The 273,677-nt window shown below is 37.4% G+C and overlaps 20 protein-coding genes and 1 long non-coding RNA gene across 50 annotated transcripts; 12 read left to right on the plus strand and 9 right to left on the minus strand.

Annotated features, from left to right (window-relative positions):
- The first annotated feature begins 1,499 nt into the window (after window positions 1-1,499).
- On the plus strand, window positions 1,500-4,702 carry LOC105232583 (homeotic protein empty spiracles). The gene is made up of 2 exons (XM_011214307.4): window positions 1,500-3,413; window positions 3,531-4,702. The coding sequence occupies exons 1-2, from the start codon at window positions 2,180-2,182 to the stop codon at window positions 3,881-3,883; spliced, it is 1,587 nt and encodes a 528-aa protein (XP_011212609.4). The 5' UTR covers window positions 1,500-2,179; the 3' UTR covers window positions 3,884-4,702.
- Window positions 4,703-47,933: 43,231 nt separating this feature from the next.
- On the minus strand, window positions 47,934-88,132 carry LOC125779944 (uncharacterized). The gene is made up of 2 exons (XR_007423466.1): window positions 87,998-88,132; window positions 47,934-54,323 (listed from the first exon to the last, which is right to left on the minus strand). It is a non-coding gene; the product is annotated as an uncharacterized LOC125779944 (long non-coding RNA).
- Window positions 88,133-88,221: 89 nt separating this feature from the next.
- Window positions 88,222-92,813, plus strand: LOC105232584 (acyl-CoA Delta-9 desaturase). Of its 2 annotated transcripts, none has more exons than XM_049461155.1 (5): window positions 88,222-88,362; window positions 91,041-91,345; window positions 91,460-91,796; window positions 91,873-92,058; window positions 92,142-92,813. In XM_049461155.1, the coding sequence occupies exons 2-5, from the start codon at window positions 91,048-91,050 to the stop codon at window positions 92,458-92,460; spliced, it is 1,140 nt and encodes a 379-aa protein (XP_049317112.1). In that variant the 5' UTR covers window positions 88,222-88,362; window positions 91,041-91,047; the 3' UTR covers window positions 92,461-92,813. The 2 variants fall into 2 exon arrangements, with proteins under 2 accessions (XP_049317112.1, XP_011212610.1); XM_011214308.4 differs by having other exon boundaries at window positions 88,279-88,870.
- Window positions 92,814-93,558: 745 nt separating this feature from the next.
- On the minus strand, window positions 93,559-94,568 carry LOC105232586 (uncharacterized protein C15orf61 homolog). Its single transcript, XM_011214311.4, has 3 exons — window positions 94,064-94,568; window positions 93,813-93,999; window positions 93,559-93,743 (listed from the first exon to the last, which is right to left on the minus strand). The coding sequence occupies exons 1-3, from the start codon at window positions 94,163-94,165 to the stop codon at window positions 93,613-93,615; spliced, it is 420 nt and encodes a 139-aa protein (XP_011212613.1). The 5' UTR covers window positions 94,166-94,568; the 3' UTR covers window positions 93,559-93,612.
- Window positions 94,569-94,702: 134 nt separating this feature from the next.
- LOC105232585 (delta-1-pyrroline-5-carboxylate dehydrogenase, mitochondrial) lies at window positions 94,703-97,168 on the plus strand. Its single transcript, XM_029553003.2, has 2 exons — window positions 94,703-95,756; window positions 95,856-97,168. Exons 1-2 carry the CDS (start codon window positions 94,877-94,879, stop codon window positions 96,761-96,763), a joined length of 1,788 nt encoding a protein of 595 aa, XP_029408863.1. The 5' UTR covers window positions 94,703-94,876; the 3' UTR covers window positions 96,764-97,168.
- Window positions 97,169-97,324: 156 nt separating this feature from the next.
- Window positions 97,325-102,259, plus strand: LOC125779943 (uncharacterized). The gene is made up of 2 exons (XM_049461154.1): window positions 97,325-102,056; window positions 102,125-102,259. The coding sequence occupies exon 1, from the start codon at window positions 100,508-100,510 to the stop codon at window positions 101,903-101,905; it is 1,398 nt and encodes a 465-aa protein (XP_049317111.1). The 5' UTR covers window positions 97,325-100,507; the 3' UTR covers window positions 101,906-102,056; window positions 102,125-102,259.
- Window positions 102,260-106,265: 4,006 nt separating this feature from the next.
- Window positions 106,266-110,805, plus strand: LOC105232587 (uncharacterized). The gene is made up of 4 exons (XM_011214313.4): window positions 106,266-108,958; window positions 109,042-109,458; window positions 109,513-109,785; window positions 109,850-110,805. The coding sequence occupies exons 1-4, from the start codon at window positions 107,518-107,520 to the stop codon at window positions 110,068-110,070; spliced, it is 2,352 nt and encodes a 783-aa protein (XP_011212615.2). The 5' UTR covers window positions 106,266-107,517; the 3' UTR covers window positions 110,071-110,805.
- Window positions 110,246-185,634, minus strand: LOC105232593 (serine/threonine-protein kinase Doa). Of its 23 annotated transcripts, none has more exons than XM_011214330.4 (13): window positions 184,768-185,634; window positions 182,773-182,891; window positions 182,616-182,699; window positions 145,064-145,262; window positions 116,724-116,799; window positions 115,875-115,941; window positions 115,680-115,793; window positions 115,521-115,611; window positions 115,283-115,453; window positions 114,532-114,701; window positions 114,314-114,427; window positions 114,034-114,224; window positions 110,246-113,169 (listed from the first exon to the last, which is right to left on the minus strand). In XM_011214330.4, the coding sequence occupies exons 1-13, from the start codon at window positions 184,909-184,911 to the stop codon at window positions 113,036-113,038; spliced, it is 1,674 nt and encodes a 557-aa protein (XP_011212632.1). In that variant the 5' UTR covers window positions 184,912-185,634; the 3' UTR covers window positions 110,246-113,035. The 23 variants fall into 23 exon arrangements, with proteins under 23 accessions (XP_011212632.1, XP_011212631.1, XP_049317110.1 ...); XM_011214329.4 differs by having other exon boundaries at window positions 114,034-114,242; window positions 184,768-185,617; XM_049461153.1 differs by lacking the exon at window positions 184,768-185,634 and adding an exon at window positions 184,185-184,301 and having other exon boundaries at window positions 114,034-114,242.
- Window positions 185,635-186,134: 500 nt separating this feature from the next.
- LOC105232592 (uncharacterized) lies at window positions 186,135-225,010 on the plus strand. 4 transcript variants are annotated; one of them, XM_011214319.3, is made up of 9 exons: window positions 187,030-187,046; window positions 187,183-187,290; window positions 188,528-189,748; window positions 208,064-208,279; window positions 215,483-215,586; window positions 215,746-215,886; window positions 216,085-216,093; window positions 216,761-216,901; window positions 216,971-225,010. In XM_011214319.3, the coding sequence occupies exons 3-9, from the start codon at window positions 188,683-188,685 to the stop codon at window positions 217,073-217,075; spliced, it is 1,782 nt and encodes a 593-aa protein (XP_011212621.2). In that variant the 5' UTR covers window positions 187,030-187,046; window positions 187,183-187,290; window positions 188,528-188,682; the 3' UTR covers window positions 217,076-225,010. The 4 variants fall into 4 exon arrangements, with proteins under 4 accessions (XP_019848085.2, XP_011212622.2, XP_019848084.2 ...); XM_011214320.4 differs by lacking the exons at window positions 187,030-187,046; window positions 187,183-187,290 and adding an exon at window positions 186,140-186,533; XM_019992525.3 differs by lacking the exons at window positions 187,030-187,046; window positions 187,183-187,290; window positions 216,085-216,093 and adding an exon at window positions 186,140-186,533.
- Window positions 190,384-192,804, minus strand: LOC105232591 (neprilysin-4). Its single transcript, XM_011214318.4, has one exon. It carries the CDS (start codon window positions 192,775-192,777, stop codon window positions 190,669-190,671), a length of 2,109 nt encoding a protein of 702 aa, XP_011212620.2. The 5' UTR covers window positions 192,778-192,804; the 3' UTR covers window positions 190,384-190,668.
- LOC125779945 (neprilysin-4-like) lies at window positions 196,837-199,905 on the minus strand. The gene has a single exon (XM_049461157.1). It carries the CDS (start codon window positions 199,847-199,849, stop codon window positions 197,741-197,743), a length of 2,109 nt encoding a protein of 702 aa, XP_049317114.1. The 5' UTR covers window positions 199,850-199,905; the 3' UTR covers window positions 196,837-197,740.
- On the plus strand, window positions 201,962-204,366 carry LOC105232590 (neprilysin-1). The gene has a single exon (XM_011214317.4). The coding sequence runs from the start codon at window positions 202,083-202,085 to the stop codon at window positions 204,228-204,230; it is 2,148 nt and encodes a 715-aa protein (XP_011212619.2). The 5' UTR covers window positions 201,962-202,082; the 3' UTR covers window positions 204,231-204,366.
- Window positions 204,559-207,089, minus strand: LOC105232589 (neprilysin-4). The gene has a single exon (XM_011214316.4). It carries the CDS (start codon window positions 207,087-207,089, stop codon window positions 204,993-204,995), a length of 2,097 nt encoding a protein of 698 aa, XP_011212618.2. The 3' UTR covers window positions 204,559-204,992.
- On the minus strand, window positions 209,544-214,521 carry LOC105232588 (neprilysin-4). Its single transcript, XM_011214314.4, has one exon. It carries the CDS (start codon window positions 214,080-214,082, stop codon window positions 211,953-211,955), a length of 2,130 nt encoding a protein of 709 aa, XP_011212616.1. The 5' UTR covers window positions 214,083-214,521; the 3' UTR covers window positions 209,544-211,952.
- On the plus strand, window positions 224,902-226,871 carry LOC105232596 (probable cardiolipin synthase (CMP-forming)). The gene is made up of 5 exons (XM_011214335.4): window positions 224,902-225,095; window positions 225,202-225,807; window positions 225,879-226,094; window positions 226,173-226,308; window positions 226,370-226,871. Exons 2-5 carry the CDS (start codon window positions 225,283-225,285, stop codon window positions 226,489-226,491), a joined length of 999 nt encoding a protein of 332 aa, XP_011212637.1. The 5' UTR covers window positions 224,902-225,095; window positions 225,202-225,282; the 3' UTR covers window positions 226,492-226,871.
- LOC105232597 (dehydrogenase/reductase SDR family protein 7-like) lies at window positions 226,858-228,431 on the minus strand. The gene is made up of 5 exons (XM_011214336.4): window positions 228,120-228,431; window positions 227,903-228,046; window positions 227,616-227,835; window positions 227,311-227,556; window positions 226,858-227,253 (listed from the first exon to the last, which is right to left on the minus strand). Exons 1-5 carry the CDS (start codon window positions 228,288-228,290, stop codon window positions 227,030-227,032), a joined length of 1,005 nt encoding a protein of 334 aa, XP_011212638.2. The 5' UTR covers window positions 228,291-228,431; the 3' UTR covers window positions 226,858-227,029.
- Window positions 228,401-229,792, plus strand: LOC105232598 (complex I intermediate-associated protein 30, mitochondrial). The gene is made up of 3 exons (XM_029553015.2): window positions 228,401-229,005; window positions 229,199-229,384; window positions 229,441-229,792. The coding sequence occupies exons 1-3, from the start codon at window positions 228,517-228,519 to the stop codon at window positions 229,669-229,671; spliced, it is 906 nt and encodes a 301-aa protein (XP_029408875.1). The 5' UTR covers window positions 228,401-228,516; the 3' UTR covers window positions 229,672-229,792.
- A 148-nt stretch (window positions 229,793-229,940) lies between these two features.
- Window positions 229,941-232,803, plus strand: LOC105232601 (probable glucosamine 6-phosphate N-acetyltransferase). 3 transcript variants are annotated; one of them, XM_029553017.2, is made up of 5 exons: window positions 229,941-230,095; window positions 231,229-231,439; window positions 231,518-231,645; window positions 231,714-231,775; window positions 231,855-232,803. In XM_029553017.2, the coding sequence occupies exons 1-5, from the start codon at window positions 230,093-230,095 to the stop codon at window positions 232,096-232,098; spliced, it is 648 nt and encodes a 215-aa protein (XP_029408877.1). In that variant the 5' UTR covers window positions 229,941-230,092; the 3' UTR covers window positions 232,099-232,803. The 3 variants fall into 3 exon arrangements, with proteins under 3 accessions (XP_029408877.1, XP_011212642.1, XP_029408876.1); XM_011214340.4 differs by lacking the exon at window positions 229,941-230,095 and adding an exon at window positions 230,726-230,951; XM_029553016.2 differs by lacking the exon at window positions 229,941-230,095 and adding an exon at window positions 230,730-231,023.
- LOC105232600 (GATOR complex protein WDR24) lies at window positions 232,797-235,978 on the minus strand. The gene is made up of 10 exons (XM_011214338.4): window positions 235,692-235,978; window positions 235,189-235,630; window positions 235,026-235,137; window positions 234,878-234,966; window positions 234,475-234,804; window positions 234,330-234,411; window positions 234,118-234,270; window positions 233,560-234,051; window positions 233,287-233,472; window positions 232,797-233,223 (listed from the first exon to the last, which is right to left on the minus strand). The coding sequence occupies exons 1-10, from the start codon at window positions 235,828-235,830 to the stop codon at window positions 232,867-232,869; spliced, it is 2,382 nt and encodes a 793-aa protein (XP_011212640.1). The 5' UTR covers window positions 235,831-235,978; the 3' UTR covers window positions 232,797-232,866.
- A 255-nt stretch (window positions 235,979-236,233) lies between these two features.
- Window positions 236,234-240,811, plus strand: LOC105232602 (N-terminal kinase-like protein). Of its 2 annotated transcripts, none has more exons than XM_011214344.4 (11): window positions 236,234-237,182; window positions 237,246-237,469; window positions 237,535-237,861; window positions 237,922-238,222; window positions 238,297-238,568; window positions 238,641-238,789; window positions 238,854-239,018; window positions 239,075-239,220; window positions 239,295-239,414; window positions 239,472-239,871; window positions 239,939-240,811. In XM_011214344.4, exons 1-11 carry the CDS (start codon window positions 236,805-236,807, stop codon window positions 240,064-240,066), a joined length of 2,610 nt encoding a protein of 869 aa, XP_011212646.2. In that variant the 5' UTR covers window positions 236,234-236,804; the 3' UTR covers window positions 240,067-240,811. The 2 variants fall into 2 exon arrangements, with proteins under 2 accessions (XP_011212646.2, XP_011212645.2); XM_011214343.4 differs by having other exon boundaries at window positions 236,251-237,182; window positions 239,286-239,414.
- Window positions 240,812-255,420: 14,609 nt separating this feature from the next.
- LOC125779946 (transcription factor kayak) lies at window positions 255,421-268,703 on the plus strand (the record flags this gene model as incomplete). The annotated part of the gene is given in 2 exon segments (XM_049461158.1): window positions 255,421-255,548; window positions 268,321-268,703. A coding segment is annotated over 1 exon segment (342 nt), but the record flags the coding sequence as incomplete, so codon positions are not given.
- Between the last annotated feature and the right edge of the window lie 4,974 nt (window positions 268,704-273,677).

The raw sequence follows: 273,677 nt of genomic DNA on the forward strand, positions 1-273,677 counted from the left end.
TTGTAAGGATAATATATTAAAAATATAATGAAGTTGCAGTATTCTGAAAATTAGTTCATTGTAAAAAACTTCGTTTTAGAGAAGAAAGTGAAAGATATTACAATGTACTCCTCATTGCGTGGTCCATTCTGTTAACAGCGATTGTGTGCTAAATGGGTACTGATTCCGAGACTCAAGCCGGTACTGTTCAACCACTTTTTGATGAGCTGAAAATTATTTATTGGAATTATAGTTATAACTTATACCTAATAATGATTTCTTAGCGTCATTAAAATCCAGTAAAAAGAAGGTACATATGTACATATGTACATATATTAACTTAAAAAAATAACATGCGAATTATGTGTGGATATGAATAAATCTCATGGACGCTGCCGGCTGACAAGAATCCTCTTATGTGTATGTGAAGGTATAAAGGATCTGAGCAGATGTCATTGTGTGTGTCAAAATCAATACCCACAAAATGCAATAAACGTGTTTCAAGCCGAAATTCAATCACACTTGCAAAGAATTATATTTCCAAAGGGAGAGAACAACTAGAGTTGACAGCTAAAAGAGTTAGCATAAAATAATTGCCAGAAGGACCTCTCCATTTACGCTTGCAATTATCAAAGCACATAAAGATATTAACTGAAACTACCATAGCAGCCGTCCGCATATGCACTTAAGCACTTATGTTCGAACGAGTATCAGAAAGAGAGCGAGCGAGGCGCTGGCCAAGCGGCATTGTTATGAGGGAGTGAGTGAGTGAGCGGAATATGTAAGTCATTAAAATTGCTTATTTGGCGACAAATGAGAAAATGATTGCTGCAGCTGCTAAGTAGTCGTGGAAATGCAGAGCGCAGAGCTGCAAGTAGTTGACTGAAGCTAAAAGCATGTTTAGGCTAAATTACACATAGAGACCGCTGCGCCAAATGCAACAACAACTGCAAGCATATTTTGATAACAACACATATACAATGTATGTATATTACAACAATTACAACAAGCGATTTATTCCACTATGGCAATTTTCACTAATTTGCCCTCTGCCCGCTGCTTGCTTTTCGCCTGTACAATATCGCAATAGCAGTAATGGCCAACGGCGTCAGCAACAACACGGAAGCCATATGCAGAAAGCGGCGATTGCGAGCGTAAAATCGGCATATTTAGTTGGGTAACGCCCTCCAATAGCCGGCGAGTGTTGGGAAATAGAATAGCCACTTCACGGTAGCGCAGCGAATGCGACAAGGTAAATATTGACTGAGCGAGCAGCAGCATTGGATAGTGTTATGATACATCTTACTCTGTCGTGTACATGAAAATGTATCTCTCAGATAAAATCCACAGAGGTTTGGAATCACGGTTGCCTCTGCGCGTATGTAAACCGCCAAGCGGGTATGGGCACAGGGGTTGCTTAGGCACTGCCCACTCGAAGCCATTCGCTGCGCTCGAGCAAGAACGAGCAATTCAAACGCACATATGTACATACAAACGTATCTAAAGATATATATCTGAACACATGTTTGTCAATATTTAGCTTCTTGCTCACATTGGCAATAGGCGAGTGCCTTTTATGCTTAACCGGTTCTACTGGTTTGCCAGTGGGGTTCGTATTTGATGAGTGCGTGTGCTTGGACTGCTGGCTGTGTGTGTGTTGGAAGAGCAACAACATCGAGTTGAGAGAGAGCGCGCACTGGGCAAGAGCTCGATTGGAGTGATGCTCTGGCACTTGGTGCGGCAGCGGTGCACGGTTGTGGATTATTCTGACAGCGACTGTCGTAGAGTGAACACCTTAATCGCGCGAACAGAGTTGTATCAAAATAAGAACAGAAGCGAACTTTGTAATAGACATGCTTCTGACTCGAGCGCTTTCGTGGATTACAAAATACTGTGTGCGACTGTAATTATCCGCCTAAAAAGACATGTGTTTACAGTAGCAGCCCGTTATGTTGCAGCTACATTAAAAAGTAAATCAAACAGTGTGAAGTGTTGAAACTATCAAACGAAAAAGTGAGATAAAATCTGTTCTAATAAAACCTAATTGGCTCACATTGGCCAATAGCAGTGATAAAAAAAAAAACAAAAAAAAAACAATTGCTTTTAAACTGTGCCTATAAATAATTTGGAATTGATCGCGACTTCGAACCACCAACTGCTAAGTTTGGGTTCTCCAGTAGCCGCGAAAAAACGTTTATATATGACTAAAATGATTCCGCCGCTGCCCACCTCAGCCGTTCTAATGCCTACGCCAAAGCAGAAGATCGGCTTTAGCATCGAATCGATTGTGGGCAATAATTCAGCAGTGTCGCCGACCCAAAGTGCCGTCGGCAGCAATGAGCTTTCTGGCGAGCAACTAAATGTTGCAAACACGACAAGTGCCCGTAGTGCACCCAGCTCCCCACCTCAAACCCCACCCGCAACATCTCACACATCTGCCGTCGCACATGGCCCGGGCGCGTCAGTTTTGTCAGCTCTGCCGCTAACGCCGCACTCACACCCACACGGTATTCATACACACTTGCCTCAACATTTGTCGCCCGCTCAGCAACACGCCCTTCAGCAACATCTACTGCTCCAACATCACCAACAGCAGCAACAACAACACCAACAGCAACAGCAAATATCGCCCAACAGTAGTGCACCCATGCGGCAGGATATTCAAGATATTATTCAGCGCCTGCATAGCTCAGCAGCCGCTGCCGCCGCTGCCAATTTGAGCATACATTCTGCTAGCCCTTACAGTCCTTCGCCACTAGCACAAACCCGTCTCTCATCGCCTGAAGATGCGCCTGCTGTTCCACATATGTTGCACCTTAAACGTGAACGTTCACCATTGCCGCCGGCCGGTGAACAAGCTCAACATCCCGCCCAACGTCACCAGCCTAACCAGCAACACCCTCAACCACCGCACACACCACCCAAATCGGTCTCACCCTCGTCATCACATCCCTCATCTCCGCCCGCTATGCTGCCTGGAAGTCCTGCTGCGTTGCCCACAGCTACACAACAAGTTCCGCCACAACTGACAACGCCGCAATACTCGAAACCATCAACTGCGCTGGGTTCAGGCCCAGGCCCTATGCTTATGCCTGGAATGCCGCATGCTCCCGGTTTGGTGCGACCGTTTCCAGTCATTGGGCCTAGTGGTATTGTACCGCCTCCACAGCAAGGTATGCCCGATATAAAGGCGCTGCCGCCATATATCAATGCACCGCCGCCAGAATTACCTCCTCAGCATAATCCACACTTAATCGCCGCCGCACAATTTCAAATGGCCGCCGCCCTCCAGGCTGGCCACGTTTTGGGTGGAGGCTTACCTCCACATGCTGCGCCATTCATGACTAGCCCCGGCATGCCGCGCGACAGCTATCCACTGTATCCTTGGCTATTGAGCCGACATGGTCGCATATTTCCACACCGATTTCCAGGAAGTAAGTATTTGCAATTTTTACTCAAATTCAATTCAATGCAATTTTTCTATTCTCAATATACTCAATAGAGAAGAAATGTGCTAATACCGCTTTCTCTTGTTCTTTTCTTCAATCTAGATTTCTTGCTCCAGCCGTTCCGTAAACCAAAACGCATACGCACCGCATTCTCGCCCTCGCAGCTCCTGAAGCTCGAACACGCGTTCGAAAGCAACCAATATGTCGTTGGCGCTGAACGCAAGGCGCTCGCCCAGTCCCTCAATCTCTCCGAGACACAAGTGAAAGTGTGGTTCCAGAATCGCCGCACCAAACATAAGCGCATGCAACAAGAGGACGACAAAGGCGACGGCTCACATTCCGATCGCAGCCGCAATGCAGCCAGCTGCGATGAGGATGACGATGATGAGCTAATCGACATGGAAATGGACGATTGCCCAAGCGACGAGGAGCACGAGCTCGACACGAGCCATTGAAAAATATTTGGCTTTCGATCGGAAATAAATAGCGAAACGAGTGTAAATAGCTGGAGCTCACAAGAGCTACGAGTAGAATGCATGGATATGAGAGTTCCTTAATTTATTATCAGAAGAATCATGAATTATTTTGTGTGTGAGTGTATGTGTGCGTCAGGCAAGGTGTAACGCGGCAAACGCCTTGCGGGCAAACGACGAAAACTATGTGATATAAACTTAAATTGTATGATTATAGGCAAATGATGAAACTTAATTAAGGGCGGTAAATAACAGGTATATAGTAAATACTTATAGTTAGTGCAAAGTGTTTGTAGAAACTAAATGTCGTTTTTAAGAAACCCAACAAGCGAATGTACATATGTATGTGTATGTATTCAATTACTTCAAGTATGAATAAGGCTCACCAGTGAACTAATAATAGAATCAAGTTAAAATTATGATTAGTGCGACGGTAGCTATCTTCTCTGGGACGTGCCAAATTTATGAGAGATGCCAGATTTTTATTTGGCAGGTGAATCGTTCGAAATATTCCCATCAAAATGATCGATCTCTCAAATGAAACAAAAATGTACTTACTTACTGTTTATGTACTTCTTAAGGGGCGGAGCGTTATTATACTTGAAAACTTTATTTATTTTATTATTTTTTATTTGTTTTCGATTTCCACAACAAAAGTCTTAGTTGGTATTGTATTTAAGTGTAGAAAACAGCAGTTTGTATATTATTATATAGTTTTAAGTACGGTAATTGAAAATGCAGAGAGAAAAGAGTTAAAAAATAAAAATCTAAACAACTAGAAAATCAGAAAATATTATAAAACTGTCTTTCATTATACTTATACAAGGTATGTTCCAAAGTAAACAGGACTATAAAAAAATAATAGAACAAATGGTTTTATCGGCAAAATCAATTTATTTTATTTAAAATAGTCTCCTTCTGTTTCAATACAGCTTTTTGCACGGTCCAAAAGCATTTCGAACGAGTGTTTTAGTTCGTTGGCCGGTATGACAGCCAGTATGCCAATATGCTTTTGAATGGCTTCTACGTCTGCATAACGCTTTTCTTTCATGGCCAAATGCATTTTTCTGAAAAGGCCAAATAATCATCTTTCGCATGTTGGATTCTGAGCAATTTTTGATCGTCAGTCAATTTGTGCGGAACAAACCGGGCACACACCTTTCATAAGCCCAAATGTTCGGTCAAAATGCGTTAAGTCGATGTTTTGGAGATGTTCAATTCCATTCCCATGAATTTCAATGATGATTTCGGCTGATTTTTTGACAGTTTCGATGGAATTTCCGGTGATCACGAATTTTGGTCGGCCCACATGTTGATCGTCATTTATGTTCTTACGACCACTTTGAAAACGTTGAAACCACTCGTGCACTCTGCTACTGGATAGGCAATCATCGCCAAAAACTTGTTTAGTCGTCTAATCGTTGGTTTCGAAAATATGTCTTTTCCACCATGGTAAAAGAGTTGAAAGCTCACAATTAACGACAATGGCCACTGCAAAAACTAACGAATCGCTCCGAAGTGAAGAATTTCATTTTTTTAACTATTTAATTTTTTGAATTTCTCACTTAAAGTGCTGCTTTGAATTGTTTTATGTATTTGTAAATAAGTGCAGTCGGGAGTTTTTAAATTCTGCCGAAGTTTACAGTCTTCCTAAAGAACAAACTCCTCCATGATTATGTAAAATACTGATTTATTAGACTAAAATAAGGCCGAATCTATGTATTGCGGAGAAATGGTATATGACAGATGTAAATTTATAGATTCCCATCATTTGGCGGGTATAGTTAAGAAGGATGACTCTCTCATAGACCTAGGAGATAATGTAAGCGCTAAGACTTCGGAATAAGAGAAGGAATTGATTGTGCTTTTGCTGTTGCTTTAACAGCTAAAAGCATTTGCCGACTTGACAGTACTTGGCCGAGTACAGATCTTGGTCCGTTGCGGTTAGAAGAACTGGCAGTAGGAGGAACAGATTGGTACTACCCTGGTAGTTAGCTATTATTGATCGTATATACTGACTTCCACAAATACGCGTAAATTTCTATAGAAATCAAAAAAAAAAAAAAATAAATCCGGTAAAAACAGCACCATTTTCCAAGTAACAGTTTCTTTGGAAACGTTTAAAAGTGCGATAACGGAAGCCGTCGCAAGCCAAGTCCAGCGCTGTCACCTTCAGTCCGGTTCCGCCCGAATGTAAACCTTTCGTAGATATTGCTTTGTTTGTGTTGTACGCGCCACTAGGCGTTCAACAAGCTCGCTGGCTGTGACATTTGATCCGCCGCAGTGCAGCTATTCTAATAAATTAAACGCTACATTAAGTGTGGCGAGAAATCATGAAATTATTATGATGATTAAGTGAAAACAAGCAGCTTTAAAATATTATTGTCACTGTGAGATAATTTATTGATTGCAATACTCGAAGTGGCCGTCATTTAAGTTGATTTTATAAGTGTTCATTTACTTGGGCGCTTTTTGCCGCCGTCGCTCGGAGTAAAATAGTGAGCTTTAAGCAATTAAATGAGCCCATGTATGGGTGAGAGAGCACACAAACGGAGTTATTTTTTTTTTTTGTTATTAAAAACATTTTTAAAACTTTAACAACACACAGACATACGACGAGAAGTGAATTTTCTTGAACTAATCGTGAGGCTCGGTAAACACTACTTATTTGGCTCACTTATCTTATTGCTTGGAGGAGAAAACAAAGTCCCTTTATTAGTGTATTTAGTCGTGGGCTCACTATGGCCTATCAAATTTCTGCTTATCCAAAACTGGAGCGACAATCCCCAAACACCAACCGAGTGTTGGGACTTAACTCTTACTGCTCGAGAAAATATTGTGTAATCCAAATTAGCTAAATTAGCCTGCTCTAATAATCACGCCCGGCATAACTATGTGGACTTTCCTTCATCTGCGTTCCTGTTTTCCCTTTGAGATTGCATTCTTCTTCTCTTATTACTCTTATTGTGAGTAAAGCACAACTCATTCTTTGTTGCTTTGCAGATAGCTCGAGCTGGTGGGTTAGCTATTTAATTGGGTTTTGTTTACATTCCCTCATCAACGCTTCCAAGCGTTTGGAAATACACACGCGTACACACGTAGCATGTGTCAGCGTTTTCTCCAACTTGCTACACCTTGTTTGGAGTTGGAGCGAACAGCTGCACGCTTATTACCAACCGCTCTCTGCGCTCATTATACAAAGCCCCGCAGCCGCCCATGCGCCGCTGCCGCGTGTTGTGCCCAGGTATTGCGATCGCAGCCAAGCCTTCGAACGAGTCTCAGTGGCTTGAAGACTGCTCTTTTTGCTTCTACAAGACAGCACATTATTTTCGCGCTACGTTTTTAATTATAGCCATTGGTTGCGTTTATCGCTGCTCATGGCTTGTCTGCTCGTTTTTCATTAAGTGCATTAATTAATAGACAACTGTAATTGATAAGCGTTTACAAATTATATACGTACATAAGGTGATTAAGGCATTTATGCTTCATAATTACACTATTCGAGGATAGATCACTGCTGGATCTGATTTTCATACTCGTAAGCCTTAGGCGTATAGCTATTCTTATCTAGATAGCCGCAGAGATCGAATTTTATGTCCAACAACCCAGAATAATATTCGTAGGCGATTCGGTCAAAGGTACAGTTATATAACATTCTCGAGATTGTACGACTATAAATATTTTGAGAATTACGGTTTCGCGTCCAACAAATAGTGACTACATATAACAGTGTGGAACTCTGAGTTAAGTTACTGAGAATTATTTCAATTTATGCTTTTTTCGAAAATTTTAAAATCCGTTATATATTGTGACTGTGTTTTGTAGTTACCATTTGAGAGGGAGAGAGCTCAGACCCAAACAGCATAAGATACACTGAGTTAAACCCGCCGCGTTCTACGCTTTATTATTTTACATTGTTGGGACCTAAGAACCAGCTGCTCACCGCCTTCTGATTACATACATACATATATAGATATATGGATGTATAATGTGATTACTGCATTGGTTCTTCGAGGCTTTTATGTCAAAAACTCGACTCATAAGGCCAAGGCAGAGACGCCCTTTGGACACGATTGTGGAGGTACGTATAAAGACCGGATGAAAGAGGGTGATGAAGACAACCGGAAAAAGACTATTCCAATCGTAATTGTCACTTTCGAGTACTGGAAAAAGCGTTGTCGAAAGTGCTTTCTATCGACGGGGATTACTTTGATTTGAAAGAATAAATAAAGAATTTACATTCTTAAAATAAATTCTTATTTTATTACAAAGTATATGACCTACTTATTTTTAAATCCTGTGAATTCGACCTATCTTGGACTCGTGAGTATGTGTACGGAGCTAATGTTAATGGCAAAAGGCCCTGGGGTTAACGTGAGTCAAGCAACTTATTTAATGACGACCAACAACACAAACAATTTCGAATATTCAAAGTGAAACTCACCACACACTCACAAATTGGGAGCACAGCTCACTTCACTGAGGAGTCAGAGGGAAAAACATGCAAAATGATCTTGACGATCGATCGATTGATCGCCTGAAAGCTGCACCACAAAAAATGCCAGAAAAGCTCCAAACCAGCGATTGTGGCTGCGGAAGCGGGGCGATTGTTTTACTTCAGTTTCTGACGCACATGACAAAAAGTCAATACTTAATAGTTGTTGTCAACATGCGGCAATAAAAGTGCAACAACAATATGAGCGTGTGTATGAATGCCGATGTTTGCATGTTGCATGCCACAGATCGAGTGCGAAATTAAGAAATATTGACAGTGGACCGAGGAATTCGTAGCCAAGTTCAATACTGCTTCGTGCAGCTACACCAGCCAGAGAGGCGAGTAAAAGCCGTGGCATGCGAAAAGGACATGCGCCGGCGCAACTGCAATAACAACAACAACAGCAATCATAAGGTGTAAACGCATAAGTGAGCGTGCAGCTAATGACCACAATAAGCGGCTATAAACAAGCGCACCTACAACACGGGCAAGAGCCACGACAGCAAACCGACAACAACAATAACAACAACAACAACCATGTTGACGACGACGACGACATTTTATGAACATGTTGATGGCCAAATATAATGCGAACACAAATGTGTTGTTGCTGGTGTTGATCGTCGTTGATCACGCGCGCGCCCAACCGGGTTGGAGTCAATGTTGTTGCACTTGTTGTTGTTGCTGTAGCTGTTGTTTGTCATTACCGTTCGCTAGATTGCGGCAGGTTGGATCGATGCGCGCAACTGTCTACTTAATCCAGCAAAGAACGTGCGAACGCCTGTGTGAGTGCGCGTGTGTGTGTGTGTGAAAGAGTGGCGTTGCTCACATTCTGATAGCGCACATGGCCAGCCCCGGCATTCGAGCAGTCGAGCATTCGAATGCTGTGAATGTGCTTCCAAGAAGATTAATACAGCAAAATTAAGGAAAATAAATAAATGTCACCAGACTACAAGATCGTTATCTCATTTAACAATAATTACCCTGATATGGGATATGGTAACTAATCTGTTATGTTTGCTGTGCACTCGCCCGCTCGATTTCGTTTACATGTGTCTGCGGATTGTTGCCGAGCTGCACAATGCCGAGAGTTCATTTTCGGCATGCTTGCCTGCCATATAACCAAAGGCGGAGTGCTGGCGTGTGTGTGTGTGTGTGTGTGTGTGTGTGTGCGCTCTGAATAATGTTGTTCAACTTGTGTGTATTTACTTATGTTGTTCGTTTTATTTTTGCGTAATGTTTCAATTTTTGTTTTCTATTGTTGTTGCTACTTAATACTTGTACACATACATATGTATGTTCATACATACGTAACGACTGTTGCAACAGGGTGTGTGCTGCTACACCTTGGTGTGCATGTACAATGTATGTATGTATAATGAGAAAGTTCGTAGGTTAAATTCCATTTGTGGACGAGATTAAATTTCCGATTTAGATATTTGTGCTCATGTCTTTGGTGTTTTTGTATTGTGTCTTTGCTTGCGTTTATAAAAGACGAAAGCATTTGCAATGATTGATATCAACATCATATTAAAAATGATAGGTTCAATCGACATTTCAATTTAATTCTATAGCATACAACCTTGAAACACCTTGATGTACTGAATAGTTTCATGTTTTCAAAACCCGCGTCTACTTTTTAGTAAGACTACTTTACCAGGGGTCGCTGGTACTTGGTCCAATGCTGACCAAGTATGTTCATTACCTAATCAAATTATTGTGTTTGTAGTGTAATATACGCTAATTATTAATCTAATTATCTCCACACAAATGATCCATTCGGCCTTATGGCGCGCACATATGTATCTGAATTGCAGTATCTTAATACAATAAACCAACCCCCGCTGGGCTGTGAACTCATAAGTATCAGTAAGCGTCATCCAAAGGCAATAATTTGATTGTAGTGGAGTCGCAGCGTGCAACAGGCGCCAAGCGACAAAGATACAATACATTTTCGTCGTCAATCTTCTTCGATGGCCAATGTTTGGATGATCGGAATGCAGTGCGGCTCGAAAATATACGATTTAAAAACATAAACTACAAACAATCTTCATCTTCATATTTCCATTAAAATCTAGTTTTATAATAGAGAAAATGTTTATGGGGTTACTCCAGTGTAACAAAGGAATTTGTACTTTTAGAGGCTTTAAACGGTGGGCAGCAATCACGTGCTGTGACACAATAGATAGAATAGTGTCAAACATGATTGGAATGGCAACTGAAAAAGATGGTTCCAGCTCAATTGCATCGAGAATGTGAATTTTTAGTAAAACTGGATTCAAATACATCAGACACATAGTTATCAAATAATATCTTTCATAAAACTCCAACCGGAACTTAGAAGCTCATTATGTGGGCAAATTCGAAGAATTTAAGCAGAAACCAATAATGGATGAGATTGACTACTTTCACTTTCAATAATACGAGAATCCTCTTCGAGGTGAACCTGTATCCCACATTTTTCTCGTAAAAGCTATAGAATCGGCATGCGAATGCTACCTATGTCACCTTTAGGATTCCGACTACCAAAAATGGTTTACTTCGGTATATATTTAACAAGGATAATAGGTTTACATGTTACACATACAAATATTGGGTAATGGGCGTATATCCACCCACATGCAATTAAATTCCCCGGGTAAATGATATTTCCAAAATCTGTATTTTTTTAAGTTGGTACAACTGTCCTTAATTACTATGGCAGATATGAGCAAGATCTATCAATCACTTCGTTTCCAGCAGCTGCTTAAGTCAGCCCACCTCAGTAGTGCATTCCGATTTTTACAATGAATAAAAATATAGAACAAAGAATTTTGTCTCAAATTTTGTAGTTCTACCCAAGTTTCGTTTGCGGAATCGTTGCGAATGTTGGAAAAGGCTTACCGTCAGTTTCATCAAAAACACAAGCCTACGAGTGGTACAAAGCCTTCAAACACGGTCGAGAGATCGGTGAAGGCATGCCTCGTCCTGGACGACCTTCGCCCTCTTAAATGGATGAAAATATTAAAAAAGTGAAGGAATGAATCGTCAAGCAAGTGTAAGAGATATTGCAATAAAGCTCGACATCTCTCGCAAGTCCGTTCGAATGTTTTTTGTGGATATTTTGGGTATGAAACGTGTTCTTGCTCGACTCGTCCCGATAAAGCTGATTTTTTTTTAAAGACTATCGTTTGGACATGCTTCATCGTGCGAATACAGATCCCACATTCATGCAGAGCATTATAACTGCCGATGAGACATGGCTTTATGAGTTTGACGTGCAAACATTCTTCGGAACAGAATCCATCATCTATCTCAGTCCATCAAAGAGATAAAACAAAATTCGCTAAAGGAGCTGAAGGCCATCCCAAAAAGTGCTTATGAAAAGTGTTTCGAGAGCTGGAAAAATCGATAACATAAGTGAATTACATCTAGTGGGGATTACTTGAAAGTTGAAAAAAATAAATATTTTTTTTTTTTACCGCAATGTATGTATGTATATCGCATTCGGGCACAAATTGCTATGACACTTCCACGGTCACATTCTGGAACTGTTTAAAATGGGTGAGCGAGAGCGTCTAAAGTTCGGCGGCAGCCAAATCAGCCCTTCCTTACTTATTTTTCTAGCATTTTTTTCCAAACTTGGTTAGCGATCAAGCGCAATTCATCAGAACCGCTCAAAGTTATTATAATGAATAAGTGCGGCGTAATTAGATTTAATTAGCATCTAGTTTGCATATTCATCGGACGTTTTTGCGGCCTTTTCCAGCAAAAAGCGGCGAGCTGCGACATGCCGCTGCTGGAGTTGGAGCAATTATCTAATGCGTAATGTTCAATAAATGGTGTAAAATACTACAGTAAATAGTATGACCTGCATTCATAGTTACTTACTCAGTTTTTGCCATTTGTGGCTAAATAGAAATTAATTAATGACCGGATGAGTGTGACAGGGGGTAAATATATTGCTTGTGGCGGAGCGAACACGCCTTAATGGCAGGTAAATCACCTCATGCAACTTTAAAATTCAATTTCGCATTGACTTTGCTCATAACATGCAATTAAATTTCACTTAACCCCACGACTAAATCTATTATGGGCGAATGACAACATTGTCACCGAGCGTCTGTGATTTCTGCGAGGAATTTCACACAGCCTTCTAAGTACTATTTAATGACTCCCGAAGTCGCGCTTCAGACGACTGCAATTAAAAGTCATTCAGGCACCTCGCTGGTCGGAGAAGAAACGCGCTCCTTCAGAGAAGAAGAAATATTTGACCGACTGCGCATACTTACATTTGTAAAAAGCCCCAGATCAGCTGGAATGTCAATAAAAACTCTAAATCATAATATTCGCTTCATAAATTAGCGCAATTTTATGACTATTTACTGCCAATCGTTATTATAATATCGCAGTTTCCACTCCAATGTGCATGCACTGGATCCGCTTAATAGTGTTTAAATTGTTCTCGCCACTGAGTTAGCACTTAATAATACCCACTTATTTGAGCTAGTAATGGCGCTAAGGTGGCCGCATGCCTGCAGTTTTTATCAGAACAATCACAAGGTGACAGCAGAACGAAGGCGGATGCGAGGTGCACCACTAAGGCCAGAGCTGAAAGTTAAGGCCTGGATGCTGATCGGAAGGGACGTCGCCATCTAATGAGGTTTGTTTTGTTCTCTACCTTTAATAAGGTTCCCGAATTTTTAGGAAACTAGCAGAAACCCCGAATGGTTCGTGAATGGTGATGACTCATTCAATTTCTATCTCGATGCAATTTTCTCTTTCTGCTTTGCCTAAAAGGTTGATTAACTCAAAAACAAAAAGGAGTGTGTAAATATTGTGATAAGTGTTTTTCTAGATGCTCACACAACTTAGTATTCTTGAATTTAAAAACGGGTTTACTTCTGAATAGTTGCTCTGTCATATTTGCCTAACCTCCGATCTCTGAACTATTTGGTAAACGCTAAAGTCAGTAGCCAATTAAACTAATTTCAACGTGAACTAAATAAATATTTATGTTTGCTTTTACCATTGGACTGTCTACTCATAATATGTTCTTATCTAAAACCCTTGAAAGAGAGCGCCACTTGAGAGTCAACTAAGCAAATAAGCGCACAGGAAATGCAGTCGCAGAATTAGCCTCTGGGCACAAACAGCAAGTGGCTGAAGGCACCGCATACAGGTGCTTCCTACACTCGCACACAAGTCATCGAGCGTGAATTGTCAATTCGAAGCCCAGATGGAATGTCGGACAGGTCGCTTATCGATAGCGGCGACAAGTACACCCACGAAACTGCCGACCGAGAAAAACAAGCAATTATTCAATTAGAGAATGATAATATCCAAGAGACTTCTACCAGGCTGCCGAGCCTCGAAGTCGGACGAAAGCAACTGTCGCCAGCAACTGTTGCCAACGACATAAATGCAGTTTCAAGTGGAACATTCTAACATCGAATTTTGAATCAATTTGTTTTGAAATGATATTAATCTTGCTGAGTAGTTCAAAAATGGCCGACCCATTGTGTTTTTCACATACCATTTTTGTATGTCCCCACTCAGCTGAATCGGTTCGCGTTGAGTGTAGTGGAATGGCGGCGAATCAGGGGTCGAGCAGGGGCTGGAGGATGTTAATTATGTGTTGAATGAATGGCTGAGAAATTAAGGCGATATGCATCTGTGCACACACACTCACACTCATATATGAAGAAGGGCGGAAGTGACGCTTAGTGACCCTGTTCAGGCAATGGAGGGAACACTGACGAAAAATATAACAAAAATATATAAAACTTAGCAGCAATGGTGGTGGAAGTGCGGTCGTTGCGGAGGCGGCGGCGTCCGCAAGTAGCGCTGAAGTTAACAAGCGTAAAATTAACTTATTAGAAAGTCGTTAGAGTGATTGCGGCATAAACACTTGGAAATTAGTGGGAATAATGAGTGGCAAGCAAACAAGCACAACAAATAAACTGTGGTGCACCGCGTTTTTGCCCTGTCATATCAAAATTCTGAGTGTGTTTATTTTGTTTTTGGGCTTATTTGAATTGTACTGGACAGCTGTTGGCATTACAAGAAACGTTATTGATGACTTTACTTACCAAATTTATGTGTCAACGCGTCAAATTTATGCCTGAAGAGAGCTCTTGTTTTTATACATATGTTATATTAGGAATCTTCATTGTTTGTCTGACCTTAAATCAATCCTTTGGTCAGATCTTCCTCTTATTTGATAAGGATAAATCCCTGTATGGCTTAGAAGTAGAGCGCAAACGCAAACATTGCAATTAGATCACCAAAACTGATGATATCTCGAATACGAGAAAGCGGATATGAAAATGAAAGGGAAAATAATTTATTGTCGATCTGAGGCCGGGAACTGGAATGAGAGGGGAGGGGTTAAACTTTAAAGTTAAAGCTCTACAACTTTTTGACATAACCTCAAAACTTATATGAAAAAGTAAAGAAGGGCTACTTTCGGGTGTATTCCTCTCATAATCCTATGTAACAGTGTGAAAATGGGTGAAATCGGAGCACAACCACGCCTACTTTCCATATAACACAGTTTTAAATTCCATTTGACTCTTTCACTTTCCAGTACATAAATCAGCCATCTTATAATCAAAAATTGTCCAAGTCCAAACGAAACCTTTCAAGCCCACGTACCGAGGGTCAGAAAGAGGTCGCTGATGAAGACCGGAAGAATGAGCAAATCCAAAGTGAAAACGATGCTCATTGTCTTTTTTGACATCAAAGGCATCGTACACCATACGAAGGGTCAATCGGGTCCGACAAGATATTGCAGCCGATTGGAAGTTGCACCACCTTTCTTGTGAACAGCTACCTAACAAGGCCGACATCCCAACGCTTCCGCAGCCGCCCTACAGCCCAGTTGTGGCACCCGGACAAGCAGTTTGAGACGGCAGAAGGGATCCAAGCAGCATGCACATCCGCTCTCTGGGCTATTCCGGGGAATGCCATCCTATTTTAAAGACCTATAAATATTAAATTTGAAGTTATAGAAATTTCCCTCCAGGGTTTATAGTCAACTGTCACAATTCTTTCATTGAACGGAAAACTATTTTGTCTAATCGCCAGAATGCGTAAGATTTTCATCAGGTGCCTTTCCCTAATTCACTTGAAACATTCCAGGATTTTCAGGCTTGAAATGCCTTTCACGTCCTTATCGAAATCTACATTAAATCATCTGAAGAATGGAGGGGCTCTGCTGCGCTTCTTCATTTAACACCCAGTTGGCATGACTTACCTTCCGCCACTTGACATACACACAGTGCTCGACCAATTGGTGTTGGACATTAAAGCGCAATGAAAAGAAAAACTGTCCACATCACCTAAATCAAAATTTCAATCAACTACAAATTTGTGCCGCGCCCAAAAAGTGCCTCTTTAGTTAATGAGTACTCACCTCGCCATGTACACGTGCACCCAAGGGGAGAAGAACAAAGCAAAATTCAAAAATTGAAAATTAAGTTATTCTTGGACGCGTAATATTTCATAAATACAAATACCTGTCTTGTAGCTGAAGTCCAGTCCGCAGCGGTGCCGAGTCGTGAAGCTATGAAATTTCACGGGAAAATAATGTCAACACGGTAGATTAGCATCAAATGAGCAGCACAAGCTCGGAATGAAAAATTAATGGAAATTCAAAAGACTCCGTGATGAACATACATGTATGCCACCATATGTATGTGTGTGGTGAATGTGTGAATATGTATGAAAAAATTAATAAAGTGTTCGGTTGTGAGAGGTTTGAGTTGGTCTTTCGTTGATTGTTTTCTTAAAAAAACAGGAGACAAATATCGATTAACAATTAATCATACTGCTGTCCCCGATGTCTGTCGCTTGGAATGATACCCAACGCTTCTCCATGCAGCCACTGTAGTTACGTCACGGCTTCGCCTGTGCACCTCATTATTATTTTGACATTTTCCAATGATATTTAGATTATCAGCGTTTCAAAATCAAATTAAATACACAAGCCATGTAACGCCCTCACTACACTACACACTACATGTGTACATACACCCACACACTCGCACATGTCCATGTCATGTAACCATGGTAGCCATTGGGATATCTGTACTCTCTCATACACTGACTCACACATATGCATCCATCCTATCTTCTGCCTACTAGCGTTTTGTTATTGTTGCTCATTTAGATAAAAGGATAATATGTGGTGACATGGGTCCCACCAACTTCTCGGAAAGTGAGCAAGGACTGGAAAAGGTAGACTCACCTTTCTCATAAACGTGTTCATAAAGTGAAATGGGCTGCTAGTGCAGCACACAACAATAATAACAAAGGCGAAAGACCATCGCTTACAAATGACCACAATAAAGGTGCGCCCGTTGAACAAGTGCATCTGCAGGATCAACAGGACCTCTCCTGCACGGCACTAACAGTGAAGCAGTTGTACGGCTGCAATCGGTGGAAAATGTGCGACAGATATTGTGACACGATAACGGTTAGTCACAATGCAATTGGACAATAAATTCTTCTGTTTACAACTTCTTCATGCAACTGTTGTGCTCTGAGAGTTTTATGTGTGAAAATGGCACAATTTGCTTTATATTCCTTTGAAGCGAACAATAGAAACTGATTTTATGTTTTGAAACCGTTAGAGCACAAGAACTGTAATGAAATACACATGCTGAGAATACATAGGTACCGATACGTCGAACGATCAGTAAAGTGTGCGCACGTAATAGTGCTAGACCTTTCAAAGACGACTGCCTTCAATATACCATATAATGATTACACAGAATTCATTAAGGCAAGAGAGAACTACTCCTCCCAGTATCAAAGAAAGAGCCAATCTGTATTGCAGCTACCAAACGAACAACAAATTCGGTGCTTAGAGACTTCAACTTCATTCTCCATTCTCGCTAGCGAGTGTCTGCTCTATTGAATTCGCTCTCACAATGAAGATCAATATATTCTATATTTCCACCTGTGAGCTTTAAGACAGTTATCGTCCCCCTGCACTCGTCCATGATAACAAGACAGAGTCAATCTTTGGCATGTTCATTGCCATATGGGCTCAGTGCCTTATAAAGCTGTTGAAATTGGAGAACTATGTACAAAATTTAAGTTCAACTCTTTTCCTCTACTCGTGTCTAAGGTGTTTTGCAGATTCGTTGTAAAAGTGCAAGAGGTGAGCATTTAGCAGATCAATAATACCGATGTGGAGCTTACCAACTGTGCGTCCAAGACTAATTAAGATGTGTTTAGCTTACTAATAATTCTAATTTCGTAGTAAGACTGGTAAACGGGCTTTACTCGATGGACATCTAGACTAAACATTTGAAGAATTATCAATAGTTGAAGTTGTCATTTTACTTTTTTTTTACTTTCTTCTATTTCTCGATCACGATGGTCTGAAATGTAGGTATGTAGACTAATGTAGACTTGGTTCGTCAATTTTGTAATGGGCTCGAAACGTTTCTTGATGATATGAGAGTTGTCACCAAGTATACTCAGCGTGAAATCCGTTTTCGGAAACAGCCGCAATACCTTACCGAACTGACACTGAAAAGACGATCGGCTTCCTTAGAGTATTGGAAGCTCCTATGTGCCTTGTAAAAATACTGGCATTTCTCAGAAAGTGTAAATCTCCAATGTGTATAAATAGTGAATACTAATGCATCATGAATCTGAATCCTTCCGTTTGACCACAGAATAAGAGAAATAACAAAAACAAAATGGATTGTATTAATTAGACTTGTCAACGCCCAGGCAATCTTTTTTCTTTCCACCTTTATTAGCATTATAGTTTTTTGGTTTGGTTTTTGCAAGGTAGCAGCCAAGGCATTACCTTAGAGTACTTATAAAACTCCCGCAGTGCGACTCCCAGCGCTTGGAGGATTTAAGGCGAGAGCAAGGTACACTCACACCGCAGGGTGCTGTCGTTAAGGGAAATTTCCCCTTTGTATTTCCACAGAATATTCATTATATTATTATTATGCGTTATTAAATATGAATTTTGATCTCTTTTCGACCCGCCCACAATGCGGCATGAAAGACAGAGGCGACGGAGGACGCCCTCACGGCAAACCAATATTCATAGAGATGTACATACATATGTATGGGAGCACATGTGACGACCTGCAAATACTTTATATACGAGCACATAGCGATCGTCTTCGGACTTTGAGTGATCAAATAAGTCAAAACGGCAAAAGGATTATGTGGTTTTGTGTCGACATTCTACATATCCATAGTTACCAAGAATGTGTATGTATGTGTATTCAAAGTAACTCTTTCACTTACATAGATTGCTTGCATTGGCGGAGGCCTTTAATCTATGCAAATACACACACATACATCCACATCTGTGACCATTTCGGCCCCTTATCTGGCGATGCGGTTTACCGATTCAGTAACGATTGCTGATCTGCCTGCTTAGCAGAGCTTAACGAATTCGCACTGCAGTTCCATTTGCCTTGATTGTTGGGCCTTAACAAGATTGCAAAGTTAAGCCAGCACTAGCAGGCAGCTAAAACACATAATCCTGTTAGTGGAAGCCTCGGCCAGCATTGTTAATAAACACGAGAGGAAGAGTGGGAGAGACAGATATTAAACGGTGCGAATTGCATGCAAAAGAAAGACAAAGGAGTGCAGCGCATTGGTATAATAACAAAGGCAACCGTTGACTGCGAAAATCCTGGTGACTCTCTCGGCTCAGTAATGAATGAAATTAAAGCAGATTCTTAGCCACAAATAGGCAGTCAGCAGTAGGCGCTTATTGTACTGTTTGCTTGTTTTGTGGCATTCCGAAGGATTAGTCAAGATATCCAATTTGCAAGTCGAGGTTTATTACCTTCTAGTAATAGCAATCCCTAGAAATCTTCATAGATTCTTGCTTCAGGGTAGCCAGCACTTATTTCTACACATACATAACTTCATTTCTTATCAACAAATATTTCCTTTGAAAGTCTAAGAGCTATGCCCTGAGGCAGAGAGGGGTGCAGCTCAAAGGGAATCTTTAATGCTTGAGATCCATTTCCACGCCCGCTTAGACCCGAATAAAACGGTCATCAATTACTTAGCACAAATTTTTGTGTCCAAACCAAAAGCGACTGGAATTTATTTTCATTGCAGGTTACATTTATATTTCGCAGTCGCCCAAACACATGGCTGTGAGTGTTCGGTTCACAATTTAATATACGCACCTAATTTAGAGATCCATTAAGATAAGCGCGACGCAGTATTTACATGGCTTTATGTCTTCTTTAGGCATATCCAATTGCTGCGATCGAACTAAAATAAATAAATAGCCCAGACCTGGAATAGCGGTGATCATCTACCCACAAATGGTAATGTGCAGCAAATAAAAGAAAGCAACAACAAAAATATAGGTAGATTAGTCCGTATCTTCTTTCAAGACACGCAGAAGAAGCACTTGACAAAATACGCTGCTCTCATGAAATGAGTAGTTACCAATATTGCATTCGTTATGGTCAATTTACCAACTAAATAAAACTAAACAAGTAAACAAATCTCTTCAATTGTACACGAGCCCGCCGACTGGACAGTGAAAAACTGGCAAACACCCCAGGAGACAAATGTTTATGGGTGTCTATGCGTGAGCGTAGGTGAGGTGTGCAGTTTGTTTGTAAGTGGATAGTTTCAGTCAAAGCCAAATGTTTTGCTTTGCCCATTTCTCCCGTTGCTTTCTCGCTCGACCCTGCCCCGTGGCGCGTAGCCTCCTCCGTCAACCTCCAACTTGCCGCAGCACAAAGCCGCTTAATACTAACGAGGAAACACTAATGCCCATCTCTACAATAATCGGTTAGATAAAGAATGTCGCTAGTTTGGAATATATTATCACGGTAATTTGATATTTTGTGCGCCAACTACACAGAAACTTCAAAGTAATTAAATAAATTTGAAAAGTTAGCTATGACATTAGATTTTTTATCACAACGGCAGAGCCTGACTGGCCCTCAAAGCTTTTCAGGAAATCACGAAGTGAATGAAATGTGTGTGTGTGTGTTCAGGTTGTTGAAAGCACTGGCCAACAAAACGCATATTTGAGTGACAAGTTGGTGTTAAAAATGGGGAGCATCTTTTGTTAATGTTACTTTTGGAAATGATAGTGGGTTGTTCTCCGACGATCTAGACGTTCAATGAAGACAACAGAAGCTCAAAAACTTACTTTCTGCCAATTCTTTAATACTTACCTTGCTTTTAAGCAATGCAAATTTGCGAAACCCTTCTATCAACCGTTTCTCCATCTCTTTGGCAACAGAGTACCTTCTCACCATACTACGTTTAATACAAAACCGTTGGGTTTATGGACCTTGTTTGTTAAGAAGAAGTATTTAAATAATTGAAAACGCGAGAAAAGCGTTAGCTCCAAAACGTCGGCTTCACTGAAGGTTGAAATAATGATCTGAGTGGTTTCAATACAAATATTAGACGAAATTAAGGATTGGTTCATATATCGGCATCCTGTCTATTGTTGAGCTACATACATACATATGTACATACTTTTATCTGAGCCTATTGGGATGGACATTTGCTGTTTGAGAACTTGAAATTTTTGCTATGTCTAATAAATCAAAGACAGACGAAAAGCAAGTATTTCTCGGTCAATGTTATTGTCAGTTTACATAAAGAAATATTTTCTCTCTTCAGTTTAGGGTGATTTAGAAACGTTTTTAAACCAAATTTCTTATTTAGCCACTACACACATGCAAGCAAGACTTGATCGTTTCTCTCCAAAGTCATGTGCTCAACAATAAAGCTTACGGTGGCTTTTACGCTAAAGTCGTTCAGAACCAATTCGGCCAGTTCGACGCAGCAGACGATCGTAATACCGATTAACATCTAATTTGATTATTCTGAAAATATTCAGCGAATTTAATAACAAATGTTGGTCACAAGTTATGAATTATTAAATATAATTGTTGTAGCAGATTTATTATGAATTTTTAAATGGCTTATTAAGAAGTTAATTATCTTTTAATTACACAGCTGCTTCGCCGAAAGCAGAGAAATTTATTATAATGAGCGCGACCGAAGCGCTCATTAAAAACCTGTCTCAGCAGCTAAGCAAATTTAGGAGATCTCTAAACAAACAAGTACAAACAAAGTACAGGGCGCCAACAGGAATCGAAGGGAGGCGGAAGAACCCATTTAATTGATATCATTACCAAGCAGTTAGTATTTCATCACAAAATAGCAAAGATGAGCAACACAATCATAATTAATATTTCTTCAGAAAATAAAATAAACATTCGAAAATGGAATTACTGCTCATACATCACCATTCAGCGCGCCCTCACATAATTCCAATTGTCAAATTCCACTTGACTGCATCATAGGCATTCCTGGCTCAAGCCCAACTCTCCTTTGGAAAGAGCACATACACACTCGTCAACTGATGAATGCACACACATACATATATAACTAATAATATCGCTATTCCTTAGCGCAGGTCAAGAGCACATCGCCGAATATTATTTATACGAGTGTGCGTATTGGCGTTGATGCCTCTTCTCACCTGACGCGCCAACAAAATGAATCGCATCACAGGCGCAGAGTGGTCATAAAGTCTCAGCTAGCCGCTCGAATGCCAAGCGTACAGCAGCCAGCGGGCGGCAACAGGCAAATTGACGCGTTACAACAAACATTTCTCACATGCATGCAACCATGTTGCATGCAACGCTGTCCGCCGCCGTCCCAGGCATGGCATAGCGAGCGCAATCCACTGGCTTACCACGCGAGCAGTAGAGTGTTCGCGCGCAATAAGCGTTAAGCCACCTGCTGTGTTTGATGCCTCAATCCTTGTTGCTGTACAACATCTCATCGGAAATCACTTAGATCCCAATAAATAATCAAATCACCCCCTTAAATTTACAATCTTTTCTCATTTGTTTACCTCACTTCCATTCTTCGCGCACACATTTATGGGCACTTTTCCATTGTTTGTCGGACTAAGACGTTCTGGGCGAACGGGAGACGAAAGGGCAGCACACGGCGCACTTCGCCGCGAGGTGCTTGCACGCAATACCCAGCGCACACCGGCTGTTGTCCCCTGAACAAGTGAGAGCTGCGCCAACGCTTCTGGCAGGGAGCATTAATTGCTCGTTACCTAAATTCTAATATCGTCTACAAATTAAGTCGTTGAGATCTTTCCACTGTTTTTATTGTACCTCGCTCTTAAACATTTATGCCAACTGTCGTGCTGTGACACTGTAGTTTGTGTTGCCTTGTTGATTTGGTTGTGTGGCTTGTGCTGATTGTTAATGCTTATGTTCGGCTGTCTGTCGTCTTGGCTCTAACTTACGCGTTGCGCTGTTCGTGGTTATGAGCGTGGCTGTGCCGTTGTATTAGTGAGCTCCGCGGGGGACTCTTCTTCTTTCGGCTCAGATTAGTTTTGAGATTGGTTAGTATGCGTTTGTCCCAGTCATTCTGCTGTTCCCAGAGTTTCCTCTTCAGTCCATATGATTGTGTACCGGTACTAACGTCTACATACAAACACTTATGACAACTTAATTGAGAAATTAAGAAGTGTTAGTACGAGGTCTGCCCGGTATTTATAAATTATTGGCTATTTCAACAAAATATTTACTCATAAACCAAAGTTTTAAACTTTGCTCTCGCAGAGTGAAGAGACCCATTCTGAGCAACAAAGGAAGTTTTAACTTAATAAACTCCCTTAGCCGTTGAGACGTTTGTCAACTCTTGGATGAAGTTATTAAGAGAAATTAAATGCATACAATTCACAACCAGCGTAGTCTCTCTCGAAATTCATCAGAAACCCACGCAGAGGTAAACAATGCGTCGTAAGATTTATGTATCAAATTAAGCTCATTATTAATTATACGAAAGCCTACATCGGCACCCACATCCAAAAGCACGGCTTACACACACACACACACACACAAGCGTCTGCTCGGAACGCCAACACCTCGCTACAAATGTAAGCTGGAAACGCTCGAAATGCCTCTGCTCCGCCGACCGCAACTACAACCGAATGCGTCGCTTAGGAGCCGCGACAACAAATCTATTAAAATATGAAATTAATATTAATTTCAATTAATGTCATATTTAAAGTCTGTGAGCGCGTCAAATGTCATTTGTAGTTGTCAACCAAGCGCTGTTGCTGCGCTAGAGAACTGCGGTGAAGCGCTGCTGAGCGCAGTCTGGCGGTCTCGCGTTCGTCGCTAAAGTCTTTTGTTTTCAATTTCGCTGTTCCAGTGTTTACGGTTTACACTTTGTTTGCCACGCATTTCGTCCATTTCGTCCATTTCGTTTTATTAATCAGATTCACAATCGTTAAATTCGATGTTATTAGCACGATAATGTCGCACAAATCCGCATGATTTATGACTGCCGAATTATGAGTCAACGCAAATGAACCAGTTCAACCGGCGACGGCTGGCCGGACGGTCAGTGGGTTCGGCGGAGTGCTCGCTGCTCACATAGCTAATGTGCGCATGTGTGACGAGGTGTGCGCGCTAATGCTTGTACAACATGCCAAGAAGCATTGTCTCTTGAGGCTCTTGGAAATTGTGCGCTATAAAAAATTTCATTTTAATTATGCTTGCTTTTATGGCTTGGCTTGGCTATACTACATACACACATTGTTTTGCAATTTGGCGCTGACGCTTTTCAGCGCTCAGCTTGGTGTGGCGTCAACACAGCTCACATTTAAGGTTGTACCGCCACATATATGTTCACTGGACGCATACACACACACACCCCTGCGCCAGCTATAGCACCATGTTCGATTAGTGCTAAACTCATCCAGCGTTGTTTATAGTCACCCGCTGTATTGGCGATAAAAACTCGCATTTGTGCCAAAATTAATAAAATTGTTATGACTACTCGCTTTGAATTGCAGATATGTGTGCGACGCCAAGTCCGACCGCACGGCAAATAGTGAAAATTCGCGCACCAATCCAACACACCATTCCCCCCACCCCCGCGCACTGCCATCGTCGGCTCGGCTGCCATGTCTGGGTATTTATGGTGTTCATTAAGTAATTTGTCGCGCGTGTTCATCGTCAGCCACGCCTAACATGATAGCGCAATGCAAAGACACACAAACAAGTGGAACGAGCGCTCATAGCTTACGACGTCGAGAGCAGATAACAGGAAGCGTTTGTCAAACTTTGACAGCTTTTCGCATCGGTCATAAGCGACTCACTTCCAGCGCCATTTCGGGTGCGCACCAAGGCCCAATTTTCACTCGTTCGCGCATTCAGTAGTATGAATACGAATGTCGAAATGTGTAAATGGCGATGTTCAGTTGTTGGTCGCTGGGTAAGTGCTTTTGTAACACGTCTCTTTCAAGTTTTATGACTTGTTTTTGAATAAATTAGTTTTTATGCCCGAGTTATGTTGTTTAATGTGCTTTATTTACGCGCTGACCCCAAAATTTCGAAGTATCGGCCATAAAAGTTTGGTTTAAAATCGCATTAAAAGTAACCTCATTAACAAAGTCGTGGCGAAACCTTAGAAACTAAGCTTACTAAGCGAACGGTTTCTCCAATGCTTTGGCGCATAACTTTCAACGCAGAATATAGGCAACTCGGGGGTCTTACAATTGAAATAGCTTTAAATCGAATCAATTGCGTTTCTGCAAACCGTTAGTTCATCTACTTTGCGACGCCGTAGAAAAATAGCTAGTAGTTAAGAATGATATTCTACACTTATTGAGATAAATTAAGGCGGATATTTGTAAAGGTAACCCACCTTTGAGACACTTTAATTTCCAGATGGGGAAAGCTTTGACCGGAGAAAGAAATATTGTCAATGAAACGAAGGTCAGAAACGCTGCTAATAAATGATAGTTACGAAACACCAGGCATTGAGTTGTTCACCTGCTTTGGTGGCGGAAGTCATAAACTTCTCATTTCAGTGCCAACCTGCGTTCTCTCGCCTCTCAGTTCCCGAGAAACGCTAAATGGTGAGTTTTGGTCCGGTCACAGCGTACGTGACATGCAGACGTAAGTGAGTGTGTGCGTGGCTTCTCTGGCATTGTTATGCAACTCATAGCTCGTCTCTGAAAAGGTTTGGACTTCATTTAGCAGAAATTAGATGAATATCAGGCCAGTTTTAGAGGAAGCCCCAAATCGTGATCCCTGCAACGTGGCCATCATCGTGTGAGTGTGTTTGTGCGGTTGGAAGGCAGTTCATTCACAAAATTACACGAATTATGGAGAGTGTAATATGAATTTCCAAGGAATCTGGTATTAACTGATCTAATGACAGGAAAACAATCCATGTAGTATTTAATAGAGAAATCAAAATCAGAACTCGCTCCCCTTCTTCATTCATTAAATTTATTGATCGATAAGAATTTCGGCTGTGAGATTATTTATTGTATTGAAAGTAAAGAGGTCAACAGTGGCGACATTTCGGGATGCAGCACGAGAACTGTATCAACGCATTCCAGGAAATCATTAAAATGATTTTTTCATCGCTATGAAAACCGAAAGTATACAAGAGAGACATTTTATATCGAAATTTTATAATTTTTATATGAAATAAATAAATAGCTCTTCTCTCCAACAGGGTTCTTCGGAATTCTACCAACAGCCAACCCATGTCTTCGCAGTTACTCCACTGGTTTGTTGGTTTCTGATCAGTTCGCAAATATTTTAATGTGTGGACAAAGCTTCACGGCTGGCAAGCGCTTTTTGCCGAAGTGCTGCCGGAAACGCCACTTAACTTAGCACTCGGCCATGGCCTACGCACGGCGTTTGTAACTAAAAATGGCTCAATTGTAACATTCGCTGGTGAATTTAGATAATTGATGTGCTAGTATGCCACGGTGTAACTGCACTTCTGCACACACACATGTCTTTGTATATGCGATGGTGTGTTTGGATGTGTTTAGCCCACATGTCAAGCGATTGGCGACAAATTTAAAGTAATTTGTTGTTGTATACGATGTTGGTTATATGATGTGATCGTATATATTCCGCAAACGACGTTGTTGTTGTTGTTGTTGTCTTCTGCCTCATTCCCCTGTGGCGGCAGTGGTTTGCTGCCATGTTTTTCCTTTCCGTTTTGCGTCCGCATTGTTCTTAAGGCCTTGCATTACTTCATGCCACAGAGCCGATGTTGTTGTGTTCATTGGTCCAGTTTAAAAGCATTTACATTAACATTATTATGAGTTTAAGGTGTTCACAATGTTGTCGCACTTTTTTCAACAGCCGCATTTGTTGTTGTTACTCAAGCTTGTCATGTCATTGGCGCTGGCTTTGTTGAACCGTGTGTGGCACAGCGCTTTGGCGAGGCACGCCACGAGAGCACACGTCCACAGTGCCGCTGAAATTCGAATTCCGTTACATTCGCGACTGGCCACGAGGCATGCGACTGCACTCGCACAACCCCCACCGCTCCATGGTCTCACCGGAGCGGCTGTGTCACATGTGGCATGTCTGTCGCTGTTCGGACATGAATAAAAAACACAATTACAATTGAATAAAAAGTATCCGCGCGTTGCTCTGACATTGCGATCGCATCGATGGCGCGCTGATAGCTTTGAAGTTGTATTTGGTGCTGTCCGACTAGCTGGTTGCAAGTTTTTGTGGGCACACATTGCTGGGCCTCGGTGTTCTTTTTGTGCGCTCAGCCCTGCAAAAGTGCTGCGAGATTTGTCGCTTTCAGCGGCGTTTTGCTGCACAACACCTTTGGACCAGCTTTCATGGGGCAAAAAGCGACGCGGCGCTGAGCGGAAAGGTGCGCCGCTGAGGGCGGCAGTGCAGCATGGAACAACTTAAGGGCGACAATTCACTTCAAAGGCACTTTGTAAAAATTATTGTTAACAAAATTCATTCAATGCCTGGAAGTTTAAGCGGCGGGAAAAGAGCAACAACAACGAGTCTTACACTGAAAAAAATTACGAGAATTTTATAAGAATCGACCACCGAGGCACATATATTTGCTCTTGGCTGTCCCTTCATCTGCGAATAGTAACGTTCGCATCCCCAAATATACATGTACAATGGCTATTTAGAGTATTAGATTAAGAAGAACTTCCTTTCTTGAAGCTTTTGTAGGCTTTTCTTTCCTTATCAGAACTAACCTTCTCACTACGTTTACAAAAATGAGAATTAATATGCCACTCCCATAAACTAATTGACTTTTCTGTCATAAATAGTTAAGAGAATATCACATTGAGGAACCTTTGTAAACTATTTTTACGCCAAGAAAGCTAAGGCTGAAGCGATATGTTCGGTATGAGCGCATCTGCTTCAATTTACCACAGTTTTAAATCTATAACGGCCCTGTTACTTAATTTCTTCACTATATTTAGTTGCTGTTCATACCCAAGGAGCATTTTTGGGCTGAAAATTATGAAAAAGTGGGAGTGGCTCCGCCCTCTAATAAGTTTAATGTACAAATAGTCTAGATCACTAAAGCTACAGTAACCAAATTCGCCCAGCACAAATATTATACGAATTTCTACTGACAGTGTGAAAATGAATGAAATCGGTTGGTTACCTCGATCACTCCCCATATAACGGTACTGTTAAAAACTAATAAAAGCGCGATACCGAGATGTTATGAAAAAGCTTTAATGTAGCCGGAGTTAAAATTGATCGAGGTGAAAACACATATTTCGAGACCGGTCCAAGCCGATTTTAATATGATCCTTTGAAATATGCCACTTTATGACAAAAAATTGTCCAAGTGGAACCAAAACTGTTCAAGCTCTGGGTTCCGAATATATGCCTCCAGAACCTTTATAGTGTTTTATATAACGATGCCTCATAGAATTAAAATAAATTCGGTTGAAAACTCGTCCTAGGCTTCTTAGTTATGCTTTATGTACCTGAAAGTATTTCCCCGGCTTTAATCCTAGCAAGTTGCAAGAGTATGAAATGTTCGGTTATACCCTTCCTTCCTTGTCCATGTCAAGCTTTTGTTTATATTTATTATGTTATAGCCAAAAATTCTTTTCAGTGTGTTTCTTCTTCAGAAAAGATGCATTATTTAAGCCATCTGCATTGGGCGCAGCAAAAGCACGGCAGTCGGCGACACACATACGAGAAAACACACACAAGAGAAGTATCGTGTTGTACACATGGAATTTACGAGCAAATCAAGCGTTTAAGTATCACATTACAACTTGTTCGAATGTTCGATGAGTTGTCATGTCATGTTTGTGTAGCGCAAGTGCTTTGGTTCCCAACACGACAAGGGCGCACCAAAGCGCCTCGTCTCCAGCCCGCACCCAATGCCCAGTACGCACTTCCTATTTCATTTCGCTGGCTAAATTTAAAGACGCTTGACATTATCTGCGCTGCCTTGCGCTTGGAATTTCACTTTTAGCTAGAACTGCTAGGCACTTCGCTTAGACACATCTGTGGCTCGATCAGCTCAAATTTATGCAGATCACTTTTATTTGTAAAGAACATGCATAACTAGCAACATTAGAAATGAAACAGAAAAATACCAAGAATGAGCTTGACTACTTGACACCCGTTATGTAAGTTTTGTCGGATGAGTAAAGCGGAATGTGGCTCCCCAATCTTCTTAAATTCCAATGTAGCGCACAATGTTGAGCCAAGAACCCGCTTTTTAGATCGTACATTTCAAAAGTGATGTCAATATCGTCCTTACTGAGACTGAACTATTTAATTCAGATTTAAGTTTCCTTCGCGCTCTTCTCCTGAGATAACATAAATTATGATTAATTTTCAAAAATGAGAATTGACTCACTGAGTACCCTTTCGGGACGTTCCACAAGCTCGTTAACCCATTTTCGAAAATTTCAATGACTTTTCTGCGATTACCGTGTCGAACAGCAAAGTGTCAGTGTCCGAACCGTAAACTTAAATGGATATTAAATTCAAATATGCAAAGTTTTCTCCAAACGAGCCCATCAGCGCTAACAAACGAATCTCTTTAAAATTCGTCGCTTAATTAATTTGAGTTCACCTTTAACGGTTCACCTTAATCTTAAGCTTCATTTATCTCATTCCAATAGGATTTTAAGATAAAAATCAATTATGTAAAGCCACAAATTTTCGACAAATACCGACTGTAAATTAACTGATCATTCGCTGCATGACAACATTTACGCACACACTCCCAGGGCAACACAGTACATATTTTCCCAAAGCGAAATTATTCAAATCCGTGACAATCATTAAAACGCTTAAAACTCACATTAACGAACGATAAACATATGCAAAGTGGCACACGCACACACTCACAACACACAAAACGTAACGAACCCAAATTTATTGCAGCGCCGAACAGAAAAACGAAAACAAACGGCTTGAGCGACAAAGCGGCGATCGATCAAGACGCCGAAATGCCAACGCCAACGCCTCATCTGCAGCGAGGTTGGAGTGAACGCACAATTTTGGAAACTGTCGGCAAAAACAGCAAAACCGTCTTAACGTTTAAGCAAAGATTTGCCCCGGCCAGTTGGTTGTTTTGGTGGAATAGGGGCTTACGATAGTAGCGCGTACTTTCTGCCTTGACTTTGCCGGCTGTTTGAGGACTTATGTCTTCCCACCGACCCTGAAGGGCGACGTTGCATTCGCTGGTTGCAGCTTTTAGAGCTTGTTGAAACCGATATACATATGAGATTTAATTTCATAAAACCAACAACAGCATTTGAGTTTGTAAGGTCACCTATGACAAACCTAAATGAGCTGTCACTTAACACTTTTTGGAGAAATCGATTTTGAATAAACAATTTTCATGGATGAAACAAGGGCTTCTTGACCTCGCCTCGAGCATTGCTTGCGATATAGCAATGACCCAGCGTTATACATATTGTTTCCGTTATTTTGATTTGTATTCGATTAAATACAAGGGAGGACTATAATATGCGACAGAAGTAAGTACACTCTTGTGTGCGCTTTAATTGTCTGCAAAGTCTATTAGTAGCAGTGATTAAGCTAGCATACACTAGCTACGGTCGAAATAAATTACTCCTTCTGGAGCCAAATATTTCGATTCGCATTTCATACTCGTACTATCGTAAAAATAATAATTTATTCGCGAAGGCAAAGATGCTTTAATTGGCATATTTAAATTCGAATTACACTGAAAGCTAAAATTAAGCGTCCACAGCAGCGATTTTCTCCCCACCTCAACCAAGTTTCTACCCTCTCGGACAAACCGGAGTTAATAAAGTAATCATGTGGCGATTTCATGTGTAGCCATAACATCGGCATGTGATGAGTCTGTCCGGCGATAAACACCAAAGTGATATTAAATTTCGTTAATAAAGAGATTAGCAGGGTGACGCGGACACTGGTACCCAAAGCGATCACGAGATCAGGCGATCATCAGCTTGGGATGCTCCTGCTGTTCGCGCTGCTGCCAGTGCCACGCTGATCACAAGCTGTTGATATGAGAAATGAGCGCTGGCGATGGATTCTTGACTCGGCAGCGCAACGCTCACGTTACTATCCGTTGCTCGCTTGGCTGAAGAACATTAATTTTTAATTTGCTGTTGCTTTTTTATAATTATTTTCATCTTCTATTTTATCTTTTATTTGGTCGCGCACCTCAATCGCCAAATCATTTGCTGCATCAGTTACTGTTCGTTTAATGGCTGAGTTCCGTCGGTCGCAATCGCTGCCGTGGCCGCTGCCTTAAGATGCACAGTTAACTATCAGCGCTTGCAGAGCCTCAAGTTAATGAGCTTTAATTTGCATTTCTCACAATCAGATCATCATTTTTGTAGAATTTTATTGCATTCCCCTTGATTATATTGCGGCTATGCGTCCATGTGTGCATGTGTGGGTGCTACGAGAAATTGTGATTTGATTCGCGACTCCCGCCGCGTTTTGCCTCTCTTTTAATGAGGCTTTCTTAATGGTGCTTCATTATTGAACTTTTATTGTGTGTTTGCGTTCGCTAATTGGGTGCTAAAAAGCAAAAGCGACGCGGCGGCTCAAGTGGTGTCAGCCAAATCGGCTATTTCGTAATGGTGTTTACCGTTTCGAAAGCATTACAAAGTGAAATGACCACTATCCCTTTTATATGAGTGCTTATGATCCTTCACACATGGTTTAGCTCAGAAGAGTGGACTCATTAACACTGTAAGACGCCCTTATTACCAATTTCATGAAAAGTTGCTGAACACACCTTTGACTGTTTCAATAAAAGCAAAAACAAAGAAAAACAACGCTTTGGATCTCTCACTCAAAACGGACAGAGGAACATTCATTGAAAAAAAACAAACCGAATGTATTGAGTCGGGCACCTCACTAAGGGCGCTTATTTTCCCATAGCGTGCAAATGTGTACAAAGTTTTGCTCGTAATCCCCCCGGCCGCCCGGTTTGATTTATAAACGCGTAGGTTGTGTTAGTCCGTAATTTAAGTTGACTTTAAATGTTTATTAATTTAATAAATTAGCATAATTCGAGCGCCTGACAGCGTCGAACGCCTTAATATGAGCACACACAATCGAACACGCACATATTGACGCACAATCGTACATAATTAAGATAAAAGAGTCGCCATTAATAGGTTCACAAAACACATTCAATTCCGAAAATGCAAAGCTCTGCCTTTTCAGACGCTTCTCAATGCTTCAACGGTAATGTGGACACACATAAAAGCCTAAATACCGAAATCCTAAGTTATGAACACACAGCGCCCATTCAAAACCAGAAACAACAGCGACACACGCACACACGCACACAGCGAGCTGAAATTTTTATTAGCGATTGAATAAGCGCGCATTAAAGCGCTTAAAGCTGTTAAATGCTGAAAAAGCTGAAAGTGAAGATATCGCAAATTGACATGCAAATGTGGTGTTTTATGGCCAATTTAAGTCTTCAAAACGTTGCGGCGAATGCTGCAGCCGCGCAACCGAAGCCAAGTTTCGACCTCATCCACTCACACTCTTGTACACAGCACACTCGTTTACGCTGGCTTCTGCTTTGAACTGTTTGCTTTGTTCTGCTCCAATCTTTATTTGAGCGCGATTGCTAGTTGACATTTGCAGCAGTTTCTATTGGCAATTTGCTCCCAATCAAAGAGATTATTATGCTAATTTGCGGCTAATCAGCATACGCGAGTGTGCAGGCGCGAGCGTGGACCATGAGAAAATTCGGGTATAGTCTTGAAAGTAAATAGCTGGCAAACGGCCCATAAAAGATTCACCAACAATACAACCTGTCACCTTTATCTTAAGACGACCGTCGGTTTCTATTGCCGATAGATAAATATGCCACTGAACTGATTTGTTGGGCCGTTTGATTATCATTGCTTTATTTATTTCCTTTTCGATAATTTCAAACAAAGCCCATTAGTCTCGCTGAAGCGTAGCTAATTGAGGGCTGCTCGCTTGTTTTCTTCACGAGCAGTTCAATGAGACACTTGCCTTTCCAGTTTCTGAGGCTCAGCCATTCGAAATCAATTGTGCAAGGAAATGTCATCATTTCGAAATGGCGATGTTTAGCTCACTAGATCTAAGTACAGCAAAACCACGAACACTATATTGAGACTTATACGTAATGCCTTCAATGTAACATAAATTGGCATAGATCTGGGCAATATATTTGATTGGTTATATATATTTAGTAAAACAGGAAACTCATCAGATTAACTTCCTCTACTCCCGCAAAGATTTCGGATTCGAACGAGAAGTATGGCAGGAACAAATGTACTCTCAGTAAATAATGTGAAATTTGAGATTTACAAATTTGTAAGGGAAAAAATGAGACACACAAGTATATTTACAAATGATTTGAAGAACCAAACTTTTATTTTCGGAATTTTTTTGGACCAAGAAATCTCGCTAGGAAGTACTGCTTAGTAAGTAGAACTCTCCCACCGAGTGTGTTTTTTACTCACTATCTCATTTCTCATTCTACTATTATATTTTAAGCATAGGTCTAGGTCATAGGTATAGCTCTGCATCGCAGTTCTTCAATGTTTCGTTTGATTTTTTCTTCTGCCCCCAATGGCACTGCCAACTCAGTTGAAATATATCCAATAATTCTCTAGAAAAGCACGTTTTCAAATCTTCGACGATACACCAACAGCGAAATGTACACTGGGACCCCGTGGTATTCTTCGCAAGTTTTCGCGCAGATATTTTTGCGTTTTGCTCGTCAACTTTCAGTTCTGCCGCTATTGGAAAATGTTCCACAGCTTTTTATCTTCAAATTCGGAATGTTACAAGCAGCGTATCTATCATATTTGATGCTTTTGCCAAATTGATCGATTATTTCTTTCCTCATTTCCTTCTCTGAATCTGCCACTGGTTTTAAGTGAAGTTTCTCAAACGCTTTTCTCCCCTCGACTTCTTACAAATGAAATTTCATTTAGCAAATTCATTTATTGTCTGAAGTTGCACGGTCATCCCATTTTGGGGCTTTCACTTTCACAGTGCTCTACATGTGTCGCGTCGCTTCTCTCACTGCTGTCAGATGGCTCCCTAAACCCAATCGAGCCCATCAATATTTACATAAAGTGTTAAATTCCGATTTTTATTGATTTTGAACCGAGCTCTGCTTTCTTTTTTCCATTATGTTAAAAGCGACAGCACAACAAGCGACACCTAAGTCTAATATTTTGATTAGCAGGAATGTAAAATGGCATAAAAAAAAACAAACCAGAAAACATTTAATTTGCCATTGTCTAACGCTTTGCGGGGGCACTCGCATTCACACTCGCACACGCACCACAACGCAGGTGCTTAAAAGGAAAATGATAGCAACAAAAGGCAAGACAACAATAAACACAACAAATAACAGCTTGTAAGCGATAAAAATTACTGAAAACAGTGATCTCAACTAATTCCAACGGTTTCGCTTCGCGTGACAATTCAAGCGATGCTCGACGATGAAGACGAGACATTGCGCGATCGACGCACTTCATTTGGTATTTATCATTGTTGTTGTTGTAGCATAAATGTGTGTATAAGCGGTTCGCAGCGACGCTTAATCCAATTAGTTTGTCCAATTTTCTACTCATGCGTTGACTTACATTTCTTTGTTGGCAAAGTTTGGAGGAACAAGGTGTGCCAAAACCGGCTCTATCCTAAAAACAAAGGTGTTTCAAACAACAATGATGAGCACTGATGCTCAAACATGAACGAACATTAAGAATTCCTGTTTCAGAGCCTTGGATGGTTCTGTTTGCAGTAACTCAGAAAGATTCATGTAGATTTAACGAAACTTCGTCAAAGAATTCTAAAAAGTTTTGACTAACATTGGATGTAATGATTTCAATTGTGAAGAGTTAAGGCGTAAATAGCTTAAGAAACGAATTCCAGTACTCAATTGATTGGAATGGAAGATAAAAATTGCACATTGTTCATATTTCTCTGATCTAGGACCCAAATTCTTCTTCCTGAACATTTTAACATTTCTTAGGGCTAAAGGTGCAATTCACTTTACTCATTCCCGACCCGTCCTACATTGCCGTGGCGCTTGACCCTCATATGAAGCGAAATGTCACACCGCTTCCAACGAACGAACGAATCCAACGACAAATTTAAAGGCATACTAAAGCAACATACGAGGTAGAGTGGCTCGCCAGGGCGACTCTTTCGCAACTACTATCGGTGATAGGCTGGAGTGAGGTTGGCTGGGATATGCAAGGAAATTGACTGCAAAAGCAGTAAAATGGAAACGGTGTAGGTGTGTGTGTGTCTCGGCCGTGCACTGGGTAGGCCTTCTGCTGCTGCCGCCAATCTGATTATGTTGCAAGTTAGCATTTTTAATGACTTAATTTACGTTCGCAATAGGTCCCACCTTCATGCTGTTTATTATATGATCTTTTACTCACGCACCAGCAAATTCTCCTCCAAAACCCTCAGAGGGGCTCTACCACCGTTGCCAGATGATGTGACAGTGCCAGCTGTGGTGTGTGTACGCGAATTCGCGAACGTTTGCATACACCCTCAATCTTGGAATGTAAGGCTGCCTCCATTGCACCAAAGTCATTTGTGCCGTCGCTTTTGAAGCTCCTCAACGACATAACAAATCGTTCAGTCAAATCTCAATCTCACCCATTTCGTGTTGCACATTTTTCATTGTCGCTCTCTTCTCACTGTTGTCGGGTGTTTGGTTTCGCTTTCAGAGCCTTGGATCGTCCGCACACGCATGTGGCTCACGAATACGTGCGAATAGTTTTATGCCAATTTAATGTGTGCCTTAATTGTTTATGTGTGGTTTATTGTTAATTTAATTGCCCACTTTCTTGGTTGCTCGAAAGCCAAATAAACAGCCAGCTAATAAGAGGCTCCTTACAGCCTGTTTAGACTGATCTTATAGCCTTCGTCCGGCCTTCGTTGCTCTGTTTATACTTTGGCTTAATTGCGTCGGTCAATTGGTTTACATTTTCTTTGTAATTTTCTTATTGCCGAGCCATGAATAATTTTTACGTACTCTCTATAGGGTAAACACGGTTACGTTTATGTCCAATAAACTGTTCAAGCTGACAATATAAGCCCATGAAATCGACGCCCACTTGGGTGAAGGAATGCAAATGATATAGAAACTATTAAAAGCTCATTTACTTGGAGCTCGAGAATTTTCGGTGCCATCTTCATTTGCTTCTCATGACCGAAGCTTTTCTCTAAACGTCTGTGATTTCACTTAAACCCTAAAAACATGTGTTGGAATTAATGAAAACTATTTCAAAATCTCATTGGAGACCATTCACATTCAATAAGAAAGCTTCGAACTGACTGAAAGCATTAAAATGCGACCACAAAAACAACAACCAAAATAACGATCACACATATACTTGTATGTACATCTACAAATATACACACAAATATGAACACATCAAACCAACGAAAGAGTGAAGCACTACTGAAGAAGCTACAGAAGCGGTGGGCAGAGGACTGCAAGAGCAAACAACAAAAGTAAATTTATGCCAGAGATGTTGTAGCAATTTACACCTTTTACGTGTGCAAAAACCACTACAACTGTAATAACTAACTCCACTCAAATACCCAAAAGGCAGTGCTGTCGAAAAGGCAGCGGCGAGCTGGAAGGGTAAGTGGGCATCTTCGGGGAGATGGGACTAAGAAAAGACAATTGCATGTTTTTCGTGCTAAATAACAAATTCGCACATCAAAAGTGAAGCAGAGGACTCTATCAGTGGGAGATAAACACCACTTTGTCGATACAATTTGCACGAAGCAAAACCAGACTCACAAGAACGAAGGCGCGACGCCAAATCCGAGAAAGGAATGTGCGCCAAAAGACCAAATAACATGTGGGTTAGCAAACACTCGTTCCCATACATACACACACACTCATGCATATATCGAAAACGAAAAAAGGTTTTGCTGGCGATGGCATGATTCCCTTTTGGAATTCACTTATTGTCACCTCAGATGCGAAGGTGCTAAATAAACGGCACACCGATTCAGGAATAGCAACTGCGGAACAAGGGGTGAGCAAATCCCAAATATCTTAATCTCTTCAACACCTTTTCGCAGGCGAGTTGGCACAGACGACATCTTGAGTGAGAGTGAGAGGGGTTCGGGATTATAGATTGTCTGACGATTTTGTTTTTGTGCAAGCTTTTTGATAAAAACGCCGATTAGAAGTCCATAAAGTGACAGGAACATGAAAATTTTGTACCCCTGCGCGCTTCGTAAGGGCGGACTGAGTCAGCCAGACAAGTCTGTCAGGACGGTCACACTGAATGCAACCAAATGTGGCGAGTAAACAGTGAATGTGCGCTTTGAGCCAAAGAAAGCTTCCAAGTGCCGCTGTTGTGCCTGGAGTTGTCGACATTAACGATGCCTCAAAACTCGTAGCGGCCACAGCGGCAACCGAGAAACACAGAAACACACACGCGACACGAAATGAAATACACAGGAATAAGCCAAAATCAACACCTCGTTAGTCGCCAACTAGTACGTGGAAGCCTTTATTGCGTTTATTTTTTGAATTAGCACGACAACAACACAATCGCATCCACCATCAAACAGCCACATTGAATTGAATTGGATTGGACTGGATTAAGAGTGACAAAAGACAAGGAAACAAACGTACAAATCAAAATCAAGTCTCGGCGTGCAGATCACGGCCCAACAACGGTGGTCAACTGCATGGAACAAAGGCAGCAAGACCAGTGGACGACCGTCGCAGCAGTGCACCGAATTCGCAACCAGAAGATCCGCTTGGCAAATGCTAGACAACACAAAACACAATGCCCGTAAATGTGTCGAGGAAAAACAAACAATAAGGCTCCGCGTTCGCCCGAATCGCAAACATTAAACAATTTCTTTTCTTCTATTTTCTTCGTTTGTACGATGGTATTGACCAGAGAGGAATAGGGTGTGCAGCTAAACTAATCCAACTGCGCAGTACGCCCGACTAGTCAGCATAACTTAACTATGCTGCTTGGCTTCGACTTGATACTGACGCCTCAGCGTCTCCCTATATTCGCCGTTGAAGGCGCCCGTTCGGCATTGCCTCATTTTGAATGCACAAATTGTTTGCGTGCGTCTGCGCACACACTGTTGATCTTTAGACTGCAATCACCCCGCTTACGCAGAAACCATCCAGCGAGCTCTGACCGGTGTTGGTTCTTGGTGGAGCTCAACGCGAGCTCCAACTATTGCATATATTGAATGCAAGCATGCACACTCGTCATACTGTCTGCCATTGTTCATACCATCAGGCGTACTCAAGCCTTCATATAAACATACACATGGATACTTCGGCGTATGAACAAATTGATTCTCAATGGTTATCTGAACGTTTACTCCACGGCCAATGTGTAGAGCAGTTACTTGTTCCCCTTCGACGAAGATGGTTTAGGTTCTCGCTCCAAAACTTTTTCTACTTTTTGTTCCTGTCTTTCACATTCGCCTGATGGAAATTGACACGTTCATGTTTTGTGTCACTTCGGGTCTACTTGAAGTATTGTGACAAACATGCAAGTCTGGATTCATGTAAGCTACCGTCCTGCTACGAAGAGGGAATTTCTGATAGCGTTCATGATGCGTTTATGATTCAGATTCGTTTCGAAAAAGATACGCTTAAGTCCAGAGCATATCCTTACCGTTTAGATACCAACGGGGCTTTCATACTAATCCTTCATTTTATCCATTATGGCTCTTCATTTAATTTGCCATTTGCCACCAGCGGGCATCACAAACGGCAAAAGTCATCGCGGCCTCCCAAGATTTCCCCTGTAGAACCGCATGTCTTTCCACTCTTCTACAATTAGTCTGAATCTAGTGATTATACTTGTTGTTTTGATGGGTGCTACAACTCCAGCTTTGAAATATCTTTGGGTGCGATAGGCGCAGAAAACGCTGATTGCGCTTAACCGAGAGTTTTTCGTCATGAGTCCTCTCTGATGGTGATTACGTTCTGCCCAGATAATCGGAACTAATTACATTAATTTTCTCGTTTAAGAATTGTCTGCCAAGCAAAACCTAAAATTAATATATAACTCAAAAGCACCAAGTTATTTATACAATGTACATAGACACCAAACTTAGTAGGACCGCTGGAGATCATAACGTACTTGAATGTACACATGAATGTGCGAGTGTGTTATATGATATGAATAACGCAATAAGCAATGACTCGCTACCATAGTTTTCATGACCGTGTCTCTTTCTTTGTCGCATGCGATATTGCCGGCGTCATCCGTGGCAATAACGGCGACAGATAACAATTGGAGTCGAAATTGAATGGAACCAATTTGCTTCTAAATCATTGAACAAATTGAAAAGGTTCAAGTGCTCCATGGAAACACGCAGGAGTGCACGTGATACAAACATTTACCATCTACTAAAATGCTCACTTAAATATATGGGCTGAGCTTGTACGCACATATCGACGTGTAAATGGATTTGCACTGGAACGTTGGCGAACCCTTTTATATGTAAGCTGGTCGTTGGAGCGTTCAGAGCTTTTTTTCCGTTTGAGCCAATGAACCGACGTACAACCGAGAGACGAGTAAACAGTCAGCGGTGGCGGCAACGCACCCGCACACCGCTCGCAAAGAGAAACTCAATTGGCTACAAAATAAATAAGCAATCCCTGCATGGGCGAGGGTGAGGGTGAAAATGGCGATGACGAAGGCGATGTTGTATACGTTGGGCGGCGGTTGTGCTCGGATGCGAAATAGAGGGAAACCGGAAGTGAGACAGAGCGTTATTGATCCCGTTTTCCGAGCTCATCTGCCTGTTTGGGGTGGCTTAAATGGAATTCACTCAACGGAATGGAGCGTGCGTGATTATGTTTGTTCAGCCATCTTGATTGGCAATGTTATAAAATAAATACGATGTGGCGAGCGGTGAGGCGGGAAGCAATTGAATGGATGCAAATAGAAAACGATGTGAACTTGCAGAGATGTGTACATACACATGTGCACATTTCGTGAACAACCAAGGCTATGTCAATGCTTGCCAGAAGTGGTGAGGATGATTAAGTTGCGAATTGGGCAAATAGAAAGCCAAACACAGGGTGGGAAATGGCAAAGTGCCAACGGTAATACCATCGGATTGGATTATATATTTAACTAAGTTGCTCAATGTGCAATGACGCCGCGTTTAATCGATGGAAAAGTTGTCGAATTTGTTTATTTCAATGGATTCTTATAAATATCACTAATAAAAGCAAAAAAGCTTAATTGAAGAAGAAATAATACTAGTGCTTGAGTTTTAATTTCGGATTTATTTCGGCGAATAAAATTTAGCAGATGTCTTTAAATATCATTCGCACGGTCAGCTAAATTATTCTCTTATCGAATATCTTATAGCCAGTTAGCCATTTACATCACTTATACGCTTACTTCGGATCCAGCATGGAAAGCAGGGTGCGTTGCTTAGTTTTCGGTTTAGCTGGGAACATAATAACACATTTTGATGATCTAATAAGCATTTTTAATATTCAATCAATCGGCAAAACGTTAAATTAGTTTATACATACATACATATATATGTTGAACCACAAGCTAATTCAAATGTCTACAATTGCCACACAGCCACTCATAGCTAAGAACTCGGTCATTTGCACACCTAAATCATGATGGTAATATCGTCCAAGCCATAAGATTACGATAAATTTGATACTAATTTAATGATGGCTTCAATCACAAACAAAACGTTCATAAACTTAATCAGTCCCTTAATTAACATAACTCGCCAATGCTTTACAAATCAATTTCTCGTTTTTTTACGATTAATCGAAGGTCTTTAAATTAATTTTACACCATAAAATTTTATAATTACACACAACAGATCGATTGTCACTCCGAAACGAGGCAATAAAAGCAAATCCATTATGAAAACTGTGTCGCCGAACAAATATCGTCGCCTTCACATCTCGAAGCACGACTCTTGGAGAGTGCGAGCGAAATGGAACTTTACAACAATGGCCCCCTAACAAAATCTCTGTGCGAGTTTCCTCACATCTTGTTACATTTTAAAATATACAAAATTGAGTCTTCAAGAGAGATTTCATGCATTTCCATGCAATCGTGTGCTGGAAACATTTTCCCTTAATTTGAGTTTATCGCGGCCACTAAGAAAATTTGTTGCTGTCACGTTACTATCTATCGTGACTTTTCGGTTTTCTCATGCACCAAATTGCATGACAATTTTCCGATTTCGAATAAATTTTAATGTTTCCATCAAATTGTGAGGCGTGCCTACATTTTACGACTTTCAAATAGATAAATCGATCGTATTACCGAAAATTACTTATGTGTGTACTTTTTGGGAATAGCGATAATACAGCCGGCATATTGGAGAGCCATAATTAAGAATGCTTTTATTCACTGGGCATACGTTAATATTTTCATTATGTTTTATGTTGAGAACAAATGTACAAATTTATTTATTATTACACAAATTTATTTTGGAATCAGCGTGACTTGGCACACCTATGAAACATTGGAGATTCCGCGAACACAGGCATGGAAACACTATAGCTCATTTTCTTCTTGGCTCAGGCGCCCTCTGCCATTCCAAAGAAACCACGAAAATATATTATACCAAGTTTTGGCAAATAGCGCTAGAGTGGTTAATTTATTGGATATTATGACGTCTTCAGCTTACAAACGGGCACATAAATATTACGTGTTCACTCCTGCGTGAAAACTCATAGTGCCCAAACCACCTGACGAACCTGAACTTGTTTGTGCACAGTTATTTGCTTGAGTTACCATTGATATTCATGATTAGATCAGTAAAGAAGCAAATTACAATGAAATGCGAAAGTGTTGTTGATGCTGTGACCCGAAATCAGAACAGTAGCCGAACGCAGTCACTGGTACTCCTTTACTCATTTTTACCAAAGATTGTGTACTACAACCCATACAAAAACATATGTACATACATACACATGCATATATCGAAACATCTTCAAATTGAAAACGCCTTAAAGCAGAAGTAGCACTGCGATAACAGCTTCATTCAATTTGAATTATGTAATGTTTCACTTTACAAATGCCACACACATATTGTCCACATGCAGGATATACCGCGCCACCGCAACCACACTTGTTCTCTCAAATCAAAGCAAGTTATCACTTCATTAAGGAGTACCGCTGTTTCAGGACGGCTTTCATGCGTGTGTGGTCCGCCGTACTAAGTGCCTCGAGTGGCTTCCACACAATGCGTTTCGTTATGCTTTTTGCCACTTTGTAGTAATTTGTAATTTGGAAAGGAGACACTTGAGTGTGGTAAGAATATAAGTGGAAGACACATGTCCTAGCGACGCGCCTTCTTGACACGCTCGGCTCTGCTTGGCCGCACTTCACTTATCCATTTTCATGTTTGACTGCGTACACCGCATATACATATGTATGTTTCCATATTCCGTTATGTAAATGTGTGGCGTTTCTTCCACTTTCGTCTAACCTTTCCATAGTCGTCGGTAACAATAATTCGTTCCGTTGCTGGTGGCCCTAACGGGAACCGGTGCCCAGTCCTTTATTCCACTCATTACAGACACTGTCGTGTACGTTTATGAATTTTTTTTTGTCGCCATTCATCAAAATTTTACGGCACATTATAAACTCACTTTCATCAGCAGCGCTCGTTCGCTCGGTTGTCCGATTCTAATTTCAGCGCTCCATCGTCTGTTTCGCTTTACTTTTGATTTTTATAGCGTTTTCGTAATGCCGGCCAGCCTCATTATGTGGTCATTTCATGGCCTATTAAAATAAAAATTTCACGCAAATGTGCATTTATACTTTGCTCGAAATTTCATAATACGAATGCACATGCTTACATGCTTATATGTACACTCGTGCGCACGCTTAACGCTTTCGTATGGGTTTCGTTTGTCCACCTTTCACGAATAATAAAAAACTATTGGTTGTAAAAACACCCCGGGAATGCAGGACCCAACAATGAAATAAGGCTAGTCTACATATTGCATATATTTTTATTGACTTTAACACCTTTAAAAATAGTTTGACATTGCAGGTGTTGGCATGTAGTTGAGAATTATATGACTCGCGAGCATGTCGATATGGGAATGGACAGTGCAGGACTGACCATGAACTACCTGGAATTCTGGATCAAAGGACTCTATCACAGGAATCGATTTAGTCATGAATTTGTTGTTATATGTATCTAACACTGTTTGTTAAAGTCATTCCTTATTTCCTTTCGCTTGGTTCATAACCAGATCCATTGATGACGATCGTTTTTTGAAAATTTTCCATATCAAGTAGGACCCAAAAAAACTAGACAATTTATTCTGCAAGTAACTGCGGAAAAGGAATCGAATTTATTGTATGTATGTATGTAGACCGCAAAAAAAAATTTACTATAAAACAGTTTTAATATTAACACGGAAACATGTGTAGTTTTATGGATAATATTACTGTGAAGCTACAGACGATGAAAGTACTCAAACGCTTCGACTGTAGATTGAAGATGGAACATTTTTCGTCATTTTTCTACTAACAAAAACAATGTTTTCAGTATACAAAACTGTATCTTATGTTAAAAAAAATATTTTCGTTTTCTGAAAATTTCAGATTGGTCTAAACCCTTCAGAAATCATTACCTACCAGTCAACACCTACGAGCATTTCTCTTCCGATTGTTTGGCTTTCCGGTAGCCACATTAAAATAAATCCCGAGTGTAGCTACCGACACTCATATATTATAATACATTGTGTCACCATGTATTCTGGCAGATTTTTTCTATATCATAATTAAGTAACCACTTTTTCGCTTCTCGTCTCACCTTCCTATAATTTCAGGGTAATTTGCGGCACTTGGGATGTTAATGTACGTTTTGCGTTCATTTGATAATTGCACGATGCCTCAAGTACAATTTTCAGTATTCATTACTACCTATAATTATAATAATCACGCGAACGTTCGAATCCACCATAAGTGCCCGCCAACTGAACAGTCGCTAGTTGCAAAGTAAGACAAATCGAAAATTATTAACATTGTTAATAAACTAATGAGATAAACACTGCTCCGTACCTGTTCCTACGACGATGTATCTTAGCACATTATATTGATTTTCAAAGAGGACGTGGACATTACTGATTATATTTTATATAGTCATCTCAAAAACTACTAAATACACTAGCGACCACTGTGTCATGATCTCATGTGTGAAATCGAATTATTATGAGACACACAAAACTGTTTTTTTGAAAAATAGTAATACTAATAAAATGCGGCAACTCTCTAAATTGAAACTGGAGGGGCGTTAACTTTAATCATAACCAAAAAAACTTAAATTCGTAGCTATACCACCCTTTACAATTACAAAATGTTCCTTAAAAAACTTGATTTTGACCGGTCCTTTTGTAAGGTAGTGGTGTACAATCCTGAACCGATACGAACAATTTCTTCGGAAATTATACCAATATTTTGAGGGAATAATCCATGCCAACAGTTGTGAAGATATCTCACAAAAAAGGTACCGTATAAACACTTGATTCCGATCATTTAGTTAGTATGGCAGCTATGTGCTATTACAGCAATTTCAAAATGTATTTTTTCAAGTCGTTTCTTCCCCTTTCCTTTTGTCGTCATCGTGTGAAAATCGCTACAGATTTCCATAATGAATACCCACTTATTATTAGCAGACTAGCACTTAGTGCACTTGATCAATGAGTTACTAAATCGGAAGACAGCTTTGCTGATCACCCATGGGCCGAAGCGTACCCCGCTGATGCGGACGCCTCTGCGAACACTTCAAAGCGAACGCAATGATCGCTAAACTTCCGAACGATCGATTTCGTATTTAAGCGCTTAATGTCGAGTATAATTCAGCTATAAATCAAAGGCTCAAGCAGTGATACCTGAGCACCGCAACCCACACACACACACACACTCGCTAGTGGTTGAAGTCATAAGTAGTTACAAATGGATGTTGCGTCTCTTGCCGCTGTGCCATTGCGATTGAGCTACAAGGTGTCACCGCGATTATTACTTTACAGCATTAGATACAACAACAAACTCATGTGCATTACGTCCGAATGAGGAATCGGCGCTCACCGAATTTATGCACTCAGCTCGTTTATGCTGCACAGTGCCGAACGGAACGGCATTATGAAAAAGCGGCCTGAGTGTGAAAGAAATCTACGCGCCTCTACGCGACTGGGCTCCGCAGCAGTGATTTTTAACTGTCTAGCTTTTAGGAGGAATTAAGAATGAGAAAATAAAGAAGTTTGTTTTAACTTTGCTTAGAAGAAATTGTTTACGCTCGAACTATTGTTGTGGCATGCAGCCAAACGCATTTCCAAGCTACTGGTTTTGTTTGCTCGAATGATAAGTGGGTTCGAATGGCCACTGATGAACGTACTTATCATATATATTTATATTTTTTACATGAATTTCGAGGTATAAAGTCAGTAGGGGCTTATTAAGCCGTTGGAATCTGTTTTCTTTATAGACACATTCTCTGTTCATAGGCATTTGCATAAATTAAAACCTCTATTTTCAATTCAGGATTTGGTGTGTGGTCTCTGACACATTCTAACTGTATTGAAATATATAAAAAGAGTACAAATTCTTCCGCGGATATTTATGCTCAAATATCGCTTAGAAATTATTCATTGGCATAGAATGGCTGAGACAACTCCGAGAATTCAATCGAGCCAACTATTAATGCTCGTAAAAACTGTTTAGCAGCGAACCGTGCACTCATACATTTATGAGTATCCCTTATGAATGTGCTTATGTAAATGAAACTGTTAAGTAAATCTTTATGACTGCATTGAGCACATCAACACTAATTTCCCCAATAATAGGACTCATAAAATTATACAAATTTCTTATTGTATTGGGAGCATTGATTCGAAAATTTCGATATTTACATAATCCTCAAATGTCATTTTCCACAAACACTCCGCGATTGTAATCTCTATCAATGCAATTTCCGCTTTCCGGCCTAAGTGCTTAAGCGTGGATGAAGCCGCTTTGGATGTTGGGCTAAAGCGACAATCACTTGAGGTACAATGTGGGTGTGTGTGTGTGTGCAGCCGTTTTGATTCATCTTAACACTCATAACATCATACAACTTTCCTATTTCATATCGTATTCTTATCACTCTGCACTCAAAGGAACCATTCACTAAAGCGGAAAGGGTTCATTTAAAGATCATCCCACCATTCTTCGTCACACAGTGCAGAGCTATTAAAGCATTTAGTCAATTAGGGAATAGAAAAAGATACCAAGTCTATTAAGCACTTAAGTGTGTGGCCCAAGCGCTTTGAGTGGAATTAAGTGCCGCGAAATGGAGAAAATGTTCCCCAGTTCTGATAACACGCTTAACAAGCACCAATTTATGGCACAAACTGTCGAACCAATTTTCCAGCGCGGTCATGTCGCTAATGATCATGACGGGAAAGATCTTCTCACACCGTCCTCCTTGTACTTCATGCTTTTTATTTCTATTGAGCACTTCTTGGTAAATTTCGTTTTGACATATTGTTTGTGAGTCGATGGTAAAAATATAGTTCGGGTTAAGCAGAAGCTTCTTTAACTCCTCTTTTCGCATTACTCTTTCAAATTTCCAAGTGTGTCATGCGTAAAATCCGAGAGTACGGGAACAAGAGTTTGTAGTAAACACCCCCAAAGTAAGCTAACGAGCCACCCTAAAATAATGTGGCAGTCCACAACCGATGCGGCAATCAGCGTTTTCGTTTCGTTTAATCGACCAGTTAATTACCGCCATTGTTTCCAAATGCGTGTTCGTTTTATGTGGCACTTCGTTAACATCGTCATTTTGTAATTTAATGCGGAATCCATCAATTGTAGGACTCGAAGATTACACCACTTGGGGGCGTTGCAATTTGTGAGAGCCGCCTAGAGGCAGCATAGAAAGCGGTAAGTATCTTGTTTACTTCTGTGCGTGTGTATGTAACTTTGAATTAATTTGTTAGAAATTACAACAAATATAATAACAACTCAATCAGATTTTCAAAAATCATTCATCATTAGTAAGAGTGAAAAATTTGAATACTGTGTTGTGGTCATCGCTTACTTAGAGCCGACCACAGCCGCCAGGCATATGCTTGTGTGTGTGTGTTAATTACGATACTGCTCAAGTACGTGTACTTGTGTGCGTGTAGGCACATTTCAGAGGTATTTTAGAGAGTGGGCTCCCATTTTCAGCGGTCCACGGTGATTAATAATCGAAGCCTCTGTGTATAGCCAAGTTAAAGTTGTTGTGACTGAACGTAATTTCTTAATTAACTAATAAAACTTACATTTGCGCATGCAATAAACTAATAAATCAATGTGGTATCGCATTTTAGTTTATTAGATAATGGTCTTAGCGTGGAGATAATCACATTAAGAAGCAGAAAAGTACTCCGATTTCATTGCAATAACGGTTATAATTAATTCAAACATAAAATACTCAAGTATGTAATTTTATTTGCTTTCAGACAGATATAATAGCTGGACAAATTCATATTAAGTCCGTATTCTGTAGGTAAATTGCACCTTTAATATTGTGAATTGTTGCTCTTATTTGTGGACTGCGATCATTAATTCACGAGCCGTTGGATATTTTACTCCTATAAAACTAGAGAAGCCTACCCCAATTACGTCAAATTGGGAACGAGTAGGTACTCGGTTGTCCCATTGCGCTCTATCGCTGGATCTGTGAACGTCCCGTGAGCTCGGCAAGCGCGCCAAAAACCCAGACATGTGCGGCTGCACGATCCTTTGATCCAAAATGGATCCTAAAAGGGGCTGTAAACTACTTTCTCTTAGAAAGGTTCATATCAATCGTAGTTGCTCTAACTGGCTGCTGTCGCAAAAGTTTTTATATCTGCGGTAAAGCTGACTTTTGGGCGAGGTGGAATCACCTGGGCGCTTCCTTCTCTCATTTGTACGACCAAGGATAGGATTATTTGTATATTATTATTATTATGGTATTATTGTATTGTATATGTGTAGACATATAATAAAGTATAGCGATTAGTAGTAATATTAAATAATAAATAAATAACGAGTAAAAAATGGTAAATTAAGTTCTGACTCTATTGCAGGGGGAGCCTGATTTATAGGCCTCAAAAAATCGATATTTTTGAGGATTTTTTTTGGAAGGGAAAAAAATAATTAATTAAAGAATTAAAATTAAATAAGAATTAAATTAAATTTCTAGGGTTTATAGTTATATATTTAAACATCATTCACACATTTTTTGGATACGAAATTTTTGATAGTTTGCCTTTGGAAAGCAATTGCCTGATGCATCTCGCATGTGCATTTGTCGGACGGCGGGCAGGACGAAGTTCACAATTTCTATCGGAAAAAAAAAATTCAAAGAGATTCATGTTTTTTAATAATTTCAAAAAAGTGTAAAATTTTACAAATTTTTTAAAAATTAAAAAAAGTGTTTTTTGAAAAAAAGTATACTTTATGTTGTTTAAAAATATGTTCAAACTTGACTATTCCTTTTTTAAATAGAAGACAATTTAATGCCAAAGATAATAAACTTTGCCCTAATTCCATATGACGTTTAGTTTTTTCTATCCTGCCCGCCAATTAAGGAAAATCGTAAAAATGAATAACCGATAAATCGCGTGTCGAAGTTTTCGCTTTCTGCCCAAGCACTAATATATCTGCTAGACGCTCGGTCACTATTTCCCTTCTAGCTTCGAAAATATTTCGAATTCTTATACTTTGGGGACATATTCTTAGATATTTTTAAAGAGATTTAGCAAAAAAAAAATCGATTTTTTGAAGCTTCTAAAGCAGGCTCCTCCCTTAAGAGCTTCCCATCTTATATATCTCGAAGCATTCTCATCAATAAAATCTTCAGCTTACACTCACTCACTCTCACCCCTTAAACAAACTGTTCTAAACTACTGAAGTTCGCACCATACTCTTCTCCGTTCATTTTATTCTAATGCTAAACACTTTCATAAACCCTGAAGGGGTGCTGAACGGTTTCTATATATATATCAGTAACTGAAGTTGATTGCGGTTCTCACATTGCTGTTTTCGCAATTTGTAATGTAAGTAGAGCACAACTTCGGTTACAAGTAAAGCAATAAAGCAAACTCCATACACACACATACATAAATCAGAAAACAGTGGAGGGGGCCTGAGTTCAATATTTCGCGGATTAGCAAATCGCTTCAGCTGACTTCGTTTAGTGCCTCTATGGGTCATGACTTGCAATCCCGCTCGTGGATTTGGCATTGTATGTCTTTGTTTTGCATTTTCGATTTCTTTCCAAAAGAATAAACCATCCATAAAGTATAAGGCTTTTATCGGTGTTTGTGAGAGTTCCTGAATAATCTAAATATTTTGGTTCATCCACCATTATACATAGCCTTTCAACGGCCAGCAGGGGCACCGAAGGTATTTCTATATTAAGAGAATCGTATTTATATACTATATTTTATATATGGTATATCATGTGGATTTTGATGTGCATATTATTTACTTTATTACATAATATGAATGAAAGTGCGTATCACACTAAGTGTTCCCTCGGGTGCGATTCGTTTTTCGTTTAATAACAACAGATACGACAGACATCGGCATCGCTGATTTACCAACCACCTTCTGCCCTCAGTAAGAACATACCAAATCCATCCGAACGGCTGTGTTTGTCTTCCTCTTCTTATTTTTCTTGCCATTATCTACTTACAACATTATTGATGTGGCTCTGGGGCAGCCAGTGCGCCAGTGCGCGCCAACTTGCATCCGAAAATCAGAAAATATACAAATACGAGTATGTGGTGCGAACAGCGTGTAAAAAAGAAGGAGTGAAATATTAAATTACGCTTGTTAAATTGTCTTGTTAAAATCATCCCCATAAAATAGATGCAATTTATCATATTTTAATGATTGGGGAGCACACATTCGCTCATAAGCATCAGCAGCTAAGCATCCATGATAACAGAGGGGAGAATGTGAGAGTGCAGAGATCTCTTCTGCAGCAGCTGTGTGTTGTTGGTAATGTCGATTATCAGCTTGGGAATAATGCTGGTGTTTATTTATGAAGGTGTGTGTGAGAAGACGAGAGGAAGGGCGCTTCTGATTGAGAAATGACGTTGTTGATAACATTTTAGGAACATTGTGACGTTTAAATAGGCTAAACATGCTTGACACGAGCACTGGCCCGCAGTTTGTATTCATTATTTCATATTTCCGTTGACTTTAAAAGCGAGTAATTGAGCAATCTGGCGAATTCCGCGCGAACCGCCTTTATCAGAGCTCCATAGCTGTGGTGTTCCCTCGCGCTAAATGCCTGGCCGCTTGGCGAGGATTCGTACTGTCCGGCAATCAACAACAGATTGCGGTAATAAAGAATTAATCTGGTAAGATAACATCTCGCTAAGTTGTAGGCATTATTTATCGCCAGCCAACTGGGCAGTGGTTGGTTGGACGGTTGCTTGGATGTGTCCACAAGCGTATAGTAGGCGAGGTATATGTATGTATATGCAAGTGTATGTATGCTTTAAGATTATTATTATTATTGCTTCATGCATCCCTGCATCGTTGCTGATTCAACATAAGCGATTACATCCATCATTATTGTGCACACATACCCATATGGCGTATGGTATCTGGTGCGTCCTTGCAAGCGTGAAAATCTACACCAGTCTTTTGATTTGCGTCAATTGGACATGAACTTGTAAGCCCTGCTGGATGTCTCAGAAGTGTATTTGTGCGCCTCAATTGAAGGCTTGCTTGAGATGCTAATCATGGCCAAGCACTTCCTCTTGGACCATGTGATTTATTGCAATTACGAACTCCTTAAAACGTATGCTCTAGAAATGTAGGAGAACATGTACTGAGTCTCCGAATCAGTGACCTCGTTGGCAGCAAATCTTTTTAGTCTTCGCCAGCAAAGTTTCAGAGTTTTGAGATTAGAAAATTGATACCTACAGGTATATTAATATACCGAAAGTGAACTTAACTTCACATTTTCCTGAGCAAGCTTAATATCTTCGAAATCTCCAATTGTTTATTAAATACTTATGAATACTCACATACACAGGTGTTTCTGCTTTAATGAAGTCACACAGCTGCAGAATGCCTTAAATGAGAGTTAATTATAGATTGTTATCGGCATGACTAAACACCTTCAATGAGTTAACACTTTTTCCTTGACGCCGCTGAGCTCATGCATGGACCGACCATGACGCTTACGGCGAAAAGTCAAGCTGTTGAACTGCACTTGCTCAATAAGAAAGTCCACCAAAATAAAAGGAAGACTTATTTAGTGGAACCTCGAATGCACTCGAGCTAAGGTAGAGGAAGTCAGGGTTCACACATAAATGTTATCAATGTATGAGGTGTATAAGGTATATAAATACATTTCTCATTGGCTTGAAAATCAAATCAAGAATAAACTCTTGAGGCAACCAATTGCAAGCCGCACACTTGTTGTTTTGCCTCTTAGACTAGGCCTAACTTAAAAAAATTACAACAGTTGTTGGTTCGATTCACCACTCTCTAAGATTTTGGACTGAAAGGTTTAGAAACTAATTATCATTTTCAATTGTGTTCTCCAGAAGCTTGTGAATACCTTTCTTTGTGTCCCCTTGCAATGAAGATGAAGAATGTAGTATATGCGATTTACAATAACAAATGTGCTTGCCTTCAACATCCATGTATTTGGTATTTGCATGAGGACATGCAGCGTGCCGTGGCTGGCGTGAGGTGTCAGCTTGCAATCATAACGCAAACTTAAAATCAGCACAGCGTGAAATCTGTTTGCCAGCACCTTTAGTCACATTGTCGCTGTTCGTTGCGTTATTGCTGCATTTGGCCGAGGATTCCTTTGCACTGGCGTAATTTTGGTGCGCATCTCCGCACCACGTTTTACTTGCATTGCTGCTTTCACATGTTGCCCACTACTCAATGGGAAATTATTAACATAAGTTTAAGACACTTTTATGGCATTTCACGCTGTGAATTAAGTTGTAGCGATTTCTTGCAACGCCGAGCAAAAATTATGAATAAACGCCTAGTTTTTCGTTTTTATTACTTCTCTTATTGCTTAGTCATATTTGCATGTGCTGCACACGAGCCAATAACTTGAGGGAAGCGGGCGTGAGTGATGCAAGTGGGGCGAATGGCGGTGCACCGCTGCTGGGCGCAGCATGCTGCTGCATCATTGGTGCCAGTAGACCACATTTGCTAATATCCATTGTGTTTGTTGTTGTTATTGCCAATTTTATTGGCAAGAAAGTATGGAAAAGTGGTTCCAGTTAATGAAGTTAACACTTCCAGAATGGCGGCTGTTTAACATATCACTAAAGTACCGAGGAATCACTCGGTTGGTTAGTGGGTTGGTTGAAATGTGAGGCGCAGGAGCTCCTTACCGCGACCTAATTCAAACCATCATTAAGCACATTTTGCTCGCAAGTGATAACCAATTAAGCTCAATTTCAGAACTCAAAGGGCTTACATATTGACAAATCTCAGTTTTTTCCACACTAGCTGCCCAATATCTTTTAAATGGGAGCATTGACGGCGAAACGGACAGCTCGCCTCAAACAGCTGAAGGCGAAACATTCACCGAGGAAGTGTTCGCTTTCAGTTTTTCACAAATACTTGAGTGGTAAAAATTTTCGCTTGCGCTGGTGAAAAACCATTTGATTTTCACTGGGAGTTTTAATGGATAAATGATGACCGGTCTTAAGAACGCTACAGTTTCCCATTGGTTTAACTTTCGCGATGTCTATATATTTACATGTGTACTTATATATATCATGTTTGGGTTTAAGTTTTGAAAATTAATTTTTTTCGTTGATGAATTTTTGTATGAACCACTTTCAAGAGGTCAAACCTCTAAAAAAATCCTTTAAACTCTTATACTTCATAACTTTCTGTGTGTATTCTAACGAATTTCGAATAATGGAGTCCCTGCTTTCTACTTCTTCTTCTTGATTTCGATTTGGAGAAGTTCAATTCAAAATAAAAACAGGGAAACCTTTGTCATTCAATTAAATATCAATTATAATTCAAAAGCTAAAAAGTCTCACTTTAGTTAAGTACTCTGTGTAATTGTTCAATTTAATTGTTGTTTCCCCATGCAATTGTCGTTTATTGTTCTCTTTTGTGCCAAAAACGTTGGACAATGATTTCGTTTTGACTTCTCAATTATCTGGAATTCGCACGCCATTGTTCGGTACTCGAGCCCCGAACATTCGTAATTGTTCCAGATTTTTTTCGACCGTATTGTTCCAAATCCCTGTGTATGTTGGCGTGTGTGTGTAGCCAACCAATAGAAGAGCCATTAGCTCGGTTTAGGACACCTGAGCGCGTTTTTTACACCTTTGCCGATCTATTGGCTAATTTTATTATTATCCTTCGCCGGCAGCAGCCACGGCGTTGCATTGATACCCATATATTGTACAAAGGGCGCAGTCATTGGGAAAATTTGTAGCAGCGATTTCCTTTCTTTTTCTTCTATTATGAGTTTATTTTGTTTGTTTCGTTGCGGCTTTTATGGCAATTGAGAGTGCGAAACCAATTTCATCGAAGTAAACAAAATTGTTAAACCTCGAACGTATACAAAAACAGAGCTGCGTCTCTACAAGCATGCAGTATTTGGTATGCATTTATGCTCTTGTACATGTGTACACCACACAATGGAGACGAACAAAAGTGAGCAAGAACAAGCGACTTGGCAGCCGAAAAGTCATTAATTTACAATTTAAAGCATACTCGTATCCCAGCAACCCTCCGCCAGCAATAATTGAGTGAGCAATAGAAGCAGGTAAACAAAGGACATCTGAAGGGCCTCGAGTTGCAGCAACACGGCGAACATATAGAGTAAAGTAGGTGAGTCAAATCGAGCAACCAGCTGTCCCTCGCCTCCAGTTCCGTGTCGAAGAAGGACATAGCGAAATAAAATAAACCAAAATGTCATCGTCATCATCGGACTCATTAATTAAGTGGAAATGTATGAACATGTATGTATATAACTTCGTATGTACATATGTATGTATGTTTGTACAATAAAGTTTCAGCAGAATCGCAACTCTCGGGGCGAGAAGCCGTTTTGTACAACTACAGTGTCCCTTACAGCCAATTAAATATTGCCTATTAAACACGGCGGCACAATTGGAACGGCACTCACTCATACACATACACGCAGGCCGCTGTGTCGTGAGCCTTTTTAAATTTTGAGCGCACTGCTGCCACCGTCAGGACATATGCGGAGTGTTTTGTGCCATTATTCGCCACTCGATGGCTTGTCACATTGTCGTTCCTATTGTATCCTTAAGTGGTGGACTGTTCAAATATTTAATTCACTTCATCCTTCCTCACTTGGCGTCCATTCTTTACAAAATTAGTTGGACTATTCATGCGAAGCGTTGGTATGCGATTTTATTGTTTTGAGCATGCGCAATAATCCGATCGGCCAGCGACTAACACTAACCGTCCAGTGTGTAATTGTGTGAAGTGTCAACCAGCACTCGAACCATTTACGTTTACACCCACACTAAGGGGTCAGCTGCATTGACATGCCACCGTGCGGACACCAGCTGTTGCACCCTTTGCCGCTGTCGAAAGCGGAAGTCAGCTATCTTCTGTGGAGTAAATAAATAAAAATGAAATTGACGCCATTAATCCATAATTCAATACAAACCGCATTATGAAGTTAGTTTTATAAGTTCAGGCTCTGTTATGTGAGGAACCCGTTAAAAAGATACTGGGTTAATGAATAATTAATTAAGGACTAAGTTCGGCTGTAACCGAATATTTTGTACCATTCCAATTTCCACTAATTAATGCCGAGAAAATACTTCGAATTCGCAAAACTTTATATTAAAAATTGTTGTGTAAGAATTCAAAATTCATTGTTCGTCGAAATCATGAATGGATTATAAAAAAAATTTGGTATTTTATTAAGTTATATTTATCATGAAAAAGAATAACAACATTAACCATTGCTCAACTGTGGCGGAAGGATGCAATCTGCAGTCGAGTTCACAAGGTCCGTTGGGTAACTTAATACTTGTCTGGTGAAAAAACCAAAATTTTCACTTAAATATCGCCTACTAATGCACCATATGAAGCTCTAGGTATAAGTACTTGCTTGACATGCAATGAAGTCTAGGCTACTAGATCCAAGCCATTTTCTAAAAACTTCATCTATCGGCAACAAAGTAGGAAAACTCGACAATAAACCGCTTGAGATTTGTATCTAGACACGTAAATGAATGTCAATTTATCACCTTCAGTTTGAGAAATATTAATAGCAGCAATCGATAGATATTTTAACGGTTATCAATAAAGTTGTGTAAAAATACCTCTCACACCCAGCTGATGGCTGCTCGTAAAATCTTATGGCTGCAAGAACCAAACCGGCTTTGTGGCTTCTCAAGTAGTTCACAAATAATCACAACTTGCCGCGTCGATCGATTATGCGTCAAAGTTAGAGGCACTTTCAGAATTTGATATGCCTAAATTACTACCTAGAGAGCACATGAAGACGACGATAACATGAGCACACGTCCCGCCGAGGTGGCAACCTCTCGTCTTGCTGCCTAATCACTTAACGCGATCACAGACAACCCGAACTGCACTGACCGGATCTGCACTCGCCGATCGTGGACGGAGATGTGAGTGCCGAATAATAATGCGATCGCGATCCTGGCTGATACTGTTGATTTGCTTAATAGTTTCTCTCAACAAAAATGATCTTCAATCAGCATATCAACAATTTGTACCACGCCGTTCAATGGCATGCCACTTGTGCCTACGTGTGTTTGGTGTGCGATTAACAACATTAGATGGCAAGCACTGATCGCGCACAACATTTAAGATCAGCAGCCGCTACACCATCGGACAAGCTCAGAATGGATCCAACCCCGTCAGCCTCGACTTTCGGTTGCTCGTCATTTGCTGCCGCCAAGCCGCTGTCATCGATAGCACAGACGGCCATTGATGGGTGATGCGTGCACTTAGCATATTGTTGAGCTCAATACGATACGTATGATAGCGACCCATTATAATCAATTGCTTGCTCGTAACACTAAATGATCGCGCTGGAAAAATTAAGCACAATTACGCAAAACTGCCGAAAGGCCCGATCGTCGTGTATTTAAGAAGGTAGGTCCTTACTTGTGAGTTGCAAACAACCGATCAAGCATCGCTTGCGGGCACTATCTTCCGTCCTCTTCGCCCCGGCTGATGGGCAGACAGCCGCAACGTAAATGACTCGACTTAATTGCAGCGTTTAACCTGCTCTTATTGATCATAATAACTCCATAATGGCGGAACATGCGCGAACAATATAATATAATCAATGACGGCGGGCGTTGGGTGCAAAATTGCTGTGCCACCATTACAGCTACATGCATATGCGTCGAACGAAAGCTGCTGCTGTCGCCAGGAAAGAGAATCCAGCGCACTGATCGCCGCGGCTCGCTTGCCACTTAATTCACTTAATGACAGGTCCAACGTGTAGTCGTGCAGTTGGAGAAATTTAACGATGGCCAACGGCCAACGGCCTACGTGGACACGTTTTCATGGCGCAACTGCATACGGGCTGCTCGTTGCTCGTCCATCTCATCGCTGCGCTATAAAATGTTGGTATTAAGTGTGAAAGCAAACAAGTAGTTATGGATATTATAAATTCCGGCAGCTTGTAATTGTTTGCAGAATTATTGCGACGCTAAAGGAGCGATCTCGTTATCTTGTTACTGAAGATGACATTAATTTACTGGAATTCAGATCATTAACGGTTCATTTGGCACAGCGAGTTAAACGATTCCCAATAGACTTGCAGCTATTAAAAATTATATTGGCAACCCCTGGCGAACCATTAAGGAGCAGCAAACTGTTGCAGCACTCCATTATGGCACATAGTTATTTACCTAACTTAAGTTATGAAGAGATTTCGCGTTATGCATAAACTCAAATATGTTGGCAAGGATCATCGCAATTGCTTATGGCCCCTCATTTATCGGCAATTTAGCACGAAAAGCGCTGCAATAGTAGCAAATTACCGCTTCACTTCCAAGCGCAACTTGCCTTCGGTGGCAAGCTCATTATGCAACTTGTACTTTGCACGCATTTCAGCGTTTTTTCTCGAGTTTTTGCGCTGCGTTTTTAAGGCGACCCTTAAGCAGCAGTTGCGAGGCAACAGCGCCGAAAAATTATGTGTGCCGCGTAATTATGCGTTTGCGCATGTGCACGGGTAGTTTGCGAACAGCAGAAAGGTTGGACTTTTAATCAAGCTGGTGTGTACGATTTTGCATGCGTGTTTCAAATGAAATTTGCAAATCAAAAAAATTGAAAGGCTTCAAAGAACATTGAAATTAGTTACTTAAAAGGCCTATTAGTGAAATTGCGGTTAACATTTGCATTAAATTTTATGGCGTTTTTTTAATTCAACTCAACGCCTTCATTAAATTTCATTATAACACCGTTATCGAAATAACGATAACAGTGGAACCTCGCTAAGTAATCCTCTCCATAATCTCCGTTTTGGGTCATGTATCGTCGAATGGGAGGGGCTTTGCCTGGTAACCTGAATAAAATTTCTGCATAAACATCACGATCCATTAATTTTGTGTTTATATAACAAGAAAATTGAGAGATATTAAAGCGTCCTGCTCTCTTAAGCGCGGCTGACTGTCACTGCTTGATTGTGTGTGTGCCAACTAAGTGCCTGCGGTTCTTTGTATACGTAAATCTGTGTGTACCCTTGTCCAACTGCAGACGGCTACATTATTCTCACCACTTCGGACGGACAATTTCAACAACCGGGCATTGGCTGCCTCCGCTGTCGTCGCTCCCTCTTACTGCTCCTAACGTTTTGCCAAATTCAGTGCCATTTAAATTTTAACGCCAGACAATTGGGCGTTTTACGGTTGTAAATTCATTTGTTAAACGACTGAATCGTAAAATTTAGTTCTGCTATATCCGGCTTCACTCACTGCACTCAGTCAACGTTCTCTGGCAGTATTCTTAGATGGTTCTTGGCAGCAAGATTACAGGTTGGCCGCTCCTCAATCAATGGGAGGACAAAAACAAATGAAAAAAACACGAAACTGTGAATGAGAACATAAAATGGGGCGTATTTGTGAGCTTTGCTGGGAATACACAAATAAAAATAAAAATAAAAAAAATTGTAGAGTGAAAAATTGGCGTTATTACGTATTTCCATTGGCCTTTCAAAAATTAGGTATTATTTGTTCAAAACATCTACCAACGTAGATGGATTTAGATTAACCCTTTCAGATAAACACATTTCTGACATGATATGAGATATGATCTTAAATATCTTTAGACATAGCTTCGGCAAGATTGGAACCACTCCTTTTGAAATTCTTCGAATCTTTGTAATTTGCAGGACATGGACTATGCTGGAAATGATAGAAACATATTAGTAAAAGTCATAAAAATGCGTTAAATATAGGCAACAATTGTAAATTTGCCACTAATATTGGATAACTTTGCACTTCAACTGTACTTCTTCCCGAAGTCCACTGTTAACCACACAAAACCACATATCTGCCCTGCCTTTTCGCATTTTATTACCCGACTGACTTGTTCAACCATGGCTCCAGCGTTACAACGTTCCAGAGTTCCACAGAAACACACAAATCAAATACAAATAATCATCAAATCGCGCGAATAAAACACATCCAACCGCTACACCTCCAGCGCAAGCGAAGGTACTCCTCCACCGCGATTGGTACTCCCTGCGGCCGCACATAAGCGACCTTAGCAGAATGTAAGCGGGCTGCGCACATTTTAATAATTGTGTATCTGTCAGTTACCCGAAGCCGTACGGCAGCAATTCCTCGTTGCAGATGCAATTTATCCATGAATTTGTTTTTAATTTTCAACACATTCGCTAATTTGATTTTTAACTTCTTCCACTTGCTTTCGAAGCATGCGAACGATGCTACAACCGCCATGCAGGCAGCCACCGTCGAATTCATAGTTCCGCCGGGCGTACGTTTATTACTCCTGCCAACGTCAGTATTTTTACATTTGTTGCTTTCTGTTCACAGCCAGCAGTGGCAGTTATATAGCCCCGCCGAGCAACATCCACATGTAGCAGGCGAAAGGTACAGAATTAAGTCAATCGTGCCGGAGCGCGTCGCTAAGTTATCATTTCCATGACGCCTGCCTGCCAGCTCGCAAACAACTTCTGCACCAGCCGCACCAACCGCTCGTCGGCAGTCACTATTCCAGGCGTGCGATTGTGGCGTTTATCCTTTGGCTTGCTGCTGAACTTCGCCTTGTTAGCCTCATAATTTATGTGGTTAGAGATGCTCGTTGGCATTGCAATGCCAGTGCCATCCATGCTGAAAAACCCGCCCGCCCGCTAAATGCAATGAGCGACCGACCGACTCTCCATCACCCAATGGCAGCTTCGCTTGGCTGTTCAGTCGCGGATGTGTTCTTATCCGTCTGGGCAGGCGCAACCAGACAAATCGATTTTCAACGCATTGCGTCGTCTTCTCGCCTTCGTCCGCAGACGAAAAGGACAAGGAATCGCCCTGACCATCTTTCGTTTGCCAAATTAATATTTGTTTGTTCGCTTGTAATGTTTTCTGTTGGGAATTGCATACAAATTCACAGTGAGCGTGAAAGGATTAAGGATTATTAGTGAGTTAAAACAAAGAATGGTTAGGGCACTGCTACATCAACGAACGTATAGGTTGAGGAGCTTATGATTGCATATACAAATGGGTGTATGGGCTTGTAGGAACTTTACGAATCCCAAGTTAGAACACAAGCAACATTCATTACTCACCATTCGATTAATACCTCTGTTGAATTAATTAGATAATTCTTAGGGGCTAATTCCCACTACCAGAGACTTATTCATAGTTTTAAGCCGAAAGGTCAGATGCAAAAGCGGCCAGAGTTCCGGTTTAGCCAAATACTTCTTTCGAACACTCTCTCTAGCACTCTCACTCCCAATTCGTATTTCGGCTATATGATGAGCTTATCGTGACTAATATTAAGGAGATATTCCAGAACGAAAATGAATGCCAAATTTAACGAAATTAATTTATTTGAACTTGAGCCTTTTTTTGACGAGAATATTTACACCATCAAAATATGAAAAGCCGACTTTACAATTCCTAGACTATAGACCACGTGAATATTTCTGGTTGTTGTAGGTAAGGCAAAAGCTCTTCAGAGTGCAAAGGGTATAAGCAATAGTCTTGTTCTTACGTTTCGCTAACCAAATGGCACTCGATTATTTGTTTTTTCAACTCTGTACGAAGTAAACACTTCTGTGATCTGCTCCTTATAGCCGGAGCGATTTCGACACATATACGCATACTCACACTACCACATATGCAAGGCTCGTTCGACATAAACCGGAAACATAACAAATCATAAATTAAACCCTCGTTAACCAAACTTATTACCTGGTGTACGCGCCCCCTTTTCGAGCCAAGAGGAGCTCCACTTGGGTATGTACTAAATTTATAACACGAATATTTTTGTGTGTGCGGTTGAACAGACAACTGCGAGAATAAAAATCGAATTGCGTTTTCATTTTATTACTCGCTTAAATTATATAGCACTATTAAGCGAGTTTAGTGGAAACACTTTGAGTTTCGAGCGCTGAACGGGGGAATAATCAAACATGCCATTGTTGTTGTGATAGCCCCTGGCGTCGGCCATGCCAATAATGGCAGGGGACGGCCGAAAAATGTATCGCTTCAACTTGGATGGCGTGAATGGATGCTGAGTCAATAAATGAAAGCGGACAGGCGATGGAGGTGTTAAATAAATTTAAAATGCAATGAATGGACGGCGTATTTGGCACGTACGTACATATGTATGCGTACCAATTATTACTACGCAGCATTGACATTTTGCCATAATGCTCGAAGAGTATTAGAAAAGCGTGCAATTCCGAAACTTTGACCTACCCAGCCTACGCATCTATGCAGTTGTTGTCTACGCGAGGGGGGTTTAAATGACTAAAAAAGCCCGATTGAGGCTCGGATGAAGAGTGGAGGGAATTTCTGAAAGCAATGTTGTGATCCAAGCCCGCTGATCGGAATTAATTGACCACACTGCCGATGCGAGAGTTTTCAAAGCGATTATGTGCTTTTGATTTTGTTTTTAAATCGCTAACTGCCGATCATACGCATTAAATGCGCTACTTTATTGTGTGCAAAACGAATTATTGCGACATTTAAGGCGTCTAAAGACGGAGTGTACAATGAGTTTCACCGGTTGTAAGCCAGCCACATTACGCTGACATGTGAAGTGCTCATGGAGTCGGCCTGCTCCCGTGATCCCCGCACAGTGTCGGTTTGTGCTTGTTGTTGTTGTTGCTGTCATGTCGTATGACTGTTGCACGCGCTTGTACAAATCACACCACAAACGTCAACTTTATCCGCATAATTCAGGACAAAACAATGCACCAAAACACGAGTGAAAAAACGCCGAAAAAGTGAATCGGCCGCGCGAAGGTTAAGCCATAATCAAGTCGAACGGCTAAGAGTGCCTCCGGACTTAGCGGGCAATTGGTGCGGTACGGAAAATGGTAAATTTATAGCTGCGCTGCATCAATTAGGGCGCTTTCGTTGTTTCGCCAAGAACAATGGGATTGCTTCAGAATGTTGTTTTTATCGCGCATCGCTCCTGCTACTTGTCGCCGTTCTTTCTCGTATGGATCTGGGTTTTGCGGCTGAGCGCATGCAATTTAAATTGATCTTGCGCATAACTCTCTTCGGAGATCACAGCGCGCATGCGCAGCGCGATGCGCATCGATCGCAATGTATGAGAATGCACCAACGGGCTATGCCAGACTTGGCGACGTCTTCACATCATACATATAGGCGCAGACCAGGCTCTGCACCACTCTTCGATGACAATAACCGTTATTTGTTTGCCAACCAGTGATGAAGATTAAATCCCTTTGATTTTTTGCTGTTTGTTTTTCGTTTCAGAAGTGTTTAGCATTTTTGAAAATGCCCGTGTGCACATCGCATAAGCTCCTTGCCGCCGCCGGCTCTCGCCCGAAGACCACTAGCTTGAAGCCTCATAGCGATCGTCTTGTTGCGACATTGAAACTGTGACGACTGTCAGTAAGCGGGCCATCACCGGTCGATGAGCTGTGAGTGAGGGCTCTAAGAAGTGATGGATTAGCATCAGCGCGCAGACATAAGGACGACAGGCGAACGACCCTTTAGACGCTGTCGCTTTGTGAGCCTTTACACAGTCTCGCTTTTTCCGAACGCTTTTTTGAGCTGTCTCTGGCTTGTGCATTACAGATGTACATGGCTTCTTGGAAATAATTATGCTTTTTATGAAACCCGTGCACCCCTCATGACTGTGGCTTTCGCAATCAATGTCGCCGCTTGGCAAAATGGCAACATTTTTGTGCAAATTGTTGAAAGATTTAAATTGAGTATTGGGTTTTCGGTGAATTTTTAACGCTGAGTGAAATTGAATGTTCTTCTGCTGGAAGCTCATGCGAAATAATTCAATAATTTGGTGGAGGATTAAGCGTAATTTGAGTGGAATTTATTTCTTTGGACAAAGGTTAAGGTATTTTGGAATAAAGTAAACACTTTCTTTTAGTGTTTCCCGAAAAGCCCATTCCACAGGGTTGCAGCCTCTGCGAACTATCACAACGAAATTAAAAATTACAAATGAAATACCAGTTCATGTTTGCAAAATAAAGCTGATTAAAAGCCACCAAGCCTTCATCAGCTTTTAATACTCACCGCAAATATGTAAAGAGCACATTGGGAGGATGAACGAAAAGTACATCAACACCTACACAATTTACGTATATTCCGCAAACTCAAGTATTTCAACCATTTTGACGCTAAGCTGGGAGCCATACGTCGCTGGTAGGAGTAATTGAGCGCACATGCTTAAAATGGAATTACGTGTTAAGTAGCTCTACGCTCTCGAAGCTTAACTGCACTAGGGAGGCGGCTGTAGCTGCATAGAAACTCTGAAATTCTAAATAACACGTAATCGTCTAATTTTATGTAAGGGAGAAACGTTCAAATTAAGTGCGCTTCGTTAAATACACAAAAGATGGTGGAAGCACTATCCTAGTCGCACATACATTGGGCCTTATAAGTTGAACTCAATGACAAGGAAGCGCTTTGAGGGCTGAGCAAATTAGAAGGGTGCAAGGAAAACACCGAGGGTGGGCCAATGAACTGTTTGTGAGTGGGGGAGAGTTATCAATACATGAACCGCGAATTTCTGCCCATCACTTTGATGGTTGCTACGTGTATCAATTAGATTGGACCACCGCTTGCAGCAAGTCGTGGGGCAAAGGAAAAGAAAGACGCCACCGCAATGACGACCGAAATTAAGTACTCGCAATCAGCGTAAATGATATGCGACTGATTTGATGGGTCGAGCCAACGACTCGACGATTAGCGTTCCAACAAGAATTACAAGGCCATCGCCTTGCGCCTGTCAACTCAATTACACTCTGGGGAATGAGATGAATAAGCACCGATGGCGGTGAAAGTGCAGTGTTGGCGTTTATTTTTTCCCTCTATCCTAACCAGTTTTTATGTCCTCTTACTTGCGTAGGTAGTTTAGTTAATCGCAGTAGTAAAACATGTTAATAGCGGCACGCTATCCCAGAGAGGCTGCGTGACACGCCCAACCAATAAGCCAGTCAACTGAGCAGATGAACGATGTAGATTTTTGAACTTCAGTGCAGTGCACGAAAGGCCCTCCGAAAACATTTATGTGTAATTGTCTCAACCGCAATCACGCCAAAGCATGTGGCAACGACTTTCCCTTTTACTGTATTTACGAGTATGATTACGTTGAACGCAAATAAAATCGTACGTACACATACCTTCGCACCTTGGCACTCGCTTGAGCATTAATCTGCGGTTCATAAAGTTGCAGCACCACAAAATTAGCGCCACAGCCGGCTGAAGCTTCATGCCGATACATGACTTTAACATCACCTTATGCACACAAAGCAGAATCTTCGGCAGCAGAAGGCGCTGCCTGCGATAAATACCACCAGGGCTCTTAACCGCAAAGGCTGCAAGAATTGAAGTGTAGTTGTAGGGGAATTTGGGTTAACAAAATACGACAGTAGCCTGTACGCCTCGGGTTCGTTTCGTGCACATATGGTTGGTAGCAGTTATGGTGGCGCGATCAACATCATGCTTCAACTGATTGACTGGTGGTCATCCTCATCACTCTCAACGTCCTCCCGTGTGTTTATCCTGAGTAATGAGGTATCTGATAATCAGACTCACTAACCCAAAATAATAGCAGAATACACAAGCCACAAATGAGCTAGATCCAACAGATGATGCAGACGCTACTGCGCCTCACGAGCCGAAGGATGTTTATACTTACAATGGTGTACTTGTGCAGCTGACGTAGCACATAGTTTTCTTCCATGCTTGACCACAAAATTTGATTTAATCTTGAGGAGTTACATATTTTTATGGCCTTGTTGAAAACGCTACGTCCAACAATAAAACTGGATGTGCGAATATGTCTTAAGCCCTTTGCTTTTCTTAATATCGATGCAGTAACGGATTCTCTCGGCCTCAATAACACTTTGCGTATGCTGCATCCTTTTAGTGAAAGCACTGATCGGGAACCTTAAGCTCAAAAATGTGCTAATAAAGGGGTAATCTTAATACAGTCCATATTATAATAAGAGTTTAATGAGCTTTTCTGAATAAATTAAGAAGAAACGAGAATAACCTCTCCGGAGTATTCAAGATGTTCTCAATATAGAGTTTACCAATTGTTCAAAAACCAAAGGTAAGGCATTCAGATAAATACTTTTGAACGGGTTTTTCTTCATGGTAGCAAACCAAAACTGTGGGTGTGTTTTGAAGGCATGGACCTATATTCAGTTAAATTCCCAGAAATCGAAGCATATACATCGAGGAACCCGCTTTAGGAAGTTGTTGAATAGGTTAGTCCGTTAGGCTCGTGAGTCACACTAAGACCAGTTTTGGTTTTTCGCAGACGCCGAACGAGTCATCTGTCTGAATGTCAGCAACCTATGTTACGATTTATGGCTCCTTGAATTGTTAGTGTCGATTTTTTCATCGAAGCATATACCTAAAATTTGCCATATTTAAACACTAATGGACATATCTAACTGTAAGTATTTTCAAAATAATTTGTTCAAAAAGAAATATTGTACTTTGAGACATATAATCGCAAACAGCCAGCCCAGCAACTCAGGAGTCTGCCTCGTTCTTACCTGCAGAACCCAAATGCTAGACTTGTGGGTAGAAATTATTAGAAACAGTACCACCTGTCTGCTGCTCACGTAAATACATTTAATCGCGTAGATATGTGCACACACACACACCCCACACATAGATACACAGGTAAGTGTAGACCTCTCAAGATTAATTTGACATTTTACGTAACGCGTGCACCTCGGCGCTTGACCCATGTAGCCAGACAGCGAAAGGCAAACACTTAAGTCGAATGCTAATTTTTGGAAAGTTACTCAACGGATATATGGCTTTGAGTAGTTATGTGACTTCTGTTTGACTTAAGACGAGTAATTGTCTAAGGCACCCTACAGTACACGACGCTACAGCGAGGCATAACAACGTCGTTGGAATTCTGATGACTCCCAGATGCATTGGCCAGGCACACGTCAACCACGCATGCGCGTACCTTTGCCGTCCCTTGAATAAATCACACGCGCAGTGAGGATTTCCAGGAAACAAATATTCCACACACTTTAAGACAACAACTTTTCGACAATTAACATTAATTGAAGCGCGGGCAATACTGGAGAACTCTTCTTCGAATTCGTCAACATTTTTATTGAAAATTTGTGTCATTAGAGTGAAATATAAAATGAAATATATGTATGGTGCATAAATGCGTTGATATAGAAGTGCAAGTCCTAAGTTTTTCTTTTATACATAATCCCCTGAAGTCTCAGGCTCTTCGCTAAAAAACCCAACGTAAGCAAGTCCAGTCCTTTGGGTGATAATCAAGAAGTGTACATGTGAAGACTTCAGGCACCGCTCAAGATAGGGAGAAACAAGCCATGCCATGGTTTACATGGAGAATAGTCCACACTAATTTAAAAAGAGCAATTTTTCTAACAATTCACAAAAAAAAGTGATAGCAAAAATTGCGATAGCCTAACTTGTATCACATGCCTGACTGTTTTTGCTGTGCAAAACCTTTAGTTGAATCTAAAACTAAAATCCAATCCGCCGTGTTGTTTAGTATACAAAACCGCCGAAAATAAGTTGCATGTATGTCGGTATGACAGAATTTGGTGACCTCGTGGAGCTTAGACCGCTGTGCGAAACAAGATTGAGCATTGACATCCCCGATTCGTTCGATGCAAGCCATTAGACATGCCCTCAACGGGCCAAGCCTTTTGCCATTGTTTTAACTTCCGAACTGAAGAATTTCGAAAGCTGCCAGCAACTGTGAATAATCCGTCACCATTATTTTTTGTTTTAATGAAGATAAAAATAAAACGAAAATCTTCATCGCAAAATCCTAAAAAAGCAACGTAGTAATTCAAATGCTAACGGTAATTCGTTAAGGAAATCAAATTAAAATTTTCGCAATTTATTTGGGCAGTTATCGGCGATTCTACACTGGGCATACATATGTACATATGCATGTGCCTCAACATCTTGCACACACCTGTTAGGAAAATTTTTGCATCTCTTCTCTTTATGGCATCGAAAGTAGAAGTATTGAAATGTGGTTTTGTTGGAGCCATTTCATTTGCGCTCCAAAACTCAGAAGATTCCCCACAGAAGCATTTTGTGCCCGCACGGCATGCTTCACGGTTGTAGATATATCTGGTCTTAAAAGCTCGACACTTTTACGGGCCGCAAAGAAGACTAATTTCTTCAATGCTAATTTTCCCAACCGGGTTGCCATTCAGTTGCTTCGCTCGCATACAAGGCGTCACGGTCATTCACAAATTGCTTCTTCAACGGCTGCCGCAGCTTCCACTCATACTCTACTTCGAGCCCACGACACCAAACTTCGCTGTGTGGAAACCGTCCATCGAGCGCTAATTGGCGAAAACCCAAAGGGAAACAACAGCAATAATATGTGGCAATATTTGCATGCCGTTGCCACATCGCTGCATATATTTCACTCGACTACACTTATCGCTGATGTTGCCAGTGGCAATAACTCAGGCGCGCCGAAAATTCTCGCTTCAACAAAGGGTCGTAAAAACGAAGAAAAACGTACAAAAGTGCATGCATACAGATACACACACATACACACCATGCTTGTGTTTGTGTTTACGCAAGGGTGTACTCGCAGCTGAGCGCAGACATAATGGCCCAATTGCGATTGCGAATTGCCGTAAAATCATAATGACTTGAGAATATGTGAGCATATGTAAGTATGTGGGAGGAGCCGCTGGCACACATAAATACATTCATACATACAAGTAACGGTGGCATCACTTCAGTATGGATGTAGTACCTCGATCTGGCAGCGCAGACAATTGCACACTTAATTAGCAGCGGCACAACGCACACTCATACATGCACATAGCTTGTGCATACATATAAAAGGCAGAATAATGTCTGGGTATGCGAAGTGTGCGCCAAAGGCAATTAAAAGCGCACCCGTTCGATCCAATTTTCAAGTGATCAATTACACAATCGAACTTAATTTATTAGCGCTATTCGGGCGAGGGTTGGTTGCTTCCAGCGTTAAAGGGACACATCGACCCCTATTTGTTTATTATGCAATAGCACTACCCAATTGCCAACGCGTCAGTCGCACATCATATAAAAATGGCATATTCCCTTAGGGGCAGGACTCATTCCTCTTTGCCTACAAAGTGATTGCCTTTTGATTAGGTCGTCATGAGTGCATTACTATTTGCCCGTATTCACACTGGAATCAGAGTCGCTCGACATACACAAAGGACTCATGTGGACAATCAGTCATTCGCATTTCGTTGACTTTTTACATTTGTGACGATTTATTCCAAAGCATTTTTTTTGTTTCAACTGTAGTTCTGCTTTTTGTTATTCGTTATTTGTAAGTAACTGCAGCATTAACCTTCAGTTTGCCTCTTCCAAAGTCCTTAATCAAAATGGCAGATCAATTTCGCATTTCGGTTGAGCCGTTAAAGCTTTCGAGTAAAGCAAATATAGAGACGATTGCGGTGAACACTGACAACAGACTTGAGTAACAAAATGCTTTTTGATTAAAGAAGTAATACAGGTTCCAATTTTATTTGGCAATGTGACCGATAAATTCCATTTTTACACTTCGTTTCAGAATTGTTACAAGGTGTCATTTGACATCTTTATTGACGCCTGATTTACCCAATCCGCTTATTTCGATCGATCATAATTTTCAGAATTTCGAAATTTCGATGTGTCCATATACGGATGGCAACGAAGTTCCGCATAAATTAAACTCTGTGCATTCTTACGAAATATTTTTCCATAATTCGGCGAAATTAACATTCTCATAGTCGCACTTGCGCACAAACACTATATGAAAGTGTTATTGTGTTATTGGTAACCATGATTTTACATTTTTAAAATATGTAGTTATGAAGCAAATCGGAGCCCAAGCCACCTAGATTAAACGCTGAAAAAATGAATGGCATCAGTGAGTCAGTGCGCCAGAACAGGCTATAAGGTTTTCAGAAATCTCCCGGTTCACCCCGAGGAACTGCAACTTGCCGCTGGCTCAAAACTAACAAATTGCCCAGCCCGGACGGGATCTCAGCTGAAATATTCAAAACAATCACCACAGAACGACCTGCAGTTGTCCTAAACATGTATAACGCCTGCCTCGAAGCAGGAGTATTTGAATGAAATGAAAAGGGGATCTCCTTGCCATCAGCTACTACAATGCATGCTCGATACAGCGGAAAAGCTCTATGAAAGACTACTGGAAACCCGAGACTGGAAGCGGCTATGTATGAAGCTGGCGGACTCTCCCCCAGACAATACGGTTTTAGACCCGGAAGGTCAAGTCTTGGCGCTATCCGAAGCGTAGAAGTGTAGAAGTAGCACAGCGTGTATGCCCCATGTATAGTCCCATGCGAATAATTCTGTTGGCGGCTTTAGACGTTCGAAACGCCTTCAATAGCTCGAAATGGGCGGACATGATGGATGCTTTGGAAAAAAATTGTATAATCCTCGATTACTTCAATGCTGTGGTGTGGAGCTTCTTAGTAGCAGACAATTGCTGTACTAGACTAGAGAGGGATCACGACAAATAGAAGCTACGTCAGATGCGGCACAAGTGTCCTTTTTAGACCCGGACCTGTGGAATATTAGTTATGATGGAATACCAAAAGTTGAAATCCCAGACGAATCATATTTAATCGGCTACGCGGACGACATTGTTGCAGTATTCATAGCCCGAGACAGAGAGAAAGCCCGAAGAAAGCTGAATAAGGTCATGATTTGGACGCAAACATGAACAGAACTACTATTGCTGACGAACAAGCACATTTCTCTCGACATAAGCATGTAAACGACTAAGGATATTCTAAGGATACAAAAAACTGTGAATTATCTATGCCTAAGTCTTGATCCCAGATTAACTTTCTGGGTACAAATCAAGCACGCCGCATTAAAGGCGGCGAAAATAAAAAGAGCGCAATTGACCGAATAAAGAAAGACACAATACTCGCATAGGTCAAAGTTATAAAACTTATAAAATATTTAAACTTATAAACAAGTCGACTTCTACACAACTAGTTGCTATCCGGATATTTCAGAAAGTACCTTGATAGAATAGATAAAGTCGAAGAGCCGTCATGGCTATATAACGACGCGATAGAAGGCGACGCAGAACACATATTCTTTAGATGTATGCGATGGACACGGGCCGCCGTAGAAGACCTGGTTGACCGCAAACTTGAATTAGTGCCATGCTAGAGATTAAAAAAACATAAAAGTTGTGGTCCCAAACCGTTAACAAAGTTGTTCGGCTTTAAATGTTTCGAACTTAACATACCAATTCATATGCAAATACCTAATTTTTATATCGACATTGTCGCCCTTGTTTCCGCCATTATCCGCGTAACAAACAATTAACGAATATTGTGTACCGCAGTGTATCCAGCCCATCCGTATTGCCAAAAAATGTTAACATAAAGGCAAGACATATCGTCGTTATAGCAGAATCGTGGTGAGGGGCTTAGCTGTGCGCAAGTGTATGTGTGAGCGTATGAATGGAGATAGGAAAATATTTTTAACAAAGATATGCCCACAAAAAGTATTAGTTTATGGGATTTGCCGCAAGCTCACTTAGATTACAGATTTTCCACGCCGTGTATAAATTTGTCTTTCCGCTTCCAGCGAGCAACGTGATTGCGTAGTGTGTCAAAGTGCTGGCTGAGGTTGCATTGTTGTTGCTGTCATCTTTAAAGTGTCGGGAATTTATTCGTTTCGGTGTCAAATTGCGCGTATTTATCACAATTGCACACAATCTGCTCTTTATTGTTGTGCTCTTGTTGTTGGGAGTATTTCATGTGCCCCCATACATTGGCGTGCGGTTGTGTAAGTGTGATGTAAGTATGTGGCGTGGCATTCGCCGCATAAATAGTCGCTTTATAAATTAAACGCTCGTAAAGCGGATGCTCTCTCCCCCTTTCTGCGTTAGCTGTTTGTTATTACCTATATTGGCGGTGGCCTATGCAGCTATGCAACGCGTCTCCGATAAATGTGCTCACACACACACGCACGCTTCGCCACAGCACTGATAAAGCCGGTGTCCAGTTTCTTGGCCTTAGCAGCCAGAGTTGTACCTCCGTTCCATTCTATTTCTTCAAATCCTGTCTAGCACCAAACTAACAAATTTATTATCGACACTTCTATACGCCCAGCTTCGTTGCAGTATCTCTTACCCAGGCGCATTTACATTCACACTCAACTATACGAGCATTCACATGGCCATACACACATACATACGAGTCTGAACTTATGCGCATGTTATTTGTTGTCCATAATTGCTTTAAATTAATTACATTTTAACAATCTTGCCTCCCTTCCAAGCACCACGCCAAGTCGACGCTGACAGCTAACAAGCAGTTAATTTGATTCAAAACAGACACTTAAGCAGACAGACGATAGCTCTTGGATTTCCTTGTCTGCTTATCAAGCCACTTAAGATAAGCGCGAGTAATTCGAGTGACAACTTCTTTGAGATAAATCGTTTTTGTTTAATCCAGTGGACGAATTCGTACATTATGCTTTTCCTTCTTGAGATAACGAAGTGGAGGGAGCGCCGAAAGAGAGAAATCTCGAAATAATTCAAAAGGCGTTCAAGCCCTCCAAATTGCAGGTTGACTGCGGCAACAAGATGAAGGAAACCTCCATGGAGGACTTACAAACTTACATATAGTCATCTAAAATGCAAACCAAACTTTTTTGATAATTACGATTCGCTTAATTATATTACAAGCTTACATATGTACAAAGATAAGCTTCTGCTAGCAGGACCAGGTTCGTTCAGTTCGTGTGTTTTTGTATGAAACTTGAATCAAAATAAAGAAAAATTAAATGGAAATCGGTTTGGTAGCTTAAGCGAGCGGTTTTTCCGCTTGCCACATATCGAGATATTTGTTCCCGAATGGAAAACTGTCAATTTCATTTTACGACTATTTCCGAAAACTAATTGTGTTCACTTTCAGATTTTGAGACTGACCACCATAATAATCGGTCTTGCTTATTAACAAGGAGTATACTTCATTTCGCAACACACAAATGTGCAACTAGAAGTAGTCAGCCCACAAAGAAGCCCATCTCTGCCACCTTCTTTGAGCGCATGTACCATCCGCAAACGTGTAGACAATCGGCGCTGATTTTTCCCGGTACTGTCAATCATTGATATTTTTTAAACACATTATGCACTCACTACTCACTTGCGTTTTGACACAAGAACCGCCTGAATCGCTGGCGTCGCACAATGGGCCCAACGCAAACTCATTGTGTGGCCATGAAGGATAAGCTCTTGCGCGGCGGTGGCTCCCCCACAAAGGCAGCAAATATTCACGAATTTGTAAAGACAAGAATTGCTGTCAGCGCACAATACCGCCGATGTGCCGCCACACGCCGACAGGCGAAACAATGGTGGTGGCACCAACGGCTTCGCCGCCGATCGGTGTGTTGCTTGCGCCACCATTAACGCACTATCAGCGCCGGCAATGTCAATCGCACCTTTTACAGGGATTTGTTTTGTGGCTACTGTCGGTAAATTTAAACGCTTCAGCTTACATTATTATACCCATCGCTGTCTGTTTGCCATTTATACACCGTTGTTGCACTTTATTTTTGCAACATTCTCAGAATTTGGCTCAAGAATTGCCCAGTGGTCACAAAAGCAAGGAGCTGCAAAATCGACGAATTGTCTTCCACCGAATCGGACCAATTATGTAGAAAATCCCAACGCTGGCGCCTTGGAATTAACGTTTAGCATTCTTTATTGACCGGAAATTACGAAATCCTTTAAAGATATTTCCGGTCACTTTGGTAATAAAAGGTCTCGCCATCAGTCATTCCATAAGCAAAGTTTTGTATTACTCGTAGGGCCGCTCTTTTAGCGTGCGAGGTTAGAGAAATCACAGTCGACGGTTCTAAAAAGCAATATATCCGAACTTTAGTAATTTAAGCAAGGGAAAATACAAAACATTTTCATTACAGGATTAGAGATTTAAGTATCTAAAGTAATCTGTAAACGAATGAAGTCGCTTCAATCTCAAACGACAAAATTCAAAATCAGTTCCATGCCCTTCTTAATATTTCAATTCATGCCTATCACAATCACATTAACTGAAGCCACCCACATAAACCATAAAACTGTTGAACACGCTTCATGCAGATAAACTTCAATGAAAATGCAAAAGTGCATTAAACAAAGTTGCTTATTGCATTTCCGTCACATTAGACGATGTAATCAATCATTTCCGGCACACACGCTTTGGCTTCGCATAATTTTTCAATTAAAAAATGCCCATGTTTTCATATAAGGCATGTCTGATGGTGTTTTATTGGCGATTTCTGTTGCGCATGCGCCTTGAACAATCGTTAAATTTTCTAACTTACAACAACAAATCAAAGTGTCATAGTAATTAACAGTTGCAGTTAGAGCAATAGAAGAGCCCAAACGACATCTTGTCACTGGTTTTTCGACAGCTCCAAAAATCCAAGCTGACTTTAGCCGAAAATAGAAAACAGTCAGCGACAATTGGTTTTATTCTCCACATAAATGCGTATCACACAAATATTGCGTATGTACAAATATACGTACATATGTTTAATCAAATATATGACTGCAGCATTGTCCGCGCTTAATCATAAATACTGCGTACTCAAGTCTGAGCACGGCCTACGCATAGGCCAAAGCTGGAATTCCTCGCCTGAAGGTATGTGCATGTGGCACAAATCGCAGCGTTTCTGCGTGTGGCTCACCGCGATCCAAGCAGTCGGGTTGCCGAGCTGCCAGGCGAAAAACGCCAGACAGTCACGGTGACATGCAAAAATTTTGCTCACGTCCGGCGTATTATGCGCAAATTGGCTTTTTAAAATCGCAGCTGTTTAACTTAATAAGTGGACACTTTATAGTCGGTGGCCAGCAGTGCATTTTAAGTTGCACCAACTCTCGCATATCGACACACACACAGCCACAGACATGCGTATCGTCGGTGGGGGAATTGCGGTTTTAGCTCACGAACTCTCTCACACATACTCGCATACGCACATAAACGCATCGCGAAAAAGTCGCGACTTGACAGCTTTCCGCTGCACAAAATGATAATTTTTGAAACTCAAACAAAAGACGAAAGCCACAAACTCGCATATAAATAATCGCTTAACTGGCTAGTGGAGCTAGACGCCCGCCTGGTGTTGTCCGGCATTAAAGAGTCATATTTTGCTAAATTTATGCCACAGTTAAAGCGGATTATTGTACTTAGAATTGCGCTCAATAGGTGAGAAGCTTGTATGGGCGGGCAACTGTTGTTGTTGCCATAACCTTTTAACGAAGTTCCAAGCCATCATTAGACGAATGGCAAAAAAGCGTGAACACGTCGAATTTAAAAATAATTTGTGAAATGTCAAAAAGCACGTGTGACCACATTTTACTATGCTTCTTCCTTGGAGGAACAGCTTTTTGGCTATTTTGGAAACATGCGCCAACACCCCTTCCTTGATGATTTGTTGTAATCTTTATACTATGTGTATTTTTTTGTTTCTTGATCTCTGAAAGTGCTGCGCTACGAAATAGATGAGTTTTCTGTTTGCATCGGTACCGCGATTGCGCGTTCCAAAGGTTTCACGTCCAAATCGGAGTCGACTGCTTACTACTTCACATTCTCGTAAGTATTTCGCACGGATGCCAAGAAATTACTGCGGATCTGCGGGGCACTCGTTGCAAATTAAATTTATGCATGACAAACTATTAGCATAACATAACGCGATAGCAGCTAATAAAGTAATTAAAACGCACTCCTCATGCCCCCACAAGCAACCGCATCCAAAGTTGTTGCAAGCGCATACTCTGATGTGCGTATATAGCAAACTTATACAGTTTAGCATTTATTTATATATGTGCACTATTTACATGCTTTTATTACGAGCGCGTGCAAACTCCCTTAGCCGACCCAGTTCCGGCAGTCCAGCCGACAGCCAACTCAATTCGTGTCCATGCTCCCGGCGCTTGTGCTTGTATCCATGTGTGCATAACTGTGCACACGAATAAACACCTAGTTACACGAGCCCAGCCGGACACCACTTGGCGCTTAATTAAGATGCGTGGACGCAGCAGCGCCCGGCCACTGCCACTCTCGTAGCTGGCATGTCAGAAATTGCAGCTTGTTATGCTAAATGACTGACGTCATTAGCAGAATAATAGCACCGTGAGCTGCGCAGCGCCACGGCAGAAAGCAGAAAATAGGGCGGCTATCGCGGTTACTCGATGAGCCTGATGAGCCCGACGAGCTCGATGGCGAAGCCTCACGTTTGGCCGCACAGCATTTGTGTATGAATATTCAGTGTGCACCACACATTCGCACACGCATAAACGGGCAGAATGGGAAAGTGTGGTCGTTGCCAGCTAAAAGTGAGGCATTGCGTGTCATCGACCGCTTTCGCTTATTGTTGTGGCATATATGAATAATTAATTTTAATCTATGAAATTAAAAAGAGCATCGTGTATCGTGCCAATCGTATTAAAGAGCCTAATGCTGCTATAAAATCATAATTGGCATTTATTGTGAAATGTTTCTGTTAATTGCTTGCACTTCACTCTCGAATATAAACTAACTCAGAGCCGCTTAGAGACCTTTTATTATATTGACTTTGTGGCTTTTCATAAAACTCATATCTGTTCGAGAAAATGTGGCTAATAAATATTAAGGTTTCCAATGAGCTCAAACTGATTTATGCTTTGCTTAGCTTTCTCCAAATAAAAGGAGTACCAAACCTGTTTTTTGCTTACGATATTTTCAAGATATAGTTCATGCACGTCAACAAACCCAAGGAAGGTTCGACTTCGAGAAGCTGCAATAATAACAGACAGCCGACAGATTTTCTACTTGCGCTGCTGCTCTCTGAGAGCACTGATCAACAACTCGGTATAAGGGAATTGTCCATTTCAAGCTCCTTACACACAGCTGCAACCGAAACCATTATATTTTGGAAAATGCAAAAGAACAGCTGGTACGATGAGAAGTGCAATGCCGCAGTGGAAAGAAAACAGACTGCCCACCTCGCAACGATACAATCGACCACAACACGTGCGGGATGGGATAGATACCAAGAGTAGAAATGGGAGGCCGAAATGTTTGAATACGAAGTGCTTGAAAGCTGACCGCCAGGGGTAATACTCAAAAATTCTACGAAAAGATGCGACAACTAACGAAAGGTTTCAAAACCGGACCATACTCTTGTAGAGCCCCCTGAAGTGGCCTAGTGAATGATGACAAGAGCATACTAAAATTTTTCAGGGAACACTTTTACAGCCTACTGAATGGCATCTATGCCAACTACCGTGAGATAAGCCTCCTCAACATCGGCATCTATCAAACTTATTTTAAGAAAGATTAAAGCCCACCAACATGCGCGAAATGTTGTAAAAGAACAGTGAATATAGAAACGGCCCCCATTCTTCGTAGGTTTCAAAATCGCTTTTGACAGTATTAAAAGGAGTTGCCTTTATGTGACTATGTTTGAATTTAGTATCCCCGCAAAACGTTTGCCTAAAGTGACGTTGAGCAATACCAAAAGCTCTATTAGGATCGCGAAGGACTTCTCCGAGACGTGCGATAGAATTAAACAGAGAAGATACCATCTTCTTAAGAGTGTACAGCTGCTAGCATACGCCGATGATATTGATATCATTGGCCTCAACATCCGCGCCGTTAATTTTGCTTTCTCTATAATGGAAAAGGAAGCGGTGCAAATGGATCTGGTAGTGATCGAGAGCAAGACGAAATATGTCCTGTCATCACGCAAACAGTCGTCGCACTCACGACTTGGCTCTCACGTCACTGTTGAAAGTCAAGATTTATGGCCGAATACTGCAGTCGAAGGAAATATGAACTGTAGAAAATATACGACGACATTGACATAGTTCAGCGAATTACGAAACAGCGCCTACGCTGGCTAAATCACGTCTTTCGAATGGATGAAAACACACGAGGAGGAGTAATGACTGGAGCGCTGTTGTAAACTCGGCTATAACCACGTAAAGACTGTCTACGCCAATAATGAAGAAGAAGTTCAAGCGTTACTAAACATTTCTGCTGGTCTATGAAATTTGAATTAACTCCGATATTTTCCAGTGAGGATAATCTTATATGTCCGCGTAGTTCGAAAATACAACTTGCATGTATATGCGTGTTATTTTCTTAGCGAGTATGTGAACCTCGAAAGTTTCAGTCTTCGCACGCCCTCAGATACTTATATGTTTTGCAATTTCCTCTGACGTATTGCCCATAAAGCGAAAAAGTCATGTCGCACTAATCGCCGGAGTGTACAATTTGTAACTCTCGAGCCTGCGCTACCCATTGCTAGCCATTGGCTAACTGCATCGGCACTGGCGGTGGCGCTGTTCTTCGCACACCTTGCCATCGAGTTTCTTCAAATTGAGATTGGCGCCTTTGCACTTACTCGACTTCATTACCTCAACTTGTTTTTCAATTTCAATGCTGTTTTAGTATTCACGCTCTGTGTAAATACACTCAAACGCTGAGCAACAACAACACCAATTACATTCATCGCACAAGCTCAAGCACTCTTGATGCATGATTCTAAAGGCAAAAGGATTGCCAAAGACAAAAGCAAATACTCCAAAGGCATAAATTATGAATCATTTAAACGCTTCCTTATGACAGCGAGGAAGCTTCTTCCAGCTACACTTCGCACTCACAGCAACAAGCACACATACGAGCCCTCCAACAACAGGCCCACGGAGCACAGCTGGTATACAAATGGACGCGCACGTAGATACGCAGGCAAGTGATGTTCTTGCCAGGTCGCCAGCGCCGCCGCCGAAGAGAAGCACGACGCGGGCCCCGAAAAGCAACGCTCAACACGCTGTTGACGACGGCCGTGACGCTGGTGATTAACAGATGTGTGGGTATTACAATTGGTCGACGAGTCTCTAACAGTTATTTATGTTTATGCTTTATTACCCGCTTGTCTCTGTCGAGACATAAGGTGCTCAAAGGGAGACGGTGAGTGACTGAGCTCAATGGCTCGCAGGTTTGAGCCACTCAGGAAGGTGCTGTCCAACCATTGACAACCAGAAGACGGCGCACGTTGCATGCACAGCGCAAGCGCGATAGCAGTTGATGTAACAACTTGACGGCCAAGGCAATAAAAAGAACTCAGTCAACCGGGTAGACAAATCGTTCGGTAATAAAGCGGTCAAAGAAGGCAAGTGGGCGAGGGGCGGTTTCCGAATGGTGGCATGTGGAATGCAATTGATTTCAACCATTCTATAATTAATTCCCTACATAGAAAGAAGTCATAATAAGTTAGTGCATGAACAAGATTTTAAGAAAAATTGGGTGACCAGGTTTCTCGCAACTTCCTAATGTCTCTCTCTCTCTCTATTTCTGAAAACAGCAGACACTCACATGCAATAACCCCAATAATCTCACACCTTTACCGAAACTAATTATCAGCAGAGTTCTTCATGGTGTTAAAGCCGCTCAGCTCTCGATGTTTCTGGCAACTGGCTGCTCTTTTTAAGCTGTTCGATTTGGTACAGTGCCTTTACTTTAAACATCACATCAGTGGGGCTCAAATCGCGGCACGTGAGAAGCGTCAAGTATGACAACGCTTCAAACGCCTCGGCCTCGGCTTCGGCATGCAAGCACACCTACGTACCCACCTCATCACATACCTAAGTGTAAGCCTGCCTGCTTTACAGTTGAAGAGAGTGCAAATATATACTGGATACTGGATACTGGACTGTTCTTGTTACGGTGCGCGGGAAGAGAGACTTATAAGTAAATTAATTATGCATAGGAGACAAAAGTATTTTAAACAGGTGTATAGCCATAATAAAAGCAACAACAATAATAATTAGGTTTGCCCATAGCACCTGGGATCTGGCCGCACCTCGCACCGCAAGTAATGTCGGAATTGAACTGTGACATCACAACCGCCATATCTATAAGTGCCTAGGATTTTACTTTGCCCAAGCAGCAAAATAGGACAGGCACTCTCCTGTACTAAAGTAAATACACCCGCTGGCGCACCACTTCGCTACAAAATGTTGCACGTAAATGCAAAGAATGCAACGCCACCGTTTTTTTTTTTGCGATTCCCCGCGAGTTTAATATTCCAGGAATTATTAGCGCTTTGCATTTTAATATTTTGCTTACCCGAAGACATTGCAATGCTCCAACACAGAACTTTTAGTAACCAAGTAATTTTCATTTGGCTTCCTCTGCGTAGCCGCTTCGTTGCCAACTCGTGTTATTTACGGGTTCGTGCTCGCTTCACACACATCGCCGTGGTACCACCTTTGATTGGGTAATAAACACCTTTCGGGTGCATAAATCACTCATTGATTAAAATCTGGTAGTGGCGATTTATTGGCCGCCGATAGTTAAGCTAACTGTGTGTGGAGGCCTGAAAGAAGAGCCCATTCAATTTGTCAGTGAGGTAATTTGAAGGAAATTACAATTTAGAAATTTCAGCTAATGATTACACTTAAGCCAAAGAGCAACTGCAAGCGATTTCAATTAAAGCTCGCCAGGGTTGTCACTTAAGTCTTTTATCAACCCATTAAATGCATATTTCCCCTATATACTTTTTTGTTTTCAATTTCTTTTTGACTTTTGAAACGCAAATTTAAATGCTCAAACCATCGTCGCTAACTTTTTAGGGGGAATAAAAGGAATATATGCAAATATAGGTATGTAGGTATTTGCTATCGAAAACCACCGGCGCTGAATGCAGCCCATCATACATATGCTCATACAGTTAGGCGTTCTATCAATCAAGCGCTGACCAGCTGCAATCACGAAACCGCAATCACATCTCGTCTCGCTCATGTCCGCCGCGTCACGTGCATAATGTCTTTATGCTTTATGCCTAGTGAACATATTGAAGGAGGGTGGTGGGTGACCGGCGAGCTTCGTGCGTTGAAGGGTTCGAATTCGCACATCGCACCAAAACCGCGCGACAATTACTTATGCCAGGCGCGTCCACACATCGCTCGCATACGGCTAACTGATTGAGTATAATCGCCGACAATTAACATTAAAACAGCGCATAGAACGCGTCACACGGCAAACAAACTGTCCACGGAGTACGTTACAAAGTGCAGTAATTGATAAAGAACCGAGAAATTGCATAAAATATATTTTTGACGAATGTTGTTGATGTTGTTGCCACAACAGCAATCGTGAGTGCGCTGCGAAGATAGACTCTTCGAATGCGTTGTCGACAATTAATAACTCAAACCAGTCGTGCTGTCATACTTATGGGTACTGAAATGTTTATACACAAAGTATAATTATTTAGACGCGGAGAGACTTGACCTTAGTTAGCCGCTCCCCGCTTCCGAATTATCATCGTATGTCTGAGCTTCCTGCGGATGAATACCCTGAGAATGGATTATACATATATCAGAGATCCTTCGGGTTTGAGCAGATAGGCCCTGAATTTTAGCAACAACACAAAGTATACTGCCAGTATACAGTAATCTTTTTGTTCCACCTTCATTTGATTAATATATCTTACATTTTGACCGAAACAAAGAGGAAAGATCGAGACCGACCTTTTTTAAAATTCACATGAAAAGTTTTTACAAACGCCATGTTTACACTATAGTAGATCGCAGCTTTATCGAGTTATAATTTAATTACATGAAACACTCAAGTATTAGAGGGCGGATGCACTTAGTTCACCTTCAAATTGGCTTAACAGTACTCCCTAGAACCACAAAATTCTCAAGTCAAAGGGCTTTTCAGAACGCAAAATGTCGTTGCTCCCAGCACTCAGCTTGGTGATTCTTTGAAGTTCTTGGAGCTTTATGCCCATTATATGCGGCAAACCGCCACACTCTCAAAATATGTAATCTGGATCCTGCTGATATTTATACGAAAAGAGGAGAAAATAGTTAAATACTTATTCTAAGAGGTGTTGCTAAGTCCTTTTCTCAAAGAAAAACTAAAACAGAATAACCCCTAAACCTTGAAGATTTCGCTTGAGTAGTGAATACCGCTTATCGCAGACTAACAGAATGATGACAACATATTGGTTTTCCATACATATATGTAATACATAATTTTCCTGTGTTCCTAGAATAGTGCGAGCACATGGAGATAGGCTACTTAGAATACGCCCCTGTGTTACTGTGTGAGTGCGTTGAAAGAGGTGTCTGGTGTTAGCAAGATGGCGAAGCGCCATTCTGCCAAGACAGGCAGACAGCAACAGTTTCGTGCAGCAAATCGAGCACGAGCAGCATCGCAGATCCACTTCATAGTTGCAGCCACCGAATGCACAAAATGTCCGCGTAGAATGACAACGAAACCGGCAGCCAGTAACGATTGTTGTTGGACCACGGATGGCAGCAGTAGCAACACAAGTAAGCAACAATTGGAATATAGAATGGCTCGTGTGGCAAAGTCATTGTCCACTTCGATCAGTCCGCTGGTTACTCAAGTGGTTCTTGTGCGTCTACTTTTGTTTTTCTCTTCGGGAGCCTGCCAGTTGGCTGTAGGCGCCCAATTTGCAATTAGTGGCAATGCTTGTTTGTTGTGCATATGTGGTGGCAAAACAGGAAAAGCTCCCTTGCGTGAATTTCGCCGGACATTTCTAGTACTGTTGCGGCTGCTGCTGAGCTTCATAAGCGTCAAAAGCACTTTTCGCCGGGTGAGGTAGCAACATGCGCGCGTTGAGTGACGCTGCCCCTCGAGGTGATTTTGTCATATTTAACGTGGCTGTGTTTACACTTGCGCATGGCAACAATGCTGAGCATGTTCGTGTCAAGTTCTTGCCTGAAAACCTGTAGACACTCAAGCCTTCTTCATGTACGTTTGCTGAATTGCGGAGTGACTTCCAAATAATCAAAATATTTACTGCAGGAACTTTTATTCCGATATTTACAAATAATACATATCCGACTAATTAAAATGGAACTCGGTGCTAACATTATCTTTTGGTTTTGGTCATTTTGATCAAACGGGTCTTTGAAGCTATTTCAGCTGCCATCGATTCAACAGATCAATTGCTGGCCCCACTTGTTATGGATTTCAACAATCCTGTGCGTACTTGATCTTAGTCGGCAAAAGAACTTCAAGTCCATCACTCACGATTAAAAGTTCAGGTTCACGGCTTTCCCGTGCATCTCATTGTGGCCGTGTTTATCTGATTTCTATTGATTTCCAATAGTTTCCCATACTTCACCACGTTTCTGGGTACGAAACAGCAGCATTTAATTACTGCACCAGTCTCAGTCTCCACATCGAACAAAGCAATGTTAAAGTGCTGCCTAATTAATCGTGACAGAAAGCCACAACAAAGCAGCCAGAGTCAAAATAAACATGCCAACAAGTGATTACTTCGCCGTCACTGTTGCCAATCAAATAAATGAACACTAATATTTAGGCAGACAGCGCAAGGCAGCGCGTGGCACGCCTTCGTGCCGCATCTACTCTGGCAGCAACAACAAACGGCATAAATTAAGACACAAAGTCATACACTTAAACACACAACAGGCGGCGGCTGCGCACAATGGGCATAGATAAATGATTGGATGGATGGGCCGTTGGATAAATGGGCGGATCGGCGCGCATGCGTGTGTGCTTATGTGCGCAGGTCGGCAAGCAAACAATATAAAATCAAATGCCAAGCGTGTTTTAGCGCCTGTGGCGGTTTGGGCCTCGGACGTTTCCAGCACAGGTACACGAATCTATGCTAAGCAGATATCTTTGTCGCCTAATTTACCGCTCATAACTTAATATCTAATTGGTTGAATACTCATAAGGGTGTATGGTATATACACATTCGTCGTGTTTGGTCATTTTTAATGAACTCATTAACAATTTGTTAGTACAAATTAAAGTCTGCTCTCGCTTTGCTGCTGGCGATACAATTTTTGACTAATCTAATGTATGTTTTAATTAACTTAATTAGTTGAGCACTTTGCGAAATCAAAAAACGTATAGGGTGGACATAGAGAATATGTTAAGATGAGAGGTAAGATGTGGGATAAGGTGAGGTGAGATTTTTGAACTCAATACTTTACTTAATACTTACCACTTCGAATACGACTAGCTTTATTTATATAATATATATAAGTATATATATGCATATGTACATGGATACACGTGTGCATCGCAAAATCGGAACCATAGGTCTGACCAAGTCAGCGCGGATCAACTTCCAAGAAGAGTCAAAAAGCGAACATTTGCTCAAAACGTATTCAATAAGAAGCATTTGCTCAGTAAAACAGCACCTTGGCCACCAGTGTCACTAACTACGCCCTTCAGCTGGATTCGATTGCCCACAGAAACGCTAACGAAATTTTCAAGAGGCAAAAGTGAACAAAATTAATGTCTTACTTTTACTTTTAATTAAAACCACAATTATTACAAAATTATATGGAGGAAGGGTGTACTGGAACTGCCCGGCTCATTAATAATTGCTAATGTGCTCAATGCCGTTATTCATAAATATTTGCAAATGTTATACATATGTATGTAGTTAACTGTTGTCAAGATGAACGCTCACCAACTTTGCATCGCTTCGGTCAAAATGTGCAGATAGTGAAAGGGGAATGAGAGAAGGCGATCGCAGACCAATTCAGCAAGCAACAAATAGTATGGCAATAAGAAAGAGCAACAACATGACTGATACTCCAACAAAGATAACCTGACGTTAGCAGGCAATTTATATGCAAATACGCAGCAGCCAATGCAATAACAACAATGCATGTAACTTGACCAGGCGGGGCAAAGGCAGCAAGCGGTACGCGACTGTGCTCGGACGGCTGATTGATGGCATCATTTGATAATACGAAGCAGCGCTCACACGATTCTCTTCTGCTCTTCCCGACCACTAACGCGTCTGTGGGTGTGTGCATGTTCACGTAGTCGCTGCGTACGCACAACACGCATACGAGAAGGCATCGTGGTGCACTTGATTGACTCACAATCGCCAGAGCAGCGTAAACGCGCTGCTTGATGAGACATCATTAACGCATGTCATTAGCCAAGTAGCGATACGATCGGTGCAAATTAGCTCAAAGCTTTGCAAGATGCTCTCCGGTGTTTTGAATGCTTTCGTGCCGTGCCGGGCCGTGCACTTCGCATACTGCTCTCTGAACGCAGTTTCCAGTTGGGCACTCTAATTTGCAACAAAAATGGAAAAATAAGTACGTCGCGTAAATTTTTGGTATTTATTTAAGGCGATAAGAACTGCAATGCAATGTCATACTACATATACATAAAGGAGGGATTGGGATGATTACTTTATAAGATATTATTATTTACCCCACGTGAGCCTAATTACAAACTGAATAGATGATAAAAGAATGTTTTTTTCTTTGGTTTTGTGACTAAATTTAGGCATGTATGCGGACATGGCTAAATGGACTCAGCTCGTCTCGCTGATAAAACAATTCTCACAGCACACTCTGTGATAGTTTCTTCGTACTACAATACGGCGCGCCCTCTAGCGTCAAATTTATTTAATGAGCTAAGTAATTAAAACAGCAGATGGCGCTCATACCACTTAATTTTGTATTCGAAATTGGCTCATTGTAAACAGAGAAGGTTCACGGCGCTGAGATCGTAAAAATATTTTTGGCTAACTCGGTCGAGATGAGGGAATTTCACCACAGACAAATTTTAAGCGTGTTTCACTAGATTTTTGCAGCAGGTGGACTCGAAGACAGCAGAACTAAGCATTTTCGGTGTTAAATAAGAGGAATGTAAAGGACCGACATTACGATACGAAAACCCGTGTTTAACCGACTGAGAGTGTACACGAAGACTGTGCAGAGGCTATTCGGCGCCGTTTGCAGAAGCTCAGACTGACGTTTGGAATGACTTTGCCAATTTTACGTCGAGATTTTAAATTGAAAGAGTACAAAATACAGATTGTGCAAGAAGTGAAGTCGCCGCTTCGCATCACATAGCTTTATGGGCTCTGAAAAAGATTCGATATTTTCGAGCCCAATTTTGTTCAGCAATGAGATCCATTTCTGGCTCAATGGGTATGTAAACAAGCAACATTTTATTCAGAAATCGGTGAAATCATCGGTCCATATTTCTTCAAAACTGATGCCGGTGAGAACGTAACCGTCAGTGGCGACTCAACGAATGGACCATCTGAAATCTAGCCGCGGCCGACATTCTTCAAAATATTCAAATAAATATCAATGGATGTTCTTTCGAATGATAGCAAATATTACCCAATAAATTCGAAGTTTCTGTGTTTTTTCTTTAAAAAAGTAGGGAACCTCGAAATGGATCACCCTTAATAAATGATCAGGATGATAAGAGGAATTGAAATCCGGATGACTGTCTGTCCGTCGGTGTAAGCTGTAACTTGAGTAAAAATTTTGATATCTTGATGATACTTGCCACGTGCTACCACTGCCACGCCCTCAAAACACGATTAAGCAATAACCGGAAAAATGTCATAACTAAGCACTAAATTAAGATGCGAAACTATAATTTGGTAAATGGGATTACAGTAGTAAGAGCTAGACAAAAGTGCATATACATATATGTATATAGTATAGAAACTCATTGAATAATTGCGCCACAAGCATTAAATTTCACAACCAAGATACTAAGGATGGCTCTATAAGTTCAGGTATGAAAATTGAAGAGTGGGCTTACCACCACCCACGTTTAAGTGAAATCTTATGTCTCTGAAATCATTTAATCAATTGGAACCAAATTTGATATGTGTGTGGGTGTGTGGGTACCTAAACACTGTAAAGGGACGACATGAATGAATCGGATGACAACCACACCTATTTCCAATAAAACAATCTTTTAAATTCCATGTAATTCTTTCACTTTACAGTATACAAATCCAACATCAATGAAGTTTTCAGAATAAAACTATGTACAAAAATGTCCTCAAGGTATTTCAACTTACGACCAAAAATTGTCGTGCTTAAACTGAAACTTTTCATGGACCCAGACACAAAATATATGGATCCCAGTGTGTATGGGTGCGATTTTTTACCGCGGTCAATCTGTATTGAAATTTTGCCAAAAATAGGTAAAATCGGGTTAATACTTTCCGTAGCCCCCATATAGCTAATATAAGTACTTTCGAACTTCCGGATTACTTTATACCGCATTTATCGGCCAATATGTAAGAAATCTTAATGTTCTCTTGCAAATGAGAGTATGCCTAAAATGAATGAAATAAGGGCAATACTTCCCCTACTTTTATTTAAAGTTTTGCCAGCACCTAAAGATATTTACCGGGCTTTGAGTCTTACAAGTTGCAAGAGTATGAAATGCTCGGTTACGCCCTAACACAATTCTTCCTTACTTGTTATAAATATTGTTAATTAAAAAACTAATACAATACTTATAATTTATATTATGGGAAAAAGAGATAACAAAAATCATGAGACTTCCTGAGCGTTTTGCGCAAAAAATTAAGAATTTTGATATTTCGCTCAGAAGTGCAGAATAATCTTGTCGTAGGAGCCTTACAACGAAGTCAGACCTACTGTCCACCATCTGTACAGTCGCAAAGTGCTCTCAAATCGAACAAAAGTTTACTCAGTTACATACTTATAGTTATTTATTCACTATTATAAATAAGTTGTGGGGTTTTTCGGCATACACACGCAAACGCTGATAAAACGAGGGTTCGGAAATTTTCAAAAAATTTCCTTTCGTTTCGTCGGCATATTATCAATTTGTGATGATAATGTGAAATATATGAAGCACAAACCCCAATAACCAATGGAATATTTACAAGTTCATCCACACATATGTATGTATGTATGTATGTACATAAATGCATACAGTTTTGGCACGTTCTTTATTTGTAACAATGTGTGCAAAGATTACGAACGATTACAATTAATTGAATCGCATGAAGCAATAAAAGTGGTTAAGTAGAGATTAAAATGGAACTTTTTATTTTCCAATATATGCATAAAACAAAAACAGTTCTGAATCTGTTTAGAATTAATTTTACCGCCACGCGACAATTCAAGAAACATGAGTGTTAACGAAACAGTTGTATGCAAAAATCACGCATAAATGAGCGTGTTTACACACACAAGCGTATGCGAAACCCGAAAAAAAACAAGTAAGGAACTGTAACGGTCGATCGGAACGGGACATGGAGGGTAAATAATTTCACAACAAAGCTGATTCCGCATGACAAAGGTTCGGTGCGACGTAATTCAGAAGCAAGAGCTTAATCGCTCTCTAAAGAACGGCAGTTTTAAACTGTTCCACACACCACATACATACACAGATATGTATAAATACGAATACGTTATCTGTGGTCCGAACCAAAACTGAAACTGATTACCTAATTGAATTTAGAATTACAGCGCTTACCGTATCCATTTGTATACATAAATGTAAGTATATATGGTACTTTTAAAAGAAAGACTAGAAAAGTTTCCTTACTAGAGAGGTGCGCTTGGTTTGGTTACCGCGTGAATTTGCATACGTGCATCCGTTTGAAAACCTAATATATGTAATTTCATTGTTAGAGACCTTTGTATTTCGCAGCATTCATTTAGTAAATGTTATAAGAATATAGACAGTAAGTTGTTAATTGGATTTGGAATAAGCATTTTTGTACATTGGAGTACAAACCTATGGAGAACAAACAAATAGTGATATTGCGAGTTTAATTACGGAGTAATACCTACGTCTCACTGACGGTCAATGGCAAAATAAATGGAATAAGTAGTTAATAACATAGCACTTTCGAAGAATCTTGGGCGATCTCAGAAACGCGCATACGTACATACACAAATACAGGAAGAGGGTATTTACCTGTATTTCGGATTATGGACTTTTGCGAATTGCGAAATAGTAAATAACAAGCAAACAAGCAACCAAATATTGACACATCAAAGCTCAATTAATTTAATATACAAGCACTGGGCACTAAACACCTATTTTATTAGCGTCTATAAAAAAGGCACCAGCCTAGCTAACACATATGTATGTATGTACATACATATATACACACATACATACATGATAAGAACAAGACATTATGAATAATGCTAAATGTATGGGTGTGTACCGGGTTATACGTGCTAATACAAATGTTTTACTACCAAGTAATCTAGCGCCCATTCAAATTCCATACATTCACCAGTACTATACTATACATACTGATTAAATGTGCATATAAGATTATTTCAGGAATGTTTTGATTGTTGGACCGAAGTCAAGAGGACATTTGAAAAATGTTTAAAATTTGGATTATGATATCTTCAACCTGCCCATCACTGTCAGAAGATATCTTTAAAAAATTCTTAAAAAGCTTTCGAAGTGTCTTATATGTATATTATATTCAAATTGGCTTAGTTATAATAATCTCGTTTATAGTTTGCAAATTTTAGGTGTTTTACCGTCAAATCTTACAGTGCGTTGTTGGTGCTTACACAATTTTCAAGTTTATTTATGAAAAAGGTCAGATGTCAGAGTCCAAGGGTAGTAAATCCTGAGCTTTCAGATAGAAGTTATGCCCACAGTAAAAGCTCAAAAGCTTCGTCTATCACTATAAAGCTGTTATATTTGCTAAACTGTATTACAATTAATAATTAATTTAAAACTACTTACGCATATTTTTGAGAACTATCCATTCGAAAGTCCAACTGGTGCATAGATAATTTTAAAGTGTACTTTAAATCATTCATATGCATGCGTATACCTAGAAGCAGGCACGTATTTATTTTACTCCACCTTCTCCCGAAGGTTTATAAAACAAATCAAATATGTATGTCGCTCCCTCATAGCTCGAAGTTCAGCTGAAGCAAAAAAATTAAATAATAATACGGGGGAAAAGCTTTCGTTCTAACTTTTACTATAAATGCACTGGACACATCTCCAACACCCAGTGAGTGTCCATTAAATGCTATCACTGTCAACTACACACGAGGAACAGCAAAAGCAGTACTACAGCGGCAACAGTAGTGAGAGCAGATGTAAGGAAATATACATACATACATATATACATATACATATGTATATACACTATTGGCTTTGAGCAACTTTTCGCAAGTAAAGCGAGCAGACAAGTATAGTCGGGCGTAGAGGAACAGGTGATAGATAAGAGTGTGCAGAAGTGTAAAACTTTGGCAAAGTAAAATAATTCTAAACGCAAACGGGTTCCACGATCGCTAGCCGAGGTGATGCGACCGAAGAGCACCTAAAAAGTGTGTAGCTAACTTGTGAGCACAATTCGCACTTTGCCGGGAACCGTCAAACAAAGCGGTCGCGAAAGTGAGAGATTTCGTTTAACCCACATTCACGTAGAACGTGTTATACTGGCGATATTCGGTTTTTATTTATTTTTATAAACGTTTGTGTTATTTACATAGTTGTTGGTAGAGGAACAACTTGAAGAAGTTAGCACCAAGCGGTCGACGAGCCAAGTAAAAATCCGATTTCATATTCTTTTTGTTTCGTAAAATAGCGAAAAGTCGAGTAACGGTAAGAGACTTGATTAATTTCCACTTCAAATTTTAATACAGTGTTAAATAGAGAAATTGCGCTTTATTTATTAAGTGAAAATTCATTTGCAACACAAATGTCTCATACATAGTACATACGAAGATTATACAGACACTCTTGGTATACACATACATACGTTCCATACTACAATACAGACATGTGCGAATTATTACTGCGACCATTTGCCTTCCAATTGCACCAACAATTGGGCATATCGATTGAATAACACGCCGCGTCTTCCTGTCCTCTAAGTACAAATGAACATACATACATAAATATGTATGTGTAACCACCGAGAGATAGCAAAACTTTCCTTACTTGCTCACAGCTGATACATGCATGTGCATTGTATGTATGGAATATTGGACTATTTTCTATTACGTGGCCCAACTTTGTTCGTTGTAAAAGACAACGAAGCGATCTGACATCACAAGAGACTGAAGGAAGATTATAAAAGAATCTATGTACATAGGTCTTAAAAACTGACTAATTTCGAGGCATAATGTGGATCATATACCACGTAATAACTTGGACGTACTTGTGCACATGCCAGTAATGTCGCGAAGTCGGTACACGTTTCAAAGCAGTTGGAGCGAGAGCACACGTGAATGACAGTTACATGCATACTGTCACTGTGCCATCAATACCAAGTTTAGTGCATGGGTTAACTAATCGGACAGTCCAACTTTTTTGCGAAATATGAGAGCACATTTGCACATACATACGTATACATATGTATATGTATGTATGTATGTACGTAAAAATTCACCGAAAAATGTGGTCCAAAAAGTGCATATAGTACACATTAGGGACATTCACACATCTTTCCATTGGAGGGGAACATACCTTATCATACGTGAAATGATTCTGTATGAAAATATTTATAGACGGAAGATTTATTCAAATCGATCCAGCAGTTATATTTTCTGTAAAAGTACTCGCATCTGTAAGTTACATTGAGTTGGAAGACACGTTTACTTCGTTTAAGTGATCCCTGAATAAAGCGGAAAGCACTCTTAATTATCAGCGCTCAGGGCTCAAATCTCCAATAAGAGTTGACTAATGACGATCGAGATGAAAATTCCATTCCTCTGTGTTTAAATTGAGGAGCATTTCCAATAAAACTGATTACCACGAATTCTTATTTTAAACATACATACTTACATATGTACATATGTATTTTAAAGAAAATCACCTCTGAAACGATTTAAATACCTGCTGGGTTGTTGGAATTACATGATTTATAATGAAGACTTATTAGTTATAAAAATAATACTTATTAACCACGGCTTTCTGTTGAATGATTCACCATTTCACAGGTTTAGTGACACCAAGCACGCTTCCACTTAATGATCGGTGTGGACTTTAACATATGTATGGATATGTACATGTATTGTACATACATATGTATGTGCATAATCATATTCAATATGTATGTATGCTTTTGACAGCGGCTAATTACAACCTTTGATCTGAATCTGATTTACTGCCATTTCAGTGGAGTGATTTTGGTTTTAATTATTTGCTTTGTCAGAAGCGGTTATAGAAAGTCAAATAAATGTCACTGGACCACACGATCATCACAGTTGCCTAGACTTCACACTCAAATCTGTTTGCCGCTGATAAACTCACACATGTAAACATACCTGCACACAAACGTATGTATGGCACGGCTCTGAGTTCGTTCATGCACAAGTGCATGTACATACTTATGTAGTCCTCTGGCTAATTAAAATTATGAGGATCAAAAGTTACACAATATAATTACCGGCGCGTGGATTATATGACTGTGTTCGAACTCTTTGTAGCAGCAATGACAGAAAATGTATGTTCGTCGAATTTTTTTTGCATCGTGCTTTTGACTTGTTAAGATTTCATTTTAGACAAGTTTTAGTTACTAAATATTTGCATTTAGTTACATTTACTTGAGAATAATTTTAAATGTAAAAGCAGAATTTTTTAAAGCAGTAAATGAACGAAAGTCAACAAAATGTATTACATAGAACAATTTGCCGTAATTGAATTCCAATAAATAATGAAATTAATAAATAAACTACAAAATCACTGGTTCCATTATAATCCAAAATGTTCTATGAGTGCTGAAGGCTAATACAATTTTTTTTTTATAAATTTGTATTTATATTTCTAGATTCATCATGCCGCCAAATGCAGCAGCAATAAATCACAATTCTCTGGATACCCTAACGGGCCAAAAGAATGATGGAACCAAAAACAATTTAGGAGCGTCCAAAGAAACCGGAGTTCTGTTTGAATACGATGCCGACACGGCTGACGGAGCCTTGAACATTGATGTGCTTCAAAGAAAACGTGCAGAAAAACGCAAGCTTAAACTGGTTTGGCGAAATATAATAATCTTTGGATACTTGCACATTGCTGCACTTTACGGTGCTTGGTTATTCTTTACTTCGGCGAAGTGGCCGACTGTGTTTTTCTGTAAGTATTTCTAATTAGCTTCTACAAATCGAAAATACTATTATATTATTCGTATATTCAAATATGATTGTATTTTTTCTGCTTTTATAATTATTATTATCATCATTATTTCAGCCATCTATCTCTATTCCATTGGCGTATTGGGGATCACAGCAGGAGCTCATCGCCTTTGGGCTCACCGCTCTTACAAGGCTAAATGGCCTTTAAGAGCTATACTGATTGCTTTCAATACGTGCGCTTTCCAAGATGCCGCCTTCCACTGGGCACGCGACCACCGTGTCCATCACAAGTTTTCCGAAACTGATGCAGATCCCCATAATGCTACACGAGGCTTCTTTTTCTCTCACATCGGATGGTTGTTATGCAAGAAACATCCTGACGTTATTGCTAAAGGCAAAAGCTTAGACTTGACCGATTTGCACGCTGATCGTATTCTCATGTGGCAGTTGAAGTAAGTCTAGCGGTATTTCTTAGCATTAACTCTATATAGAATTTTCAACACAATTTATTTTTTATTATTTCATCAGACACTACAATATACTGATGCCCTTGGCGTGCTTTATACTCCCGACCGTTATACCCATGTACTTCTGGAATGAGACATTCATCAATTCCTGGTTTGTAGCAACCATGTTCCGTTGGTGTTTCTTGTTGAACGTCACTTGGTGTGTGAATAGTGCTGCGCATAAATTTGGAGGTCGCCCATACGATAAGTGTGTACAATTATAATTTCCATGCAAAACGGCCTCACTAAACTTGGACTTTATGTTTTCTATTTTTGTTTTTTTCTATACAGAAACATCAATCCTTCGCAATGCCCGTCTGTTTCAGCATTTGCATTTGGTGAGGGTTGGCACAACTATCACCATGTCTTCCCATGGGACTACAAAACAGCGGAATGGGGCAACTATTCTATGAATTTAACCACTGCTTTCATCGATTTCTTTGCTAAAATTGGCTGGGCTTATGATTTGAAAACCGTATCCGCCGACATCATTGAGAAACGGGTGAAACGTACTGGTGATGGTTCACACGAACTTTGGGGCTATGGCGACAGTGATATTACCAAAGAGGACCAACAAGGCATTATTACAATTAATAAGAAGCAGGAGTAATGTAGCCGTAATTTTAATACATATTGAACCCAACTTGTCTGATCTTCACAAATGTGTCTTATCGTTTACACTAAATTTACAATTTGTGCAAAGCGAATCTAAAAAGAAGCAAATTAATTAAATGGATAAATTAAGATAATTTATAAAACACATAAATATATGATATAATGTATATAGCTGTATTGTGAAATGTATGTAGATACATACGAATATGTTGCGGTTGACCATTCATCGCTCCTGTAATTATTAATTGAAATCAGTCACTTTGTACATGCATGCATTCATTGATTCATACTCTCAATAGGATTAAATGTATAACCCCTTGAATAAAATACTACTTATAAAAATAGAAACCAATCTTGTTAACTCTTAAATAGGGGAAAATATTATATATTTTTATACCCTGAACAGGGTATATTAAGTTTGCCACGATGTTTGAAGTTTTGTCAACTAACATCATCGGTGACCGTTATCACCAAAAAGGATTCATGAATTTATCTAAGCTTAATCCGTACTTCTCACACACTAGTAGGTGGACTAACCCAACCAATAGCCTAATTTACTCTTCAGAATTCAGAGGGCTTTAAAGAAACTTATGGCTGAAAACAAATCAGAAATGTTTTTTTTTTTTAATTAATCCATATTGTTCTTTTTCAAATAAATCATTATTATTTAAAGGCTATGACCATTGTAGCTTTGTATAAAATAATGTGCAGATTCGTTATTTTCTTTTTTTTTTTTGTTTTCGTGCTGTAATCATTTATTCAAAAAAATTTCGGTTAATTTTGTAGACAGTATTAAAAAAAATCGTATTAAAAAAAATCGTGCCTGCCGAGTATTTGAATAGAAAAATTAGTCAATAAATTTGTTATAAACTGGTCATAAAAAGATTTGAATAGTCCAATTTTTCCTAAGCAAATTTTATTTGTTTCGCCAATTGGAAATAAAAAAATTTTAGAAAAACGAGTTTAAAATTTCATTTATAACTATAGCTGAAAACATCTTAAAATAGTGAATGTGAAGACATGCCTGTATACCCGTAAATTTAAAAGAATCAGTCTCTGAAAAGCTTAACTAATATATTAAAAGAACATTAAATATGGAGTTTCAACTCATTTTATTGTGTAAAACTGTTTCAATATCGTATCATAATTAGTGCATAGAACCCTTATCTTCTGCATAAAGAAAGTATATAGGGACTCGATCACCATTTGGTAAATGAACAAGTTCCGTATGAGATATAAGATGGATAGCAGCAAGCCCATAAAATAACATTGGCAGTCCTGCAGTTATTTAAATACTTATAAAAAGAATACTTAGAAATAAAATAAATTAGAAATAATTGTATTTACCCAAATTTATTACTTTCAAAAATCGGAAAAATTTATCTTCCATGGAAAGATCTTGAATTGCCCGTTTACTGCAGTGATATTTCATATAAGGGTAGCATCCTGTACGGAGTATATGATAATTTGCTCCAGAATCCAGAGTCCAATTAAAGTGTGACCTACCACGCTGATCGTTCTCAACATCCCTGAACTAAATTCATACAAATACATAGGTGCGTAAGTTAAATTTCTTTTTACTTCTATGCTCCATTTGCCTTCACAAAATATGACGTCCACGGTGGTTCGTTACATTGTTTAAGATAAGCGGTTAAGATTTCTGAAGCTTTTGGTTTCATCAAATTAGCAGAAAGACGCATATTGGAAAAGCTTTTCGAATACGTCACTTTAATCACGTTTATTTGGTTAACGATATGTTTTATTTACTAAAGACCGGTTTTAGATGCCACGTGACATCCCAAACTCCTTAACTCGCCTTGGCAAAAAACTTTAATCACATATATATTGTATGTTTGTTTTTATCTCTCAACGTATGATTGATTTTTCGCAAATTTTATAAAATATAAAAATATGTGACCTTGGAACAGCTGATGACAGTGATGATGAAAGTATATAAAAGATGTAACAGAAACCCGTTGATGAATGTTATCAACACTTTGTTTATCTCTAGTCAATCATACACTATTTATAATACTGTTTAATTGATTTTAGCACCACAAATATTTTTTCCTTTGTCTACTGTCCTCTAGCAAATCATTACAAAAGTATCAAAGGAAATGTAGATATTGCATTTTAGAAATATAATTACACAGCACTGAGTATCAAGACAGCTGTTTAGCGAAGTGTTGCCAACGTCTGACACTTTTTGTTCGTATTTTCATAGTAGGAATTTTCTGGGGATGATTAACAGAATAGTGCGAATAGTAGATACATATCATTCTTAATTGGCTAGTCATATATTTTTTATGGTGTAGTGATTGCTCCACAGATTACGTGATAATAATCAAGACGAATAATCTCCAGTAAAACTTATTTTTTGATATTATAATATTACAGGCAGCATTTTAAAAATGTGGCCCAGATTATGGGTTTCAGCCAGGCGTTCTGCTGTTCAATTAAATGTTGAAAATGCATTAAAAATCTCTTTGCGTGCCTCATCTAGCCAGGCCAAGCAGGCGGAAATTTCCGATGCCAAAATAACCAATTCGGTTTTACAAACAGAGAAATTTCAAGATATTCGTATATATAATGAACCAATTCCGCAATATCTGCCCGGGTCTAATGAAATCAAAGATTTGCAGAAAGCCCTTAAACATTATGAAAATAATTGTGAAGATATACCGATTGTTATAAACGGTAAAGAGATAAGAGAGGGACAAGAGACGTTCCAAGTTATGCCACATAACAAAAATCACAAACTTGCAAAATATTACTATGCTGACAATGCTACTATAGAAGAAGCTATACGTGTCTCGGTGCAGAAACAAAAGGAATGGGATAAAACCCCTCTTAAAAAACGTATTGAAATTTGGGAGCGAGCTGCTGATCTTATGGCCAAAAAGTATCGTGCTGAATTGTTAGCCACTACAATGTTGGGGCAATCAAAAACAGTAATACAGGCTGAAATTGATTCAGGTGCTGAATTGATCGATTTTACCAGAATGAATGCCGGTTACTTGAAAAATTTAGCCATGGAACAACCTCTAAGTCCTCAGCCAGGCATAACCAAAAACCATTTACGCATTCGGGGCTTAGAGGGATTTGTTGCAGCAATAACACCATTTAATTTCACCGCAATCGGTGGTAATTTAGCGTTTACACCTGCTTTGATGGGCTGTAGTGTGTTATGGAAGCCTTCAGACACGGCAATGCTCTCCAACTGGACGGTATTTAAAATAATGAGGGAAGCCGGTGTACCCGATGGAGTAGTAAACTTTGTTCCTGCTATTGGTAATTAACCCTTTTAAAACTAATACATATTAATTTAGCTGCATATGTATGCATACTTGTAAATTCATGTGTATATAATATTTATATTCTATTCGACAGGCAAAAATTTCGGTGATGCGATTACTAATTCCCCCGATTTGGCTGGTATCAATTTTACTGGTTCCACAGCGACCTTCAAAACCCTTTGGAAACTGGTGGGTAATAAAATTGATCAGTATAAGAACTATCCACGTTTAATAGGTGAATGTGGAGGTAAGAATTTCCACTTCATTCATCCATCAGCGAATGTGGAGACCGCAGTTGCGCAAACTATTCGCTCCGCTTTCGAGTATGGCGGACAGAAGTGCTCCGCATGTTCTCGATTATATGTACCCGAATCGCTTTGGGAGTCCCAATTTAAAGGACCACTCATTAAGAAGACTAAGAATTTGAAAGTAGGTGATGTTCGTGAAGTAGACAGTTTCTATTCGGCGGTTATTGATGAAAACTCATTTCAACGTATTCTTGGGTTTATTAATGAAGCCAAAGAAGATCCCGATTGCACAATTTTGACAGGTGGAAATTTGTCCAATTTGAAAGGCTTCTTCGTGGAACCAACTATTGTACAAGTGAAAAATCCTAATAAGCGTGTAATAACAGATGAAATATTTGGACCAGTATTATCGGTGTATGTGTATAAAGACAGCGATTTAGCTAAGGCCTTAGATTTGGTTAGAAGTACAACTCAGTATGCGTTAACTGGCAGCGTTTTTGCTACAGATGAACCGTTTTTGAAACAAGCTTTAAATGAGTTTAAAGATGCTGCTGGCAATTTTTACATTAATGATAAATCCACAGGAGCTGTCGTTGGGCAGCAACCTTTCGGTGGGGCGCGCCAGTCCGGCACTAACGATAAAGCAGGTTGCCCATTTTATTTGATGCGTTTCGCTTCATTGCAAGCTGTAAAAGAGACCTTCGTACCAATACCAGATATATACTATCCTTATATGAACAAAACGACTAATTAAATAACTGATGATATTTCTCTTTAAATGAAACAAAGCGAATCTCGAATGGCAGTTAAAAACTAAAAATATATAAATATTTTGTGGTTATAAATCATTTATTTTATTCCATTAATGCTGGAATATTACAAATATATTGAATGTATTAAGCAATTATAAATTACAATTTACTCAATGTGTATTAGAATCTCTTTAACGAACAATTAACGTACATATACATACATATATGCTTAGCTAATTACTTCAGCGAGTTGAATGTAGAATGCCATCGAACATGGGTCACGTTCACCAGTAGCCAAGCCCCCTATTTGTTATCAATATTTTTTATATTCTGGTGCGTTTGTGGGACTTTATTACATACCCATACTTGTGTACAATAAAAACAACACAGACCAGCGATAATAATTTGATTGTGGTTTTATTTATATTTCTATTTCCATTAAATGTTTAGGGGTCAATACTAGTCATAAGCGCGTCTAAGGAGTGGAGCCGCAGAATGCAAATGCTGATAAATATATTATTTTGACATGTTTCTATATATAGCGAACTTCTAATTGGACAATATTGAAATATTTTTAATAAAAAAATATACATTTAAATTTCGCACATGTGTTTTCATTGAAAAGTTTTTAAGAACCAATGTGGGAATTTATTGGCGTTCTTGCTACGAAAAATTATACAATATGTTTACAATCTCAGTTTCTTGAACATTAAATATCATACATACGAGTATGTACGGATGTTCATTTATGTGGGCTTCAATGAATAATATAAAAAACCTTGGATAATTTAACATCGGATTTTCTTGTCTGATTGCCACTTAGGTAGTGTATGTGTGTATATGTATGTATGTATAGAAGGAGGTGTGAAGACAGGAATAAAACGTTTATTCCAATTGTGTAAGATAAACATGCAATTATTTGGTATTGATCAATAACAATAAAAACATAATTTCGTAAACATTTGACAGTTTTGTTGTAATATATACATCTATATAAAGATATGTTACATAATAAAAATAACTATCTACTACTAAGTGTGCGGGGATGTACATACTTATAATCGAAAGCATTATAAACAATGAAAGTATGCTTTATTTAAGTTAATAAATTAATCCTTATTAAAGTAACGAATATATTTTAAATTACAATTTTTGATAGCTTTCTAAATATAAAAAATAACTATTCATATTATCCTATCAATTATGGCAATTGAAAAAAAAAATTAATCTCTCAGTGTAATAGAGTGTACAATATTCTTGGTTAGTCCATCTTTAGCCAACACAAACAAACTGGAGGGTTGTCCCACGCGAGAACATGCCACATATATTTGTCCGTGGGAAAAGCATGGTGTTTCCAAATCTAAGCCACATACAGACAATGTCTGGCCTTGTGACTTATTGATCGTGATAGCGAATGCCAATCTAATGGGGAATTGGGCGCGTTTGAATTCAATTGGCACATCTGTGGTAACCATAGGGATTCGTGGTAGCAACACATTTTCGCCTTGAAACTTGCCATTCAAGATGATGGCTTCAATGACGTTTTTTATTAATTTTTTAATGACTAACCGTGTGCAATATGCCGATATGCATATTGTGTGTGTACGTCGGGAAATACATACATATGTATGTGATCGATGAGAGTATTTTGCGAGTCGATGATTGTGCAGAAGTCCGTCTGTAATTTGATGCATCCAGTATTTTCATGTACATCAACTTTCCCATCAACAATATCTAACAGTTGTTTAGAGAAATTTTCGGCGGATGGATCCTGAAGCATTTGAACGCGCATGTTCACCGTCAGTTGTACTTTTTCAACATTACGCCATAGTCGCGATGATTTTAAGCAAGCATTAATTTCATCAGCGTACGTTGAACGTGGAATAACGGGAAGTGTTTGTCTAAAACCACCAGAAAGGAGTAACAAAGTGCCGCCAAATAGTTTATCATTGATTTTTATCTCCTTTAATGTCCTATCTAATGCCTCAAGCGAGTGTTTGTGTGCCATAGTGCATTCATCCCCGCTGCATCTGGATTATTTTGAATGTTCAATGGCAGCTTAAATGCCAAATGATCCATCTAATAAAGTTGCTGCAATGCCAGAAGATGCAACGGCCAATGCGATGTCATTTTTGGATCGTATCTCTGCCATAAGTAACGAAATAAGAAATGTTTTGCCAGTTCCACGTGATGCATTCAAAAAAAAGAATCCTCTTTGTCCTGTCGAAACTGCCAGCATGATGCGGCCGTAAACAATTTTTTGTTCATAATTTAGTAGTGGAACATTGCGACTAACAATGCCTGCCATTTCTACAGTATCGTACTGTAGTTCACGATTGATATCTGTGTTGAGTAAATCAGATGCACTTCGATTCGGTGAGCTCATACCGAAATGACTGATTGGCAAATTCGCAATAGCAATGCAAAGATCCTCGATAGCAATCAATGCTTCATTGTACATTGCATCACTGAATGATATCGTTAGATCATTGCACCTTGTACGATGTCGATACAATATATCATCAGTCATTGAATCTTTGTGATTATCCCACAATATTTGTGCTCGGGCCGGGAACAATGTAGTCAGTACTATAACAAATAGTAGACGAATTTGTGATCCTGAGCAGTTTAATGTTGCTTCAGCAAGCGTACTGTCCCAATGATTGTCGTCTTCTAGCAAGCCTAGAGCAAGGCATGCATCTTTATACGTAGGATACTGTTGTCCATCTACCTTACGTATATCTTGAAATGACAATGGCCCGGTGACATTAACCAACAATAGTCGCAGGTAAAAGCACTCAGTCTGCCTTGGATTGACTGTATATACACGACAATTTGGTAATTCGTAATTTCACCTTAGGAGGATGAAAAATAGATGTTGTCCGATTCTCCACCCTAGCCGATATGCATGCTAAGATTCACGAAAATCGGCCGAGCGGTTTCAGAGGAGTGCAACAACTTACACCGTGACACGAGAATTTTATATATTAGATAAATTGTACAGCGATTGCCTAGGTCCGATTTAAGATTAAATAAAGCTTCGCCTTCGACATCATCTTACGGCAGGCCCTATGTTGTTTCGACGGGGTCGGTTTTCGTATAGGTGGTTGGTTGTTCATAGAGGTCTGTTTGCAAGGAGATGAATAGGAAGTTATCTCGTGCTTATATCCCAGGATATTATTAGCGCAGGAAATGCATCAATTTACACTAGGAATTCTGGGCAACATATATACAATCGTACCTACTTAGAAATTGTCTAATATTTAGGTGGGATGTAGTGCAGGTCGCCTCCACGCTGGTGCATCCTGGGTAACGCTAAATGGCCTGCGGCCTACACGGCCTGACAACTCCCTTACGACCTTGGCACTGAACTGGCTTTTTGTAGAGTAGGTAATCTGATTTGGATCTGGTAGAACCCTGGGCTGGTGGTGGCGACATTCTGGCACCTGAGTATGATGGGGTGACACCCATCAGAAATGGCTGCTGGGCTAATGTCGCAACTGCCTCCGTCCCGTTAAAACCCTGGCAGGCCTCAGAGTACGTTCCCCCCCCGTCGTCGTTAAGTTGGCGTGGTAGGTGTAAGTTGAGAGTACTCCTTCTTTGCGCTGGTCGGCTCTGAACGTATTGCCTCATAAGGGCGTACGTCAACCCTCGCCTTGGCCTCGTCACTGAGATAACCTTGGGACCACAAAAGGCGACTACCTTCCGGGGGACGGATAGCGGCTCTGAGTGGGGACCCTCTTAGCATGGACAAGTCATTCACAAACAAACCAACAAACACAACAAACGGAAAGACGACGAAGGAAGATGAAGGGACGTCGAATTCGACACCCGGATTCGTTCCAGGCGGGGCTGCTGCTCCTGTGGCGACGAAACCGTCGCTGAGTAGCTGCAGCGACAGGACAAAGCCCTCGACAGTAGTCTCCTCATCAGGTGGAAGAACGGGGGGAGCCGGCGCAAAACCGCCGGCTAAAGAGGTAGTGAAGGGTGGAGCCTTCGTGCACGGCGGAATCGCTAGCACTAGCAGAGGAACTTCTGCTAGAATTACGAAGGGGTCCACGGGGGCCACTAGCAGGGGAGCTTTAGCTAGGAAGCTGAAGTCGGACCGTCGACTGGCGGCAAAAATTGTAGAACGCTACGATGGTAAGCATGCTGGTCAGGTGTCTGAGCAGCATGCAAACACGCTCGAATGGGCTAAGAGGATTCTGAGTGAGAGCGAGACCGATAGGTCACGACTTGAAACGAAGATACCTGAACCAGCGGTTAAGCGGCAAAGGTCGCATGAGGGAGAAACCTCCCTTGGTAAGAAACCGCGAACGGGGGCTGCGCCAACTTTTAGCGAAATTGCTAAAAGCGCTGGCGCTAGAGTACTTGGTGTGCTCGACCGTAGCAGGGAGGACGGTGCCATCTCCCACGAAGAGTGGAAGAGAGTAGCGGCGGCTATCTCTTCAGTCTTCCTCAAGGTGGTTAAGGGAAATCCGGGGCCACCCCCAAAATGTGTAAGTGCCGGTTGGCACCATGGGCTGCACAAGCTGACAAGGTGTGCCGATGAAAGATCGGCCATCTTATATAAGGAGGCAGTATCTCAGGTGGGGGAGGTGTGGAAGGGAGCCAGACTGGAGGCCGTGGACAAAGCGGACCTTCCGCTTCGCCCTAGAGCTCGCGTCTGGTTGCCGGCTGAACCTTCCACTGCGAATGAGATTGAGGAAATCCTCAAGTACTGCAACCCCTCACTTCCCACGCATGACTGGAGGGTTATAAGGCTGGAGAGAACCGATGAACCATATCGGCAGGCATTGATAATGCTTAACGAGGAGTCCATCGGTCCTCTCAGTAAAACCAAGGGAGCCATCAGCTATGGTTTCGAAATGGTGGTGCTAAAGGTACTCCCAACGAATACCAGGGCGGATGGCACCCAAGCTGCAGATGCGGGGGAGAGGGCGGACGGCGTTAGCGATGGTCAAACGACCATGGAAAATGACCCAAACCTCTCGGACGTGGCGAGTTCTGGAGGCGGTTCGTCGATTGGCGATTCCGTCTTCAGCCTCGAACAGCTGTTCGAGGAGGTGAGGGTCGACCACGACATGAGTGCTGAACTGGCGCTCCTAGAGGAGAGTCTGGGGGATGAAATTCCTCCAGATTAATCTCCAACACTCAAAGGCGGCCTCCGCCAATCTACTGCTTCGTCTGGAGCAAGACGAAGCCGATGTCGTCCTAATCCAGGAACCGTGGCTGACTAGTAGCGGGATCTCTGGCTTGAGGACGAAGAGCCATAAGCTGCTGGCGACCAACGATGTAGGTAGAAACAGAGCCTGTATGCTGGTCAGAAATGAATTAACGGTATTTCTTTTACCTAATTTTAGCAATGCTGACATAGTAACAGCAAAACTGGAATGCGATACCGGAAATGTCTGGATCATCTCTGCATATATGCCGCATGATGATGCGGTGGAACCGCCTCCCGCACTGCTAAGGAGAACCTTGGCGGAAGCGTCTCGGAATGGTGCCGACGTTATCATCGGCTCGGACGCCAACTCGCGACACTCCATCTGGGGCAGCTCGGATACAAATAATAGAGGTGAGTCGCTTTTTGATTTTATTGTAAGCGAAAATCTTCGCATTTGTAATAGGGGAAATTCTCCAACTTTTGTGACCGCATGCAGGGAGGAGGTTCTCGACCTCACCCTAGCCTCTCATGCGATTGCCTCGCTGATCTCAAACTGGAGGGTCCTCGATGATCACTCATTTTCCGATCACAGGTATATCGGTTTTAGTCTAGTCGGAGAAGGTCCGCCTAGGAAATCTTTTAGAAATCCTAGGAACACGGACTGGGAAGGCTACCGAAGGAGGCTTCGACAAACTCTTCCACGTGCACCGGAGGTGAACACACTGGGCACCGCCGATGTGGTGGACGGGTGGGTCGAAGTCTTCAGCTCAGCGTGCATTTCTGCACTAGAGAGCTCCTGTCCACTGAAAACGCCAAAGGGCAAAGGGAAACCTCAATGGTGGACTATGGAGCTCTCGGAAATTAGGGCGTCTTGTAGGCGCTTATTTAACAGGGCCCGTAGGAGTGGGTTATCTGACGACTGGGCGCTGTATAAAACAGGCCTTTCGATATACAAGTCCGAATTAAGGAAGGCCAAGAGAATCTCGTGGAAAAATTTCTGCGAAAGAGTGGAGGGCTGCCACGAGTCCTCTAGATTCAGGCGCATTCTCGCTAAAAACCCAGTGCCTCTGGGTTATCTCAAGGACGCAAACGGGAGGTGGGCCCTGAGCAGTGAAGATACACTTCAGATGCTTCTCGATGCTCACTTCCCTAGCAGCACGTCCCCTATAGAGACATCTCTCGGAGAGTTGCACACTGACTGCACGGCTTTTGCCGACCTTCTGGATGAGCGACATTTGACATGGGCGATTAACTCGTTCAAACCGTTCAAGTCCCCGGGACCGGACGGCATTATTCCAGCGCAGCTGCAGCAGGCTGTTAAGGTGTCATGCGGCTGGTTGTTACCGATCTATGCGAACTGCATCAGATTAGGTTACATTCCGGGGGCCTGGAGACGAGTCAAAGTTACGTTCATCCCGAAGGCCGGCAGGGGGTCCCACGTCACGGCCAAGGATTTCAGACCCATAAGCCTCTCCTCTTTTCTGCTTAAAACTTTGGAGAGATTGATGGACTGGGATTTAAGGAGGCGCATTCCGAGAGACTACCTATCAGGAGCGCAACATGCGTATCGTAAAGGCAGGTCGGTAGACACTGCCCTGCACACTATAGTGTCGTGGCTGGAGGAAGCCATTGAAGCTAAGGATTTCGCTGTTGGGACCTTCCTTGATATTGAGGGAGCTTTCAACAACGTCTTGCCGGAGGCAGTCATAACTGCTCTAGACGGTCTTGGGGTTGAATCGAACCTCAAGCACCTCATCTTCAGTCTTCTGTGTGACAGAGTAGTCGAAACAGAATGGGGCAGCGCGCGCGCGCAGCGAAATGTGAGCAGGGGAACCCCTCAGGGCGGGGTTCTTTCTCCTCTTTTATGGATCCTGGTCGTTAACGACCTTCTTAGGAAACTAGAGGATCTGGGCTGTCGGGTGATTGCCTATGCAGACGATGTTGCACTTATGGTCAAAGGAAAATTCCTTAGCACCGTATACGAGCTGACGCAGGGATATCTCGGCGTTGTAACTAAATGGGCGGTCGGAAGTGGACTCGCCATAAACCCGAATAAAACAGAAATGGTTTTATTCAGCAGAAGATATAAGATCCCAGTGGCATCGTTGCCGCAAATGGGAGGTATTTGCCTACAACCGGCAGATACAGTGAAGTATCTAGGGCTCATCCTGGATAAGAAGCTTTCATGGAAGCCGAATATCGAGGAGAGAGCCAAAAAGGCATCGATTGCCTTATACTGCTGTAGAGGAGCTATCGGCAAAAGGTGGGGCCTCTCACCGAAGGTGGTCCTCTGGCTCTATGACACCATAGTAAAGCCTATAATGTTCTATGGAGTCTTTATGTGGTGGAGGGCTTTACAGAGGACCACAATTGCTAAGAAACTCGAAAGCGTTCAACGGGCTGCGCTCATCAGCATGTGCGGTGCATTAAGGTCCACTCCAACTATGGCACTTAATGCAATTTTGAACATAACGCCCGTCGATATTGCCGGAAGGTGTATGGCCGCAAAAGTGGCGATCAGGCTCAGGGAATCTGGGTTCCTAAAGGAGCGTGTCTCTGAACACTCAGACATCCTTACAGGCTTTGACTGCATCCCGGATCATCTGGATCAAGGAGTCGCCATATCGGACTCTCGCGGCTCCTTCTCTACCCATATACCGAAGAGGGAGCTATGGGTGGGCAGAAGCCGCTGGAGAAGGGGGGCGGTTAGCTTCTTTACGGATGGGTCAAAGCTTGGGGGAAAGGTTGGTGGAGGGGTTTACTGTCGGGAGCTCTCCATCAGCTCTAGTTTCAGACTTCCCGACTACTGCAGTGTCTTCCAGGCTGAGGTTGCAGCCATCAAGGTAGCAGCAGATCTGCTACTCCGGAGAGTGTCCACATTCAGGGAGGTGACCATTCACTCAGATAGCAGAGCAGCGATACTAGCCCTGAACTCATTCACAGTGCGTTCAGGGCTGGTCGAGGAGTGTCTGGCGGCACTGTCCCTGGCGGCGACAGTATTTTCTATAAGACTTGTATGGGTGCCTGGCCACAGCGGAATAGCGGGTAATTGCAAAGCTGATGAGCTAGCAAGGAAAGGCACCCTAGAGTCACTATCGGTAGAATGGGAACGGGTCGGTGCTCCGGTGTCCTCTTGTGTCCTACTACTGGATAACTGGGCCACGCGGATGCTTGGTCAGCGTTGGGCCAGCATTGGTACTTGCGCGGTCGCAAGAGCATTCTGGCCAAGAATAGATCGCAGAAGATCCAACGATCTCTTTGCCCTCAATAAAGCTAGCCTCTCCTTAGTGGTGGGGCTTTTGACGGGCCATTGCCCTATTGGCACACATGCTGTAAGACTTGGAATCTTACCGGATGCGGCGTGCAGAAGCTGCTTAGAAGAGGATGCGGAAGAAACCAGCCAGCACTTCCTTCTTGACTGTCCCGCATTCGGGAGGTTAAGACTTAGACATTTGGGGGCACATACCTTCAGACATCCTACCGAACTGGTGGGTGTAGATATTAAATGCCTTTGCAAATTTGTATTGGCTACCAAGCGCTTTGCCGATCTGTAAGTCTGAACACGGGAGTTCTTTTTCTATGGCATCACAAAGGACTACGTACAGTCCACGTGCGATCTTTGATCAGCCATCTAACCTAACCTAACCTAACCTAATATTTAGGTTGTTGCATGTATACCCTGCAGGAAATCAAGTCAATAAATAGCCGGAATAAAAGAGCAAGCGACCGAAATTGAACGATTCAAATAATTTACAAATCAAAATATTGAAAAACAAAAGAAAAAAGAATTGTATGAAAAAAGTCAATTTTTGGAAAGTTCCAATTTTTCGACTTTTTGTTATGAAAAGTTTTTTTTTATTTCTGAATCTTTTCAGATCCACAGCGAACAACTTCTGAAAATTTCATGAAGATTGGTTTCGCCGCTCTCGAGCCTTTGCGTTTCTAACAAACAAACATTCATTTTTACTTACATATGTACATATGATGTACAAAATAAAACGTTTGTATGGGAAAAAGAAAAGGACTGTTTTTAGGCGTTTTCCGGTAACTTTCGTAATTTTTTTTTACATAAGAACCTTCTCCTAATAACAAATACAACAAAAAAAGAATTAGTGAAATCGGTCCAGCCATTCACGCGTGATGCCGTGACAACGGAAAACGGGTTTCATTTTTATATATGTACATACATATATAGATATACATTCATGTACAATATGTCTATACAATGTGTTTTTTTTTTTTTTTGAACTATTAATTTTTTTCAGTCCCCTCCGTCACGAAATTTCCTTGGAAATTCCCCTAAAAATAATTCCCTGAAAATTTTAGCCCTTAATATTAATATTAAGAACTGGACCAAGGCCTGTAGAAATTTTCCATAGATAATACACTACAATCGTGAGTTTTTATCCTTAAAGTCCTACAGATCAGAGGTATTTTATGGCATCGTTTCGACTTTAGACGTATATTTGAATCAGAATTGTTCACTCAACAAAAGTGCCCAGTGCAGCAAAGTCGTAACTCACACCGGCAAGGTAGTACGGGGCACTAAACCTGACTTTTCCACGAAATTCGCATTTTTTTTGTATATATCTCGTAAATGACAAGAGCTATATAAAAAATGTTCATTACAAACTTTATTTGCTACAAAATTACAAAATTTTATTTGCTATAAAAAAGATCCAAGGTTAAAATCGCTATCATTAATACTTCTCGAGATATTCGACTTTTTAAGTAAAGCTGTATGGAATTGACATAGATTTTTTATTACATATCCTCTTTTACTTGGTCCAGTTCTTAACGTTAATATTAAGTGCTAAAATTTTCAGGGAATTATTTTTAGGGTATTTCCAAGGAAATTTCGTGACGGGACTGAAAAAAAATTAATAGTTAAAAAAAACCCTAATATACATACATATATAGTATATATTGTATAATGTAAAGCGCGTATATATATTCATATTAAAGGCGCTTTACATCATGATGAACTTTTATACCTCTTGCATGTACTCGATGAAATACCGCTCTTAAAAAAGGTAGATCCCGAAAATGTAGTTATTGAAAATTTAATACGCATTTGGAAAGCGAATAAGATAAAATGTCGCAAAACTCAAGTCATACCATGCGAAAGAATCTGACAGGTTAAATAAAGAAAATACAACCGGGATGAAAAGGCAATGACTTCCCTCACTATACTATAGTTTGAAATATCATGTAAATATTGTATTTATTTTTAGAGATCCCAATAATGTAACTGATGTGTATCTGAAAGATTTAAAACGGCCTCTTTATACTGAGGATAAAAAGTTTTCGTAGCGATTGGGAAAGATTTGGAAGTTGAGGGTGGAATTTTTAAACAGCGATTTCAAATTGTGAACGAATTATTTCCGGTACCTTGGCTCGCCTTAGGTACACTATCGGTAATTATGTACGTTATGTATTTACGTTGAAATTGAATATAAATAAAATTAGATTTTCTGAGCCAATTCGGAGTGTATAATTCTGTACGTATATACGCATGTTTATTTGAAGAGAGAAACATGAAAACTTGGTGTGAACAAATCAATATTGAAACGGGAAAATAGAGTTGCAATGAATTTTATTAAAATTTCTTGCTTAATTTTCATTTTGATGCATTTTTACATTCTGGTTACCGGTAAATGTAAGCAGACGGAACAAGTGATGAAAAAGCACGAGAACAAAGGAAAACAAATTCATCGAACTAGTCAAGACAATGAGACCACCAACCATCTAGCTCAACATAAACCAATTGGCAAGATTTTTTTGATAAATAAATCTAAACCAAAGGAGGAAAAAGTGCTGGATGATAAAGCTAGTCAGAATGCCAAGACGAAAGAAATCAATAAGGCGCAAAGCAAAAACGAGATGGAAGCCAATGACCTAAGCTTGCCAATCAAATTCTCTCACTCCAACAAGTTTAGATTACCGTCACCCAGTCAATCCGACCGGTCAAGTGAGGAATCAGAGTTGGGTTACAATGGTGATTTGTACGATGTATTTAAAAAGCGGTTAAATCAAGTTTTTCGAGAATTGTACAACAATGTTAACACCCCGGCAGTAACTCAGCCTCCACCGCAGGTCGAAATTGAAAATGACAACCCTAAGAAGAGGTCTGCAGTAAGTAATTGTCTTTACGAGGAATTCAAACGGCGTCTGGACAAATTCAATAATGAATTTATGGAGCCAACCAAAGCAATTAAGCGTACAAGTGGGGACGCGGTTTCCACCGATCATGACGATGGCAGATCACGTGCACCAGTTACAGAAAACTTATATGACGAATACAAAAACCGTCTCGACAACCTCGGTGATGAACTTCGGCTGGATGGCGAAAAAGTCCTTAAGCGAGGTGAATATGGTTCTTCCGGTTTGCCAGCTGTTACAACGCCCAAACGAGAGACGACACAAAAAAAAATTGATTCTGACAAAGCTGTCGAACGGAGTTTTTATGACGAATATAAGAAAAAGTTAGATGAGCTGACTCGGGAGCTGTACAAGAAGAGCAATGAGCGGATCTGTCGCACATATGAAGAACTTAGTGAATACGACCTTACGTCACCAACGTTGCAGAGATTAGTGGCAGCGGTGGTGCAGTCGGAAGACGCGAAAGTAATGCCTAGAAGTTTCGAAGGGTCAACTATCCTATTGAAGATTGACAAAGCCATTGACAATATGTACAAGGAGGAGAACAAACGCAGTCTGGGTGCTACCGAATTAGGTGCGACGATCTTCGGTGCTGACTCATTAAACTTCATGACAGGCACGACAAGTGGTGTTGGCACAGCAGCCGGTGCTTCTTATCCAGCTGTGCTAACTAAATCTGTAGACGCAAATTTGGGACTTCTGAGTAATACAGCACCCAAAAATCTGCTGGCGACTGTCGCTTCAAAAATGAACATGACGACGCTAGATTTGGCTAAAAAGTTGGCGGCCATGTCTAATCCATTGGATTACGTGGCGAAGAAGGACCCGCAATTGGGGGAAGAAATGCAAAAATTCATAGACTTGAGCGGTAAGAGTAAACACTTTTCATATGTGTACAAATGTGGCACGAAAAAATATCACGTCGGATATAATAAATACTATTCGTTTTAGTTACTAAGTTAAACCAAAACCCGATAGGGAAGAAAGCTCCACTAAATGAGGTGTCTGTGGTCTCAGGCTTACCTCTAGTGGGACTCGACCAATCCGGGGTGCCAGCACCATTAATGACTCAGGATAATCCATTCGGTGGAATCCCTGCACTTGCACCCAGTATAGCTCTCGCTTCCGGCCCAGCCACCGCACCTTCAGCGTCTCCCTCTGCAATTACACCTACAGTGGCACCCACGCAAGCTGAAGATCAGTTACCCGTCAAGGCAATTGCGAAATCTTCAACTTCATACCAATCCAGTGACGTCGAGGCCGCCCGCATAGCTGCTGTACTTGACAAGGTTCTAAGCAAACTGGAATATATCCAATCTTGTAAAGCACCACCCCCAGAACCAATAGACGATAGCTGCGAACCAGATGGTAAAATAGTGTCATTCAAATTATATTTATAAGACTGAATATTTCCATATCAAGGTATGCCGTGTGATGTTGTTGGCTCTTGGAACTCCTACCAAATGGGATTACGTTTCGATATTACTTTGACGCGTGCGGCAGACCGGCGATTAGGCACAGCTGAGAAGAACAATAAACTTTTAACCGTAGATGTAGGCGAACGCATCCCACCGCATGCTCATCATATCATTGAAACTAGTTGGAAGTTTATGGGCAGCGCATTAAACCAACAAGGAGGCCCCTTCTATCTTTATTCGCAAAATCGCGAACTGAATACAGTGGCCACCTTCATAGGTATGCATTTTATCGCTGACCACTGACTAATGCGACTTTCATAGCTAAGGCACTTGGCTTACAGGTTATTGTCGTGTATGTGGCGGAATTGATACAATTTTTGGGTCCTGGACAATTATGGGTCCCTCCAAAGACTGTGAAGATATTACAACAGCACTGGAGAATAGGCGCGATATTTTTAGACGTTATAATATGGAAAACAAACGAAATCAGCATTTCAAAGATATGCTTTTCGAAAAGAGCAAATATTCCAAAGCAGACTGTGATAGCCCCAAAAGGGGATGAGCATCCTGTCCGTCCATCTTTTATTTCATTCCCCTTTTTCCGTTCCAGTTATTCATTAACAAATTATGCAACTACAACGTTATATTCTGCAAGCATTTTACATTGCCAATAGTTTCAATTGCGAATACATATGTATGTATATCAAGACATTTCGAAAATAGATAAAAGGGACACAATTATTCATAGTCAATTCTTTATTTTTTAATAGTTTTTCATTTTATAATCATAAATTGTAATAATATATATTTTACGTATTATTTAGTACATTATATAGTATATTTAACTGAGTGTGTGTGTGTGTATATGTGTTTATGGACAATATTCAATGTTTGTATGAATTTAAAACATAGCTAAAAACTAAAATCAAACGGAAATAAATAATCGAATAGAATTCATTATGGATGTTTGTACTTGCTCACATCCATCCGAATTCCACAACGTAATCATTTAATCATTAAATTACTGCCCTTACCACATAACAGTATGCGAAACTGTGCAACCGTTCAAGTCCAAAATCTAAAATAACTAGATTTTGGACTTGAACGGTTGCACAGTTTCGTTTGGTCGGTGTAACAATTGTTTATGACTGAATTACATTTTAAATAGTAGAAATTACAAACAAACAAACTAACTAAATTAGAAACGACCAGTGTGTATGTGTAAGTGTGGTTATTTGCGCTTTCCTTTGGCTGAATGATCCACGGTTCATGATTTGCTCCACTTTTCTTTGTTTTTGCTATTTACAAAACTGCATATAGGGTAAGCAAAAGACACTTTATGTACATATACTGACATTTTTACCGCGTTCAAAAGACTGCTTGGATTGGAATTCGCATATATGTATAAGTCCTTATTGTTTCGACAAAGTTCTATTTAATTTCTACAAAAATTCAATCAAATCAACTTTTTTAATATGATTTATATTATTCCTTGCGGTTCTATACTTTAGTTTATTTACATGTCATATGATAACATTTGACTCGATAAGATCCCTTTGAAATACAAGCGCTTTATAATTGATTGCAATCTAGTTACTTAAATATTCATTCATTTTTCAATAATTTTAACACTTTTTACTTTCTTAGCATTATATTTCACTAGATTCCTCTGTACGCTCAGTTCTGATAGTTTGTTTAACATAAAAGTAGATTTATTTATACATATATATTTTATATAAAAATCCAATATTGAACACCCGCTCTGTTTTGAACTTAAGTTTAAGTGGATTATTTCCATAAAAAAAGAAGAAAACATGAGCACGATCTAATTTAAGTCTGACTCAATGCAATTATCTCAATTTGAGGCTCTGCAGGAGAAAGCAATGCTAATAATTGCCCATGCAGTCAGCTGAAAAACTAAGGACGTTCGCTGACGTCAAAGCAAAAAAAAAATCATTAATGATCAATAAATTTACATACGTTTATATGTATGTATACATATAAATTCGCACATCATAGATGTGTGCGCGTCTGATCCAATAATTGTCACCTCTCTTGTTTCTAGACTTTTGCACACATACGCAACTAGCCGCAGCGTTTTCACATACCAACAGGTTAGAGAGAGAAGCAAAGTGTTAATGGAAACAATGAAAGCAAATTTGATTAACTCATTAGTATGCTCAAATAAAGCTCGCTCTTGTGTATGTGTACAACCGTTTCTTATCGTATTTTATTTAATTTAATCGAAAGCTTTTATCATTTATTTATATGTATATTTACATTACAATACATATAAGGGAACAAAAATCAAATGGGATTATTTTTTCTTTCTTCGACGACGAACGACTCTTGATTTGGTTATTCTTAATTATAATTACAACATGGAACCACGTAAATGGGATGAGACACTGTACGACAAGCAATGTTTTGCGCTATATATTTATATATAATAATTTTGGCTTCGTTTATACAAAATCACATGCTTCGTGTCTTGACTGTAATTTGCGCTGAGACGCACATCAAACATGTCCAACCAACTTTGTTGTAAGTTTAGCTCATTTGCAAAATTATCCTGAGTTTCTTAAAAAAAAAACAAGAAATGACCACTTCTTCCAACAAATAACATACAACACTTTACTTTGATTGAGGAATCGAGCTGGTTGTCGCAAAGCAAATAAGCTCACAGAGGCATGATTATTTTACATTTATTAGAAACGAAAATAAAAGCTTTAAAAAACTTTCTAATTAATATTGGCTATAGTTACTAATTAGCTTTTTTACGTTAATTTCTTGTGGATGATCGCGTTGTGCACACACACATATCTTGCACACCTTGCCCAAAAAACACTAATACATTTCATTGAAACTCTCACGAAAATATGAATTAGTGGAAAATACAAAATATATATGTATGTATATAAGAATATAAAATCAATCATATACGCATGATGAATGCATCTATGGCGATACAAAGTACATGGGTAATTAATTACAAGTTAGAAGAATTAATTGTCGCAAAGGTTTCAGTAAGACATTTTCGCAGAATGTGCGTATATGTTTGTGTGTGTGTGTGTGTGTGGAAACCACTTTTCTGCGCCTTTACCGCAAATTCCAAGATTCTTTTATAAAAAGTAGCTTTACTAGTGTTTAGTATTGTGTGTATTGTATCTTAAACTATTTATGCTTTTCTCCTCTTACGTTCTGCTGCCTGTTCTTGTGTTACTACAAAATTGCTGTATGCCGATGATTGGACTTCGACCAATCGGGTTAAGGTGTTCTTCTAAGTGTGGTGATGATTTTCTTTTCCTATGCTATGTTCTCTATGGCATCGTTGTCGTTGCGCTGCACCGTTGTCGTCATCACCTGTTATGTGCTGGGCGCGCGCCTTATTCCAATGCTTGCTTTCCGTTTATTTCATTGTATTACATCTGTTTGTTGTCGGTTGTCCATATGTTTTCCTCCTACTTCTATGTCGTTCACTGTTGCAGTTCTAATTTTAATTAACAATAACCAAATCGCGCCAAATCTCATCTTGACAAACTATGCGAACGTTCGCGGCTGCTACTGCTGCCGGAAGAAATCGCCTGTTTTATATTGCCGATTTCACCAACGCGTTGGTGCGGTGGGAGCTTATCGAAGAAGGGATGACGAAGGGCATCACCTAGATAGGAAGAAAGCAAATGAAATCTATTAGCGCTTGTGCCGACAGAGAATTATAAATAAAATTACTTATCTGCCACTATATTCTAACAGTTGCAATAAATCAATTTAAACCGAGCTTTTAGTTCTATTTTACAGATTTTAATTTCGCAACTCAAATACAAAATATTCACATCTATCTACGCTGTAGTCCGCAGCATATTCGTTTTTATAAAGATAAGTATTGGTTAACATTACTCGAATATATCGGAGTATTATAATTCATTTATCAATCTACATATATATACTACTCAGTTTTATCGGTTTACATTCCCATTAGCAAAAATATCCTTACAAATCAAAAATAGCTTGTAGCCCATGGGAACATTTTCTCTTGTTGAGCCAGACGTAGTGATAAAAATTTAATAGCCATTGAATATTTAATCATAATTCCAAATTTAAGAAATTACTACCATAAGTAACATTGAAACACTCCGAAAGAGTGAAAGCTTTAAAACTATTTCAAGAGGAATTATTTAAACAAGTAAGATTGTATTAATTTTACACTTCATTCATTAGTTTTCAAAAATTTTGTCATACCATACACAGTTTTATTTTGTAGATTACATATTCGAAACCTAAATTTTCTTCGGTTCATTTTGTAACAATAAGCTGACTGATTTTTGACCTTTCTAAAAGTAGGTCTAACATTCTATAAAAGGATCTTTATCTATTCCAGATTTTTCTGATTTATTTCAAAGCAAAACACTTGTAAACACCTTTTCAACGCAATTTAAATACCAACTTCTGTAACAATAACAACATATATGCACATATATCTTCATTGGAGCAGGCTTGACGCACTGAACTTGGTGCTTTTACTTACCTAACGTCACCCGCTGAGATGGTTCGTATTCCAACATTTTCTTGATCAGATCAAAAAGTTCGCAGTGATCTTCCGTGTCACTCATTTGATATCTGAATAGTGGCTTGCAATGATCGCGCACATAACGCCCAGCCGAAGACTTCTCATCCCAGTCTAACTTACCGTGATAAAAGTATTTCGTTTTTGTTTTGCTGTAATGGCAATGATTTCTATACATTAATCGAATTTCATGAAGTGGACCGTTCGAATAAATATGTAAACATGTTTAGCTTTGCATTACCGTGCCATACGATATGGTATTTGACCTAGAATGCGCTCCATCATCGCTAGATGCTCACGATTGTCGTGCGTTTGGAAGAGTGTTATGCCTAGGTACAACTCGAAGAGAATACAGCTATAAAAGAGGAAAGCAATTTCATATAAAAAAAAACAAATCTAAGCAAATATATGCACATATTTTCTTAAAATATTGAGATATAAGATTCTTCTTGCACATACCCAATAGACCAAACGTCACAGGGCTGCGACCAGCCTAACTCAAGAATGACCTCCGGTGCACGATAGTGACGTGTAGAAACAATTGTGCTATGATGCTCATGATCAAATGTTGCCGAACCGAAATCAATGAGGCGAACGTCGGTATTTTTAACACGACGCACTTCGCGATTCTATAAATAAATAAAAATATACAATATATATATATATATGTATTTATATTTAAACAAACGACTTTTGCGTTGTACACAATATTACTTTATTAAAATCGAACAAAGAAAGTCTCGATAATGTAGAATAACAAAAGTTGTTATTTCGTATAATTTAGATTGCAAGAGGTAACAGAACTAAGCCAGCCATCACCTAATGGCCATCGTTCCTCCGCAGTTAATGTCAAACGAAGACATGAAAAAGAAATTCTTGGAAGGAGTTCTCAAATGTACAGCCCATCCAAAAAAGTAGAAAATCTTGGTCAATACTCAATAATTTAATTTAAACACACATGTATATTACGTATATGAAGTATGTTTAAAAAAAATAACGGGCATTGTTAAATTTCGTCTCCTTCTTTTAACAAATGAAACACGTCTAACCCTAGCTGCTGCTAGACAAGCTATGCAATAAATACAACGGAAAATTTTGTCGTACTTCAGTGGCAAGTAGAATATCAACACAGTCAAAAACAAACCCGCGAAATTACTTTCTGAGCACACCTCAATATAAGGTGTCAAATACACCAAGCCTTATAACTTACAATTTTGTGATTATAATGCGTCGTATACTCCGAATCGACGAAGAGAATATTTTCAGGTTTGAGATCAGTGTGCGTTAAGCGATTGTCGTGTAGAAATTTTACTGAATAGCATAATTGATAGGCCATGTGCCGTACTTGTTCTAATGGATATGGCTCATAGTTGTTCTCGCGCTATAAATAAATTTTAAATGTTATTATAAAATTAATTGAAAGGAATGTTAATAAGAAGGAAGCTTACCAAAAAATCGAACACACTTAAACCCAACATCTCAAAAACGATGCACATGTGGCCATGGTAATCGAACCAATCAATCATTTTTACACACAAACTGTATAAAAGTGAAAATGAAAATGTCGTATTTTAATATATAGTCACAGGAAAATAAGTTGTCCTTACTGTTCGCAATGTGGATCTTTTTGAGCGATCTTTTCCAAAGCGTTTATTTCCAGCTTCGCAGCTTCACGATATTTCTCCACGTTTTTGATGATCTTTAAGGCCATACAAAAGTCCCTAATATTTTGTTGTGAAATACATATGTTGTTAAAATACATTCTTAGCTACCCATAAAATATTCAAAACTGTTCAACATACCTCTCCATATCCTTGACCTTCACGACTCGTCCGAATGTACCCTCGCCCAGTGTAGCCATAATCTTATCTGAAAGTTCGCAAAAAGGACAACATTGTAAATCTAGTAGAACTTCGAATGCCCAAAATGCGATGCAGAAATAGTTTAAGTTTTAGCTTCTTCTTTATATTTTGCTCGCTACCTAAACTACTGTGGTTAAGACATAGTCGCCTGACTTTTCTCATTACGAAATAATCTTTAAATTGAACTTGATTTGAGCTCCAGCTTATTTACGTATTTACAAAAAAGAATACATTTGAAGAATCTGATCGCGTTTAATAGTTGAAATGTTACAAAAGAGCTACTTTAACCAAGGAAATTAGAGACTTCGAAATGCAAATAAAACATTGCGCGTATTATTTTGAGACGGGCCCAAATCAAAAGTAATAAATGAAAAGAAATTTAGCGGTGGTCTCTATAAACAATAGAATGTTATTAGAAAAAGAACTAAAAAAACTGAAATGAAGGCTGGATAACAGTTCAGAGACCGCGTTTGAACATTTAAGAAATCGTTTCATTGAATACATACATATTTATACATCTTTGCATGGACAAAAATAAAAACATCATTTTACAGTATTATATATTATGGATGTTGGTATACTCATGCGTACACATGTACGTTCGTATTTCAACTATGTATTTCATTAAAATAATGCTTTTATTTTTGGCGATCCTATCATCTCTAAACTGCAATTGCATCGTGTTAAATATAAATCTAGCTGGAATACTTTTGTAGGGTTCTCTTTTGTAATTATGTATTTTCATGTATTAGTTATAAAAAGAAAAGAAAACAAAAAGTTGCCACGAACATCTGTGAAGAAGTATATCGCCGTTGTGATATATCAAGTGGCCATCAGCATCATCTTGTATGACGGGCTTTGCTGTCTGTGTGTGAGTGAGTTAAGTAAGCGGATCGCAATAGAATGCACCAAGTTCGAGATTCGGTTGGAGCAGATTATTGATAACGTCAGCAAGTGTTTGGGCAGTGGTTTGTTTGTTAGTCGTGGTGGTGGTGGCGTTGTTGACCGTCGATAGTTGGTCAGGTTGTTGTGACGGCGCGGTTGATTGGTTGATACAAGTGGAGTTCGTTGGTGGTGTATGGTAGAGTAAACGAAGTCCGCAGGAGTTGCACGCGAGGTCGATTGTTTGATTTGTTAGTTGATGGTTGATTGGTTGGCCGGTTCGCAAAACGATACAGGGTTCAGTCGTGGATAAACATACATGTGAGAAAGAGAGAAAAAGAAAAAAGAAACAGAGAAAAAAAGAAAAAAAATCCACCGTCCCGTAGAAAGACAGAGGTATACGTGCGTAAGAGCATACGCCACCAGAATTCCGTTGCCACCATTGAGAGCAATACAGTTGACATGAAGCAGCAGTGAAGAAATCATTCGTCCATCATCATAGAACAGAGTTCATTGCATAGTGATCATCATCCCACGTGGACACCACATATCCAAACACCGTTTAAGTATTATCACCACCATTATCATCATTGATGCCATTAGCAATGTGTATATAGTACAGCCGTTTCCGCAAAAATGTCAACACCACCAATTCATCATTATTATCAATAAGTCATCATCATTATCATCATCAACACCAAGTCGTTCATCATACCCACATCAAGTGATTTTCATCATCATCATCATCATCATCATAATCAGAAAAAAACACGAGAAAAATACGTATCGTTTTTTCGGTAAGAAAATAGTTCGGACAAATTTTTGATTTGGTGTTTTTAATTTATTTTTTTTTTTATTTTTTTAATTACAAAAAACATATTTTTTCATTCTATGTGTTTAGTATAAATATTAATGTATATTACAAACGTAAAGAAACGTATTTAGTTAGTTTTAATGCAAACACAACAATAAAAGAAAATTAACTCAAACTTATCACGAAAGAGATCTTGCTTTAGTTAAAACAAAAAAGAAAACGTATACATTTTTATAGAGTCTTCGAAAAAGTAGTAAATCTTTGCAAAGTGGGAAGTTAATTTGTATCAATGCGATGAATATGGAATAAATATCCATTACTAGCATACTCGTATATCTCGTACAGGATCAACATATGTAAATATAGTCGATATATAATATATGTATATGTATATATGTATATGTATATGAATAAGAAAGATTTTCTCTTTCAACGCAACCTACAGCTCTCCTATTGAAATTAAGTAATTTTTTTTATAAATAGTAATAGTCTATAGTTTTAATAAAATTAAAGGATAAATAACTAAATGGTTCTTTATGGTTCAATTTCGTGGATTTCGGTCTTGAGATACCAAATATAAACTGCATATTCACACATACATACATATAAGAATACTCATGAAGGGATCGGGTCCGTCCATATAATTGCAATATGCCGAATTAAAAATGTTTAACATTGTAAAATTTCAAATATGTACACATACATACATATATGTGTACATACATACATACAAACGTACATTCCTCTCTAGGCAGAGTGCCACAATACATGTGTGATCTCTGCGACTACACACAGAAAAAATATAAATAGCAAGCGAAATATTTAAATAGTATAATATGAAAAAGTGAATGTGTAATTTAGTATGAATTAGTTAATTAACTTATTTGTATCATTTTTGACTTATTTCCAAAAGTTAAATACATGCAAATACTTTGCTAGCCAATAGCAGGAGTCAGGAAGTGTTGCATGTATGTATATTAAAACTACACCCCCAATACAAGATTAACATAATCTTTGCGATGGTTGAATATAATTTATAAATTTGACTAACCAATTTTGTTCCCTTCAATGTACTCGTATATATTTACCAACTATAGAACGATAAACATTAATTACTTTTGATAATTGCAGAAAACAGCTTTGACAAGTCGTCAACAACTAAGTGGTCACCTCCAGTGTTCCGCTTCTTATGTTTAGTTTGCTTCGATTGGAATATTCCCTCCCTTTGTACACACACGGTGACACAATCGGGGTGCAAAGCAGACGCCAAGTTCAAGCAATAAATAAAATACGCGTGTAACTACAGCACTATGCAATGCAGTAGTTTGCAGCAGCCAAGCAAGCAAGCACAGAAACAAGCAACAGCGGACGCCATGGCAGAACAACAAAGTGGAATACTTGGAATGCTACCGATCTAATGAATATCAATTCACACACATTACAATCAACAATTAGCTTACAAAGGCTGAGAGGGTTTTTGGAATGCGCGATCTCTGGAAGAGTGCCGCGCTTGTGGCGCTCTTCGACAACATGTGTTGGTGTTGTTGATATTGGTGTAGTTGTTGCTGCTGGTAAGCATGCATCTGCTGGCGTTGATAAGCCGATGAGGACGATGAGAGGCCAGCGGCTGCTCCTGTACGGCGGCTGCCGGCAGCGCTAGATCCCCCAGCGCCGCCATATGAATAGTATGGATCGAAAAGATACGACGATTTGTATGAATCGCTTGAAACATTCTTGTGTTGCTGATAACGACTACTGCTGCTGTCTGCAGTCGGGCGTATGGTGTCTAAATCAGCCAATAGCGCAGCCGTACGTGAAGACGTAACCGGTTGGTAACGTTGTGAGCGTCCGGCAGCTAAACGTTCACTAATGCCACCAAATGCTAAAGCCCCAGAGCTCGATGAGTGCATGAGTCCGTTCGATTTGAAGCTGGTATCAACGGTTGGTCTGTACTTAGAGAGGTCATTATTATTACGATCTGCATGTAGTGTGGTAACACTGGAGCCAGAAGCTGACGTCGAGTTTGGTATACTGGCATTTGTGGCTGCAGCGACTGTGGCATCGTCTTTAGAGTCTTTAACAGCAGTTGTTGTAGGTGTAGTACTTGTGTTAGGAGTAGCTGTGGTTATAGCTTTATCTCCCTGACTACTACTTTCGGATTCTTCAGAGCTACTTTCCGACGAACTGTCACTATCGGTAATTGGACTAGCTACTTTATTGTGATTGTTTGTTGTCTTCTGTGTTGTTTTAGCATTCGATGCTTCCTCTTCATTGTTGACATTGTCTGCTTGCTTTGAGATTTTCGCCTCAGACATTTCAGTTTCGGCTACCTTCTCACTCTGTTTAGTTAACTTTATTTTCTCAGCTGCCGCAGCAGCAGCATCTTCTTGCGCATAACGTAACATACGCTGCTGTAGCTCCTTGCGTCTACGCATACGTTCTTCGAATTTCCGCGCTTCTAGATATTGATTATCTTCTTTGAGAAGCAGTAGGATCGCGGCATTATCAGCAGACGACCGCTCATCGTTAAGTATCTCACGATCTTCATCGGTGAGTTCTTCCCTCCGTGTTGGTAAACGTTGCGTCATATTATCTCTGCGGCGATGGGCAAACCGATTCCGTGAATTCGGCACACCGTAATCTTCACAATCTGGACGGAAAGAAGCATGTGCGCTAGACACTGTTTCAATAGCGGATGGTAATAGATTTTCCGAGGTCTTATTTCGACCGTAAGCATGAGGTCTGCTGCGGGAACTGACGCCACCACCTCCACCACCATAATCATCGTACACATCACGGCTTCTGTAGCTGCGTGCATTGTAACCGGCGGCATATTCTGCACCACGACCACTACGGCTAGACCCTGGCGAGTATCCCATCGCCCCACCCGCCTTTAGCGCTTCGTAGTTCTCTAAATGGTGTCGCGGCATTTCATAATTTCGGCGGTATCTACTTCCACCATAATCTAGCGGATAATTTTCGTCGAGGAGGGTCGTATGTTCGCCCCGCGTACTGCCGTTGGTACTCGTTACATAACCGCTGTCGTTCGAATCTCCTAAATACCGATTAGTCTTATTTCGGCCAAGGCGGTAAGGTGTGCGTTCCTTCCGATCGGCCGCATTAAACGAACCTGACGACAACTTTGGCCGTCCAACGCCCAACAGCTGATGCGAAGTCGCTGATTTGGACAGAGGATTTCGGTTCTCATCGGGCTCGAGTGTTTTGTCACGATCGTCCTCGTGATGCCTATGACGATCAAGGATATCCGAATATTTGTTTTCGAGACGGGAGATGGCTGAAAGCTTGCTGGTACCACTCGCAGTGGGAGTTTTGTCTTTGTCGGTGTCTTTTCTCTATGTACGCGAAGAGGAAGTAATTATAATTATTTCTTTTTCAATAATTTTGATTTTGTGCTATACCGTTACGTTTGTATTTTGAAAATAGCAAAATGAGTATACATTGTCCCCAAAATTTAGAAGGATAATAAGTTTCATGTAAAACAATAACAAAAATATGTTTATGAATATTTAAATATTCAGTAAGATCAATTAAGCTCACACTAGATCACTAGATTAGCCGCACCGTACATATATATTGTCTAATTTTTCCGTCTTGCCAAGCACATCAAGAGAAAGTATGCCAACACATGTATGCATGTATGTACGTATGTAATTAAAAATAACATCATTTCTCATCTGAACAGGTACCCATGAACAAATGTCGTGTATTATGTAGTAAAGAACAGCCGCGGCCAATATAATGTTCCCCAATCGACCTTCAAAATATATATGTATATTCATGAAATACACATATACATATAATGAATACAAGCGAATTAACAGAAATAAGATTGCGATCAATTTGTGTGGGTAAAATACCCAAACACAGATGCGCCACACCAACTCAGACCTCATTGAGGAAGTATACATACATTACCTCACCAAAGTATTTGCCTAAGTTGTTGCACACACCTCATATGTATCCTTCCTCAGGCAAGTGTGTGGCGGGGGGCGCAGCGATGTGTGAGAACAAAAACAAGCAGATATCGAAGAAAACTCTTTGAGTGCAGACAAATGATTCTACTACGAGTACATCGATAACAAATTGCAAAACATATACCAACAGGTTACTGTAGTCGCCCTTTCATTCAGATAAATACAAATTTAGTCATCTTTAAGACACATTACATTAGAAGGTTCAATAAATGGTTACCCCCTGTCCCACCAGCTGACACATCTGTACAAATTACTATTTTTTAGAACAAAACAGTGGATAGGCATTTGCATCATTTGTATAAACAGGTAAGTGTTACCCCCCGCTGAAGAAATTAATATTATGGTGTGAGACCTCTCAGCATTTTTCACAAAATACACGAGGAAAAAACAAAATCTCTTTAAAATCAAAACAAAAGTGTTAAAAAGAAACACATATTCGTTTGAATATACACTGCGAATAAACATTTATTTCAAAAATAGTATTTATATTTAGACCAAACAGAAAAGCAAGACGACAGAATTCGTTGAAACTACGCGTACAGTGTGTTCAAAAAATAAAGTTTTTCTTCGCGCGATCAATTAGCAGAAAACTGTTTTTGTTTTTTTTTGTCGTGTCGCGGCGTGACTTTGAAACAGATTATTTTTCCTAAGTATTGGGTTGTCAAAAAAGTCTTGCGGTATTTTTATTAATTTTTTTTCTACTATGCCGGTCTCTTTCGACCAATTCAGCGATTTTATCGCAATTTTCGACGACAGGCCTTCCGGAGCGTGGCGCATCTTCGACCACCTCTACACCAGAACGAAAACGTTGAAACCATCGTTGTGCGGTGGAAATGGAAACTGTATCGGGTCCATAAACTAGACAAACTAGAATTACGCGCTCTCAGCGCCAACTAGCGAAAATACCGCAAGACTTTTTTGACAATCCAATATAATAGGGTAGACTTCAGGGATCTGATATCGTACGCATAATTACTGCAACCCAATCTATTTTCAAAGAAGCACGTTTACGTTTAAAAAGGTTGCATTGGGCGCAGGAAATAATCAACCGTTATTGGAGCTAAGAATGTAATTTTAAAAGATGGGTCAGCTTTGGTATTGTTTAACGCCTTGGACGTGGTTGGCTAAGAAAGAACAAAAATATATTAAAGGGAGTGTAACAACCCCAAAAACTGCAAGATTCGGCTGCTTCTCTGCTCATGTATTTGGGATTTTGAGATGCCTCACAGAAAACCTGTTAGAACGCTGTTAGAATCATAAAATTAAAAAAGGCTTTACTGAAGTCAGCTGAAATGTTTATGGTAAAGACAACTATGATTGGATACTGCAAGAAGACCACGGGAGCAGACTAGAACTGGAAACAAGAAAACCAAATTGTTGGCGGTCAGTCAGCAGACACCAAACCGAAAGAGAATGCTTGGGATTTAGTGAAAGCAAATATATAAGAAAATATTTAACGTCCACAAAAGATTTATTTCGGCTAGTCAAATACACCGGGAGGAACATACGGAAAACTTGGTTGCAAGTTTCCATCACGGATGCCAGGCTATGGTAGACAACATCGGAGATTGGAGGAAGTATTTAATAACAAAACGATGTATTTTCTATAATTACAAAATTTTTCCAAATAAACGCTGCCCACACTTTGGAAAACAAAACATCACTTTTTAAACGCACTGTATCACATTTTTTTCAAAAAATACCTCCGCCTTTCGTTTTTGTGTAAAGCTGCAAGTAGAAACAGCTTCGGTCTCTTTACGATTCAGATATGTACGTGGTCCGATATTGACCGTATTGCCGGAACAAGTTCAATATTTCAGTAAATCTAAGAACGGAGATGAAACTTTAAAGGGTCTTAATTACGTTTCGATCAGTTGGTACACTTGAGTTATATATCGTTGCACTATACAATTTTTTGGCATAAACATATACATATGTATATGTATGTACTGAAGGTAAAAATATTTTTGAATATGCAATATTTTCATCCATTAATTGGCCTGCAGACGTTGGAAATATTTATTTGCGTTTTCGCATGTGGGAATATGGTAAATGAATCATTCGATTAAATTTGAATGCTGATCAACACTAGACGCCATCCAATACAGATTGTCAACGAACTATTTATATCGAATTAAGTATTTTATAAAAGGGATGACAAATTCGAAAACTTGCTATTTCCAAAATACAACACTGCAAATTTTAGATACTAACATCATCGTCACCACGTCTTCCAAAGCTACGCATCAGCGGCTTATAATATGACGTAACGGGACTTAAGTTCGAGCGTAAACGATCCAGTGCGGACACTGCGGTCGCACTTTTCTGATAGCGGCCCGTACTGGTGCCTCCGCCACCGGCATAATAGCCACTTCCTGTTCCTCCTCCACCGCCATAATAACGTCTACGATCGCACATCGAATTACGGTGGCTGTTGTTGTCGGTAGCAGCTTCACAATTCTCTATAAGCTTTTCCCGACTCTTTACCGACTTTGAATTGTTATTATCGAAGTTTGTTGGCGTCTTACTGGTATCCCGATACTCGTCGTTCGCAGTAGTCTTAATATCACTGTGGTATACAACACAAAATTGTGGGGATATATTTATTGTAGGCTTATTTACTTATATATGAATTAAAATTTTCTAAGTCTTTCAATTAAACATCACAGAAAACGACACCGCTGCCGCAAGTCTTCCGAGCGCACTCAACACGATCACTTAACACATATGTATGTATGTGTCTTGGCGTACAGATCGCAAGGCATCGCGTATGTATACATACATACGTATAGTATATATGAGCATTTCCTAAAATCTATGCAGTCTATAGATTTAGGTGAAGGTAATAAAATTCATTCCAAAAGTACGTATATACACCCACATATATGTATATATCTAAGTATGTTTATCCGTCTTCGATCTGAAAACAGTTTATTATTCATATACATCACTTAATAATTGGCACATATGTGCAAAATCATTTATATAATATAATCGATTTGAACTTCGAAAATTCTTTGCCTTTAAACGCACTGCTTTCCGAATTTTTCACTTGCTTGCGAACGTCAAATGATCACACAATTTTGAGAGGCTAGACTACGGATACGTCTCACCGTAAACGCAAAAATTAACTGAACCAAATGGCACAGAAAGAAAATTCTCAAGCACCATTTTCACGATCCAACATACAGCCCGCCCATACATGCAAATATGTACATATACATATATACTGTCTATGTAAGTGTGTTGAGAAAATAATAAAAATATTGTGTGAAAATCGTGTGTGCCCGCTGCGAATACAGCTGTTTTGGGGAGCACACATGAAGAACCGAAGCTAAAGGAACGACAATATCACGACACCTTAACTGGGGGCGTTTCGCACAGTTTTCCACGAGCGATTGGCTATTTATTTTGCAATTTCTCAGCCGTTAGGATATTTTTTAAATTCTTATTGTTTTTTTAAGTCTTGCAGTGTTTAAGTTAAGGCTGTGCATTCTCCAATCTTTTGGGAAAAAACCCCACATTGTTAAAAAAGTACGGCATAATATTCTGCGCTCGGCAAAAAGTTGATTTGTTGAACGATTGCACAAAGGCACACTTTTAAGAAATATTTACCAATTAGGACAGAGTTCTTAAGTAAATTTAAGTAAGATGTTCTTTAATAATAAATTATTATTATTTACCATCGAAATTTTGAGCTGACTATTCTCGGCAATTAAACCAAAGAAATCATAAAAGCATGATTATGATTCTGATGTTGGGGTAATCTACTTTTCAATCAAGATTTATTCAAAAGTACGCACATTTGAAGTATGTGGGAGTATTAGAAAGTGCTTTATCTATTTTCCGGATGTCTCTTAAGAACATGAAGCAAAATTAATATGTTGGTAAGAAATAATATGGAACTAGAAGAATAAAATTTTGACGCGTAACGTTGTTCTTAGTTCTTCCTGGAACAATGACGGAAAGAAATTATTTCGGAATGCGTTTTAACTAAGAGAAGTGTCAGTTACGCACATGTTTATAAAATATAATTTCCGCATGGCATTTATTACACAATTAAATAAAAAATGCTCTGGCCAGGAAATGCAGACGCTTCGAAGCTTAATTAATTCCGCATGCGTCAGATCATCGTCGGTGCACGCGCAATGACCAAAGTCAGGACAAAGAAATACTTAATTATATGCGTGTGTATTTATTTGGTACATACAATATGTATGTATATGCATATAAATGGCAACATCACACGCTATTTTCCTCATTGGCGCTTGATAAATTAAGAAATACACTTTATAATTTATAAAAAGAAACGCACCTTGAACTAAAACGCCACAAAACCCACATTTCTATTAGGTTTGAAATTCATGCTGTAAACCATAACTTTGTCTGGGTTAAGACTCATCAAGAACAACAGACGCACCGTCAGATACATAATTTCCGACTCTAGCAGCAACAAAAGAAATTTTAGTTAAATCGGAGACAGAAATAATACAAAGAGGCGACTACGACGGATGGGATTGCTTCTGAAAGCTTTCGATACTATTCGTTCTAGCAATGAAGAAAAAGAGAAAGAGAGAGAGGTGTAGAGAGAGGGATGGTAAAAGTGTGTTCGTGGTGTGCAAGTGAAAAGTGCTATTTTTAAAGGATCACTTCAGCGCGCAAAGTTGAAAGTCTCTAAATATTTATCACGCAATAATTTTGCAATTCTATCAATTGGCGGCCCGATGATCAAATTAACAATTGCAGTTATTACATATGAACGTTGAAATGCATTGTAATACCACGACCTTCGCAGCTACACAGATATCAGCCTTATTTGACTTATTTAATCGTTTCAATGAAAAGTCCGCATATCATAACTACTTAAAAGTAGTTAAAACAACGGAACATTGTTTAGTAGTAGTTTAGTTTACAAGTGACCCGAATTTACATAACGCGTTTTCCGCATTAACTTCACAAATCGGCCGGCATCGCGCGGCGGTACGCGGTTACACATACATACTTCTGCACGTAAACGCTGACCGCACGAGGCAGATACACTCGCTCCACGACAATAACGCACTAACGGCGCAGACACCAGTGATGGCGATCAGACGTCCGAACGTGCGAACGTGATCGTTAGCGAGCGGCGAGTCGTTTTCTGTCATGATTTATTTTAATTGCATTGCACTCTTCGCTGCATTTTCGTGCAGAACATTACCGATTTAGTTTTTGGTGCTGCTGCTGCTGCTGCTGATTTTGACTTTTATCGGGTCGCTCGCTCGGATGACGACGGAACCGCTGCAACAGACTGCTACAGCTTTCCGACAAGAGCTGCGTTACGCTCGCCGCTGTGGCGCTGCGTATGTAGCGGCGTTGCTGACGCGCTGGCTGCTGTTGTGAGGTTGTTGTTGCTGTTGCGTCCGATTTTTCTGTCACTGAGTTCGTCATGTCCGTTGACGCGGCGAAAGCAGCAGCCGAATGTGTGGGCGGCGCCGACATGATCCCAACGTCATTTGTGCCATCAGCAGCTTTTCCGCCACTGTTGCCTTTTTCTTTGTCTTTTTTCTTCGATTTAGTGTTGACGTTACTATCTGCCGCCATCAACCCCTGGCGTTCACTTTTTTCGCGATGAAAACGATTCAAGAATGTTGTGGCCATTCTTTATTTCTGTTTATATTTCTTTGTATTGCAGTCACTGCCGTTTTTCTAAACGCGTCGGTCCCGGTCCCTTCGATTCTAAGTTCTTATGATTGCTGCTGGTTTAAGTTCTTTATTTCTATTGTGTTTATCTGTTTTTGCTTTCGCTTATTCTAAATCAGTAAACTCAAATTTACTCTACTTTGGAAGGAACATTTGTGCTTCTGCTTTCGGTAAAAAGAAACATTTTTTAAGTGTTAATTTAAAATTACAGAGATATTATTGCTATTATTATAGCTATTCCCTGCGAACAGTATTTTGACAAGAATGCGCTTTTAGAACAGGGAATGTTCTTTGCAATTTCTCATGGGTCAAAGCCTCATCATTGAATGGATGAATCCACATTTAATTTTTACCAAATACTATAATTGCTGTACTAATTACTATCGAATGCACTCTCCAGCAAAAATACAAGAGCTACTCAATTTTATTTCTTATTTTAAAATGTTACTTTGCACTTCGACACACGCACGCCTATGCGAACCGTTTGTTTACATTCTACTTTCGCGTGTTTATTGCTTTTTCATTTCGCAGCACTCCCCTCGTGAGACACGCAGAAGCACAATTTGACCTTATGGAAAATGAGGAAGTTCTATTTTTAGTTCAACGCAAGTGAAGAAATAGCATAGAAAACAAAGTTCTTTCTTCAAAGAATTTGCATAATAGTAAAGGTATACTTTAAGAATTGATTAATTAAAAAATGTCTAATGATACTCAAATAAATATTACATAAATATTGAGAAAACCAACAAGAAATTGCAAAGAGCTGTACAGAAATAGATGAAGGGGATCGCAGGGGTTCGATTCATTTCCCTATTTTCACTGAGCGGTCGGGTTTGGTAAATAATAATAAATATTTGTTGTTATGCTATATAAAAATTTAGCTTCACCAAAAATAGCTGCATTTCTAAGAATAATTCCTATTGCCAATGTTCGTTTAGTCGTTGGGTCACTTCTTGGTGTTTGCTCCTGGCAAAAATTGCTCTTCTTTTGTACTTAAGTACGTAAGTATGTACGTGTATCGCGACGCTGATAGACAAAATTTTCTTATTTTTGCAAACGGCTCTTGTCTTATACATATGTCGCTGTTGTTGTTGTAGCTGTGGCTATTCTTGAAGTTAGTGGTTCCGTTTTTGTAGGGCTTTTGCGTCAATACTATTCGCACTGAATTTATCATGTTTTTAAATCATACATTTCAGTCTTTTTAGTTTTTCCTCGTATTTCAAAGAATATCTAATAATTAATACGGCAAATTTGAATCTTTTATACAGTAATTAATTTGATTTTGATATGTTTCTGATCGCACGAAATATTCGAACACTAGCGAATATTTTTTCGCCATTTATATATTTTCATATGCACATATTATTAAATTTTTCCATTATTTTCATTTTCAGAATTTGCATGTTTTTTTTACAGAAGTGCGAAGTTATTGCAATCGCTCGCAACAAGAATTCTAATCCGTCCAAGTTGCTGTTTTTCTTTTAATTGATTTTTAAAATTTTTAACGATTACAATCCAGTCGACACAACGCAAATAATAAAATTTCACCCGTCACAACCGACACTCTATTACCACTAACAATAAGAATTTTCAAAACACATCATTCGAAAATGGCCACGAACACAAAGTTCGGCAATTTGCTACAAAGCGAAGCTCGTCTACATCGACCTATAATGCACGAGGGTATTGCCGCACTGTTTTTTTTTGTGGATGAAACGCCAAAGTTGACGTAGTCGTTGTAGATGCCGCCAAATGCTTCAGCGTAGTTGTTATTTTCTTATTGTTAAAATGTTTTCGAAAAATGCCAAGATGCCATTTTCGAACGAAAAGTGTTCTCTTAAGAGATGTTAAGTGTCTGCTCGAAAGAACTCTCTCTCAGTCGACAGAAAATTTTCGAAAATTAGTGAGTGTCTGAGAGCAAGAACTCCACATCAGAGAGCGATTGGCAATTATTGGCGGCCCGAGTTTGTATTTAAAATATTATTCGTATAATAAAGAGGGGCGCAACATAAGGTTAAGAACCACTAACCGACTATCGCTCCGTTAGATAGACAGTTTGTATCGATATATCGCTAAAGCCACTTTGAAAAATCAACAAAACAAAGCCATTGTATATTTTTGGAACAAGTTAGATCGTCTCTATCGATTTTACCGACGAATAATCGGGTAAGAAGTCATGCTTACAATATGACAATTCTACAGCTTTCCTTAGTTTTTTTAGTTTACCAGCTGATGCCTCACTCTCCTTTCTTTACAATAATTTATATATGTAATTTATTTAAGCAATTTGTAGCATTACTTCATTCATTTTTGGTCTGTGACGGCTATTCCTAGGCGTCCGAAAATTGTTTAATCTTTTTAAACGTATGTACATATGTACATAAACGTGTATTTAAATAAATATTACCATTTTGCTGTATATATGGACATCAACGCATGTATTTCGCAAGCGGTAGGGAAGACTTTGACCTTTAACAAAGAAACACAGGGCGTATGAGTAACTTAGTACCTAGCCTAACTATGTATATACAAAACTTACGTAGAAAACCCATTACGACCCAACGCCGATTCAACTATGTGGAATAAAGCGAATTTGTAGGGTTAGTGCAAAGGTAAATAGAAAGTCACACACCTTCTGACGGCTTGCAAATTTATGATGACAGCAGCTGGGCAGCAGAAAACAAAAAACATATTAATCGGTAAAGTAATATTTTACAGGATAAGTGACCAGCCAGCCATATAGATATTACTAGATGTATGTGCTTAAGCACATTTGTATATTTAATCCAATGCTTTGATAATAGAGCCACCACACATAAATTAATATTATATATGTACATACATTCCCCACTTTAAAATACTGTTCGCAAATTGACATTGAAAGAGCATGGATTTTTGTTTACTTCTATGGTGTGTGAAGCATCTGTTTGATTGTCTAACTGCTAAATTATTTAGAATTCGATGCCTGTGTGGGGCCAACACCATTGGCTGCTAAACTAAGCGATCTTTTAGTTCTTCTCTCCATCGTCGCTCAACAGCAAATGCAAAGTAGAGACTGATGGAAAAACGAAAACTGAGCAAAGGAGGCTTTCTCAATAGCACAGCTCGCACAATTTGCATAAAGCAATAGTTTGATGCTTGTTTCCCTACCACAATACACATGTTTGTCTAAGGAAACCAACAGTTCGAAAATCGTGCTGTAGTATTAGTGTATGGGCAGCACCAGCTGAGTTGGAGCAAATCGTCTGAATTGGCACATACTCATAGCCGTCTTTTATCGTTACTTTTTTTTATAAACATTTCTGTCGGTTAACTAAAGACGATGAGTAATCGCACTATTTTTGTTTATTGCCAAATACTTAGTGCCCATGTACCGAAATGTGAATACAAAAATCTAACGAATTTTGCATTAAGGTACACATGACATTGATAGTCATATATTTGAAAATTTCCGTGCCTGTTAAAAACGGTTTTCGAAAATAAAGAATATTTCCGGTTTGCAACAAATTTTAATAATGAGGGACTAAACATGCATTTCGATCCCACAAAGCATAAAATATCGAATTTGAATGTGTTAATCAAATATATGTTTTGATCCCGCCATACCTATTTATAACCCCCTATGATCACGCAATTATCTTTACCGTAGCATGGTAGCAAACACACAGTTTACTCCCTTAGAACACTCTAAGAAATATATTGTCCCGCAGACTATCCGACAATTGTGAAAAGTGAGAAATTATAGACAAAGGAGATTGTGTGGACATAGAAATTCATCGATTAGTATTTTTCAGTTTGCATTCCAGACAGTAACTAAAAAATTAAAACGACTGTAGAAATGGTGCACAAAACATTTGTGCGCTTTGGGATAGCTTTTAAAGAGGCTTAAAATTAATGGCAGCGGAAGGGTTAAAGTGACACATGCTCTTTTTTATCCATCTCCGGTCACGGTCGTTGTATCTCGCGCAGCTAGCACTGATTACTTAGGCTAATCACGTCGAGCACACAAACTGTCAAGCGTACTTAAATATGAGTGCCCACCCATGCATTTAGGCAATCAACACACCATTTATAAGCTAAAATATTTTAACTTTGAACAAATTGGAATGACATAAGCAAGCGATCCCTGCGAGGGTTAGTAGTAATTAGGAGAACAGCAGATGGCAATGCAGCTTGCACATAGATTTGTACATAAATTAGTATGACACACAATTAACGTTGGCAATAAAGACCACAACAAACCGCAACAGAAGAACAAAAAACGAAAAACAAAAAAAAACGAAACAGAAACAAAAATTAAAAATTCAGAGAAACTACCTCGATATAGTGTAGTGCTAGTGCGGATTTGGACATTTGATTGTGTGATTGATTTAAAATAACTGAATTACTTTGTTGCTGCTGCAACAGCAGTTGTTGCTGATGCTGGTGGCCAGCACCAGATGCATGAATCGGGACCAGAGGACGGTGAGTGTCGCAGCACATGGCCGAAGTGGAGACTGATTGGGTGAGGGGATTGACTTGAATTGGGGCTGCAGTTGCGTTGGCAGAGCCAAAACCGTGATACGAAGCACCGCCTGTTGGCTGTCGCTGCAGTTGTTGGTGCGCTTGAGTATTTAGCTGTGTTGAAAAACCACCGCCGCCACCGTTCTGTAGCTGCTGTTGCTGTTGCTGTTGGTGATTACGGAAGAGTTTGTGCTGTATATTCCCGAGAGAGTAGTTGCTGTGCTTCGGATATAAATACGGATCAAAGTTCTGCAAGATTTGGCACTCCGCTTGTGCCGGCTGGGATTGTTGTTGCTGCTGCATCTTTGATCCATTGAAGTATTGCCCGGTCGGCGGTTGTTGCTTACCACCTAATAACTGGAATCCACTTGGTCTCTGCGCAGCGCTAAAAGAGGCCGAATGCGTCAAGACATTGCCATCAAGTTGTGGTTGTTGCGCGTTCATGAAATTATATTTTGTTTGCTGTTTCTGCGTTTGCAGCTGCTGCTGCGACTGCTGTACTGGTAAGAAGCCAGTCGAAAACTGTGTATGTTGTTGTTGCTGCAAGTTGTTATATTTATTCTCTTTGTTGGTATTGTTCTTTATCAAAGGTGTCGCTAAACCTGTTGCAGCTTTGGACTGAGCAATCTGTTGATAGTGTTGGTGCTGCTGCAGATGCTGTTGAGAGGTAACTGGTTGTAACTTCTTGCCTACATTCGAAGCCGAAGCGGTGTGCTGCAACTTATGCGTTTGTTGGTGTTGCCAGAAAGGGTCTGTTGACACACTCATGGCCGAGCACGCAAAGGAGTTCCAATTCAAAAAAGGGCGCTTCTGTTGCGGGTAGGCGTGTTGTTGTGTGGGCGCGACTGTTTGTTGCTCCTGTTGCTGCTGTTGCAATGTCTGTGGTTTTCTCGGACGTAGAATATCGTGTTGCTGATTAAGTTGTTGATCATTCTTTTGTTGCGACGGCACTTGTGACTGCAAAATTGTGCGCTGGTAGCTACAGCCACCTAACGGTATTTGCGATGTGGAGCTCGACTTGCCAAGGGGAAAATTTTTCTTCGATAACTGTGGTAGTTGCTGTTGCATCCTCACGATTTTGCCTTGCTCTTCAGAAAATTGACTATTTGTGACGGCTGGAACAGCAATTTTGTTTGATTGCGTGGATGTTTGTACTAGTTCCGCTGTTAAACTGTTGGATTCATTTTTGCTGTTGCTATTGTTGCCAATTTTCAACAATTCATTCAAGCACTTCTCAACCTTATTGTCTGTGTCCTTTTGACGTTTGGTCAATTCTAAGTTGGCACTGCTTTGCGCCTTAGTGATTTTGTAAGTTTGCTCTTCGCTTGACACCGTTGCACTGGTAGTACCAGTGGTACCACCATTGCGAGGGGTTTGCTTTGTTGCAGGCGTCAGACGGTTGCCCTTGGCCTCTGCGGATGGTATGTGAAACGACGAAGTAAATTTCGACAGTTGTGGCAAATGTGTACTGCAGCAGTTTGTTGTTGTTATACTACTCGTACTGATCGTGCTGTTGCTCTTTTCAGATTTACGATCAGATGAGGATGGTCCAACAACAACACCACTATCAGCTGTCTTCGTGGCGCAGATTAGAGGCGATCCGGATGTGTTAGCCATCTCACCCGGAAAAACCGAGGAATCGATATTACTCGTCACAATTTGCTTTTGTGGTCGCGTGGGTTGCCGTGGTTGTTTAACCTCTGTCTGCGGCTGCTCTTTTCTCTCCTGCTGCTGCTTTTGTAGTTGCGACAATGCTTGCGATTGCTTTTGACGTATCATCAGCTCGTCGCTAAGGGCCGATTTTGGTTTCTCACTTGGAGTCACCAAAGAAGTTGCCATTGCAGGCGCACGCGACACAGCGGTGGCTGTTAACTGTGGTAGCGTATTCCCCGTAGCTACTAAAGTACTTTCTCGCTGCATATAGAACGGACTATATTTAGCTGTCGCACCAACGCCGAAAACACTTGAGCTCGACGCACTCTTGAGTAAACCACCCATGGGCTTCACAGTTCCAGTTGTCGGTATATCTGACGTCGTTATCATGTTGCTCATCAACGCGGATGGCTGCTTCATTTGGTCTGCTGTAGACGTGGGCATTAATATAGCAGTGTTGGAATTGCTGCGACTCAATGCGGGCAAGTGTTTCATATAGGACGGTATGTGTGTGCGGCTTGTTGAGCGAACCAGATTTTTCGCTGGAGTTTTAACAGCTTGTGTGTGTGGTATGGCATTGTCGAAATTTGTCGATGTTGAGATCAGCCCGGAGGGCACATGGGACAGTGAAACGCTTTTATTCAAGGGCACCAACTTTGAATATTGTTGTTGATCAGGCTGTAGCTGTTCCTGAGGATGATGTACCTGTGTTGTTATTGGTTGGGCATTTATCTTTACAGGTAGCTTGCTGATGAAATTTGTAGGCGCCAGCGGAACGGTGAGTGAATTTTCGTTGCACATAAGCTTATATAGTTCTTCTTTAGTTACGGCCTGCCGCACTTTCATATCCAAATGCGATAAAGATGCATTTTTTTGAAGTTTATTTGGCTTATGGAGTTCCTTTTGTGCCGCTTCGGCCACGGTCGGGTCGAATATGGCGAGCTTCTTAGCTGTCTGGGCATCCACTTTAAGTGGTGCCCCTGCAGCGCCTACTGTGTTTACAGTAGGTGCGCAAATTTTCTCGTAGTTCCATATTGACCGTTTCGGTGTTTGACGTTTCTGTGAAGACATTAGATTTTCCGTCCAAAAATCGTTCATTAATTGCTTGTTGAGTGAAAGATTGGATCCATTAGTAGTTGAGTCTTTCCGATCCGTTGACAATTGGGTGCACTGCGATGTTATAATTCCTTGAACGCAACCATATTGCGGCGAGTTCGAATATGGCATACTGTTACTAGAAATGCTACGTTGCAATTTCGGAGCAAGTTGTTGCTGTTGTCCGACTGAGGAAAATATGGAAGGGTATGCCAAGCGAGAACGGTTCGTGACGATAGTTGATTGTGGATGCTCCACTGAAGTAAGAGGATTACCGAAATTTATGGATGATGACTTCGCCAAATTATGAACAGATACATTTGGACGGCTTGTCATCTGTGAATTAATTGCCGCGGGTAATATAACACTTTTGCGGGAATTCGAATTTGAAACTGGCGCCTGCCGACGCTTCAACCGGTCATACAAGTCCTCACACTCCTGAAACTCCTTATGCAGCTTTTTGTCCAATTCAGTGTAGTCAGGTAGGCTTTTCAAATATTGATTCATCATTTCGATTTCCGCATCATAAATATTTGCATCCAATTTAACAGCCGCTGTTTGCTTTTCCAGCTCCTTCTGCTGCGCAACCAATTTATCCAAATCAATTTCCATTCCAGGCTTGGCAGTGGATGTAAGTTCGGGTAAACGGTGTATGGCATTGCCAATTCTGGTTTCCTGATGTTTTGGTAGTGCCAAGTCCATTTGACTCCGAGGCGAACCACTTAAAGGCTTGTAACCGCGCCCATGAGGTGAACCTTTTGTGTAGGCGTTAGTACCATCTTTTTGACACGTTTCTAAAGATCTTTGTACGATCCCACTAGAACTGCATTTGGGTGCTCGTACAGGCACAGGCGGAGGCGGCGATGACGAAGGTGATGATGTCGACGAAGATAGCGATAATGATGATGCCGGACTCGATCCCATAGCCGACATCATGTGTGGCGACACCGCAGGTATTGGGATTGGTGATGATATAGTGCCAGTGGCAGTATTGTACGACAAATGATAATTTTTACGTGCTACTGGCGGGGTTGATTTAGGACTCGAAGTCACCAGCGGCCGGCACTTTCGACCACTTAGAGGAGAAGAAACTGGCGAACACAAAGCTGTCCTTGTTTCAGTCTTACTTGAAGATAAGACCGCCGAAATTTGGGGGGATACCAAATGATAAGGTTGCTGTGACCCCGATTGATTATTCGAAATGTTTGACGGTGATTCGCCAAACGTGGCGACAGTGATGGGCACCATTGGATCGGAGGTCTCCCTTTTAAAAGAGGTATTCGATTCTATTGCTTTGGTCACGCCTTTCAGATTATAACCATTAGCTTTGGCGCCCTCAGTTTCAGGCAGAGACGTAGTAATCACAGATCTCACGGTTGCTGTTCTAGGAAGGGATAGCGACGGTGCTGATTCATCGCTGCCGTTTGAGTGTTCTGTTTTGTTTGATGTTATTGTTTTTGTTTCAGAATTAGTTTTTGCAGTTGAATGCTTAACATTTTCACTCATTTGTTTGGGAAAATAAACTATGTGAATTGATTAAAAAAAACTCCACAATTTTGTAATATTTAGGATATATTCTGTAATTATAGGGATATGTTATGCTTACAGCTAGTTAGCTTCGAATTTATTAGCGTCTAACAATTGTTCACTATTCAAGAATGCTATGTATAAATTCTCCCCCTACTACATATGGTGTACCAATAAATTAATTTAAAAAAATTATTGTAATTTGGATGTTCTGAAGAGACTTTTGTATGCTTTGCAACATTGAACACTGTGACATCACAGAAAACAGCTTAACATTGACCTTGAAACGATCATGAACGTGTACAGATACACTGCATGAACGACACAACTCAAAATGCCAACACATAAACCAAAATCAAATGCAACACGAACGACCCACCAACCTTGAGATACTGCTCCGGAATTTTACCATTCTTTGGGATAACAAATTTCTTAATAATAATAATTTTATCGCCTTCGATCTTCTGAATAGTAATCGGCACACCAAGTTGTGGGCGTTGAGTCTGGGGTGGACGCTGCACCGGATTTGCGGGGCGTGCGCCAACTCCCGTCTTCCCTTGTGGACCTGTTAGAATGCCACCCGGATTCGGTTTTGGCGGTACTGCAACCGTGGTCGCTGACTTTTGTAAACCAATTACAGGTTTCGGCTTTGGCTTAGGAGCTGCTGTTATCGGTTTTTGATCCTTCTTTTCACTACGTACTATGGAGAAGTGATAGAGTGGCTTGTCGTCATCAAGAATGCTTTTTTGTTGTATAGGTTTCTTTTCGACACGTCGCAATACTACTCCCAACATTGGTGCCTCATTCTTTTTGATTCCTATTTGAGTCCTCGGCGGCGAAACCTTTTTCAAATTGACACCTAATTTGACACCGACTGGTGGTGGCGTTTTAGTGCGATGTACCATTTTGCCGGCAGGGATATCTCGCTTGGAAGTATCTTCTTCTATATGGTGTGTCTCTTCTTCCTCAACAGATACATTGTTCTTCGGCAATAAAGGATTAGTGTGCAAGACAGGCTCAGGTGCCACCAGTGGCGAAGGTCCTGGAAAGAGTGCAGACAAACTACTTCGGCGACGCTCCATATTCGGTGTTGAAGTAGTTTTTGATAAAGGAAAATTGGAGATCGATGGTAATGCCACTGGTGAAGTGATTGCCATTTCTTCAGCTGTGCTAACGGCACTGCCTCGCCTGCTTGTATTTTTGCTAGCATTTACTGATACAGACACACTGCCCGAAGCCGAAAGTGCTGAACCAATGCTGCTCAAACTTGAACTGTGCAGACGGTCTGGCGCCGGACTGCGTTCGTGATGTAAACGCGGCGATGTAATAGAGAGCAAAGAGGGCCCGCCAGAAATGACTGGAGACAATGAACGCTCTGGTTCTACTTCGTGTGCTGCAGTGTCTAAGCCACGCTGACGGCGATGCGTACGCAGTAATTCGATCGAATCAGATATCTTATGATGATTTTGTGGGGTTTCATACTCATCTGTGGACGATTTGGAAGTGGAACGTTTGCTTGACTCGTTCTTCTCATAAACCGCACCACGACCTTTCGATAAATTATCGACTAAATTAAGCTCCAATTGTGGTTTTGGTGAATTCACTCTCATTTTAGAGCCACGTAATACGTCTGCCGCATCACCGCTACCAAGAGGTAAAAACTGCTTTTCAATGTCTTTGTCGAACACATTCGGCAAGGAGGTAACGCGTTCTAGAGGTGCGGCCGAGAGTGACACAAGATGTTCGCCTCTTGGGGGTAACATACTGTGATCATAGGGGCTGGGCAAATTAGATGGTGCTATTATGATTTCATCACTCGATGGCGATCGTGGCTTTGGTATATCTCCTAACACCTCGGGAGGTGTTGCACTGTCACTTGAACGTTTGCTACCAGTGTTGACTGCCAATAAGCACGGTTTGTTGATATCAACTGGCGTAGCAGGCGCCGATACCGACTGCGTGGCAGCTTTGATTTCATCGGAGGCTGCAGCGCGTATGGCAGCGAATTCTGTCGCCGTCATCTGTTTTACACTCAAACGGCGTTGGGAATCAATAATATGAACTTGGCCACCACCCCCTCCACTACTGGCATTGTTCGAGTGTAGATCGGGGCAATTAAGGGCGATCAATTCGCTAAATTCGTTGGACATTACTGCGACGTTGCAATTGATTTTTTTCTGTGTTGTAACAATACGATTTTGTTGTTTTGTTGGCACTTAAATTATCTTGCAATTGAGGTCGTGCTGTGTGGTTTTTACGTACGTCGTTCAATGTTACACTTCTTGTGGTTAATATTTTCGAAAATCGAAATTGATTTACTCTTATTTCAACACACAATACAAATTCAATTGAAAATATAAATTTTTTTTGATAATATTACACTTGAAATGCTAAAAAACACAAAAAAATTAGTGATTACTCAACACGAAATAGCGAATGCTGGTTGCACCTCCGCTCGAATTCTTAACGTGCTTGAACCTAACGACGAATATCACAAATGGTCTGACCGAGCGAAAAGAGCTTTCCAATAATGCGTTTCAGCTGCAATGTGAAAGTGATCAATCGATACGAGGAATGTAAAGTACATCGAAACGGTTACTTGTGTAATTCGGTTTTCACGCACCTTTAAACAGGTCCGAGGTAAATGCAATAATCTCTTGACATTTTTGGCAGACATTTGCATACTTGTATGTAGCGAATCCCGTCAATTTCTTGGCGTGTCTTTTCTTGCTCTCTCGGGGTCAAATGAACCGAGCAATACTATAGATGAAGGTTTATTTTGCCATCAATCAATGTGCATACTTGGATAGGTACATATGACGTCATAGGGAGCAACTTTAATCAAATGAGACTACAAATACTGAACAAAGAATCGCCTGGCAACCTTGCTCTTGCGAACAGATCAATCCCCCATTATTTAGAAGGAAGTTAATCAAAGCAATACTGAAATGATAAGATAACCTAAGGAATAGATATCTAAAAGTAAATAGTGAAGCACACGCAAGGAAACCCTCTAATGTTCTATTCAACGCATGTCTCCCAATGTTTTTGCGGAACTTCATTAGTATTTTAAAAGTTGATGGGCAATTTTGGGGGTGTAAAAATTAACATGTTAACTTAGCTTCGGGGCAAGAATCTATACAAGCATGTACGGTATCAACGTGTCTTCAGCACGTATTCCTTAAAGAGTATGTTTTTTTTTGCATCAAATATTATGTTTATCAATTGTCACTGTTATTCGGTTAGTTTACTTCACTTGTATTTTCGTTTTATTATCGGTTAACTAGTAACTAACGAATCGGTTAATGTTAAATGGCACTTTCATTTCACAATTTTAATAACCGATATTTTTGTTACGCTTCAAACTTTATTTAACATTTTCTGCATGGGAAGCTGCTTCCTATTATTGTCCATTCACCTCGTCCAACGACACAAAGCGGGAAGCAAAGTGCAAACCATAAATGACTATTGCGGCTTATGCTTGCTTGAGTGTATGTGTATACCTGCAGGGAAGCGCATTGCACAGAAAATTTACCAGTTCACAAGTTGAAGTCCCTTTCGGAAATCCAACTACAGCGAAAAATTTATTTGACTTACACCAACTATGAACTGGTATGCGACTGTAACGTTTAGATCCGAAAAGTGGCAAAGTACTAGTAGCAAAGTAGTTTTTAACTAGTTGCGTTGACTACAGGATATGTATGTACATATATATGTATGTATAAATGTGAATATAAAGACGAAATGGTATTGGAAAATGGGTGTATTTCCTTTTTTAATTTTTCTGGCGTATTTACTTAAAATAGAAAGATCTAAAAATAATCACAACAACAGCAATTGTAACCAATGGCAAACAAGGCAATAAACACTCAATTGAGTTGCGGTCGATACAAAAGCTGAAGATGACGTTGGCACAGTGTTGCCACAGAGACGGTTGATCAACGCTACCCTGTGCTGATCTGTGTGGCACAACAGCAACCGCACACGTGTCTAAACTGGTGCAGTGCGTGAATCAATGCAGAGTGGTGGCGGTGGGGCAAAGTCGCACACATCATCCATGTGTTGAAATAGGTAAATACGCATAAAAGGCGGAATGGTGTGCTTGAAAGGGACCAAAGTACAAACAGATTTTCAGAAAAGTTGAAATGTCGTCCAGAAACTATGTGACGAAGGTGGGTATGCGCCGCAGTGCGAAATAAATGCGGAATAAATAAAAATGGCATATACATACATAAGTATACACATACATACATACATGTTGTCTACATACAACTAATGTTCGAATTGGGAGACCTAAGGAATCGTGCGAAATTTTTGCGTTTTGTCTTTTTAAATTAGTTAGACTTGTCGAAATCTTTTTTGCTATTGTTGTTATTATTCAAGAAAGCTCTATTTAACAGATCAAAAGTCCGACACAAAATTATAATCAAGTATCGAGTAGAAACGAAAAAATTAAAGGAAAGAGAACACGAAATCTAATGGATCTGTCGGAACTCTTTGGCAGACAAACCCATATAATTTAATTTGAAAATATACACAGAAGCCTTCAGTATTTTCTATTCATGTTTGGCTCCTACGTTTCACTCACAAATATAACCCGCTGTTTTGTCAAGTTCTGCTATTTTATTTTTTGTATATTTCTTCTTTCTAGCCACGTTTTTTGTCGTTGTATTTTTATCTTAAAAATGTATACTTCACTTTTTTCGTCACTTTTTATTTTTTCTGAACCATTTTCAACGTTATGTCACTCTTTTTGGGGGATAACCGCGACAAACAATATATGTTTTCATATCAATTTCAATGTTGAATTTTTCAAAGAGTGAAGAAATAGAAAAAAGCTGTTTACAACACTAAATTTATATTAACATGTTTGTATTTTGCCTAACTTAACTAAACGAACACTGAACCAAATATCACGCACGGCTCGTGTGGTTATACTTTTAATTATACTTGCACTCTCGCAGGCGCCGTACCGTCGACACAATTTTACATAAAGCCGTAAAGTACCAAGAAAAAAAAATAAATTTAAATTTTGAAAAGTCTTGCTTTTTGTTACGCGCACACAACCGTCTAATGGGGGTTTGGATTTTCTTCTGAATTAGTTTTTCGAACTCAAAACGAGTATAAGCAGTACCAACAGCAAGCAGCCTTCCGAAAGACAATATTTGCCAACAATTCGAAATAGCCGATCATTATATGTATGTATATATATGTGTATATATATCTCACCTACAAATATCTTTGAGTGCAAGTATATAATTTTAGTTATATATACAAACAAACATACATATAGTAGCCTGTAAGAACTTTGGAAAAGTCAAATCTTCGTTTTCGAAAATATTTCACGTAAGAGTGTTGGTGTTGAAGAAATGGTGCGCGCGCATTGTTTTGAAAACAGGCTAACACGTCGGAATAAACAACACATTCAAATAAAGTTACAATTCTCCCTGAATTTCGATTTGATGCGCTCTTAAGGGACTTTCTCTTAAAGAAACGAAGCGAAGCGAAGAAGTAAAATATCCCAGAGCAAAGAGCGATGACGCAACTGCTCTTCTAACAAACTTTTCATTTGTTTATCTCGTAATGCTTAATTATTTTACGACATATGTTTACATACATACCATATATACATATACGTGGTATACTCATGTAATAATATTATTTTTGATCAACTAATTTAACCCAACCACAGCGTTCTTTTCCATAGATGGGAATTATTAGGAGTGGACTGGTATTCTCTTCACTCGGTACCCTTTTCATTTTGAACGTAACTATTGGAATATATTTCTAAGAATAAGAAGATTCATAGTGAAAAGAACGTTTTTAAAGGTAGCTCCACCCAATTTCAAAAATTCATCGTACAGATCCACACACAAATTCTCGTATAACATAAAAATAACGGAGCTTATTGACTTTTAAAAGCTATAAATAACTCAGACTTTAGTCCTGCAAGTACAAATATCCCGAGAGAAGTATCGTTTTTTTTTTTAATTTTTTTATCACTTATAATACTAATAATGCTATATATAGATTGTAAGATAATTATTACATTGCAACAATGGACGTGTAAGGCTTATATTAGTCCTAAGCATGCATAATCATGCAATATCATATCATTAAAATTATTATAAAATATATAACGTTTTTAACCGAGCGATTTTATTTCAACACACTTACAAGATAATCATTATCATGTTCAAGAAAATACTCATCCGTTATCCAATCGCCCAAAAACTTATCAAATAAAAAATCACATTCCACAACCAAATCGAAATTATTGCGGCAACGATTGATCGTTTTGCGTAACGAGAGCGTCCCGCAAATGGCGGTCTTTTCCGACGAAGACAGTGATGACTTGAAAACATGTTGCTGTCGTTTAACAGCTACTTTTTCTAATTGCCGAAAGAACTCAATCTTGAGAGACCGGTGGTAACGAAATGGGGAGAACACCAAAGCGGTGACACGCTATCGAAGACGTCAATAATACGACTAGTTTGCGATTCGTATCATCCGCCGTTGCCAAATTGCAAACTAAACAATAAATGCAAGCACAAATACTTATAGACCCCCACGACACTCACTCAGAAGAGTGCCATTCTATTTCATTAAAAAGCCCCTATTCAATGGTCACTGTGAATAACTAAACTAATTGAATTGACATGTACGCTTTCAATCAGAAATATGTCCGAAGTGTTTGTATGTACCATAAGTATGGGCGAGCATGTAGGTGCATAAATTGACCAAACTGGACGAAAAACAAAAAACATTTCACAGAGAATAGTCCATCACCGTAATACTTCAGATGGGGATCAACAAAGCACGAATGCCCGATACAATCGGAGCGCAATCGATATTTCTGTAATTTGTTACAATTGATTCATGCACATTCGGTTGTGTCACGCAAGCAATTCGAGTGCTACACATTTTCTGTGTCTAACTAACATTCGACACATCAATCAGAAAGCTCAGTACATTAAACATTGAGAGCTTACAAGATAATCCCCGTCGTGATCCGCGAAATACTCATCCGCAATCCAGTCGCAGGTGTACATAGTGAAAAGCATTGCACACTGCGCCACCAGGTCGTGCACGCGTTCGATCTTCCTGGGAGCTGGCATCTCACGCATTTTCACATTACAGAGTACACTTTTATTGGCCTTAATGAAATTCTGAGCAACCAGCTGAGACTTCTCCAGGTGTCGCTTGAACAATAGCATACTCATTTTGTATTAGAAATTTATGGATTTAGGGACGGGTTCACACGCAGTAACAAACGCGCACAAAATCTCTAAATGCAAAAACTACACTGACTAGCATGGATGCCATTGGCAAGAGTAATGTGGCGATAAAGGCATAAAAGCAGAATAGTTAAAACGCGTTAACGTCTGACAAAAAATGGATTTGGCAAGAAATTGGTTCAATTGCTATTTATTTATATTTGCATCGATTGCAATTGATCTTGTAGCTCAAACCAATTACTCATTTGCTTCCGTATGCTACTTACATATAGTATATGTATGAATATACATACATCTGTATGTAGTACATGAGCAATCGGATTTTAGGTGAGAGACAATCGTTCTTGAAGGCGATCAAAAAAATAAAAGTAAAAAAGAAACACACGGAACGAAGAGAATGATCACGCCGTCCTGGCTTCCTACCAAGTATGTCCCCGCAAAATTAAACGGAAAATGTGGTGATGGAAAGTGGGGATGATCTTATACCATGACTGATTTTGAAGGTATATAAAAGCATAAAATTTACCTGATTTCATAAATTAATTATAAACTATGTGAATAATTGCCGGGTTTTCCAATAGGGATGATATGCTTCTAAGGGTCGTTTCGGCCATTTTAATGGCATGATCTGTACTTGTCTTTCATTGAGTTCAGTAATGTTTACTATTTTATCTAATTATTCAAATATATTATTAAAATAATCGTTCTCCAATAGCAACTTTTCGTGCGCAGGTTTTGAGAAAGGATTTGGGCTGGCATCCGTATAAAAATGTTCCCACCCAAAAACTGAAGTAATTACACCACCGTCAATGTTAAATTGACGGCTGATTTGTCATGGAACAAGTAGAAAACGTGAACGATTTCTTCAAGAAAATCATCTTCTCCGATGAGGCTCACTTCTCATCTGCGTGTTGTGGTAAATAAACAAAGCTCTCGATTCTAATGAAAAAACCATTACATTCACCTAAATTGACAGTTAGATGCGGTTTTTGTTTTGGTGGAATCATCGGTCCGTACTTATTTCGAAATGAAGCTGGTGACACCGTTTCGGTCAATAGAGATTTGTCTTTTACAACAAACCAGACTCTCTTCAAGATTTAAAGGTTAATATTTAACAGGCTAATCATGACATAAACCTTGATTTAGTGGAAATAGTACTCGAAAATTCTGTTCATGGATTTCGTTCCTTCAAAAAAAGTTGTGAAGGCCATTTGAATGATGCTATATTCAGAACATAATTTTATCGATTATAATTCACGGTAAATAAAAAACATTTAAATTTCCTTAACCATTTGTTTTTTAATAAATCATATCACTCTTATTAGAAAACCTTGTATAAGGTTTTATTAGTAAACACATGAGATAATCATATGGATTCAAACAGAAATGGCACAGCACACATATACATATACACATATATATATAAATAAGTAAAATACCTTAATGATACCTTTTTAGGTCATAATGGGAATAAAAAAATGGGAAATTGGAGAATTTACTACTTTTTTTTGTTAAAAACTCTATAAACACTCATTCTGGTTTTCAAGTTGCTACCAACACATTTGAAGAATGTGTAAATTAACTTTGTAGCTTAATTGTATTTTATTTGAAAATTTACGTTTCTTATAGTATAAGCCGTGTTTAATTAATTAAATTAGTAATAAGTTTTGCATTTCTTTCGATAATCAGTTTCTGTTTTTTGTTTGATATTTCCCTGCATACAAAATGAAAAGTTTTTACCTTAGACGGTGAACGGCGATTATTACGTCCGGTTTCTCGGTCGTCAACCACCTTGGCACGGTCCCGATGCCGTCTCCGTGAACTTGAATTGGATGTTTCATCCCTGTAACGATATTTATGAACACGTCTACCCGATGTGGGCGACTTACGGTGTGAACGTTTCGAGCGCTCCTTACGACGGCGTGATGAACGATCAAAGCTGAAGAAGATTTGAATAAAAAGCATTGTTATTAATAAAACTTGACTGCAGTTGTGAAAAAACAACAAACGATGCACAATATGACCTAAAATCATCAAAACTTATTATGCTGAATAGCTTTTGCATGTGAGATATTTCGGCGGCAAAAGAACAAATCCGGCGGCGACACAGCTTTTGGCAAACGAAATGAACAAAATACTTTTTATTTATTTTAAATTGCAAAGCAACAACAGCTATTATATGTTTTTGCTGTTTTTATTATAGTTTTGTTGGTGGGAAAGTTCCTGTAAATGAGCGCAATAAGTGCTGAATTGCTGAACGTGCTCTTCTATTTTTGCTTTGCTTTGCTTTCCTTTCCTTCAATTTTGTTTCCTGCCCGCCAGCATGTGCGCTGCTCTCAACTATGTGTTGCTATTTGTTTTGATTTCATTTATTTGTTTAAAAGTCAAAATGAAAAATTTTCATTTGAATGAAGCAGAAAGCTTGTGTTGCGCGCCAAATAATTAAAAACAATAATAATAATTGAATCAATTCAGATACATGAATGTATGTGCTACCACTTCTCAAATGTTTAAAGCATAATACAAGTTTCTTCAAAAATTAAAACAGAATTCATTCAAACACTAATTTGTAATGTGTGGACATGTTTCACGTTTGCAATTCTTTAAATCAAATAAACATAAAATACAAATACAAATACAAATAATACTCGCACCAATGCATGATAAAAAAAAAGAAAACGTCAATAAGAAAATCCCTTAACCTTTATGTGAAATAATGTTTATTCTTTTAGAACTCGCAATTTAAAATTAAGACCTCAGCTGCATAACTTTTTTGTTGTTTTCTGTCAAAAATATGAAAATTTCAAAGATGATGTTAGGTAACACTGGGGATTTATTTGTACGAGCTGAAATTTGTTGCGAACTTTAATGGAGACTTCTATTTTATTCTGATATTTCATCCAGATCTAAGCTACCTATGTCATAAGGCCGACAAAAGCAGAAGAGGAGTTTCACATGTGATGCCAGTAAGTTGTGACCTGTGAGTACGCCAACAACTGTCTTGCAGTGTTTTCAAGACCATGTGGAGTGAAAGTTTGTATGTTTTCCTTCCACTCCCTTGCACATGATCTTGGCAATCAAGCCCTTTCGGAAATTTCGTTGTGTATCGTTTTTAACGATTTGCATCTTTTTCCTGAGTTGGTTTGATTGTCAACCTTTTGCAATTCATTAGCCATTTCGATTCCCCGAAAGTCCTTGTGGCCTGGATTAACGCAGCTGCTTTCTGGCAGCCACAATAACTATCCGATATGAATAAATGGATATCAGGAATAATTGGGTATATAGCGGGTGGTCTCAGTATATGGGTTTCTTGCATATCACAATGATCGATTAGATTTTGAATACGATTCGCCAATGGCGTACTCACGCAATTAGTAGCTTTGCGACGTATGATTTTAAGTTCATCACACCATTTGATCGAAGCCCAAGCAAATAGGAATATTGCCAGCACATATTGCCTTCAACTTGCCCAACGTACCATTTATTCACCATTCACCGCTCAGGCGCATTAAAATTTACTAATATGTACCACATAAAATGTCTAACTGTAAAAATTTATAATTATTTCTTGTGAATTAATCGTGATATTTTTAGTATTTTTGCACTTGCACTACACTTGTCGGCAATGTGTGACAGTCACTCTTGGAGGCTCAAATCGTACTGATTACTGAGATATAAGACTGCCAATGAGCGCATGAAGACTAATTTGGCTTTAGAGCACAATAATTGAAAAAGTTTATCATTAGACGGACACTGCAACGTGCTGACAACGTGAGACACTCTAAAACGAAAGCGCCGGTCCACCTATGTACATACACACATCATTGATAGCATGGCCAGCCCAGCTGAAAGTGCATATTGATACACAGCCCTGTGGCCGAAGAACGGACATAAATGCAAACATGCACGGAAGCGAGTACAGTAAGACTCCGCTTAACATGTCAAAATTTATTTCCGATAAATTGGCCCACAATTTCGGTTATAAGGGTTATACTACTTTTTACAAATGCAATCGAATATTCTTTTTACTCTTTTTCGAAATTACTACTATCAATATTTTTGTTCAAGAGCAGAGCTCATCATTCGAAAGACTAGCTGCTGTTTCTTGAACCATTCCTTCTTTTTTAATTTTTTGTTTTAATAATTTAACTATTTCATCCATATTGACAGAGTGTCCAATGTATTCGCTCTTACTTATATCTGAACAAATGTTCTACCATAATCCTTTCAAAAATCTTTCCGTTATCTCATTCTAAGGAATGTTATGTTTTCTATAGCATTTACGATATTGAATCTCTCTTTTCCGACTATTTTTTTCACAACATTAACTATTAGCCGTAAATAAGCTTCAAAATTGGATTGGATAAATGTATGTTTTTGGGTATTCGAATGCACAACTTCGGGGAATCCCCGGATTGAAATAAAAGCGCTAAACGAAACAGTGTTAAACGGGGTCTCACTGTAAGTATTTGCGGTTTTCGATTGAACTTTTCACACTAGTTGTAAAGAAGTTTATAACTAAATGATAACATTACAGTCTAAGATGCTCCACAAGCGTATTTGTTGCAAATAATTCATCTTAAAAGCACACTAAACGGAAACTTTGCTCTGTGATATTGCCGAACCTAATTAGTCTAAATGGGTTGATTTGTACTGACAAACATTTCGCGGACATGTCAACAAGAAAATTATGATTTCATTAATTGACAACAAAATGACTCGCCGCCAAAGTAATAAAAATTGAGAAATCAATATATACTTATTTTTATATTTGAATATAAAAAATACGAGAAAACACCTAGGAAACAGAGTTCCCAAGTAACTAAAATTCATAGAACCTGATCCCTAGAATAGCCAAAATTGGCACTGGATGACAACTTTTTTTAAATGAGTTTCAAACTGTTTGAATATCTCCCTCAACCAATGTTACTGGCAGTCTAAACCAAAGGAAAGGGATATAACTCAGTACATACTGTTGTACCTACTTTTTGAAATCCAACAAGCGGGATAAATTCATAATGAATAGGTTACACAAATAATGTATTTTACTATTATATATATTCTGTATTGCACTAAAAACATCTACAAAAGCGGACCTCAGTTGACCAAACGGTACAGACACAATACAATTACAGCATTTCATATTCAATTAATGAAAGAAAGAGGGGACAACTTAAAAACATCGACGTATTTATTGACTTTAATACAGAGACGATTAAAAGAAGCCAGCAAACTGCCACTGAAAATAAATGCGTAAATAAACAGAATTCTTGTTTCATCTCATAGATTGCCGTCTCAGACGACTTCAGAATGTCATTCGTTGTAACCTGTGTCATTTGGTAAGGTTCAGTTAATGTTAAAAATACGTGCATTTATCTTGCTTGAAGGCACATTCAGTCTTAAGGGTATTCAAATGGAAATGAAGCGACTACTATGCTTGATATTCGCAGTACTCGAGGTCCTGATGGGAATTTTACACACGAATGCAAGAACGGGTTGACCCTGAACAAATTCTCACTATTATACAGATTTCAAATATTCCCAGTAAGAAAATAAGTATGCGTTCGACATCATTTCTCTGCCCTCAAATACGGTATATTAAGTTTGTAACATTCAAAAGGAAACGTCGGAGACCCTTTTAAGTTTTTATATAAATGATCACGCGACAGCTGCGTCGATTTAAGCAAGTCCGTGTGTGAATTCACTTTTTTTTTATTTGACAAGATATATTTACGAATTTGGCATAAATTATTGTCTAAGACAATGTCCGAACAACTTTTTCGGATAGGATCACTATAGCATGCTCATGCCTCAGTTTTTCGGGTTACTATAGAATATAGTTTTCATAAAAACTGACCGTTCAAAATCAAGTTCTTGTAAAGAATATTTTGTGTTTGTGAAAGGTATAAAAGCTAACAAAAATTTACTAATTACAATTTAGATTTCAAAATTTTCCTTAACATTTACAAATCGGAGAGCAACATATGTGCACTGTAAACAGCAAGCACACTTTAATATATGTATGTACGTACAGGTGTCGTTGCGTAAATGCAAATCGACAACACAAATATTCCACGCGTCGGCATTAAAATGACGCCCCAACAGGGTTGCACTGTATCTGCAGTGGGCTGCTGATGATTGTGTCACGTTAAGCAGGTTGAACTACATACATACATATGTTACAGTGAATAAATGTGAACCAATAAAAAAAAGTAAAAAGTTACAAATGATTGGAATATTTTTACTAACAAATATAAAATGAAATTCAGACTTGCTTGAAGGTGAAAATCAGAGTAATTATTGGTGTGAAAATTGTATATTTTCTGCCATAAACGTTGTTCTGTTAGCACCTCTAGAGACGAAGGTGATCAAGAGGAAGCAGCAAACTTTCACCTTCCCAACTGAAATCGATCAGTCGCAGCAGCAACGCCCTCTCATTACGAGAGTAATTTACTTATCGCGGCACGTGCTCGTTTGTGACACACTACTACACTTGAATAGCAGCAAAAGAGCGAAAGGTAACACGAATGTCTTAAGCATTACCAACCGATCTCCAGAAGCACATAGCACGGATTGCATAATAGTGATTTAACAAGTCAAATGAAAAGTCCCCGGCCTGACACATAGATGGCGCTACATTCACGAATATTTGGGTATGAAAAAGCTCTGTGAAAAGTGAGTGCCGCGCGGAGAAGTGTTTGGTGATCTTAAACCGTAATGAAACCGCATTTTTGCGTCGATATGTGAAAATGGATGAAACATTAGAGGGTACAGGATATTGAAATGCATCACTGGCATTGTGCACCATACATTTTATTAAATAAAATTGATTCGCACGCTAGCGGAATTCCAAACGGCAGCACCTAACTCTACACGGTGAGTTTAGTTGAGTAAGCTATGGAAGACGCAGCTTAGCGTTTCATGAACACAGAAAAACTTTCTGTTCTCTGACATTGCTTACTTCTTTGCAGATTCTTTTCAGTGATCTTTTGGCATTCATAATATTAAAAAAATCAAACAAAAAAACCGCTTGTCAAAACTAAGTACGTTCAAAGCGCGAAGTTTTAGCAACTTGAGAGGTTAACAAACAAAGGTAAACAAATTAAAACAACAAGAAGCCAAGTCGAGTGATTTCAAGGTGATTTCTCCAACAAATCAGATTGAAATGTATGAGAGAGCGCTCTAGAATTAAATTACTTTTTAAATGTCACTGCTTTTGGACAATTTGTTCTCGAAATAACGCCTTTTCATTCACACAAGCTAGAATAAAATATAAATTTTTGGTTTTGGGTCTCAACAGAATTCAGAAAAGAAATTTGGCCATAAAGAGATAATCGGCGACGCTGAGCCCTATCTTGACACAATGAACAAATCGTACTAAACAAATGGTATTGGAAAGTTGGGAAACCCCTTGATGGCTATTGTGCTCAATAATAAAAAAAAAAGTACGAAGATAGGCGATCAACATTTATAATGGGCGATAAATTTATATCTTAAACAAAAACCTATTACATTAGTGGATTTTAAGTACTGCGGGTGCAATAAAAATATAAACAAATGTTTCCTATTAAATGGTTTTAATCGAGAAACCCGTTCATCCGTCCATGTCAATCTTCTGATGTCATGACATTGCAAGTTACAGTTGCAGCTACAGTTATAAGCGCGTCTAGCGGACCATACTTGGTTAAAATCGGAAAACTGGTGTACAAATTCGCCTTTTGAATAATTGTTAAACTAGTTATATACATACATATTGTATGTAAGTACATTAGAGCGGGTCGATCTTTTTTTTAATAGCTCGTATGCAGTATGTTTTCTACAGATCATTCTAAACAACTATGTCTAGGAGAATATGGGTCTAAAACCGAAGTTAAATTTTTCGGGATCATATAAATTTCCTCGGCCCTTGTACAATTTAACATTATATTGATCATTTGTCGTAATCGGATATTTTGGACAACGAGCTAAGAGCTTCCTTAATATATACTTAACAATGACAGTGAAAATATAAAAATCAGGTAACAATAAGGGAAAACATTTTTCATGAAACTTTACGAGGTTTATTTCCGAACAACGTTTTTAGATGTCCGATCTACTTCATTCATCGACTGCGGTATTCGACGTGGCAACGCGAAAAGGATCATAATCATACATTTCTTTCTCTCGAAAACTCGCAACGTCGACTCATCAAATGCTGTCATCGTCTAGGCCTCTGCACTATATAGCAGGATGGGAAAAATAAGTTACTTACATATAGAGTTTGGTTTTTGTTCGTCGAAACTTTTATACACAAGGTTCCAAAGTAAACATGACTTTTTGAATCTAGCGCCCTCTGGAGGCACTATCTACATATATGTCGACTGATGCGTTAGAGTCTGCTATCTTGATCAATTGCCTATCCCGTAGCAGAGTGCACGAGTGGTTTCAACGTTTTCAAAGTGGTCGTTAGGACATAAATGACGATCAACATGTGGGCCAATCAAAATTCATCAAAAATCAAAAATCAGCGGAAATCATCATTGAAATTCATGGAAATGGAATTGAACATCTCCAAAACATCGATTTATCGCATTTTGACCGAACATGTGTGCACTGTTTGTTCCGCACAAATTGACTGACAAGCAAAAATTGCTCAGAATCCAACATTCGATCGACGCTTGTGACCGATTATTTGACCAAAAATCACATTTTGAGCATTAACCACTCCCTGTATTCACCTGACATGGCACCGTACGACTTCTTCCATTTGCCCGTGAAAGGAAAGCGTTATGCGGACGTGGAGGCTATACAAAAGGCTAGCACCGGCATACTGGCGGCCATACCGGCCAACGAGCTAAAACACTCCTTCGACATGCTTTTGCACCGTGCAAAAAGCTTTATTGAAACAGAAAGAGACTATTTTGATTACAATAAATTGATTTTGCCGAAACCTATTTATTCTGTTTTTTTAGTGCTGTTTCCTTTGGAAGGCACCTTCTATTCACCAAAAAAAACGATGAAGTTTATCATATCATATCGGGTACTTATTTTAAAATATATGGTTGTTTCAACTTCAGAAACCCCATGAAACATAGCCCACCCCGCAGGGAAAATACTACTACGACTAGTTTTAAATATTCTGTAGTATTCAATAACACATAACCACAACAAAAAGTATTACTTCTATTAATTTTCAGACAAAATACTGTATAGAAACAGCTGCTAAAAAGCTCCCACCTTATATGGGCAAATATATGTACGTATACACATAAACGTCATTGCTTGCTATCGCGTGTGGTGCAAAATACTTCCGAAAAAAGAAGATATTCAACTAAGCAAGTAATTTAAGCGAATTTGTGTGTCGCACACGCATTTGCCATAATTAATGAAATAGACGCCACTAACGTTTCCGTCAGTTGCGTGACAGCATTGGGAGAGAGCCTACGCTCTCTGTAGTGTAAGATCACAATTGAGTTAGTCAACAACAAAAGCATTCATGAAGTGCACTGACAAACAGCAGAGGTGGGCAAACAACCGAACCCCTGACAGCTAAACAAACGAATGCAAAACATCTGTTGACAACACCGACTGACTCCTATACTTTTGCTGCCATATATCGAAGTGATGGTCGCCAAGCAGGTTAGGCTATCAATACAATATCGAATAAAAGATCGTCTTTTAGATCGAGCGAAGAAACCACTCGGCAACAAACACACTCTTACGCATTGTAATTAAATATGAGAGTTATTTAATTGTGTTATTAACCGTTGGGGCTAATTTATGATTTATGTAATTTTAATTTATGATTTATGTAATTTTAACAGGTATATACATATGTATTGTCTCCGCTATACGAGTGGCCGCCGGCTCCAATGTCATCGATCACCGCTATGAGAAGTTTTGCATACCCAGACCAAATATAGTAATTGGCAACTGTGTTGGGTAATTTGTCGTTTGGAAGACATTTACACATTTACAAACACATGCACGCACAAATACTAAAAGTATGTATGTGTTCCTTCTGATATATTCTTATTAGTTTTCTGCTATGCATGCTAAATTTATGCCATGCTAATTTGTTATAACGCACTGGTATTCGCAAATACAAGCTTGTACGTACATACAGTTGTCCACAAAAAAATAGGAGTGGCCACATGAGAAAAACGAATTGTTATTTTTCATTAACAAAAATGTTTGTTTTTTTCAAAATTTTTGCATAATGTAATTTGCTAAATATCTATTAATATTTCCAGATTTCATTTATTTCAATTAAGCATAAGCAAAATTTTTTATCGCAGTTTATATCAAGTAAACTAAAAAACTAGTTCCACAAAAAAATAGGAGTATTTTATGGAATACGTGACCGTTCTATATTTTTAATATATAATGCTTCCAAAGTTTCACAGAATGTTAAAATAATTAATTTTCCGTTGAATGACCTCGATTTTTTTAACACAGCATCACATCTCCGAGGCATGGAGTCTATGAGATCCTGGCAACGCTTTATTGGTATTCCTTTACAAGTCTCTTCCACTACTTGCCATAAATCTCTCAAATTGATTGGTTTCTCTTCAGCTACTTTCTTCTTGATATCTGTCCACAGGTTTTCAATGGGGTTGAGGTCACGAGACTGAGCAGGTCACCACAAAACCTCAACTCCGTTGGCCCTAAACCATTTTTTTTGCGCACTTGCTAGTATGTTTAGAGTCATTATCCCGTTGATATACCCATATCAATGGCTTATTCCGTGAGGCATGCGTTAACTTTACCTCATATAATATTTTGACATATGCCCTTTGGTCCATGATGCCTTCAATTAAGTGAATAGGACCAACATCACAATGTGAAAAACGACCAAGTACCATGATTTGGCATCGTTATGTATAACGGTTTTTGTGGTAAACCGGGGATTATATTCTGAGTTAGGGGGACGTCGGACAAAGTTCCTAGAGCCTGTACTACCAAATAACTCAACTTTGGATTCGTCTGACCACAATATATTTCGCCATTTAGACGCGGGTCAGGAGACATGCTCTTTCGCAAATTATATGCGGGCTTCCTTGTGTTTCTTTTTTAATGGGGGTCTTTTTCGTGGACTTCTGGCAAATAATTTGTTCTGCTCCAAATGCCTACGAACAGTTTCAGTATTAACTGACAAATTTAGTTCGTCATGGATGCTCCTGGCTGAAGCGAAAGGATTAATTTTGCAGTAGCGTACTATATTGCGATCGTCTGAAGTGGATGTTTTGAGCTTTTGTCTACGAGTTTCATTTTTGTTTCTATAAATAAAGGCATTTTCTATCATTTGAGGAGAGCATTTTACGATTTTTTGAATCTCTTTATAAATTTTTCATAGTTTTCTCAATTTTTTTTTATCGTTTTCCGCTTTTCCTCTGTATAATAATTTTCTCTACCCCCTGGTGAAAACCTCAATGATTAAATAAAATAATAACTAATTAAAATTGCTGCTAAAATATGGAACTATATTTACTTTTCTAATTTTGTGAAAATTTTTTATGTTAAGGACTATTTTGAAAATGAAATATCTAACACTCCTATTATTTTGTGGAAAGCAATAACCAGTGTCTCCGAGAACTAGCAAAGCAGAAGAAGAACAGCAATCATCACAATAAAAATTTGTTTTGTATTTTAATGCTAGTATCCCGTTATGTGCACCGTTATTGTTTCGTGTCATTTACATGTGATTTAAAAAAGTTATGCAGCCAAACACATTTTTCAGATTGGCACTCCTATTATTTTGTGGACAACTGTATGTACGTATGTATGCTTTGTAGTGTTACGCTATTTTATACGATAGTACTGATCTGCACTGCAACTACCGAAAGCAAACTAGTTCAACGAAGACATGTCTTGTACCAATCCTCTACGATTTGACTAACCTATTTAGTTAAACAAGAAAAATCGTAACATTTTTGCCGTTACATAGGTAAATTCCGAAATTATAGAAATGTAACTTGAAATTTGATACATATTTGTGATTTTAGTTTTAGTCCATAGCAGTGTTGCAAATAATGCATTAACATTTAATTAAATTATTATTATTTTTTTTAATTTTGTAATGACAACTTTTGCATTAAAAAATACTAGTTTAATCCCAAGCATATAATGAAGAATTAAGGCAAATTGTGTAGAATTATTTTCTACTATTTTAAACTAGTGCTTGCACAGAGCCATCATCTTCAATCCACTACAGAGCACTGCTCGGCAAACTAGCACATTGAAATTAAAATATATAATTTTAAATTTTTAATCCAAACAAATCTAATTTATAGTACTAACATGGAAATTAAAAAAAAGAAATGTAATTAAAAATTGAAAACCTGAATATAATCCATTTTTAATTTTTTCATTCCGATGTTAGGATTAAAACTTCATTTTTAAACGAATTTGAATGCGTATTTCGAATGCTGCCTCCGGCAATTAAAAAAAAACAAATTGGACAAAATGATACTAGTTGTAAAGTGGCTTGTAACTAATTGCCTGCACTACTCAATATTTATGTTTGTGAGTATATTTATACGTAACAACTAAGAGCCAGTTTACAACGCACGTGGGCACGAACGAAATGTCAAAAAAGTTAGTTAATAAAACGAAACATGAAAATAGAGAAATCAACAACAAAACATACAATAATTGTGTGAAGTGGAAGTGCAATAGAATATATTGAATCGTGCAATAAGCTATAAAAATCTGTACCATTGCAGTCAGAATAAGAAGTATAAAATAACTGAATATTAATATTCATATACCCTTGTACTGCATAACAATGAAAAGCAATGCTTGTATGTATGTACATGCACAAATAAATAAAATAATAACCAATTTTGGGTTTCAAATGTCATTATATGAAGGCTCAGGAAACAAGTTTGTGTAAGTCACGGAGTTAAGAGTTCAACTGAAATAAAATGAAAACAACGAAAAAAAAGACCTCAAACTACATACATATAACACATTTATGTATATACACACATATGTATGTGTTATTTAAAAAAGAATCGAAATAAAATATTTCTGTGGCTTTTATTTACACATTACTACAATAATTTTCAAAAAATATGAAGTCATTTTGATAAAATCACGCGGTGGTGGCACAATGAAGAAACGAAATCAAGCTCAATGTCAGCCCCACTTGAGTGCCTTAGCACGCCGTCTGCGGTCTGGACGTAGGGCGTATTGCTCGTGTTATATTTTTGATGGTGCGATGAAAATCTGACAATAATCCGGCACACAAATCCCAGCGTTCTTTGCCGTTAGAAATGTATGAATGTAAAATGTACATATATGACCGCATGTAAGCGTGGTTTTGGTGAACAATTATTATTTTTTTTGTTGGACTATTAGGTAATCCTATAAAGTTGATTGAAATCGAGTTGGTGTGCTTTTGTACATGTGTGTGGGACTTAACATTGCTTCCCACCGCTGCTAGCATATGGTTGTATACATTCAAAATATTTCGGAGTCTTGCCGACCTTGCCGAAACACCCAAAGCAATTCCGCCTTTAACACTTTAACGCTTCAATTTGTTTTAACCAAAGTTGGCGATTGCAGTTTGAATGGGCCACTGTATGGCAAACTCTTTGTTTGCGTCTCATTTTTATTCGACTCTGACTGAGTCAATGGCGTATAATTCTTTACTAAGACGGTGAGCTGCGGGACTCAGTCTTTTTTAAATGTACTTTGTTGCTCACACTAATTACACAACAGCACACGTAAAGGCCAACGCAAACAAAACACACAAAATACAGCAACTCTGTCTGAACGCTTGGACCACGAGCACTTAGCTGCAATTCGTTCGCTGCGAACAAGTCGAGGTCCGTTTGGTTATTACTCATTTCTCTATTTTCATGTTTCGTTTTATTAACTAACTTCGATTTTAAATCTGCTTCTGGCATTGGCATTGCCTTTATATTATTATATGTGCATACATACATACATCCCACATGATTCGGTGGATATGCTGAATGGAATGAAAATATAACACAATAGATTGATCAAACAGCCAGCAATAAAATTGATTTAAAACAAACAGGGCTTACAAAGTATACTGTTTGGGGAAGTCACGAGAGTGGGGATTGAAATCTAAGTGAGATTAAAGGATTTTGTTATTACATGTTATATTATACCTTGCTAAGCGGTGCCCATTGATGTTTAATTTTTTAGGCTAAGCATTAGTGTCGAAAGGGAAAAGGTAAACTCACTTCTACCGCTCCAATAATACAAAGGTGTGGCCTTCTGCATAAAAATACAAAATAAACCGACATTTTTATACTTTTACAATTCTTAACAGAAGAGACTTAAAAAAAGTAAGTAAAAATATTTCGATTGGAATTTTATAATTCGGTATTAACAATGTATGTATATTGACGGTTTCTTCGATTAACGAATATTGAACTCATTAGCGATATTTTTTAGTATTCTTGCTAATGTATGAAGTGTTCGCTTTCATCCTTAGTTACGTATACCTTACATGTTTTAAACAGTGTGCAACAGTTCAGGTTCAGTATTTACATACGAGTATATGTATAGACTGACGGAAATGGTTAGACGAACTGATCAGTATCGTCTTTGTAAACTTCACAAATTTCATTGGTGGCTTCCGTGGTTTCTTCCCTTTTTTATACAAAATCGAATTTCATCATTACTTTCATTCATTTTTGAACACCTGAAACTTACTTTCAACACTTCTCCGAATTTATTTTGTTTTTTAAAGGAAGCTTATATGGTATCACACAATGCGATTGGTAGCACTGGAGATATACAACTGCAATGACATCTATTGACACATTTTATAGGATCTTCGACGTTTACTACGGGTGTTGGAAACTTCGTGCCGAACTTTATAAAAGGTGTCAAGTTATAAAAAAAATGTGGTAAGACAATGTCAAGATCTATTGTAGACTGAATGAATATTAAACCACTGTTACTGATATTATTTGATCACATTTGGTAAAATAGTAATACATGCAAAAATTTAATAATCTAATTATTTAATGTTTTTTGGATTAGATGGGCGCATAATAGAGTTAACATACGGACCCAATGACTTTATTTGGTTTTTACCAACGAAACCATAAAAAAAATCATTATATTGTTAAATTCGAGAACACCATTAGGGTCAATCTTACTACAAATTGAAAAATAGGCTAAATTATTTAAAAAAAAAAAAGTTATTCAACTAAAACACAAGCCACTCAGGTTTAATATATTTGAAATGAACTGTTTTTCCATAACAAACGAAAAGAAGTGACTAGTGAATTAGCACACTTTTTATATAGATTCCAAGTACCAGCTTGTCCCTTTCAACGTTTGGTACCGACTGAAATTCCTTACTTCAGTTTTAATTTAAAATTTTCAGATTAACATATATGTACATGGACATGGACTCAAAGAATACTAGGAATTATATAAGCCACTAACTTACAGTTAAATTGTGCATCGTTAATCAATAGCATTATTCGGTTATTTCAAACTTACCTAAAAAGAAATAAAAAAGGTATTAATAAAGTGGTTAAAAATGAAGTAAAGTCTAAATAAAATTTGTACTCAACACCTCCCAAACATGTACTTTAAGGGGTTACATGGGTTTCACAGTTTCAAAAAATCGAAATTATTAAATTCTAAAACATCTCTAGAATATTGTCCTAAATTTTCAAGTTGATCCGACTAATAGTTTCGGAGATACAGCCTTGAGAACTTGTGCGCTCGAGGCTAGCTAGACTAAGTGCGCCGTCTTTAAACGCGTTTTTCTCAAAACTATGTTTTCAAAGTCGGTTGTCAGGATTTCTCGCGAACTACTCAACCGATCTTGATGAAATTTTACACAGGTCTTCGAGATATCATTTACAAGATCTTGAATGAAGCATTTTTTTTCAATTGCAACTATTCAAAAAAAATGTTCGAGAAATTATCATCGAAATTTGCATTTTTTATAAAAACGTCTGCCAAAAATCCAATTTTCATTTTGTTTTTTCCTTCGTCCAATACCTAGTTTAATGTCTTTACTAAAACACGTATTTTTTATTTCAGATGATGCTGAAAGAAGTTCTGTTGACAACGCGGCTGCACCTTTTTTCCGAGGGACTGCCGGAAATGATATTTTTTTTTTTTTTAATTTTACAAAATGTTTATTAAATATTAAATATGAGTCTTTTAAATAAAAAAAAAGACTTCATTAAAATATTTCATTTTTTATGTGTAAAAAAAATTATTGAAAAAATGCCGTTTTTTGCCCGAGGAAACCCATGTAACCCCTTAATAGGTCGTAACACATAGAAATTCATATATGTAAATAATATGAATTTATAAAAGAAAGTAGACAAATGCATCTGCGCATGCGCGTAAGTGGATTGCATTTTGAAGCACTAATTACCGTTTTGCTTGGCAGAGAATAGTACCAGTACTAGGTTTACCGCTATAGCCACAGAGCAATGACAGCTGGCGCATGCACATACATATGTATCTTTACATACACATATGAATATGTATGCAAATGTATATAAGACTTCGCATAGAGCGACGTGCGCATACTGAGCTTTTGCATGCAAAATGCGACTGGCATTGGCTGTCACTGAAATGTTGCGGATAATTTGCATGCAAACTCCAAACTCATAACGCATAAATAGGTATGTATGTATACGGGTTTGTTGGTATTTGTTAGCAGAAAACTCGTTGCAACGATTGCCGAGCAAATATGAGCAAGTAAATAATGAAGTTTGAAGCACGAAACAAAAACAACAAAAGCGAAATAAGAAAACGTGCAATTGCAGTGAAGCAAAACATGATTGCAGACAAGTCAATGCCTTCCACTTTAAAGTGAAATGAATTTATGAACAAAGAGCAGAAGGAAACTGTGAAAAACACTCGTAAATTGTGTTTAAAACGTTGTATACGGCTAGCAATAACAACAATGAGCAGTGCACCATATCGCTAAATTGCAATTAACCGTGCGGTCAGGCCGCCATCGAATCAGTGCAGCGGTGCAATGGAGCAGCTGCAACGGCAAAGAGATCAGCGAGAAAACATTTCTCTCGCAGCAGCTAAAAAGCTATAGTAAATCGCTGCGTAACTACAAGTAATCTCTGGAAAAAAAAAATAGTTTGTTTCGCTTTCTCGATTTTACAAACCGCGAATGAAGAAGCGACTCCAAAAGTGCTAATAGACAATACACAAATATTATATACATATGTATACATTACAATATAGGGCGCTTCACTGGTATAGGTAACGGTAACGTGGTCACTCGATGTCAATTTGTACGAAATATGGAAAATATTTAATTTTGCAATGTCACAGCCATCTGTCAGTTAAGTTCTGGTCAACTTGAAAAATACTCCTTCTTTCGGCAAAGACTCTACAGGTGGTCGCCAACCAGACATTGAGAAACCGTCTCCTAAGTGCTCGAATGCAAATTTTTACAAATGTCAATATCATTATTTATATATGTATATGTATATGTATATAATTACCTAGATTTAATTAAATTAACCAACTTATTTCATTCAAAAGCTGGTATAATAAGCAATTTACACAACCGCGCTGAAGTAGTCGAAAAATTATTTCAAATGAGATGACTTAAACGAGCGAAAAATTGTGTAAACCGCAAAAAGTGAAATCTAATTTGATTTTATCGATCATTTTGAGAAGCCATTTAACGGGATGATGTAAATACATCAAAACATCGATGACAGACGGATGCGTACCGTGAAGACCGTACTCAAAAGCATGTGAGAAGCTGATCAAAAGAGCTAACAGCGCGGAAAGGCGCTCAGCCTGGTATGCGATGACCCGACAGGTTTGGGAAGTTACTTAAATTTAATATTAATAAACTAATCGAAATTATTAGACGATGTTATGCATTCGCAAAAACCACTAAAAAGCGGAAATAGCACGATTTGAGGACTATCTAACGACTTTAAATACTCCTATTCTCCGTAATATAATTATTAATATGCAAATGATTATCATTAAATTACCATACAAATTAAACGTAAATGCTGCCAATCATGAATCATCCGAATTGCTTATATAGTAAAATGCCGCAATGACGTCTGATAGCAGAGACTCGATTAGGAATGAAGGTTAAATAAATGGCTTGTTTACCTTTATTTGTATTCTACATTTGTTGACCTTTTACTTATTGCAACTACAATACAATTACATCTTGAATCGTGTTGCTACCATTTTAAAGAAATACCTTTGAGCTGCTTTCTCATTGTCACAATGAACTTTGTGTTTTTGTTAAATTTGTTTTTGAAGTTTGTCAGTTAGCACCAACCTACTAATTGCTACCACAAATTGCCAACTAGTCCACAATTACACACATGGTTGTCATACAAATTGGAGCGTAAACTTAGACGATTTCCCTTTCAGCGTAATTTCTGGCGAAGTTTTTTTAGTTCTGGCCGCCATTTGAGAAAGAAACATTAACGTCAATGTTGATTAACGAAGGTTCATAATGGGAAACACCACATCAGTAACAGTTAAATATGCGATCTGAGCAAATTTCATTTTTATTTTAGGTACGTGGTAAATTTCTAAACTACTGAACCGATTTTAGTAGGATATATCTCAACTATGTTAAAAGTAAAAACAATTCATAAAGAAGAAAGAAAAGTAATGAAGGGCTAAGTTGGGGTAGAAACGAACATTTTATAATCTCGCAATTCGAAAAGATGATTTCATATGAAAATGTTGCGAAACAATTGAAAGTAATCGACTCAAATGGGCTAAGTCCAGACAGAATCCTGAAAAATTACCCTATCTTTTGAATAAATTTTTTTCATTTTCACGAATTTCTTGTCAGCATTATCAATTAAATTTTTTGTTTCCTCAGAAATCCGAAAAACACATAACTTCGTTAAGTCAACGTTCAAAACGACAAAACCATTACTACGGTCTATTGGGTTGACAGAGCGGTCCTAATCAGATTTTAGTGACGAAAAAGAGCGTACAATTTTATAGCAATTACCAATTTTTACCATACCATTTTAGCTGTTTAATTAAATTTTTTGATAACTGTAACAAACTGGTTTTAAAAACCGGTTTTACCCACGTAGACAATGTGGTCTGTAATTATTCTATGCGATTCAATAATTATGCCATCTAGCTGGTATCGTATTTTCTACACATAGTAAATGTATATGCATATGTGCATTTTTACATATGTATATACACATGTTTTGCATATTATTTCTTTTAAGATTTTCACATGTCGTTTTCTATTGCATTTAGACAAATATGGAGTATTATAGATTACATTAAGTATACATTTATACCGGGTTTTCCAATAGGGATGATATGTTCTCTAAGTGTCGTTTCGGCCATTTTTAATATATCATGATAGTTGTATTCAGTAATATTTACAATTTCAGCTTAGAAAGATATGCGCAAGAATATCTTTTACAAATTATTCAATTATATTATCAAAACAGTCGTTCTCCAATCGCAACTTTCCGTGCGCTTTTGCCATTTTATGGTCGTAATAATAACCTGTGCTCGCTATTCGTGGAATTGTTGAATATTTCGGTCGTACAAATGTCAATATGGTAAGACAAAGAACCGCTCGAAGTCATGAAAATGTTGCTGATGTTACGGTTGCGGAAAATCTTCTTTAATGGGGCATACTTTCATCTGAGTGGTGCGATAAATAAACAAAGTGTCGATTCTGGACCAAAGAAAATCCACAAATTGTTGTAAAATCATCGATCCGTACTTATTTCGGAATGAAGATGGTGCCAATGTTTCTGTCTAATGAGAGTGATACAAATCGAAGATAACTAACTTTTTACGGCCGCAATTGGAAGAAGTTGGTCCCAACAAGACGTGCAACAACCGAATTATTGCTAGAAAAGTTTGGAGCTTCAACTTTTGAAGAAACTGTGACTTTAGACACCATTAGACTACTTCTTGTGGGGTTATTTGAAGCAATTGGTCTTAGCAATTAAACAGGCTACTTTTAAGCTTTAGAAGTCAATTTTGAATGAAAAAATTACTCGAAGACGTGTTAGTCATTTGAATGATGTTATAAAAAAAATTTGTGTTTCCTTAAGAGTTAGGGTTTCTTAAAAAATCATATCACTGTTAGATAGAGGTACATTTTCAATATCTTTTTTTGACAGATTATTTGTGAGTCGTGTTAAGCGGTCGTTATTTTTGTTCAGTATTTTTTGTCATTTCGTCATGGAATAACCTACGCCCTCTGACAAATCGTTCAACTTTAATTATTGGATAATATTCGAGCGCATGGAGTGAAGATTATATAGCGGCCGTAGCTGAGAGTGGTGAGTCGATTTGGCGCCATTCACAGCAACTCGGACTGACGTATGGAACGAATTGGCGCATTTTAAGTCGATATCTTAAATTGAAAGGGTACAAACTACACCTTTTGCAAGAACTAAAGCCGCTCGACCTTCCTAAGCGATATCACTTCGCACTATGCGCCCATTGAAAAGTTCCAAGGAACCAACGAGCAAAATTTTGGGCATGTAAACAAGCAAAATTGCCGCATTTGGAACGAAGAACAACCTGAATAGATTCAAGGGCTGCCATTTCATCCAGAAAAACAAAGGTTTGGTGTGGTTTTTGGGCTGGTGTAATCGGTTCGTATTTTTTCAAAAATGATGCCGGCGAAAACTTAACCGACATTGGCGACCATTATCGCGCCATGATAACCGACTATGTGGTTAATGGCTAAAATTGAAACTCGTGATCTCGGCGACATTTGGTTGGCGCCACTTCCTACACTACATCGCCTCAATCAATTGAGAGAACACTTCGGCGTTTCACGTTTTGGGCAGATTGTTTGGCCACCAAGGTCGTGTGATATCACACCGTTCGACTTTTTCCTGTGGGGATATGTAAAGTCTAAAGTCTATGCGAACAATGCCGCTTCGATTCAGGCTTGGAGCAAAACATGACGCGTATCATTCGCCGGTTACCAGTCGAAATGCTCGAGCGGGTCATCGAAAACCGGAGTCAACGGATGTGAGACGTGGTAGCGGTCAACATTTGAAAGAGATAATCTTCAAAAAATAAATACCAAAAGGTGATAATAGACATTCCCTATTAAATTTGAAGTTGCTGAGTTTTTTTCTTTAAAAAGTATGGAACCTAGATATGGACCACCCTTTAATTGATAAAGTTATATTTGATAGATTCTAATTGAAACATGTAACACAACTCAAAAATATACTTGTAGTATATCAGAAATGAATTCTTTCAATTATGATTAATTGAAAAAGAGATAAATAAAAACCGTTTCATTATTGTATATTTTTTATGGGTTACTAAAGACGTGGGGAAGTATACAACTTATACTACAATAACATTAAAAAATATACCCTACATGAAATTTGAAATTTCTCTAATCGATGGGCATTGACCTTGATAAATTTACAATTATACATACATACATACATGGAAATAATCCAAACGCACACAGGAAGTTATCAGCACACTTAATTGTCTCAGCGTGTAAATGTGCGGCAATTAACAAAACTTCATCCTTACATATTGATCGGTTCACTTTAAGACAATAAAATATAAATATATATGTATGTATGTATATATACATATCTGTACATACTGGCCGGGGGTCAATGTCACCCTAAACGGCTGACAGGCAATTGCTCACCGAAAGATGCGGTTCAATATCAAAGAGCAACGTTATATTAGGGTGACTAAGAAAATAAATTAAGATATTTAATATAAAAAATAAAATTCAGAATACAATAAACAATGGCAAGGTCGTTTACACTTTCCTAACGACTATTCGCCTTATTTGGAGAATACTGGGAATGTAAAATATCCAAAAGCAAATTTGTATTTTTTGCGCATGTACCTAGGTTTACATACATACATATATCGACGGTATAAAGTTAAGCACGAAAATTATCTAACCATAGGGGTTCATTGAACGAGGCTGAACTATCAGCGGAACAAAAACTAAAACAACGAGAGGACAAACCAATCCAGCAAAATAAAGCAAACACAGTTGCTAAAAAATAAAGTGAGTAATCAGTTTAGTTATGCAGTTATACGCTGAGCAAAACCACACGTTGACAAACACAACAACTATGCACATACAAACATATATATTCGCAGCTACCGACAGAACGTGCTCTCCATAATTTTTTGATCAAAAATACAGGATAGGGGAAAAATGGCGTGAGTAATTGAGCTTGCCAATGAGTTCGGCCGTATGGCTGAAATTACAGAATTATTTGTAAAATAAACAGCTTCCTCTGTTTTGCGCAAAAGAAATTGAATTTTTTTGCGAAATTATCAACCCTACAAAGGGGGACTGTTAAGTATTAATATGACTATACATACATATACTTATTAAGACACACAAAACATGGAACAAAAAATTACATTATGAATAAAAATAAAGGCTAAGAGCGATCGCTTTTTAAATTTAAAAATAACACTAATTAAACACATGTTTCCTTAATTCCTGAAAACAGACGATTTTATTTGTTTTCCTCGTCATGCGAAAAAGACTTGGTCTAACTAAGTAGTCGCAAATGAAAATCTTCAACAAGCCCAACAGATAATAAACAAGGAGCGTACGAAAGGTTTACTAACCGCGCCTCAAATCTCAAGAACACCTACGCAGTCTTTGTTGCTGTCACTGATTAAAAGCCGCAGTAAATTTTTATATTGGTTTTGTATTGGTTATAACTTCTAACCCACACACACCCATATGTACGAATCACAATACCAGTACACTTAAATTGCAAAGGCTCATAATAAGTTTCCTATGTGTACAATCATAAATGTATTCAAATATTACTTGAAAAATTCAACTTATTTATTTGATTGTAAAGACCACAGCACCAACGTTCACATATTATTCTAAGGGAGCAAGTTCTAAGGGATACCTCTAATTGCCCAATCTACTTAATCCAACTGATTTGTTTTCAGTTTAACAGATGGTAACTCCTATCTTTCCAGCTTTAATTTGACGGTCTTAAAATATATAATAAATATTAATTTAATCCTTGGGTAAATTTCCATATATTTTTTATGGCAAGACAAATTCACTATACTTCATAAAATTTTAAAATTTCATTATTGCTTGAAAATGTTGAAATGTTCAAAAGCGTGAATGAGTAAGCGGCTTATAGCAATCACTACACTTCGCACTTGAACCGGTTGGGAGATCCAAATATGGACCGCGCTCTTCCTCTCCCCCTACGATTTGCTTACTCTTGATTATCGAAACGTACACCTGTAGAAGTGAAAAACGACTGTAATGTAAGTGGCACGCACCTTTTCTGTTACTTCCTGAAAACTGAGACCGATCCGCCTGTGCATATACTTGTATGTATACTTAATGAAAGCAGCCACCAAATTCAATATAAATTTATGTTAATCTGCTAATCACCAAATTTTCTAATTATTTTAGTTTTAAATCGGTTCTTAAAGCAAAAACCGCTCACAGTTGGTTGAGAACTAACCAAATCGGGCTATTGAGACAATAAACCGCTTTTGGAGGTCGTGAACACAAACACACAAATGATGGTAATTAATCTCATGAGAACTAGAGGTGAAAACAGGGAAGTCAAATTACGAAATGAAATCAAAAAACAAATTAAGCACAAAAACAACAATGTGAAATACATATTCATATAATAACAAGTAGATAAAATAAACAGAAATAGTTCGCATATATTTTTGAATTCCGATATTCATATAAGTGTCTGCAACAAAAACAATTGGCGCTTAGATGCGGCTCTTGCTTGCTCTCACAGTTAGCTCATTGACTATTGAAAGTGATCGATAACAAAGCCCAATAGCAAGCGAACAGTGTTCGCGTTAACGACTGCTCAGCAGAGCAGACAAGAATAAAGATTATGTCAGCGAATTGGCTGCTACCCGAAAGCTGGCATCAATCAGTATGCGGCAATGCCAAGTGTGCCTACGACTACCGGAATAAGCCATCTATCCGCAACCACGCACGCGCGGTCGTCGTAAGCACTCACTCCCGACGATTGACTGTGCTAACAACAGCACAACAAACATTGGCATGCGTAGTCGATAGCAAACAGCTATAAAAACAGATCTCAAACTAAGCCAGACGAATAGCCATTCAATCAGTTGGCTCATTGGCAAGCTACACACTTAAGCTTATTTGGAAAAATCAATCAGTCGGCAACACGTAGCCGCCAGGAAGCCGTGTGATGACAAATTGATAAATTGATTATTTACATATACAGTTATGCAACCCGCAGGGAAATTCAAAGCATTATTACGCCAAATATAGGCCCTCTTATGGTAATCTTTCCGAGGCCTTTCGCATTTTTAAATATTACAAGGAGAATTTTCGACATCCACATTGAGCTTTCTAATCTAACTTCAAAAAGCAATTTAATTGCAATACTTGTAATTAAACACCCACACACGATTATGATACATTTCAGTTAATTACATCTTCGTTTGACGGTTTGCATAAACTTTCGAATTTTGTGTTGTTTATAGCTTCCGCAACATACAAAAAACTCGAAAATATTACAACTATTTTATCGTGTTTGCAGACAACTGCAGCACATTGTTTATTCACCTCACCCATGATCCAAAGAGAAACAAGAACAATAACAGAAACGAAAATAGTCAATACTTACCCGCATTCGTTTGTCGTGGGCTCCAAAGTGTCTTCAGTCGTCGATGGCTTACCAGAAAAATGCCGATGATCGTATCCGTTCATCATTGTGTACCCTGGCATTGGATTATTATTATTATCGTTAATGCTGGAGGGAGTCGCAGGTATATGAACTTTGGTGGGCTGTGAACACTTTGGCGCCCACGACGCTACCGCCACAAAAGTATCCGTTTTATTAGTGGGCTCGGGTGAGGTGGGTGCATAGTAATCGTCTTCGAGATCGGTTGAGAGCAATAGTTTTTCATTTTCTTTTTTTGTCGTTTTAGTTGCAGCACCAGAACTAGTGTAAAGATAGTCGTTGATTGAATGTGAAATTTTCGATTTCGTTGTACGTCGTGAGTGAGGCGAACCATGATCGGCACTCGAAGATGCGGCTGATGCAGCCGCCGCAGCCGCGGCATAGGCATGTAATCGTCCCGTATCGCTTTCGAATTTAGTGGCAAGGCTTGGGGACGGCAGTATAGAATGTGAAATTTCTGTTTTGCCAATCCAAGTAGTTGTCGGTAAAATGGTTGTTGTTGTTGCTGCGGACGAAGAGGAACTACTGTAGCAGTGTGCATTAACAATACTATTATGGTAATGACGTGTGCAGTCATTGTTGCATTGAGTTTGTGGTGGCATCGCTTTCGAAAAGTCCACATACAATGGTTCATCACTTGCTGGTTTTCGTTGAAATTCGTCGTCTTCGTCTAGAGCGCTTCCGCTGTGAGCGAGCTTCGAGTGACGCTCGATATCATCAAAATCACAAGCTTGGGGGGTTGTTGGCGCACCAACGGAACTATAAAAACTGTAGTTGCTCGACGACTGTGAATAAGAACGGCGATATTTATGGCGATAGAACTCATCCTCAAAAGGTAGTCCTTGGGGGTATTTGTTGGAGAAAACCTTTTTAGTTTTGGGTGAACCATGTGAACCACTTGAGCCTGAGCCAGAACCGGATCCAGTCGAACCGTTGCTACCAGTGCTGCCATTTTTTGAAGCAGTTGCCGCATTATTCGACTCTCCATTGAAGGGAACGTAATTCTTGCGACGCTGACTTGCAGAAAGACCTTTGTTGACGTCACAATTCGTCACACCTCCAAAGCGACGATTATTCAACTTAGGTGAGGCCGAAACAGATGCGAGTTTCAGATCCTCTCTATATTTTTTCTTTGTCACAGCTTTTGGTGTGTTCGGAGGTAGTGGAGCTGGATAGTTTTTCACAGATCGGGCGGGAACATTTTCCTTATGCAATTTCTGCGCCGTACAATAGGCTCGCTTCTGAGACCCTGATCCTGATCCTAACCCGGTACCTGTCCCTGTCCCACCCGATGACCGTGTGCTGCTGTTATAAAATGTAGCACCTGTGTGTTTCGATTGCAATGTGTGATCGTGTAGGCCAGTGCAACACTGCATCGAGGCTTTAGCTGTAGTTGCGCTTGCAGCTGCGCCTGTACAATTAGTAGAGTTTTTCTGTCGAAAGCTCATATTGCTATTGTGAAACCTTTCGAAGTTCGATGAGTTGCGCGTGGGAGGAGGCGGCGGTGCAGGATGATTGCGAGTACGCAGGCACTGTTTGTTAGAAAAAGACGGAGTGGTGCTAATGCTAAGGTTGGCATTATTGGCCAAAGGAGGAAGAGGGGCGCGCCCTTTGGTGTGTGTGTTGCCATTCGAGCAAGTCGTCTCAATGCGACGCACCAACTTAGGTGTAAGCGGTTTGATAGTACTGGTAGTAACGACACTGGTAAAACGTTTATCTGTAGCATTATTATTGTTGCCGTTAGCCGTGGAAGTGTCATTAATAATATTATTGTGGTTATTGTTGTGATAGCGCGTGCCGTAGAAACTGTTGCGAAAGGGTTGTTGGCGCCCCAAATTATTACTCGGATAATTATTGTTGCTCGTCAACAAGTGATTATCATTAGTGTTGTTGTTGTTGTGGTTATTATTATTAGTATTAACGAAACTATTATCTTGACTTGAATACATCGGCGTAGAACTATTGTGACCATATAACGGGCCATGGTTAGCATTACCATTACTATTGGTATTATGGGCGTGACCGCTGCTACTGTTATTGGTGTTGCCTGGAAAAGTGTGTAAATTACAGCTTGCGCGAGTCGCTCGAAACGAACTATACGGCCTAGACGTAAATTGATGTCCTACCGGCATTTTCCTAGTTATTTTTGCGCCGAGAGTTTAATATCCGCTAACTAGATGTTCTTAATTTCTTAGTTTACACTTATGAAATGGGTGCACCAGGTTGACAAAGGGTCCTTGCTGGTAGTCTGGTTTATCACATTTCAATTTGTCACTAATCAATAATGCTTAAAGTATTTAAAAAGTACATTATATTAAAATCGCAGAATATGAGGATTCACAAAAAAACGCACATCACAAAATTAAAATAAAACTACTTTTGCTAAGCGCTCATCACTCACTTTCCATTTACTTTGTATTCTCCTTCAAGCAGCTCAAATCACAAATGTTTACTTTTATTTATTTGAAAATCGGTTTTCATCGTTAGTTGCATTTGTGCACCGCTCGAGTACCTTTAAGTATTTAAGGTGTTCGCCTGTTTTTGCTTTATTTGAAACGCTTGTTACTCGTGTAGTTAGACGCTTGTAATACGTTTCCATCTGTATGAGTTGTCGCTGTTTGCTTATTGGTTTAGTTATTAAATTGATGTGTTGCAACTTGCCTTCGAGTTAAACTTTATTTGTTATTTTAACTGAAACAAGCCAATATATCGCAGATACATTTATTAACGAATTAGAACAAATATGGCTTCCAATGTAGTATCTTCATTTTTGCTGCATCCGAAATCTAAATTAGCAATGAAAGCTGAAACTATGTCAGAGCGCAAACACGCAATCTGGTCTCAAATGCCGCAATTTTGCAATTGAAATGTTCTCTGTGCCTCGAAAGACACGCAGCGTGAGCCGAATCGTGCCCTGCTATGCCGCGTGTTTGCTGCACATGTTTTCTTAATCCACCAGAGCCAGTTCGGGGCACCAGCAGTCACAGTTGTTGGACTTCATGGTGACCGCATTTTCGCATTTTAGCGAAAAGGTCAGTGAGGAATAGTCGCACAATGAAAATAATAAATCGACATAATCCATTTGTTTGGGGACAACCTCCCTCGACTTGTGAATGGAACAAACTTCGCACATTGTCATTTGTAAAAATCAATCGGAAACACATGACCTATGTGACTCGGGCTTGTCGCAAAGAACGGCGGATGAGGAGAGTTGAAAGCAAAGAAAACAAGGCTTAGCAATACAAAAATTACTGTAAAGCATATGCATATACAGTGCCTAACAAAAGTATTCGGAAAATTAAATTCACAAAGATAATGCCCGCCAATTCCTTCAAAGGGAGTTTTAAAAGAACAGACGAACAATTTTTGTAACGGCCTGAATGTTCGAATTTATCTGCGCTCACATTCAAATTACCTTTAATATTTTAATAAATTGCAAAATATAATTCCCGAATACTTTCGCGAGGAACCACATGTAAGAATTTAGAAAAATTCTGTATCTACCAAATACGCATTGGCGCAAAAAGACCTTACGAATCAATTATCACAGCACAAAACCTTCTAAGCGATCAACATATGGTATATACTTGTATTGTAGGTCTAAGGAAAGAATAAGACAACAATTGGAGCAAAGTTGCGATCACAAAATATTGCTATAGCATTAGAGGAAGACCAATTATATTAAAAATGTTAATTCGTTAACATTTATCTAATATGAAGTCCCGCCACGAGTCGAACATATTGCTGCAGGGAAAATAGCAAGCACAAATGAATATGTGCATAACTTGTATGAGTAAGTTTTGTCAAAAACAAATAAGCCAGCAATTTATAAGTAGGACATATGCGTTAATTTAAAATAATAAAACTGAATTATTCACACAATTAACGGACACAATTTCATAGGTCATGCTGCTCACTCATCATGAGTAAATGAATTCAAAGCAACAAGCTACCAGAAACAAAACCAATCTATAAGAAGCTTTGAACGCTTCCACACTATGCCGCCAAAGAAAAGGTTATGCGGCGCGCAATGGGTGATTCGGCAGAGTTCATTGTAATCATAAATCGGTAACAATTTAAACTGTATAACCGGCACTCAAACAATCCTGTTTACGAAAAACCGGCAGCCCGCTCGGAATGATGTCGGCAAAAATTGTGTGGGAACACGTTTATGTGGCAGAAGAAAGTAAAGTGGCGGACGCTGACGTGTCGACGAGTGGGTTCAGCAGTCCTACGCAATAGCACATACAACAGAAAACAATCTACAAGACAACACATATCATTGAGACAATTTCACCACTTCGACAAGGATGTACTGCTCACAAAGTCCAGTTATGCGGCATGCTGAGGCATGGTGCAGTCAATCACCCGTCGACACTTGTTCAGCTAGTTTTCACTGTTGGCATCTTGCTTATGCCTGCTCTTGCCTGAATGAGTTTTTGGATAAGGAAAACAAAGCATTCCTACGTGGCTCAGCTACATTGCAAGACAAGCAGGTTACAAAAAAAATATATATAAAGTTGCATTGTCTTGTGCATTGTTGAATGGTCGCGTTCATGAAGATAACCAACAAATTCTGGTTTTAAGAACACTTTAGACAATTAGTTGCCTATACAGAGTTCGAATTGCAGTAATTACTTCTTCGGCAGCTACAAAAGATACGTGTATCTAGTGAATACTTACATATTTAAGTTGACAATCGTCTATCATGCCACTTAGCCCTACTAATTAAGTCTGACGAAAAGTTTTTAAATAGTTCACTTTTAACAAAAAAAAAAAAAAAAAAAAAACAGAACTAATAGCAAATACCTCTATTATAATTAGGTTATTTTCCATAAAAATAATTCACTTCCTCAAGTTATTATTTTTTCTTGCACGAAATTACTTTCGGAACCACTTTTGATTATTAACTGAAAGTACTTGAAACATTAGAGTGTAGGCGTAGCGTAAAAACTGTCTTTTTTGCATATTTTTGTAGAGACAGAAGTTGATCCCCAATTATAGAGGATCATTTTGCGGAGTATCATGCAAATTGTCCACTTTACCCAATCGTCTAGTCCATAGTAAGAACAAAGCAAAATGTTACAATTTTTAAGTGAACCAACCAGCTCATCACACTTCCTCATACATAGAGGTGCTGATAAACATGGAAGTGAGGCAATACTCAGACGACAACAAGTGAGAACAAAAACAATGTCTTAAAGCAAATAAACAGAGAATTAAGAAAGACATGTACACATACAGCTGATTCATGTGATATACACATACAAACATTAATATGTGTATGACGAGTTCGAAAATCAAAAGGGAATGAATATGGCACTCCACTTCTTATTATAAGTGAAGAATTAAGGCAAATATTAAAAAAATGCTTATATACACCATTATTATTTTTTTCTATAATCATCACTATTCGTTGATAAGAAGAATCGAAAGATTTACGCTGGCAGATGATTAATAAATATGGTTATGGCAACATCGAACATAATTTCTATATTGCTGGGCATTGGCATTGAGAAGTAAATAATTGGAAGATTGCATGAATTAATTCTGGAAGTAAAACTTTACTGCGTTTCCACTTCTTTTCATTGTTATGGTATTATTATTTCATTTTAGCTTAATATTTTGCACATTTTCTTCACAATTTATTTTATTTTTGAGCACAGATACACACATAATTTGAGTACTATTTATTACATTTGTCGAATATGCACAAAAAAAGATGGATGAGTGGAAGTGCAAAAGTTCCAAATTTAAGTAATCACTGGCAAGTCTGAAATAGATCTAATTTGTTTCCAAATGATGTGAATTTTGCACCATTTTTTGTATAAAATAATTACAAACACAAAGGCACGCACGTTTCTTCCGTTTCACACAAATGAGCACCTCCAACCGCTTTAAAGTAATCGCATCGACTGAACTGTTTACACAATAGGTCGTTTGAAGCAAGAGTCTGATCGTCAACCGCATGCGGCGAATAAGTCAACACAACATCAAAAGCAAAGTAAGAGATCACAGTACGAAAAGCACACACAAATACTATATCAAAAGTGTCAATGGTCTCAGAGAAGCATTCAGGCTTCCTACTTCCAGATTTCAAACCAGATATGAGTACAGCAAACCAACGAAGAAGTTTGTATGAAGTGGTATCAGTCAGAAAGAAGGCGAAAAACCAACGCTGACTCACCAAGCGACCTGAGAAACACGTGAGCATAAAGAAATATTACGGCGAATTGGAAATCTCACTAAAGAAATGCAATTTATAAAGAACTCATTGCTTGCAAGGCGTTTCAACAAACATTTGAAGGCAAATTCGCACAACACAAATGCAGTTTCTGCCTGATTTCTTAAAGACCCATACAAAAAGTTGTGGAACAATTATTTACCACGAACAGTTCTCTCATATTTTACTATTTAAATGAAACAGCTAAGGCAGCAGCAATGGCGATCACTCCCGTCACACAGCAGATATGGAACTACGAATGCAATTCTGTTTCCATTTCGAATAACAGTTAATGCAGTAAAACGGAAGATACACAACCTACGCATATGTTCATGCATACCACATACATATATACGTGAACAAAACTGGATGATCAGTGTTCATATGTGTATATGTTCGTCGATTTGTTGTGTCCACTTTCTATTTATGATAGGGTGGACTACAGCTACTTTATTAAAAAGCTTTTAACCCTAAAATAAGAATAAACCTAAGAATACCTATTATCGCTCGATATGGCTGCGTCACCAAACGGATCGAAACAGGCTTTTATGCTATATTCAGATGAGATATTATTTTTTTTTCGAATTCAGGAAATATCCTTCTTTAGTATGAAACTACCATGCAGTGCCCTAACAAACTAGTCACGAAGTAGAAGAATCAATCTTAATCAATTACAGATGGCTCTATTAATGAGTTAATTTATTTAAACAGTCTGTAATAACGAACTCGTTTTTTTGCCAATTTTGTCCAGTTTGTTTCTGACCGAACAATGCAAATTGCGATCTCTCATGACAACAAAAGGATTCATAAATATAAGTATAAGGCGATTTTGTAAGTGTTTCACACTGGCGCACTCTTTAATTTTCAGATAGAGTATATAGGATTATTAAAAGATGTTTATTATCACCCATTGGTTTTTTATGCTTACCTACAGTTAAAATATTTTGATATTGTTTAAAAGATGGGTACTTACCTAGAAAGAAAAGAAAAATAAATAATTAATCAGATAATCTTTAACGAACTGATTTATGAAATTTATTTAGATTAGTACTATAAATAAATTAAACACTCCCGGACCGTATGGTCCATTGGGTCATTGAATTCAATAGATTATTATACATCGACTAACTATGCACATCGATAAAGAAATATGGAGTAAACGAGAAAACTAGAGCAAAAAATAATAAAAAAGAACCTAAAGCTTCCTCATCAATTCCCATGTGAGAATACATCAAATTCCATACAGTTTTGCTTTATTACATTTTAAACCTTATTTAAAAAGTTCATTCCACGCATTTTAAAATGGGTATAATATTTATGTCAATGACAGCAGCGGTCATTCCATCACCATTCCACAAAGGCGGAGTGGACTTTTTTGGAAATATGCACACACGCGTATATATTATTTTGGTGCCACAAGATATTAATATGCATGAGTAATGTAAATGCCAGGAAAAGATGCATTCCATTAAAATAATGTGCCAGATAGCTAAAATTACCACTGTTAACAGACATAGATTTTAATAGATTCGTACAGGTTTTGAGGAAATATTCCCCTGTTTAATAATATTAACAAAAAAATCATATGGGTTAGGTTGTGAGATAGTTTCGTGCAAATGTGTTAAACAGTGGGAACTTCATAAAAACTTACACAAAAAAGTTGAAGTGAAGTTTGAGATCTGAACCGAAACGGGTTGAGTTGATATCGACAATATCGAATTGCAAAACTTCAAAATTCAGTTGAGTTGAATCCCTAATAGAGACTGGAGTAAGGTGTTTACCACTCTCTGATTTCCTCATTTGTTCGATTATTTATGCCTACTGAGCAGTGCCATACTACCCTACAACTAACCCAATGTAATTTTTTATTAATTACAGTTTAGTTACAAAACGGTTGACAACTTAATGTAGTACAATTGACTTTTTTCATGAATTATATTATGCAGGAACAAGTGTCAGGTTGCACAAAATACCACAAAACCCCTAACAGACAGGAAAGCCTATGACAGCAGGGAAATAAATAAAACACGGAGGTATGTATGTACATATATTAGTGGCGTTAGCAAAACGGCGGATAAAGCAATTGAATGCAATCTATTTGATTAAGATATGAAAATAATGAAATAATGTCAGCCACACATTTCCAATGTCAATGGGCTCAGCATTAAAATGTCAATAATAAAGGGATGCAGCGAAAAGAACTAACAACATTGCGGTTAAAAATGTCATTTTTCAAAACATTACTACAAATATATTGTATTAATATAGATTTCTTTGGTGCTAGAATTAAGTAATACACAATCGCTCATTAAATACAAACGCGACACAACGCGGCAAATTTTAAACGACCAGAAAAGATAGAACACAGTATCTGTAAGATTCGATTCACCACTTCTATGCCCACTATCTTGTCGCAAATGTGTATGCTACAGCAACAACAAAGTTATCGAATTGATTCGATATGGCAGGGCATACAAATATCTCATTAATGTGGTATAACATTATAGACCATTTTTACCATTGTGATGGATTCATGTGACAACTTACTCTCAAGAATAAAAATACAAAAATTACTTTTTTACAAAAGGACTTCAAATAAATGATAGCTTTTTAAAGAAAACGTTAACTTTGAAATAAAGAAGTTACTAAAATGTTTTTGTCGCCGAAAGAAGAATTTCTCCAAAAATAAACGCAACGGCATTGCTCAAGAAAGATAGTAGAACAGGGTTACAATGCATTAATGCTATAGCTAAGTTATACTAGTTATTCTCTTGAGTTTTGCTAATGTTTTCTTTTATTTCCTTAGGGGTAATACTGTATCAGTGACTCGGCTATAATCGCGTAAGCGGTGTCTACGCCAGTAAAAAAGAAGAATACTGTATCAGAGAGGTCACTAAACAAATATTAAAACAAAATATCTTACAGTTTACACATTACACATATGTATATGTAGTTATGGAAAAACCAAAATTATTTTAGAGGGAAAGCATCTCAAATTCCCAATAGACTCAAATCAAATGAAATCTCAACATACCTCCTGGGTAAATTGAAACCTTTGAAATTAAACAATTTATGGAGATATACAGTTTTATAGCTGCGAAGTATGTGAAAGTACTTATGCAAAAAAGGTGTTTGTATATATTGCAAGGAAGAATAACAATAACTACCCAAGTGGCGTCACTGCGTAATCATGCGGTCAATGCCTCCAGCCAAGCCGAATTTATTTCAACTCGCCACAATGCAAAGAACTCACTGCGAGTCAATTATAACACTTGATTTATAGCCGAAACTAGAGGATTATATTATTTCAATATTGACAGTTCGTTATAGCTTAACGTTGGATACTGGACAAAATACATGCAATAAAAAGCCAAAAGATTTCGCGAACAAATGTAGAACGGACAACATTCTCCACTGTAAGAGGGAAAGACGTCAGTAGTTTTTTTGACTGAACCACATTTTATTTTATTTCTACATTGGGCCATCAAATATTTTTCATTGTTTCTGGTAATTGGTAGTCAATTGGACAAATTTTGTTTGCAAACACACTTAAGTCAAATACAACATATCATATAGTAACAATGGAGTTGAAGGTCTTGTGATTTCATTTTCTTTTTGCAACTGACCTTGGTTTCACTCTATCTTCAAGTCAGAGTGCTACAGAAGCGCCCACACCATCTCTTAGCAATACAATACTCGCAACACTTCATACATAATTTCAAATTCGACTGAGCATTACTGAGAAATTATATCAATAAAAAATAATGACAACAATGACATTAACATTTCGAAATTGGTAGAAAACAAAAAACAGTTACTTGACACAAAATATGGGAGAGCTCTTGGAATATATACGGAGTAGAAATTAAAAAAGGGCTTTGAAAGTGGTGAGTGAAAAGGCCAGGAATTTTATGTATTTAAATTTTAGTGTACTAAAACGAGCAATGATCATTTACTATGCATTGGAACAGAGTCTTTTTCGCTGTGACAAACATTCGCCAAACGTTTTTGAAAAGTTAAACTTAATCCGCGTACAACACTGTTCGCAAAGTTTCATCGAAGGTGGATCCATTAATAAATTCTCCAATTAAACACGTAAATTAGTCAAATATGATTTGCGACTGCCGGAAACCCACCAGAGCCACGCTTATTAATGATGTCATATATATTTACATACATACATACGTACATATTTATGCAATTGATCGGTTCTCGCAATTCAGCGACATCCAACGCATGCGAAGAAACGCAGTAAAAAGAAACAATTTCTTTCCTTTGTTTGCAGCGAGTTTAATTACACTTTGTCTTTTGCACATTTAAGTCAGTGAAGCGTGGGCATAGCTGTTTTTAGTTGTGATGAATTCCAACAGAAACTTAAACACAGCCAGGATTGCTACTCAAGCCGAAATGGACATTAATTACAATTTTATATTTCCTTCTTACTCCTTAATGCCAATATTTGATATTCAATTTGAAATGCTGCTGAAATATGTATGTACATATGTATAAATATACAGTATTGACCAAAACTAAAGCACCACTAGTACATTTTGGTTGCTCTATTTCTTAAAACAAAGAAATCAGAAATACATTTTTTTTCATATATTATGTATTCGCTAACAATAAAGAACATAATTGTTGTTATTTTCATTTTAGATTTAAAAGATTCGTGATAGTCATAAATTTAATGGACAAAACTACAAATTGTATACACAGCATTTGCCAAACTGACGTCCCCATTTGGTGCGTTTTTACATATTCTAATTTTGTTATGATATAACAACATACTTGAAATTACTTCTTCTAATTTTAAAAGATTCACATAGAATGGTTCTTAGTTTCCAGGTCCATTATCCCCCAATATTGATATTATTTGTTATTATGAACAACCACAGAATTCTTATGTGTATTGACAACTACCACCAACAAAACTATTTTTGCCAATGTCTTCTTATTCTAAAGCTTTTCCTATTATTTTTCTGTTGATGATGTACAAAAGAGTGACATGCCCTAAATTTGCGATCCGATTTTTGATTTCCGGACAGTTCAATCAAACATACATCAGTATTTATTTAATAAGTTGAAAGGTTTTCTCTGATTATTTTGAAATTTCCCAGCAGGATAATGGTTCACAGCTTACATTTTTCTTTGGAGAATGCTTCGAAGAAAATTCTTTGTAGAATACTTCGATACTAGGTACTGCATAAAAGTAAGCTATGCGGCTAAATTCTACTGCGTTCATATTTACAATCAAGTAATTACATGAAAAACGTTACAATACAATATGTTAACAACGAATACAAGTTGATGAAATAAAATGTACAAGTAAATATTTTCATTATTTCGTCAACACATCAAGCATTTGAAGAAAATTTTTAGAAAGTGGGTTGTGTTTAGGTAAGCTGCTGTTTTAATTAAAAATTTTGTGTAAACTTTGTAAAGAAATAAGAGAATATTCTCGAAAAGGCATATGAGAAGACAAATTAAAAATGAAGAAAGTGAAGCACTTTAATGTGTTACTATTTGGTAAGTTTTTCGTGTTTTTATCATTGAAGTAATTTATAATTACATATATATGGGTTCATCTTTTTTTGTGGAATGTGTAAAAGTAGAATGATTTACCGAATCGGAGTATGCTCACCAAATTCAAAAAAGCATCAGACCCGCCAAAGGCCATTTCTTAAACGAAATACATACATGCACTTTCATAAATAAAGCAAAATTAATATGCATTTTTTTTATTCTACTATTGACCTTGGCAGAGAAGAATTCTTCGTTAACTTTGGCATCGAAGAATTCTTCGTTAACTGTGGCATCGAAGAATTCTGTGTTAACTGCGGCATCGAAGAATTCTTCGTTAACTTTGGCATCGAAGAGTTCTTCGTTAACTTTGGCATTCGAATTCTTCGTTCCTATTGTAAGCGAAGCGGGTTATCTGTTACTTTTCGTAGAACATCGCCGTGTTAATTTTCATCGGCCGGAGTAAGCGATATAATAATGCTGCATCGTTTACCTCCCTCGCTTACCAATGTCTACCATATCCCGCTGGGTTAATTAAAAAGTGGAGAGCTTCAAGCCAACCTCTTTCTCTTTGTAAACTATAAAAAAAAATACAATGCGTGATAAAATATTGTGTACCATATGTACATGCTCAAATTTCAAAAATATTTTATGTACAGAATTTAGAAAGATACCTTTGATTTGATTTACACTAGTTCACGAAAACGGTATTTAAAAGTAAAATTTGAAATATCATTGCTTTGAAAAGTAAAGTTTATATAATACCCTTCACACGTGCATTTCTTATAGCACAAAAAATCTTGAAATTGATCCAGCAGTTTGCGGGACAGCTACATATATGCTATAGTGGTCTATCGGTTCTGAAAAATGAGCAGTTTCTTGTGCGATTTGAAGATAATGGCTACTTTGACGAATGTAACGGAGCGAAGTGAGTTTCTAGATATAGAACACCTGCGGAACCCCCTGTTTTACCATGTTTATGCTTCATTTCTACTCGGTTATATTATACACGGGTTAGTTCAACCCACTTGCATAAACACTTTTTCACCACGAGTTAAATGGTCTACTCGGATAGAATATACACATTTTTTTTACCTGTTAACTCAAGTGCATAAACGAATTTAAACGTCAAGTCAGCTGATTTAAGAAACTGATTCAAACAGGGTTCCCTGTTTCGCGTAAACCCTCACGATAATGGTTCTTAAAGAAAATATATACATACATCTGTACCTGCATGAAGTACACGAATCAAACCGTTTGTCTGCAAGTCAGCGACGAAGAACAAATTTGAATCAGTAGCGATCAGCTTACATGTGATTTGTTTGCGAATCAAACTCATATTTGTATGATTGAAACGTTCGACAGTGTTCGGTTTTTCTATAATATTCAATACACTGATTTACTCGTGTACTTGCTGGCCCTACATTTTACTCGATCATGATTAGTGAAGAAGACTGTTGGTGTTGCTTCGAATTAGTTTGATCAGCTGAGTTGATTTGATTGTGTTTTCGGCACGAGTTGATCTCTCATAATCGTACCTGTTGCATCTCTCTGATACGTATGTACATATATAGAGATAAAATTACCAAGATACTTGTAGAATATTCAAAAAATAACCTTTTTCTTTACAACATTACTTATTTTAATTAGGACTAATAATACAAAATCAAATGTGGATAAACCTTTTGCTAGCGATTCGTACCAGTACTGCTTGAATAGCTATCTCCAAACCTTCTTGGTAATCCTTGCGACCAATATCTCATTTGAACAAATGATATCTTTGGCTTATGTAATATAAAGGCACAGATTTCACAATTGCCCCACCAGCAATCTGTAAGTACGTTTACCCTGGATAGGTTAAAACCAGGAGCGATTCAGACAGTTAGGGTTAGTGTTCACAATAAGTATTCAGTCTAATAAAAATAAAATTACGTTGATAAAATCCTCATCAATGAGTTTTCTTAACTGCATTAACAAGTAAGAAAGAGCCAAGTTCGGGCGTAGCCAAAGATTTTATAAATGTGGGAAATATTTTCAGATGTTGGCAAATGCATTATTTGGCGAAAACGTGAACGGGCAATATTATTTTGTATTGGTACAATAATATTTGATAATTTACTATTTATATTATAGGTCCTATTTTAACTTAGTTTCATTATTATTTCTTACTTTGTGTGGACGAATTTATTAAAACCAAGTTACATTATTTTAAATGATAGGTTTATGTCCATATATGTGATATAAACACAACTAAAGGGACTAAATTTAACACGTTGAGCATATGGAGAAAAAGTCAAACAGAGAATTGGAGTTCATTATATTACGGGTATATTATTTAGAATAACATCAAGCTACATTCACTTTTAGTGTTTATGAAATCGTGTCCTCTTAACACAAATTAAAATATCCCACATATGGACCGACCGACTTTACATCGGTCTTCTATTTTTGAATATAAGTACATTTAATTTGTTTATAGTGGATAAATGACGCCCTCTGAATATCAGAAGTTCGAAAATCTTTTTATTATACGTATAGGAAATAGAAGAAGTATTATTCAGATTCTACCCATTTTTGATACAATTTTTGATATATGTACATACATACATATTATGTATATAACTATATATTTACCCCTTTTATTTTCGGCGTTACAAATAACCGTTGCATGAAAAAACTGCTATACTCTGCTATAATAAGTTGCGAGAGTATAAAAATCATTAGAAAGCACTCTTTTTGAAGCTTATTCTTAAAAGTTTATATTATTTAAAAATATGGTAAAAACTAAAAATATCGTAGGTCAACCAATTTCTAACTAGCGTATACGAATACAAATGTATAATTGTGATTTATTGAAACAAAAACTTACGATGAGTCCTTTGAGACACGCGAACTAACGTCCGACTCATGATGACGTTTTTTGGCATCCGAACGTGTATATCTGGCACGTGGTCTATAAAAATAGTATTATAAAATATTTAAAAATTAAAGCAACTATATATTTATATAAATCAAGAATTACTTACGGTGATGAGGCGTCATTTGGCAGAGGCGACGCCTCTTCAGAGTCCACTCTTCTGCGCTTATCTCTATGACCTCCCGAAGAACGATCGTTGGAATGATGACGTCTACGTGTCCTAGGCATCTACAATATATTTGAATACATTCAAAATTCCGAAACACAGATAAATAATAAAAAACAATTCAAGAGAAGACGGTTTCAGCGATTCAGCTTATTTAATAAGAAAAATATATATGTATATAGATTTTATGATGATCGTTATTTGATTTGGAATGATCAGCTTATATGGATCGGTAAAACATGGAATGTGCTCAGAGATTGCAGAGTTACCTTGGGCAATAATTTATAAGAAATTTCGTGAAGATATTTTTTTCAAATAAAAAATTATCTATAAAAGTACTTTATTTTTATCGGAAATGTTTATATGAAAAGTATATGCTATAATGGTCAGATACGACAGCCAGAACAGGGATGTATCTAGAATTTTTTTCTGAGACGGACAAAGAGACAGACATATATGGCCAAATCGGTTTAACTCGTCACGTTGACGATTTATATAAAAACTTCAAAGTTAGCAACCCAGAAGTAAACGTCCAAGACTCTATAAAGTTTTTATATACACTTTTGGGTTGCTAAATTCGAAGCAAACTTATCATATTCTGTTCAACATATAGTTAAAAAGGCACTAAAATAAATTGCTTTTAAATAATTAATGGCTTAAGGTTGGTGTGTATCAATTTCCTGGGAGAATTTTGGAAAAAGTACTATTTCTAAACATCAAGTTAACAAAAGGAACATTTTTGCTTTAAAAATTTAAAATTTCTACAAAACACTACCAATGTGAAGAGGAAACAATGGAAATTGTTGATAAGGAAAAAATTGTATGTATAAGAGTGCATACTTTTATTATACATTAAACCAATTCTTATTCACATTTGAGAAGGTAGAACAACAAACAAACTACGTTTCCAAATGATTAACAATATATCTTCTAGAGAACGCTAATAAAAACACTTCATTTCTTTAATTTTCAAAAATTGTACAACCTATACTCTACTTTTAGAATTTTTTATTTTGACTCGCTTTGCAAAGCCTAAGACTTTTTTGCGGCAGCATTCTCAAATGTTCATAGTAATTTCAAAATTACACTACCTCCTCGTATTGAAATTACCTCTTCGCTTTCAGTTTCTTTTGATTGGCTCTCCTACCCAATTTTTCACAATTTTCTATCTAAGCAAAAAGATCTCAAAACTTGTTTTAGCAAACAGCACTCGAGATTGATTTTTTATAACTAGCGTATGTCTGTATGCGCGCCGACAATACCAGTGAAAATATGCAAACAATTTTTGTGCAAATCGTGCAAGATTATGGTATTTTATACAAACATATAAATAAATAATATAAAGAAACACAAACTTCACAACTAGTAAAGTTATCCAACCACGAAATCAAACTTTAGTTTAATATTAAAATCTCTCGTATTCTCAATACCAATAAATCCAAACACACTATGCATTGCGATTCAGATTGACATTTCTAATAGCTGTCAAATGTGAACAATGTGACATTCGACAATTATGGTTTTAACAGCAGAGGGCACTATTGCTAAATATTCACCATATTCACCATCATAAAAACAAGGCAAGCGATTTAAAACATTAATGAGGAAAATTTAATGTTTCCAAATTGTGTACCTAATTCAATTCCTATGTTATTCTTAAAATATTTAATATGGCTTTGCAGACATAAACAAAAACATTTCGAAAATAGTTTTATTTACACAGCAAAATTTCCGTGGTGAATAATTTTGTTAATAAACTTTGCGCGCTTTTCGTTAACTAAAGCAATGAGAAAACCCAGCATTTGTTACCAGGCACACATTAAAAAAAAAAATACATACTACAATGTAATTAGAAATTATTCAAGAGGCATTATGTTTCACTCACTTCAATACATTAATCCGAACACTTTTAATTAACATGAGGAAAATAATACTCACCTCAGATGCTATTATCTGCGAAGATGGATATGTGAGCGCTAAAAACGGCGAAGCAGGTAGATATAATCTATTCCAAAGCGTATTCACCAGATTTGTAATGCGCTTCCAAGTTTTAATGGCCGGCTCCTGTATACGCATAAACATCGACCTAATGTTGTGCAATTTTTCCTTAAACTGCAACGCCAGTCGCCGTAATTTCTCAAAATCGTGTAGCGAGAATGCTTTGTTATAATCCCAATTACTTTATTCAAGTTTTAGACGTTTCAGTCCTTTACTCCTTCCCGTTTTTTATTTATTTTCTTTTTTTTTTTTGTCAGTGCTAATTTTTGTCTTTAGACTTTATCTACTTGTTCGCGTCTAAATGCAAACGTCAATCACGTTCAAAGATTGCAGTTTTTTCACTCACACAAGCACGATGAATATGATTGAACACATAACGACGCTACGGTTACAAATTCACCATGAAAGGTATTTTGCAGTTATGCTTTTCAATCACTTTCAACATATAAATTAAAATTGTTATATTGCTTCCAACTTATCACTGCATTTAAGTAACTTGAATAATTGGATTACGAGCATGCATTTTTTATTCTAAACCATTACATTACTACTGGTTTTATAACCAATGTTTAAAAATGATGGACATTTACAACTTGTTTGTTTCTCTTATCTGCGAAGAAAATGTACATATAGAAAGTAAACGACAAAATAAAATTGCAGGTGCACCCTTTCTTAACATGATGATTAAATATATTGAGGAATAACTGAACAGTTTTAATAGAATGTACAAACATATGTATGTAATTATTTTCTTTAATTTTCGGTAAACAAAAGTAAACGATTTTCACAATTCTTTAGACTTTTTTGTGTTTACACGGTGAAGTTTGCTGCGATTAAAGTTATTATAACTTCATAATGCTACCATATTAATGCAGATTTATTTAACAGACAGTGGTTTTTGAACTAGTTTATTTAGTCCCAGTTAATAAATATGTTTTTCTGATAATAATAAAAATATACACATTATTTTTAAACAAAAAACAGTTGTATATAATTGATTTTATTAGTTTTTATTATTAGTTTATAGCCGCAGAATGCTAACTAAATCTTACAGACTACATTGAAATTTGGTAGTTGGATAGGTGTCGAGCAGTTTAACCGGAAGTGCTTCTGTACTCTGCACTTTGAGTAAATATATAACGGAAACATATTAAAAGAATAAATAACAATTATTTAATAGAAATGGAAATAAAAATTAAAACAAAATCTTGATACATAAAACTAAATTAAAAAAAAAAGGTCAAAATAAAATTTCAAAACAAAGTCTCATAGTGGCTATTTAATGCGCATGTTTAGAAATTTATGCAAACTTTTTTTCGAAGTAGTAGATGGTAGAAGATGAAAAAGGTAAAATCGTTTACAGCGAATTCCTCCGCAGTTTGGCTTGTATATTTGGCACTTTAATTAAATAAAGTGATAGTAGTGGAATAAATAATTAATGTTCAAATGATTGTATGATAAAGCTGTGAAATTAACGTCTTTACTATACGTACAGAATGTGAATATATATAACAGTGAGCATTTAAACATATAATAATATAACTATCCATGTGCATACAGTATGCGTAAAAATCACGTGATTGTACTTAAACGTAAAGAAAAAATCAATCAAACCCCAAAACAATAATGAATCAAAAATATGACTTTTGTAAAGGGTCTTATATTGAAATAGAATAAAGCCAGATTATGAGGTACCCGAGTACAAGGTAATTATGAAACATTATTCTGAATCACCTTTATCGTCTACTCATGCTATACATGTACATATGTACATATACACACCCAACGAGGAAACGACTTAACTGGATATATTAGTAAAATGTCAAAAATTCTTTAGGTGTTTGGTAAATAGAAATTAAATGTTACTTTATAAGTATCACAGTGTTTTATTTGCAATATGTTACTCATTTTTCCTGCAATACAAATTAATCATTGAAAATTTTTTACTGAATATATGTAATTTGTACATAAATACACACATATATTTATATGTATCCATATATGATATTGGTAAAATAATATTTGAATAGCAAAATTTCTATGTTTTTTCAAATGAAATGCCCCGGTACTAATAATGCAGCAAGTGTAAATATTTTTTACATATGTACATACATAAGTCCACGGTCGTGGTGTTGTTTATGATTGTGCAACGAACAATTCGCCTCACAGGTCTAAGAATAGAGCAAAGCAAAAATATAGTTAAACAAATAAATCCTTATGTAAATATTATTATTATTTAATCTTTTGATTAGAATTACCAAAAAATTAATAGCTAATTTGTAATATTGGTGATAAAAATGTGTTGATATTACCGATGGGGTTTCATCTTTTCTAAATGATTGAATATATTTCTAGCATCAATGAATTTGCCACAATGAACGGTGAACTAAAGGCAGTGAAAATATGAATTTTTATAATTGAATATAAAAACCATGCAACGCTTGAATAGGAGCGTATTGATTAGTGAGTTTAAAAATGCAATACATTTTATTTTTTTGTATATACTATTTATTATTTATTTTCTACATTTTGCACTTGCCAACTCAACGCTAAAATGGCGAAAAATTAAAAAAATAAGAATAACTACAAGATACAAAACAACTTGTAATCAAAAAATACGAATTTCAGTTTTTATTGATTACATATCATTACATCATTTCACATATATGTATGTATGTACATACATACATACATATAAATGTACAAAAGCTTCTGCTATCAGATATAACCAAGTTATAAATAAAATCCAAATTTTGTTTTAATCAATTTTTATACTCCAAGATATTATTCACAACCATTACACTCATTCCCCATATAACGGTTATATTAAAAATACGTCAGAAGCATTAAATTTCATAAATAAGATGGTAAGGAAAGGCTCATAAGAGTCAGGGGAAATATAACATTATATTGATAGGGTTATCTTACTGTGTGAAAATAAGATCGGAATGCCGTGATTATACTTTCCACATAACAAAATTTTAAATTTCGCCTGTTTCTTTCATATTACAGTATACAACTCAAACAGCTATGAAATAAGCGAAAGAATACTTAGTGAAAAATAGTGACCTAAAGTTAGGCATTTAACGTCTTTAAATCGGACTATAGCTTGTCGAAATCCCATATACCGAATATGTGAGTGAGTGAATGCCTAATGTCGACTTTTTACCGAAAATTACGGACAGTCACTAAAATAAGCAATGAAACTTATTACACTTATTTCCCTGATGCTAAAAATGGGTACAATCGGATCATTGGTTCTCATAGCCTTACTTAACAGAAGACAATTTAAACTCACGGGAAAACTTTTATCGATAACGATATGTATTTATGTCAAAAATGTGTAAAATCAGCTTAAACTTACCCTAGCCTCCATAGACCTAATAAAAGTAAATATAATTTCGAAATTCTGGTTGGCATCATACTGCATATAACGGCCAATGTGTGAGTTATCTTTCTGAAATGACAACATATTCCCTTGAAAACTGGAGTTTCGATCTTCCCCTAACCCTAAAATGCGCGCTACAGTGATTTTCATCGATTTTGACTTCTCCTCGGACTATAAATTGTTTTAAAAAAGTGTTGTTACATTATTTTTCCTTTCGCTGAGGATATAGTTATTATGTATGTATGTGTGTAATCAGTTCAATTTAAGTTGCAGAGGTAACACTCATAAATGTGTATTTTCTTTTTTTTGCAGCTTAATTAGAGTTAATTACCCGACCCGTGAATGTTGACGATAAACACTTATGTACAAAATTCCTAGCACTTATTACTTAGAAGCCTTAAAATGCTGAGTCAATTACGGTTTTATTGAATTCGTTTAATCTTTGAAATCTCAATTATTGATGAGCCATGCAATCTTCTCCTGATTGCAATGGTACCAAAAGTAACAACAACGGTGTCACGACCACCACAATCATGCAAAGCAATATAACGAATGCTGGCAGTTGCGACGAACTTTTATCACATGATGCCACGTCAGCCGGGAGCTACACGCCAACCGTTTTGCTGACCCCAGTGGCAATGTTGGAGCAAACGAGTGTGCTGCGCCACCGTTTGCAAGTTGGCGTCGGTGTAGGTCATAGCATCGGGACCTCGGTAATGAACTACGGTTGCCCGGCTACTGTAGGAACTACCACAAACAAGGTTGGAAGTTTTACTTCACATCCCATTGATATGGTTGAATATCTTGGTAGTAACACAGAGCGTATGTCTGTTACACCGTCTCCTTCACCACAAGCATCGCCGTCAAAGAGAATAGAGAAAAACTCTTTCGTCATATCAACAAATTCAACGTCGAATACCACTTCTACCATTTCTAGCTCAAGTTCCAGCAGTAATTCAAGTTCTAATTCGACTATATCGTCTGTGATCGCAACACCAATTAGTATTAAGCAAGAAATGGCTCGACGACAAACACTGGTTGTGGAAAGCTGTGTCGATGGCTTTAATATTCACGCTGGTGCTACGTTCCCGACATCAGGAGATATATTAGCTTTAAATGGCAAAGAATGTGCCGAACACCGAGATGTACTCCCTATTAGAGGGCTTCAACCACACACTGCAAACGAGGAACATTTAGGATTATACACACCAACAACACCATCGACACCGCGGTCGCCACTGTCATCGCCATCATCGCTGTCATCATCAACAAACTCGTTAGCACCTAGTCTGAATTCGGAAAGCACATCGATCGTGCAGTCATCGAAAAGTTCATTAAACCTAAAGTCGCTCGCAACAACGAAATCACCCGCATTCAATTCTACTAAGCAACTACAGAAATGGCAGGATATGCCAAAATATTTGCAGTTCAATCCATATGTGCTGAACGGCTACCGACCCCTGACAACATTCCGTGGCTGTCTGTGGAGCTTGTTCTCCTGGCACAATGAAACCGTTAATATACTCACTCATGGTAAGTGAAATTCATACTGATATTACACACAATGCTAAATAAGCTTGAGCAAGAGCTTTGTTGAATTTATTGCGTCACCATGTAAACAAACAACTGAAGTATTCCAAAACCCTATTTCTTTTTAGTTTGGTTTTTCAGACCATATGTATAGTAAAGGACTTGAATATACACTAGATAGAAAATCGCAACCGATCTAAAGTCACTTCGTTGTAATAGTTCATATAGTTTTTGCTGTCTTTGTAACACAATTCCCCTTCTAAAGGCTTAAAGTTTGCAACAAAGTTATCTAAAGGAGTTATATGGTAAATTCTGATCAACGCTCTGACCAGCAATCCTAATACATGTCAGGCCCTTAAGCATTTCGCCAAATTATTATTCTTTCTGTTAATATAGTCGCTCGTTCTTCTTATTTCTACTTTTTTTGGACACACGTTTCTTTGTAATATTATAGGAAATAAATTTCGACTTCATCACTCCGAACAGATTACTTTTATATGCTTACCATACGAGTATACTATATTTTGTTTCATAGGAAAATTAACTCAATCGCTTGTAAACTGAAGCCAAAAACTCACATGCCTTAGTCAATGCCTAATATATGTATGTATTTAATAAATTGTGATATATGTATATGTACGTATATAAATATGTATGTATGTATACAAGTATATCCGAATTATAAGTATAACGCATATTGTTGTATATCATCTTAAATTTGTGATTATATTTTTCAGGGAAACAAATTTGTGTGTTAAACCTCTAATGTTATTCTTAAAGCGAAATTACAATATATAAATACATACAGATGTATACATAAGTATGTGTATGGATTTTTGGTAAATGACTGATAATGAACCACACACATAGGTACTATATACCTATATATGTATAGGTACATAGGCCTAGCAATGTTTTTTTGTTTAATATATTTCGCACTTATTGAGGGGGTTCATTTTTCTGCCTTCTTTGCAGTTAAATTCCTCCGCGAATTTTCCGTAGTTCGAGAGAGGTCCAATTACTCTAAACTCGCCTGGCACATGCTGGTCGGTTGATGTTTGGAGATGCTTGACTTGAGGATGGACATCATTGCACCAAATTTGTGCGAAGCTAATGAAGAACAATTGTTTATAGTTGTAGGGAAATTTGGGTAGGGTTTCCATGTCAACGTTATCCCCAGCACGGTCTGCATCTTCATACCAACGCAGATACGCATCGTATGCCAACCGCATACCACCATTGTCTGCAATATTTTCTGATTGCGATACGCTCTTCGGTAGTGGGCGTCCACCATACTCATACTTACTATATTGATTGCTGAAGCACTCGGTTCGATCAAGAAAAATCTCTGTGGATCTCTCGTCCCACCAGTCGCGACTATTGCCGTCCTTGTCGAAGCGACGTCCGGTGTCGTCAAACGCATGTATAAGTTCGTGCCCTACTATTGCGCCTAAAGTACCGAATTTCACTGCTGTTGGATAGTAGTCACCCCACATAATATAGGGCTGCAGAATCGAAACCGGTACTTTAATGACATTTTCAATTAGGATATTAGCCGGCGTGTAGGATAGTATTTCCCCAGCTTCTATGGGTCTTGGCTTTTCATGTAATTTTGCGATAGATCTTTTAGTATCCAACTCTAATAAAGCAAAAACATTTGCTAGATAATCGTGTTTATTAGTAACTAATGATCCGAATTCTTCGGTAAAATTATGATCTGAGTATGAATTAATTTCCATTCGAAGGGCATCGAGTTTTTCAAGTGCATATTGACGGGTCGGTTCTGATATCCAGGTTAAGTCATCTGAAAGTAACTTGTTTTTGAATGTTTCTTTTAGCTTATCCCACATATACTCGACATCTCGTTCAGTTTTACCAGTACTATATCTACGATAGACCATATTATCAACATTCTTAGCAAAATATGACTTGGTCTTCTCAATGCAGGTTTTCTTCTGTCTCTTTGGTGACTTATCGATATCCAGCATGTAATCATTGAGGAATGTATAGAAAATATAATTAGCTAGTGTTGCTTTTGGTGTCAAGGGAATAATTTTCAACAAGTTCTCCTGATATGATTCAGCATACTCATATACTTTGTCTTTAACTATTTCTCCCAATGTTATATTCATCAGCTTTTTAATGTCTATTACTGTGCCGTATTTGGCTTGCAAGTTGTCAATGGTTGTGAGTTTGGATAACTCATCTAGACTCTGACCGAGTGTGTCATCAATTAAACCTCGCGCTAAATTCACTTCGAAGTCCACAATTTCATTTGCAGTCTTCGTAGCCAAATGTGTATCTATTCCCAAAAATTTCTCAAGCTCTTTGCGAATTTTACTTTTGTAACTATCTCTATACACAGCTGTTGAATTATCCAAATACATAACACGACTTTCTAAAGGCAGTTCCGCTTGACCAATGTAAATTCTATTGACGCTATTGTCTTTAAAATCAGTCATTATATCCATGCCTATGATGATGTCTTTGCCATATTTGTGAGCAATTTTTGCGACTGTCTCCACCCAATCGAATTTAGCCGCATTCCAATTAGCTCCGCTGATCGCAGGCATTTCGCCAAACTGGGCGATAGTGCGGATTAAGTCTTCCTTGAGGTTTTCTTTCTTCTGAACTAAGTTCACACAGGACTCAAAGAAGTCCTTTACTTTATAGTCGATGTCGGTGTAATTGAAATTTGGATCATTTGTTAAAAGCTTCTCCGCTTTGCGATCGAGTAAATAGCTCAACTCTTCAAACAGACCAGTTGTCAAGTGATCCAATGTAGTAGCAGGGTAGAGGCGGGTCCAATTTCCACACGCAAATTTGTAGAAGTCATCACATGGATCAATTTTCGTATCCATATTGTTTAATATTGAAATGGTCTTTGCTGTTCGCATTATATCGACTTCCGATTTCGATGGATTCGAGGTCTTTTTTTTATCTCGATTCGCTATTAACGGTGTAGCTAAGGTGTGTGCGCATGCCAAAATTACACAAACTATGTGCAACGAATACTTTATTAGACATTTCATTTCGGAGAGCAGACGCGTTGTTATACAGTCGAAAAACAAATTGCAACTGTTTTGTTGAGATCGCCAGTCATCCCAGTTTTCGTGTCTTCATCTGGGGTACACTTACTCAGATTTTATGACGTGACTAGAGTATGACTCTGGGGCTATCGGCTTGCCATTGTACGACTCATTCAAGAACATACACCCCTATACATACATACATATATATGTACATACATATATGTGTATTTATATACAAATGTGAAGACAGTATGCACTATACCTACATACATATGTACTCATACAAATATAAACGGCTCGCAAAATCGTAATTATGAATTACTAATAACATATTAGCAACACGAAGCAGTGGATGATATCTTTATTTTGAACGCAAATACTTTTACAATGACCACTACTAAGAATTATAGCGGTTTTTGATATAAGAATTACGTATAATTCTGCGAGCGATTCCACTGCACACTGTAACCTCCGTTTAAAGAGCTTTGAGCATTTTTTCATGCAGAAATATTGAAGCTTAAGTCGGTAGCAGAGCTTCTCCCAGAACGTCTTGAGAAAAAACAGTGCGATATTCACTATAACTGGGCTGGAAATTATCCGAAAATAAAAAACCAAGAAAAATTAGTCAAATTATAATCAAATCCTCCCCCTATCGTTCTGTGATGTTTTTTTTTCATCACATTCGCAAAAAAAAAAATATTTTTTTACCATGACATTCTGATTGAGGTTCCACCAAATCATGCGATCTGAACGTATCAACCGCCTCTTCAGGTGTAGAAAAGCGTTGACTGGAATAAAAAGAAGTCATTCGGTCCTAAGTCGGGACTATACGGTGGTTGACTCATCAAAGTGATGGTTAAGCGCCGGATCGCAATACTGGGCTTGTCAAGTTCCGAAATATGAAGGGCAACCTACCTATGTATGTATACAAACATGTGTATAGTATGTTCATGCATGGGCAGTGCCGGATTAGCCAGTTAACAAGAATAGCAAATGCTACGGGCCCCGCGAATCGGGAGGACCGCGAATCGGGAGGCCCGTGTTCCAACTGACCGTAATTAAAAAATATTAATTTAGATGGAGCGTAAAATATTCCTGCATGCTTTAAACGCGAAGAGCTTAGGCTATCTAAAACTCGATTTCGTCACGTTAAATCGTACAAATAAGTAGGCATTTTACGAACTTCTTAACTTTAATGTTCTAATGTTTAATTAGTTATATGTATATGTATATTATAATCAATATAGTATAGTACATTTTTACCCTTCAAGCGTCCAGATTTTTTTTATTAATATCCATGAATTTTTATATCAAAATAAAGTTTAATTTCTGCCGAATAATAAAGTTTTTAGCAAAACGAAATTGTTGATTCACGTCACAATGGAAATGGATGTGGATTTAGGCTTGTTAGAATTAATAGCCCAATTTGACGCATTTATGGCTCAACATATTTAAAGTCATGGTAATAAAGGAAATATAATAATGAGGAATTTATTCACCTAATTGCATCAAGCATACTGGATCAAATTATCTGCGAAATTAAGAGATGCAAATACTACTCAGTTTCATTGAATTCTACTCCAGATATATCGCATGTAGACCAACTGACTCTCATAGTACGCTATGTTCTGCCATCTGGACTAGTGGAAAGATTTGTTAAGTTCTTGGACATGGAGGGTCATACTGCTGAACAATTCGCTCAAAGTTTGCTAGATTTGAGTAAGAGTGGCATTAATATCAAAGATTGTCGTGGACAAAGCTACGATAATGCCAGCAACATAAGTGGGAAATACTCGTACATCGGCTTACAAGCCCGAATTACGAAAATAAATAAGTGTGCAAAATACATTCCCTGTCTTGCACATTCATTAAACTTGGTTGCTAAGTGCGCTGCAGACTGCTGTACAGAAGCATTACTTTTCTTCGATTTCATTGAAACCCTCCATACATTTTTTTCTTCCTATTGAAGGGGTCTTCTTACGAAGTGTTTAAAAATTCTACTTCAAAAATTCCGTACTACACTCGACGACTTTGTTGAAAATCAAACACCTGGACAAGTTTCGAATTTGAGATGTTTATTGTCAATATTGATAACGTACTGTCTACTTTAAATAAACGTATAAAAGCATATCTTAACATTACTAGTGTTTTTGAAGTATTTCGATAGCTAAAATCTCTTACAACAGAAGAGATTTTGGAAAAATCCTCTAGTATGGTCAGTACTTACGAAGATGATTTGGAGAACAGCCTAGGCGGCGAATTAATGCAGTTCGCATTGCTGCTGAAAACAGATGTGGCTACTGTTATTGACAGCAAGAAACAGGAGCCTCTGGAACAGCAATATTATAAATGTTTATTAAATAATTCTTTAGAATCGTGTTTCCCAAACTTAGAAATGGCTTTGCGAATTTACTTACTTATCTCCCATGATCACTAACTGCAGTGGTTAACGTTCTTTTTCAACATTAAAACGTTTTAAAAATGAATTAAGGAACACGATGGGCATAGAACATCTTAATCATCTCACTTTCTTGAATATAGAGCATGACTTGCTTAAAAATGTCGATATTGAAAGTCTTATCTCTAAATTTGCCCATAATAAATCCAGAAAAGTTTATTTGTAACAATTTTGTTTTATTTAATACCCTAAACTTGAGAACCTATAGCAAACCAGGAGCCCCTTGACAGGCTTTGCTACAGGCCCCGCGCTAGTTTAATCCGGCACTGTGCATGGGTACCATCTGAGCATGCTTCACGAATCTGATGTTGAGACCATTGTATAAACCTACAAGTAACAAATCCTATAATTTTCACCCACACATACACAGATAGAAATTACATTAAGAATGCAATAGAATGAGGGAAGACTCAGGGCAAAAGCCCAGGCAGTTCATTAGGGTTTCCTAAATATTCTACTACTAAAACGACCAAATGACTTACTTAGAAAAGGCACGAGTGTGTTGCCGTGTTATGCTATCAAATCTATTATTTTAAGTACGATTTTGTTAAATTTTCAAATAAATTTCAATTATTAAAATTCACAAAGATTGAATTTACCTAGTTTTGATTAAAATTTTATTTATTGTATCAAAATATTGGTAAATCTTTTCTATTTGATTAAAAATAATTGAAGAATCTATCTATTTTAGCTTAAATTATTACAAATAGTTTTGTTTAGTATTGTATAATTTAAATGTGTGAAAATAGGCCTCTTGGGGAACCTAACACCAAAAAAATATTGCTAACGCGCCTATACTGCAACCTCTTTTCCTTTTATTTAAATCTCTGTGCCGAAAAATCAGCTATTTCGATCAAGTGATCTCGGGTGTTGACGACCATGTGATTCTTCTGTCACTTGTATGTTTCTACAATGGTTGAGACTTAAAAAAGGGACATCGTTTGACTGGGCTTCTCCCGAAATCAATATTTGTATTGTGTTATTGTCTTATCTCAAAGAAGTGGTGATATGATTTCGAGTTTACATTAAATAATAAATGAAATATACATACATATGTCCATATTAGGCACAATTCCGATTTCTTTGGCGCCAAATATTCATTTCAGTGAATACATACATATGTATGTATGCACAAATATATCGTCACCTGAAATGCAAAATAACGTAACAACATTTTCAGAAATTTAAAGTGGCATGAATGAAACACGCAATAAAACAGAATAGGAGTGAAAACAAAATTTAATATTGGTTAAAACTGGTTTATATCTGAGTGCAGAACCTGAAAATGTTGAGCATATGTAATATTATCTTTTTAATTTGAAGTGGTGAAGCGTAATCAATAAGACACTCAATTTCGAATTTTTTGATGATACGTTATTTTGCATTTCAGGTGACGATATGTAATAAAATTTTATATTTTTAAAATGCTTATGCATATCAATTATCGGAAGTACCAGCTAATACCGGTTCAGCTTGTCAAGATGCAAATGAATAGACTTATTAAATAACTACCTATAAACTTTAAATTTAAGACAATTACAATTTTAACCTAACGTTAGGTAAAATAAAAAATATATGTATATAAATAGGCAGTACAAGCATTTTAAGAGGAAAGTTTTTCAAAAAAATTTATATTGAAAAAATTATTTTACATGACTGTGAATATTTATCAATAAATTCGAAAATGAAAGAACAAAAAAAGAACAGATCTTAAAAGTATAAGTAAGTTTGGCTTACATGTTAGTATACATATGTATGTATGTACCTAGCCTACATAGTAATTATCAAACTTGTCTACATCTAATACCAGTCACAGTTGAGCCGGCATCTCTTCAATGTAAAGGACTTACATATATGGTAAATTCTGATCAACGCTCTGACCAGCAATCCTAATACATGTCAGGCCCTTAATTTGTATGATAATACCAAATGGACGTACTTTAGCCAAGCATTTCGCCAAATTGTTATTCTTTCTGTTAATATAGTCGCTCGTTCTTTTTCTTTCTACTTTTTTTGGACACACGTTTCTTTGTAATATTATGGGAAATACATTTCGACTTCATCACTCCGAACAGATTACATTTATATGCTTACCATATAAATACTATATTTTGTTTCACAGGAAAATTAACTCAATCGCTTGTAAACTGAAGCCAAAAACTCACAAGCCTTAGTCAATGCCTAAAAAATGTATTTAATAAATTGTGATATATGTATATGTACGTATATAAATAAGTATGTATGTATACAAGTATATCCGAATTATAAGTATAACGCATATTGTTGTATATCATCTTAAATTTGTGATTATATTTTTCAGGGAAACAAATTTGTGTGTTAAACTTCTAATGTTATTCTTAAAGCGAAATTACAATATATAAATACATACAGATGTATGCATACATAAGTATGTGTATGGATTTTTGTTAAATGACTGATAATGAACCACACACATAGGTACTATATACCTATATATAGGTACATAAGCCTAGCAATGTTTTTTGTTTAATATATTTCGCACTTATTGAGGGGGTTCATTTTTCTGCCTTCTGTGCAGTTAAATTCCTCCGCGAATTTTCCGTAGTTCGAGAGAGGTCCAATTACTCTAAACTCGCCTGGCACATGCTGGTCGGTTGATGTTTGGAGATGCTTGACTTGAGGATGGACATCATTGCACCAAATTTGTGCGAAGCTAATGAAGAACAATTGTTTATAGTTGTAGGGAAATTTGGGTAGGGTTTCCATGTCAACGTTATCCCCAGCACGGTCTGCATCTTCATACCAACGCAGATACGCATCGTATGCCAACCGCATACCACCATTGTCTGCAATATTTTCTGATTGCGATACGCTCTTCGGTAGTGCGCGTCCACCATACTCGTATTTACTATATTGATTGCTGAAGCACTCGGTGCGATCAAGAAAAATCTCTGTGGATCTCTCGTCCCACCAGTCGCGACTATTGCCGTCCTTGTCGAAGCGACGTCCGGTGTCGTCGAACGCATGTATAAGTTCGTGCCCTACCAGCGCGCCTAAAGTACCGAATTTAACTGCTGTTGGATAGTAGTCACCCCACATAATATAAGGCTGCAGAATCGAAACCGGTACTTTAATGACATTTTCAATTAGGATATTAGCCGGCGTGTAGGATAGTATTTCCCCAGCTTCTATGGGTCTTGGCTTTTCATGTAATTTTGCGATAGATCTTTTAGTATCCAACTCTAATAAAGCAAAAACATTTGCTAGATAATCGTGTTTATTAGTAACCAATGATCCGAATTCTTCGGTAAAATCATGATCTGAGTATGAATTAATTTCCATTCGAAGGGCATCGAGTTTTTCAAGTGCATATTGACGGGTCGGTTCTGATATCCAGGTTAAGTCATCTGAAAGTAACTTGTTTTTGAATGTTTCTTTTAGCTTATCCCACATATACTCGACATCTCGTTCAGTTTTACCAGTACTATATCTACGATAGACCATATTATCAACATTCTTAGCAAAATATGACTTGGTCTTCTCAATGCAGGTTTTCTTCTGCCTCTTTGGTGACTTATCGATATCCAGCATGTAATCATTGAGGAATGTGTAGAAAATATAATTAGCTAGTGTTGCTTTTGGTGTCAAGGGAATAATTTTCAACAAGTTCTCCTGATATGATTCAGCATACTCATATACTTTGTCTTTAACTATTTCTCCCAATGTTATATTCATCAGCTTTTTAATGTCTATTACTGTGCCGTATTTGGCTTGCAAGTTGTCAATGGTTGTGAGTTTGGATAACTCATCTAGACTCTGACCGAGTGTGTCATCAATTAAACCTCGCGCTAAATTCACTTCGAAGTCCACAATTTCATTTGCAGTCTTCGTAGCCAAATGTGTATCTATTCCCAAAAATTTCTCAAGCTCTTTGCGAATTTTACTTTTGTAACTATCTCTATACACAGCTGTTGAATTATCCAAATACATAACACGACTTTCTAAAGGCAGTTCCGCTTGACCAATGTAAATTCTATTGACGCTATTGTCTTTAAAATCAGCCATTATATCCATGCCTATGATGATGTCTTTGCCATATTTGTGAGCAATTTTTGCGACTGTCTCCACCCAATCGAATTTATCCGCATTCCAATTAGCTCCGCTGAGCGCAGGCATTTCACCAAACTGGGCGATAGTGCGGATTAAGTCTTGTTTGAGGTTTTCTTTCTTCTGAACTAAATTCACACAGGACTCAAAGAAGTCCTTTACTTTATTATCGATGTCGGTGTAATTGAAATTTGGATCATTTGTTAAAAGCTTCTCCACTTTGCGATCGAGTAAATGGCTCAACTCTTCAAACAGACCAGTTGTCAAGTGATCCAATGTAGTAGCAGGGTAGAGGCGGGTCCAATTTCCACACGCAAATTTGTAGAAGTCATCACATGGATCAATTTTCGTATCCATATTGTTTAATATTGAATTGGTCTTTGCTGTTCGCATTATATCGATTTCCGATTTCGATGGATTCGAAGGAATTTTTTTATCTCGATTCGCTATTAACGGTGTAGCTAAGGTGTGTGCGCATGCCAAAATCACACAAATTATGTGCAACGAATACTTTATTAGGCATTTCATTTCGGAGAGCAGACGCGTTGTTATACAGTCGAAAAACAAATTGCAACTGTTTTGCTGAGATCGCCACAGTCATCCCAGTTTTCGTGTCTTCATCTGGGGTATGGGTGCATACATACACGAGCATTCATACATACTTAGATTTTATGACGTGACTAGAGTATGACTCTGGGGTTATCGGCTTGCCATTGTACGACTCATTTAAGAACATACACCCCTATACATACAATATATGTATATGCGTATTTATATACAAATGTGTGGCAGTATGCACTATACCTACATACATACATATGTATGTACTCATACAAATATAAACGGCTCGCAAAATCGTAATTATGAATTACTAATAATGAATAATATACATACGGATGTATGTACATATATGGGACACGAAGCAGTGGATGATATCTTTATTTCGAACGCAAATACTTTTACAATGACCACTACTAAGATTCTAGTGGTTTTTGGTATAAGAATTACATATAATTCTGCGAGCGATTCTACTACACACTGTAACCTCCGTTTAAAGAGCTTTAAGCATTTTTTCATGCAGAAATATTGAAGCTTAAGTCATTCGGTCCTAAGTCGGGACTATACGGTGGTTGACTCATCAAAGTTATGGTTTAAGCGCCAGATTGAATATTACTAGGCTTGTCAAATTCCGAAATATGAAGAACATATACTCGTATGTATGTATGATCATGCATGAGTACGATGTGAGCATACTTCAGGAATCTGATGTTGAGACTAAAAACGGGACATCGTTTGGCTGGGCTTCTCCCGAAATCCATATTTGTATTGTGTTATTGTCTTATCTCAAAGAAGTGGTGATATGATTTCGAGTTTTCAATAAATAATAAAATAAATATATGTATGTATATTTGTATTTGGAGAATAATATCTTATATTGTATGTGAATGCGACACATTTTTACACGTGTGAATAGGTAAGTAGAAAGGTGATTGCTAGTTTGGCCATTTCACATAGACTTTCTAAGGATAGTCACATACATACATATTTGATATAATTATAGGCAGTAGATCGGTGTGCTTTGAGTTAAAAACAAGAGAAAAACATTAACCCAAGTTGCACCAAAGCTATCACCCTTCACAAATAAAAAAGATTTCATACAAGAGCTTGATTTTAACCGGTCAGTTTGTATGGCATGTATGTAGCATGCTATAATGTCCGATCTGAATTTTCGGAAATTGTGCCGTTGACTTGGAACAATAATCCATGTCAAATCTTGTGAAGATATCTTGTCGAATAAAAAGGTACGTTATGGCAAACTTAATATATAATACGAGTATTCTGTTCAAGGTATAGAAACAACAATTCTTTCTCAACATTTGGAATATAATTAAGTGTTTAAAAAATTTAGACAACACGTTTGTAGAGTAATGCACTTATTATTGAAAAAAAAAATTCTCAAAGCGCTTTGCTTTGCTTTAATTCATTTCAGTGAATACATACATATGTATGTATGCACAAATATACTTACAACTCACAACCGGTTATATTTTACCTGAATCGCTGTAATAAAATTTTATATTTTTAAAATGCTTATGCATATGAATTATCGGAAGTACCACCTAATACCGATTCAGCTTGTCAAGATGCAAATGAATAGACTTATTTAAATAACTACCTATAAACTTTAAATTTAAGACAATTACAATTATAACCTAACATTAGGTAAAATAAAAAATATATACAAATACTGTGCACAAGCATATTAAGAGAAAAGTTTAAAAAAAAACTTATATGGAAAAAATTATTTTACATGGCTATGAATATTTATCAATAAATTCGAAAACTTCTCCCGAGAGTAATAGTAAATAGTAAAATGAAAAGACAAAAAGAACAGATCTTAAAAGAATAAGTAAGTTTGCCTTACATGTTAGTATACATACATATGTATGTATGTACCTAGCCTACATAGTAATTATCAAACTCGTCTACATCTAATACTAGTCATAGTTGAGCCGGCCTCTCTTCAATAGCCTCTGTACAATTGCGAAGCGATAACATTCTGAACTATATGTAAAATGAGACTTGTTTTGCAGTTTATTAAATGGCACAGCTGCCACTTGCGGCTGTCCTCTTTTCCGCTCTGTATTTCATACGACAGTAGCACTTCTCATGTCGCATGTGCCGCATGTCAAAGCCAACGAAGTTTATCGATATTTCTTCCGTTGAAAAATCATAGAACTGAGGCGTTGTGCGAAGGAAAATGTTCTTCATAGAAAGACATTCGCTATGGATGCCTGTGTTCCAACTACTATTGCTGTCGGTGTGCGATTCTCAGTCGAATTCAGTACCACAGGTCCAATTGTATGTGGATACAATTTCACAGATGAACAACACAGAGTATGTGCGTGATGTAATGCGCCAAGCAAAGTCGGCCGAAATGCGCAACTACATGCAACCGGACGTGAACGCTTGTGATGATTTTTTTCAACACGCTTGTGGTAATTGGGCTAAAATTAATCCAACGGAGCCACGCAGCTTATTGGAAACAAAATTTTTTTCACAATTGCTCAACATCTATGATAAAAAGCAGTTAAAAGTGCTCATGGAGGATATACAGGAGAACGAGGATGAAATTGCAATAAAGGTGAAAACATTCTTTGGCGCGTGTCAGAAAGTTGACGTGAGGCAAAAGGAACGTAACAAAATGAAGCTATGGGAGATAGCTGAGGAGTTCGGTCAGATGCCAGTACTTTTACCGGAGGGCACTTGGGAACCCAACAAATTCGACTGGTTGGCCACCATTGCACGTATACAAAACAAATACGGGCTGGATATCATACTCCAATTAGGAATGCGAGAAGACTTTGTAAATAAAACAGTAAATAAAATATTCATTGGACAGCCAAAATTGGCTCTAGAGAGTAAAGCCATGTATAAGAGCCTAGCTACTAAATGGCATCGTGACAAATATGAAGAGGAAATTTCGGAAGCTTTACAAAACTATTTGGATATTGAAAAAGAAGTTGCAAAAAGAACAGCACACGAAATACTTTATTTCGAATCGAGATTAGCCGATGGGATGACAGATAAACGATTGGCAAAGACACTAAAATCTATGGCTGTGTTGCGCACAGTCGACGAAATGTATTCAGTCTATGAAGGCAATATAGATATACAAACCTATCTTAATACTAGTTTGGGACAAGAATTTAACGGAACGTTTTACGAATATCACGTGGAGTATCAAAAGAACCTTGTGCAGCTGCTTAAGGAGATCCCCCTGAAGCAAGTAGCAAATTATGTTATGTACCAATTACTTAAGACTTTCTTTTTTGATTACCAAGCAACGAATGGGGCTAAGGAAAAGATTTGTTTAAATAAAACCAAACTTTATTTCTCAAAAGTCCTGGATAACATCATGTTTCGAAAATTCAACGATAAGAATACTGTGGCTGATATTAATCTCATTTGGCTCAAAATTAAAGAAATTTTTAAAAGTGAACTTGAATCGAATGACTTAAGTTGGATATCGTCTACAACACGAAGATTGGCTTTAGAAAAATTAGCAACAATGAGAATAGAAATCAACTCATATGAAGAATCAAAGTTCAATGAGGAGTACGCAAATTTACTGCTAAGTCATACTGATTATATAGAGAATTTGAAGCAAGTTCTTATTCAGCAAACTATACGGGCTTTAGACGCTCTCCGACAACCTCCTAGGCCAGCAGAAATGCCCGTAACAATCTCACTTTCACCCGCCTATGTTAACAGAGAAAATTTAATTAAAATACCCGTCATATTACTACAACCGAATTTTCTCTGGTCCGTTCACTATCCAAATGCACTGAAATTTGCCACAATCGGCTCTTTATTGGCACACGAACTTATTCATGGTTTCGACGATATGGGACGTCATTTCGATACCGCTGGCAGTGAACAAACTTGGTGGGATAGCAATTCCACTGATGCTTTTAATGAACGAAAAAGATGTTTTAAGCGCCAATATTCGTTATACCGCTACAATGGCAATTATCTTCCACCGAATGAGTTGCAAGCAGAAAATATAGCCGACAATGGGGGCATACAATTAGCTTACAAGGCGTATCGGAAATGGATCGTCACTTTAAATGACATCACACCATTGAAGCGTGAACGTGTCCTGGCCTTGGAAACATTGCCTAATCTGAATTTCACAAGCAAACAACTATTTTTCCTCGCCTTTGCACAATTTTGGTGCAACAATGTGGATACGCACTTTAGGGACAAAGTTTCATTAATAAGTTTACATGCACCGGCGAAATATCGGGTTATTGGCCCTTTGGCGAATTTCCAGTCGTTTGCCGAGGAATTCCACTGCGACACGGGCACTACAATGAATCCAAAACATAAATGTAAAATCTTTTAATTACCGAATTTAATATGTTCCTTATATATCCTTATTATATATATATATATATATATATGCACCTATGATATATATGATAATCGAACTTGTAAGCATTCAAGCCAAAGAGAAATGAATAAAGGAGAATTTTCAATAATCGCATTTTGACAAATTCACAAAGTTGAAATACTACGGCACGGAAACTCTTACATTTACTATTTAGATACATATGGTAAAAACTTAAAGAAAGACGTATCCATGTTAAGAATTTGTATATACATATATATAAACAATACTGCTACAGCCTCATTATGTTCATTCCCAAGTAATTCAAATTAGAAACTTGAAATAGTTTGGATTTTTAACTTTATTTAGCTTCAATAGTGCAAGATTAGTGTTCAAGAGATGGCTATTTAATCATTAAAGTAACACAATTAAGGTTTTGTCCAATGATAAAGAAAACTTCCTGCAGTAATACTCTAAAAATATGTACTTAATTACTTAAAAATTCTTTTAACAATTAACACACACACTTCACTGTTTGCTTATTAAAATTTCGTGCTTATCTATATGTGTCCGTAAGTGTGTAAATGCGCGTTACATGCATCTCAAAAGGATAAGCTCATGCTAAAGTGAGCTTTAATCGTTGGCCCCACATTTTCTTCTTAGCAATGTGCATATGTACTATGTACATATGTACATATACGTACATATATAATTGATAAAAGAATATACATACTATATGAGTAAGCTAAACACAACACTTTCTGTGTCAATTTTCTTTTAGTAAAGTGAACATTTGAATTCCGGGTCCATTGGTGCGTCTTGACCACATTTAAAAACCCATGAGAATTCTTGGAAGTTCGATAGGGAGCCTATTACGCGATACATTCCAGGTGCATGGGAATCAGAAACTGCCAGTGCGGTGCGGAAAAACGACTGGACATCGTCGCACCACAGCTGGGCGAAAGCGATGAAAAATAACTGTTCATTATTAAAATGTAATTGCGAAAATGTTTCGCTCCTCTCGATACCCGTTACATTTGCAGATCGTTGTGCATTTAGCCACCTCTGGTATGCTTCATAAGCCAGTTTTACACCTGCATTATCAGCGATATTCTCCGCTTGCGATATATCGTTCCGCAATTGATGTCCGTCATAGCGGTATTTATGGTATTGAGCTTGGAAGCATTTGCGTCGTTCTTCAAATTGATATGTGGATTTTTCGTCCCACCAATTGCGTAAGTTGCCCAACTTGTCATAGTTGCGACCATCATCATCGAATCCGTGAACCATTTCGTGTGCAATCAAATAACCGAGTGTAGCATACTTCAGGGCTTGCGGATAATGTGCACCCCAAAAGTAACGTGGTTGTAAAAGTGCAACGGGTATTTTAATATTATTCTCCAGTACATTGTAGACTGGTGTAAAAGTGAATACTTCTGGCGCCTCCAGTGGAACTACGGGCCCATTTTGACGTTGCAACTTCCTACGGCTTTCTATTTGCAAAATTTGTTGCACATTTTCGACGTAGTTATTGCGCGTAAGTTGTATATCCCCGTATTCTGCGGTGAAATTCTCCGACTCATAAGAATTGATGTATAAGTTCATGGCATCTAATTTTTGAAGCGCATAGTCGCGTGTGGAATTTATAATCCAATCAAGTTTATTGCCTCGTAGTTCTGAGCGAAAGACCTCACGCACTTCATTCCACATGTCGTAAACCTCCTTTTCCACATCTGGATCCTTATAACGCTGGTAAACCATATAGTCCACAAATTTACCAAAATATTTCTTAGTACGCTCCACGCACCACTTGGCCATATTGCCCTTCTTAACATCAACTATATAAGGTTGTACCATTTGCCATAATATATAGTTTGCAACCACGTGCGATGGAGTTTCTGCTATTATTTTCACAACACTATTTAAATATTTTTCATCATAGATGTAAATGTAGTCTGGCACTCTTTCAGCACCCAAAGCTAATTGTAAAAATTTTTCCAAATCTAGACTTTCGTTATACATTTCACGCAATTCACCGACTGACTTAAGGGACACTAAATCACGCAGTGTGAGACCCTTACGAGAATCTGATCCTCCTCGAACCAAAGCACGTTCAAAATCAATGAGTTCTTTAGTGATTTTCGTCCCCTTTGTTTCTTCTATGCCAAAAAACCGTTTCATGTGCTGCACCGTTGTTATTTCCTGCAGCGTGCTAAGTATTTTTATGCCACTGCTAATAGAAAAATCGGGCGGACCAATGTAAACTTTATTTCCTGTATTGTTAACTATGTCGGCCATGATATCTACTGCAAGTATAATTTGTTTGCCATACTTGTGTTGTATTTTCGCCACTGACTCCCACCAACTGAACTCCTCACTCTTCCAGTCCTCACCATCCAACATCGGTAATTTGCCAAATTCCTGGTAGATACGTTGCAAAGCCACCTTATATCGGACTTCATCTTTTTCCACTAATTTGCATGCGTGATAAAAGTCTTTCAATTTTGTTTCAACCACATCATCTCCTCGAGGCTCACTGAGTACCAACTGAAGGCGTCGATCGAAAGCGCTTGCGATCAATTGAAATCGATCGGTTATTAGATGATTGAAGAGCTGTGCTGGGTGATGGCGATACCAGTTGCCGCAAGCGTATTGATAAAAGTCTATACATGGGTCTACTTTCGTATTGAGCATTACATGTATTTCTGCGGCTTTAGCTTGTTGTGAGATTTGTTTTGCCCACTCGGTGTCCAAACCTTCCATCGGTTCTTTAGTAGCATTACTCGCTGGGGCGTTATCAACACCAATTAGATGTAAAAATAATAATATTGACAAAATGATTACACACTCTGCATTTTTACTGCTTCGAAACATATTTGACCGGTCCGCAGCTCAATGGCTAGTTTCAACTATCGACAGTTATGGAGAATCAAGACTACTACTTCAAACCTCCGAACATAGAGCGACTTCATCTCATTTACGCCTTATCACAATTTGAGCGATAGCTTTTGGGCAGGTCAGACTGTTATCGCTTTGGAGTTGCTCGCTGACGCTGTGTAATCTGACTGTCTCAGTTGCACGCAGCGGATTGCTTACTATATGTGTATGCGACGATTACCCTTTTCAATAAAGTGTGTAAAAAATATTGAGAAACCGAATAGTGTTTGTGTGGGTATGAATAGCTGCCATTAAAAGATTATGGCAAATATACTATCATTAACAAATATATATAGTTTAAATAAACTAGTAAATACGTTTTAAAGCACTTCAAACTAAAAAGTGATTATAATTCTTCATATAAACTGACGGTAATCGCTACTTCCAACAAGACGGTGCGTCGCTTCAAAGTGCGTGCAAAGTTTGCGAATCGCTAATTTCGAGAAATGGCTCAGTCAAATGACCGCCAAGATTATGAGCCATTTAACGCATCTACAATTAGATTCCCTGGGAATATGTAAAACCAATGGCTTACGCCAATCAGCCAGCAAGGCTCGAGAAGCTCGAAATTCCAACCGAAACGCTACGCATTGAAAATACATGTCTGAGTTTGAATTGAAACCACCATCGCTTTTGAGGCGCTTATGCGGTTCTCTGATACATACCTACAAACATCGTAGTTACGAAGGCATTAAAAGCGTTTTTAAAATTTACTGTTTTCGCTATTAATATTTATTTTTAAAAATAGTAAACAGAAGCGTGGATCCATAAGTACTGCCAATTCCGTCTAATTTTATTCGTATTTTTATAAGCACACACATAAACATTTAGATATATGTATATAGATATTATAAGTAAGTAAATACACAAATATTGCAACTTATTTTGGCTCTTCTTAATTTAATTCACAGCCATTCCGATTTTCTACATTTTGGCAATTGTACCGGGTCTTATGCCATGGGAGCAGGAATACCGCTTTTTATCATTTTGCCATCTTTTCGGTTCGGTAGCTCCATGGTGCGGAAGCTTTATATATCATCTGTTCATGAATATTGAAAGTGGAGAGCACGTCTACTACACTTTGCTGAAATTGGATATGGTCGGTATATGGGTCAGCCAAAGTTTTGGTAAGTGCAGAATTTCGTAAAATTAAACGATTAAATATATTTAATGAAAGAGCTTATAATAATACACAAAGGAAGCCAATGGTAATTATTAAGTAGAAACCTAAATTAAACGTTAGAAGTTTGTTCATATTTAAAAAGTATGAAACATATTGAGATTTCGGATTTAGTACATTATTCATAATACGTAAGGAGCCAGGAATGGTCTGGTGTAGACAAACAGATATGCATCGATGGATCACATCGATGTTTTTTAATCGTTTAATTTCGATGCAGATGTAAATGTTTAATTATTATTTATTAAATAACTAATTATTCAAAAGGTATATTATCATAAAAGTAATACCAGTCTGCTGGAATTAGAGCTTTTAGGTCCTGCAGATGTTGCCATTTCTTCTTAGTTATTGTTAAACTTTGTTAAAGCATAGACTGCTGAATTCCTAAAAAAGCACGGCTGTGATCACTTGGATCATGGAGTCGCTAGGCCGAACTCTGGCGGCTCCTTCTCTACCCATATACCGAGGGAGTTGTGGGTGGGAAGAAGCCGTTGGAGAAAAGGAACAGTGAGCTTCTTCACGGATGGGTCAAAGATTTACTACTCCGGAGTGCAGCCTCCTTCAGAGAAGTGACCATCGACTCAGATAGCAGAGCGGCGATTCCAGCCTTGAACTTGAGAGAATTCAGAGCTGATCGAAGACCTAACCTCGCTATCAATAGCATCGAGTGTCTTTGTGATAAGAATGATATGAGCGGCAGACCACAGCGGAATCGCAGGAAACATGAGCTAGCAAGAAGAGGCACCGTAGAACCGCTATCGGTAGAATGAATACTATTACTGAATAGCTGGGCGTCGCGGAAGCTTGGTCAGCGCTGGGCCACAATTTTTACACACGCTGCCGTCATTGCCCTATTGGCTTCTACGCAGTAAGGCTGGGAATCCTACCAGACGCCATCTGCAGAAGCTGTATGGAAGAAGATTAGGTGGACAATTCCCACGACAGCCGGTTCTACGCACCGTAATTGATTTTATCCGACCAAGGGCTGTTTTTTCGGCAATCCTTCAGATATCCCACCGAACTGGCAGAAAGCGTTTTGTTAATTTATAAGTTCGAACACAGGGGTTCTTCTTTTCTATGGCCTCACAAAGAGCTACATATATGTATATAGTAGTCCACGTCCGATCAACCATGTAGCCCAAACTAACCAAAGAACACTGTACTTAATTACTAAAAATAAACATAAACAATAAATGAAGGCTAACTTCGATATAAAAAAACAAGCACTCTGTTGTATTTACATACATGAGTGATGATACGTTATTTTGTTTAACGAAATCAAGCACTTAATGATACGTTTCTTTGAATTTTTAATATAGCTTGGGTATTTTTGATCCCAGAAGCTTAAAATTTGTGACACATACATATGTAATATGATGTGGTGATTCTTCAATTTTTTCTAGTACTTATGTACATATTAATAAATAAAAATAACATGAAATATGAAATATGAAAAACTTGCAACTGTTTTTATTTAAAATTAAAAAAAGTATTAATATTAAAATTTTTAATTTTAATACAAATTTAGATTGATCATACGTTATTTTGTTTCAGAAATGAAAATTCAAAATAACGTAAGACACCTACTATAAAATTTGCTTAACTCTTTTTTCTTTTATTTTTCTAAAATATACATATAATTTCATGTTAATTCAGATTTGAAAATTTTGTTTCAATATCTCAAGTGGTTTTCTTTTTATACGGTTTTTTGCTTTTTAGGTGACGACAGGTAGTATATGGTAGTTGGGGTAGTATCAACCCTATTTTAGCTATTACCTATTGTCATTCCACAACCTAAAAAAACTGTTCCCTGGGTTTCAATAAGGTCACGAATCACATAAGGTAAAATCAAGCAGATGTTCGAAAATCCTGATATTAGTTATATGTGGGATGGGTCAAGTTTTCTCCCAATTTTATGTATTTTCTGTAAATTTTATTGAGATAACTCAAATATTGGCCGATGTATCCAGCATAAGCTGGCCAGAAGTTCGAAAATCTTTATATTAGGTATATGGGGGCTCAGGGAGTATTGACCAGCTTCAACCCATTTTTGATACACAGAAGTACGATTGTCAGGAAAGGACTTTGTCTGATTTCATTTGACTTTTTGGTTGAAAGTCAACTATGAACCCCATACATCCGTTTTTGAATTATATCGCTATTCGTAATTTTAAACAGTACCATTATATGGAATGTGAGTGGAGTTATCTTCCGATTACATCAATTTTCACACTGTCGGTAGGAGTTCTCATAAGATTTGTACCTAGCAAATTTGGTTGTTGTAGCTTTAGTAGTTTAGAAGATATGTACATTAAATTTATTAGAGGGCGCGGTTACCTCCACTTGTTAAACAATTTGTTTGCCCACAGGTGCCCCTTGCCACTGTGATTTCCTATGCCAAATCATAATTTTATATCTTCTGGTGCTTAGTTATGACACTTTATAAGTTTTTTAGCACCGACACTGAAAATTTATGAAATCGAATGAAAATATATTAGGATAGAGCTTTGCGCCAATAGTGTCTTTAAGATAAACCATTTCAGGTCTAAAATTAGTCAAAATCCGGCCATAGCTGTTGTCAAACCCCTAGGTACCGAATATGCGAACCCTAGTTGCCTTTTGACAGAAAATATCGTTCATTGTGCGAGATATATAATTGAAATTCAGAAAAAAATATCAGGAGATAATAGTATGTCTGTTGGTTAACCCTCATATTCCTAATATAAAGGCTTTCGAACTTTCGAGTGACGCAAAAAGTCATATATCGGCCAATATGTGAGTTAATGCAATGAAAATGAGAGAGAGTGTTTAGCTCATAACAGAGTACCTTTGTACCTAAATAGATATAATAGGGGAAAACTTGACTTAGCCTCCTTATAATCAATATCACGGTTATCGAGAATCCCGCTGACGTAAAGTCACATATGTATATTAGTAATGATAGTATGTTAAGTACCTTCATCAAAACCAGAGAGCATTTTATTAGTATGTGGCACCTTAATGGTATATAAAATGGTATCGATACTACCCCCAAATGCAATAGTTTAATATACAATTTAGCCAGCTCTTGAAGCAATTTCACGGCTTTCATTATTACGAGTTGCAAGAGTATAAAATGTGAGGTGTCACTTAGCCCTATAAAACTATAAAAAATTATGAAGTGAAGGTGAAAACTAATTGTTTTTTTATTTAGTAAAAAAATTATTTGTTAATAAGCGTAAATCATTTTAGAACTCTAACTTCTTTAATTTTGATAGAAATTAATCAAAACTATTTGAACCTGAAGTGTACTAATCTGATGACTTGCAGTGTATGTTCTCTTTTATAATATAATATATAAATATCTCTTCAATTCGGCACACATATTCACAAGTTTTACTCATTCTTAAGCGATAACGAAAGTGTACATTTTAGAATCAACAAGAGCCGTACTTGACATTGTACTTTGTAGTTTCGATGTTAGCTTTGAACACTTCCGTAAAAGCATGGTCATTAGAATAATAATAGCCAAAGATAACTCGTACATAAAATAGTTATTATAGTACACATGTACTCGTATATACTTGTAGCTATTATACATTTAATCCAAGAATATAAATGCCCTACACCGCAATAAATTTTCAATACACAACACATTTTCGCTTCGGGATCATTCGCGCATTTGGTTTACAGTCAAATTCCTTTCCGAATTCATCGAAATTCGAGAGCATTCCAATAACGCGAACCTCCTCGGGCGGATGCACATCAGTCGCAATTATAATTTCACGCCAATTGCGATTCACATCGGTACACCAAACTTGGCCTAAGCTCAAGAAGAATAATTGTTGCGGCGACAAATTTATGTTTGGCAATCTCTCATGCTGCATTGTCGTCGAATTATCACTATGCTGCCTAATCCAGTGCTGAAACGCGTTGTAAGCAATACGTAGGCCCACATTGTCAGCGATATTTTCATCCTGGGCATTTATTATTGGCAATTTGCGACTATTATACCGGTATCCGCTGTACTGCTGCCTAAGGCATTCCTTTCGTTTGGAAAACTCTTCGGTAGAAGTACGATCCCACCAGTTGTTGAGGTTGCCTCGGGCGTCGTATTTACGTGCTATATCATCGAAACCGTGAGCCATTTCATGTGCAATAACAAAGCCCATAGTGGAGTATTTGACTGTTGATGGGTAAGCATGGTCCCAAAGAAAATGCGGCTGCAGAAAGGAGACTGGAATAAGAACTCTGTTGTACTCAGCTGCGTAAGCAGGCGTGAAGCTAAGAATTTCTCCCACATCAAGTTTTGGAGATTCTAAAAGACGCAAGCGATAACTGCGCCCCTGTAACTCTAAAATATTGACGACATTATCGAAGTAGCTATCAGTGCTGATTACCAAAACATCGTATTGTTGCTCGAAATTTTCTTGCTCATATGAATTAATCTCCATGGACATGGCCGATAATTTCTCCAATGCTTTGTCACGTGTGACTACCGACATCCAATTGTTTACTTCCGATTTCAATAATTCACCAAAAGCATTTTTTAATTCAAACCATAGCATTCGTAGTTCTGCAAAAATTTTTTGGTTTTGGGTGAATAATTGTTGGTATATTACGTGGTCCAAGTATTTCACAAAGAAACGTTTGGTTCGGTCCACGCATTTGTTTCGATGCTTGTCGTCGGAATCATTTACTTCCATACGAAAATCCTGTAAAAGCTCCCACATAATATAATTAGCAACAATTTCTTTCGGTGTTTCCTCAATAACTCTGCGCAAGTTGTTTATGTATGATTCCACATATACATAAACAGGCAGCACATATGGATAACCCAGCCATACATTAACGTAATGTGTAAAATTTATCGTTGGTTTATAGTTATCGGTCATCACTTCAAGTAGAGTCAGTTGAGTTTTATCTTCCATGCCAAAACCCCTATCTGCATCGATCTTACCTTCCGCAAGTCTCCTTTCAAAATCAACAATTTCCATCGCTGTTTTGGAGGCCACCTGCATGCTCATTCCCAATACTGTGTGCATTTCCATTTGCCTGGCGACAGCTAACACTACGTAATATTCAGCAGCTCGTGGTGTCACCAACTTATCTAATTGACCCAAATATAAACGATTCACTTCATTGTTGGTCAAATCGGCGAATACATCTGCGCCTAAAATGATCTGTTTACCATACTTTCGGAGAATAACTGCAACCACTTCCAACCAATCGAATTTATCAGCCTCCCAAAGAGGTCCCTTCAACGCCGGCATACCCCCGAATTCTTCTAATACAGAAACCAACTTCTGTCGGTAATTTTTTCGTAAATCTGCTTTATTCATGCAAGACTCAAAGAAATACTTTACTTTGCGATCCATATCCGATTCGCTAGTCCGCTTCGGTTTACGCATCCAACGCACTACGCGCCTGTTATAGGCGTTCTTTAACTCATTAAATAAGCCAGTTTTCCCATCCGAAAAGCGCGCTGGGTTTATATCCTGCCAATTACCACAGGCATAGCGATAAAAGTCATCGCAAGGATCCATCCGAGGTTGCATATAATTAACCATTTCTGCAGCCTTTGAAAGTCGTAAAATTTCGCGCGCATTTTCTGTGTTGAAATCGTAATCAGTGTTGATTATTCGTGCCGCGCCAGCAAATTCTGTAATGAAATAAACTAAGCACACTAAACACCGCAAAACCTGCCAAATCCGCTGTTTGTCTGGACACATTGTCGTAACGAATGCTGAGTGCGGTTTGATGCTGAGCATTTTTCGTGACTGCCGCTTGGAAAGTACAATTATCGCAAAAGTAATACCCACTAAAATTGAATTCGGAAACAGACATAGGTTATCGGCAAAACATACATGTACATTTCCTCTTTTCACTCGCTAAGAGCACATACATATGATACTTGTATATGTACATGTGTGTTCATACGTATTTACATTTTAAGACATGTATGCTCGTACATATGTATGTATGTAGTTATTGTACGCTTATGAGAGGGCGTCGCTACAATTGAATCTATATGTTTTGTTCTTATACTCTTATCTTCAAAATATACAAATATTTTGAATCTAATAGGTGACTTTGTGACGAAAAATTGCTATAAATACCTGTATCTAGAAGTTGCACACAAAGAAAGCACTCGCAAAAAATTTAATGAGTTCCGATCAAGTCATATGAGCGCCGAACATGTAAATCCTCCAAAAGAGTTACAGACAGATACATACATAAACAATATCTACAAAATTGATGTGGTAAATCGAAGTTTTTCAAACAGCTGACATGATAGGCAAGCGAAGGCTTTGTGCAAAGTGAGTGCCTTGCAAACTCACAATCGGAACAATGCGAATTGTACTAACCTTTCTTGTAAAGTGAAATAATTACCCTAATATATTTATTATTGCATTGTTGAACATTTATTCTGTGGAAAAATTGCCATATTCTCTAGTTCTGGTCCAACCGATTTTTTTCTATTCTCATATCTCAAAAGAATTTTTACAGGAAAGTAATTTAGCGATAAAGAAGAGGAATTCGACTAGACTGAGACCGATTTTGGAGCAAAAGAACAATCGGTGCAGTGAAAGCTCGCTACAATCGGTGTACAGACCTAGGCGTGACTAGAGGAAAAAGGGTCAGCTGAAATTTGATATGTACCTCGTTTGATTAGACTCTACTCGGCAATCGTTGGAGACACCTCTTCTCTCTTAGAGATTTAGCGCTGATTTACGTGTATAGATATATTTAATGTCCTCTTCCACTTTAAAATTTTATGGTTTCAATGGAATCCCGGCTACGGAATCTTTTCATATATTGCAAAAGTGTTTAGGGAAGCCCTATCCTAGTAAACGAATACTAGTGGCAAAAAGCTTTCAGTAAAGGTCATAAAGTCAACGAAAACTTGCTCTTGTGAATAATTCACCCACCTCTGTTGACACCGAAAAAGTTAAAGGAACCATACTTGAAATCCGATCGTCCGATCCATACTTGAAATTTATCGGCCTTTCAAGCAACTGCAAAATTGCTCGTAATTCATTAGTTTTGAAGCTAACATTTTTATCAGGCGAAATCTTATACGAATATATTTATGTACATGTAAGAATATAAAAATATTTTACATTTATAAAGAAGCACATTTATGTTCTTTGCCTTTCCTTTTTTGTAGGTGCTTTGCCGCTCGTCACAGCAACCACGTTTTGTTTTAGTCCTTTTTGGAAATGGTTTATCATATTATCCTACTGTTTACTGTCGCTTTGGGGTCTTTATAAAGTAAGTATGCATGTTAGCTGCATCTAAGATGCATATGTATATATAAGGAATATAATATCATATGTAATTGGATATAGTTTAATTTTATATTTAGTGAAGATTGCATTTTTATGAAAAGTGTGACTCCATTTGAATATGCACTTAATCTACAAATTCCAGGCACTAACGGCAAGTTCCCCTTGGCAACGTCGCCTTTGCTTCGCTCTGCCCTTCACTATGCGTTCAATATTGACACTATTTCGAACTATGGATGTATGGGTTGGAGGAAGCCGGATAGCACTTTCTCACGTTTACCTCCAGGTGAGTGTCGGATGTAGAAAAAGAAGCATAGAGAAAGAAAGAATACTGTTGAAAAGCGTATAGTTAATTAAATTTATGTGTCTCAATAAGAACTATATTCATTACTACGTCACTGATATGAAATATTGTGTTTCTGTGCTTCTACTTTTCTTACCTATATATGCTAACAAAACATTCCAAAAATTAACCAAATTCCAGTTAGAAGCAGTGAGTGATAATCATTGTAAAAATGTTAATTATTTGTATTTTAATTGGCGCAAATTTAGTTAGTTAATTTTGCATTTTTGTATTTATTCCCGTCGTTGGAGTAGTTTGTTTTTTTATTGAAATTTGAAAGCGCTCTTATAGGTATACTATACTCTTACATACATGCATATTTAAACCACATTTATGTACATATTAATGAAATAAAATTCCAACCTTTTTAGAACTTTAAGCGAAAATCAATGCATTGTTGGAGGCCAAGGATCTAACTATCCAAAGCTCTGATTAAGTTTTTATACATATTGTGGTTCAAGTCAACTTTTGACTGAAATTTCTGTAAAATTATGCGAATTTCGTCATCCGTAACTCTATTCGATGTTTTTTTTTTTTGTTATAAGTAAAACGGGATTTTAAAATCTTCTTCCCAAATGCTACTGCGTAATTATCTCTCCGCGCAGTTGTAGATATTTTATAAAATATGTATATAAAAACGAAAAGTTAGTGCACTCACACTAATTATCCTATATGAGAGAACTTTCAAAAATTAACCTGAAACTCCAATTAATTTCGTTTTATGTTTATTTAGCTATACACATCCAAAGAATTCACCCGATGTTTGTTATTATAAGCCTGCGTGTTTGAAGTACATTCATTGTTTTCTGTCCAATAGGATGGTGTGTCTATATTGGGTGGTGCTATAGGCGCTTTGCGTATACCGGAGAAGTGGTTTCCTGGCGTTGTGGATTTCTATTTAAATTCCCATAATATTATGCATGTGCTGGTGGTAGTTGCGGTGTACTCAATGCATAAAGTAAATTAAACTTTGTTTAAAAATACATACTTTCTTAGTAATGATGTATTTCGTTTCTTTTTTAAATAGGCAACAGTAAAAGACTTTGAATGGATGTCGGCCACGAATTGCAATGCTCCTGCAAATAACACCGCCATACTAATGGATACTTTTACCTCAAATGTGGAACTATGACCTCTTAAATACCACATATTATACAGTTATTTGTTTCAGTACAACTATAAATATACTAATATAAAAAGGCTCTGAATACTAATGTGTTTAACAAATTTCCATCGATGCAGCATGTGGTATTTGTTAAAAATTATTCAGTTATACAGTAACCGCCAAAAATTAAGCCACAAATAAGTATGTATAGGCTGTAAATGTAAAGTTAAAAAAGTAGAAAATTATTATTCTTCCATATTTTTTACGCATTTCAATAAGAATTTGTAATTGGAGTAAACGCGGAATATGGACACCTTCTTTTCTATTAAAAAATATCATCGTTGTTATATTTATATTATCATTATTATTATATATTAAATCTTCTTTGATACATATACATTCATGAGCAAAGAGTTTGCAGGAGTTTTGGACTATTTCTCATATAAATATATAGTATTATGAGTAATATGTATTAAAATAAGAGAAAACGTTAACTTTGGTTTCCAACAAGGGCTTGAGTTCGATCGGACATTTTGTATGACAGCTATATGTTATATTGATCCGATTTGAACAAATTTCCAGATATAAGATAACTTGTCAAATGAAAAAAGACCTTTTCATACAAGCACTTGATTCCGGAAGTTCAGTTTATATGACAGCTATATGCTATAGTGGGGGGATACCGACGGTTCCAACAAATGTGCAGCGTCTTGGTGAGAAAAGGACGTGTGCAAAATTCTAATCGATATCTCAAGAACTGAGCCGATTAGTTCACATGTATACAGATGGACATGACTAAATTAACCGGGCTCGTATCGCTGATCAATTATAAACACACATATGTATGTACATATAAGTATGTATACTTTATAGGCAAATCAACTAATATACTCTGTTCAAGGTATGATAATGTGACAAATATAGTTGATAGTAAGTATCAAAGGAGCACCAATATCGCTTATAATAATATGTGTACACGTAGTGAATCTCAAAAAAACAATGCTTGTAAGTCTAGGTCGAATGTCCAGTCCGCTCAAAAAAATGTCGTTTGAGGAAGGCAGCAAACTAATTTGGTGTATTTATACGAAACGAAGTTTGCCCAACTGACATTATGCTGTCATACGCTGAAGAGGAAATGCACATAAAGCGAAAATCCAACACGTTAATGATCCCAAACAAACTTCTAAGTATGCATGAAATACCGGAATATTTCTAATGTGCATTCTCACAATGCATATTCCAAGGAGGAGCATTTTCCTCACTGTTCTTATTTTCTTAGAAAGTAGTATGATAAGTTTCATACTTTAGATCTGTACCGGGAACCTGTAAGGCTGTGGGCTAAACAATTCATTGTACGCCCATATTTCGATTTTGGCTTTGAAGGCGATGTTTTTTTTATTATTTTATAAGGATTCAATTATATAAGATTGTATCTATAGCCCAAATACAAAAGATTGTCAGAAGCGTTTTAGCTCATAATATAAAAATCATTCGTTTTATTCTGTTTTTATGATTCAAAAATAAATGGTTCGAACGTCCAGCCAATGAAAATATGTTTTTGAGCGATAACTGAATTCGAATAGATTGTTATCACAAAGTGTATTCAACAAAGGGAAATACATAAGTGTGGTATTTGACCTACGCTTTTTTGACAATAAAATTGAAACAAATCATGTATTTGTTTATATTAAGACGTATTTTGCTCTTTTGTTTTGATCTTGAAAAATATGAAGCCACTTGCTTTACATTCATACATATGTACATATACATATGTACAAATGTAATAGAAATAGCATCCTGCGTGGCATGTACGAGGTGTGTTCAAAAAGTATCGCGAATTTTGTGTTTTTTCAAAAATTATTTATTTATTCATGAATATCTATTTTGTCCCCTTCAAAGTAATCCCCATGACATATTATACACTTGTGCCAACGGTTTTTCCAATCTTCGAAGCACTTCAAAAAATCATTTTTTTTATCTTCTTCAGCTCCTCCTTCGATGCCGTCTTTATCTCGTCAAGAGAAGCGTAACGTCGTCCTTTCATGGGCCTCTTCAGTTTAGGGAACAAGAAAAAGTCACAGGGGGCCAGATCTGGGGAATACGGTGGCTGCGGCATCATTAGTGTGTTGTTTTTGGCCAAAAAGTCGCCAACAACCAACGATGTGTGAGCAGGGGCGTTATCGTGGTGAAAAAGCCAAATTTTGTTCTTTCACAAATCCGGGCGTTTCTGGCAGATTGCTTCGCGCAAATTGCGCATAACTTGCAGGTAATATTCCTTATTGACCGTTCTTCCCTGTGGCAAGAACTCATGACGCACCACGCCCCTGCAATCGAAGAAAACTGTGAAAACTTTCTTCGCGATACTTTTTGAACACACCTCGTATAGCTTCCAACTAGCGGAAGATTATAGCGCAAACAAGTTGAGGTATGGTAAAAGCGTAAAATTTCTTTTTAAGAAAAGATGAGGCTATTTTACTTGTTTCCTTCAAGAGTGGTAAGTAATTTTAATGAAGTTACTGCATCGGGTCTTAGTTGTCTTAATTTAAAGAGGTCATTCTTTCATTTCAGTTGGAGCAGAAAACATTGGTAAGTTGCTTCCATGAGTTGTTGTTGGGTACAAGCAGCAAGTACTCAGCGTTTTCTTTTATTTACTTAAAAAATTATGTTTTTCGTTTTGCCTTGTGTTTGCTTTTGAATTTCAAAATTGTAAGGGTTGAATCAATGACAACATATGTACATATCAAATAAGCGAAATGTAAGGAATATAAAATATCAGATACTTATTTCACTTTGTTGAATATACTTTGGTTAATAACACAAAATATTCAAAATGTAAACATGAAATGCACGAGAAAAACAACAAAAAACTTTGTAGGACATTGTGGGCCAAACAATTGTTTCCTAAAAAGAAGTAGGGTCCGCGTAGTTGTTGTTGAAGTTACATTGAATAATTTTAGCAATTAACTCTGTTAACAATTTGTTTTTAATATGTCATTAATCAATGCTAAATTTGTATGTAAACAAAAACTAGTTCAAAGGCATATAATATAAACATGTACATATTTTATTCGTCATACAATATCCATTTCTCACTCATAAAAATATTTTAATGTAACTCGTATGTGAATTAAAGAGCAACAAAAATTAAAAATATACACACATTGAAGAATATTTTATCATCGCACTTATAAGACAGAGATTTTAATTCACAAAAGTATATACGAATGTACCTCAAATATTGTATCTAATAAGTAAACATAAAGTTGTTACTTATGGAGTACGAATGACCGCTAATAAACAAACGAAAAAGTGCAATAATTCTTGAAATCGCATAAATGCTAATGACGAAACATGCATTTGTGTTTATGGATTTTTCGACATTCATTTGAAACTTACTCTGCAACTGTGGTATTACATTTTAAGGAAATAACTACCAAAATTTATTGTAGATACATATGTATATATTAATTTTCCAAAGCAGCAATAAATAAAATATAAAATATAAAAAAACATACCATATTTCGAAAAACATAATAACAGAACAAATATGTATGTATGTATAATAGAAAAACAAAAATATTCTGGGCTTGATTCACCTCACGTAAAATAGTTTTCATCAGAAAATTTTATGTAATTCGGATTATTTTCAGATCTATATTCATTATTTACAAATAATATTGATTAGTTTCCTGACTGGAAAAGTTCTCCGTCCAGCTCCATGATACTTATGTATTTTCTAATAAATTATAAAATAATTTGATACACTAATCTTTTCCATATACGAGTATAATTAAAATTACGTGTTATGTTGCAAAATAATTTCGGTATAACTACATATTTCTTACTTATTTAACAAACATATGTATGTAAGCATTTACATAATGTACTTTCCGAATTTGCGAAATTTGTACAATATTCTCCAATTCCTCAAAAAAGTAACATTATACCTTAATGACGTAGCCTCTCAAAATCGGTGCCCAGATTGGTCTCCGGAATATTAGTATTTAATATGGAAATAAACAGTTACAAATTACTATGTATCTTCTAAAATACATATGCATATGTAAATTTACCTTTAAGTATTAAAATGTTTAAAATTTTAGATTGTAAAGCATAAAATATGTTAAAATGCATATTGCATGATTTGAATTTCTCTGTCTAGAATAACATATATTTTGTTCCGTTGCACCTTACGGAAATTTAAATACTTATGCTTTATAAAATTGTGTAAGGATTTATGAGTAACGACCATTACGAAATAGAGAGACACGATTAATTCATTCATTAACAATGTATGCTATCATGATTTAATTCTAAATATCTTATATTGTTTTATTAGAGTAATGAAACGCTTGCGATTGTTACTGCTATTCGTATCTATAATGCGAGTAATCCAAAACGACTGCGTTGACGAAAATTTGCCAGCCTTTGCTCAGCAGTAATTATTAACTATTGTTCATAGCTATTCAAATTATACAAATGCTAGTATGTATTGTCATAGAAATCGCAATGAATTGGTTGATTGAATAATAAATAGTTCCAATTATGGATGATATAATGATGTACGTAAATTGTTGCAGGCAAACGGTTAGAGCTTTGAATATCCACTCGGTCTGATTCAGCGTTGTTAGACTATTGGAAAGGTATGAATTAATTTAATAATTAATTAAATAGCTGTTCGAGTTCCTACTTTATATGTGGTGTTGTTTGTATAGCTCAGCTCTTTACTGCAACGTCAAATATTTTGCTTAAATTTAAATCCTATAAAACAGATATACATAAGTATGTATGTATAAAGGTAAAATAATTTACTTTCTTTAATCTGAAGAGAGGGGCGTAGTTGAATCTTCAAGGGTTAACAACAGTTTATCTTGTAGGTAATTAAAATATCTATAATTTTGCTAAAGTGAAAATGATTCGAGGAAATTTGGTGTAAATTTACCTTGTTATGTCCCAAATACACTATATTTTTCTTTATTTAAAATATTTAGGAAAAAACCATATTTTGAGTTAAGGGGCACACCTAGAGTGACAACGAGAATTTTGGTGAATTAAAAAAAAAATGATTATATTGATTATTTTGAAAATTTCAGGGCATATTTATGCATGTTTCAAGAATACACAGTATACTTTTTGACGCCGCTAATAAAATAAAGTCCTCCACTGTTGCAGTGATTTCGGCCTTTCCCCTGGATGACACTTGGAAATAAAATTTTTCGTTGAACTATTCAAACAAAAAATGGCGACATGTAAACAAACAAAAGTTGAATTTTATCTCAAGTTTTGGTCCTTTTGGCCTGCCGCAATTCGATTTTTGTTTCTCACACGAATGTAAAAAATACCTTACCAAACGATTAAAAATTGCCCTTTAATAGGTAATGTACAAAAACGTCAATAGCCAAATAACCAAAGGACAAATCCTTTAAGAGCCCCTACCGACAGTGGGAAAATGGATGAAGTTGGATTAGAACCCAGTCTCAGTAGGTTACAGTCTGGGAATGAGCGAAATCAAAACGCAAGCACGCCTACGTCTCTTTCAATGCAACATAAAATTTAATCGGATTCTTTCATTTTCCAATAAACATAGCAAGCATAAATCTATGAACGAATAGTACAGTAGGTTACAGTCTTATGTTAAAAAATTGTCCAATCGGACCAAGCCCATACCGAATATGCGGGCCAAGTACTAATGCGAATCTTTTATTGAAAATATCGGTCAATTTTGGAGATAAATTATAGAGATTAGAAGATAATCCTTTTCGGATAATAGATAATAAAAATGGATCAATAATTTCCGTTGTCCCCATATACCCAATGAAAAGTTTTTCGTACTTCCGGCAGATTTTATACCGGATATATCGGTCAATATGTGAGTTATCTTAATGAAATTGAAAAACGTGTACTTCAAATTGATAAAATCAGATGAATACTTGCTCTAGTCCCCATATAATTAATATCGGAATTTTCAAACATTCGGTTGACTTTACTCCTTAAATATTTGTGATGATAAGTTAATACCTTAATTCAACTCAGAGTAGATGCCCTACGAGTATTACTGTTAAGGGGGGGTAAGGATTTAAAGGCAAGGGAAAAAGGATATACATTTGTTTATTTTTTCGGCGACATGAGGCATATTAGTATTAGAAAAAATTGTCAATGAAAAATATGAATAAATTAGCGCAGAAGCGCCTTGAAAAAAGCGGAAGATTTAACTCGTTACCGGATCATCTGAAACAAAAAAAAATTGATATGCAATATGTTGTAGGATATCTAAACAAAATTAACTGGACGTATATTATAGGATGTATTTTGCCGATATTGAAATTATACATATTACATTACACATAATAATTTCCGTTATACTAATAAATATTATTATATTAATGGTTTAGCGCTGAACATGAATGGAGTTGGTCTAGACCAAAAATGAAGGCTAAACGCTTTAATTCGTGAAACCAATTTAATTCATTAATTTTTGGTGATGACATTTTAGTAAAATAAATACAATAATGTTGCGTGAAAATATTTGGATCTTTTTTAAATAAATACATTTATCCATTGATAATATGATCAATTAAGGGTATGGTTACAAAATTGTGATTGCGAAAGTTGTATTTATTTAAATTTATAAGCAAAAAATATATTGATTTTGAAAAATTAAATATGCAGTGAGTTGCAATAACGTTTGTACAAATAAACAATTAAAAACGAGTTTTTTCACTTTGAAAATGTGATATGAAAAAAAATATGTAGGCGAAATGAATTTTTTAATGATAAATAATTCTTGGCCTAGAGCTTTGTTTTTATCTTACACCTGAAAGTATCTCCCCGTTTTAATCCTTGCAAATTACAAGAGTATGAAATGCTCGGTTACATTCCAACTTAGCGATTCCCATGGGTTTCAGCCAATTATGAAATTCTTTCTTTTTTATCATATTCAAAGACTTCTGCACTAGCCTATTTCAAAAGGTGTAGTTTGTTGGTCGCCCAATCAGAGAATGTAAAGACAGAGAGAAGGTGCAGGTTCGATGTCGAACACTTTATAAAATTGAAGTACGAAATTCATCTTTACTTTAGATTCACCTTGTCTTTACATTCTCTGGCCCAATAATGGCAAATTCTCTTTCGGTTTCACTCATTCCGTTCGCACGAGCAATACGAGTTCGATAACTTGAGTCGAATTTTTTTGCATGTTATTTCATATCACATTCTCGAATTCGTGTTTCGTGCGCGCGGGGAACAAAAATATTTTTATTACCAAATCTTGTCCTTCTCACCCTTTTCTAACACATTATTATATTATGCATATTTGCTTTCCCCCGGTAAATTTTCTTGACCATTTCTTAAGCGTTTTTTATATGAAGTTTTTACATTTCTTGAGAGCTGGAAACTACCCCTAACATACAAAAAATAGATATCAAATTCCCGAGCATGATTTAAATATATACAATGTATTAAAACCGTTTGGGAGACAAAAAACTCCTTTTCTGATTATGCACATAAGTAGATAGATAAGAAAATATTCTTTTGGTTTGCTTGGCTTCGTTTGACACGTGTGTTCAATGTATGCTTTTGTCTGAGTTTGTTCACATAAAAAGTCTTCGAAGCAAAGCCACTAATATATAACACGTACTGCGTTTGCTTCGCTTCAACGTTAAAGAATAAATTGTCAAATAAAGCGGGGAAAGTTGTTTATAAATCAGCCATTAAAACATTTCTAAAGGATTCAATACTCAAAGAGCCGTTGCTTCAAATTTTCCTTTATTCATGCTAGAAAAGATTTCTTTAATACATAATAAAAGAATATCTACCCATGCAACCCTGTGTTATTTTCAAAAGAAAATGTCCAATTACGCAAATATCGCGAAAATTTGGAGTAGGAAAAATAAAATTATCCAAATCACATTGGCAGATTTTTGTGTTGTCTAATTTTATCAATTTTGACTTTTTTTTGTTTTTTTTACCAGCAACTAAATTTTGTATTTCAAACAAATTATGGAATTTTGTAAAAAAAACATGAAGTAGAATGGAGTAATATTAAATAATGGTGAGTGTACAAAGGGGAAGCATGGTATTTTAGGTCAGGACTTATGCCTGGCGCATCATAACATTTTGTATTGTGTCGAATTTTATCTACATTTATCATTTTCTAGGTCTATGTATAATTAGGATATATGTACAAATTCTTCACACCTTTGCCAATTTAACGTACGAATAATCCACTGATTTGCAAAATGCTACCAGCAACAATATTCCGGCAGGTGCAATGCACCCGCAATGGCCTAAGTAAAAACCTTACGGATTTAGTAATAGGTTTAAGTACAGCTGGGCCGCCCGCAAATGGTGTTAACTGTTTAAATCGATACGCCGCAGCGACAGGATTCATACGCATCTCCTTTCTTGACTTCAACCAACATCGGAACTGGGATATAGCGAGACTTCGTCAGTATGCCGATTCAAAAAAAAAGTCTTTGCATTTGCGAACGTTACAAGGCCGTCATTTACTTCAAGATGTAATAGAAAAAAAACGAGAAATTTTTATAGAACGTAAAAATGTGTTCGTGGAAGATATTCACAAAGTACAGGAGCGAGTACGGGAAAGAATGGAGGAGGTTATTGAACGTGAAAATGTGCTAACCATACCAAATATGTTAACAGTGGGGAGAGCAATTTTGTCACCTTACATTGGATACGTTATAGTGCAACAGGAATACAGACTAGCAATGGGCTTACTTTTAGTAGCGGGCATAACAGATTTGGTAAGTGTGTATAATGAAATTTAAAAGAAATTAGTAATATATTAAATGTTGAATGAACTTCAATTTTGAAGTTAGATGGTCAAATAGCGAGAAGGTGGCCTAATCAAGCAAGTAAAGCAGGTTCGTTCCTAGATCCAATGGCAGATAAACTACTAATTGGATCGTTAGTTATTTCAATGGGACTTGGAAAGTTATTACCTTGGTGGTTAGCAGGCACTGTTCTATTTCGAGATGTCTTCTTACTTGCAGCAGGTTTTGTCATCCGCTACATTAGCTTACCACCACCGGTTAGTTTAGTATATTGAATAAAAATATGTACGCACATGTATTCATAGTATTTACTTAAAACCTTTTTTATCATATAGAAAACATTTACTCGTTATTTTGATGCGACATATGTGACAGCGCAATTAGAGCCTACACTTATTAGCAAAATCAATACTGGTGTACAATTAGCGGCAATTGGTATAAGTTTGGGAGCTCCTATATGGAACTATATCGGTAAGATTTGTATGCTCATACATGTTTAATTTTACTTTAATAAAATTAAACTTTATTGCAGACCACCCCGCGTTGCTTGGACTATGGTATTTAACCGGAGCTACTACTGTAGCCGCAGCTTTGAGCTACATTTTAAACAAAAATACGTTTAAAATACTCAGAAAAGGAACAAAGAACACATAGAACGCCATAAACTATAAGTGGAAATTATTATGGCCAACTCAAAACTTTAATATAAACCTTTGTTAGCTGCCTAGGCTACAGCGCCTTATAAATTTAGCAAAATACTATATAATAAGGGTTTGAAATTTACTACAAGCAATTAGAGCTAGAGTACGGTAAATTGGTAAGCTTTCACTTCCATAAGAAAAATATTTTATATTCATATATACTATATTATTCAATTCAAGGACTTGAATACCAATTTTATGTGGTAATTATTTTATAAAGTTATTTAAGAAAAATTAAGCTTTTCAAATTGTAAACTGATTCATGTATATATGTACATATAAACCTATAATTAAAATGTTTAATTAAAAAAGTGTTGAATTGTGTTTAGTGAAGCTGTTGTATTTTATATTGTAAAATGTATTTTACATATAATCATAAATTACTCTTATTTATTCTTCCGTCATACATATGCATATACATATATGTATGTAGTTTGCCCCTCTTTTCTGTAGTGTAATTTTACCCGACAAATAGTTTCAGAATATGCTGCTCATTTTACTTTCTTTTGCTCAGCAGCTTCCTCCTTTTCCAGTCTCCTTGCACGTTTTTCAATTATCCAGAAGTAAAACGATGGACATATGGATCGAACGTAATATGCGAATTTCGCTTGTAAATCGGAGATTATTACATCTTTTTCTTTGCATACAATTGCGTTTAAAATACGATTAGCTACTTTTTCTGGCCGCATTCCTGAATTCGTTGTTTTATCCATTTCTACCAAAAAATTTAATTAACACTTTATATTAATAATAATTTACTTGGTTTACTCACTTCCATAAGTTTCTCCCTTACTTGTAAGTGCATTCATAGACAGCTGTGTGCGTATATACCCTGGACTTATACATGTCACATGTACTCCCTTGTTAGCTACTTCTGAACGTAACGAATCCGAAAACGCTTGCAAGGCATGTTTGGAAGCAGAGTACGCCGAGCGATAAGGCAGGGCAAATTTACCTTGTACTGAACTTATGAAACAAATATGCCCACTTTTCCGCTTTAACATCGATGGTAATAAAGCTGTTTTTTTAATTTAAAATATCGTACAAACCAAAATATTTAACTGTGGATTGAGTTACCTTTAGTCAAAGCCACTGAGCCGAAGTAATTGACGACCATCAATTTCAAATCAATATCCACAGCAGAGGAAATAGCTGTAGCTCGAACGCTTATACCGCCATTGTTAACTAGTATATCAATTTGGTTATGAACTTCTAGTGCTTTTTGTGCAAATGTGGGAATATCTTTTAATTCTGCCAAATCTAAAGGCAAGATAACCGGTGGAAATGTAACGGTGCCCTTTTATTATAGATTACAGTAAATTAAAAGTTTACACTTAAATCATATAATGAAGGAAATTATTTACCACATCTAAGCCTAATAAGTCCTTTTTTACTCGTTCCAGTTCTGTAATTCGCCTAGCTGCTAGAATTAATTTACATCCGGATTTGTAAAATGCATGTGCCAAAGATTCTCCCAAACCAGAGCTGGCACCAGTTATCAACACAACCTATAAGGATTATTCATATATATTAATATACATATTTGCAATAATACGTAACTGGTTTTAAAAACATACATACCTTTTCAGCTAATTCATTGCGATACCTTTTAACTCGGAGTCGATAAAAACATTCCATAAGGACAAAGGGCAAAGCAACTGGCATTAAAATTACGCCTAAAAGTACATACAGTGAGTTCCATTGACCACTTTGTCCTGGTGCAACACACTTTTCAACATCGTCTAAAGACATTTTTTATATTTTTCGGCTACTTAGGTTTATATTTTCTCTACTGCACTTTGATCATCCGATATCAAATCTTTTCCTTGCTTTGTTTTGATTTTATTTCGTATCCATTTTTACAATGAAATGTCAATGTTTATTACTAGGTAACAGCTGATTTTGACGTGACAAAATTTATCATAAGCTGATTTTAGGAGTTAAGTGTTATTAGAAATTGCCAAACTAGGGATAAAAAATGAATGTCCTTAGATCGTATATAAGTCGAGGTACCAGTGGTGTACTTCAAATTCCCGAAGTTATTGTTCCATGTTTCATACACACTACCGCTATCCGTAAAACGTTTTGGGAAAAAGAGAAGAAATCGGGTTATACAAGTAATGTAACACTGCCTTCCAGAAAGGATCTAATTGTAGAAGGTTTTCGCGAACTAAAAAAAGAGATACAACTATGGAAAGATGAAATGAAAGAAAAATTAGATTGCGACCCAATACTTGTTTATCGTCCTGGTGAAACGGATGTGGTTTTCAATTTTAAAAATGAAAGTGCTTTCGATAATTGGATCGTGACAACGGATGCTGATCACCGGGAAGGCAAAAGTACAGCAAAGCTAGAAATGAGCTCGGGAGGCGCTGGGTTGTTTCATGGTAATGTAAATTCTGAACATGTAAGAGATGGTATTGTAAAGCGAACCGGCTATGCTAATATCCGAACAAAACGCGTGCGGGTAAGAAAAAATAAGCAAATAAATATCAATTACATTATTTACATATATCCAATATACATATGTATACTTTTTTTGTTTTAAAAAGTGTATATAATTCTAGTTTTTTAACCAAATATAAAAACTTGTAATACTAATTTTTTGATATTTCAGTAATCAACTTATGTTATTAATCCATATATATATTTTCCTGCAGCGGTCTTTCAAACGTGAATCAACATATGACTGGACTCAATACAATACTCTCGTAATGAAAATACGTGGAGATGGTCGTAGCTATCTTATTAATCTTCACACGGAAGGTTATTTTGATATACAATGGAATGACGTATATCACTATGTGCTTTTTACTCGAGGTGGGCCTCATTGGCAATTAGTTAAGGTACAATGCTAATATGTATAAAGATTAGATTTGCAGATTAATTAAATTTTATGCAGATCCCATTTTCAAAATTCTTCCTCTCATCGAAAGGCCGAATACAAGACAGGCAAGGACCAATTCGTTTAGATCGTGTAACTCATTTTGGATTCTCAGTAGGGGCAAAAAATAATATGGATGGCCCCTTTCAATTGGAAATTGAGTATATAGGTTTGGAATTCGATCCTAATCACCGCGAGGAATTTGCATATGAAATGTACAAAACTGATAAGTACATTGTTGCGACTTAAACACATTTGGAATCATATAACAAATTGTGTTTAAGGCACCACAAACATTGGTTGTTATGTAATTTTCTAAGAAAAGAATTAATGTTAAATTTGTTGTCGAAATAAATAAGTTATAAAGTGATTTAATTTATTTTAGAAACTGTTAATATAAAGTGGTGGAAGTAAAATTGACTCACGCTAAAAATCAACCCTGAGTGATTGTTTACATTTTCAGTTTTGCATTACATAAAAATTCTTATTGGTGACTATTTTTTCCAATAACTGCTTTACTGCGATAAACATTTGCGAAACAGAACAAACATAAACCTTTTAGTTGCTTTGCGACAAGTGGATGTTTAAGTAGGTGTTTTTATCTTATTAAACTGAAGGCTACGTGGAAATATAGTCGTGCTGTGCTCTACATTCAGATAAAAGCAGTAACATGGTAACTATTTCATATATGCAATTATAGTATGCGTATTTAATTCACCACTGTGACCAATATAAACAGAACAAATGGCATGGTCTTTCGAAAAAATTTCGTTCCTAGGCAAACAACCGACCAACATTGTTACGTTAGCCAACAGGTTCCATAACGTACAATATGAAAAAATAACAAAGGGGGGTGGGAAACATTAAGCGTAAATCTTGAAAATTGTTTTGAATAATCCATTGTTTGAAGTAAAGGTATTTTTAAAACCTATGATGAATATATGTCCACTAATTTGAGCATTAACTTGGAAAATATGAGATCAAAAATCTAAACTGCGCTTACACACAAATATAGAATCTAAAAAGAATCTAACGTGTATAAATGTACATACTTAAATTATTAACAGTTAGCTGCTGGAGAGTCAGGCCGTATGTACGTTCATATTTATTTTATCGTTGATTCAAAACGACTGCCGTCCTCTCTACATATTAAAAATTACCTTTTTGGTGAGAAAACCGGTTGAATTACTATAAGCAATTTATACTTGCACAGCATATTGAAATACTTGCATTCAACTAGTGATACTAAAAGTAATTTGTTTTTGCCGCATTACTCGGAAGAAATAATGTTGACGTAGTTTGCTTGATCTAAAAAAAAAGAAACAAAACCTGATTTGAGTGTACCAAACTCCACGCAAATTAATTTTAAAAGCTTGTGACACCTTCAGAGGCTTTACAAACTTCACTTACCTTACACCTTTTTGCTGTGTTGGCAGCTTGGAAAAACTAACAAGAGAAGACATCAAATTTGTGTTGTTTACGGAAGCTGTCTCAATTGGGTATGAGATAAGATGGTTCGCTGCAGTGAGGTACGAGTAAATATCAAGGGAATGCTTAAAGTAAAAGTAAATTTAAAGCATAATAAAAAGTATAAAAAACAGGTACTCTTGCCAAAGTTTATAATTTCAAAAAGATGATAGGAAAACTGTACATATACATACTTATATATATATACATATATAATATTATTACGTGGCATTTCATAGGGATTCGTAAGATTAGACAATTAAATATAAAATAAGCAAGAATTGTTAGTCGTTATAATAATTTAAACACGAGCATCAATATCGCACGTATTCATTATAGCAAGAAACTTACCTTTATGACCCAAACATTTTGCTGAAACTAAACTTCCATCAAAGTCCGGCCAAATTCGAACCGTTCATATCAGCCGCATATCCAGGTGAAAATTGGATTAAGGTACGACCACTTAAAGATGGTGACTACGACCGGGGATTTCTGCAACTGCTTTCACAACTGACCGAAGTGGGTCATGTAACGCGGACACAATTTTTAAGTATGCATTATTAAAGAAAATATGTAATTAAGTTGAAACTATAAGTGATGAAATTGATTAAATATGTCTATTCAACAGCAAGGTTCTCTCAGATGAAAGCCAGTGGCGATTACTATGTCACAGTAATCGAGGATACTAGAAAAAATGAAATAATCGGGGCTGCTTCCTTAATTGTCGAACGAAAATTCATACACAATTGCGCAATTGTAAGATGAAAACTGAAATTTATATATGCCTATGCCATGTGACCATGTTATTTTATTGTTATTTACAGCGCGGACGTTTGGAAGACGTTGTTGTAAATGACAATTACCGCGGCAAGCAATTGGGTAAACTGTGAGTATCTTTGAAGAATAAATATTTTAAGTGGTCATAATATTATTCAAAAATTTCTTTTTAACAATTCACTGCATAGTATTGTGGTAACTGTCAGTCTATTGGCTCAACACATCGGCTGTTATAAAATGTCGCTAGACTGCAAGGATAAGCTAATTAAATTCTACGAGTCTCTTGGCTATGCTCTTATTCCCGGAAATGCTAATTCAATGACAATACGATACGATGAGGAACCGTTTACAGTGCGACATAACAACACTATGTTAGATGTTAGCGATGCTAACACCGTCAGTCAAACTGTGAGCCTCGATTTTTCTTCTTGACAATTAGCCGCCAGTACCGCTCTTAAATCGAAATTGTAATTTCTTACAACATTTAATATAAAAGAAAAATAATAAACTGTTGTAACATCATTAAACATAGTGATTCTTAATAATAGCCGAAAACAAAGAATGATTTGAAGTTAGAAAACACCTATAACAAATTGATAGGCATCAAATTACAAGGATTTCAAATACTGATTGTTTTCGGCTAACAATTAATAAGGATATATATGTTTCACAGTTTTTATTTTCTTTTTTGTTGTAAGCATTAAAAATTTCTGATTTATTGCAAAGCGCTCCGCAGATGAAGGGAATATTGTAAGCATTTTTGAAGCGCTTTGATAGCGGTGCTGGTAGACGGTGGTGCCTTGCAACTGATGTTTTATGCTTACTTATATAAATAAAAGCATCAGAAAAGGCATACATTAGAAAAGTAAACTTTTTATTATTATTTTTTTTTATTTACGTTATTGTGTACATTGTTGTATATTTAGTTTAACCATATGATTTGATTTTGATTTTTACTTGCAAACATGGCTGAAATTGAAAGGTAGTGGTTATATTACCATTTAAAAGTACATTTATAAAATAGGTAGTGTAACCAGTGGATGGGCAGGCAAGGAGCTTCACTTAGTGATTTTTGACATGTTCGCATATACATATATGTACATATACGAGTACGAAAATAAAATTTAAAATTCGGTATTTGTCGATTTATTTTTATTTTTACGGGATTGTAAGTAAAACAGTTATTCTCATTCGAAAGCACTAATTGTATTCACATAAGTGACCACATTTCGGACATTTAAAGTGATTGCCAAAGTAATCCATAATGTGTTCTAAATGACCACCATGGGAGCATCCTTGGCACCACGCATAAAGACCCCGCACGATGAGACCACAAACAGAGCACTTTGATGACTGCATTGATTTGCATTTCTGACAGTACCATCCCACACTGCTACCCAAAGGTCGTCCACATTCACCACAATTTGTGTGCACTGAGGTGGATTGTTGGTTTAGTTCGCGAACTGAACGAAGCCATGAAAGATTCATTACCTTACATGCTTCGTTCCAGAGTTGATAGCGATGAAGTTGATCGATATATGTTTGAAACCATGTTTCCTATAGGTATATAAATTCTTATTTGTCACGCAATTCCTCATATACTTAATAAGGGATACTTACAACGAGAGCATCATCGATTTGGAGGAGTTTTCGTGCCTCTCCCATAGCGATAAGTATTGAAATACTTGTTTGCACATCGCCAACATCTCCTTGCAACATGATCGATTCCGCAACAAATTGATGCGGCTCCCAAATAGGTATAGCGGGCGTTGTATTTACTTTGAGAATGCTTGGCATATTGGATGACTATGAGTGAATATGTACAAACAACATGCACACATGCAAATTTGATTAAATATGACATAAATATTTGTACATATAATAGCAATTTACCGGTGGGGTATCCTTAGATTCGGGTTTTAAATCTAATTGTGGGCGTGCCGCTTGTACGTCATGGTGCAATGCGGTTTCTTGGTGAGAATGCATTTTTGAGAAGTCTGGCGGTCCGACATATATGAAGCCTTCACGTAGTAGATCAAAATTGTCAAATGTTATATCATTAAGTATTTGTGTTTCGGAGAGAATTACAGAACCGAAGGGGGGATAATTTTGTTTAATGCTCCCCAAACCTACGCCCACTATACCGTTAGACGAATCGATATCCAGATGCATACCATTATCTACACTGTCGTCATTGCTGGCAACGTCATTATTTTGGTTACTATCCCACTGAAGCACTTCGTGAACGTTTGCTATTTGTGCGGGGCGACGTAACGATTGCACACTTTTTTGATTAGAAAAAGAGTTGCGATGTATATCGTATTTCTGTTTACTAAATTCAGTGGAACTATATAAAACCTTAATAAAGGTCCACAATGTGGTTGCCTATATGTTGTGTGAGATAAAATTAATTACAAATTTCAAGCGGGTGAAAATTTTGAAAAAACTTACATTGTGCTTTCCGTATTTTTTTGTAACAATCGCGTTTTGTTCACACATATCTGCCAATTTTCTACCACACAAAATCAGCTCTTTAGCACAACCTATGAAGCATTCATGTTCCTTTAAATGTGTAGTTTCCTCCTCAACTGAATATCCAGTGTACTGAAGAAAAAATTACAAAAGTTGATTCTTGTTTTTGGTCTTGTTGGTTTTTCTTTTACCGATGGCTTAAGAATAAACTGGCAAACATCTGATTGAGCTAAATGGAATTGCTCATCAGTATTTGTGGGCCGTCTCCGATTGCTGCAAATATAAATAAAAAAAAATGAACTCAATATAGAAATTATTTTTTCCCACCTTCCTTACACAAATGAATTAATTTTAGACCCATGTGTAATAGTCTCAGTAGGGGTTAACTTAATTTTTCGGGCGAAAGAAATATCTCCACGATGACCCAAACTAGCACCTTGTGCATTTGCCTTCAAAGCCGGACGGGAGGCGTCTTTAAATGCATGTCTATAAATAGTAGAGTCTTTGCTGGTCGAAAGTAAGAGCTGAGAATTATCTCCCTTCCAAGCGATGCCTGTAGTAACATTGGTATGATCATTGAAGGAAGCAAAAGGTATGTATGGCCGTCGAATATCCCAAACATGAATGCTATAATCGACTACTAATGCACAACTTGCAATGTGATAACTGAATTTAAACAAAAGAATAAAATATATCAAGGCATTTAAAAATTTAAAAAAGTTTATATAGTTTTCTTTACGTTCGATCAGGACGCCACTTTACCCTGCCTACGACTGCAATGGTATGAATTGTATGCTCCAACGATGCTTTCCCATCCATATTCCAAATCTTAGTAGAAAGAGATTGACAAAAATTATAATAAAATTAAATTTTTAATTCATACCTACTTTTATTTGTTTATCACGACTGCCGGTGGCCAGCCAGTTTTTGGTAGGATGCCAATCACAAGTATAAACAGGTCCACTATGGGCTGTGAATTGTAGAATACTTTTGTCCCCTCTAAAAAATATTTACATTATATATTAATAATCAAAATAAAGGACTTCTTACTTTCGCAAGTCCCACAGTTGAACGGTGCCATTTTCTGATACTGCTGATATCACATATTGCATATGTGGACTAAATTTTACATCACGGACAGATTCTGAATTACTATAATAAGTATATGACGACTTTTCATTGCGTATGTCGAATTGCTTAATGGTACCGTCTTGTGAACCAGATACGAGTATGTGCGGATCGTGAATGTCAAAGCCAACTGTATGAGCAGTACGTTCGTGCTCATTATAAACATGTAATTGTTTCTTTTGCCCGAAGCGGCTAAGATCCCATACCGATACTACACCATTTGTGGCAGCTGTAGCCAATATATTACTATCCAAAGAGCTCCAAGCTACATCGTTAGATGAGTAACTAAGATTTTGATTTTTACCACCGCGCATATTGCAGACTTCTGTAAACCCATCACTATAAATCGCATACACCTTTAAAACTGATATAAAAATATATTTTAACTCAGCTATTTTCAACAGATCTTTAATTATTTTTCTTACGACTTCGGCCAGCGACGGCTATTTGGTTACATTCTCTATTTAACGCCAATGCATTTGCATGTCCCTCCTGGCAAATGCGCATTGAAATGGTATTGGCATCCTCAGTGCCACGTTCGCGCCAGTCCTGAACGTTCTGCATGTTTTCACAATTTCACCGTTTCATAGACAATTTCTTTAAATTGAAAATCCAACTTTGTTCGAATGAACCATTTAAGCCATTGACTATCGCCTATATAATGAAAGCGTATCACAACATAAATAATACAATATTAAATGACAACTTTTGACGTTTCTTATCAGGAGACTAATTTTTATTGTATTTACATACATAAAATTAGGGAGATCTAAAAAGGTAAAAGCACTTTTATCAGATATTATTAAGGTTTGATAAAAATGTTAATATTTCATTAAAAAGTGTATATTTTCTTGTAATTAAACAATTTATGAATTTTTGAATATATTGCGCAATTTTTTCCCGATCTACGTATAAACACAACTCTGTGTGTAAATACAGGAAACGTCAACAGATAACATTCGCAGTAAAAAAAGTAATCATATAGCTACGTCAGGAGAAAAGTTAAATTTATTGGTAAAGTGATATAAATATGCATTAAATTACCAAAAATTAGTTGAAGACTACAAAAAATATATATATAATATTAAAATAGAGTTATCTGCAATGGAAAATATGAGCGAGAACGTATAATACTAATGTAAAAGTATGCAGGAAAATTGGTGATATTAAAGTTTCTATATTGGTGTGTGCAGAACTAAAACAAAGTATGAAGAAATAAAAAGTGAAAGTAAAAAGAATAAGAAAAATTTGGTGGACAACGGAGTGAATTGGAAAAAACTAAGTTTTTTACTTATTGTTTGGAAGACAGAAGTGGTTGTGAAACAAATAATTAAACCTTTACGTTGAGTACTGACAAACAGCTGGCACATTTTAATTGGCCAAATTCGTTATTAACTTGTTCAAAACATATTTACAGTTGCTGATAAATAGTTTTTTGAATATTGTACAGCACCTTTAAGCAGAATTCATATTTATTTGTTTTTGTGTGACATACTGTCCCCGTCAACATCAACAAAATATTCAGCCGCCGATCAAAAATGTGGTCGTTCTTCTCGCGCGACTCGACGAAAGACTTTCCATATGATATCGGTGAACAAGTGCCCGGCTTAGAGTCACGCTCCATTTGGACATTGCACAAAGCAAAGCGTAAGGGCACACAAGAAGAAGTATCAGTATTTGTTTATGATATACGAAGTGGTTCAGATGCTAAATGTGAATTAGCAAAGGCTGCATTGAAACGGCTAAAGACTTTAAGACACCCGAGCATTCTACAGTACCTGGACTCATTTGAAACGGATAAAACACTTTATATTGCTACTGAAGCAGTTGAAGCTTTGGGTACTCACATTGAGAAGTTGGCCTCTCATGGTCCCCAAAAAGATTTGTATTTAGCATGGGGGGTGTTTCAAATCACAGTAAGCATATATTTGACTTAAATTATTACAACTTTAATTTAAAAAATGTATTTAACCACCAAGCGCGCACTTTCATTCCTTAACAATGACGGTAACCTAAGGCATAACAATGTTTGCGTTTGGTCGGTATTTGTTAATTCGTCTGGTGAATGGAAACTTGGTAGTTTGGAGTATGTATCGCCAGCGGACGGGAATCCTATGCCACCTATTAAAGTACCACCCGCTTTAGAGGTATATGATCCACCGGAAAAAAACGATCAGAGCAAATTAAAAGCAGCTACAAAATGGTATACAATTTTATAATAATGCTACACTTAAGGTGTTCTAAAGTATTATTATGCCTAACTTTCAGCTCAGTTGATATGTGGGGATTGGGTTGTTTAGTTTGGGAGTCATTCAATGGGCCTCTAAAAATGCGTTCAAACCTTAAAGACATAGATAATATTCCAAAGTCGTTGCAAACTCTTTATTGTGAATTGGTAGGCGCATCACCTTCAAATAGACCCAACCCAGCTGATATTATAACGAGATGTCGCAAACCAGGTGGTTTTTTTAAGAACGATTTAGTGGATTCTCTACTTTTCCTTGAGGAGATACAAATCAAAGACAAGGCTGAGAAAAATCGTTTCTTTAGTGGTTTAACAATACATTTGGATAATTTTCCCGACAACGTTTGCAAGTAAATATGCATATATGTTCTTTTACTCATTCAATTAATTCCAATAATCGCACTTTACAGGCATAAAATTCTTCCTCAGCTTATCACTGCATATGAATATGGTGATGCAGGATCAGCAGTGCTAGCACCCATGTTTAAACTCGGGAAATTACTTGATGAAATTGAGTATCAAAAACGCATAGTTCCCTGTGTAGTGAAACTTTTTGCTTCCACAGATCGTGTGACGCGTTCCCGATTATTACAACAATTAGAATTGTTTATAGCACATTTGCAACCGCAGGTAGTGAACGATCAGATTTTTCCCCAAGTCGCACATGGCTTCTTGGATACCAATGCTACCATAAGAGAGCAAACTGTAAAGGTAATACAACGATAATTATTTGATTTGGATTAAATGGAATTTGAATTTAAATGTACTTTACATATATATATTAGTCTATCATTCATCTGGCGCCTAAGCTGAACTACAATAATTTGAATGTTGAGGTCCTACGACATTTTGCGCGCTTGCAAGCTCGTGATGATCAGGGTGGCATACGCACCAATACAACTGTATGTTTGGGAAAAATTGCCCCACACCTACATCCACAGGTGCGACAGCGCGTTTTGGTGTCTGCTTTTATAAGGGCTATGCGCGATCCTTTCCCACCAGCGCGAGTAGCTGGTGTACTTGCTTTGGCTGCTACACAACAATACTTCCTGCTAAGGTAATGCCTACTTCAAACATTAATGTAATGGAAGCTAATAATTTGTTTTCTATTAAAATTCAAACTAATTAGTGAAGTGGCAAACAGGGTTCTCCCATCTTTGTGTTCTCTTACCGTTGATCCAGAAAAGACTGTGCGCGATCCAGCTTTCAAAACGATACGTGGCTTTCTGGGTAAACTGGAGAAAGTATCAGAGGACCCAAGTCTGCGTGAAACTATGGGTAAGTCAAAAGAAAGTTTTTAGGGTGTCAATAATGAAATTATATTTGATATATTGAATTTCAGAAGCTGATGTGCATACTGCTACGCCGTCGATCGGAAATGCAGCAGCTACATGGGCGGGTTGGGCTGTTACAGCGGTTACAGCTAAATTCTACCGGAGCCAAAGTGATTCATCACGTCCGCGACCGCCTTTAACTGGCCGAAATCTCTCTAAGCCTGCATCTTTAGGTATGGTGTTTACATTCTCTTAACTTTTAAATGGATTTAGATCGTGAATTTTATAGAGCAACCTTCGAGTAGCAGCTTATCAACGACAACATCCAGCGTCACATCTATGACATCACTAGAACATGAAAGTAACGACACATCAGCGTCTGCATCAGATTATGGCAACAATGACTGGGATAACGAAAATTGGGGCGAAATGGACGTAAGAAAATCCTATCGACAATATATTTGAATATTTATTCAATAAATACCATTATTTTTGGTTAGACATCACAGGACCCTAGTAGTCCAATGGCTGGCACTTCTAACAATGGTCAATTGAATGCATCGAATGCACTCAATGAAGTACGTGATGGTTGGGATAACGAGGAGTGGGGCAGTTTAGAAGAAGAGCCGGTAGGTTAAAATTTCGACTTTGAAAGAATAAATTCAAAAGTTCTGAAAATATTACAGGGAGAAGAAGAGGAAGAACAAGAAGAACATTCGCAGCCTTTGCATTCGAGACAATCAGCTCACTCTGTGGATGAGCAATTGTGCACGTCAACAGCACGCCCACATCAACAACAATTGCTGCAACATCAATTGAATGAACTTATCGAACCACTAGCTAAACTGAACACTCATACAGCGACATCGCCATCGCCATCAAGGGTGCAAAATCAGCATGCACTTGACTTGCGATCCAAAGATATTTCAAATTTAGCTATTACACAAACGACAACAACAACGGTATTTTCAAATTGCAACAATATCAGTCCACCACACATAAATAACTTAACGAATTCGAATGCAAATTGGAATAGCGATTCGTGGGCCGATGGTGAATTTGAACCTGTTGAAGAACAGCTGACGGGTAAGGGAAAAAACCGTGAAAATTTGTTTTAAAATTCATCCAATTCTTTATTTAATTATATGTTTAGGAAATACTAAGCTGGATGAGGCGCGTAGAAAACGCGAAGAGAAAAAGTTGCAGAGGCAACGTGAGTTGGAGGCGCGACGAGCGCAACGTACAAGTGGCCCGATGAAATTGGGTGCCAAAAAGCTTTAAGATGTGAATTTTTAGTTTTTTAACAAAATATTTATATTTTAAATTTTCGAGTGTAATGTATTTAAGGTTCAAAAACAAATCATATGCATTTTGGCATACACATTTCTTAACTAATTCATGACATGTAGAATTGCCCGAAACCAAATGTGCAGTTGCTGAAAAGCAAGAGAAAATTGTAATTTTATAGGTAAATACGAGATATTGAAAGATTTTTTATATATTAAATATCAAAAGAAAAAAATTAACAAAATAGTATAAAATAGAAACGAAAATTTTCGTATATAAAATGTATGATTTAAAATCTCTAAAAACTGAAAATTTAATGTAGAAATAAAATATTTAATCACATTTGTTAAGGTGCAAGCGTAACTTTGAAATGCTATTTGAACTCTTATCAACAATTGTGCAGAAAAAGCCGCACTTAGTCTAACAAAATAATGTTTGTGTATTCATAAAATATCACTATTGTTTAAATTTACGTGCACCAACATATATTGTGAGCTCATATTTTTACCTTTTGCAAATTAACCACAAAAACAAATAAAACCAAAAGTAGCTAGATACGAATTTCAAATTTAAATACATTAGTACTTCTATCTCAGCAATAGATTTTGTTGTACATAGTATTCTCTAATGATTGAAATCATTGCTGTAGAAAAGTACTTCGTCTTCGTGCATTCTTATTGAATTTACTAATTGATTATAATAAGCGCCAATTAAATTAAATTCATATAGTATAAATTAGTGTGTATTTGCTTTTTATTTAATATCATTGCATTTTGGATTAATTTGTGAAATTCATAATGGCCTTTTTGAATAATATTGATTATGATTTCCTTATTTAATTTTAAGGTAACTGTCTTTACATTACGGAATTGTATAACGGAACAATATATTTAATGGGGTCATGTTTGTGACAGAATGTAAGTGAGGGAGTGAGTTTATTCCGTTTTCTACACATTCTGTATATCATTTTAATGTGAAAGCATTTGACTCTCCCAGAAAAATGTCTAAAAAGTGGAATGATCAGATATCCATGAATATCTAATTTGCCAGAAGTTCTTTGTGTTATTATTAACTCTAGTAGTTGTCTTCTGCTTATTTAATGCTAGTAAAAAAGTAAAAATATGTTTCCTTGGTTTCTAATCAATATGAGATGTAAATTACGTTATTAATTCCCCCAACTTGTTGAGTTAGTATACTAGTTGAGTATGTTTTTTATAGTGATCAGAATTTTGGAATGAACAGTTATGCTGCTGATAAAAAATCGTTTATATCGTATACATTTGTACATTTATACTCGTACATACATGTTTGTTAGGTCGTATATCGTATACTTATTACAAAACAGTCACAACTCAAATATTTTCAAAATCAATTTTCTTCAGTATATCAATTCAGAACTTAAATACCTAACCAAGATTTGCATTGTCTTAACTGGAAAATAACCATTAGGTCTAAGTTTGTGTTAATTGGGTCGTTTGGCTCACTTATGCAGAATCAATTAAAGAGTACTATTTGTGGTTGTGTCGCTATAGCTGGAAGCGAAAAAAGTGAGTTTAATCATCTCTATTATTTGAAATATGTTACTTTCGTTGAAATATGTGCGATTATGAGACTGTATTGAATGTCTTAAAATCAATCATATTTGAGTAAGACAGAGCAGGAACTGATTTTTCCTTGTCTGAACATTTGTCATTTACTGTTTTGTGACACTTTTGAAGTTGAAGTCGTTTGGATTTTTAAAATAATTAATTACTAATACAGTGACTGCGTACAATTTTAGAAGCGATGGCCTTTCACGCCTTTCAGGCCAGAAATATCTACTTTTTCGAATTATGTTAACACCTTTCCCTTTGGCATTTTAAATAAACTATTAATAACAACTTTATCCAAATGCACTTAGCTAAAAAGTCATCAGAGCAGAGCAAAGTATACCAGTAATTTTGCAGTTAAATGTGTGTAAGTAAATACATACACTGGCAAATTAAGTAGCAGTATTACAATATTGGATCTAAAGCAACGCTCAAAGTATATCCAATTTAACTTCACATGTATAATGCTATCGGGGCTTAGATCGAATTTTTCGAACTCTAAAATTTCTAAAATACTTAATACTCGTACATTACAAATTTAATAAAAGAACAGTTTTCTTAAGAAAAAATCTTACGATTTCGAATATTTGGGCATTTGTTTAAACCATTTGTACGTTTACGTCTATCATAATTGATGTTATCATATAATTATGTCGCTTTAGATGAGTAACTTAGTATTATTTATATTTTAGAGGTGAAGGCAACACTATAACGCATGTTTTAATTTTTGTATATTAAGCAAATCAACATGAGTGAAAAGTGTTAGCCAAATTTGACTGAAGCTGGAGATTTTGAAAATATTTTATACACATCAGAGAGATCCCTCTACTACTAGCTCAATATTCGATACATACAACTATTTGTTGTTAAACGCAAACATTTGAAACATACATATGACACTCATTTTATACGTGTTTTGTATTTGTATTTGTGTTTATTTTCAAATAATCAAAGACTTAAAATTTATCATACATACACGATTCATATTAAGCAATCAAAATTCAGTCCCTTGCCTCAGTCCTTGAACTATCGAGTAGTGATTACTGATTACGGCCGCTAAAGCGAATCAACGATCGAGTTACAAAAAGCTAGTGTAGAGACATGAGTTGGGCCACTACCGCATCACACATAAGTAATTTTTTGATGATCCAACATGATACAAACGGCCAACTTAGTTCAAAGAAGATACTCAATTGTTAAACTGCCGATATCGGACGACCATATAGCTGCCATACAAACTGACCGATCAAAATCAAAATCTCCATAAACTATCTCTCTTTCTTTTTCTTTAAATAAACATATTTTACAAGAGATAATAAATTAATGCTTTCAATTTAGAGTACAACTGGCAATTTCAGATATTTTCATTTTGCGTGGGCAATTTTTCATTATTAATATAAATGCAATATACATTTAAAACCTTCAAACAAGTTTGAAAAATCAAATATTAGAAAAAAATGCTAACGATTTCGCCAAATCTGCATGTCCTCTTTTTTACTAACAAACATATTTAACATAGTACGATATAAGAAATTATCACTCTATCGTTAATTACAATTGTATGAAGGTTCTCTTTTCCAACGTCATAGTTAAGGCTATCAAGTTCATGATTGCGTGTATATAAAAGGATTGAAAAAATTTATTTAAAGTCTGGGTACATATATCTAACACGCATGTACACATGTATGTATGTATGTATATAACGTATGTATGTATATACCATACATATGAAAGCTTATGCAATGAAAGCTCTATATTTCCTTCGGGCAATATTTTGTTTGGTGTTTTGTTTTTACCACGTTGAAGAAGTTCTCCATCTACATTTGTGCATACAAAATCAAATTTCTACTTGTGTGCGTTCATATCTACAAGTTCTTTTAAATGTTGTACATACGTGTGCACATATGTATGTACATAGGTATGTACTCGTATGTATATCTAGCTGCTAGTTAAATCTCACAGATTTCAACATATTTATTTGTATTTTTATAAGCTTTCCATTGTCTCTGCCGAAAACTTCAAAAGAATATACACAATTTTAATATACATGCTTAAGTATAAAATAAAATTCAAGACTGCGAAGAATGAGAATTCATTGAAGTGAGTATAAATAAGTACTAATCAAATAAAAAATAACTCATTATAATAATTATACAGTATTTTATTAAATTTGAAAGGCTCGGTTAAAAACATTTTCAGAATAACCTCATTCCAATGAAGCCTGCTTGTGTGGTTAAAATTTGTAAAGTGGACTTCACGCCGGAATACATTTAATGCACATACATTTAATGTACATACATATGCATATCACAAGCTACAACTGCTGAGTCAACCTAAAAACTCTTGTTTAAATTTAAGCTAAATACATCGATGAAATCAAACCATAATAATGTAATCCGTTCTTCTGGTTAATGTAGATATGGGTTGTGTATTCAAACATCTCAAGATGCTGTCATGATTAACAAAATGCATTCGGTACCAAATATTAATTATATACTTAGGTTCATGCCTTCCCCACATGATTGCAGCGGTTATAAGGTGGATTTGAAAATAGACATTTAAAATATAATGAAACTGAGACCAGCCAGCTCTGAAAGTATTCGACGCAGTAACCACCGGGGGAAGCTGAGAAAGAGGAAGACCTCCACTCCATTGGAAGGACCAGGTGGAGAAGGACCTGGCTTCGCTTGGAATCTCTAATTGGCTCCACATTGCGTAAAGAAGAAACGACTGGCGGGCTGTTCTTGACTCGGCTATAACCGCATAAGCGGCATTTTTTTTTCAAATTTTGAGAACGAATGTGTTTTTTGGTTCAAAGTCTGATGATTTTTTTACTTCGTCCAATAATGACCTTAATCCATGCACTAACGAAATATTTTTTTGGTTTTTGATCTGATATCCCGGACTGAACAGTTTTGTTTTTGAGAGGTCAAGAGAGATGAGGCACCAACAGCTAAGTTTTCGTAATTTTTAAATAAAAATGTGCTAAAATGTTTAAATAAAATATATGATTGTGTATAATTGTGATTGTGTAACAAATAAGTAAAATACCCTTTTAAACCTCTGAGTGAGGGGATAAGCCCACACCACATTTTACTTATTTGATTTTTGACATACAGTTACAATACTTTTCTTTTTTCCAATAATTCCCAGCAAATTGGTGTTTTGAAACTTTACGAACTCTCTATGATACTTACATACATATGTATATAGATGTAAGTATGTAGAGTACCCAATAGTGAAATTAACTAGTCATAAACCGATTTACAGCTAGTATGCACTAAATGTTTAACTAGGCAGGCGATTGCCTTTTTCCATAACACAAATATTTATCCGTTAAAAAATATACTAAACAATTCTAGCTGCATTGTGGGCAAATAAAATAATAAAGAAAATCATTCGATAAATGGTTGAAATTTGACATGTAGTTACATTTTAGACAGAAATAGATATTTGTATATATAAACTGGAAAATTTCTGATTTAATGCATCACGTACAAAATTCGCATACATACTTACAACAAGTAACTCACGAGGAACAGCACAATGCATGCAGTCTTGATATCACAACACCTGGGCGGCATTGAAACGACAATTCGTTTATGTTGTATACGATTCGCTTGTTCGATTTTATTCACGTATAATGTATGGACATATGTACATATGTACATAAATACATATATTACTAGTATTCTATAAATGCATGACATTGCCCCACTGCTTCGGCGAATGACGCTTGTCTTATTTGAAGGCCTAAAATAGCAATTAATGCAACAAAAATATCGTATATTCTTCTACTTGTAATAGAGACATCGCCACTGATTTCCTAGACTTTTTATAAGCAATTATCAGTATAAATTTCAGCTATAATTTACTAATTTAAATCAATAAAATTCTTCCTGGTGACGAACATATGTATTGGAAAAGAAGACAAAATAGTGTTCTAAAAAAAAACCCAATCTATATGCAAATTTATGTACATACATACATACATAAATAATATACTTGTATAATTAAAACTAAATGAGTTAAAAAAATCAAAGTTACTTATTTTGTACGCTGTAAAACACGCTTATAATACCTTCAACACCTTTTTCATCATAAACAAACTATTCATTGATTTTTGTATATCGTTTTTTTTTTGAAAGCAATAAAGCAAAACACTATTTTCGTAATTCTTTGTTGGTGAATTAAACACTATTACGGTTTGCAGCACCGCTCGGTTGAATTGAAGCAACTCAACTTCGAACTACCACTAATCTTATCGAAGTTTCGTTAATGTTGTCAACCTAAAAAGTGAAGATTTGGTAGACAATTGGACAAATTTAAACTAAAAAATAAAAAATATTTGTTCCAGATTCTTATGTTGGTTTGTTCTTTAGTACAAATACATATGTATATGTATTTCCAAAATGTGAGGACATCGTATATTAAGCGCTACTCTCCATTTTCTTGCTGACGGTAGTTATCGAAAATGCAGTGGAAATGATTTCTTACGTTGGGCTGGCGCAACCTGCTATTATTTGACAGACTGGTAAAACTTTTCCAAAAAGAAAGTTCAGTTTGTGCTAAAATTTAAATTCGAAATTGCCATTTGCCTCTGTGAAAGAGGTTACGTTATCAAAGTTTACGAGTAACACATTCACAAACATACGATTTACGAAATGGAATAAAGAAATACAAATAATTTACCAAGAAATGTGGATTCGTGGCTGGCATTCCCCAACAACCGCAAATACATGTCTGTAATACAGAAATCAAAAATACAAACGATCCGCATTTATACATACATACATACATACATACATATGTGCATATTTGGTTTAATAGTTGCGTTTACTTAAGTTTGTATGTCAACCCAAAGCAATGAATGTTATGTTTATAAATATCCACCAGAAAAGGGCTGAAGAATCAAGTTTGGTCGCAGTTTATCTTGCAAATGTATGTATCATTAAAGTACATAATAATGTGAGATATACTGTGAGTACAGCCCAAAGTATGTACTATAAGTGGCGAGATATACTTGTAAGTCACATCAGATACACTAACCCCTCGTATACTGTGACTTTTTTGGGTGTATGGTCCAGAGTTTAGAAATCGTAAAAACAAGTAAGCGGTAAAAAAACGTCCAAAAGAAACATGAAAAATTAAAAAATAAGGAGAATCACTAAGGCAAATTATTTAAGATATGTATTCAAAATGTATTCACAAAGTGGATTATATATTCTATATGTTAATGGACGCTAGGCTAGTTAAATTAAAATGGCTAGCCACATAAGATAAATGTATGTAAGTAGATAGGTGTCACCAGAAGTATTCGATCCCAAAAGTAAAACAATAAAATAATACAAAATAATGCACACAACTAATAATATATGTATGTATGTACATATATACGCAAGAGCAAGCGAAAACTGCTTAATGACAGCGGAAGGATTTTGACCTGAGTAGCTGTGCCATTGGATCCAAAATGCGTTACACATTGCGCTTTTAAAATAATTGACGCCAGTCTGCTTGTGAGCTGATACCGACTAATTGAAGACAGCGACTTAGTGGGTATCTAAATACATATGACAAATAAACTGAAAGTACTATGTAGAAGAACTGAGAACAATCGGCAGGCAACAAGGAGAAATAATTGAAAGTAAAAATTGAAAATGTCTGATATTAACTTTATAGTTATGATGTAGTTACATATGTATGTAAGCAGCTTGTCAGTTGTGAGACAATACCATATGAAGATTCGAATTGAGAGAAAATGTAATATTTTTAAAGCAACTTAAGAAAAAGTACAACTGAACTTTTAAACCTCGATTCCAGTTTGATAAATCGATAAGGTAAATAATATAGTAGACATTATTATTGTCATTGACGAATTACCAGAGCAGCCGGTTATTTCGGTCAGTTTATATTTTATATAAGGTTAGACATCAGTGGTGCAATCCTCCTGACACGTGCCGACATTCAGTCCAACCTGGACCTGGATGAATATTTTTGGTACGTTTGCGCTAAAACGCTCCATCCAAACTAAATTTCGCTTTTGTGCAATACATGCAAAGGATGTGGCCATCTGAAGACCTCAAGGGCCGTAAGCCTCATAGAGAGTGAACCACACGTTATGTGGCACCATTTTTTCAATACACAATTGCGATGCCAGCCACTCCATTCGAGTGGCCAAGGGAACCCTAGTTCCAAGGAGCTTAAATAGGCTGCATGACTTCCAGTCTGAACAGTCCCACCCAACCTTCATCCAATCCCCGTAAGGGAACGACTCGGCAACTCCTGGTTCTTCACAAAGTCTGTTTCAGTCAAGTGCAATTCATGACCTTGCTGTTATTATTTTCCGATGTCTCTAGACTCGACGGAAGTATCTAACTAAGGTTATGAACCTGTCGCTGATCTCTCTCCAAATACCACGATGAATCCTATCGTCCGATAACTCCCCTTTCGGCAGTAGTGGAGACAATTGAGGAAAGTCACAGTTCAACCACAGCTCTTAGTTACATAAATTCCAGATATTTTGTTTTTTCGAAAGCAAATAGCTATCTCTCCGATCTTTTTCTCATCTTATCTTCAAGATCTTACTATCATAGTCGATGGCGTTACAATTCCGACTGGAAAGAGTCCTAACATTTTAGGCGTTACACTTGACAGCCTAAGCTCTTTCACTCTTAATACGATCGCTGTTTTATGGTAAAGACAAAGGAATCTTATTTGCAACGTCCAAGGCAGTCGGTCAACTGGTTGTTGTTGTAGCGGCAGAATTCTGCCGAGTTGACAGTCCTTAACTGGATAAAAAATCTCAGTTCGTTGTCGGGGGGACAGTCGGCCAAAATACAGCACTCCGTACCATTACAGGTATGCTTCCTAGGCCTACCGTTAGAAAATCAAAGGCTTTTAAATGAACACATACATATGTACATATGCATATTCAAATATAATAATATCTTGAAACATTGGCATAACTTTGGCATCGAACAAATTCTGATAGTAACGGACTTTTACCAAATAATATGTCCCGCTTAGTGTTTCTGTGTCGAGACGAGTCTGACGAAAAATATGAAGATGAAAGCACTCGATCCAAGAAATCGGAGAGACATTGTGAAAAAAATACTACTTCTGAAAATGATGACCTACAATCCCCAGAAAGCGGTGAAAATATAAATATCAATATTCAAAAACATTACGCTTTAGTCAAAACCTGATGATTCTTAGCCACATAACGCCTCGCTGGCCGAGCTCACATTTAGGAAAATCTTCCCACACAGATTGTTTATTTAACTACATAACACAGTACGAACGATTAGAAAATTTGCGTAAATGGTCGAAATATACCGATGTCGGTGAAATATAAAAGTTATCGGTTGTACATTTATATTGCCATATGCATATGTATAAGTATGTATGTGACTACCTGCAATGAGACACTATTGGTCTAAATAAAAACCAATGGCGAACAAAGCCATTAAATTATCTATTGCTCCCGATCGGTTTTTGTATCTATTTTAAAATGTGTTGTATATATTTTAAAATTTATTTTGCATATCCCGAAAAGCCTGTTAATCCTAGCAAAACACATCACGTAGATCGCAATGACAATCCTTTTCAAAGTATCGACGAATCATTGACGAAATCCAAAGCACATTCTTCTCTACTGCAGCATTTGCCGTTTAAACTCAGAAAGTATAAACACATAAGGAAGTGCTTAGTTTGAGTGCAACCGAACATTTTACACTCTTGCAACTTGCAGGAATCAAAGCAAAGGTCAAGGGAAATACATAAAGGTGCAGAACGTCAACCAGAGGATGGAAATCTAAGCAATTTGATACATGCACATACAAGGTCTGTCGCAAAAGAAACAGGATTGTTAAAAAAAAAAACAACAAAAAATTAATATTTTTCAAAAGTTATATTTTTTTATTCAAAGTAGTTTCCCTGTGCTTCGATACAGCGTTTAGCCCGGTCAATTAGCATTTCAAATGAGTGTTTAAGGTCATTTTTCGGAATGCTCTTGAGAATATCGGTCGTCGCCTTTTGGATAGCTGAAATGTCCTGAAACCAGTGTCCTTTCACGGGCAAATAGGTCAGATCAGGTGAGTGATTAATGGTTAATATGGAGTTTTTTGTCAAAAAATCAGTGACAAGCATCGACCGATGACACGCCGCATTATCGTGCAACAGGCGCCAGGGCCCTGCCTCACGGTATTGTGGTCGAGCACGACGAATGTGTGACAAAAGACGCTTCAAAACACCAAACACAGCATTAATCGTTTGGCAAGGTGGGATGAGCTCTCGGTGTACAATACCCTCGGAATCGTAAAAACAAATCAGCATTGTCTTTATTTTTTACTTCTGGAGACGACTTTTTTCCGGTGACTTCTGATGGTCACAGAGGTCCTCACGACTTGTATACATATAAGTACATATACATATAACTCATACACTGGCCGACATATTCGGCATTCGGTTTATTAGAAAAACGATTATTATATGCAGTATATGGAAGTTGGAGTAGTTTCGAGCAGATTTTATCTCGTTTTCCCAATACGTCATACTATTAACATCCTCATACTAAATAACCAATCACGTCCGAAAATTATTAGTTTATTTATTTTACCTACGGGCTTGAACAGTTTTTGTTGGAATTAATTTTTATTCAAAGGTGGCATACACTAAAGGCATGCATAGCAAAGTTTTATCTCGTTATATGAATTGCTTCTTAATTTGAGTACTGGAAAGTGAAATAATCAAGTGCAATTTAAAATAGTTTTATATGAGAAGTATACGTGTTTGTGGAACGATTGCGCCAATTTTCGCACTGTGCCATGGGGAAGTGAAAAAAATGTTACGCATTTGGTGCAAATCGGTTGGTCGGGTCCTGAGATATGGGATTTAACCAAAAAGTGGATGGTGCCTCGCTCATCGTCTAATTTTCACGTCAATCTCTCATTGATTGCGCTTTTAGAAGTTTTAAACAGTACCGTTATATACCGGGGTTGTCTTCCGCATTTAATCCATTTTCACACTGTCGATAGGAGTTCTTATATGTAATATTTGAGGTGGGTTTGGTCATGGCCACGCCCACTTTTTAAAAATTTTTTACCAACAGCAGCTCTTGCTACTGCGATCCCCCGTGCCAAATTACAGTTCATTGTGCAGTTTTCTGCACATAACAGATCTTTCATCTTCACTTGTATTTGACAGTGGCCATGTATAAATGCTGCAGTATCATTGGTTATTGATCCCGTCATATGAATAGAAAGTACTCGTTTATTTGAGTAATTTTTTATGAGCGATTTGAGTATGATTGCAATGAGTATCTTCGTTGGTAATTTTCTACATATGACTCAAGCATTTTTCGCTGTGATGGAGAGGAATATATACATACGAAATATACATAGTACATATATTCGTGCCGAGTAAAATATTTGAGTCGTGCGATCAGTGTGGTCGATTTGGCGCGTACTGTGAGTCATCACACCTAGCGTAGGGTGTGCACATCAATAGTATTATCGTTCGTGCTTTCAAAGCACACCGGGCATTTGAACTTGTTTTGCATGCAAATTAAATGCATGATATTTCTTTTTGCTTTTTCGAATTTTGTTATGGATTTTTTTATATTTGACTTAACTTTTTTCAATATTGTTTAATTATGAGTTTCCAGACACTATAGTTACGCCCTCTAACGTGAAATTGTTTCAATTAATGCATATTAAAGGAGTCACCAATTTTAGACCGATAAGAACTGGAATTTAAAGTAAGTAAAATAAATCTAGAGTAGATACATTGTGAAAATAATTGCATAACCAAAAGCATCATAATTTATTTGTAATCAATCAAATGGACAAGTACATTGACTTAGTATGTCAATCATTCCTCCTGACTGATATTGGCAAGCATTCACTAGTTCAGTATAAGTATATGTATGTAGTTCTGAGTTGCATGAATTTTTAATTGTGATAACCAGTTGCTTTATTTATTCTTCGTTCTTTTGATCTTGGTAAATCGTTTCTCGGATATTTATCCAACTTAACCTTAACAACATTGCACGAATAATTTTGTAAAATATACAACATTTATCAAATTACAAATTCTGTTCTTTTTAGTAACCAAAAAATATGTACATTTAAAACATTTTTGCCACGCCCTCATATGTGGATAGGTATGTTAATATCGATACGTGCGTTATGCTTGTTTTTGAATGACAAATCCACAAACGCTATACTATATTAAAAACTGAGATTTTCTTCTAGAATCTTAAAGATAATTATCCTTCAAGTTTATTCGATTCTATTGACTTTTATGTTTTTATGTATCTGTATCCATTTACACTTTTCCATACTTCTGATACTGAATATGAGGACATACAGGTCAATCCAAAGGATATGTTAATGAAATTCAGACGCTATCTGTTTCTGGTAATGACGTGTCTTGGTGCCAAAAATCATGTCGGATCCTTCCCTTAACTCCCATTTGCCTAATATAAGGATTTTAGAGTTTCCACTTGGCTTCATACTTAATAGTAAGATATCTTAGGAAAATTAAATAAGTAGTCTTGAATATACTAATCGCTCTGTAAGATTATGATGTATCTTAATCAAATTGATTGGAATCATGTTCCCGAGGTTAATTGTTTTAATACCAAAGTTAAATAAATTGAGTCTAGGCCCAATTTAGATGTATCAATCCCATCACTAAGTATATGGTGAGTAAAATGAGTTATTGAACTAAATATTTTAGTACAAAGCACTTATATGTACATATGTACATATGTATGTATGTATTTTTGTGTATTCGCTTTTTCTGTTTTACCCTAATTTGCACGAATATAATTCAGCAAGTAAATGTCTGCAAATTCGTCTGTTTCTGTGTATTTATAGACATCTCCATCTTTTTATTAAAATTTTTGTTTTGTTCCCATTCTAAATAATTTATACACTTTTAATACGTATTTTTATCGTTGCTTTTGTTGCCTTTGACGTTACCACCGGAGTGATTATAGCGCGTGCTCGCTGCATTAGTCATCCATACTACATACTATAAGCAGCCACCAGCCAAGTGGACGCGTTCACGTTAGCACCGCAGTAACGTACGAGGGCTTTTACCGTCTATCGTATAGCGAACGCTCACTGCCTGGGAAATTCTTACAGGAGAGCGGAAGCTGAAACGTCCAGTAGCTGCAACGACAACACACAAAGCGAGCTGCAGCGGAGCCGCCAACACTACCGATTGTCATGGCACTTTACACGAGCGAACGTGCGAGCAAACGGGTGACTAAGCCACGATCAGCAGCCAGTCAGTATTTCAAGAAGGCAACCAAATAGCTGACCCTAGCGTTTGCCAGGCAACGCAAACGTCACCGCCATTGCCGACTCTATGTATTAGTAAGCAGCAGTAGGGTAACTGATCGTGCAAAAAAATTTGTGAGCAGCATTTCCATTTGAACGTTTTACCTATACGTACGTGTCGTACATGTAACCATAGAGTGCGCGCGCGGTTATAGTAATTGAATAACATACGTGTACGCATAAACAACATATTTCACAACCAAAATACATAAAACAACATCTACTCGTATATGTTACGCATATATGTATGTACATGGTACATATGAACATACAATCGTATTTTCAATAATAATGAACGAGCAAAGGATATCGTGAAGTGCTAATTCAAATGTATAACATAGTGATTGTGCGAAAATAAATCTTAACAGTGAATGTACATATGTATGTACGTATATAACATGTCCACACAAAAATTAATCAGAAAAATATTTCCATAAGAAAATAGAGTTATTTTGATAAGTCTTTTATCAGTGACAAAACTCTTTGTATTTTAAAATTTTCCCTTTTCAGTTTGGTAGCATACATGTACATATTTATGTACATATAAATGTTGCAACATTTGTACACATTTACATTTTACATATGTAGATACATACATATGAGTAATTTTGTTCGTTTTTATCTGCAGAAACGCATATATAGAAGTATTTACCTTAGCACTAATTTTTATTTGATAATGGCAATGTGGCGGGACAAATGACAATTTTAACATACAGCCTTCTAACGAAAACAACAAGCGAACCTCGTAGACTTCCGCATCGTTCGGCAGCGCCACCGCCCGCAGGTTTTTGGTACTATGTGTAGATGGTTTTACAGTACAGAGCATTAAAATTTAGTTAAAACTGATACGTGCAGTTAACATTAGGTGCAGCAATATTGGCGCCGTTATCTGCAGTGTCGTTTAGAAACGTCGCCCTAACTAACTGTCAACAACATTGTTGCTGCAATTATGGCTTATGGAATTTTAATTTCCTTACCAAATTTTATTTCAATTTGATCTGTGCTTCAGAAAGAAAGGAAATCGGAAATCTTGGATTCCGCTTATCTTTAAAAATTGCAGAAGGAGACCATTTCGTAGAAGAAGTATTATAATTCATTTAAGTCCGTATAAGAAGCATTTGATCAGGACACACAGTCAATGTACGCACGCGCCTTGTTTACATAAAAATACTATTAGTCGGATCACTTGAGACTCTTTTTTGTATAAAGGGCAATTTAGGTTGTGTTCTTTTATAACATTGAACATTACATATTAACTAAAGTTGCATATTAAATATAGTATAGTTCATATACATATATTCATATGTCCATACATAAATCACTATTTACATTTGGTGGTGATCGAACTTAAGTGGTTCATGCATAAAAAACAGCGCCGTTAAGCAAAACATTGCAAAATAAGAATTGATAAATATACATAAATAAATATAGAAGTGAGAACGAGAAGGAGAATACACACAATTAATTATGACAAATATATTTATGCAGTGGACTCAAACAACCAAATAAGCAAAATTGAATATAGTGGTAACAAAAAATGGTATTGTACCAAAAGGCGAATGAGCTTTGTGTGGGTGAAGTATCGAAGGCTTGTGTACAGCTGGGGCACTTTAGTTGCTTGCAATGGAAAAAGGAGTGCCCCGTACCGTAAGTGTACCAAACCGAACAAACAATATACATACATAAGTATAATATATGTAAATACATACTGCACATATGTATGTACATATATTATACTCTATAGTCACATAATCGCTAAAATAAATATACAAGAAGTAATGGGAATAAAATTCAGTAGGGCATTCGCGTTACAAATTAGTCAGTTAAAATGCATAGCAACAATAACTATAACAATAACAATATCGTATACAAAAACCAATGTGACAGTTGGCCGAACAACAACGACACGGTAACAGTGGCGCTGTTGCAGCAACATCAACAACAGCAGCACGTGCAATCACAGCAGCTATTGCAAGGGCAGCAAATACAGGAACAGCACCATCAAGCTCGCATTAGCAACTGGATCAGTAATACGAACCGCTCTCACTATTCACTATTGCATAACAATAACAGTGCTCAACTCAATTGTGCTCAACAACGACAACAGCAGCAACCGCTGCAACTGCCAACAACATACCTGCATGAGCACACATATGGAAATTATGCGCAACCTGTGCCAACCACAAATTCTCCTCATCATCAGGAACAACAGCCACCACCACAAATAACGGATACAGCAGTTTCTGCCAACAATTGCTACTACAGCTCACGGATGCAGCAATATCAGGAGCTCAATGGCCAGCCACTGCCATACCTGGAACAATCAGAGTATCAACAGAGTTTAGTGCAGAAGCAGCTGACAACACCGCTGCATCCTCCATTCTCAGCTGCTACTAAAGAGTCGCTGTCACCACAACCGCGTTCACAGTCTCCTGGATTAACACCGTCGAATACGACCACACGTATATTACAGCAGCGCCTGGCGGTTGCCGCTGCTGCAGTGGCGGCGGCACGTAACGTAAATCAGCAGCATCATCGGGTAAGTACATATTTTAATCGTGGCCTAATTAGCTACTGCTCATCTGTATTTTGAAGTTTGAATTATCTTTTAGAGTAAATTTTTCGGTGGATATTTGCATATGGCTTTATTTCGGAAGTAGGGGAGGTTGTAGTCCAATTTTTGTAGATGAAGATGAAGTGTTGTGAACCAAATTTGGTTTAAAATGATTTAAAGTAAACATTTTGCCGCCATAATAAAAATCAATTTGGTTCATACAGCTTCGCATTCACGTGAATCTATGAAATATGTTTTGCCTATCTCCTAAACCATTTTTGACTACTGATTAATAATATACAGGGTCCTCTGATATTATGATTTCATTGACATACATACATATATGTATAAATACTTACACACATACATCCATTCAACTATTGAACACAGATTCAGTTCGGCAATTAGAAAGTTAACTGAGCACAACTGTTTTTAAACAGTTTCATTATTTTTCATTTAAAACGATTTATCTAAAAATAACACAAAATAACACAAAGTAACATCATTACGTTATTTACTAAATAACCGTTCTCCCTTCGGAAATAAAACTACTTGTGATTTTCACCTTTTAATGTATCAAAAAGAAAGCTGTTTTAAATATTACACTTTATATCAGATTTTGTTCGGTTATTCATGTAAAATTTGTTATGTTTGTACACTCATTGAAGCTTATATATACATACGTACATACATATATACACATTGATATGGTGGCCAAAGAATATCTTTGATACAGCGGTCGGTAAATTCAGCCTCTATAATGAAACATCTCCAAATGAGTTGAGGCTGATCGACTTCGCAGCAGACTGCCTACCTCAACAACGCACAACATGTGCGGAATGGGATAGACACCTAAAGTTGACGAGGAAGGCGAGACGCATTTGCGTCTCCAAAAAAGGAGACAAGCCGAAATGCGTGAGTACGAAGAGTTTGACAAGCTGGCCAACCCCTGTTGGCTCGAAAATTCTAAATATGCAGCGGCTAATAGAAGGTTTCAATGCAGGAGGCGGCGAAGGACTGATAAGGAGCATGCATAACTTTCTTTATGGAATATGATCGGACGAAAGCAGGCCCGACGATTGGAATTTAAAATTTCTGCCCAATTCACAAAAAGGAAGATCCCACAAATCTGTGCCAACTACCATGAGATAAATCTCCTCAACATAGCAGATAAGGCTCTTTCGAGCGTACTGTGAGAAAGATTAAAGCCCATCGTCAACAAACTGATTGGACCTTATCAGTGTGGCTACGGCACGAGTTTTCGAGAGAAAAGTTCTACGAGAGATTTATGGTCCTTTGCGCGTTGGCCACGGCGAATATCGCATTTGATGGAACGATGAGCTGTATGAGATACATATACGACGACATTGACGAGACAGCGGCTACGCTGGCTAGGTTATGTCGTTCGAATGGATGAAAACACTCCAGCGATGACTGTTCGACGTAGTACCTGCCGGGGGAAGCAGGAGAAGAGGAAGACCCTTAGAAAGTCCAGGTGGAGAGGACCTGAATACACTTGGAAACAACCGTTAGGTTAACAAAACTATTATGCTCATTAGCAACATGTTGCAAAACTATGAACTTTTTATACCATGAACAGGGTATATTAAGTTTGCCATGATGTTTGTAATACCCAAATGGAAAGGTCGGAGACCCTGCTGTTTTTATACCTCAAAATAAGAATAAGGGTATAAAAATGGAAAAGTTCAACTCAAAAGAAGCAGACACAAATTTTACTTATAAATAATTAATTAAAAGATATCGATCATCCATTTAAGATTCATTTTTACAACAGACTTCAAATGTTCAAAATTAACAGTTTTACTTTTCCTGTCATAATCTTTTATTAACAATCAAATCATGCATTCGGTGTTTTGGCCTTCGTAATGTCTCTTAAATTCCATTATATCATGCTAGAAACGTTTTCCTTGTTCTTCCGAATAAGCTCCCGTAAATAAATCAATAAGAATACATATATCATGTGTACCTTTAAAGACATTCTACATCCGATGATGGAGAAATTCGTAATCATGTCAGTGAATAGTGCATGTTCCAAACTTTTTTCTCCTTATTGCTAACTAGCTTCGGGAAAATATACCAATCCATATTTTTTATTTGATGGCCTACAAAGATTCCAGTTTTATTTTCTTTGAAAGTTTTGTAGGAAAATTTCTTCAAATAATCGAAAGATGATTACTTGGTTCCCTCCAAATTCTCGGCGATGTAAACTTCTTTGCTCTTTTTTGAACTCGGTACCAGGGTGCAATAAAACGTAACATATGATATCCTAATTAATCTTATTAAAGTTAAAAATGTAATAAAAAAAAAGAAAAAGATATATTCTATTAATCTGGAATATATCTTAAAGAGTGACATGGCCATATGTGAGACCCATTTTTTGCCCTGCATTTTTCAAGTAGATTTTAGTAAGCTTCATTGCTTTGAAAAACTAGGTTTTTACTTATATCATACTTTTTCTCTCTTTTTAATAAATTCGTCGCAATTATAGTAAAACAAGTCAACGGTTGCTTTACAACTTTTCAAAGATTTTTTGTTCCAGAAAACGAAATTAAATTTGAAACACGTGCAATGTGCAAACACATACATACAACACTATCTCCCGTGCTCTTATCATTCTCTATTAAAATATGGTCAAATGGCTATAATTACTTCAAAAGGAAATATTTTCCATTTGTAATTGCCCGATCCCACACACTATATTTGCTTTTATGTATGTTCGAGTATAATCCTTTTGTACCCCTTTATGCTATAAGAATGCAACTGCGAAGTATATAGTTTCGTTGCACCCGAAGTTAATACTCATACACTGTGCCACATATCACCTTAAAGTTTGTAAGAAAAACAAGGTTTTTGCGTTTCATTAAGGAACGTTCAATCATATGGAGCAAAGTCAGTCGGATGTTCGAAAATCTTGGTAATGATTATATGGGCACTAGGTCAAGTTTTCGCCCAATTGTATCTACGAGAATTATGAGTAAAATATGTTCTGTAATTTTCATTGAGATAACTCAAATACTGGCCGATATATAAAACATAAAGTCACCTAGAAGTTCGAAAATCTTTATATTAGGTATATGGGGGCTCCGGGAAGTATTGACTCGATTCAAGCCATTTTTAATACACAGAATTACTATTGTCAGGAAAATATTTTATTTGAATTTCAATTATATATCTCACACTTGGACCGATATTTTTAGTCAAAAGTCAACTCTAGATACTAGGGGCCACATATTATTCGAGCAAAGCAAACTTGGTTATGGTAGCTTTAGTAGGTTAGGAGATATGTACATTAAACTGTTTAGAGGACGGTGACACACCCCATTTTTCAAAATATTTACCTTACCCTTTTAGCTCTTGCTACATATTGCGATCCCCTGTGCCAAATTACAGTTTCATATCTTAATTAAGTGCGTATTTATGGCTATTTGTAAAATTTCGGTTAATGACGATTTGGGGCGTGGCAGTGGTCCGATTAAACCCATCTACGAACTCGACTTTTTTTGTACTAAGGAACCTGCATACCCAGTTTCATCAAGATATCTCAATTTTTACTCAAATTACAGCTTGCACGGACCGACATGATTTCAAATCATCTCGTCATCCTGACCATTTATGTACGTATGTATATACACACATATATAAACCTATATCTATCTAGATTAATTGTAGATGATACGTAGAACCGGTAGGTGAACGAGACTATAATACTCTGTAGCAACAGGTTGCGAGAGTATAAAAATCTATTAGATATGTACATGGCACATTACATATGTATGTATGTATGTAAAAGTATATACATTTCATGTTACTCATACGACGTCGCCGACGACAAAGCTGCGGACTGTAAACTGGAACAATTCATTCTCTTGCCTTGACTAAAGCTGCATTTAAAAGTTTACTTTTGTAGTTATAGCAAATTATTTATATACATAAACATAGTATATGGATTTGTACATACATATATATCGTCACCTGAAATGCAAAATAACGTTTAAAATGTTTTTTTTTTTTTATTTTGTCATAAAATTTATAAGAAACAAGTAGGGAAGGGCTAAGTTCGGGTGTCACCGAACATTTTATACTCTCGCATGATAAAGTGATAATCGAGATTTCATTATCCGTCATTTACATATTTTTTTATTTTGCTGTAAAATTAATTAGAATTAAATTCTAAGAGATTTACCGATATTTTCGGTGAAAATTAGGTTAGGTTAGGTTAGGCACTGAGTTCTTCGTGTTCGATATCAGGGACCTCGAAAAGTTATAGTCCGATCACCACAATTTTTCTACAAGGGATACCTCAGCTCAAATACCGTATTCGTGTAGAGTTTTATTCCGCTATCATCATTGGTTCCTAATGTATATATTATACAAAGAAGGCATCCGATAGAATTCAAAATAGCGTTATATTGGAAGAAGGCGTGGTTGTAAACCGATTTCGCCCATATTTCGTACATGTCATCAGGGTGTTAAGAAAATATTATATACCGAATTTCATTAAAATCGGTCGCGTAGTTCCTGAGATATGGTTTTTGGTCCATAAGTGGGCGACGCCACGCCCATTTTCAATTTAAAAAAGGGCTGGGTGCAGCTTCTTTCTGCCATTTCCTCCGTAAAATTTAGTGCTTCTGACGTTTTTTGTTAGTCGGTTAACGCACTTTTAGTGATTTTCAACATAACCTTTGTATGGGAGGTGGGCGTGGTTATTATCCGATTTCTTCCATTTTTGAACTGTATATGGAAATGCCTGAAGGAAACGACTCTATGGAGTTTCATCATGATATCTCAATTTTTACTTAAGTTACAGCTTGCACGGACCGACGGACGGACGGACGGACAGACAGACATCCGGATTTCAACTCTACTCGTCACCCTGATCACTTTGGTATATATAACCCTATATCTGACTCTTTTAGTTTTAGGACTTACAAACAACCGTTATGTGAACAAAACTATAATACTCTCCTTAGCAACTTTGTTGCGAGAGTATAAAAATGCCTTAATATAACAAACTACAACCGTTAATATCTTTTAAATTGTAAGGTTTACGAAAAAATCGTTAGCCACCATTTTGCTGAGCATTCAATTGCCTACAAATACCTCGAAACGATAAATTCTTCATACAGTTGGAAGCGAGATATGCATTTTTTTTATCAATAATAAGAAAAAAATAATTAAGACCTCATACTTGAAAAGGCTTTCTTAGCGGTGTCTGTCAAGCAATTTTTCAGGGTATCAAGCGAAAAAAACATTCCCATTTTACCCACCCTAATGCATATACGTACATACATATGTATAAGAAGTCTTTGTGAGTTTTGCGTCATTCTTTCTTTCGCGTAAATTTTTTATTACAAGCATTTTAAGTATGCTTTAAGATTAGATAAGAGCACAACATTGATAAGCATTCAAGGAAATATTGAACACAGTTATTTTACCTTTTACACGTCATTATCATGACTTCACAATGTAAATTTAGAGCGTGATATAATACATGCGACGCATTGTATTGTATACATATGTAGATACTTACGTATTTGTGTACATATATGTTTATATGGGATTTTTTATCTCATCTAGAAATAGTTATAGTCCTAAAATGTTGCAAGAGGAAGTATAATAGTTTAGTTCACATAACGGTTTGTTTATAATACTTAAAACTAATGGGGATAGATATAACCGGGATTAGAAATATAAATAATAAGCCGTCCGTCCGGCAATAACGCGAGTAAAAATGACCTCAGGAACTACTCGATCCATTTCAACCAAATTCGTTACATAACTTTATCCTGAAATGTTTTTATTACATTTTTAATTCGGACTACAACCACGGCTACTCCGTTATAATACGATTTTAAATTCTATGTTATTCATTGGAATATAGTGGTCATGTTCATGAGAATTTCAACGAATTTAAAATTTACCCTCGTTCATTTTTAATCCTTATTCACATTTTATATTACAAAAATCAGATGAACATATTAATAATATCAGTTTAGTTTTAGAAAATAAAGATGCGTCGAAGTAAAAAGGCAGATAAATTTCGAACACATAGATTTAGGGGTTTCATATAGTCTCATAAAGTTATAAGTTATAACGCACCGAAAACATAGCGTTGAGAATTGCATAAACTCATTTTTGTATGTAATCCATCAACAATTTTTTAACAAGTGTAAAGCTTTATGGTTTTATGATATTACGATGCGTTGGTTGTGAGCCTCCTAGTTATATCTCAATTAAATGTCTGTTATGGGTTCTTCCATTATAACTTTCCAGTTAACAATCCCTTTTTAAGGATCAGCAGTTCTTCTTTGAGCTTCTCTTACCGGAGCAGTTATAACATTGATAAATCTGTATTTTTCATGAATTTCTGTTTTTAAAGAACAAAAAAAACTGTTCACCTTTCAACTTTTCCATACTCAGCTTCGGAAAACAATATCCTTCCACATCCATTGCCTTGACAAATTGCTTGGTCATTCCTCAATTGATCACGTATAAAATCCCTAAGTTCATTTTGAGAAAATAACTTTTGTCGTTGATGTTTCATCCTACATCCTACAAATAGATTTATGAAATTTATGGGAATTTGGACATCATTGCTTCGGAGTAATACAAGAGAATTACTTTTAAAACGAAAGCGAAATTTTCATAAAGTAAAACAGGGCATTTTGTAGACTGTAATTCTACATATCTCCTTGTTTGATTTTTAGTAAAGCCTTAAAACTTTCCGAATAATTTTTCGCATATTTTTGGTAAGGAACTTGAGAGTGAAGATCACATGATACTCGTATTTGTTGCGCGATAAGGGCGTCCAAAACTCTAATCATGACTGGAAAACTAAAGTTTTATTACTAACAAACCAGTAATTGATCAAAATATAAGAAATTTAATTATCAAAAAACAATGGCATATTCTTTCATAAATAAAAATAAAAATTTGCTAAGGTATCCAGGGTATCGGATGAAGATAGTATTTTTGTAGAGCTGTTTAATTATTGTCTTGTACTATCGAATGATTTTACAAGTTTCGACTTCAGACTTCTGAAAGGATAGTAGAGAATTTGTATTATTGATAAACGAATAATTACCATTTAAAATAAAAATATACTATGTTGATTTTGATTCAGAATATTTATGAAATTTATGTTAAATTGGAAATTGCAATCGAATAATATCTATGATGATCTCTATAGGTGACTTGTCAGTATATTCAAAATGGCAAACAAGAGTTATTTTTAGTTTTGTGACCTGCTTATGATCATGTGACAATTTGAGACAATATTTTTTGACTAAAGACTTGAGACTGTGTTGTGAATAGTAACTTGTCACAAATTGAGACTTTACTTCAAAATATCTCAAATAGTGACTAGAGACTGCTTACAGAATTGCGCTATAAGACTAATCCTGTAGTAGCAATTATTTATACAGCAGTTGTGTCTTAGAAGCGAATGAATGTAAATGATCATTAAAATCAAGTTAATACAAGCCCTACTTAATGAAGCGACGCAATTTAACTCCCGATTTGCGGTACATACGTACATAGTATGTATGTATATATGTGGTTTACAGAGTTTGAAAAGTGGGCATGATTCCTTATACACACATATATATACAAACATATATCGGATAGCTAAATAAAGTATGTAGATGCGAAACTTCGGAATGGAAGTTTGTGAACAAAACATCACCTTTCTTTACGAAAAGCAGCTCTACAGCATACTGGCTATTGGAAACCCTGCAGCTCTTCTCAAATAGTCTATGTGAGAAACTTCAATTCGAAATCAACTGCGCGTACAAATAGATTCGTTAATTTATAAGTATGTACATATGACGTTGTACCCTTAAAGTTCTAATTTTTTTTTATTTTTTCAACTCCGTTTTATATTATTTCTAGGATTCAAATTTCTTGTTTTACCATAGTTTCAATTGTTATACCATATTTTCGTTCTCATTATATTGTCACTGCAAGAGTTTCACACGCATGCTTAACCAAAAGTAACCAGCAAAAATCGCAAGTTTTGCCACACGAAGCAAAATGTTGGCTAACAACAGTCACCATTTTGATATTACTATACCTAAAATTTTCAAAACATCCAGTTGACTACACCTTATATATTGGCCAATCTGTGAGGCATCTTAATGAACCTCAGAGTACATACAGCTGCGGTCAATATAATAGCACCACGCATAAATTTATACTGACTCCGTTTATATCTCTTCAACTCTTGGGCCAATTCAACTCATAACAAAATAATAAATTCTTTGATGCTAATAGTTCATTATCATAAAAAAATTATTTGGTTTTTTTTAACAGTTTATAATATGTTAATTAATTTAAACAAACACCTTAAAAATTACACAGTCAAAATAATAGCACTTCATTTAATTTTTAACAAAAATAATGGTCTTTCTTAAAATAAATCAAAAATTTTAGTCAGATATCTTTTAGATTAATACTAATAATAATTAATTACATATTTTCAGTACTTTGTCGCGTGCCCTTTGTTTGCTATTACAGCGGCACAACGCCTTCCCATGGAATCCACTAAATGCTGGCATCTTTCAACTTTTATGGAGCTCCAAATTTTCTGCACAGCCTGCCAGAGCCCTTCAACAGTTGTTGGTTTTATTGTAGATACACCCTTCTTTATATCGGTCCACAGATTTTCGATAGGGTTCAAATCCGGGGACTGTGCAGGCCACTCCATTACATTTATGGAGTTATCGTTGAACCATTTTTTTGCCATTTTGCTGGTGTGTTTGGGGTCATTGTCTTGCTGGAAGACCCACACCAGCGGCATTTCGTAGGAAGCATACGGCAGCATAATTTTTTGATTGATTTTTTAAGAGCTTGATAACTTAAAAAAAAAAAAAACGCATAAAATTTGCAAAATCTCATCGGTTCTTTATTTGAAACGTTAGATTGGTTCATGACATTTACTTTTTGAAGATAACTTCATTTGAATGTTGACCGCGGCTGCGTCTTAGGTGGTCCATTCGGAAAGTCCAATTTTGGGCAACTTTTTCGAGCATTTCGGCCGGAATAGCCCGAATTTCTTCGGAAATGTTGTCTTCCAAAGCTGGAATAGTTGCTGGCTTATTTCTGTAGACTTTAGACTTGACGTAGCCCCACAAAAAATAGTCTAAAGGCGTTAAATCGCATGATCTTGGTGGCCAACTTACGGGTCCATTTCTTGAGATGAATTGTTGTCCGAAGTTTTCCCTCAAAATGGCCATAGAATCGCGAGCTGTGTGGCATGTAGCGCCATCTTGTTGAAACCACATGTCAACCAAGTTCAGTTCTTCCATTTTTGGCAACAAAAAGTTTGTTAGCATCGAACGATAGCGATCGCCATTCACCGTAACGTTGCGTCCAACAGCATCTTTGAAAAAATACGGTCCAATGATTCCACCAGCGTACAAACCACACCAAACAGTGCATTTTTCGGGATGCATGGGCAGTTCTTGAACGGCTTCTGGTTGCTCTTCACCCCAAATGCGGCAATTTTGCTTATTTACGTAGCCATTCAACCAGAAATGAGCCTCATCGCTGAACAAAATTTGTCGATAAAAAATTTTCGAACCGAACACTGATTTTGGTAATAAAATTCAATGATTTGCAAGCGTTGCTCGTTAGTAAGTCTATTCATGATGAAATGTCAAAGCATACTGAGCATCTTTCTCTTTGACACCATGTCTGAAATCCCACGTGATCTGTCAAATACTAATGCATGAAAATCCTAACCTCAAAAAAATCACCCGTTATATTGACCGGCACTGTACATATTTTTATGGTAGTGATATGGTATGGATATGGCGTAAAACCGATCATTACCCATATAACTAAAAAAATTTAAACTTCCGGTTGGGTTTATACTGTACATATGTATGTAAGATATTTTAGCAAATTAAATAAACGTATAAAATTCGATATATTTTAAATAATTTAAGGGGTTAGGCCACTCTAGAGGGCCACAAAATAGGCCTTTTTTGAGATTTTTTTTCGGGAAAACTATTAAATAAATCTGATTTTTAATAAATGGGATTTATTATACATATAATTAACTGCTTATAACTATTTTTGAAGAAAAATTAATTGAAAAATGGCGGCTACACACATTCTCCCTAGGATGTCTCCGTTTTTTCGGGAACCACGGCCGGACACACAGCTCCTGCAATTTTTTTATGCAGATGTCGAGAGAACTCAATATACATATGTACATATCAGAAACATATGTATGTACATACATATCTACGCTATCAACTATTATTCCACTCGGTAAGCTATGGAGAGAACGAGATTGCTTTGTGTTAAATACAACCAGAGAATGTTAACTTAATGTTGAAAACCGGCATGATATTTTCAAAATTTTCACGCATGCGACAATTGATTGCCTTAACATTCGTTGATTACACTACCATTGATATGTATGTATGTATGTATGTATGCATTTATGTATACATATGTATATTTTTGATCGTTTGAAAACTCCGAAATGTATAAAGTTATATCGAAAACTATGGCACATTAATATTTTAATATGTTCATGTACACATACATACATATGTATGTACATACATAATATGTACTATTAAAATTAAATCCACTGCATACATAAATATGTATGTATGTACACATACATTGTATATTTTGCTATTTAAAATATTTAAATTATTTTATTACACAAATTTCAAATGTTTCACCTGAAAATTAACAATTACCTCAACATATACAACCAATGAAAGCTAAAGTATTATTTTCCCTTAATTAATACTATCTCATATTTAATTTTATAAAAATAATAATTTATTTAATTTAATTATCATAATGCAAATTTATTATTGTATAGGCATACATATGTACGTACAGATGAATATGCGGTACATAGGTGCATATCGTCACCTAAAATTCAAAATAACGTAACAACATTTTCGAAAATTTAAAGTGGCGTGAATGAAACACGAAATAAAATGGAACAAGAGTGCAAAAAAAATTTAATATTGGTTAAAACTGGTTTAAATATGAGCGCTGAACCTGAAAATGTTGGACATATGTATGTATGTATGTAATATTATGATGTAATCTGAAGTAATGAATCGTAATCAATATGATACTCAATTTTTTTGATGATACGTTATTTTGCATTTTAGGTGAGGATATGTATGTATATCCAACTTATTGTTTTCGGCTTCGAAATGACAATCCAAATTCGTTTGAACACATTCTCAAGTACTCACTGTACAATTTGTATCTGTTGGTTTCAGTAAATTCCAGAAATGAAGTGACTTTGAAAATAGTATATATATAAATTGTATACGCAATTATAATCCGCAGAACACATGTGTGAAACAGAGATGGCAACGTTGTTGAGTGGTCGTACAATGTAACTAGTGTTCGTGTTGGGGTTAGAGCAAGCATTTGTGTTGGTGAATGTGAGTAGCTAGTATTAGTGATGTTTCTGTTGCTTATACACAGCTGCTGATTGTGAATGTCAGAAGAATGTGATATATGAATTTAGTTATTTTCCGCTTTTTGTTAAAGTAACGACGATTTGTAAAGCGCGACGTATATTTCAGTACATTCCAGTATATTTTCATTAACTTTCGTGTATTTCCCTCCAACAATCAAATATTGAATTCAATGTATTTTACTGAAAACCAAGTGCTAGTGCATAGGTATCCGAATTCGTTCATAACTTATTTGCCTGCATTCATATGTACGTATGTATGTATGTACGTGTGCCCTCATCCATACATTTAACATGCGATACATTCATACATATAAATAAAAACGTATTCCATAAAACCTGATTTGTGTCTGTGGTCCCAAGAAAAAATAAACAGAAAAAACAGAAAAAACCGAAAAATATATGCACTTTAAAAAGATTTCACTGAAAGGATTAAATTCGTTAAAACATTTAATATTTGTATATAACTTTAATGGGGTATGAGTTTTTTTAACACATGTATGACTGTGTATATGAACAAAAATACACGTATGCATGTCCATACTTAGATACTTGTGCTTTTTCAGTTTAATTTTGTTGTGGTTCGCAGTCACTGGATCGAACAAAAGCCCAACATTCGATTAATCGTGAAACTGTTTCTTTGTGATTTGACGCATGTATTTGTAGAAATACATAAAACATCTTACGATAATACAAAGTGCAAGTTTCCACATAAAGCGAAACAATTTTGTTTCAAGACTTTTAAATATCACTCCACACCTTAGCTAAAATCGCCCCCAATCACAGTTGGCTCGGAAAAATTCGCGTGGTATCGGCTGACGCAGTTAATAAGCAAACGAGGTGTGGTGCAACAGTAACAACAACAATCTATATAGAAAACTTACGGAGTAGCAATAACCCCTACAACAAACAGAATTTTGCGAGTTTTTAGTTGATATTTCGAACTGTGTGCTTCGAAAAGAGTAAAAAGATAATTCCAATTTTTGCACATTTATCATATTTGTATTCAAAGTGAAAAATATAAAACATAAAAATATAAGGAAACCTATGCTCATATATGTATGTATATACGCATGTAGGCATGTCTGTACATAGAGTGCATTAAACAAAATTATCAGTGTACGCGAATTTATCGTTACTCTCACGCGATTTCGTTAATAACAGAGTTTTGACAGTGGCGACAGTTGAACATGTGACAATTATCAACTGTCAGAAGGTGTTATAAAACTAAATACAGACTTTCTTTTGCTCAAATAAATTATTTCTATTTAGGATTCACTCGACATAGAACGAAACGATTTCAATAAAAAAAAATGAAGGTTAAAATTGACACTGCAAAAGCGAAAATTCCCACCATTCGTACCTCGTCAAATGCCAAAGAGGAAGTTAGTTTAGATCCTCATGAAAATGCTTTAGTTTTAAAATTGGAACGAAAACGTAGCAAAAAACTAACTCGAACTCGTCACTTCCACGTAGTAGCAGACGACGATGAAGACGATGAACTTAAGGAAGAAGAAACCGAAATGGAAGATGTTCGAGAAGTGGATTTTGATGAAAATACTTCGGGCCAAAATTCGTTTGATATTTTGCCAGCTTTATCAGCGTTGACATCTACGACACCAACAACAACAACAGCCACACGAAACAATCTTATCGTAAGTCTCTAACAGCAACAATTCAAACCATTATCTGCAGTAACTAACAATTACTACATATATTATATACATATGTATGTACTATGTACATCCTTAATGCCATATTTTCCTCAAATGGAATTAAGTACCCTGCTAAATATAAGGACTTTAAAAATATAATCGACCACTTCTGCACAAGATCTAAAACCGAATCTCTTATAAAGATGTATTTAGGACCATACTAAAAGATGTTATCTCTAACAGTTTAGCAGCGAATATTACATTAAATTTTTATTTAGGTACTCTTAAGAGATTTTTGGAACAGGATTTTTCTATATACATATTATATTGGTCAGTTCATAGAGACGTCTCTGCTCGAACATTAACTAAACTTCGTACAGAACTAAGTATTTACTTGTATTACAGCTAAAGGTACTCCAGTCTATATTCTCGAAGAGCTTTCAACTATATTAACGGCGCAATTTTATATGACTACATATGTCACTGAAAATCCAATTTAAAAATATATACGTACAAACCTATACATACATATGCGGAGTGTACATATGCATACGTATTAATTTATCCAAATGTGATTTAAAATCAATTTTAAAACTTGTTTCCCAACGTGGGATATGCACGTATAATACTTAGTTAGTTATTTTGTTTCTTTGTTTACTATACCCTTTTTCTCACAGGTATGTGAAGGGTTTAAGAATATGTTTATTAATATGATTGTATATTTTTCTCAAAAGCAAAATCAACTTTAAATTAAACTTTAAATTTTTTTCGAACATTAGCTTGTTGTCAGACGAAATACACATACCATGTATCGCAATAAAATCAATAGTGAACTCTTCCGTAATTGACTTCTAATTCTTTTAGTGCATTTTATACAAATGTATTGGAATTAAACCACAAAAGAGATTAGCATTGGAATATTCTCAACCTAGTGTTAGAAATTCACCAAAATAGAACTTCTTCTAAACGTTTTCAAATTGAAGTACATAGTTGGAATATTAAACTTTGCTTAATATAAAAATCTAAAAATAAATAAATTACCATATATGAAATCCTGTCAATTAAATTTTAATATTATAATTTTACACCTGTTGTGAATTCTCCTGCTACCAATTAATAACTTTTGTATGATACTGCTTGTAGGTATGTGTAAACATACACATACATACATACATACGTTGTTTAGCAAACGTCTTAACCGTCATTAGTCGTTCAAAAAGTCGAAAGAGGTAGAATAAATTAAACGAACAACGCTAAAGTATTTAACTATTTTCATTTGTATTGTGCCTGTTAAATTCTAACAGCCTATTACAATATTATTTCAATTCGGTTATTCTATAACTCTCTTGTTGAGGCTTTCTTGTTTTGCGTGTTGTGAAATATAAATTAATTTTATTAGTATTTACACATACATACATATATACACACTTATCTAAGGTGACTTTGTATATATAGTTGTCTCTATTTTTCATTCTGATTTTCAGGAATGAAATAAAGCCGTTTAACCAATTTCAAAATATAGCATGCAATAGAACAATATCATAAGAGAATTTACCTGTTTTTGTAAAAGAATGTTAATATATTATTTGCTGTTACATGCCCACATTTTCTGAAATTATAATGAAATTTTAATATTAACTGATCGGAATATTAACAACAACGAGTTCAATGTTACTTTATTTTACTAACACATGATATTTCGGTGCTTCCGGCCACCTTTTCCATATAATATAAGTACGTATGTTGCTCGACCTGGTATATTAATGTAGATCTCTATTTTTGAGTAATTGCATGGAATTGTTCAGTTTAACATCACACTGTCAAGTAATATGTGGAAATAAGTAAGTTAGTATAAATATTATGGTATAACGGATACTAGGAAAAATATCTCAATACAATGGGACATGTTTTCATGTTCGAAGTGGTCAATGGATATATACACTCCCGTTCATAAAAAACCCGATCGAAAATGTCTTTGCATTTGTGGGATATTCTGGGTTCTTAGGGAAAATTCCGTTATCAAATGGCAGTTATTTTCATTTCTCAATGTTTGTGGAAAAATTTAAAATTATATTTTGAGTAATTGGTGAATTAGATAAATTTAAAGTGAAAACGATGGTTTTGATTGCAAAGCAAAAAATTGTCGGTTGAAAAAAGTAACTTGAATGTCCGAAGAATCCGCGCTTCTACAGCAAAAATGCGTCTTACCCGTCTAAATTGGTTCAGGGAAAGATCAAATTGGTCCGGAAATGAATGGAATCGTATTGTGTTTTCAGACGAAAGCAAAATAAACCTTATTGGACCAGATTCGGGAGTCATGGTTCATCGCCGAGTCAATGAACGATATGGTGATTAATGTGTTCAGAGTACTGTAAAGCATTCGCCAGAAAATATGGTTATTATGGTGTTGGCGAAATAATCTATATATGTGACCTGGTCTACGAAAAGGGGACTTAGGTGCGAAAACTAGTTTATAATAAAGCTGTTATTTTTAACAGCTGTTTCCCAGAAAACTAGTTTTCGCACCTAAGCCCCCTTTTCGTAGACCAGGTCACATATTGAACGGATTTGGCTGAAATTTGATGGGGAGGAAGCTTAGAACCAGGGTAAGGACATAGGCTACTTTTCATTTCTTTATATTAGAGCCCAATACAACTCATAAAAACAAAAATTATATTTCAAATCATAAGCATTTGTTTAAAAATCATGTTTGTAGAAATCATCTGAGAATTTCGTTTCTTCAAAAAAAAAAAAAAAAAAAAACATCCATCTGTATATAATGTATAAAAGAATGTTGTGTTAGTTACATCATTTATAACTGGACTGAAAATTGGTGGGAAGGCACTCAACCACGTCACAGAATCAGTTGTTCGTTGTTTTTGTTGCATTATGAACTTTCGAGACACCCACTTTTCACAGAGCTTTCGCCTCTTTAGAGCATCATTGTTCTCAGCGCTCATTTCGCCTGTTTACAGCTTAGCAAATATCTTATGAACGGTGGATTTCCCTGAGCCCAAATTCAACAGTATTTTCCCCCGAAAAACAATGCTTTATTAACACACAAACTGCTTTATGATCCATTTTTTTATAAACTAACATAAGTTGCTTCACAAAAATGCTATATCTCATTAACTAATAGTTATAATCCAGCTAATAGAAATCATATAAATGGTAGTAGTAGTATTATCTATGTATCAGCCACAGTGAAGCGTGGACGGGTCCTCTAGTAATATTAATATTAATAACTGAGCACGTAGGAAAAGTAATTTTTCAAGATGAATCTGCACTAGGGATGGCAAAATTGGTTACAGAATCGATTCTGACTATTTTTCTATATTTTTCGATTCTAAGAATCGATTATCCGGGGGCAAAAATCGATTCTTTCGATTCTAATCGATTTTAAATTAAAAGGATAAAAATTTATTTATTAAATCACAAGGCATAAATTGAATGAATAATTCAAATCGATTAAATAAAACACAAAAATAGTTAAAAACAATTATATTGTTTTGCTTATAAATAAGGTACAGGGAACATTACATTTCATTTCACAAAAATAGTTAAAAACAATTATATTGTTTTGTTTATAAATAAGGTACAGGGAACATTACATTTCATTTAAATTTTTTTTAAATAATTCAAATTGTATCTGGTGTACTACCTCTATCTACTATCGACCGATTAATAAATTGCCTTAATTCAATTGGTACTCCACCCGCTTCAGTAAATTTTTCATAGAAAAGTTTCTTGACCGTTTCTTAAGGTTTTTTTATATGAAGTTTTTACATTTCTTGAGAGCTGGATACTAAGCTTATAACTTGAAACTGGTCACTTAATTAATAGTAAAGTCGAATGTCAAGAATCGATTCTTAATCGACTCCGACTACTGAAGATCGATTCCGAAAACTCGAGTATTTTACGAGAAAACTCGATTCTCGAGTAGAATCGGAATCGAGTTTGCCATCCCTAATCTGCACCGTGTCATCGGTCAAAGTCGGTAAGGATAACATTGACATTTTCTTTCACGAATAGATTTTTTAAGTTCCATAGTCACTAATTATTACAAATAAACAATAAACTTTACTTTGCATAAGTTAACGAAGATAAAAATATTTTGAGAATTGAGTCTTCCATGGCCTTGAAATAACTCTGATCTCAACTCCATTGAGATCTTGTGGACAATTATAAAGCATTCAAAAATTGAAGGACATTGTTGAATTTACTTGGTATAATGAAATTTTTTCAGACTTATTTAAAAATTATACGAAAGCATGCCCAACCGGCTACAAATTATAAAGGCAAAAAAAAATAACTTTTTTCTTAATAGTGACCGCTTAAAAACAAATTAAATACAACTATTTTAACCCGTTTTGTTGCTTAAAAACTTTTTTTTTCTCCTTTTTCCATATGCATTTCTATAATAGAAAACTTAGTTTTTAACACCATATTTTAATTTTCGTAAATAAACAATTATTTAAAAAGATAATATGAGCTAAATGCTTAAAAAGCTCATTAAATATTTTATTTATACGTATTTTATTTTTATGTATTTAAAGATATTATCTCTACAATTTTTATCAAAAGATACCATGTAAACATTATAAAGTCAAATCTACTTTTTTTTATGAGCGGGAGTGCATATAATACATATGTACATGTTTTCAAATGTTTATTTTCTTTCTAGGCAGCTTTAGAATTCATTCAATTTTGTTACCACGAGAAACAGAGTTTTCAACAGCAAAATGTTTTCAGCTAAAACCAGTAGTTATACTATTATTTTTGAAACAATTGTGGATCGGGTTTTACTACATAGGGTTTTCTAAAATATACTATATTTAATTAGTATTTCATCTTTATACTTGTGTACATTAAGCATTAGAGTGAAATGTTAATAAATGATAACCTACCATTATTAAATTGGTAGTACAAGTGGAGGCATGTCAAGTTCAGGCTCGCATATCCAATATATGAATA

This window comes from Bactrocera dorsalis, unplaced genomic scaffold (genome assembly GCF_023373825.1).
Source record: "Bactrocera dorsalis isolate Fly_Bdor unplaced genomic scaffold, ASM2337382v1 BdCtg010, whole genome shotgun sequence".
In the NCBI taxonomy this organism is placed as follows: Eukaryota; Metazoa; Arthropoda; class Insecta; order Diptera; family Tephritidae; genus Bactrocera; species Bactrocera dorsalis.

Excerpts from the sequence above, each read along its gene's own strand:
- LOC125779943 (XM_049461154.1), top strand. The coding sequence starts at position 100,508 with ATGGACAAGTCATTCACAAACAAACCAACAAACACAACAAACGGAAAG.
- LOC105232598 (XM_029553015.2), top strand. The coding sequence starts at position 228,517 with ATGAATGTCCTTAGATCGTATATAAGTCGAGGTACCAGTGGTGTACTT. Across the intron at positions 229,006-229,198 it reads TCCGAACAAAACGCGTGCGG|CGGTCTTTCAAACGTGAATC; the intron begins GTAAGAAAAAAT and ends ATTTTCCTGCAG. Across the intron at positions 229,385-229,440 it reads CTCATTGGCAATTAGTTAAG|ATCCCATTTTCAAAATTCTT; the intron begins GTACAATGCTAA and ends AATTTTATGCAG.
- LOC125779945 (XM_049461157.1), bottom strand. The coding sequence starts at position 199,849 with ATGAAATGCCTAATAAAGTATTCGTTGCACATAATTTGTGTGATTTTG.
- LOC105232601 (XM_029553016.2), top strand. The coding sequence starts at position 230,934 with ATGGTTCGCTGCAGTGAGGTACGAGTAAATATCAAGGGAATGCTTAAA. Across the intron at positions 231,024-231,228 it reads ATAAAAAGTATAAAAAACAG|CAAGAAACTTACCTTTATGA; the intron begins GTACTCTTGCCA and ends TATTCATTATAG. Across the intron at positions 231,646-231,713 it reads TCATACACAATTGCGCAATT|CGCGGACGTTTGGAAGACGT; the intron begins GTAAGATGAAAA and ends TGTTATTTACAG.
- LOC105232584 (XM_049461155.1), top strand. The coding sequence starts at position 91,048 with ATGCCGCCAAATGCAGCAGCAATAAATCACAATTCTCTGGATACCCTA. Across the intron at positions 91,346-91,459 it reads GTGGCCGACTGTGTTTTTCT|CCATCTATCTCTATTCCATT; the intron begins GTAAGTATTTCT and ends TCATTATTTCAG. Across the intron at positions 91,797-91,872 it reads ATTCTCATGTGGCAGTTGAA|ACACTACAATATACTGATGC; the intron begins GTAAGTCTAGCG and ends TTATTTCATCAG.
- LOC105232597 (XM_011214336.4), bottom strand. The coding sequence starts at position 228,290 with ATGTCTTTAGACGATGTTGAAAAGTGTGTTGCACCAGGACAAAGTGGT. Across the intron at positions 227,836-227,902 it reads ACTTATTAGGCTTAGATGTG|GGCACCGTTACATTTCCACC; the intron begins GTAAATAATTTC and ends CTATAATAAAAG. Across the intron at positions 227,557-227,615 it reads CTCAGTGGCTTTGACTAAAG|CTTTATTACCATCGATGTTA; the intron begins GTAACTCAATCC and ends TTAAAAAAACAG.
- LOC105232585 (XM_029553003.2), top strand. The coding sequence starts at position 94,877 with ATGTGGCCCAGATTATGGGTTTCAGCCAGGCGTTCTGCTGTTCAATTA. Across the intron at positions 95,757-95,855 it reads AAACTTTGTTCCTGCTATTG|GCAAAAATTTCGGTGATGCG; the intron begins GTAATTAACCCT and ends TCTATTCGACAG.
- LOC105232583 (XM_011214307.4), top strand. The coding sequence starts at position 2,180 with ATGACTAAAATGATTCCGCCGCTGCCCACCTCAGCCGTTCTAATGCCT. Across the intron at positions 3,414-3,530 it reads TCCACACCGATTTCCAGGAA|ATTTCTTGCTCCAGCCGTTC; the intron begins GTAAGTATTTGC and ends TCTTCAATCTAG.
- LOC105232593 (XM_011214322.4), bottom strand. The coding sequence starts at position 136,064 with ATGAGTGAAAATGTTAAGCATTCAACTGCAAAAACTAATTCTGAAACA. Across the intron at positions 116,800-131,624 it reads TAGCACTACACTATATCGAG|ACAGCAAAGCCCGTCATACA; the intron begins GTAGTTTCTCTG and ends ACTCACACACAG. Across the intron at positions 115,942-116,723 it reads CGATATACTTCTTCACAGAT|ATAAGATTATGGCTACACTG; the intron begins GTTCGTGGCAAC and ends GCGAACTTTCAG.
- LOC105232587 (XM_011214313.4), top strand. The coding sequence starts at position 107,518 with ATGAATTTTATTAAAATTTCTTGCTTAATTTTCATTTTGATGCATTTT. Across the intron at positions 108,959-109,041 it reads AAAATTCATAGACTTGAGCG|TTACTAAGTTAAACCAAAAC; the intron begins GTAAGAGTAAAC and ends TATTCGTTTTAG. Across the intron at positions 109,459-109,512 it reads CGATAGCTGCGAACCAGATG|GTATGCCGTGTGATGTTGTT; the intron begins GTAAAATAGTGT and ends TTCCATATCAAG.
- LOC105232588 (XM_011214314.4), bottom strand. The coding sequence starts at position 214,082 with ATGCTCAGCATCAAACCGCACTCAGCATTCGTTACGACAATGTGTCCA.
- LOC105232589 (XM_011214316.4), bottom strand. The coding sequence starts at position 207,089 with ATGTTTCGAAGCAGTAAAAATGCAGAGTGTGTAATCATTTTGTCAATA.
- LOC105232591 (XM_011214318.4), bottom strand. The coding sequence starts at position 192,777 with ATGAAATGTCTAATAAAGTATTCGTTGCACATAGTTTGTGTAATTTTG.
- LOC105232602 (XM_011214343.4), top strand. The coding sequence starts at position 236,805 with ATGTGGTCGTTCTTCTCGCGCGACTCGACGAAAGACTTTCCATATGAT. Across the intron at positions 237,183-237,245 it reads GGGGGGTGTTTCAAATCACA|CGCGCACTTTCATTCCTTAA; the intron begins GTAAGCATATAT and ends TTAACCACCAAG. Across the intron at positions 239,019-239,074 it reads CTCTAAGCCTGCATCTTTAG|AGCAACCTTCGAGTAGCAGC; the intron begins GTATGGTGTTTA and ends TGAATTTTATAG.
- LOC105232596 (XM_011214335.4), top strand. The coding sequence starts at position 225,283 with ATGCTACCAGCAACAATATTCCGGCAGGTGCAATGCACCCGCAATGGC. Across the intron at positions 225,808-225,878 it reads TAGCGGGCATAACAGATTTG|TTAGATGGTCAAATAGCGAG; the intron begins GTAAGTGTGTAT and ends TCAATTTTGAAG. Across the intron at positions 226,095-226,172 it reads ACATTAGCTTACCACCACCG|AAAACATTTACTCGTTATTT; the intron begins GTTAGTTTAGTA and ends TTTATCATATAG.
- LOC105232592 (XM_011214320.4), top strand. The coding sequence starts at position 188,683 with ATGCAATCTTCTCCTGATTGCAATGGTACCAAAAGTAACAACAACGGT. Across the intron at positions 189,749-208,063 it reads CGTTAATATACTCACTCATG|CCATTCCGATTTTCTACATT; the intron begins GTAAGTGAAATT and ends TTTAATTCACAG. Across the intron at positions 215,587-215,745 it reads CGCTTTGGGGTCTTTATAAA|GCACTAACGGCAAGTTCCCC; the intron begins GTAAGTATGCAT and ends TACAAATTCCAG.
- LOC105232586 (XM_011214311.4), bottom strand. The coding sequence starts at position 94,165 with ATGCGTCTTTCTGCTAATTTGATGAAACCAAAAGCTTCAGAAATCTTA. Across the intron at positions 94,000-94,063 it reads GGACGTCATATTTTGTGAAG|TTCAGGGATGTTGAGAACGA; the intron begins GCAAATGGAGCA and ends GTATGAATTTAG. Across the intron at positions 93,744-93,812 it reads TTTGAAAGTAATAAATTTGG|GACTGCCAATGTTATTTTAT; the intron begins GTAAATACAATT and ends AAATAACTGCAG.
- LOC105232590 (XM_011214317.4), top strand. The coding sequence starts at position 202,083 with ATGTTCTTCATAGAAAGACATTCGCTATGGATGCCTGTGTTCCAACTA.
- LOC105232600 (XM_011214338.4), bottom strand. The coding sequence starts at position 235,830 with ATGCAGAACGTTCAGGACTGGCGCGAACGTGGCACTGAGGATGCCAAT. Across the intron at positions 233,473-233,559 it reads AATCTAAGGATACCCCACCG|TCATCCAATATGCCAAGCAT; the intron begins GTAAATTGCTAT and ends ATTCACTCATAG. Across the intron at positions 233,224-233,286 it reads AAATCGATGATGCTCTCGTT|GAAACATGGTTTCAAACATA; the intron begins GTAAGTATCCCT and ends ATATACCTATAG.